This window comes from Enoplosus armatus, chromosome 9 (genome assembly GCF_043641665.1).
Source record: "Enoplosus armatus isolate fEnoArm2 chromosome 9, fEnoArm2.hap1, whole genome shotgun sequence".
NCBI lineage: Eukaryota > Metazoa > Chordata > Actinopteri > Centrarchiformes > Enoplosidae > Enoplosus > Enoplosus armatus.
Genome location: NC_092188.1, coordinates 21304911 through 21571087, shown reverse-complemented (window position 1 = coordinate 21571087; position 266177 = coordinate 21304911). Strand labels below are relative to the sequence as shown.

General features: G+C 43.1%; 8 protein-coding genes across 25 annotated transcripts in view; 3 read left to right on the top strand and 5 right to left on the bottom strand.

Moving 5' to 3' along the window:
* Nucleotides 1–80432: 80432 nt before the first annotated feature.
* dpys (dihydropyrimidinase) lies at nucleotides 80433–89833 on the top strand. Its single transcript, XM_070911468.1, has 9 exons — nucleotides 80433–80684; nucleotides 82137–82295; nucleotides 82468–82647; nucleotides 84356–84545; nucleotides 84852–85008; nucleotides 85258–85399; nucleotides 86299–86441; nucleotides 89354–89561; nucleotides 89700–89833. The coding sequence occupies exons 1-9, from the start codon at nucleotides 80433–80435 to the stop codon at nucleotides 89757–89759; spliced, it is 1491 nt and encodes a 496-aa protein (XP_070767569.1). The 3' UTR covers nucleotides 89760–89833.
* A 2431-nt stretch (nucleotides 89834–92264) lies between these two features.
* Nucleotides 92265–94311, bottom strand: LOC139290824 (dendritic cell-specific transmembrane protein). The gene is made up of 4 exons (XM_070912689.1): nucleotides 94278–94311; nucleotides 92992–94100; nucleotides 92576–92908; nucleotides 92265–92490 (listed from the first exon to the last, which is right to left on the bottom strand). The coding sequence occupies exons 1-4, from the start codon at nucleotides 94309–94311 to the stop codon at nucleotides 92431–92433; spliced, it is 1536 nt and encodes a 511-aa protein (XP_070768790.1). The 3' UTR covers nucleotides 92265–92430.
* Nucleotides 94312–97753: 3442 nt separating this feature from the next.
* Nucleotides 97754–232949, bottom strand: rims2a (regulating synaptic membrane exocytosis 2a). Of its 10 annotated transcripts, XM_070911385.1 has the most exons (36): nucleotides 232741–232949; nucleotides 210903–210935; nucleotides 209935–210021; nucleotides 205075–205285; nucleotides 204381–204392; nucleotides 192734–193026; nucleotides 163691–164640; nucleotides 155845–156056; nucleotides 154453–154572; nucleotides 152826–152925; nucleotides 152554–152677; nucleotides 151589–151635; nucleotides 151216–151328; nucleotides 150048–150095; nucleotides 147654–147784; nucleotides 146990–147161; nucleotides 146492–146645; nucleotides 145689–145715; nucleotides 143998–144066; nucleotides 141430–141568; nucleotides 140956–141057; nucleotides 138424–138540; nucleotides 134968–135153; nucleotides 133190–133296; nucleotides 132799–132831; nucleotides 131362–131412; nucleotides 125760–125792; nucleotides 123681–123781; nucleotides 120866–121032; nucleotides 120062–120301; nucleotides 112958–113202; nucleotides 99046–99187; nucleotides 98737–98849; nucleotides 98386–98487; nucleotides 98086–98225; nucleotides 97754–97957 (listed from the first exon to the last, which is right to left on the bottom strand). In XM_070911385.1, exons 1-36 carry the CDS (start codon nucleotides 232947–232949, stop codon nucleotides 97754–97756), a joined length of 5334 nt encoding a protein of 1777 aa, XP_070767486.1. The 10 variants fall into 10 exon arrangements, with proteins under 10 accessions (XP_070767486.1, XP_070767487.1, XP_070767488.1 ...); XM_070911386.1 differs by lacking the exons at nucleotides 125760–125792; nucleotides 131362–131412; nucleotides 140956–141057; nucleotides 145689–145715 and having other exon boundaries at nucleotides 112958–113175; nucleotides 146990–147182; XM_070911387.1 differs by lacking the exons at nucleotides 120062–120301; nucleotides 131362–131412; nucleotides 132799–132831; nucleotides 140956–141057; nucleotides 145689–145715 and having other exon boundaries at nucleotides 146990–147182.
* A 1720-nt stretch (nucleotides 232950–234669) lies between these two features.
* Nucleotides 234670–243512, bottom strand: dcaf13 (ddb1 and cul4 associated factor 13). The gene is made up of 11 exons (XM_070912120.1): nucleotides 243403–243512; nucleotides 242455–242654; nucleotides 242212–242319; nucleotides 242009–242098; nucleotides 241751–241906; nucleotides 241529–241606; nucleotides 241340–241422; nucleotides 241017–241181; nucleotides 239631–239766; nucleotides 235895–236058; nucleotides 234670–235365 (listed from the first exon to the last, which is right to left on the bottom strand). Exons 1-11 carry the CDS (start codon nucleotides 243470–243472, stop codon nucleotides 235278–235280), a joined length of 1338 nt encoding a protein of 445 aa, XP_070768221.1. The 5' UTR covers nucleotides 243473–243512; the 3' UTR covers nucleotides 234670–235277.
* Nucleotides 243513–244295: 783 nt separating this feature from the next.
* On the top strand, nucleotides 244296–248263 carry slc25a32b (solute carrier family 25 member 32b). Of its 2 annotated transcripts, XM_070912300.1 has the most exons (7): nucleotides 244296–244728; nucleotides 245031–245181; nucleotides 245313–245398; nucleotides 246293–246447; nucleotides 246868–246981; nucleotides 247164–247309; nucleotides 247439–248263. In XM_070912300.1, exons 1-7 carry the CDS (start codon nucleotides 244530–244532, stop codon nucleotides 247563–247565), a joined length of 978 nt encoding a protein of 325 aa, XP_070768401.1. In that variant the 5' UTR covers nucleotides 244296–244529; the 3' UTR covers nucleotides 247566–248263. The 2 variants fall into 2 exon arrangements, with proteins under 2 accessions (XP_070768401.1, XP_070768400.1); XM_070912299.1 differs by having other exon boundaries at nucleotides 247164–248263.
* Nucleotides 248264–248748: 485 nt separating this feature from the next.
* LOC139290792 (collagen triple helix repeat-containing protein 1-like) lies at nucleotides 248749–253248 on the bottom strand. 2 transcript variants are annotated; one of them, XM_070912654.1, is made up of 5 exons: nucleotides 253135–253248; nucleotides 252002–252079; nucleotides 250081–250299; nucleotides 249750–249966; nucleotides 248749–248891 (listed from the first exon to the last, which is right to left on the bottom strand). In XM_070912654.1, the coding sequence occupies exons 1-5, from the start codon at nucleotides 253246–253248 to the stop codon at nucleotides 248749–248751; spliced, it is 771 nt and encodes a 256-aa protein (XP_070768755.1). The 2 variants fall into 2 exon arrangements, with proteins under 2 accessions (XP_070768755.1, XP_070768756.1); XM_070912655.1 differs by lacking the exon at nucleotides 252002–252079.
* Nucleotides 253249–254922: 1674 nt separating this feature from the next.
* On the bottom strand, nucleotides 254923–262969 carry fzd6 (frizzled class receptor 6). Its single transcript, XM_070911406.1, has 8 exons — nucleotides 262852–262969; nucleotides 261177–261609; nucleotides 257337–257533; nucleotides 256673–257252; nucleotides 256104–256523; nucleotides 255802–255950; nucleotides 255273–255713; nucleotides 254923–255129 (listed from the first exon to the last, which is right to left on the bottom strand). The coding sequence occupies exons 2-8, from the start codon at nucleotides 261360–261362 to the stop codon at nucleotides 254967–254969; spliced, it is 2136 nt and encodes a 711-aa protein (XP_070767507.1). The 5' UTR covers nucleotides 261363–261609; nucleotides 262852–262969; the 3' UTR covers nucleotides 254923–254966.
* Nucleotides 262970–265886: 2917 nt separating this feature from the next.
* Nucleotides 265887–266177, top strand: part of klhl32 (kelch-like family member 32) — a 22632-nt gene continuing 22341 nt past the window's right edge. For all 7 annotated transcript variants that reach the window (XM_070912021.1, XM_070912023.1, XM_070912022.1 and 4 more), the window contains exon 1: nucleotides 265887–265909. In XM_070912021.1, the coding sequence (XP_070768122.1) occupies nucleotides 265887–265909 (23 nt within the window). The remainder of the gene's footprint in view (nucleotides 265910–266177) is intronic.

Here is a 266177-nt window from a genome sequence, read left to right as displayed (position 1 = left end):
AGCCTCCCTCCTAATTCTTGATCTGGCCATGTGAAGCTTCTTGCTGGAAGATTAGGATTCTGCCAGTGCTTCAGACAGCACGCACACACACACACACACACACACACACACACACACACACACTTCCTGCTCCCTGGATAGCAGGCCTCTAGCACACTGTGAAATACTGCTGCATCAATGGGGAGCTAGTGGCTGCTGGAGATAAATACTCCTCATTGATAAATGATTGCATTGATGAGCTGCTTGGAATCAGACTGAAACTGTAATATCAGGCTTTTTAAGAAATATCTGATAGTGGTCATGTGCTCCAGTCCAGTGTAGAAATCTCAGGAACATACATGTCATACATTTGTAAACTTTCACCTACAATTGAATATAGAGGGAGGCTCATGATAAAAACCAGCCTACTCTAAAAAACTTGATTAGTTTGTGTGTCTTCATAAACGTTAACTGCCATACTAAGAAAAAAAAATGAGCATGTAATACAATGGTTTTTTATTTATTATCGATATTACACAAAAGCACAAGATTCTAGCTACGTTAGCAATAACACCACTTCAAATATATATTTTAGGGCTGCAGTTAATGATTAGTTTCATTATTGAGCAATCTGCTTCAATATTTTCTCCATTGATCTTTTATAAAATGTGAGAAAATGTCCATCAAAAGTTCCCAGAGCCCAGGTTTCTTGCTTTGTCTGACCAAAACCAAAAGGTATTTCATTGTACGAAAATGTTAGACATGTAAAGGCAATTCCTCACATTAGAGAAGCTGGAACCATTTGACATTTTTGCTTAAGAAAACGACTTAATGCCATTAAATAATTACCAAAATAGCTACATAAATCTCCTCAGTTTGAGCCTCTATAATTAGCCATAGTGTAGCCTTGCATGATACTTTCCTGCTGCCAAAACAAAAGAACACACACGTGCTGTATGAACACACACACACACACACACACACCGGCACTTAAACAAACCTCCACTATCATCACTTCACAAATAAATGATGAATCAGACTGCCTTCGCATATGTATGTGTACTGTAGCTTTCGTCTGATTTCACGTGGATTTCATCATTCATTGTCTGAGCTCGGCTGTTGCTCTCCGATCCGCTCGCACGTTTGTATCAAACCAGATTCCAGCAGTGTCGTCCGACAGCAGAGGGAGGAAAACAGTGCTGAAGCCCCTCCATCTGCTCCGGCTAATGATGATGCTCTCCCTGGCCTGGAGCAGAACTGTGCGAGGGAGATTTACACCCATAATACCCCTGGGGCCTCTGGAGCTGCACCGCGCTCCAAAAACACCGTCACTCCATCACTTTCCATATGATAGCTGGCAGAGCAGGTAACAATGGACCAAGCAACAATGTCTTTTTGTATTACTGACAAGTGCCTTATTTGGTTGACATAACCTGCCTCGGTGTCTGAGGAGTGGCACTAAGCACACAGGAAAATGGATGACAGCTACACCATTGAGACATTGTGCAGTTGTAACAATCACACCAGACTATGTTTTTTAAAAAACACCCGGCAGAGTGTGTGTGTGTGATATGAGGCGAGCGACGGCAGCGGTGACTGAGGGAGAGGTGGCTGTCTTTTGCGATGCTCTAATTGGAATGATGGCAGGAGGGGGAAATCAGGCATCACAGTGAGCTAAACTGAACGGGGCTGCCTTTTTCCATTCACTCTATTATAAAGGTTTATAAGTTGTAATTGCCCTTCAATTTGGGAGCTTTAGACCCACTATAAAGCTCTGTGTGGGACTAGCCTTGACATCTATCTCCTAAAACAAGTGAGTTAAATGGTGAGAGGCAGAAAGAAAGGCTACGTGCATGTGTGTGTGTGTGTGTGTGTGTGTGTGTGTGTGTGTGTGTGTGTCAGAGAGAGGGAGGCGCGTGCAGGGGGGAGATGTAGAGAGCTTCACTCCTCGGGGATTGAGTGTTCACACACAGTAAATGGAAGTGGCACAGCTCTGACCTTTGAGCCGCAGCATACGAGTAAAGTGAAGGCGCTGTCAAAATATTGCTTCAGAAATGACAATCCACCTCGCCAGTCCCAAGTCTTGACATGGCAGGCAAGTGGAGAGCCGTAACCTGCTGATCCCAACATTACAAATGAGGGGATTATCATGACAACAAACCGCAGCTCGACACATTGCATACCCTAAAGATATTCCCGCCGTTGCCCCTTATTATCAGCAATGTCCCACACAGATAGCCGGCGATGACGGAGGGAATGGGAGCGTGTCAGAATCCCGCATAAACTTTCAAATCAGGCTTTGCAAAACAACTTGAAACTACCAGTGTCAACTTTACCGATGCGATATCACACTTAACAGTTTCTGAACCCGGGATTTGGCAGCTCCTTCGCGTCTTCATTTACACCCATGTAATACTCAAGTCCACAGAGAATAGCTCAATCGTAAAGAATACCAAAATATCACAAGCAAATTACTAGTGCACTGAGAGGAAGCTTGGGGAGGAACAAAGACAGGCAGCCATAATTATATCTTGGCGTGTATAGCATGTCAATGGGCCACCTTCGTTCTGGAGGGCATTCCCCTGGGCCCCTCAGGCATCAAAATGATGTCCAAATTATTTTGTGCTCTATTGCAGCATGGCGCGATTATCATATTTACTGGTGGTGCATTATGACAACATTGATGTTTACACCTGTCTCTGTGAGAAGGCAAGGTTTACACTCTGTAATTTAGCAAATGTACAGTATGCATATGAGCTTGTTGGCAGGGATTTAAATTAGGTCAGAAATGGAATACATCAATAGCAACCCATATGTGCATCTTTCCTTTTCTTTTTTCTCCCTCCCCTCCCCAGCCTTCTTTGCTCAGAAGCTTGGCGATGAAGCAGCTTGACGACTGCAGAAGTGTGATATGTGCAAATCACATTTGCAGATGAGCTTGAAACTCCCTTTTAATATTCAGATATCAGACATCCTGCACTGAGAAGCCCGCTAAGACGCGATTCGGAGGGGAAAAAAGCAAGATCCGCGTCATTAAGGGAATCGTTAGAGGCTCGGTTTACATTTTTACATATTTCACAAAAAATGTACAACCAAGTGAAAACATCACCAGTTATCTGTGATAACAATGCAAATTTTTGTCAGAGAGCACATGAAGATTCTGTCAAAATCCAAAGTCGCTCAGGTCTTTCTTTTCTTTTTTTTCCTCTCTCTCTCTCTCTCTCTCTCTCTCTCTCTGGCTTAACACCCTCAGCTTATTGGCGCTTTGATTTCTTTCATATTTTTTCCCTGAGAAGTCACACAGGCTTGTGGAGTCAAAGACGGTGAAAGGTATGTTTGCCACGAGGCACGGGAACACGTGTCCCCATAGCCTGCCAATAGCTCATCAAACACACAGGCCTGTGGATGGACGCAAGCCCGGCTGGCGTTTAGGACGCCTAAACAGCACCACTGACTCCTGTTTACTTGCTTCAGTTAGAGCCACAAAGAACAGCCCCCCGTTTCCTGACCATTTTCAGCACATGAACGCACCGCGAAGACAACCCACACACGCCAACACAAGGTTTGTTTTCTTCATATACCTGCTCCTTTGTGGTGTACAGTAGCGCTCTGACAATAAATTCGCTGCTTCACAGCCTGAACTTTTTCATTGGATGACAGAATGTAGCCCCTGCAAATTTCCCCCTACCTCCTTCATTTCCCCGTGTCTTAGCCCGGCGCCAAATTTGTCTCTGTGCCATTTTAATTACAGCCAAGGCAATCTTTATGGTGGTATTCTGCGAGAACACCAATCTGCAAAAAAGGTGATAAGTAGAACCGCCACCCAGCTTTGGTATCAGTAATAAACAGACACTTAATTGAATAATTTGACCTAAGAGGCTGATCCTGGGAAGTAGCATGTTGGAAAAAAAATTATTTTGAATATTGAAGACAGTTCTGTGTTTTGCATGACGCCTGCAGTAGGAGAACACACAGTGGATTTGGCTGGTTGCCCGCCAACTCACCAATGTGGGCTATGGTGGGTCTTTATGGAACAGATAAGTGAGCCTTTGGTATCCTGGAAGCACTCAGATGTGTGTGTGTGTGTGTGTGGGGGGGGGGGGGGGGGGGGGGCATGTATGCATGAGTCTGTGTGCAGGCGTGTGTGTGTGCATGTGTCCGATATGTACAAGGTGGGGGGGAGGGCGAGGAGTGTGAAGTGTGCCCACTCGAGGTCCATCTCCAGCTAGCAGCCACATGGGCACATCCCCCTGCGTCCCCCTACCCCAAACACACACACACACACACACACACACACACACACACACACACACACAGCAGCTTTCCGCAGAGCCTTAGAGACAATGACTCGCGGCCCCTTCCTGTTTAAGGATAGCTGTCAGAGGATGATGGCTCAGATTCAACACTGCAGCAGGTTTGCACAGAGCTCCCTGATAAAACGGAAAAAAGCAAAAGCCTCCACTCTCTCCACTCTCTCTCTCTCTCTCTCTCTCTCTGTCTCTGTCTTTCTCTCACTCTCTCCATCACTCTCCCTCTCCCTCCACAGTTCAACACTGATTTGACTGCTAGCATAATTTTGCAGAGGAGACTATTTGCAGATGCAGCAGAGTTATCAATCCGAACAGACACACAATCCGGGTCCAATGTCACTTCTCCTCATTATGTTAATGGTTAATACATGCAAATGAAAACATTCCGGCAATTTGATTTCTTTGAAGATAGTTTGCATATTGTCTTAGCCATAATGATGGTACACTTTCTCCCCAGCTTCGATTTATGCAAGGCTAGTTAGTTCATTTTTATCAGCTCTGAGTTCATTTCTAGGGCTACTGGAATGTGTTTTCCCCTTCCCCTCACTATTTAACTAATTAGGATTCAGGTACCATAAGCAGATTTTTCACGCTATTGGTGTTTTTCTTAATTAAGAAACAAATGAATTCTCCCCAGCAAAATAGATGGAACAACGGGATAGGGTGCCAGGGGCCAGATGCGGCGCTTCTTAATTAGAAGTCACTCCATTGTCTGAGGTTTTTTAATGAAGCTCCAATCTAAATGGATATCAAAAAAGCTTCTAGTGAAGAAAAAAAAAACACACACACACCGGCCATTTAAAATAATAAGGAAATAAAGATAATGAAAGACAAAGGATATGTACTGGCAGCCCCGGCTCACACCTCCAGTTCAGTGCAGGCAGTGCTCTCGTCACCTTTGGATGAGCCCTATTAAAACAGCTCGATCCCTTGCCTGCCCCTGCCTGCCTGCAGCCATGTCTAATGTTCTGCCAAGCCAACAGTGAAACACTCTCTTTTCAACTTCTCATCAAAGGTGGAAGTTTCATTACCCCGTGGATGGTTATCAGCTAACTATTACTGAAAACTGTTGCAGCTGTCAACTTCCTGTCCTGCCTTGAAAAACAGTGGAGGCCAGCGGAATCCATGCTTATCATATCAGTGTCATTTGTGATAGGCTGATGTTTTGTGCGAGGAAGGCCAACGCAAAATTTCCAATTAGCTGGAACAAATTGTCACCTCGGCACAATATGGAAGATAGAAATGGTGGTTTGCAATTAGATTGGAGCACCTGGGATGTACATACGGTGTAAAACTAAAGAAACAGTGCAGATGGAACAAAAGAAAAGCTTTTGTTTTAGAGTTAATTTGCAGGAGGGTTTTTTTTCCCTCCCTGTGAAGCCCAATCATCTTGGTCAGCCTCAATGATGCTGCTGTGCTGGTGACTGAAGGCGATAACATCGGGGCTGTTTTTTACTGAAATAAAACCCGTAGCATGCCCATATGTGCTGCCAACCCCATCAGTTCTTCTTCAGACGGCATGGCTTAGGAGGTCCCAGAGGATGGGCCAGTGCCCACTGATACGGGCCCAGCAACCGTCTTGTCCAGGCCAAGTATCCGCGCGCCCAGGGGCTGTGCCATCAATGCCATGACTTGTGCCAGACTGGATCCCACCCAGCAATCCATTTCAAAGGCTTTTTTTTTTATGGATCAGGTATGCAGTGTGATTTTCCTTTCCCTTTGTAATGTGCCGTGTCAAAGGCGAGCTAGGCTGACTTTAAAGTCATATACTAGTTTTTTCCGCCTTTCATTTGGGAAGGAGACATAATTGATTTCTGACTTTCCAAATGTCAAGTTGGAAGAGATGAGAAAAAAAGAGCAATGTCCTAAAAATCAATCGGCAATATGGGCATGTTGATTTGGATGGCGTTTAGTGTTTCAGGCTTTTATTTATAAGTTGTTAATCAATAGTGAGCAAATACTGGATCTAAGTATCTATATCATCTGAATAATTCCCAGGGGAATTTGACTTTTATGGAGAATTGCTTATCGAGATACAAATGTAACAGCTTAATACAGTGTTTCTTGTTTAAATCAGCCAAAAAAACAGTGAAAGGTCATCACTTCACCATTTACTCATGCAGAATATTTGAGTGGAATTTACTGATTAAGTTCTCTGGGTTCGTGGAGTGAAAACAGATTTTTCTTTTTTTTTCTTCAAAAGAAGCAACTTTCTTAATAAAAAGTCACATTTTTTAAACACCTCTATTTATCCGCAAATTACCATAATCCTCTGGATGTTCACTCGTGTGCTCTCTCTCGTTTAGAGCCGTACTTGTTTATTTATATCTGTGAATGAGATTAGAGGGGAAGATTACTTAGCGCAGACACATGAATAGCGATCAAAGACTGGAGGATAATGTAAGTCTTTCGGTGATTGCTCAGCTCTTTTCAAATCTACCGGTGGAGTATTAGAACAATACAAGTGGCTGTGCTCCATATAGTGTGACAACAATAATACAAAATCCTCAGGGAGTGAACCGCATGTAAACACTCCAGATCAACACGCGCTACACTGGCACAAAGTGTCCTCTAATGCAGCAAAAATTAGCTTTGATCCTGACGAGGGCACGGCAAAGTAGCAATCAGTTCAGGGAAACGACATCGCTTGTCGGACATAAACGCGGTTTGAGGCACGTTCTGGTTCTGTATCTGCACAAAGCAATGTGTTTTACAGCCCCGCGCTGTTTCTAGAGGCTCAGCTGGGGAACATCAGCCACCGAGTAAACAAGCAACATTATGTCCTTCTGATTATTCCAAACAAAAAATGTGGACACAAATATGACACTCGCTCATCCAGATGATTTATGAAGAACGTTATGACAGCTGAATTGTCTTTTATTCAGTCTGTCTGCGCTGCACACATTTGGAGGAAGCACTGGTCCGGGCCAATTATCGGTGGCAGGACAGAGAAACCTGTCACTCGGATGTACATGACAAATGAAGAAGGGATGGCGCAGCAAAGCACCAACAAATGAATCTTACAAACGCACACATGCATGCAATCGCAACGGAAAAAAAACAACAACAACAAAAAAACAGCATCAAGCTGCAGTTTTGACAAACAAACTTTGCAAGGGGGATTCATTTGTAGCTGCAAATGAAGGGACGGATCTTAGGACCAGTTGGCTAATTATTTATCCTGCTGGCTTTATGGCTCTCATTAATTTCCCCCCTCTCTCTCTTTACCTTCCATTGAAAGTGTGAAGTCAACCTGCATCTGGTACTGATAACGACGGGGTCTCAGCAGCCTCACAGCCTCCCCTCTAACCCACCCACACGCACCTCCACCGCAGAAAAGGAGCAGCTTTCACACACATCCACTGGATAATGCCATTAGAAACAGCATTCAAATCCACAAAGTTGCGCTCGCTGAACTAGGAAAACACACAGTACAGTATATTGGGAATAGGTTGTGCTGCATCTCTTAATTTAGCGGGCTCTATGGCAGGACTGCTGTATGTTACAAGGCAAAGGAGCAGGAGCTTGATGGAGAAGGAGCACCGGAGCAGAAGCATTAGAGGGATTCATTGAAATACGCATTGAATCTTGTACTTTTTGAGTACCGGCTGAAATGTTTCCGTAGCATCAAAAGTTGGCATCGAATGCTTGGTCAGTTTCTTAGTCTTGTGTACTTGCTCCTCTTGTGATTCTTCCTAGTTGAAATAACAATACCTTTAGACAGTGTTTTACACAGGCAGAGTTTTGAGATTCTTAGAAAAACACGTTTATATTCCTCAAAAAAAGGGCGTAAAAAAGTGTATTGGCACTGGTATCGAACAATTACCCAACCGCATTAAAAATATCATAAATTAATCATAAAAAAAAGACAATGAGGTAAGATAGAGTATCTCTATCTGATGGTCTCCCTCCCTTTTACCCTCTGTCACTTTTTTTTTTGGGGGGGAGGGGGCTTGGCTGAGATTGGCCCCATTCTTGGTGCTTTGGTGAGATCGCACCCCAGCAGGTCTGAGCTGAGGCTATTCCTGCACCCTCCATCCGCTCTCAGTGCAACTTCCCCATGACTGCCCCACCTCCGCCTCCTCCTCCTCCGCCTCCTCCTCCTCCTCCAGCCCCTGGAGCTGTCCATCACGTTTCACCCTGCGGCAACAATGAACGCCAGGGCCCTCACTTGCGAGGACCTCATCGCCAACCCGCCGTCGAAACCAAACGCCCAATTTGAGCCATTTCTTCCAAGGAGGGAGCTGATAGACTCCACACTGGTCACACTTTCAAACGCAACAGAGAGACACAGTGGGCGAGAATTGCTGAAAAGCAAATATTGTCGACTTCTGCTGACTTCAAACAGCAGTCAGATGGCAGAGACTACCTAGGCAGTAAAGAAGCTGCATTACACACAACACAAGAGAAAGGGCCTAAAGAACTCTTGGTGATTCCTTTCATGTTTGTCTTTACAGGGAACCCAGAGCATTCATTTCTCTTCCTCTGTGCAAAGGAAAGTAAACATGGCACTCTCTGCAGGCTCATGAAATTGAACAGTTCTGAGCACAACGGCCAGCCCTTTCTTTCTTGTGTTTTAGAATTAGATGTGTTAGCTCCACCGCAGCTTTGGCATATTCTATATTTTTTTTTTTTTCAAATGCTTCAAAGATGAATTTGCATTTCTTTCATGATACATATTTCATGCTAAATCTGTCGCCATTCATGCGCCGTTCCAGTAGAACTCTGTTGGAAGTTTGCACACTGAACTTTTGCTCAAACAGTTCAACATGTGACAGGTCAGTGAATCAATGCACGCACACACACACACACACACACACACACACACACACATGCAAACACAAAGTTAATGGGAAAGAAAACGCAGCCCGGTTAAGTTCTGTTTCCAGTCTCCACAATGCCCCGGTGATGCTCTCTTGCAGTCTTATTGGACTATCAGCGCTCAGGGGTCATGGGCCTGGCCGGTCAAGATAAAACAAACCCCGATGAAATGAACCATGTGGGAGCAGAGAGAGGCTGCTCTCCACTGATGGAAGAAACCCAGTCACTCTGAGAGGTGAGACTGTGTCGTATTGACCTGAGTGACCCGGCTCGCTGCTTGAACTCCACCGCACTCTGTTTAGAGAGGAAAGAACTGACAATAGGGTTGAACTGATCTACCGTAGGTGTTTGGCAGCCAAAACTAACAATAACAGTTGTTTAATTTTTGACTTTGCACATTTTAAGATTAGTTGTATAATTATGATTTCTGAGCAGATTTTAAATACTATATTTTAGCAATTGATTAGATGAATAAAACATGTACAAAATGTGTTGCAGGTGTTACAAACAAACCTCACTAGCGGTACTTTACTCGATTATTATTTCTATTCTCTCCTACTCCACTACATTTTAGGGAAAAATTGTTATATACAATTAATTTAAATATTGCACATTAATGTGACAGCTAGCCAGTTACTTTGCAAATAAATATTTTACACACAAAACATAATGTTAAGCTTAGAAAATGTGATTCATTGTTATAGATGTATTTACCCAACACTGTACAGTATGCTAATGTGTACAAATGGTCATATTGTCTTATTTGGGCTAATTACTGTATACTATACTTACTATATATACTATATTTTGCTGTTAAAACTTTTACTTGTGATGGAGCATTTTTATATTGCTGCGGTGCTGTTTGCTCATGTCGCCGGGACACTGTCAATCAAGTCTTACCAAACCACACCCACCCAGTCCTGATGAAGTTGATCAGCTGATTGAGTGTTTAATTAAATATAATCATTCTGACATGAATATTTAATGTCACAGAGAAACACGTAATGGGGGATCTGAATACTTCTACCAAAGGCTCAAAAGCGTTTATTAGCTGATTTGATTGAATGATTGATGAACTGATTGATTGGCATTTTCATCCATCCATTCGTGTAGTTAGCATTCACCAGCCCCTGTACTCAGCACGAGAGAAAGCAGCTACCTGCACCTTTCCAGTCTCCGGCAGTGACATTTTAAATATTCAGACAGAGTCTGACAAACTTGGAGATTGACAACAATGAGGGCAGTTTTCAATATTCCCCACGCCATTTGATTGAGCCGGTGACACAAATAGTTATTTACCACTTTCAGATCAGAGACATGCACTGTATCGCTATCACTGAGCTGGTCAATATACATCACTTCCACCCAAAGGATTACACCTCTTATCTGAAATGATATTCAATAAAGTATGACCGCAGAAATACAGAGTGGAGTGTTCTTGCTTTGGATCTGGCTTATGCTGTGAGAAAAGAAAAAAAAACACTTTATTGGAATTAAGATCCAAGTCAAGATTACCTGAGGAAACAGCAGTTAGATTTCTGTTCCAGTGCCACGTCCTACACTTTATTCTCCGCCGCTTGGGGACTAAACCACAGTGTACTGTTCCCCACAAGCCATGGGGGTGTAATAGGATGCCTTTATGAAATATATATAGACGCCCCAGCACCTTCCACAGATCATAGCATGGGCTAGGACGTTTGGTGAGTTTTTTTGTGGGAGTGTGTGAGGCGGAGGGAGGGAAACTTGCTGCTGTGTGCGCCTGACTAATGTGGCCTTGCTGAAATGCCCCGCCATCCAAAAAGTCAGCGAGGCAACAGCCAAACTTTCCCCAGGTCCCTCTCTGATGCTCCACGACCGCAATATCATCAAGGTGCGGGGGATGATACCACTCGCTCGTTTGTGCTGCCTAATTAGCTGCTGCAACCTCCCTCCCCACTGCTGTGCCATCCATTCAGAGCTTCTAGCAACGCGAGCGTCATTAGCTATAGTGGGATGAAGTTAACTCCACTGCTGCCAGTGTGTTAGACTCTCCTGAATGTGGTCTGGAGCGGTAGCAAAGTGGTTTCTCCTTAAACACAGTCATCTTTTTTTACAGTTTAAACTCGACAGCTGTCGTTAGATTCCCCCTATGTGTGTTGTATATAAAGTGGCTTTGTGGAATTTTAACCCAAATGCTGAAATAACTCCTGTCGTTACACATTCTCTTTTCATTTTCCTTGTTTTATTTTCCCCTGACATCCAATCCCCCCCCCCCACACACACACACACACACACACACACAACCCCCCGCCACCCACCCGCCCCAAGCCCCAGCCTTGCACTGTATAGCTTTTCTTTTCTTGTCGGGAATTTGATAAAGCCTTTAGTGAGTGTGGTTAGAGCACTTGGGCTGAGGATCTGATGAGAAGTGTGGGGTCTGTCACACACAAACACACACACACACACACACACACTATAAGTACATTCTAATTAGCTGATGTATGCAGGACCTCATCCACATTGGAGGGGTATCAAAAAGCAATCAACGCCCCATCCCTGATGAGCTCAGAGAGACACAGAGATCCACATTGTCTATGGAAAGATGATGCGTGGCTGGACCTGGACTCGGCTTTCCAAACCACCATAATGCCATGCAATCACAAGACATTATGCACAGATCTGAACCCCAAAGCCACAGGATAGAGAGAGGGAAAAAAAAGGGAATATTGAGTTCATAATTCAAAAGCCTGATTATGATGGTCGCTCTCGTGAAAAGCTGCTGTGGAGAGCCAGAAGTGGGAGAATTGGCCTGCGAGTGCCACAAAATATGGTTATAAATGCAGAGGAGAAACGTGTTTAAAAAACTGTCATGATCAAGAGCAATACAGCGCAGACAGCAAAGAAATCAGGTAGAGTTAAGATGACAACTCGTTGCCATGGAAAACTGAAAAAAATGAAGTCAGCAGCGAGTGTATGATTGAGAATTTATGGAGGTGATTCTTCTCAGTGGAAGGAAATCAAATAGAAATATCAACCTCAGCAGAACTCTACGTTATCAGCATGAAATGGTGGAAAAAAAAAAAAAATCAAATATCCTAAACATGCGATCTAGGATTTTGTCACCCATTCATAATCTAATTTGACCTGAGGCCATACAGCCGATTCGTTTCAGTCAAGACCATAGGTGTTTTAGCTGCAGGCTCCAAAGGAGAGAGGCATGTGTGTCACACAAAGACCATCGGTTAGCGACGTACCGAAAGGGACTCTGTATCACCATCTTATCTTCAAAGGACTGGGCAGGGGCTCAGGGGAGCTGTGCCACCGCCTCGCCTCCACACAGACACACACAGAGGGGGGATTTGGACCTGCAAGCAGGAACCAGAGATCTCTCGGCCGGCACCCAGGCCTGGACCCTCCTCCAACTCGCCCGCGGAGAACAGGCAGGGTTCCTGCACACGCGGCACGACATCAGTGAGCTGATCCCCCACCACCACCACCACCACCACCACCCTCCTCCTCCTCCTCTCTCACTCTCCTTCCCTCCTCCTCCTCCCCTGCAAACCCCCCCCCCCGCCGACTGCCTGCCCATTTGCTTCCTGGCCTCAGCTTGACGGAGGGGATGGGATCTGAACTCAACTTAGACACAGAGTTTCCACATTTCACAGATGGCTGGGAGAGGCTTTGCATGGAGGTGAGGAAACAGAGAGAGAGAGAGAAAAGGGAGAGAAAGAGAGAGAGAGGAAGCCTCATCGCCGGCGCCGAAGCGGGGCCGATTTCACACCGCGGCAGTGTGCGCTAAAGCAGGCCGCCGTTAATCCACTCACTGAGGGGAAGGCCTGGAGCTATTCCGCCGCCCGACCGCCATCTCCCTCCACAAAGCCATAAATGGTGCATTATACAACTGGGCTTCAGAGACACTGCTGATATGCTGATAGGTGGCGGACAAAGACCAAAGCAACCACAGGAGCGGAGCCACATGCAGGACTGAGGGCCTTAGCGCAGGAGCAGAACAGCACACATGTACTCAGGCGTGATCTCTCAAACGCTGCACTTGCTGAGGTGTGGACTGTTAGAGTGCTATATCTGCGCTTTTGATCGGGGGTTAGTTCAACCTCTGGATTCGGCCTCGCGACAGAGATGGACATGCACTAACACTCCCTCTTCTCCTGCTCTCCAACAAAAACAGCTTCTTCTTTTTTTCCTCCTTCCACTCTCCCCACTGTGAATTCCTATCGGCGAAGTTACCAAAAGTCTCGAAGATGAGTCTTTGAACTTATGAAAGGCAATCATTTTGAATGAAAGGAGACAGGAAATATATAAACATGGGGGAATTTAAATAAATTGCCACAAAGAAAATCAGGGAGAGGGCAGTGAATTATGTAACGATAAGACAGCCACCAGCCTAAGCCACAAAATGAGATGTTTTACATGAAACGAACAGTGGTCTAGATTAGAGAGCCATCCTGTTTAGACATGAAGCCAATTGGGTTGATATCACATGTAGAGGAAATTTGAAAGATAAGTGGGAACTATGAGAATTGTTATAATCCAACTGTAACAAAAAGCTGAAGTATATTGGCTTTTCCCCCCAGAAGCACTGCACGATAAACATCTCTGATGAAAGAAGTTCATTACTCGTGCGCGCTGTGTAATGTAACATGCTGTATTATGAGTCTATGCCAACCTACAGTGAGGCAGCCTCTAAATGAAGCCTCAGGCATTTAATGGACATCATTAGGTGAAAACATATAAGAGATAATTATGGTAATTACAAATCCCTTTTATTCGCCCTGAGTCTTTGACAAGAAGGTTGTCATATCAACCACTTCAAACAAACAAAGAGTTGTTGTCTCTTCCCCTAAATGATGTCCGGTTCCATTTGGATGGGAATTGTCTTCGGATTATCCTTTTTATTGTTTTGGCTTGTGGCTCTGAATGGAGGCTACATTTCTTTCAATAAAAAAAAAAAGAAAAAAAAAAAAACTTGATTAAAGCAAGTGATTCACAATAGTAGAATTTGACTTGCATTTGCATAGCCACTTCATTACAAGTGAGACCTTGATCTTGAAAGCAGCCCCATACAAAGCTAATGGACATGTCTGTCATGTCTATTAGAGATGGACCCTCAGAGGAACCTTCTATTCAATATCACAGATGCCACTATGGGCACCCAAGGCTCGTCTTATTAAATTTCAACTCCGCAACAATAGCTAAAGGAACAAAATGACAGAGACTGGCTTTATTACGGCTCGCTCTGACCAAATAATATCTTCCGAGAGTTTGTTTTGGTTCAACCTAATCCAAGTGTTGCTGTTATTTTGCCACACGGGGTCAAACCCGGAGCAGCCCTTGTCACTTCATCTTAGCAACGCAACATCTAAGCAGCGAGAGCTGATGAAATGTTGTATGGAACATCTTTATGGAGAGACTTAGAGGCAAAACCGTGAAAGACTTGGGTGTTTATTTACAATATGCATCCAATCATCCTTTGTCACAGTTCCCATGTTCGTCTTTTTTTCCGAAACCACAGAGAGACACTCGCTGGAGATTCCATTTTTGGCCTCTTTGCTACACAAACTCATAATATGGTGCCGTCTTATCAGATCCTGCTTACAATAACAGATTCACTCCGAGTCAAAGCTGTTGTTTAACTTATTCAATCCCATGGGAAAATTCAGTTCAAACAAGTCAGGAGACATCTGCCAGTCCACAGCAGCTGATGATGTCAACGGTTCCCTGCTTGTACCAGATTCCTCCAGCACTTTCAATCATTCCTTGTGAGATTACTGCAATAGGATATTACTGTACAAACTATGACCATGTGTCCTGCTGCCACAAAGCTTAGCAACACATTACAGTTTGTCAAAGCAAGCTATTGCGAGGGAGAGATAGATACAGAGAGGAGGAGAGAAGCCATTGACCTTTGTGTCCTTCATATTTGCCTAGCTTCCCCTCAACCCCAATCTTAAGAGTGAAATCATCTGATCCCAAACTAACTGTCAACTGGCTTGTGATGGTGGCAAAGCCAGCAGACATCAATCAATCAGATTTTCTCCTCGTCTATCAGAGGAGGCTTTTTTTTCCCTGTTTTGCCCGGGCTTATCATCTGACCCAGTTGTTATCCTGTTTCTGAAGCTTAAAAAACTTGATTATGGTCAAATGTATGTCTCGGAGATTCACAGGCACATCCTAGACCGAACCAGAAGGAGAAAGAAAAAGAAAATATGATCAGTATTTCACCACGGAAATGAATGCAGGATGTAATGATTGTAGTTTTTCAAAATGAGGCTCTTAATTCGACACTCATGCTGGAAATAAGGAGTTTGAGCCAGTTATCTTTGGTTTTCAGGAATGCGTGATTGCGTGAACCTAAGATAAAAATCCAATCTGATATCATAAGACAAAAAGGCATTTTAGTTGGCTACAGCACTTGCTCAATGTCAACAGATTTCCGTAATTACCAGATAAGCATTCTCTGAAATACACAGAGAAGGAAAATTGGCTGATTCTGAAATAATAGCGGCTGCATCTCTCTCTGGATGTTTACTCTGTCGCTTCACAAAGCCTGCTTTGAAATAACGCGAGGCAGGAGACGTGCACGCTCCGCAACGCGTCACTCCTCTCGTCACTGTCCAACATCGCACACTGATTTGCATAATTTACTATAAATATAATCGATCCTCATCAAAGTGTCCCAATTGGAATATGGCTCCCATTATGGCTATTTCTGTAGCAGTGCTCACTGCTAATCACATGCAGGCAGATATGGCCACTGATCACATGACGTGTAAGCTGTGCTGTCAACAGCTTTAGCAGCTTTGCAATGGTGCAAATCAAAACACAGCCTCTTTAAAGTATTAACATGTTTTGAAGTTTGTTTTATATTTTCAGCATATTTGACATAAATTGTTTATCTGTTTACAAAGCTTTGTCATTAGTGATTTTCCACTGACGCCTTAAGATGCCGCGTGTTTTGTGCCGTCCGTCTGGCGGAAAATGCTGATGTACAAATTGAACTGAAAGGCTTGTTACTTAATCCTCTGTTGCCACCTATCCCTTAACTATGGAGCCTGCTTGCATTTCATTCCAATGCAAAGTTCTGCATTGCACTGCCCCCCCCCCCCCCCCCAAAATACATCCTCAGTAATTCCTGCCAAGCCAGAGATTTACACTGAACAGCTATTAGGGCGTCACTTTCTGGTGTGCCAGCTACTATCCTGCTCTGGAAATGGTGCTCACCAAATGATCCCCCTTTGTTATCATCTTTTTTTTCTTTTTTAAATGTGCATTTTAATTGCTGAAACAATTCATGTGGTTGAAGTCAGACTCGAGGCTTGGCCAATAATTTTTGTGCATATTGCTGACAACATATTGTGACAATGCCTGCTGCAAAAAACGTGAGTCATGTTTCCTGGGAGTCCCTTTCTTTCCTCTCATCCAAGATTCAGTCAAAACCCTAATATCAGTTTTGACATATTCCATGAAAATCTTTTGATTAACTGCAGCTAATTAAATTGAAATAAACAAAAAGGATCTTAATACAGACATAAAAGTTATTTACATCCCTGCAGTGGAGGACTTTATTTCTGGGATATGGCAGAGGCAAGTTCCTGTTGCAGGCGCAGAGCTCTTTCTCTTCTGGGCTATGGAGATGTCAAAGCATCACACAAATGCGATGAACCCAATATCCATATCCATGATACATCAAAACCTCAGCATGGCACAAAAATAACTGCAATACCTCAGGAGCAACCTCAGAAATCCCCTTAATTGAGCAATATCTTCATTCCTGATCCATGTGCATCACCAAGGTGAAAAGGGACTGTGCAAGTTAAATGAAAGAAGAATTCATGATGTGTGGCGGCCTCTCTTACTCACCCTGGCTATTTCCCCTCTTGGCAGGGGCCAAATAGAGAATGTTAAATGAGGCAATTGTGTCCCGGAGGCAAAAAAAAGAGGAAAAAAAAAAAAAAAGCAGGCAGTGCCCCTGCTCTCTGCTCCAACCCTGAGGAGCATTCTGCAGCGTGATGAGGTACATCCAAGCGCCCAGGCCTGCCACCACCCAAATAGCTCAGACCAGACCGAACTTCCCATGAGAACGGGCCACTCCTCTCTAATACACATACAAATGCACTGCTCATTAGTCAACTCCTAATCAGGCTGGTGTTTCATTGAACAATGCACACAAAAAGGAAAGCTCAACGCCTGCCTGGAAAAATATGAAATGTATAAGAGTGTACTGAATTTCAGCTGAAGTAGCAACATGCTCAGACAAACTTATTTTAATTATGGACAGTCGGTGAAAGTAACTAAGGACTTTAGTATTGTACTTAAGTGTAATTTTGAGTTACTTGTGCTTTTCTTGAGTATTTAAATTTGATGCTGCTTTATACTTTTAACTGCCTCAATTTCCCAATTTCAAGGGAAATCTTTTACTTTTTACTTTACATTTAATTGTTAGAAACTGCATAATAGCAGAGAAAATTTGCACCACCAGGACCAACCACAACAGTAAAATGCAACACATGGATGGGTCAGTAATAATAATATAATGTATTATAATCAAACACCATTTTGTGCACGATGGGTACTTTTGATAATACTTCTCTAGTAAAGTATTAAAGAAGTAAAGTACAATTTAGAATGCAGGGCTTTTTTTTTTTACAGAGTGGTAATGCTACCTAAGGATCTAAATACTTCTCCCACCTCTGATTATGGGGCTAATTTACCTAATCAATCGATCTGGATTAATCGTTTCTTCAATAAAATGTCAGCAAATGGTGAGAGTCCAAGTTCACCTCTTCAGATGCCTTGTTTTGTCAAAGTCAAAATATATTTCGCTTCCTCTCACAGAAGACAAAGAAACCCACTTTTGAGAAGCTGGAAGCAGTTCGTTCTAAAATGAATCGATTCATCAAAACTGTTGCTGATTAATTTTCTGTAAATCGATCAATCCATTAACCGACTAATCGTTTCAGCTCAACACAACTTTGCTTAATCACGACATCACGAGCCCCACAAACAGTGAGCGGCAGGACTTGCAGTAGGCCTGTAGGAGGCCTGTGGAAATACCAGGATGTAAAGTGTGATCTGTTAACATTCTGCGGCGGCGGCGGCTGCAGGAAACCGATCTCCCCTGCAGCCCCACACTGTCAGCTATACAGACGTACTCCACGGTGACACCTCTGATAATCAAAGCTTTGTCTGGGTCTTAAAAGGACGTACTTGAACAACAGCGAGACCAGAGGCCCTACTTTGCTGTAATGGCCTTTGGACATCAATATTTAAATCTTACATCTCTGTTGTGATTAGAATGCTGCCTCTCTCTCTCTCTCTCCTTTTTTCCACCCCTCTCTCTCCTGAAACAACAAGGTGGGGGTGAAAAAAAAGGCTTAAATCAATGATCTTTGAGTCTAAACTAGATTCCTAAGCAGTTTGCCACTCTCAGCAGCAAGATAAGATAAACTCTCTTTGACCTAAGAGATGAAGTTGCCATGACGATCAGGGAGTCCACTTTCTCTATTGATATTTTGCTGATGTAACAACAAATGGAACCAGATCCCGCTCTTGATAATGGTGATTAATTAATACCAATATTGATCCCTACAAGCAAGAGACAAGGCTATTAACTTAAAGCAGGCTGAAAGTCAATTGTTACCTGGGGGCTCAATGGGCATCATTGATATAAAATCTAAATAAACAGAGGGGAACACGGCTGGGGACTGAAACGTGAAAAATAAAAAGGAAACTCACAACCAGCAACAGCAAAAGCACCAGCAACGTTTTGTTTTTGCACATGCTTCTAAAATTAACATTTTGTTCAAACTGGTGACAGTTACAGTGCCTGAATGAAAACACAATGGTGACAGCTTGCACCAGCGCTTATTGGAATAATAGCAGTGGAATTCAGGAAAGAGGAAGATAAAGAGGAAACTGCGCGAGGAAGTGACCTCCACCTTCGCAGCAACCCTGCCCACATCTCACAGTGCTGTCCAGGCACTGCAGGCTACAGCGGCAGAGAGGGCAGGATTAGGCACCGTCAGTCCATCGGCTGCCAACCCCGAGCCCGTCCAACCCATCACACGGCAACGTTGTCAACAAAGGAAACAGCAGCTGCTATACATTCCACTCCCTATAGCTGCAGAGGCTGTGACATAAGCAGTAATAGCAGCGCCGCAAATACTTTCTCCGTTCAAGACACATTGTACTTTTAGACACAATAGAAAAAAACAAAAAAACATTACAAGAAGATGACATTCATCTGCATTGTTGTTCTGTGTCAAAAGTGAGGAGGCAATCGGGGATCCTTCAGCTAAGACGAGGCAACGGCACAAGCTGTTATTGGCAGGGAACAGATGTTTGAGGGAAAGTTGGCATTCAACAACCATTCTTCTTCTGACAGAAATCAACAAGAAGAAACACAAGAGACACGGCGTGATTGTCACCCAATGAAAGAGAAACCCTTAAATATACAGGGAGGCTGGCATGCAAACATTTTTTTTTGATTTTACACCCCCAAAACATCTGACTGCTGGATTTGGCAGCATTTGTGGGCCAAGGGTGAAACGCAAGCGTATACAACTTCCACAGCATCAGCACGCTCCCCTCGCACAAGACAGCGAGGCTAAGTTTGTAGGGAAGTATGGACGAGGAGTCTGTTCCCTGAGAGAGAGAGAGAGAAAAATACGTCTAGCTAACAGCTCCGATCCCTCTGCTAAAAGCCACATGCTCGTCGCACATACTGTACATGCACCGATGTATACACAAGCAAACACACACACACACAAATTCAGATACAGGATGTTGGCAGTCAATTCAGTAAACACTCCCCTTATCCCTTACTACTGTAATCTGCCTCTGATAAATGCCCCTCAAAGATAGAAATGTCACCTGATATGATAAACAGTATGCTAACGTTACATAAAGTGGCCTTATGCTAAGGAGTTGGAGAGATTAACTGTAGAGCAGGAGATGGAAAAAAAAATGGTTGCTACGATAAAACAAAACAAAAAAAAAAAAAGAAGAACAGACTCGTTTGGCTGTAGCTCACTTCCAAACTGACTAGCTGAGAAAAGCAGGGACCTTCTTATAATCATCCAAGCGTTGTATGGAAATTATATTGGATTTAAGGTAACCTGATAGAGGCAGTTAACAATTACACATAAATAACCCAGCTGGGATCATATTCCTCAAAGGCCTTAATATGAAATATATTGGTCACACGACGTATCTAAGATGGGATAGGAGAAGCAATATTTACCAAAGCATCACTGGTCCCTGTTCCACCTTTATCCACAAGGTATTGTGGGTGAAAAAACAAAACAAAGTGACAAAAAAAAGCATCACTGTACATTGCACTGGAGATCGAGCAGACTGAGCAGATTAGGCATTTTGACAGCATGACATAGTGGTGAGCTCTGGGGACTTGCTGCTCGGTTGCTTTACAAACTTACAGTAAAAAGAGCAGTATGATCACTACAGTACGGTGCTTGGACAATGTCGAGCAAAAGAGGCAGAAGAAGCAACATGGATTCTCAGACGGCCCATATGGTGAAGACAACAGTAAAGGGGGCAGAGCACTAAGTCAGTTTAATAAGCACATTTGACATTAGATGTCCGCCCATGGCCTCAGAGGGCCCGCTTCGATGTGTTCCCATAAACACTGGCGGAGGCACGCTCCCTACATCATCCAGATTCCCCTTTACGCCGCGAAACTTTGGGGGGCAATTTTACAGAAAAATTACTCCGAGGGGCCTGGTTTCAATTCAGCCTGCTCATATCTTTCCTTCCTATTAAGCATCAAAATGTTCTCCTCTCAGTGCGAATAGAGGTATGGACACCACCAGCAGCTGGGGAGAGGCGGGGAGGGGGGGTTGGGGGTGGGTGGGGGGTGGTGGTGAAGCAAGGAGGACAGGAGGGAGGGAGAAGCGAGGATAGAGAGAGGGAGCTTGGTGGAATTCACACATCATATTACAGCAGCTAATCGCAATCCGCAGAGCATCAGCGATATTTTCATCACTCCTGTCAAATTCTACTGACCCGCCTTGGAACGGCTAACAATCTGGGCAATTTATTGGCATATTGGCACGGGGTGATAAGGCTAAAAACAACAGCAGCTAGCAGCTGGCCCTGGGAGATGAGCTGATAACATTGATATGTGCTCCCACACAAAACACCTCCACCACTATCTCCTCTTTCTATCAAACTCTTATTACAATAAAAGTGTATGGGGGGTTTTTCGTTTTCTTGGAAAAGCAACAAGGGGAGGGGGATACAGAAAGGGGGACTGAAATATATATTTATATAGAGAGAGAAAAAAAATCAGATGTAACGTTTCACAGGAAAAAAACAAGGGGGGAAAATACATAATTTATCACTGTATTATCGGGATATCCAGGCAGCCTAATCAAGGAGCACTGAGTGACTATTTTTTGCCTTATCATCCAAAGTGGTGGAAACGGAGAAGGAATTATCAGCCAGCTGCAGATTGCTGGGCTGGAATTTTAATGGTAATAATCGGGTTTCTGATGGTATATCTTCTCTGCTTATCTTTCCCATTATCTGGCCTTATCTCCCCAGTCATCGGAGCAAATTAATGGTGCTCTTTCAGCATCGCCTTTTTATCATCGCTCAGAGAGCACCCAAGGGGAAAGAATAAGCAAAATATTAAAATACTGCATAAATCACAATTTTAGATAACGGCCCAATGTATGCAGGAGGAGGGGTGGGGGGGACTGCGCCCAACAACCTTTTTGTCCTTTAGAATGACTGTCTGTGCTGACTTTCTGTGCAGCGCCTCCTCGGCCCTTTTTTTCCCAGAGTTCCCGGGGTAGGAGAGAGGATCCGGGCTCCTCGTGACCTTTCTGTATTCCAACCAGAGCTTGATTATATACGGCCGCACACCAGCTCCATATTAACAAGATCTTACACATGACATGCTAATTCACACGAGGCCGGGTCACAGTGACGAAGGCGCAACACACAAACGCTAGACTTCCTTTGCTCGACAACAAAAATTTGGATGCTATGAAGGGATTGGTCTAAAGATGAGTGGGGCCTATCACGTCATGCGTTGACGTGCTCCTTTGTTGATTAGAAATGGTTGCGGGTTTGTGGTGGATGCCAGCAAAAAGCACAAACATGAACTCACAGATGGTTAAAACAAAAGGATGCTCCTGCAAAATAATTATTCCCATTCAGAGTTTGTGGCAGCTATACTGTACCAAGGTATTACAAACGGTATGAAAAATAAGTGCTAAAATATTATTTACTCATGTAAACACTTTAAACTATGCCATTTTCACCATCGGCTACAGAAAACACTATGTTGAACTGGTTGATTTTAAAATGTTTGATATGACTTCTGTTTTTCCAGTCTTCTGTACAGTAATAAAATGCCATACAGTGCAGTATTAAAAACACTAATAAATTCATATTTTCTTGACCTAAAGAAGCAAGAAATAAATCCAAAATTCCAAACGAGATTGCCTTAAAAACCTGAACAAATGGACGACCCATAAATATATAATTGGTGACACACTAAAAATTACGTCTCAAATAAAACAAGACGACACACAAATCTCTCGTGTCGCAGAATCTGTCGCACACAAATGTCATGAAAAAGCTCTTGTGTACCAGCATGCACATGTGTGAATTCATGCATGTGAGCTCACACGCACACACACACACACACACACATGCAAACATACACACCCACACACATGGACACACACACACACACACACACACACACGCACAAACAAATGTTGCCTTAGTTCTGACCTGTCCATAATATCTCCAAGCACAGATAAACAGTATCATGGACAAATTACTGGGAGTGGTTTGATGTTTGATATTTTGACCCCAAAGTAACATTTAGCCTCTTAACAGCAGCAGCTCAAAGTAACAGAATACACACACACACACACTGTACACACACTCAGACGTCAGCTGAAAGTGTGTTTATGTCCATGTGCTTGTGTATGAGTGGGTGTGTGTGTGTGTGTGTGTGTGTGTGTATATACAAATCCCCACATATTTATGGATGATCTACAGGCTCTTTAAAATCATATAAATTATGAAAAGTTGCTTAAAACCATTCATAAAAAATACCCATTAGGACTAAAATTCAAAAATGTGAATATGACACACTTTTGAATTAATCTAGACTGGATTATACTTACACTTACTTAAGACTGATTTTTTTTTTTCCTGCATTAAAAACAAACAAGCCACTAAATTTGAGGAAAAAGCTGCGGATGATTTCATCTAAATTTGAAAAGCAAATGTGTGTGTGTGTGTGTGTGTGTGTAAACACCACTGCTGGGAGACAAGGTCAACACTCTCCCCAGAGGAATGGCTCTCTCCACTGAAATTAAAATCAAAACATGCCATAACTTGCCACACGTGCCCTTTCACTGCAACACCACGAGTCACGAGCGTCCCCGCTGCTAATCAATATTTACACCGTACACCTGTGAAGTTTGGAGAAGTGTGTGTGCTCGTATTTATGCACACACACCTGCATGTGAGTGTGTATGTGGAATAGGAGGGGAAAAAAATTTGAAGAGTGTGTGGAGGAGTTGGAGTGTGTGTGTGTGTGACAGAGAGAGACACGTGTGTGTGTGTGTGTGTGTGTTACAAATACAAGAACATTTAATAGCGATACAATTCAAAAACAAATCGGCCTTTTACACCATTAATACAGATTTAGCACCAGGCCTCTAATTTAAAATGACTGGTTGGCGTGAAACGCTTCGGTCAGGCTGCACCGACAGGCTGCACGGTCCTGCGTGCGAACTGGGATAGAGTCGCATCAAACAGACAACAAAATAACTTCATTCCGAAGAGAAACTTTTCAGCCAGCAGCACCGTGGGGTCTGGATTGTGAAAGCAATCTCTTCAACAACAACAACAAAAAAAAACCACCCCAACACGAATGCTGAGCGGAGGGGAGACCGGGGCGCGTATGCGCGTGTGGACCGTGACAGGCAACACATGAGTGGCGGCAGTTGAGCGCTGCTGCTGAATCAGCTGCAGCGTGGTCACTATCATTACAATATTCTGCAAAGTCTAATAAGCGGGGAGACGCGAGACGGGAGGGGGTGGTGGGGGGGGGGTGCAAAAGACAACGAAAACAGCAACTTACGTTTGATCTGCCTGGGGTTGCTCTGCTTCCTTCGGGACATGCCTGCTGTGCGGCTGGTCAGTGAATCCAGGTGTAGTAGTACTGACAGATCGATAGGTTCTGGTTCATCCAAGCAGCCGGTTTTTTGGGGGCTTTTTGTCTGATGGAAATTGGGAAAGAAAAAAGAAGAGGAAGAAGAAGAAGGGGGGGCACCAGTACTTTTTACGCACAAGTCTATCGTTCCGTCTGTCTTTCCTTTATCTTTCTCGTCTCTCTGGCTCTGGCTTTGGCTTTCTCTCTCTCTCTCTCTCTCTCTCTCTCTCTCTCACATACACACCCTCCCTCTCTCTCTCTCTCTCTCTCTCTCTCTCTGTGCCTCTCTGTCTCTCTCTCTCGCTCTCTCTCTCACTCTTTCTCAGCACCGTTCTCCGTGATGAGGCTGCGCTTCGCCCGCGATCCGCACGGACTGACTGGGGAGGTGAAAGCGTTTCGCGCTTTTGTTTGAAGATAAGGTTTGTTCCTCCCCGGGTACCGTAGCCGCAGCTTGGTGAACTTCACTTGATCCACAATTACTTTTTACCTCCAGTTTATTAATTAGCGTCGGCCCTGTGTGTGTGTGTGTGTGTGTGTGTGTGTTCTTTTTTTTTTGTTGTTGTTTTGTTGTTGTTTTTTTGGTGGATAAATATAAGCGGACACGGAAACAAACACTGATCCCCGGCCGGTGGTCATCATGAGGCATCACAGTCACAGTATAAACGAGATCATTTGCCTCGCCTTTATTTCAGGTAAACATTTCTTCACACCTTATTTTTTTTTTTCCTTGAAGAGCCCGTTTCCATCAATCTATAAACTTCATTTAACTGCCACACTTTTGTTTTATCCACGACACAAACACGAAATGAGCAGAGGGAGAGGTTTGTGGGAGAACCTTCCACTATCACTGAGGCAGTTTAATACAGCATGTGGTTTTACTCATATCACCCGCAAATCTGGACCTATATTGGTTAAATACACCGGGATTAGCTCGGCTGCAGACTGGCCACTCATTCCCCCATAATGCACTCTGAGAGTTGATCCGGACTGAGATGCCATGACCTCAAATGACTCGGCCTCTTGGCCGAAAGGTGAAAGAAGTAAGTTTTTTTAAACACACACAAATTCCACTATTGAAAATGATTACGCAGTACACAAAAGCCGGGTGTAAATTCTCTGTATTCTCTCCGAGCCTTATACTTTATGTGTTTTTACATATTGCCAGTGAGAGACTTTATTTATCAATATTTGAAAAGCTGACAATCAGAATGTGAGCACTTTTTTTTTTTCTCACCCACAATTAGACTGCCCAAGGAGGAGAAATATATTCCGAATATTTAAAGAGGGAGAAGGAAACCAGAGCCTTCAAATCATTCCGATTTCGACTGCCATGTTCTGAATAGTTGCCCAAACTGGAAATCACTCTCTTCAATTAGCCAGTTGGACTGCCAAGGAAGACAAGCAAGTGGCCTGTGAAATTATCTTGTAACCCAATTCCACAACTTTGGAATGGAGTCTGAAACTACAGAATAATTTATGTGGCAGACGGGTCAGCGGCGGTTCACCTTGAGGAGAGCATCTGTCTTGCGAGCCTCCTTGGTTTGCCCCCCTCCCCCCCCCGTCCTGTGGTGGCTGAAGTTTTTCCCTTTTTCTTTCTTTCTTTCTTTCTTTTTTCCTCTCTTCCTCACACACAGCTTTGGTCATGATCCAAACACAGTGATGTCATGGGACAGTGGTAGTCATAAAACAGTGAATCATCTCAATGGCTCAGCTTTGTCCCACTGTACACAGAGTTTCTGTTAAAAAGCAAGAGAGTGGTGATGTATTCAAAACACAGAAAAACTGCTCAATAGACCCAAGTAGTGATAACACATGGGAGTAAAAGAAATGAAATTTAAGTTTTTTGGTGTGTGTGTTTTTTCTGTCAACACACACCATAAACTCTCCAGAAACCCACAAGTAAAATCACATTGAAGCCTATTAGAAGGCTAAAAATAAACACACTGTCTAACATTACCATGCTAAACATCCATAAATAGCGTTTACTGGCCATATTAGGAACCCAGCACCAAAATCAATAATGATTTGTGGTGAGAGCAACAACATAGTGAGAGAGGAGAGTCAAATTGCCAGCTGAAGATTAATTTAACGCCACTCCTAAATCCTCTGAGACTGGAGCGTGGTTCTTCTCTGCTGTTCCTGAGCCCCAGTGGCTTGTTTGAAGCCGCCTTTGATTGACAGGTACAAATCTGCTAGAGGAAGGGGAAAGCTTTTTTTTTTTTTTCTCCACTGCTCGGACCAGATGGTTGTGATAATTAACATGATACTGTTTCCATCGCAAGGGAAATCACTGACACAAGGTTGGTCATATTAATAGGTTAAGGTATACAGTGTGCTGTGGAGATGCAGCGCAGTGCACTCACATAATCTGATTATAGGGGGAAAGGTTGATTTAATGTGCTAAATCATTTGATTAGAACTGCCAAGTCACATTTGGGGAATGCCAGTCAGTGTCGGGGCAGTGGAGGTGGGCTGCCTGGTGGCTTCATCATGTTCATTCTTAAAGAAAATATGCTTCAGAACAAATGGCGGCTCCACGGCTCATTGATATGCCCAATAGTCTTCTGACTGAAGACACGTCAGCGTGTCTATGAGCTGGATGTCTCATTCAGAGCCTGGAAATGTTTGGTGATAGTGACATGTTGATATTAAATAATAGATAAAGTTTTGTCTGCTGATGTGATTATTTATTGACAGCTCCGTCGCAAGCAACGGCTGATTTTTTCATGTTGAAGAAGAGGGATGTAGAACACTTTTTCTTCAGGTTTACCTGCATTTTTACAGTTAATTTAAAAAAGGGAATGTCATCATTTGTGACAATAAGCATGTCGCTGTACTCTGAACCTGGTGGCATGGCACCATCCTTGCACAAACTCATAATTTATTATAACTTATTATAACATTATATACTAGTAAGGGACTGTACAAAAATATGTGGGTTGCTCTGCAACATTATTAATATTTTCTTTGGACCCTACCCCTGAGAACACCCTCCCTCCAATATCACAAAATATGGCACTAGTGAGCAACTCTCTTTGCCTTTAATAACTGAAAATGTACAAAGTATTTGAGATGTTGTAACAAATGGAATCGGCCAAATCACACAATAGGAGGGGAATTAGTAATGACCAAAATGATGGAAAACGTAACAAAATAAAGTGTCCTGTTACCGAATGTTAATATTTTTTAATATTTAACATTGTTTTGACACATTAAACTTTACTGTTTAACGACCCTCTGTTCAGATGCACCCTCTGGATATAATGTTCAGTCACCAATAAAGACAACGACCCACATGTATTGTGGTTATCTGGCATGTTGAACCTGTTAGCCACTCGCTGATTTTGAAGCAGAAAATAAAACCCCTGGCACAGAGATATGATTGTTGTCCTCATTGTTTTGATAGAAATATTTGATCTTGAATGAAAGAATAAATGAAAAAGAATAAAATAAAATCAAACTCTGGGATGAGAAGTTAAAAGGCACTCCCTTGCTCCTCCAAAAATAAAAGTAAGTCCTTTTCTGATGTTCCCATGAATTTCCCTAAATGACATGCGATTGCATCGTAACAAAATTACAATGCAACAATTATCCAACAACCAAATGATCTACTCCTGCCGTAACTTCGCCAGGTGTCCCCAGTTGTCCGACATAAAACTGTGTTGTCCCAGTATTTGTGTTCATTTTATGACAATCCTAAATTGAATCAGTGGCGTAATAACAGCTGCAGTCCTCCTCTTGCACTGTCTAAGTGAGCTGCTGTGCTGACCGAGTAGTATCACGGGGAGTCGGGCCTGGCAAATTACTAGGTTGATTTGTTGAAGGGATCACACATGTCCAGTGGCGCTGGGAGTGACAGCCATCGGTTGGACGGGGACTCCATCCTTAAAGAGCAGCCTCAGCAACTCAACTTGGACATCAGTGTTATGAGTTTCGCCTGCTGTGGTGTCACCCTCTGGCTGTTGGGGATTGGTTTGTCTCCAGAGCATGGAAGCTCTGTGTGTGTGTGTGTGTGTGTGTGTGTGTGTGTGTGTGAGTGTGTGTGTGTGTGCACAGAGTGGGGTAATGTGGGGTGCAGGGCGGGGGTGGCACCTAACTGTTTAGGTCCTCAATGTACTGTATATATGTGCTATATAAGAAAGAGACATAGCCAGGAACTGAAACAGAAAGTTGTTCAATATTTATAACAGTTTTTATATTGTTTTTGCACAATATCCCATAATTCTTTGTGATTTTCTATTCAAGTACATGTCCTTGAATGCCCTGGATGTAGCGCTGCATCCCAATGCTGACATCCACGGTTTGAAATAAACCTGCTTTACTCAAAGCATTGAAAGCACCCTTCCAAATGACATAACATTACATGAATATGATTCATGACTTTTGATAGCTTTAATGTTGAGTTGCTGTTGTCTGTCCTGGGTAAGATGCGGGTCCTGGTTGTGGCTGAATGCTCCAGCTCTCCAGCCCCCCCCCCCCCTTCCCTCCACCCCTTCCATCCAGCCAGCAGCTCCAGCAGCAGTGAGCAAACAGATGTCTGAGAGAGTGCCCACTCCGCTGGCCGATCTGCCAAAACCACCCGCGGCCCTGGAGGCCTCGGCGCCAGCTCTTTCCAGGGAGGCTTCACTCTCTGCACTACCATGCAGTACCCGTTCCCATCTCCTTCCCATCCCTTCCGTTTACCAGGGAGATATATAACATGCAGTTACAAACAACAACAACAACAAAAAATGAAATCAAAATGCCACACATCCCCAAAGCATCTTAAGATTTACACCAAACATTAAATTCTAGGGAAGTGAATACTAAAAGAGGGCGGGATGAACAAACTATGCTCCTCCCATTGGGAGTGTGTAAATCTGTAAATAAAGGCTTTTTGTGGGGGGGGGCGGAGAACCACGGGGCAGTATATTTTCACTGCTAATCTCAGTGTCTTTTTATGTGGTCAAAAGCTGAGATTGTGACACCTCCAGGGGATAACCAGCAAGCCTTTTATGGATTAAAATCATAAATATCCGTACCCCTTTCAAGGAGTTCACTTCTTAAAATAACAGCGTTGCATTATTGAGAAGGAGAAAGAATGGATCTGTCAGAGGAAGGTGAGGGAATGCAGCCTGTAGAATGAATGAATTCATCAATGGAGTTCTGTTGGAACCTTTAAACATTACCCCCGAAATGACCTTGTAATAGTCAATTCTGATATCCTTGAGGAAGTCAGCTCCATTTCTACCATAAATGAATTTGTAATTTGAATAATATCTTTATAAATATATCATTAACAACTGAATTAAAAGTCAGACAAACTGATGACACATGTTTTACCCTGTAGGGACTTAGACGAAGGTGAAACTGTGAACTGGATTTTACCTAAAGTAATGTGCGTTAAATTGTTCGTCTCAGGTGACATCGGACTGATATAGAACACTTAACCATTTCTAATTATTTCTATGACATGAAACTTCCATGTAAATATGCAATTCCTGCGTACAATGAATGAATGAAAAAAAATGCATGGGCTTGCAAAACACTGCAAATTAATATAAGCCAGATCCATAAGCTGCATACACATTTTCAAACATTTACTAACAAAAAAAGTGCAAAAATAAAAGAAACCAATTTGAACCACTTTCACAATCAGATCTTCAGACCTTCACTGCCTGCAAAACCCATACATCACTGTCAAAAAAGCATTTACAAAACAGTACTAGGGAAATTGGAGTTAATGCTAATTGAATAGTCCATCTCACCTTCTTTTCCAGGATTTAGAGACAAAGTTAGCAAACTTAAACACCTAAAAATTCCACATTTAAACATTTAATTTTAGTGTTTGTGAAGGGAATTCTCTTAAAATCACAATTTGTTTGTAAAAAGCAAATGGGACCAACTTTCCAAATCACACAGCTCACACGGTCTGTTTTGCTCTTGAATATTTTTCGATCTGCCAACCTCACTGGCGAGAGGAAGAACACCACTTCCCAGCTGGTAGTTTCATTTTTGACTGAATCCAAACTATAATGAAAATACAGAGAATATGAGTTCATATTCTGTACAATTCAAGGAAAAGCAGCTGTTATGATCTTTCGTCTAACATCCACTAACATCAGCTAATATGTGCTCTACATTATAAGTGACTGTATGGCTCACTGTGGTGATCATGTCCTTGCTTCTATATATCACTGTTTGTATGTAAGTCAGAGGTTTGTATGCCAAGTGTCCAAATAACATATTTGATACATGAGCACCTCATGTGTTTTGACATCCTGTGCTTTAATATTATTCATTTTTATGAGGTCAAGTAAATTATATTTGATATGTGTGGCTGATCCCCACCCCCACCCCCACCCCTTTTCCTATATGTGCATGGGTAACTGAGGACCCACATCTGAACGCAGCATTATAATACAGTCTGTTGATGTATTTTATAAGTGTGTCTGCTGGTTTATTACATATGCAGAGGCATCAGTGCACAGCAAAATGGAAAAATGCATCAATATATTCACAGAAAGGCAGGCCGTCGACAGCTCTGAAAATAAATCTACATCTGCCAGGCTCCATGCAAACAGCAGAGCCATCCTTAATGGTGAAACCATCGATGAAAACAGATAAAAATATTAAATATTCAGACATTCCTTTCAGCCAGTATCAAAAGCGTCCAGATGTGGGAAGCTGAAGTTGTTATCATGAAGCCAACGACAGGCATTGAAAGAAATTCCTCTGAATTTTCAACCATATAAAAGTATTTTATGGCATGCAAATAAATGGTAATTTCTGACTATGGAGGGAAAAAAACATGCCAATAAACCCTATCATTTGGGACTAAAACTCCACAAACAGGAGATACTTTCAATTTGCTTTGCCTGTCTCCCCGCGTTAGATGCCTGCGATTGCCGCGAAATTAATCCATTTAACAATCTGTGGCTTAAATTTGAGGATTTCCAGTTTTTTCAGAATATCAATAAGTTCCAATTGAAGAGAGGATTCTTTTGCAATTCAGGCATGTGCAGGCGATAACGGCAGAGTTGGCATGAAGAGAGGCAAAGATGGATTAATTATGCAGAGAACATGGAAATTCTGCTTATCATCGCTTAGCAAAGGAGCCCAGCTCACATAATCAGAAAACGAGGATGAAAAAAAATAACAATGCAATGGCACCTTCCAGCCCATCATCTTACAAGTTAGATTTTTTCCTGTAATTAAAAAGTAACATACAATTATATTCATATCTCATATGCAGACTATGAGTGGGTGTATATTAAATAATTGCATTGGGATATAAGGGTTGAGGTAAAAAAAAAAAAAAGGAGAGAAAAAGAAGTAAAAAAAAAATCTCACAGGGGTATAGCTCCCCTGGGTTGGATTGAACTACTTAGAAACTGGAAACTTAAATTATCTTTGGAAAGCAAACAAAGACAAAGGCTAAAGAGAGAGGACTGAAGCTACTGTATATTTACTTACTTGTGTTTTTTTGAAACGTGCTCTTGGTGCATTTTGCAAACACGAATAATAATGTCTAAAGGCAGTTCTGGCAAATCCCCTCTGAGGATGTATGATATGGAAAGATATACGCCGCATTTTTGTTTCTCATTTCATGTCGACTTCAGATTTCCCCATCACAGTTTGTGCATTCCAGGGTGTCGAGGAGCTGCGTTCAGCCTGCCAGTTCTGTGAGCAGCAGCTAATGTGTGCTGGGCTTATGCTCGCTTTGCTCTTATTCCTTAAAGAGTGGCAGATTAAACTGTTAATGTTGTACAGTAGCTGGTTACAAACAGGCGAGAGGTTTAAAACCTCGTTTTCCGAGACACCTCTGGTGAAAAAAAAAAAGAAAAAGAAAAACATTCTGCATTAAGGTCAAAGGTTATGGCTGCCTCAGCTGCAGATGAATCCATCACATAAGTTGGATTTACAAGTGTGTTACTGTGAAATGTAAAAATGTGGAATGGCGGTTGCCTTTGTCCTCACATGCTTATACAGAAATCTGTCTTAGATCTGGCTAATGAGGGTTACAAACCCTTTGTGTTGGCTTATAATGTTGTGCATGGGAACTAAAACATATCATGTCATATGCTAGCAACGACACTCGGGATGGAAGAGCACGGAAAATCCAGCAGGTTGGAAAACATATATATAGTCAATAATCAAAAGCGACACCTGAAGTCAAAGGGGAGTACGCATATTACAGTATGCATACAAGAAAGGGACTCATACCAGCCTCACATGCTTTTAGTAAATCATGGACCTGCTCGAGCATCTTACCCCGACTTTCTCTGCTGACCCCCACGCAGCGAATCCCTTGAAACTTCTCGAGTCAGTCTTTTTTTTTTCTTTTTTGTATCCGAGACAGCTTTCCAGTTCACTTGCAGATTGCCGAAGCCTTTCAGACGGCGCACCTGTTGCTTGAGCCTTGATTTCGCTTTTTTGATCAGAGGGCCCTTTGACAAAAGAGAGAGAGAAGAGGCCGAAGAAGAGGGAGAGGCAAGAGAAAAGATCCTTATCGAATGCTCTCCACCGGACAATGAATCCCCCCCCCCAAACCACCACCATTCAAATGTATCTGCAGAATGCTTGAGTGATTCATTACAGCAGATTCTGAAGTGTGACAATGGACCTCAGAAATGAGTGATGGTATCTTTTTGCTGATTTCATTTCCCTGATCCTCCTTATCCCCCTGGCCTGTGTACCTCTATTAATTAGAAAGTAGGGATTTCCACTCATCAACTGATGGGTTTCATGCTCTGCTCTGTCACAAATCTCCTGTCCACGCTATCTCCCCCCTTCCAACCCATGGCTTGCTTTGGAACGTACACACTCTGCCCGGGCTTCAATCTCAGCTGCGAGTCAGGGTGGCTTTGGAGGTTCATAAATATTTATAAACCGATTAAGAAAGAATAATAAAGTTATAAGACAGTGGTCGGTTACCCTTGAACAGTGCTGCGGATGACTTCCTAAGGAGGGGAAATGTGATCATCCTTTCTGCTGCCTTTTTATTATTTGCTGCTGTTATATTAGGAAATCATTCTTCCTCACTAGAACATAGAAACTGTGAGTTTATTATTTTATTACTCACTTGAGCAACCTCTTAAAGCAATTATTAGTATGAAATGTATAATGATTAGCTGCCATATGGTCAGGAGATTGATGAGAATGCAATAAATAAGTGCTGCAGCATTGTAGAGCAGCAGCAGGGTGATGCACAGTAGAATTAAAATTACATTTTAACCTTTGTATTTAGTTGACCTCAGACCTCACTGCTGAATATGTAACAATGATAATTTTGACCTTATTAAACACCAACATGTCGAAAAGTATTGAAGTGGTAACCTCCCCCCCCCAGAACACTGAAGGTAAGCAAATATGGACCATAAAGAATTGTTAGTACACCAAATAACAAAAGAAAATATGTCATGTTTTACAGTAGATGTTATTGTGCTCATACAGTAGTGGTGTTACTCAGTGTATGTTTTGGGTTAGTTAGACCCCAGAAAGGTCCACCTCCCTGTTAGAACTCTCAAGAACAAACTGTTGTAAAACAGTCCATCCGACAACGCCAATCATGGATATAGAGCACACGAAAATCCATTGCATTTAGCCATCTCTGACCCCCCCCCCCCCCCCCCAAACAGAAGCTGAAACTGTGGCAGACCTGTGAAAAAAGGTCATCAGTTCAAAATCACATCACCTATTTCAGCGTGTGTAATCTCCGCTGCAGCTGACATCTAGAATTATATGTACTCCGGAGTATTTCATTTCAGCTTGTTTTTTTAAATTGTGCTGGATGGTTAATTGGGATTTTAAGAGTGTGACAAATCTCAGGGCAGTAGTTATCTCCTACTACAAAACATCTCATGAAATAAAAACAGCATTCTTGAGCAAAGTAAAGTAAAAAACAAAAAGGCTATATTTGCTATCAGAGCAGACGACACATTGCGTTGTTCCCAAAGCACCTCTTGCTTAGGTTTTTAGGGACAGTCTGACTCTTGAAAGTGCCATTAATTATTAATGATACCCAGCACAGCTGAAATGGCCAATTTCCCTGTTGTCTCTATGACTAGAAGGGTGCTCGAGGGCGAAGACCTGCAATTAGCTGTTATATGTGGGTGGCCATTCTAGACAGCATCAACTCTTGTTAGTAGCATGACTGCAGAGGAAAGGAGGCTGAACCCCAAGACTAATTATCCTTTCCCTCTCCCTTAAATATGAAGACATTAAAGTTGATTAGTCTTTCTAATTAGGTTATGCTTTTTGATACCACTTATGTTTTTTGCTTCTGGCTTTTATGTATGATAATCTCTTTTTTGCATACTTGCCTACAAAGTTATTCCATTGTAGTCGAGCACACTGGCGTCACCAACGTGGAGACAGGAGCACATTTGGGTGAAGTCTGGGTTTCCACGTCCACGTGTGCAATAAATATCTTGTATGTAGCAGTTTTTTTTTCTTGCGGAAATATTTGGCATTTTCGGAACATTCCGGCGCGAGAAGCCGTGTGGTGTTTCTCTGGAACAGTCCGTCGACTTGTACATGTATTGAGTTTACAGAGAAATGAAACCGCAAGAGCCACTTAACCCAAGATGCTGCTTTCAAATAACAGCTAAATCTGATATGCCCCCCCCCCTCCTTTGCAACGGCACACAAGGACATGACTGGGCAGAAAAAGGAGAGTCCTCATCTGTAAGATTAGGTTTGGCAACTCTACTCCTCTCCTCTGGATGTCAGATCAGCAGAGTAAATTATATTGAGATCCTCTCAGAGATGACAGATGAAATCTGTCTCTTTGGGCTTGACGTGGAGCTGCAGGTGATACATGATATGTGATAAGGCGGTGATGTCACGGCCGCAGGTGGCTCCCCCCTCCCCCTCCTCCTCCCCCTCCTCCCCACGTCCCCTCTACTTGTGTTGAAAATGGCAGCACTGTGAGCAGCTCACAGAGAACTTTTATCTCTCCCCATCTGTGTGGTCTCAGGCGCGATGATCTTGGACTCGAGCCATCTCAACCTTCATGCCATTTAAGAAAAAAAGGGGGGGGGGGGCGCAGCAGGATAGAGAGAATGGAGAGGGAGGAAAGGGGGGGGGGGGGGCTGCCTGATCCTGCTTTTAAGTTTTAGGGCAAGAAAGCAGCTGTTTGACGTGTTTTTTGTTGAGCATGGATAACAACAGAATACAGTTTCTTATTTATATTATTTAAATTCTTGCGTATTTTAACATGTTAGGGGATTTAACTTCTGAATTGGAGTGGATTTTGTTTCCACTTTATCTACTGTTAGTATGTTCTTATTTTTATGATGGTTTGAATGTTGCCCCGTCTGTCCAGCACTATGAGCTTACCAAGCAAGTTCCTAACAGTGTTTGTTGTCATGGCAATGCAGCTGACTCAACTCAAAACTAGGAAAGAAATGACTGATCAAGTATGATACATTCTATATGATGATGTAATGAACTCCTACGATGAAGAACAGGATTACTGAATTAAATTTAAAACAGGTTCATGCTGCATAATATCAGAAATAGACACTTTAGAGTGTCTTTAGGGTTCACCAGGCTTTTGTGTCTGACGGAGCCCCGCGGATATATTTCTTTTCTACAATTGGCTTGTCAGTGTTTAGGTTGCTTATGTTAGAATGTCAATTTTAATCTGACATACATCTACTTGCCTTTTAGCAAACCATTTCAGCTTGGCTTCTCACTTGCTGACTAGTTTTCGCGCACAACCTCAACAAGTGGTGCTTATTGTGTCACAACTGACCGAGGATGCCGGGAAGCTGACTGGTTATTGTACATTTACTAAAGACACCAAATTGTAATATGTCTGTTTATTTTTCCTACTCATAGACAAATATGTGGATATGCATTTCTAATCACAGTTTTTAGTTGAGTTGAGTTAATTAGTTGACCCCCCCCCCCTGCAGCTGCAGAAGTGTGCCTGTTTGGGAATCACTGCTTTAGACAAGGAGAAAAATATCGACATTTAAAGTTACAAGCCTAAAACCTGTGTTTTTTTTCCCCCTTCTAGTGCAATGGAATGAGATATGAAGCACAAAAGGAGCAATAAGAAATATGATGTGTAGAAAATGAGTCAAGTTAAGTTGGTTAATGGCTTCACCCAGCGCTGGAACAGAAGGGAGGGTATTTTTCTTGCCAAGCCTTCCTGAACAAACAGGTATACGCCTGTAGTTTTTGATAGGGACATCTTCACACTGCAGACACTGAGTGGAGCTTGAAGGACTTATCATTTTGAAATGAGGAAAAGTAAATATATGTTGCTTGTCAATAATTAGGAATGCCTCGCCTTTTGTTTCTATGCAGCAACTATGTATGTTGTTGTCAATGTGCCATTTCGGACTCAGCTGCACTTCAGAGATACAGAGGCTGGCCATGTTGTCGTCCCTGTATTGTGATATTACAGCCTGGCACAGTTCTTTCATGTTAAAGGATAAACACTGGCTAACAGTATATCAACTCCTGGGTTCTCTGTGTGTTTATACATAGAATGGCTTTTAATATGGGCTATAACATCAAAGATTGTTTTAAGGTTATTCAATACAGTAATGCTAGAATTCAATTAATTTCTACGATTGTCTAAGCAAAATTAGACAGGAGGGCAGCGCTAAGGCACAACATGCAGCTAAATAGCTTTGAACTACAGATAGTTTCCATTAATTAAACTGGATTGCAAGTTGTTTAATCAATTTCAGAGCCCCAAACAGTGACAATCAACCGCCTGCAGTCAGTGTGTGTGCATGCGCACGTGTGTGTATGTGTGTGTGTGCGAGTGTGGTCAAAAAAAAAGAGACAAAAAAACGAAAGCATTTGTCTGTTTGCAATGCTACCAGTGCTGGCGTATAGGGTCTCACTAATTAACCTCCACGTTGATAATGTGCTTAATTACTTTATATTGTGAATTAGTTTCTTCCTAGAGGTTATTCTCTCTTTCAGATTGCAGAAATAATCTTACATGCCTCAAAGGTGTTGAGTGGGGAATGCGATGCCCCAGTGAAACGTTGGTGCAAGCAGGCATCTGTGGATAGACTTTGTGATTACCGCCGTACTGACATCAATGGAAACCATTTGACACCTGGCCCAGAGAGGGGGCAGCATCAGGCTGCAAGAGCTTTGATTAAATGAAAAAAAAAAAGAAAAAAAAAAAAGACAAGCACAGTCGAGGGGGGAAAAACTTGATGTAATTTTGTCTGATCACCACACTGGCCCTGTGTCCTATCAGGCAGAGGACCTCTCATCACCTTTAAATTTCTCTGGGCTCATGAAAAGACCAGACACAGGTTTGATAAAGAAAAAAAAAAATGAAAGAAAAGAGAAAAACTATGGCAACACAAAATGGGGTGGAATGAGACTCTGATCCTCTGCCTTTTGCAACAATCTGGTGGAGTCACTGCGCAACAACTTACTTGTAGTACAATTTAAAGTTGAATACATGAAGGCTTGCAGAGACGGGGGTATGGTACAGAGGAGGAGAGAGGGGGAACATATTGAACGATCTGAAAAATGCTAAACGTATGCTATATCAATGAGTTTGTATGCAGATTTTTTCCCTCCATACAGACTAGACGTTAAACATGCAAAAAAGAATTGCATTTGTTTGTGTTACAATGACTGTTTCCCAGCCCTGAATGTAAAGGACACATTAGTTGAGTCCAGTGTGGTTTATTTATGGAACAATACAATACAAATTACCTCAGCACTGAAAGTGAGGAAAATCAGCTTAATACACCTTCGCTTGGTAATGACATGGATTGTTCATAGATAACAACACACACCTGCATCTCCTTGCAATAGCACACACACACACACACACACACACACCTCCCCCCTCCTCTGTTTGTTTTGTTTTGGGCAGTGAGGACAACACCTGCCTCTTCCCAGTTAATGGTCTTTTTAATTCATGGCTCAAACCCATTTAAAGGCAAGCCCTTTCACAATTTGCTTAATTTCTGATGTCATTTCCACCCTATAATTACTGTCCTCTCCCTCATATTTATCAGTCAATGTACCTGCAATGAAAATATAAGACCTTGACACCACTTTTGCAGAATCAAAATAGTATTTAATTTGATGTCTTTGGCCGTCAAACAACATTGTTCGAGGGACGTAATTAGGACAAATTTATCTTTCTTTTTTTTTTTTATTTAGGGGATATTGCCAAGACATGTGGGACCTTTATGATAAGAAGGGGGAAAGAAAACGTTTGAACACCGCTGCCCAGTATCTCATGGTTATTGTGAATGGCTTTCAGTAAAATTAATGGTGTGGGGGAGATTGCAGGGTGGCCGCGGTGGAACAGGATGCAGATGTGGTTACAGGGCATCCAGGTAAGGAAGCAGTCGTTTCCTAAACACAGCGCTTGCACACATGCATGGTGTAAATGTGAGAGGCGAAATAGGAATTTGGATCATTGTCATCGTGTGTTCCTATTACTCCCACCGCTCTCTCCTTTGTCATTTTTGCACTTTGACCCACCTCACTGCACTGTGAACATGTCGGCCTTTTTGTAGCTTTTAAGACTCCCATGAGCTCGGTTTGCTTGATACCTAATCTGACTCTTTTACTAGCATCAGAGAAGTAAATTAGCGATATAAAATGTCCTTAAAATGGTCTCTGCAAAGTTAATAATAAAAATATGAATCAAGAATGTAGAATATAAAAGCATCCTGTTATACTTTAAGTACAGTTAGTGACACTCACAGCCTCACCCTGTGGAAATGAAATGGGTAGACGTCTTTACTTCTGCCACTTCATTGGACTGCACTGATCTACAGTATATGCACATGGGGAGGAATATGTGCTAGACAACTGCTCCCAGCAGAGTGAAAAATTACTCCTGCTCCTGTGTACAGCCAGATTTTCTGTACACAACCTGCTATATGTTATGTTGTCAAGACCGATTTCTTTTTTTTTTTTTTCCTTTTTTTTGCCGCGGCAAAGGAAAATTAATTGCAAAGAGGGACAAGAATTTGTTTTCATATTGGCTCGGTGGCGCTGAGTGCCAGGATGGAGGAGGACAGCTGTGGGGGAAGGCTGGCCGACCCGCTGCCTTCTGCCTCTCCCATGCCTAGCTGCACAGAGTCTGTGACAAAACAAGCCTCCAGGAATACTGGGCAAACACTGAGAGCCTCTCACTGGGATCCGCACTATTTCCTGAGAGCACCACAGCCAAAAAGCTCCACACTTCCAATAGCGTCTTCACTTCTTTTTCCAGATTGAATTGTTGCTGCCGTATCACATTGCTATCAAAGACGTGGAATAGTGATGATCAGAAAGCGCCCGCTCAGTCAGTGGCTTGCAAAATGTGAGCGCGGCATCACTCGGCGAGGTGATGAAATTGCAAACAAACATGTTCTTTTAGCACGCTATAGCAACTGCCAACAAGAAATAAGGTCAAGCATGTTGTAAGTGATTCCACCTCTTCTCAATCTGCGTGTGCTCTCACTGTACGAGGCTGCCGAGGCTCAGCCAGGAGAGATGAGGGAGATAGTGGAGGCTGAGGTAGGAACCATTTTCACACTGCCACAATTACAGGAACCGTCATTACATTGCTCACTCTTACTCAAATACAGATAGAAGCCCCCCCAAAAAATTATGCGCAAGCTAGGAGGAGAAAGTGGCTCACTTCTGTTTGCTAAATTAATCGCTTCCTAAATGGCTCCAGGCCAGGCAAAGTTAACATTTGCAGTTTCAAAGGTTTTCAGCGCTTGCAATGAGCCATGAAATTACTGCATGCCGTCGAAAATGGCAGCTGATGAAAAGCCCAAGGAGCAGGTCCCACAGGCAGAGAGAGCTTGGAAGTGAAATCTTAAACACAAAGTCTCATTTCTGATTCGGATCATGGTGAAATTCAGAACCAAAACTCGAGAATGTGCGAGCCCATGTCCGAGAGCAGGACAGGTAAGTGACAAGACGGATGATGAACAGCTGTTTGGCGGCCTGGCTGGCTCGTCCAGGCTCCGAGGACGCCGGGTGAGCAGGGAGGTCGGGTCGAAAGGAGCGCAATGATGATGTCGAGGTGCTCAGCTGCAGCCAAAATGGACTGACCCAAATTAGGTTTGATTAAATCACAGGGGTGATGCTGCAGTTCTGCAGACATCATTAACATCAAAATGATTATGGCGGAGCAGTTTGGCTCAGCTGAACCCCAACCAATTCACACCAACAGTCTGATGCTGGAAAACTACCATTTGCATATTGACTAAATTAAGCTGTAAGCACGTCCACATACATCTGAAACATACAGGAGTTCATTGAGGATCCACTGCTGCTCTGCTATAATACTGTCTTACAGATTTAGGTCTCGCACCTACGTCAATGCTACATTATCCTTTCTCCAAAAAGAGAGTGGGTATCAATAGCTTGTTGGTCCATTTGTAGTGGTTTCCTTTCACCTGCCCAGGGACTACAGATGGAAATGAGCTAGTAGCTAAATCTGGTACAAAGCACCTTTTCTCTTTTTTGAGATTGATGTATATGATATAAATACATTTAATAAACTAAAAAACTAAACATAATTTACTCCTACAACAATCCAAAAAAACAAATGAACACATGGTTTGGTACGAAACAAATCTAACAATGTAAAGATCACTTTTTGCCACTGTCTTCACTTTGGATTCCACATTCATCTCCAGTTGGGTAAAAGCGTACCTCAGAGATGAACATTTCCTGAAAACTCCCACTGTGCTTGGGATCTCTAACTCCTTGCCTTGCCTTGCCAGGAAAAAAATAAATAAAAAATAAAACTCCCCCACATATCAATCTGCAATCATAGAGCCTAGCGGACACTTCGGATTGCAGAAACTTTGACCTATTTTTCAATGTTGGAGTGACCAACCAATTTGGGAGCCAATTTGATTTTTTTTTTTTTCTTGAGCATGTGTAACATGAAATTAGATCTTCAGTTACTTGATATCTGGACGAGTTGGAAGATAATCATTTGATGTCGCTTGTGTATTTATTAAAAGACTGACAGGCTACCTACTCTCAAGCTAAAAATACTCACCTCGGAAATATTTCTCATTTAAGTCAAATCCAAGCACTGGCATGTCAGCTGTAATGTAAATTAATTTTGAATGATTTGGTCAAAAACAGGGGGGACACTCTTTGCGGAGACACCACCTATTACTGCTAATAGAATTTTTCAGTATGTTTATCTTGCTGTTCATGTATTAATGACATTTAAATATGTTATGCCTCCGCCATAAAACATTAAGTACTCTATTGTTAGGTCAAATCTGGAGTGAGAGAGAATTGGCGGATGTTTATAAATGAGAGCTAAATTAATTAAAGAATGCATTACGTTTTAATGGTGAATTGTTAACTCTCGCTGTAGCCTCATTAATATGTGCCCCATGGGGATTCCAGTGCCATCGTTTCACCAGCAACCTGCTGGCTGCGGGTCCTGTGGCTATTCTATGGTGCTGGAGATTGATGGTTGACATAGCAATTAATCACACGGACCAACGACCATCTCCTCGGTGAGTGTAGCAGGTGGAGGAATGACTGTTTACATTTTCAACAGTAATGAGCTAATGCTGTATTTTATGCAATTTCAATTAACTGAGGAAAAGTCTGGAATTGGTGTTGTTGTTGTTTTTTTGAAGTAGCAAAAGAGATCAATAACTGTTAAAGGGTCCGTTCATTTTCTCACTTACATCTAGTGTCATTGAATCACGTGAATTCTTTTGGTGTTATTTGTCCAGGTTTTGAGGCCTCATTTACAGAGACATTGGCAAATAAGCCAGAAACTGTGAGACTTTGTTTCTGTTGAACAGATTTGTTGCTCCTGACTTTATTTAAATGTGTTTTTTCAGGTTAAAATTACATTTATCTCCATTGTTTTGGGGTCCGGAGGCAGAAATCAGGACAGATATCTCAAAACATAGGCAAACGAGTCCTGAAATGTCTGTGTAAGTGAGGAAATGTCATTGATTTTAGTTTTTGAGATTCTGCCTCCTGACCCAATACTAACTTGAAAGAAATCAACAGCAGCATGTCTCTCCAGAAACAATGTCCCTGAAGAAATAGTCCCTATGATACCTGCTGAAAGATGTTGCTGCTAGATTTTATAGATCTAGTTTTTCAATGGACTGACCACCACAATGAAAATTCCATTTGCCTCCATTGTATTGGGGTAGAGGCACGATTACACCTGCCCAGGGACTGAAGTTGAAAATTAGCCAAGATGGTTAAACTAGCACATTCACAGAAATGTCTATTAATGTGCACTATCCCTGTAACTTTAAACTGTATAAATAAAACAAAATAAATAGAAATAAAACAAATATATTTTTTTATTTTGGTGAACTGGCGCTTTAATAGATTTCTGTACTTGAATTTGTACTGTAGTTAGAGAACCTCGGTGGGTCAAATCCTGTTAACACGGACACAACAATGCCATGTGAGAATGTAGTTATTATCTTCAGGGTCAGCTCACCCAAGTTATAAAAAGAAATAGTTTTTCTCATTCACCTCTGATGGCATTGCGCCATCGGTTTCATTTGCCCAAGTTTTGACATAAAATCGAACACAATAATCCACACATCTCGCCGTGAACGACTGAAAAAATAGTGCCTACAGCTGTTATATGTTTCACATGCGTATGTTTTGCTCATTTTGAAGTTTGGGTGAACTGTCCTTTAAATAGATGTTTGTACGTACAATCATTTGCAAAAGGACAATGATTTATACATACCATAAATAGTTTTGTATTACAACACAACTCACAGCATGCGAAAACATGTTAACATGAACACAACAATGCCATGTTGACTGGCCAAAGGGCACACAAATCCCTGCGCCACTTGAATAGTGTTGTTTAAAGCTCGTCCCTGAACCCGGTTGCTCTGATGCCGCCATTTTCTCTCCTTTCACTCCTAATTACCATAGCCTCTCCAGAAAGTCCTCTGTTGCTCCATCTGTCCCCTCAGCCACTGACAGAGATGCTCTAATCACCTCGCATAGCAGGGCTCACATGGGAAAAGACTACACAACCACCATACTGTCTCAGATATAGAGCCGCTACTGGATGCCAATACCTCACAGGGGGTAAGCTATAAACACTGGCCGCAGCCTTGTATGGGATATGTTCAGTGATGTGCGCCGAAATGGATCCATTTCATGTTACAGATCTCCCACACAGGCCGACAACACTAATGCCAAACGGGGTTTCGTAAGAAGTATATGTGACATATGCCGAGTGTGCCGGCAGTCCATCAGTAGCTCACATCAAAATGACACTCAGGGGACGAAGCTCTGTTTCTTTTGGAAGGATATTGCAGGTTTACATTAAGCTACATATTGTATGTGGGCATGAAATATCACAGCGGGGAGCCTTGGCAGGAAAAGTTTATTTCAATGTTCAAGAATATCAGAATCTAAAATGGATCTAATTGAGAGAGAGGGAAAGAGAAGAGCAGCTTGTAATTGAAAAAAAAGAAACTTTATTTTAAAACCCCACATTTGTTCTAAAGCCATGCCTCCACAGATCCATGCATTATTTAATCTTATTCTGTATGCCCTGCAGCTTGATATCTTGCCCTCCATGTATTTGATTCTGTTATTCTCACCCAGGTTGACACCTCCTGACTTCTTTTGCTTTACCCCCTTCTTGGCGACTTTCATGTGTTCCTTTGTGGGGTGCTGCAAGTTTCCTCCGAAAACTTTTTTCCTGAAGCAGAAAAGAGGAACTTTCCGCTTCTGCCAGAAAGCCTTCTCATCTTGGCGGAGGAGCAGCCGAGGGAACTCTCAAATGATGACAGCCATCGTGAAAGGGCAGATAAGCCCGTGTGGCTTTGCCTCTGATTGTATGTTCATCTCACTCTGATCCGGCCGCGATTCTAAGCCCCTGTCTCGCAGTCCTCACTCTCCCAACAGTTGATCTTCTGCATGTCATTGAAATCGTCTTATGGCTGATCCAGGAGACAGGGGGAAAGTGGCTGTTTGTCACCCAACTTCAGTCTTGGCAAGGAAGAAGTTCTGCTGTGTTCTTTTTTTCTTTTTTGGTTGTTTTTGTCTTTACAATGTGACTGACTGACCAGTCAGTTTTTATGGTTTGTTCTACTGTACAGACGTTGATAGAACTCATTGTAAATGGATTCTTAAGGAATCAGTCCTTCCTAAAACATTTTTATTTGCTCATAAACTTGCTCATTTTTTTGGGTCCATTTTGGCTTTTGTATAGCTTTTTTTAATCAGACAATGTGTGTGTCAACAACAAGAGCCGTTAGGTGTTCAGCATGTCCCACATGGAGTAGCTCATCGTAAAAGACGCAAAGATACCAATCAGTCCGTGTGGCCTCCAAAGCTCAGAATGCAACTCAGTAGCAAGACACATTGTGTTGTGGGTAAAGGTCATGACACTCAAAACTTTCTCTTGCCATTTTTACAAAAATCTCTCTTTACCAAGAAAAGTCTCTTTGGGTTAGATAACCATACCGACTGTTGACTATTGATTGACTGGCTTGCACGAGCCTAGATAGCAACAATCACATAACAAAGATGATCACATGACAAAGCATATGTACAGAAAAAATTACAAACATTCTACTTACACAACAGAAATGTTGTTTTATGAAGGATACGGTGTTCTCTGTCTTGGCTGCCATGCATTTTCTATAAATGGCACTAACACATAAAAGCCGACATATTACCTCCTGAATGAAATGAATCCATAACAACAGCAACACCACAAAAAAAACATATAAACGCGGCTGCTCAGGAACGCCTTTATATCTGCCTACTTCACCTGCCAGTGGTAAGGTTATAGTTCCTTTGTATTCAACACATGGTCATGTGTAGCACTCCTACAGATGTAAATGTAATTTCTACACTTCTGTTAATTCCAGATATCCTCTCTCCATTGTTCTTTAACAGTTTTAGTTTGACTTAATTTATTTTACGCAACAAATCTGAAAATAAAATGCCAGAAAGATAAAACACTGTGGTGACATCTCTCATTATGTAGTGAACATTAGCATCAAGTGTAATTGATGACAAACACTTTGCTGTTGCTTTTGAATAATAAAAATGTCAAGGCAACAAATCCGTCACGTTGTCAGCAGTCCGCTCCAGTTATATTTGTGAATGCAGAATGGAAGACGTCAGTACGAAGCTGTGTAACTTTTGCTGAACGACAGGCATAGTGGCCACTCGTGACAAATAAGGGATAGTGGTAAATGCTAAATGTGAGGGAATAGCTGCACAATTATAGAACAGTCATAAAGTCAGTGAAATGACCCACTGATGTTATGAATTCAGCTTTCCATTTGTAAGAGGAAGAATGTGTTGTGTTTTCTGCCAAAAGTTACATAGTCTCTCTTTAAGGTGCGTTTGCTTAGGGTTTCAAAGCAATTTGACAGGAAGTGGGCACAAAAAACAAAGAAAATCAGTTAACAAGAATTACAGCATACTCGATTGTTCACCGCTGAAAGGCATTGAAACTGCAGAGACTGATGAGATCTAGCAAGAGAGTATCCGAGGGCTTGCATTTATCTTTGAGGCAAGTGGAGCAAACAGGAGTCTGGAAGGAAGTTGAAGCTCCTGAGTTTGGCGTAAAGCGATGCGGTATAAAGAAAAGCTGAAAGCTTTTTTCCACTTCAAAAGGCACTGCTCCTCCACCATGGTTATCAAGGCTTAATATTTGATTTTAGTTGACCATTTTCCATTAGAAACATGATAGCCACTGTAAGAGTGACAGACCCAGGCAGAAGGAGCACCCCCCCCCCACACACCCCACAGGGAGGTACGTACCCTGCTTACTAGAGTGTGCAGGCCGAACAGTTCCCTTCACTTAACTTGACATTTCCAGCTGCACTGTCTGCGGCGGGTCCTGCGTGGTGTCACATCTACAGCCCCTGCAGTATGCACTGCTGAACGCTGCAGGCCTTAAATGAGATCCCAAAGGGAAAGCCGAGCTGAAGGTGGGTGTATGTGTGTGTGTGTGTGTGTGTGTGTCGGGGGGGGGGGGGGGGGGCATTATCTTAACCACTAATGAACAATTGTATAATTTCTATCAAAAGCAGACTTAAGGCCTGCTCAGTCTTACGGTATCTCCTCTAAATACTGTCATGATAAAGGAACTGTTAAAAGAAGACGGCTGGTGAAGGAGGGGGGTTGGTGGTGATGGTGGTGGGGGGGGGGCTTGGAGCTGTCAAGAGGGGCCACTGTGGTCAGGAGGAGCGCTAGAAAGGAAAGTCTCTCCGCCTTTATCTGCCATTTCCTGCTCCTTTCCTGGCTACATTAATAATCTGTAAGAGCAGACAATCACGCACGGCCGTGAGAGATAAAACGCGGATGACAAAATATCAACTTCCTGCTACAAAACTCAAAGCCGTTATTAGAATATCAGGCACAGACGGTAATTAATTTCAACTTTAATTACTTCCACTGTTCCTGTAGATTAGATCACAGGTTTGAGATGGGTTATTAAAACAACTGGGGAAATCTGCAATGTGAAAAAAAAAAGGGAAAAAAAACCCTTTAATTTCTCCAACCCCGTCTCTTAACCTGCTTGTTGAGTGATGCAATTACATCTTTGTGGTGCAGACAAGAGTTGATATGGCGTGGATGAAAAAGACACCCAATCACTTTGGGTGGGAGCAGGAAGGTTTTTTTTTTTTTTACATCCAAGACTTACAGGTATCTAAAACGGTGATCGGTATCATCTGATCATGAGGTTACGATGACCTCGTGTTTTCTCTCTATATCAATGGCAGACAATAAAACAGTGTAATCCACCAAATCTTCGGTGGAGATAAAGCAGCGACCTTAGCAATGTTTCAGTAATGCAATATGTGAATACATTAACGGAACTTGGCCTCCACATGTTACAATACGAGGAATGAATTGTATTGTCCTGTTTGCTCTTTTTTTTGAAGAAGAAGAAGAATTTAAGCACTTATGAAGCCGGCTTCATTAAAAAGGTCAACCATCCTTTAAAGGTTGTTTTGAACTTCTCTAAACAGCATTCAAAGTGACTTTTTTTAGATCCACTTTCTGTCTTCCTTTTTGTATAGTTCTTTGTATTCATTTGTATGAATTAATTAATACTTATTTATTGAAGGAAGGAATTAAATTGTACTCATCACATATAATATATAACATATATTGATGTCAGGCTGACATGTATACACTCACTTGTCACCTGTGTCATAGTTTCAATGCTATGAAAAATACTCAGCTGAGGTGAAACTTAACTTTTGTTCTGCAAAGACCAGATATCAATTTTTGGACTTTGTAATTGTTTTACATCGTGTTGGCAAACATAAGCGCTGCCTGGATTATGTTCAGAGATGGTCACAGTTTTTTTGAGTGATTATAGCACAACATTTACCTCCCACACAGGAGTCACAGGGATGTGGTTGGGGTGGGTGGCAGGTGTTCAAAGTGCAGGACTTTGAGTCCGGGGTGTCCAGACTCCCATCTGTGGATAGGGTTAGGCGGCAAAAAGCACTTTGTTTGAGGTTCGGGGGAAATTCTTTTGGTTTTGGTTAAATGTCAATAAACACGTTGCGTCTCAAGTTACTGTTGACTTTTTCTGTATTTAACAAAATCACATTAACCTGCTACCTAAACATAAGCATAAAGAAGATCAATAATGCTGTAGTCTGTTGCAAGATTGGATATTTTTGGCAGAAAACAAATGAAATACGTGAACATTTCAGTGATACAATGCACTTTTGCAACATGTCATATGTTCATTAACATTTCCACATTATGTAAACAGAAAACATCATCCGCATTTGCTGTTGCATATTAGTTGAATATAAACATAATCGCAGGGTTGTCAAGCATTTTCCACTGTTGCCCCCACTTGTTTTATTTTGCCTGTCACAGTTATTTGCCCATTTGTTTTCATTTTGACTAATTCATTGTTTGTTTGTTTTTTTTTTTCTATGAATCACTTTGTTCAATATGAGTTGCTTTTTAAATGTGCTCTAACAATAACGTTCTGTTCACTTTGGCACAAAATCAGAAAGAAGGAATAATGGAGTCATGAGAGGCACAATTCATACAAATACACATTTATGAATTTGATATATATATAAATGTATATATCAATTTGTATTGTATTAACATACAGTTTCATTAGCGATAAAGCTATTTGTGAGTTATAAGCTTGTCTTCCAGTTTGTGGCGGACACACTGTCTGTGCACACCAGCGTTGTTCAATTACCATTTCACTGTGTGGTAGGTATTCATTATATTCACACAATAAAAAACGGCAATATTGGTTCTCTTCTTGCCTTAAAAGAAGAGTTGTAGAGGGACAGTAAACATCGAGCAGGCAGCCAACAAGCAGTGATCTTGCAGCAGCTCCACCACTGCGTCAGTAACATCAAATCAAAGTGAAAGTGGAATCTGAGAGCAACACATTCCCCTTTTTTTTCATCGTGCTCCCGATACTCATGGATGCACTCAGTGATATGTTTAAAATGTCCCGCTAATAGAGCATTCATGGTGATATAAAGGGGCCATTCAGGAGCAATCCTCATCTGTCAACACAACTGTGGGACTTATGTGTACAGCAGATATGATGATGAGGCCTTGATTTCTTTGCAGTAAATAGGGCCTTAAACCCCAGCCAGGCAGCCCGGCCTTGTTCTACTGGGACGACTCCATATCAGTTGATTCAATGCACACTTTTCTTCATCAACCAAAATAACATCAGACACAATTTCATACTTTGCAACCTATATGCAAATAATCTGCTCCGAGTGGTAATATCGTATGAGCAGACAGCGTATTTGCTGTGGGATTATAGAATGAAAAACTGCATTGAAGATATGCCATTTCAAATTAAACGCACAGCCCTTTCCTGCTATCTTTCTTTAGATAGTCTAATTAATTTACTTCAACTATAAATAAATATTTTGTTCCTTCCTAGTGCAGCACACAGGCCCGCACTGGTTTTGTGCATCAAGCCTTCATTATACAGTAGTGTTAAGGGGTATGTGGGAACAGCTAATCTTAAAATCCCCGCCACACAATAAACAGAGTGACAGAAAGGAAGGATGTATGAGATAAGTCTCCAGTAATGAAAGTGGATGCCAAAAGGAAAAGGACAGTATGTAATGAAGAGAGAGCAGAGGGGAATGTTTAAAATAAGTTCAAGAACAAAGATAAAGCCCAAGGATGATGCTATCTGCAGGATTGAAGAAAGCGTTTCAGTAACAGAATGGTCACAATCACTTAATCAGCGCGACTCCACCCAGCAGCGTCCCTGTCTTCCATCATATGCTATTTCCCCCGCTCCAAACAGTCAGTTTTCACTGTGTGTGTGTGTGTGTGTGTGTGTGTGAGTGAGTGTGGGCAACGTCGGAGTAAAAAGGTTACGGAAAGCGTTGATGGTCCTGTCATGGTGGAGGGTGGCCTTGCATTAGTAAAGCGCAGCACTACAGTAAGTACAGCTGGTGGGTCCTGCTGAAGAGATGACCAATCTGAAACGTGAAACATCAGGTTCAAAACAACTTGAAACTGGGATAATAAAGAAGCAACAGGGGAAATCATTCAGTTATTCTTACAACACTGATACGTAGCCGAGTACATTCACTCAAGTGCTGTACTTAACTACAGTTGTCTGTACAATTTCAGAGGCAAACTTTGTACTTTTTGGTCCGCCATATTTATCTGACAGCTGGAGTTACTTGTTACTTTGGTGACTCTGGTTCAGTTGAAGTCTTGTGTAAGTTTCCTTCACTTTGCATTGTGCATCTGAGGAAACTGGATGAAGGGAAATTGAAATGCCTTTAAGGGTCACAAGGAAAGATATGTTCAGTCCAGTAATTAAGAAACTGGATACCAGGTAGTGAACCACCAGCAGACCCTCAATATATTTTCCTGAGTTGGTGGTCCAGCTATGATAAACTGGAACATTCAGTCATTTTTCTTCACTTTCATGATTCCTAAAGTGAATTTTGCTGCACTTTTACTTTAGTAAAACTTGACAGGACTTTTGCTTACAGACTGATGTCTTCATCACATAAAAAGGACTAAAAAGGAATGGTATATGGTGCTGATGTTATCAAGGTGTCATACATGCTGACACCTAATGCTGATAAGAAAAAACAAAAAAACAAGCTACATATATTCTCCATTCTGTGACTGAGGCTCCCTCTAAACTTCCTCTCCATTCACTGTGATCCACCGTTGTACTGTACTGCACCGTATCCCCAACAAGCTTATTTCTAAAAGCTGCCGAAGCTCTACTCAAATCCTCTAGATCCCGGTCCCTGCTGGGGCTGGACCGCTGGCCAGGCTGAGATCCTCAGACAAAGACTGGGCCGAAACTCCTCTTTGTATATTTGGAACGGGCACCCGGCTGCCGCGCTCCGCAAACACCATAACACCATCTCTGCGCTCATTTGCGAGGCCTTTAGCTGTTCATGAGTTTGCGATTAGCAGTGCTTTGGTTTGATGGCAGCTCACCAGTTGTAAAAGTCGGCGCGGACAGTGGCCCCCCTCTGAGAGTGGCTGGTAACTTGGCCTCTAATGCGCCGACCCCACATGTACCAGGCAAGGCCCAAACCGTGGCTGCAGGACTGGGCTCCAGTAATGCTGCTCAGCAAGCACTTTGAAAGATAATGACACCACAGGCTGCACAAATGTTGAAAACCCGTGTAAATATAGTGCCAGAATGGAAGATAAGACGACATCTGCAGGCATCCATCGCTGCTACCTGAATTGTTTGATGAAATCATGGTCTAAATCACTTTCACATCACATTCAAAACTGCTTTCAGAGCTGGTCTAAAATGTTTTTCTTGTTATTTCCTTTTGTGAAAATGTTTCCTTGTTTCGAGTTGACCTTGATCCTGCAGGGTGTCATCGGTCAATGTTTGCTGATTTGTTACAGCACAGAGAATCATGGAAGGTGTGGTAGAAACTGCCAAGGCCACTTAGTCTGCTGGGATTGTCGTAGTTTTGACTCGTTTTCCATTTGATTACAAGTAGTTTTCTTGTGAACCGGTGTACTCACAAGTCCAGGAGCCAGGGAAAACCTTGAATTGAATGAGGGCTTATGTGAAGGTTTAGATCAAAACAGCAGGCCAAAAGTTACATCTCAGTCTGCTCCATTGTCAACTCTGTTCCTATTAATACGATGTTACATGATTTAACACGGTCAAAAGCTTGTTTCAGTCCTCATGTGCATACTTGTCTACCAGCACCATGCTGCTCCTAAACCTTTTGTTACACCAGACAGCCTTATGGCACTACCTGTCACAAATAATAAAAGTACACACCTACGTTCTGGCACACAAGGAAGGAATAAAGTGATAATGAGCATGTGATAATGTGTACGATTTTACCAAATACAAATATGTGCTTGACTGGCTCTCGCAGAAATGAATACACACACTGAGACTAAAAGGAAAGTCATATCAATGGGAGTAAATGGCTCATTATGCTTGTACCATAAAACTTTATTAGGTGCTACGTGGAACACTTAAGGTTCATTATAACATAGTGCTCAAATGATTCAACATAGGATGACTGTGAGAAATAAGTGTTGTAGTAGCTTTTTGTGAAGCATAAAAAGCTGTTTGCTTTTTTCGTTCGAGTCCTGACCCGGGTGCACAACATGTGCTTTTGAATAACACATTAGATAAATCAGTATATGCATGAGCATACCTACATACTGTACTGTACTATATCTATATACTTATCCACGCACATATATACATTTGCACGTAAATACATGCACATATGCATGCACACACTCATACATACATATTCGTAACAACTTCGCACACACACACACACACACACACACACACAAAACAAAAACCAACAATAAAAAAATAAATTAGAATCTTACATGCATCCATCTTATCTAAAATACAGTGCCCATAGTTTTAGATTTTCTCAAGTATCAAGAAGTTTATTAAAGGTTTACATCTTTCCATGTAAGTAGCATAGTATATGTCAACAATAAGGCAAAAGTGTTTTTGGTATTTCAATTGACCATTGCTGTGAGTGCATAGCATTCAGCATTCAGAAGACCAGAACATACGAGAGGGCAGCTGTAGTTTTCTTGCATCAATCAAATCTGACATCAACTGAAATCGCATATCGCTTGTTATTTTGTCTTAACCATTCAAAACACGCGAGTCGTAACACATTTTTAATACTGCCGACCTTAAACTGAAGAAAGGGGGCCCTGCGTTTCAGTGAAAGAGACAATTACAGTGTAGGATACACTTGCAGAAGGTTGATGGTTGCAATAAGATGAGTAGAGACAAAGAGGAAGAGATTTTAGGGTTCACTGGCTGGACAAACTGTTAATGTGTCTGTGCAGTGTGGGCCAGAACAGAGCATAAGACACTAGATCATGGTGTTTACAGCTAGTTAACAGCCCTGGACTCGGTCTGTCAGGCTTGGTGGAGGGATTGGAGGCCACCACCATCCATGCAGACGTCAGGCTGTGTGCCAGATGCTGGGCCCTCCAAAACATGAGCTCCAGAAGAGACACTGTCTGCAATAATGTCCACATACTTTGGCACTGCAAGCCAAAAAGTAACCATTCAACTGGCTGCACACCTGCAAACTTTAGTGTTTTAACACCACATATTGTGTCGTTTTTCATCAAATATGTTAATGACGTGTTAATAGCAGCACAGTTTGACACAACATGTGCTGCTGCTAGCAGAGAAGAAATTAAAAAGTAACACAAAATATGCCTTTCCAAATTTACAGTCGCAGATTTGTTGGAGATGATGCACTGGTGCACATTTATAATGGCTTCAGTGCCGTAATATTACATAAAGATACTGTACATAGCATGCTATTAGGGATCCAAATGTCCTCATTTTTCTGCTGCTTGGAAAAGAGAGGCTGCTGATTATACGAATGCTGCTTGATAGATCCTCAGAGCCGGGCCTAGTGGAATGTCTCCCCTCCTCTGTTTAAACAAAGCCTGCGATAAGATTTAAGGAGAATCCTTAAGGTGATCCAGCTGCCCTCCTCCAAGCTGCAGCAGGCACAGAGCCATAATGAGGACTGAGGAAAAAGGCTCAGAGAACCCACCTCCAGAAGGCAAGGCTGCAGATGAATACTTTCCCTCTCGCATTTCCTTACAGCTCACCCCCTCTCCAGAAAAAAGGGACAGCCAAAAAAAAAAAAAAAAAAGGAGAGATGAGAGGAAGAGGGATGACTCTGTTTTAGTTTTGTCACTCTCCTTACTATCGTTTACCCTGGTTTGTCTCAGAGTAGCCGCTGCTGTTGTCCACCGTTAATCACGAGTCCCTGTCATTTCACTGGCATTTTCTGTTTTGGATTTACATGTGAATTACTTGGAGAGCAAATCATTTCATGTGTCACATCCATTCCTTACAGCACATTTCAATGATTAGTCTGTGTTTGAATTTTCTCAATTATTCCGCATCCCCTTCTCTTCCCCCTCACTGTGGGCAGGAAAATGCATTTTGCCTTTTAATTGCATACAAAGCTAAAACTGGGAGGAAAAAAAAAATATGTCAACTGCCCAATTGCATAAAAAAAAAGCATGCATATAAATGCATTTTGGCATGTGCATGATTACATTACATCAAACGAATGTTTAACATTTTGTCACATCAGGCTGTAATTAATGCAAAACATATTTGCAAGAACAACACATTTCAATAAAAAAAAAAAAAATTAAATCGTCATTCGGTCCTAATGCTGCATGTTGTTCAGGATAATCCAGAGAGAGAGAGAGAGATAGAGCGAGAGAGAGAGAGGGAGAGAGAGAGAGAGAGAGGGGGAGAGAGAGGGAGGAAATAATTAGCAGAGAGAAGCGATTGCACTAATGAGAGGAGAATTTGACTAGGATACTTTACTTGACCCCCAGTGTTCCTTGGCTGTCCAAGAAAAAAAGGCTGATTTATAATTATACTCTGCAATGCACCATGAAATTGTTATTGTGGAATACCTTTTTGAAAATGTTATCAAACAATTACTTTAATTTTTCCCCCTGGAAACTGTTGCACATGTCTACCAAAATGAGATGGTGGAGCTGAGTCTCCTGCCTGTCATCCACTGCTGTTCATGCAGATGAGCTAGTTTTTTTTTTTTCTTCCTTCCCTTCCCCAGAGTCTCTGTTCCGAGGGATGCTGTGGCAAATAAAATAATACTCTGATAAAACTGAAATATTTTATGACAGAATGATAATCATTGCAAGCATACGTGCCACTGATACGGGGCTGTTGCAGTTGGGGGAGGAGAGGAAATAATCCTTTTTGTGGGCTTTAAAAAATGAATCTCAGTTGAATCACATCAGAGAAAAAAGAAAAAAACTCAAAGACAGTTCCAAGATGAGCCAACTCCAGGAGAAAATGACCTCCTCGTTTTGGTGATAAAGTTCTAGCCAAAATATGATATCAGCCTGCGACGTGACTCATTAGAAATGTGTGTATGGCGTGGAGGCAGCTCTCCCTATCTGCCAGTGCCTGGCTTGCTGACTGATAAGAGGCAAATGCAAATGTCCTGATAAGAACTGAATGCAAATATTTATGATATGATATTCCCTGGGAATTATGTGTGGATAAAACAAAGTGTTATTTCCCTGTAATTCTTTCAGGTTTGCCAAAATGTCCTTTTTTTTTTTTTTTGCTTTCGGAATTTGCATTTCTTCAAAATTGATTGGGCCTGCGTATTATGTTAAGCTATTTGTTTGCTGAGGATGGTAATTAGTTACTGTAATTACAGCGATGACAGTTGCTAAATTGTTTTTAAAGCATTACAGTGTGTCTGTGCCAGAAGATTGCAGTACTTATTTTAGGATTTAAGCATTTGCTGGAAACACTCCAACTCTAAGGCCAAAGTGGGAATTTTTTGAACTACAAAGCAGCCATTTTCTAAGCAAAGACATTTTTGAAAATGTCTGTTAATTTGCACTAATTGCTGGTTTGACTGTGTTGTGCAGTTTCTTCTCCGATCAGGGACTTGTTACTGATAGGATGTCTTGGGGGATCAAAATATGGGCTTGAAATAGTCTAAATACATGTGTTTGTTAGCTTTGTACGCTCATTTAAGTCAGACTTTTAATGTTCTCTGTCACCCAAGAAACAAATTGTTGTTGAAGGCACATTTGTAATTGTGGTTCCCAGTGTAGCCTATACTGGCTTTCAAGTTTAGTAAACATTAATTAGCGTGGACACAGACAGTTGGGTGTTTTCGAGGGTGTTTCATGTAAAGCACAAACAGCGAACGTCTGAATCACATGGATCCGGACTGCTAGAACTGCGTGTGCATGTTTCTATTGCAGAAACACAGGACGTGCTGCAGACCATAATGATAAATGATATGTTTTGGTTAAATCAGAGCCTATGGAGATGAAGACATCAGCTGCTTTAGGTTAGAAGCATGTGTAGTGCCACAACAAACTGTCCCAGGCCTGCAACTAATGATTAGTTTCATTATCAATTTAGCTGCCAGTTAAATTCGTGATCAATCAATTAATCGTTTGGTCCATGAAATGTCAGAGTCCTAAGGTGACATCTTCAGATTGCTTATTTGTCCAAAACCCAAAGATATTCGGTTTAGTACGGAATCATACTTTTGTCAATTGCCTAATTGATTATTGAACTAATTGTTTCAGCTCTAAACTGCTCTCTATCATAGTGAAGCAGATTTAGAGAATTCAAACTCTCTGGCCATTCCTGATATTTTATTTGACACTGATGCAACAAACGCAGACATTGAGGTAATTACTGCGTGTGCTCAATGTCTCATGAGCGTTACGAAACAAACTATCGATTCCACCATTTTGAAATGATTTTGAATGAAACATACACTGGTCCCACTTCTCGAGGACCCCATGGGCAACAAGCCTAGTTTCCTTCTCAAGCATTATGCTATAAGTGCATAATTGGATTTACTATTAACATAATCGGACAGCGTGCGTGTTGACTCGGGTATTCCCCCATGAGCTGCATTGCTCTTCTAAACCTTATAGAAGGAGATGGCTGAACGTACATCCAGGTCCCATGAGCGGCTCTTTGTTTCTCTAACTCCAGCCCGACTGTTGGAGGAGGTGGCACAGAGGCTTAAAGTGTAGAAAAGAAAAAACATTCTAATCAGGGTCATAGACATAGTTTTGGTGATGGTCACCTCTAGTAAAGAAAGCCTGAGACACAAACCTTTTGCAGTGAACTGTAACGTCTTAAGAATGGATGGATAGTGAGCCAAATCGGGGTGTTTTTTTTATTTAAAAAAAGCACACTTTCCTATGGTGTGGTCTTCTTTAAAACAAATACATGCCTTATAATCTGTAGCCTTGACTGTTTGAAAGAAAAATCTATCACCTTATTGCATTCAACCATAAACACGGAGATTCAGTAACAACATTAGGACTCTGTTTCTTATTGGCGGAAGCAGAATGGAAACTCAAAGATATAGATTTAAGAGGAGCATACAGAGAGGGACGGTGCAGACAGAAACATACAACTCAAGCAGCAGCATAAGTGAACACAGCTCTATCAGTTAAACAGCTCGCTGTTGGAGCAGAAACGTGGCCTTGGTGTGTGTGGGGTGAATTCCCATGTTGTGTTTCTTTTGCGTAAATACCCCCCCCACACACACACACACACACACACACAAACCCAGCCTAAATCCAAGCCTGCCCTGACACACACACACACACACACACACAGCATCCATATTAGATGCACCCGCTAGTTACTTCTTAATTAACACCTACTGCAGCCATAATAATAGAATCACTTTCCCCCTTTCTGAAATCCCTTTGAAATTACGCAGGATTAAGGAAAGTTGGTTGCTAAATTGGTGTGTGCATCTGTAATTTAATTGCATCTGAGGACATTAATTAATAAGGTGCCTCCTTTAATAGTTAATGTATAATTGCTATTAATTAACAGCCAGTCTTGATAAAGTGTCACCAAAATCAAACAAAAACAATTAGCTTTTTTTGAGGTAAGTGTCTTTTAAAAGCCTCATTATTAGTACTAGAGGTAATATACAGTAGTTAGAATGATAAAGAAGCCAGTGTAGATTTTAATTTGGATGGGGAGAGAGGGAAAAAAACATAGTTGACATCCGTAAGGGAATTACCATGCAGTAATTATGGGATAAGCTCATTGTAACATGATAAATAATGCAGGGAATCTGTCCCCTCCAGTTAGGTTGTCTCCTCTTTTTATTAGGGTGGACTTTAATTCCACATCTTGTATTGTTTCAGAGAGAATGCACTTGCATTTGACTTGTCATCAGTGTGGTAAAGATTGAATACAAACACTAAGTAGGTTCTACCAGCTTTTAAGGCAAATGTGTATTTTTGTGACTTGGGTTTGGGCATTTGAAGATATGTGTCTCCTCTAAATCTTTTGTTGCTCGCACTTGAAGAGTTACATTCCTTGATAAAAGCAGTCGTGTGAAGTCCTCGTGTTTGAGTCTCCCTCGATCGCAGTGTCACATGGAGTAAATATAACAAGTAATAACTTAGACAACAGGTAAAAGCGCGGCCGGTATTTTACATACTCGGTGTGACTAGCAGCGCTTGTGTTTGAACTAATGTCACCCGAGGCATATTCAAGGAGAAAAAGCACCAAAACAATACATTAGCTTTGTTCCTCTTATCTGGTATAAATCAATAGGTTGTGGTTTTAGTGGAGATTTACAAGCAAGAGTGGCCGCTGGTGCAAAATGAATTGGGTGCCAGGTTGGGAAGCATAAACATACATCTGGAGCATGGAACTTTAAACAAACCCGACTGTTATTTGCAGTGCCATATTACCATGAATACAAATGACAGCGTGACCTCAATTTTCTGCACTGTGTGAGAGAGCGGAGGAAACCAATGGTTTAAGTGCTGTTCCATCCCAAAGTGCTTGTTTGGTCTCAGTTTCACTCCTATCGCAAAGTCAACAATCACACTGTTTAGTATTGAATTGGTAGAAGTAATATCCAGGGTCCCTGTCCACAGGCAACTATTATAACAAACCATTTTCCCCTGCAATATGGTCTGTTGATAGAAGCACATCCCTAACATACACACAGCAATTTGTGCCTGCTTTAGCCTTTATTTAATGAGGCATCTGCAACAGAAGAGAACCTGCCGTGTAACAGACACTTAGCCTAAGAAGTCGTTTTCACCTTGGTTCACTGTGGAGAGGAGCTCCAATCCACTCGCTAAACAATTACAGCATATTAGCTACGTGTCAGTCAGACCTTTTGGAGACGATACATCTCCATTTATTTCCTCTCTACATTTCTCTCCCCGTGCTCTCTCGCCTCCTCTGCTCTCCTCTCCCCAGACAGGCAGGGATGTGCGGGGAGTCCACAGGGAGCTGAGGAATATTTCACTCCGCCAGTGAGGCACCCGGTGGGAATAGGGGTTGAAACTGTGTGAGTATGTATCTCATTAGTTCAGTTATGTAATTTGGAGCACTGATAATCCTCCAGGACTGCCACGTTGCGCACCTCCGAAACAAGAGTCGTCAACATGCAGCCAAGTAAAGACTAAGCTGCTAATTGCCGGATGTGGTAATGTGACTGTTAATGTAAGCTATAGTCCTCTATGGTATTAAGGGTAAACACATGGTACGGTTGGTGAATGGAAAGCTCGAGTTACGGGAAATCGATTTTGAAAATGAAAGCAAAGAAAAACGCAGGTGTGATTAGCAGTTAGAGGGTCATTTTCTGCTACTTTAAAAGCTGTAGTTCAAGAACTGAAAGCACCGAATATGGACGACTACAATCATTTTCATTAATATGTTTGTCGCCTTTAAAGCTGCACTAATCAATATTTTTCTATTAACATTTGATCGAATGGCTTTGTGTAATGTGAAAGGTGGCGCTAATAGTGACAAACCAAAAGATAATTATCGCCCAAATCTGGAATTCCCTCCAACTCTACAACACTTTTCAGTGACTTTCAGCTCATCGTTTGGGTTTTAAGGCCAGTGTTGCTGTTTTGGTTCACTCTCCCGGCTCTCATCAACCTCGTTTCCAGCAGCAGCAGGCAGCTGTTCTCAATGAAAAAGCTCTGATAGAACTGCTGTACGTTACCTGCTCATTACCAAACAGCAGACAAAGACACACAACGTTAGTCACTAGCTGGTGAACACACAGTAGTGGAGCATTTTTAGGAGTTGGTGGAGACCAAGCAGAGCTGAAAGGAGAATGAATGTTGGACTTACAATCATCGGGAGGCCAGGAACACGACTCTAATTAAATTCTGATGTTGCTCTGTGTCTGCTGGATGTGTAAAATAGGCAACTGCTAATATGTTCGCTATATAAACTTTTTAAAGTGATAATGTGTCAGCTTTGTATTTACAGCTTGTTCTGCTTCCCCCAAAGGGGCCAAATAAAGGCAGTTAATGCTGATTCAATCACGGGCACAATCATTGGCGTATAATATGACTGTGACTGTGACCTTGATGTGAAATGTCTACGTATCAGCGTCTCTGGATTATTGAATATAACAGTGTTGTGTCACAGTGCCACAAACCAAACATCAATGAATTCCATTGTGGATAGAGAGGTAGCATTTTTTTAAAGTCTTTCCCCACCCTTGGTTCATCCACCCTCATTTTAGCTGATTAGTCTTCCTCACATGTCTGTGTGGGTGTCTACAGACTTTGCTTGATTGACATCTCCCTGATTCTCTTGTTAGCTCTGTTGCACCTTTGGGTGGGACGGGTCACACCTTTATCAGTCCTTGAAGTGTCTATATTTTGGTGACCTCATCAAACTCCACCACCCAACTGTTAAATAAATAGTTTGGCCAGTCAACTTTAACCCTGTGCTACTTGATCCTGGTCTGCTGCACCCAGAGCTGCTGGTTTTCATTCTGGCCAGCTAATCAGTGAGGGATGTAGAGCTGGAGCAGCGGGTAAATATAATTAACTAGCTGGTGGGATGGATGAGGAATCTGAGGAACCATACATTTGACCCAAATCTTAACCTTACAGCCACTGTGAGTAGAATCTAGACATCAAATCAATCAATAGGCATATGTTTTTGTTTGTAGAAAAACAACACAGTCCCAGTGAAAACTGGTACTGCAAGGTCTGTGTGGTGTTTTCAGCATATTCAGGCGTGCATTGCGGTCTACCACACTGTATTTTTTATATACCACCTCTGGAGGCGCCAGAATTCAGAACTGTCAAATTCTGCACATGGTGGCTTTAGCCAAAGTTGTTTATTGTCCTAATTTTAACCATTAGCTGCAGTTGCATGTCCAATTTCTTAATTTTTTTATTTGATGCTATTGTCACATAATCATTTGTGGTGTTCGATATGCATGTTATTCTGAAACATGCAAGTTTAATTAAACTAGCCAATTCTCCACCCAGGGCAGGTGGAGAAACTTTTGTTCTAAAATATATAGAAGGTTAGAAAGAGTTTTGACAGCCAGAAATTGCTGTAATAATTGTTAAGTCATTCATATTGACCAAAACGCCTAGGAACCCCATATGATGGTTATTTCGATGGTGAGGCAGTTAAGATTTCATTTATTGGACCTTTGAGCTGCAGCCAGGACAAATCACTGTGGTGAGCAACGGTTCACTGGCTGAGTAGGCGAAGGCTTCAACACTTGACCCTCTTCTTGGGATCATCGCGGAGCCTCAACTTCAACCCAACCTGGAGCAGGGGAAGAGGAAGGGCAGGAAAAGGTGTCAGTATCGTGTAGTGTGACATGCCATGTCCAATAACAACGAACAACATAACATCATTTAACCTTTACAACACATGTATTGATCCATCTGGTTGTTATCATGCTGCGATCACAGCTCAGGGCTCGGCTCAGCTCAGCTTCAGGGGCTGTTTGAATCCACCCGGCAATATTACTGGGAGACAAAGAGAGTCTTCTGTTTTTTTTAACCCTGTCCTTGGATCATCCTTCTCCCCAGACCACTTTGTCTGTGGAGCAGTGGGAAGATGTGCCACTGGCTGTTTCCTTGCGATGGCTAAATATACAATGGGAGGTATGAGATATAATCTTGGCACATTGGAGTAGAATGATTAAGAAAAAACGCCCACACAATCCCCTTGATGATTTCAGAGTGATGCAACGAGTCTCCATACTCATTCTGAACATGTAAAGATGTGTTTTTTATTTCTGGGAAGATATGATTCACAATAACTTAACCAAGTGGGCTTTTTTTTTTTTTGTCTTTATTAACATATTCCCACAATAGATGCTGCTTCAAAGCGCATATTAATGAACATGCTCATTGATATTCACTCTCTTTACCTGTTTAAAAGAATCAAAAGATGCATTCTGGGTTTAAAATAGAGCAATAAACATGGAATACTTTGAAGGAGTGTAGCATGATAATATAAGCTAGAGAGAAGTTGACTCCCTCCCTCAGGAGACATGCACCCAGATGGATTCACATACTCCCAGATGGCCTGAGTTGTCAGTCTGTTCTATCTAAAGCTGTTGCTCAACAGTTCACCTTATTGGTTATATCTTTCACTAGTAGGCTGGGAAGTCTGAGCTCTATGCAACATAAATGAATGCTTTGTTGATGGTCATGTACAGCATCTTATATTCACTGTACTTGTAATTGGTAATGAAGAACAGTGACTTTAATTGTACCAGTACTGACAGCAGCAACCAGCACAAGATGACAGAAGTTATGATAAGTGACGGTTCGGTAAACCCCTCCCCCAAACAATTGCGATTGTCCAATCATAGGGGCCTGATCTGTAAAGTGCTTTGGGAAGTGCTATATAAATGAAGACCATTTACTATTTATTTTGTATTATTTTATTTAGTTTACGACCAGGACATCTATTGTATATTATTTACCCATTATAAGTAAGCTGTTATAATGGAGTTATTGTTGCATTAGTCAGACACATTGGTGAGTCCTCATCCTGAAAGCTGTTTTTCTTGTGAAGTTAAAAGATTTTAATACGAGTCAGCTGGCGATGACTCATGGAGCTAACGTTAGCGAGCTAGCTGATAAAATCTGCCAGCAACAGTTGTCAAAATCGATGGGCCGGATAGAAACAGGGAGCTGCGTTTTCCTGCCTCCGTCTGAAATCAAGGACCCTGTGTTTCGAAAATGAATACGGTGGTACATTTTTGCCACCATTATTGTAAACTGCATGTCTGCTGCACCAGAACTGCAAGCTCGACAGGTGTAGCTGGAAGAGGCGGAGCTTGTCCAGTGGTCAGTTTGGTCAATTTGTTCTGGTTAAAGTCATATTAGCTGAAGTTGTGATTTTTATGCTTTAATGATGTCTTTATTCATCAGAACAAATACTAGAGGCAAGTGTTCACAGGCAGGAAAAATATGCCAAAGCAGCATCTTGTAGGCTATAGTCAAACCTCTTCCAATTAATACGAGAAAAAGGCCAATGAGCATAAAAGGAACACAGTGACAGAGCCAGAGTTATCAAATTTGCCGTGAACACCGATAATAGATATGTATGCTAAGGAAAATGGTGCTTTAATAGAGTTTTTAACTGTAGATCTAGAATAGAAAATTGGACATACATTCTAATTGAATACCTGGTTGAAAATGCACCCAGCACACCGTTATAAATCATCTGGAATCAGTTTTCTCGAACTCCTCTCTCCCTCTCAGCCACTTTACAAACACAGAGCAAGGCTTTTTCAGCCTCTGATAAGTGTTAATAAATTACCTGAATTTGAAAATTAATGGCTAGCCGCCTGCTTCAGGGAGATATCATTGTGTTTCATGAATATTTTGATTTTGTGATTAGATCAAAATGCTGTGAATTCCTAAACAGCCCCCATGCCCAAGCTCCACTGATCACAAACTCTTCCCTTCTTAAAAAAAAAAAAAAAAAATCCATTCCATGCAAATGTGCTGATATGGAATAATTAGAATGAGTTTTTGCCAGTATTTTTCTACCGTAACATTTGCATGACTTTAGATCTCACCCGACTGATCTGCTCCAAGCAGAGGGAAAATGTATGTTTTTGTGCGGCTCCCCCCAAAATTTACCTTGCCAAGGCGAGATAATGGCTTATATTGTGATGTTAAAGAGGCTTGTATTTACAAAAAGAAACAAAGGCAAGGCGCTTGCCAGTCCTGGAGGACATTGATTAGGCTCTTCCTGTCATTTCCTATTCATACACTGTATCAGTGGCATTCCAGCTCATCTGCTTTTGTGTGTGATAGGGATCAAATAGATTTCCACACATTGTCGCAACATTTACAGGTAGGGGGAATGTGAGGAAGGGAGAGCGTGAATAGCCGTGCAGACTTTGACTTAATAACATATTCTTGCACACAGTCTCCATTTCTACACATGAAGTGTCTCAATCTGTTGGCCTGGCTCTCATACACACATCATTACTGCTCGGAAATATGAAAACACATGCCCCACAATCATATACCAAGACACACATAGACAGAAGGTATAAAATTAAATAATTTATCTCACATCTCTGTGGAAACACACTCAACAGTTGTATTACGCTCCTGCCACAACCAAAGCATTATGTGCAGCATTCACATTTTGTTTGGATACATTTTTTTCTTGCTTCTCTTTTACTCTGGTGTTGGCACTTTTACGCTCTCTAGTTGGCACACGGGAATGTGTGTGGTGCAAGAAAATAACATATACTGTATGTGAAGTTGTGCGACTTCAGATCTTAGTTAGCCAAAGTGTGCTTTTCAAACATAGAGGGAAGCTGGTGGCTGTATGTGTTTGTGTGTGAGGGGGTGTTTGTGTGTGAGGGTGTGTGTGTGTGTGTGTGTGTGTGTGTGTGCATGCACATGAGTGTGTGTGCCCGGCAGCTGCACAGGGCCCCAGGGACGAGCCTGTGTAGATTGGGTCTCCTCAACCCACAGCTCATTAGTGGAGAGTGAAAGGAATCCACACAGATGGCTGTCAACGTTCAAAAAAGTCGGCTGCGTGAGACATGTCAATTGAGGTTTAAGTTCCTTCTGCTCATTCCTGTGACATTGCAGTATTCAAGCAATATTTGTTTATTCTACCCAAAAAGTACAAAAACACAGAAGCCTGGTGACATCTGAAAATGTGTTTTCTAATGAGCGCTCAGACTACTGAACAGGAGCCTGCACTTGTCATTCATCACCACAAATTACTCGTTCTAACTTGACATGTTTTCAGTGCCTACAGATGACGGGCTTGTCTGTTCTGCAAACACCGAGAATGGTCTGCGTTTAAACTGGAAATGTGGCATTGAACAGTCCGGCAAGACGCCATGGAAAATCAATTAGATTGTTTACCTGTCAAAGTTGGAATGGAGGCCGCGCCACTGTAACAGTCGCTCATCATTTTCACTCCAGCACTGTCACCTGCTCTCCTCCTCTTATTCAATTAATGCAATTGAACACACCGTTGTGAAACGGCGTCTTTATACAGCTGGGGTTTATTTGACCGCGCTTGCTCTCATTATATGGTATACCAGTAACCGTATGGAAAGCTTCCCTTGAACCTCATGAAAGTATAAAAAGGGTTTGAACTGGAAAGATAAAAGCTCTTGAAAATGTGAGATATTTTCTGCTGTGACCATGGGCCAGCAGTAAAAACAAAATGCATGCAACCTGAAAGGAAACCCTGCATATGAATGTTGTAATTCGAATCAACCCTGCACGTCGCACTGTGATTCGAACATATCTAGTGCTGAGAGACAAAAACAAAAAGGTTGAGCATACATGTTTAGGCGATTTGCGTCCCAATGCATGTTCTGCATTAGCACTGTGAAGACACTTGAGGTTATAGTGAGAGAAGCGTGCGGTAGCTGTCGGAAACTATTAGATCTATTCAAGAAGATCTGCCTCCAGCCGGCAGGAAACCGCACATTTACAGCAGCTGTTCTTTGACACAACTCTCAACGTGAGATACGCCGACAAAACCAACTTGTAGAACAAACTGTTCGCGGATTAGGGGCGACTTTTTTGAGAAAAAGTTGGTGAGGGAGAAGTGGACTTGCTCATTCACTGGAGCGTGGATTAAAAGTTGCTCTCTACTCGCAGATGCTACTTTTCAGTAATTGTACATAACAGCAATCTGAACACCACTTGAGCTGACCTACTTATGGGGCTCAGAAACTTTTTATCCCGCAGCCAAGTCTAAAAATAACCCTGTGGCCAGTTTTAGATTCATCTCAATGGTAACCCTGACAGTTTTACAGAGTGCCAGTGACAGAGTCCTGTTAAGCAGCAGCAGTCTGCAACAGCTTAAATGCTGCTCGCCCCGTCACTGGACTCTCCTTTCACTCCTCGTGAAATATCTCTCCTCCTCTTGGAAATCAGAGCACAATTAAGTTGCATCATTTGCACTGAACATGCATTTTCAGTGCTTAACACGTTGAGCACAATGTCACCATTCTATGCAACTGTGAGCTCGCTGAACTGAAGCGCAACAAAATCACCGCAGTGCAACTCATCTCGACATTTCCTTGTTTAGCTGTAGTTGCTTATTGAGCTCTCTGCGAGAGATCAATGTGAAGAAGAAGCTCCCCTTTAATCATTCACTGTGAATGGCAGTAAAATGATTCTCTGAACAAATTGGTTTCATGTCCAGGCAAATTCACACAGAGTTTTTGTGTTCTCTTTTCTTTGCCTTCCTTTTCTTTTCTTTTTTTTTCTTTCTTTTTTCTTGTCTTGTTTTTTTGTGCGCGTGTCATTGTGCAGACATTCTCTCTTGCTGTATGCATCGCTCCTTTAAGATGATTTGGAATTAGAGGCCTTTCACACGGCACATATTATGGAGCTTGGTGGGACTCCATTAGCCCGAATCAAAGAGGACAGCAGCCTGCGTGGAGCCACACAATAACGTGGCAGCCTGTGTTTCAGCAAATAAATAACAAATCCGCCGCTTACTGTAACCGCCAATGCAAACTAACTAATTAAAAGATGAAGGGGGGGGGGGGGAGGGGTCTTCCATAGCTAGTTAGATGATGCTGTTTCATAGAGTGGTAACTCTGGAGTCTTGAGCGTTTGGCCAAAACGAGTGTGACGCTAATGTAGAGCAGCTAACAGTCTCGATTTTGGGGCCGTGCAAGGGGGTGTCCAACCATAATGTGCTGCTGTCGTAGAGAGTGCAATTAGGGCCAGAATGTTGTCCCTGAACTGACACTGGCCTGTGGGAAGACTAAACTGGCTTTTTTTTTTTTTTTTACTCTGTTGAATCTGCGGTCCCCTTCCCTCACCACCTCCTCTTCCTCCAGTATTCCTTCTCTCCTCTCGCAGCATCTTGGGAGCGTTGAGCTCAGACAGCGGGATTAGTCAAGGATCCATCTTGAGACGCTGATAATGTTTTTTGTGCGCAGACTCCCCTGCTCTCCGCTGGCTTCTGCTCCACTGATTAGAACTCAAAACTCCACCAGAAATGGCTATTTGTTCTTAAGCTGTTTTTTTTTCTCCCCCCCTCCCTTGTTTTTTTTTTTTTTTGTCAGCCATCCCTCTAATTCAGCGCAATAACAAGTCACAAGTAGGTCAAGACAATGCTGCAGCCGGCAGTGTCTCGGTCTCAGAGCGGACTGACAGCAACATGGAAGAGCCACAGGGCTGTTTAGATATGCCCTCTGGTCTTTCCCTCTCGCGCCGTCTAAATGGCTGAAAGTGGGTGGCGCTGCTGCAAGTTTTCTTCCTCCACAATGCAAACCAATTTTCAGGGTTTGTCTGAGTAGCAGAGCCTTTACCTAACACGAACAACTTTCTTTTCCCCAACACTCCGAGTAGCATAAGTTCGGCACACAGTTCCCTTATGGCGTTTGAGCAACACACACCTCAACAGTTGTGCGCTTGTAGTGTGAGGGTGTGTGTGTGTGTGTGTGTGTGTGTGTGTGTGTGTGTGCGTGCGCTCACCGCCTCACCTGCCTGTCATCGTGAGTGACAGGGGAAGCGGGGGGGCGTTTGGGAGCCCAGCAGCTGGTTTCACACCTGCACAATCGCACACGCACTTCCATCGGGGGACCACCGTGCTCCCTCCTCCTCTGTTAGCATGCAGTGACACTTTACAAATAATGCATTTGTTCGCTCTTGTTTTGCCATTTCCTTCTGGCGATTTGTTGCTGAAATAATTCATATCCAAAACAGCAAAGATGGAACTATACCAGGAGAAAAAAAAGCTACCAAAGTCTCATGTGACAAGTGACTTGTCTCTGCACCTCATTATGTGAAGTACTAAAGCAAAGCGGTGAAGATAAAGCACACTACATACATTTAAAGAGGAAGGTTTTGGGCCCACACTGACATTCCTGTTTAGTCTCCACTTAAACTTCCACAATTATTTAAATCAAGCAAGTTGACATTTGAATATTAATAGTCTCCGCTTGCGCACATGAAACAATTACATGTTTTGTGTGATTGTCAAGAGGGGTGAAAAAGAGCCTCAGTTTCCGCTGTTACACACACACACACACACACACACAAATGCACATACACAGCGCTGAGGCAGGGCCCGAGCAAATTTAATTTAGAGACATTCTCTCCTTCCCTCCACATCCTGGGCTTTTAAGACACTGAAGTGACTGTTCTTCGCCCGTGTAAAAGAACCCCATTATCAAAGCATTAAGATATGATTAAACTGACATTTTCTTAAGAAAACGAAAAAGAGTTGGGAATAAAGGGAAAGGAGAGAACTACATATTCCAGATCTTATCAGGAGGGAGGTGGGGTGGGGGTGGGGGGGGGGTGTACATACTGATCTTTGAAGGAGCTTATTACAGAGCAAGCTAAGAAGACAAGCACAGTGGTGTACTGATCAGAGGTATGCGAGCCAAATGCACCTGCTAGATTTCACTATCATTCGCAGAGTGTCAGTCAGTGTTGAGGCCCCTGACTGACGCTGGTGCAACCCGAACACTTCTGAGGGCACACTGCAAGAAGTATCCAGCTTAAGAAGCCACTTCATCCAGCACGGAGTCTAGTCTAGTCTAGCTGATAACGTTCTCCCTTTAGGATAAAATACCTTTTACTTGTTAACAATGTAGTTCTACTCGTTTTAAGAATTTTTAAAGCCCCCATCACATATTTGGGAACTTTCTAGAAAACTGACAAATGCCAGTCGTGACCGTGGAATTATAAGGTTCACCAATCTGAGTGGTTTACACATGTTGAGTTTCAAAGTTTTCACATTCTAGATACCACAGTTCTCTTTTATTTGGTCAATATAACAGACATCTTAAATATACTCTAAACATATAATATTACTATGGGGTTTTGTATAGGTGGATTTCAGAAGCTTCTAATTCTGAGAACTAATTTTCCGCTTGAAGTTATGAGGTCGTTACTCCGGGGGCTTTAAACAAAGCAATGGTTTTGTTGAACAAGGTGGACAGTCTGTAGTCTGACTCTTTTTAATACACAAAATCCCTGTATTAATTATAGAAGGGAGCCGTACGGCAACAATTTAGCAACATGTTTTTAATTTACGCACCAAAACATTTGGTCAAACATTGGAATTTCACGAACAGATTTGTTATCAGTCATCTTCAAATTCGCGAAAGTCTTTTATCCTTGGGGTCAGTTTGCACCAAGCAATTTAAACATCCAGAAAATTATTGTAATTCAAATTGTTATCCAAGGTTATGTGTCAGGAACTTTATGTCACTTTGTCGACTACCTAAATACCCCTTTAAATGAAACATAACTTGGGGCTTACAAGTGGGTCACATCCAAGTCCAACTGTCCCCATAAATGCACCTCCCCTCTAAGTGTGTTACCTTTCCGATTGCTGGTGTTATGAAGAGCTCAAATGCTGATTTTATGTCTTGGACATGGCTGACAGTGTATCTGGTGGGGCCTGAAACCATTCGTATCACATTAGCAGCACTCTCACTTCCCATTTTTTGGAAGGTATAACGTGTCGACTCTCGGAGGCTGAGCTGAGAACAGAATCTGCTGGTGACTGAGAGACAACAGCAGGGTCAACCCCCGAGGGTCTTGTTCGCATCAGAGGAGGAGGCCCCATAATCAGGGTACTCGCCAACATTAGAGACACATTCTCCTCGATGTCACTTTCACTGTCAAGGAGCTCTGACAAAAAACTCATTGGCAGGAACCCTTTGCTTAGAGGTCATTTTCAATTGAGAGAGAGCACAAAGAGGGGGCACACAGAGCACCAGGAGAACAGGTTTAGATGGCTGCTGTGCAAGCTTTTACGTGTTGGCCCCAACCCATGTCGTGGGATCTATCAGGGGTTCTCGTACTACTACAGGCATGGTTCTGGTAGGTTAGGGCCCTAAAGCAACATTATAAAATTGCATGTGATAGTGACTTCAATATCAGCCGGAACAACCTGAACAAATGTGTGTAAAATGTTCATACTCCTTATATAGTAGTAGTATATGTTTTATATGGCTAAAACAGCCTGGGCTCAAATTGAAAGAACACGGGTGCTTACGAATGTGACATGACATTGAAAACATACCATCATGTTTACCCAGTTGTCCCCATTACATTAGGAAAAGCTATTCAATTTGAATCCCAGAAAATGATGGCAATCATTCATTTCGAGATGTTAAACAATGAACGGGGTCAAACTGATGCCACAGATAATAGGAGGGTTAAGTTCCGACAACGATACAATTCAAAACATTCAAAAAAGTTTCTATACCATCTGCTGACTTTTTCTCTCTTTATTCAGCCTACATTGTTTTTCTGTTGGCTGCTGTCCCTCTGTCTCTGTATAATTAATGTTAGCAAGCTAGCTTTTCAGCATGGTTAGCTTTTAAAATGAAAAAAACCCCAGTCTCAGAGCGGTGAGGTGACACAGTAAAGAGGCAGAATTTGATTGGTCCTCCTGTGTGCATTCCGAGCACTGATTGGTGTTTTGCAGGTGGAGCCTTATAGAGCCGAGTTAGAGAATGGAGATGGAACATTTTCAGAATGTAGGGCCATTAATGCATAAAAGCATTCAAATAAACCTGCTTATAATTGTTTATTAATTGTTTATGACCTGTCAAACACAATCGCCACGTGAATAACTCATTAAAAAGCCAGGTATTCCATGTAGTTCTATACTCGTCACATGGTGTCTTCGTCACTCAAAGAGTGTCAAGAAAAAGAGGATTTGTATTAGAAACTGGTTGGCTCACCATCTTGGCTTCTAAAGCTGTCACTTTATGTTATAAAAAATGGGATTTTAAAATCAAGACTATACTAAATGACTTGTTAATGTGCATGTTTTTTGCAGTGCTGACCAGGGAGTGGATGCGGCACCCCCTTCTATTTGTCTGTCATCATCCCCACAGACAAAATAAAGCCTACAGTAGATATGGGGCTTGGGGGTGGTGTACATGAATGTCAGGATTTTCTTCTGAGGCTCCCAACTGAAGCCGAGGTATGCTCAGCATGCGATGTGAAATCTGTGTAATTTTTTGAAAGGCATCACATAATCAGAAGGAGTCAAAAGCTTTCTGGCAGTAATTGCCTTTTGGCCACACACAGAATGTACAACACTTTGCAATCTTTCCCTGCAGAGATTTCTAACAAATAGAACCCAAGAATGAACTCTGTTCTTTGCTGCTGAAATTTGCATTTGTCTCTCTGTATTTACACATCAACCGAGTCACTGTGTTGTGGATTTCAAATCGCAGTTTAACTAATACACTATCTACCATGCATCGTCTTCTTCACTTGGAAAAGGTTTTTTTTTTTTTTTTAAGTATCAGAAGTTTTTTTTTTTTTATGGGCAGAGTCTTGAGTGAATTTGACTGGCTCGGTAACATTTGCGTTTTTTTAGATTTCACCATCTAAGAGGAGGTTGAAAATGGAATCTTTATGTACTGTACATCTAGCCACTTGATGTGGAGCCAGCTGCCATGTTGCACGAGGAAAACAAGCAATATACTGTCAAAAGATCTGAACCGAGATATAACAGAGACATTTTGATTTATAGTCTGATCAGCTCTCTTCTGCGTGAGCTGCATGAAACACTCCCGCTCACTCTCCTTTAATTATCCCATCCCATCCTCTCCCAGAGCCCGCTTTCATTTTTTTTCACACAATCTTTATTTCTCTTTTTTTTCTCATTGCTTTAACTTTTCTTCCTGTGCCACACCCCACCTCCAAAACCCAGTGGATCCTCCCATCGGGTGGGGAGGGGGGGGCTAAGGGAAAGACAGCATCAACTAAGTAATCAAAGGGAACCAGTGAGCAACATAACATAAAACAAAAGCCCCACCCCCCCTTTCCCCTCCCAAGGCTCTTTCCCTCCCTTGTTTCACAGTGTGGTGGGAAGGGAGGGGGAGATAAAATGTGCATCGGTGTGTTGAGTGGCACGATGTGTAGAGTTGTTGCTGATTTCCACAGCTTCACTCAACACACTCCTGCTGAGTTAATAATTCTGACCTCTGCTTAATTAAAATAACAGACCATCCTCCACTGAGAAAAAAAAAAAAAAAAGAAGCAGTTTGAGAATTATTCTAACTAATCGCTAATTAAGATTTAGCAAAAACAACAAGAAACCTGTGAAGGAAGATGTATCTATTTTTAGAGCACGTTCCGAGGGACGGAGCAGCTGCGTGTGGACACTCAGTCATAACCAAAGAGAAGTTACAGCTCCTCTTGAGGGAGCAACGCTGCTGCTGCTCTAGTAAATGAACAGAAATCGAGTCAAAACTAGTGCACACGATGCTTCACTTCAATTAACATAACTGTGGTGCAGAAACAAATCCCTTAAAACGACTAACCCGGCAAGAAAATAATCACATTTACAAGTGCTTATTTAGGATCTGAGGGTAATGCACCCTTTTCTGAGGAAGGAGTCGTAGCATTGCTCCATTAATTGCTCATTTTGTAGTGTTGCTCTTTTGACCGAGTGAGGTGAGCGGGGCCAGAAACACAGTCACAACAAAATGATTGTGCTGTAATAACTGCGTCTTCTCTCTGGTCCTGAATCTTGGCCCCTGCTGCCGTGAGGGCTGTAATTCTGCAGCAAGGAGTGTTAAGAGGATATCATTATCATGTGTTTTCCGAGTAAGCTGCAGATTTGGTTAAATATAGTAGGCTTTTTTTTTTCATTTTTTTTGTTTCCTCTCCTTTTCAGTTTTTGCATTAAAGCTGGGTCAAGCCGACCCCTCCCATGGCAATTCTTTTCAAACGGAGCTGCCAAAGCGCCTCCTCTGCCACAAATGTAGCCAATATCGATGCCATGCTCGGAAAACTGATTGAAAAGAGACTTACATGTTTCAAAGCATGCTGGGAGCTGGGGGCCAGGCGAAAGCCCAAAGTATTAAAGCTGAGATAGTCACCAGTATGCTATAAAAAGGCAACATATGCCCACACGTCCGACAGTGCACCAATCAGTGCATGTTGTGATTCTGGAGATTATATATATATATATATGAAAATATTTGATTATATATTAAAATATTATTTGTTTGTTGTACTTTTATTTTGTAAAAATCTCGGGCTTATTCGGGTGAATTAAGGGCACAAATAAACACATATTCATATTATTACTATATTCTGAAATGCTGAAATAACAAGCTACAAAAGCCGAATAAAAGATATAGTAGCCTGAGGTCAGTTGGAATGAAATTTAAAAAGGAATATTATTTTTCTCTTTTGAATGAAACTTTCACATTTTTACTAATGATCGGATTTATATAGTCTGTGTCATTCCTTTCACTTCCTGCAAAACCTCACAGGTAATTAGGTCACAGCACTGAAAACATTTGTGATGCATTCACTTCTTCGTCTTTATTTCAAATAAAGAACGGTTTTGAAGGACACAAAGGGTGAAAGAGATGACACTGCCGACTGAGTTAATTAATCAAAGTGTGATTTCTTGAATCCCATTTTATTCTCTGATATTCAGATATTCTGAAAGTATCAACAGCAGATTTGTGAAAAGAGGTTTTTAATTAGTCTAAGCGAGTGAGTAAGAAGTGTCTTGATTTTTTCAGCTGATATCCGTAGTTTATCAGAAGATGATAAAGAAGAAACCCCCCCCCAACCCCATTCATCCAAATCCCCAAAGAGTCCCATTGTTATCTCAATATACTGTTCGTCTCTAAATCTGAAAGCATAATAGAAATACTGTGGTGAAGTGTGGAGCTGCGCACTACGTTTTGCATATTTATTCAGCTGTCATCTCTATCTGAGCAGATCATCAGAGGAGATAAACTAAAGAGATGAGGGAATAATGGCTCTTGCTGAGAGGCTGCCGAATGACACAGGCATATTCCTGGAAAACACCAGGAACTGGGTAAACAAAAATGCGCTCTACAAAGCCATGTAGTTCAGAATGAGCTGCGGTTAATGATGGCGATGATGGTGATGCTAATGACGATGAAGACGCTGCGAATAAAATTGGAATGATGGAAAGTTTTAAGGAGCAAACAAAAGCAAACTTTTCTCTCTGTTGCTGAAATGAGAGAAAATGTGGACATTTTCTTTTTCCAAGCAGAATTCCCAAACATGACATTGAGCATGCATTCTTTACCCCAATTATTGTACCCTTTCATGTCCAACAGAGATAAACGCTGACCCGCCTGCATGACGCAAGCGTGGTTAGGATGTATCCCTACATAGATGCACTGAGGGTGGGTAAAAGGTGCTTTAAACACAGGGCAACCTTTTGTGGAAAAAATGTTCCTGAAGAGAACACAGCCCCTGACATTTGGTGAAAGGAGCCTCTAAGGTCACGCTGTTGATGCCTCTTGTGGAAAAATTAAACATTATCAGGGGAGCGAGGAGACACACAGGAAGCATCCCCTTTTGATTTACACTAGATACATGCAAATATCACTTTTTTAAAAACAGGATGTTCTGGATGTTGCACTTGTTGGAAACCTGACCTTTGTGTTTCATTGCCGCAACACTTAATAGACGTTCATCTACAAGTGAGGGTATCACGGGGGACCCTCGCGTCATCTGCCCCTCAATGCATATGCACACCCACCCCAATGAGGACAGTATAGGACAGCTAATTGAACAATATCCAGGAAGTGACAAGAGGACAGCGAGGAGAAACTCTGCTCAATGGTGCCATCTAGTGCTTCTTCGGGGCGACTAGCTCCACAGTACAGTGAGAGCTCTCCCCTGCTGCTGCTGCTGCTGCCGCTGCTGCTGCTGCTGAGGAAGTTTGGATAACAATTATCTGTTGTATTTGCATTAATGTGATTGCTTTGTCTGCAGACTCATCTGACTGCAATTATAAAGAGTAGCATTAAAACACTAATTAATTAACTCAATTGTGGGTAGATTGATTAATTCTAAACAAACACGAGATCGCAGCAAGCAAATGAGCTCTGGAGTGCCGATGCATCTGGGAGTGCTGCTGCAGAAGACATTTTGATTATCTGCAGACACATGTAGTTGCAAATCTTTTAATTAGCACAAATAGATAGTGGGAGTGAGTCGGTTGTGCGACTATCCTGCTCGTTACTTGTAATCATAATTTGGTCAGTTTTTAAAAGAATGAGGGTGTGAATGTGGACTGTGGGTTTGAGACAGTGATCGAGAGGCAGCTCAATTATTCCAAAGTTCTGTTGCATATGTGTGTGCGTGTGTGTGTGTGTGTGTGTGTGTGTGTGTGTGTGCATGTACATGTGAGGGATGGTGTCAGTGTACAGAGTGTGTGTGTGCATGTGCATGTGTGTAACAAAAATGGGTCTTGACATCAAAAGTCATCACACAAAAAGAGATAATCAAATTATGATCAAAACAAAACAGATGGTCACATAAATCATCCATTCACATGTTGGACTGGTGCCTCTGTTGCAGAACAATGAATCACTGCCAATCAATGCTAGAATCAAAACATAAGTGCTGTTATGAATACAAAAAGCCCTTCTTATTATTATTACGTCCCAACACATGTCACGATGTGCACACAGTCAGCATCATCTCAGACATTTTGTACAACTGTTTTTCGGGGGGGGGGGGGGGGGGGGGGGGGGGAGATCCACAAAAACCTGAAACTGATCTATAAGGAAAACACAGTTTAAATGGTGGAACATGAAAAAAGAAAAGTGGAGTCAGATGTGTTTTCAGGTTGATTCTTATGACTTTTTTCATGTGTTTAGGTTTAAAATGATCTCCCTCCGTCAGAGATTTCTCCCAGATTTAACCTTTTTGATGAGAAATGTTTCCATTTTTCAGCGTAAATGCACGCATGCACCTTCTGTATCCATGAGAAATCCTGAACTCCTGGACTAGATTTAAAAGGGAGCAGTCAGTCAAAGCTGCCTTTCTCAGCATCTGCACATGCAGAAAAGCCTAATCAGAGAGATACCAGTAAAGTGCATGTAATACTTTAGAGATTTAATGCAGTTTTTAATTGGATAGAGGCCCATTATTTTTCAATACAGAAGGGGCACTGAGGCACATAAAGCTCTTGAATATTTTTGCAAATCGTGTTCAACAGCATAATGATTAACCATGGCACTAAATTTGCCTCACAAAATGAAAAGCAAACTTCATGCAAGGCGTAATTTAATTGTTTCCCTTCACATTTTCTGCCTCCCATTGTTGGAAGCTTAACATTTTTAGAGTCTGCTTAACAGCTGCCTTGTGATGCTTGAGCTGCAACAATGTGACTGACAAATGTTCTGAAGTAGCTGCAGACTTCCCAGTGTCTTCGTAGGCCAAGTGTCAAGGAATCCTACGTCACTTTATGTCACATTTGAAGCCTCATTACATGGATATTTATTGTTCTAATTTAAGGCTGCGAATGCATCATTCAGTTGGTGCCACACATAACACCGTCATGTGTTTGCAATTTCAGATTTTTGGTTAACGTAACACATCATTTATTCACTCTCTGAAAACATTCACGGTATTACAGAAATATCTGAGATGCACTAATAGCAACACATATATTCCAAAAATGTCATAACCCCACACTTGCAATTTACTCACATTTTGTTTTAAAAACACATCTCACCATATTAGCTCATACAAAAATCTTATTAAGAGCATCATTTTTCTATACCAACATATTACATTACATTGCATTAATTGTGTTGAGCATTTTCTATTTGTACAATGAGATATTTCAGCAGTCAGTACTGCAGGTCACATTTCCATTTCAACCTGAGGAGAACACTGCCATCTGGGCTACAATTAGCGGTAATGCAATCCTGAGCTGTTGGTTTCACGTGCACGAGTCAGAGTCAGGTTATTGGCTCACGCGTAATGTCCTCGCATGCACTGCTAAAACAAACATGCATATGGATGTTTAAAAGATGGTGAGTAAAGATGTAAAATGAAATAAAGATAGATAGCTACAAAGGGCAAGAAGGTATGTAAATAAAGACAGACAATACATATCTGTGGAGAAAGAGTGCATATAAGTGCAAAGGCCGTTGGAAAATGACTGTATACATTTAGAGTGATACAACAAATTAGATATAGAGGTGGCACTAGAGCTATTGCACACAGAGACATGCTGTATATGTATATATGTAGCCTGTATTTGTACAATAAGAGGATATTTTCTGGCATGTGTACAGATATTAGTATGGACATACATACCTGTAAAATTCTCAAGTGCATAGTAATTACTAGTTGTTCAGAAAGTGCAGCAACACGTTCACATGGATGAATGAATTACTCATCAGCGCGTTGTGCCCAGTGGAATTACTGTTCTTGTGTCTGCCTGTTTTGTAGTATGGTCCCATGTAGCGCCAGAGACAAATCAAAGAAGTTGTGGCCGGGGTGGGAGGGGCCTGTGCTGCCTTTTTTTCTGCCTGTTTCCCGACTCGACAGAAGTCCAGGAGGGTGGGGCAGGGCAGGGGTGGCCCTGACGATCTTTAAGCAGACCTGCCTGTCCTTTTCGGTGCTGGTCAAAAGGAGACTGTGATTGGTGTGTAGGACAGTATCAGGTTTAACTTCCTCTGCTTAGTTCAAACCAACTCCATTGTGCCAGGTGTGGATGGTGAGGAAGTCCACTATCATCTCCACAATTTTGAGCATGTTCAGGAGAGGAGCTGTCCTGTCTGTCACGACGTTTGGTCGACTGGTGGAGGCCGGAGGCTAAACCGAGGGAGTTTGGCGTGGTTGTAAAGAGTGTGTGCATAGACTAATAAAACCCACAGTAATGCGGGTCATCTGGTTTTTTTTCCAAGCAGCTCCACTTGGCCGCTTTGAGTTCCTTTCACAGAGATGAAATGCCACAAACGTGCCTGCTTGTACAGACATGAATTCTGTGCATCTTTCCTTTAATCCACTCAGATAAAAGCAAAATACAGAGTAAAAACAGAAGGCCTTTTTGTTTGACACAAATACAAGACAAGTCTGACGAGATTAGATTTAAATGGAATCTAATTAGATAAGAGATGAAAAGGGAGAAACAAGGAATTATTTCATTCCCTAGAAAGCCCTCCTCTGGTTCACCGGGAGAAAATAATTACAACCGCTATAGAAATGACAAAACTACATATTTATAATCAGGCTTTTTTTCCGATCTGTAGTATCTCGAACACACGCTGCGGTATGATGTGTGACGTTTAGCACAAACACAGTAAACAAGCCTCTTTCTGCCTGAGCAGAAGAGCACAGATAATCTGCCTGAGCTTTATCTTATGTCACTTTTTGTGCATGCTGTGCCCTTCTAATGCCAGAGTTTTACCATGTTAACACTCCCAGCCGCGCTCGCTGAATTTGAATGCAGTCGAAAGAACCGACATCTGTGTTGGTTTGTAGTGCTGGTGGAGGAAATAAAATGATAACAACAGCCTTCCTCTAAATCCAGCGGAATGGCAACTTTCCTCATTCAGCAGCACAGAGACTTTTGAGGAGATGCCATTGCTGCCTCATTGGTTTTTCACTCCCTCTGATTACTCCTCTCATCTTATGTAAATCCTCTTAAGTCACATGTTATTGTTTATTGCAACTGTGAAGGTTAGGTGTTCCTAAGCCCTGTGCGTGCGCTTATCTCACCAGCGCATGCATCTTTGTCTCTCCAATGTGTCTTGTTTTCGTAATACACTAATGGATGAGAAAAGTTGTCTGGACTGATGCGGCGCAGACAACCAATCCACTGCAGGAAAATGCTAATCTCTCCCAGTGGCTAACAACTCTTCATGAAAGAGAGGCAGTTGCATGCTCCAGGGATATCACAGCATTATCAGAAGCCTTCTGTATTTGGGGGATTTTTTTTTTAACAGTAAATATAAACAATTCCTTAACACACAATCCCTTTTTTGACCAGTCAGCATCTGTAGAGCGCAGCCATGTTTGACTTCTGGCATTGAACTGGTGATGGTGGTCACAGGTTTCCTGAACGATGACCTGTCCAAGATTCTCCTCACGCTGAAGATCACAGAGTATGTGAGAAGTGTGCTGCACCACAGCACTGTGGTTTCATAGGCCTTTTTTCTTCATGGAGCAGAGCCGTTACCTGTGTTGTTCGTTTTTGCCCGTGCTTATGACGCGTCAAAATGTCTGCTGTAAAAAGGTCTAAACAGTGATGGAGACAAAGAGCCAAAATGTGTAAGCCATAAGAAAAGTAAGATTGGGGTCTTTTATTAGGTTCAGGTTGGGGACGGCATACAATGACTTCCACTGGAGGACAATTTAAGAGTCTACGAATATAACATATTCTTAGGTTAAAGGTTAAAAGGCTATTATGCTTAATTGCATACCATGCGATGGCTTCAAGGTCCCATATTGAAGAACATAAGATTCCCATGTCTTGTTTGATTATAAAGCAGGTCTAGGTGCTGTATGAATAGTCCACCCGCTCAGTCTGTCTGAGTTATTGGAGCGCTCTGCTCAGGACGACTCTTCAGGTTTTTGGAGGTTGTTCAGTTTGTGTAAAACAGCTCGTTTCAGACAGAGGGGGAACTGAGGGGCTGCATGAAGGGCCAGCAGGAGATAAATAAGGACTTGAACGGTGAATCATGCAAAGCTACTCTAGTGGAATACCAGAATAAAAATATAGAGCCGAAATGAGAATAATATGGGATAATATCTGGTTTACATTCCACATCTTGACTTCAACAATAATTAGAAAAAGCGTTGTTCTTTTGTTCTCCGACTATAAAACACTACACAGATCAGGTACGGTAAGGTGACCTGAGGTCAGTTCAGGAGAGCTAGTTGCTGTTTAAACAAGTACTTCAGTCAAATTTGACATTTAACACACTGCTGATTTCAGCTGGTGCGTCTTCATTTCAACCTGCATTGAAAGGATGTGACTCCTTCAGAATGAAACAACCATTGACCTGTGAAGCCAAAGACAACAGCAGTTGGCTATAATGTGTGTATAGACACAGGACGCACTTGTAATGACAGGCCTTCTAAAAATGCAGTGAGGGGTGTAAATGTGTCACCCTTATGATATACGTGATAACACATAATATCGCATGTTTTTAAGGGCTTCTGCTCAGGAGCCTTCCACACAATACATAGCGCAAAAGTTATTATTTAAAGTTTACTGGTTTGGAACATTTACTTTCTTGGGACGACTGTTGGAGGGAGCTATTGGTCCCTTTCTTTTCATGTTCTTAATTACAGTACGTATTTTTCCAAATTCCTGTGGAGAGCCGGAGAAAATAAACATCCCATCATGCTGTAAATGACCATCACCCGTTTTAGAGCATCTGTTCTGTGTTTAGTTCTTGACTATCTGGAGCAGCATGTCAGTCGGTTTGTGGTAAAATGATCTGACATGTTGAGACCTGTCCTGCAGAGGTTATTTGTTTAATCATACACCACAAACTAACTGCCACAGTAGGAAACCTGGAGCCAGGTTTATCAAGGGCTCTGGCTGGTGGGTTAGTGAGGGACAGATCAGCTCATGCTCTGCCCCCTAGCGAGTCAATCTGGCCATGACTTCCATCATATTACCTGCGAGTGGGAGTTTTTTTTAAAACAGGCTTGTGTTGGAGATAAACACCAACTCCAAACGCATGCAGTGAAAACCAGACTGGAACGCGCTTCATCTGGCTGGATTCATTGATGTGTTGCAGCTGCCGAGGTGCTGCCAGTCGTTCTTCAGATATTATAAAGAGATATTATTCATGTGTAAGATATTGAACGGGGCGGTGTCTGACACGTCAAACTGCTCCTACATGGCAGGAGCTCAGTGAATGCTCGGCTCCGTATCTCACATGAACTTTGGAGTACCTGAACACACCACTCGCCGCTCACAAGGCGGACCGGTGTCAGAGGGTCTACCTGCTGCTCTGCCGTCACAGCCGGACACACTCTGCGCAAACCCCCGGCGTCCTCTGCACTTGTCAGACTCTCTCTCAGCGGCAGGGATGGCGGAGCCCAGCGGGATCTTGATAAAAGGGGGCAGAGTTGTGAACGAGGACTGCTCCGCGGTCTGCGACGTCTACATCGAGGGTGGGCAAATAGCGGCTGTCGGACGGGAGCTCCAGATCCCGGCGGGAGTGCGCGTCATCGATGCCGCCGATAAACTGGTGATCCCGGGCGGCATCGACACGCACACACACATGGAGCTGGCGTTCATGGGCACCAAGGCTGTGGACGACTTCCACATCGGAACCCAGGTGAACGTGTTTTATTTCCGTGCGTCAAGGCAGACGCAGACAAACGGGAGAAGGACGGAAGTGAAGCGTCACTTTAAGGCGCCACATTCATACTCACTACCAAAGATAGATGCATTGCTTTATTGTAGGCTACAAACCTGCTTTTTATAGTAGGCTCTCAATTACTCCCGTGAGCATCTGCCTCATCCTCATCGTCATCATCACTGTCCCACCATATATTTGCTGATGCACTATAGGTGTAGGATTAGGCTAGTTTGTGGTATTAGTATTTAATTTACATCTTTATTGAATGGTTTGGAGTTTGTGTAAAAACAGATGTGTATTTCTTTTCGATTTGATAGTCACGTTGGTGTTTTATTTTGAAGGTTGTGACCAGAAGTGTATTTTGAACTTGTCTGACTTAACTTACATGCGTGGCACAACATGTATTGAACAAAGAACTTTACACAAACATATTGCTGTACTTCAGTGAGGCAGTGATCCTCGTGTTCCTGTTATTTTGTCCACGCCTTGCACATTGCAGCTTTAATGGGCTGCTATACAAGTGAGTCACAATAAATCAAATACCAATTAGCAGCTGTGACAATCACAAGTTTCATAATGGAACGTGTCGAGAGGAACAAAGAGGCCAGAGAGTCTCAGTCTGAATGCATCAATCGCAACAATGCATGTTGTCATGTGTCAAAGGGAAACAGATGTGCAGAAGTCACAGCGAAGTCTCACCAACACTGACTAAACAGCATCTTAAACTGCAGTCTCAATAATGGTCATCATTCTGAGTCAACATTACAAGCTTCACATAGGTAGTGTGTGTGTGTGTGTGTGTGTGTGTGTGTGTGTCAGGTATCTACTTTATTAGATAGTGTGTTGTTCCTTTCCACCATAATGAACTGTATCATGTTTTAAGCCGCATCTATCTAAGTTTGCAAATGATTTCCGTTCCCTCAACTCATGGATACGGATCTGATCAGAGGTCAGTCCAGGTTTGCAGTTCTTGTTTGATTGACATTGGTGTTGAGTAATCGGTCCAACACAGTGCTGATAAAGGTGCCACAGGTTACTGCAGTATGTTGAGCAATGTGAAGCACCCGCCGACATGACAACCGTGGTGTTTAACTTCTGTGCTCTTAGCTGTTCAGGAGAGTTTGTTGTTACGTCCCGCTGACAGTTCTCTGCTTTCATCCAGCATAAACCTGCAGCACATGACTCCATATCAAAGTGATGTGTCCTTATATCATCTTATCATTGATAGGAAGCTGTATATTGTTCGATAATGTTGATGCTTTTAATCAGAAATCTGTTATTTATTAAAAAATCTGTCAATTCTTGAAATTCTTTAAGATATTTTTTTGTTTTAAGCATTCCTACCCCGTAGCTTGGCAGCATTCGCAAGTGAATCTTTTAACTTGGATCTATGTGGTAATGCGTGTGTGTGTGTGTGTGTTTCACCAGGCCGCTCTAGCAGGAGGGACCACAATGATCCTGGACTTTGTCATCCCTCAAAGGGACAAGTCTCTCCTGGAGGCCTACGACTGCTGGCGTAAGACAGCTGACCCCAAAGTCTGCTGCGACTACTCGCTGCATGTCGCCGTCACGTGGTGGAGTGACAAGGTGAATGAGCGGATCATTGTTAATAAATACAAAAAAAGTGTGCTTGTCTATTCCAAATGAATTGGGGTTGGAAGTGGCAGCACACGGAAGTGTCTGTTAAAAAGAAAATGTCAAAGCACCAATTTCCCATACCCCCTCCATGTACGTCTCCGAACCTTTTTCTTTCCTCCAGGTCAAAAAGGAGATGCAGACACTGACCGAAGAGAAGGGAGTCAATTCCTTCAAGATGTTTATGGCCTATAAAGATGTGTTCATGCTGCAGGACTCCGAGCTTTATGCTGCCTTCTCCCAGTGTAAGGAGATTGGAGCTATAGCGCAGGTGCATGCTGAGAACGGAGACCTGATTGCAGAGGTTAGTGTGAGCAGACGTGACAACCTGTTTATTAACTAGAGTGAATTCATGGAAACCGGCGGTAAGGAAGGAACATTTCTGTTTTAATGTGATTTCCACTCTTAAGCTACTGACAACCTGCTGAAGTACGTGATTTTTAGGGCAGATAATTTGTTAGTAGTATAACAAATACTCCTTTAAGTCAACATTTTTCACATTCATAATAGTAAACTCATTCTTCCAAGCATGGACAGACACAGTAAATTGACCAACAATGCTCAAATCTGAGCAAAACCAATCCTAATCGTCCCCCAAGTAGAGAAGCATACATGCTGAAGCCCTTTTTTTTAATCAGGAAAGGTTTGGTTAGGGAAGGTCAGGTAAATATTGTCTATGTGTAAACACACCACAGTCCAGAAACAATTACGGGTTAATGTTTAACCATGACGGGAGTGTCCTCATGCAAGATCCTGTCAGAGAAGAACAGACATTGTGATGGAAAAGTCCGTCGTATTCAGTGAAAGCAATGCAAGACATTGCTTTTTAAAATGTGAGAATATCTGAAAATTCTGAATGAAGGGACGTGTTGTCTCACCTGCATATTCCAGGTGGTTCACGGTCCACTGACGCTGTCTGTGGTAGGAATGAGAGCAAATGTGATGAAGTACCATGAGCAGTGTCCAATGTCTACAGCGTCGACATATGTCGTATCCAGAGAAGCACCACTGTGATTAGTGACATGAATAACGCCTGGCTCCATTAAGATGTGCTGGTTCCGCGGCCTCTGTGTTGTGCATAATGGCTCACTGGCATTACTTACCATGCTAAAGTGGAATGGAGCCACAATTCGTGTTATTAGTTACAGCTGTATTTTTCGGCTTTGAGAAGTCAAAATGGCCACTTATATCTCATAAATGTGTTTGTATTTCCTAATTCATCTTTTTATTCTTTTTATGCCATGACGACAATTCACCACTAGGAAGCAGCAAATGCACAAAAAAAGGGTAAAAAAAGTGAGACGTGGTGTCTCTCTCAGGTGGAGAACACATGACGTATGCTGTTACTGGGAAATGTGTTGAGGGCGTAGTAAGCGTGGACTTGTTTTGTTAACCCAAGTGTTCTGTTTGGGGTCCTTTGGGCCATAACATAACAGTGTTCTATCAATTTCATGAGTTGCTTAAACATGATTTTGAACTGATAACATATTTCAGAAGTCTGCCACAGACAGAGACCCCAGCTGTAAGACATCACTTTATATGCAGCACTACTTTGTTCACAAGAGGTCGAACAGAGTCTCTGGGGTCTAACTGAACCAAAGCATTAGTGACACCACTATGTAGGATAACATACTCATGCAACATACTGCATTTTTTGGTCTGCAAATTACTTTTTGGCAAACAAAATGAACACATATTTGTTCATGCATAGCACATATAACACATAGAAGATGAAATATTCCCTTTTTAAAATTTTGCAATAATCTACCTACACATGCAGTGTTGAGTCTGTGGGACCCTGAACAATAACAAAGTAACGCCAGTTTCAACAAAACACAAGGGTTGGTGTGTTTTAAAACACAGCTTTGGCTTGTTGGTTTTCACATGCTCCTTGCACTGTTAGTTTAGTTGGTCCGTGCCCTCTCTGCTTGGACAGACAGCTGTTATTGTCCTTCCATCTCTGTTAACCTTCATGCTGCCTTGCTGTCTCCGTCCCCGCTGGGACTCGTCAGGGGGCTAAGAAGATGCTGTCCATGGGCATCACGGGGCCCGAGGCCCACGAGCTGTGCCGGCCGGAGGAGGTGGAGGCCGAGGCCACCCAGCGAGCCATCACCATCGCCCACGCCGTCAACTGCCCGCTGTATGTGGTCCACGTCATGAGCAAATCTGCCGCCAAGGTGGTGTCTAATGCACGCAGAGATGGTGAGTGTGGGCCTGCTGCCACCTGCTGTTCGAACAGGGCAAGGTTGAGACATGATGGCCCTACATGAGAGCCAATATATTCAGTGTCTCCACATGATTTCTCTTCTTGTCATAGTGGTAAAGCCTCTGAAACACTGATAAAGACTCTAAACTCAAGTGTCACTTACTAAGCTATTCCTGACGTTTTTGGCCATATTCCATGGCCTTCCTCAGCAGGTGGAAGTTGCTCAGGTGTCATGTGACCTCTGAAACAGTATACATTTCTAACAACATTCAGTCAAAGTGGATTTCTCTCTCTCTCTACAGGGCGTGTGGTGTTCGGCGAGCCCATTGCAGCTGGATTGGGAACAGACGGCACTCACTACTGGCACAAAGAGTGGGCCCATGCTGCTGCCTTTGTCATGGGTCCTCCCCTCAGACCTGACCCCAGCACCCCTGGGTACCTCATGGACCTACTGGCCAAGTAGGTGGAACTGAAAGCGGAGCAACCAATAACGTCACAGCAGATTGTAAAAATCTCATGAAAGTGCCGGTAACTGTTTTTTGTCAGCGTATAGAAGGAGGACAGAGGGAAACATGCTGAAGCTCACCGAGCCTCAATGATGACTAAATAATTACGGCTGTTAGTGTTTGTTTTGTATTTTTCATTTATTCATCCCAGCATCTATTCTGCCATTCATCCATACATGTGTTTATCCGTCCCGTGTGCCAGCGATGATCTCAGTGTGACGGGGACGGACAACTGCACCTTCTCCGTGTGCCAGAAGGCTCTCGGCAAAGACGACTTCACCAAGATCCCCAACGGAGTGAACGGCGTGGAGGACAGGATGTCCGTCATCTGGGAGAAAGGAGTGGTACGTCCCGACGATGACATGAATGCACTTCACCAGACCTTGTTCAACGCCGAGGCCAAAGTCTGAAACAGCAGCAAGCGTGAGCCGCATGATCTGCTATTAACAGCTATTACGCAGCTTCCTGCCAGGATCCGGGCAATTACACCGTTCGCAGTGATGTGGCAGCGGGCTGAATAGGAAGATGCATAAAACAGGGCAAATGGCACAAACGTAAGCACAAATTAAATTGTGCTCTTTCAATAGAATTTTTGCACGTATCTTGTGTCAGCTTGATTCTTCTTGCTGTGATGCAGAGTCAAGGCTGATTACTCATCGTGTAAGGGAGACAAATTATTGGGGGGATATGCATCATTTAGGCACAGTATCACTTGAAATGACAAGGCTCCTTCTGGGGCCCCTTTGCTGACATCAAGTCGTAAAGATGTGGCATGGCTCGGGGCCCTGTGTATGCATCTACACAACCGTGGGCAGGGGTGATTTTTTAATCCCTAGTGGGCCATGTACATACATTCATTTTGTATCAAGTTTAATGTTAGGCTAAGAATGTATATTCTTTTTAATGTATCAGCTCTACTTGTGCTACTCACGTTGCGCATTATTCTCATTAGTATCTTTACAATACAAACAGAGAAGGCCGTGCACTCTGGGAGCTGCAGATTGCTGCAAAGAGCAGGCGTTGCATTTTCTCACCGTTGTTGCCCCAAGGCCACTGGAAAGATTTACCACATGCAACAGTGCTTACACATCACACATTAGATGGCATTGTGGCAGAAATGAGTGGCTCGCTGCACAGTTGAGCGCTGACCTTTGCTCTGCTAATTCTGTATGTTGTTGTCATCCACCGTGACCCCCTTTAACTCAAAACGGACGCTTTTGTGCGTTTTTTTCCTCCCCCTCAGCACAGCGGCAAAATGGACGAGAATCGATTTGTAGCCGTCACCAGCAGCAACGCAGCAAAAATCTTCAACTTCTACCCGCAGAAAGGCCGCATCGCCAAGAACTCCGATGCTGATGTGGTTATATGGGACCCCAAGATGACAAGGTGAGGGCCCGACTCCAGCTTTGGAAATAGAGCTGGAAAAGAAAGCTGTCTGCGTGCAGTTCAAAATGTGTGCGACTCCGATGCGCATTCTGAATGCTCTCTTATCTCTCAGTGTTAAGTTAAACATTTCTGGCAGTGCTATCAGCGGCTTCAACTGCAGATGGTGCTGCTGAAACATTGGGCTAACTTGAAAGCATGTCTTCAGGGTGTCGAGCATTGCGGTTGAATAAGATAAGGTTTTTTTTTAAAGTTTAGCAGTAAAAGCATGCAGGCAGCTAAAAGGAGAAGTGATGTATCTTTCATCTTGTGCCACCTCAACACACACACACACACACACACACACACACACACACATTAACCCCAACACGTAAGCTGATTACGTCTGTGCTCCATGCAGAAGTCTGGGTATGTCATCACTGATCTACAGCTGCAAATTAAAACACAATTTACATATGAATCACATTTAGTCATTAAAAAGGACTGTTGGAATGATTCATTCTTTCCCATGTTTGGTTATTTTTTTAGGAAGGATTTTAACACACTTACATAAGCTGAGCATCAGTGGGACGACGCTGATGGGTCACGGTGAGGATCTTAAAGATGACGAATATTTCACGTGGGAGCTAAACCAATTTTCATACGGCATGAAGGATATTTTCAGTAACCGGCTCAGAATACCATAAGGCTGTGTGTGTGTGTGTGTGTGTGTGTGTGTATAACGGATCATGTGATTGTTTCTTTCCGTTTTCTTATTATTAAGTCCCCGATTTGGAGCGCAGGACAATATGCTGTTCTGTGGAGCACACGCACAGATGCAGGCAAAGGGGACCGTTTTGCATTCCAGTAGCTCGCGTATTGTAGCACACTGAGGCTTATATAAGCCAGAATGGCACTGTGCTGCTCTGTTTGCTGGAGAATCTGGGCTGAGCCCCTCAGGGAACTCACTAACTGCTGATGTGAATTGGAGAAGAACACATTACACCCCAGTGTAATTTGCTGTAAATGAATTCACTGGTAACATTGGAAAAGCTTGTTTGAGACCTGATACCTCCACGGTTCTTACTGTGGAGGAGTTGACATCTTTTTCTTTGACCCTCTCAGGCCTCCGACATCACCTGTTTGTCTCCGCCTTCGCCGTGTGTGCATGTCTGTGGCCGTTACAATGCCTTTCAAGCATGAGAGCGCCTCATGTTTGATTGCCGCAGCCGTGAATTCATCTGTGAAACTGCGTAATTAATTGCCCTCAGCGCAAGTGTCGCTTCATAACATCCGGGGCCAGGGGCCACAAAACAGTTGCATAACCAGAAACGCCGAGGAAGCTCAGTCAATTGCCTTGTGTCTCATAATTGGGCTACTTGCATACTGAGGACACGTCTTGTTTTTGTCGGGGCACACTAGGCACGGTGTCTGTCTTTACAAATCAACAGGAAATGTGCATGTGTGAATAAAAAAAAAGGAAAAAGAGTCGCTGATTTAGTCTTTTCACACAGACATGAGTCTCTTTGTTAGACACCATCAATCTGTACTGTAAAGAGCAATTTGATTATTTTACTATGAAGTGCTGTAATTGGATTTTCTTCATTTTCCGGAAAGATGTCTTTAATAATGCTTGAAACATGCATTAAGTTATGACTACTGCTACTATCCGTAACAACGTGCAGCGGTAGAAGCATACAGGTTCTTTACCACAGAGCATCTTTGTGCCTTTCAGCTCATTGATTTGGTTTTATGTACCGTGACTTTACAGTTTTGGTTCACTCGCACCGCTTTTAGTGTTGTTTTTCAGCAAAATAGCTCTAAAAAAAACGCACTGTACGCTACCTTCCCAGCACAAAAATGGCAGACAGACAAATTTGGCAGCTGAAAAGCCAAATGATCAGTGGAGACCAAAGAACAGAGCTAAAAGGAGAGTGAATGTTGGACTTTGAATCGTCAGGTGGACAGAGACATGACTCCAAATGAGTGCTGACATATCGGCTTACAGGTGTAATATGTCAGTGTTGTGTTTACAGCTTTTTCCTTTTGTTGCCAAGTGGCCAAGAATCTGTCATTTATTGCAGGTTTAAGTAAAAGTAGTAAAACAACTATAATACAAAATAAATGTGTCCTAGCAAAATGTCCTTAGTGTCAAAAGTAAACTGGACATCCTTTCATGCAGGCAAGTGGCCCCTTTGAGCTCGTATATTGTGTCATTGGATTATTATGACTAATGCAGTAATGTTTAAGCAGCATTTTACTGGTTGCTGAAGGTGGAGCCAACTGCTAACTACCTTACTGTATATATTATTGTGTGGTAGTTTGTTCATCATATCTCCTGTATGTAAAATCTTAATCCGCAATCTACATCAGATGAATGGAGTGAAAAGTACAATATAGTAGGAGCATATGCAGCATAAAAATAAAAAGCACTAATACCTCAAACCTGTATTTGGTTACATTGACACTGGTTACATGTGGTTGCAGAGATATCATAGCAGTGGCATAGTACAGCACAAGCAAGAGCATTCAATTAGGAGTCTTAATTCAATCTCACCATGAGTGCTTTTAGATAAATCATTGAAAGTATTTCCATCTTTTCTGCCGTGCTAAATGTGTTTGGGTCTTCATCAAAGCTCATTCTTATTCAACATCCCACTCCAGCCTTTTTAGAGAAGAGAGTAGAGTTGTAAAGTTGTAAATAATACATTATATTATATTGCTTGTTGCTGCAAAGTAAGTGAGCTGCAGTAACTCCAGTAACAGAGTACATCTTGGCCTGATTCGATCCGCTTCAGATCAGAACGGAATGCATTAAAGTCTCACAATAGCTTCATGTTGTCCCATATAAGCACGCTATCACAAGGGCTGCATGTGATGAAGTCGTTTTCAGTCGTTGTTTGCAAACCTGTAGTTGTATCTTTGTGTCTCGGTAGGAAGATATCAGCCAAGACCCACCACCAGGCCGTGGACTACAACATCTTCGAGGGCATGGAGTGCCACGGTGTCCCTGTCATCACCATCTCCAGAGGCAAAGTGGTCTATGAGGATGGGCGGCTAAAGGTGTCACCCGGGCACGGCAAATTCATCCCCAGAAAACCCTTCTCTGACTTTGTTTACAAAAGAATCAAGCAAAGGGAGCAGGTCGGTCAAGGCCCACATGTTTCAACACTAGACAATAACACGTTGAAATTCACTGATGAAATTCAGATTCATGTTGAATTTGAAGTAACCCGACGAGGTACTGTCCACAAAGGTCACTTAACCTTTATTTCTCTGCAGGTGGGGAAACCTACAGCTGTGATCAGAGAGCCCTATGAAGGCAAAGTCATCGCTGTGTGAATAACTGAGCTGGAGCGTGAGAGGCACTTTGAAACCCCAGCTGTGTGTGTCTCCAGTACAATCCAGAAGCTACCAAAGCCAAAACAACTGAATGCTGTCTCACTGAAAAACCTGCTGACCTGAGCGGTTTCTACGTTTTCTTAACATGTGACTGTTTTGACATCTTTGTGCAAGTCACACATACACTGCTTCGTCACTTAAACCGCCGTGTGCCGTATAGGTGGGGCTGTTGGTCTTTAGGCCAACTCTGATCCACACTTAGGTCAATGTTCTGTTGGCATTTCATACCTTCATTATATTTGTTCGACCGCGTGGGGTTTCCAGGTCAGCTCTGCTCAGTGCACAGGCCGCTAGAACCCACTGTGCTGCGGAAAATGATATTTGCTCTAACGTACATTATGCAATCGAGTAATTCACTGTAAGGAATGAAAGGAGGGGTTTTGCATGGTAGCTGTGATTAGAAAAGAGGCACATACACATTTGTTATAAAACAATTTTTAAAAACTGGCTTTAGATGTGCCTGATTCTTCTTTTACTGGTATTTTTACATTCTCAACCCCCCCCCCCCCCCCCCCAAATGTTTGTTGCCATTGGTAACAGGACTGATGTTTCTCACCCAAAAGCATCCTTCCCTTTGATGAAATATTCATTAAAATGTACTGACATGCGTGAAAGTATTAAGATTTACTTTGTTGACCCAGATTGACTCGGTATTTGCATATTCAGCAGCATCGCGCAGTATCATATGCGCTGCATCTATGCCCATGTATGGACTGCATTCACCCCTTTCCCATGGTAAAAAAGGTCTGTGGCTGTCACCGACCATCATGTGGCAGCTTCCTATTGGGCTGGCATGCTGGCGTGGTATTAATGCCGCAGGGCCAGTTGAGACATAATGTGAGCTTATCAGGTTGCCACACGGGTCAGCGGCAGCGTGTGAGTCACAGAAGGCCTACTCATCCTTGAGCTGCACCACTTCCTTCCTCTTGTCTCTGGCAGTGGAAGGGACGGTGTGGGATTGTAGAGTAAATGGTGAGACGCGCCCTACTGGATACTCTCCGCAGCCATCTACAGATTCTAACTGGAGTTCATAGACGTGAACAACAAGGAAGAAAGCACTGGAACAGTTTTTAATGTCGCTTCAGCCGTCTCAATTCCTCTTGTGTAACCGAAAGTAAGTCAAGGCAAACCATTTTAGCAGAGCGGAGAAAACCTTTCATTTAAATTGGAGGACATCGTTGCCTCTTTTTTTTTTTTATTAGTACACATATAAGAGTGCACTATTTTTACATTATTCATACAAACTATGCAAACAGTCCGGTCTGCTCATTAAGAACAATTTGAGGTTATGTGTCCCAGATGATAACAATAGGAGGAAGTTGATTGCTGATTCCATTTAACTCGAAAGGAAAATAACACTGGGGTCAAATCTGAGACGAACACCTGTGAGACGTCGATGAGCAGTGACAGTGTGTAAGTGGAAAGTGGACTGTGCTGTTCACTGCACATGTAGGGGACATCTGTCATAGATTATGTAAGCAAATGCCGCTGTGCCGCACACACTCTGCAGGGGAGCATTAAGCATGGACGTAAAACACAGAGGCCTGCCTCTGTGTTTTAGATTCTGTTTGGTGCTCTGTTATCTAAGACAAATACAGAGGAGTGCTTATAATAGGATCCACTGCTACCCTCATGAATGCATAATTGCCAACTTAAATGAGGTACCACGTAAAATGAAACACGTCAAGTCGTTATCTCATGGATTCTGCTCACGGTTTGGGATAGATTCTTCACAGGATACTGTCATCTGCCTTGTTAGATGATGTTAATGTATTTAATGTCTCTGACGAGTCAAGTGAAATGCCTGGTTGCCGAGTGCTCATTGAAGCTAAGCTGAATTGAATTCATAACCTCTTGATTTATGGTTTGTAATTGGTGGGCTATTATAATCAGTGAGAAAGCATTCCGTCCACAAACCATGATGAAACACTCCATGGTTACCATCGCTGTCGACTGGCAGACTGATCTGTTATGTAATGTCATGTGTCATGTAATGATATAACTTCATGAACTACTTTAGCAACTACACTGATACAGCACAGGTAAAGACAAGGAATGGGGCGACAGTGTTTGAGCAGCAGGCATTTATTGTTCAAAATGTCCCACAAAATATAATATAGAAAAGTATCCATATATGTAATTAAATAACACCAGATACGTTATATACACAACATCACAACAAGAAAATTCAGTCACAAAAAGGAGTCTCACACACACACACACACACAAACTAAAACACACTAAAATAAATATATGTATAAATATATAAGTTTAAACTCCCTCAGATGTTTTTCATTTCATTCCAGTTGTAAGGTTCATAGTCTTCCCATACAATAAATCTCCATCATCCTGTGTAGAGAGCATAATGGGTTGTATAATCGTCAGAAAAATGGACCTTTTAAGTTAGAAAATAAACATTATTTATGTATTGAATAAATATCAGGAGGCCTATTATTGATCCTTGTGGGACACTTCCATCAACCATCTGGGGGCTTGATTTTAAACCATCCACAACAGCAGTCTGAACTCTACAGACTCCACTAGGAGACTTTCTTATGTCTCTGTGTGCTTCCTCATTCACAGAATAAAGGTGAACCCAGCAGAAACGTCCTCACACGACACTTTGTGGATCCTCTCTGGGCCTGAAGAGCAGTGGGCACCAGAAATGTGGCTGAAAAGAGAAGACCAACCCTTATGGTTATCACCCTTATGCTTTATACACACTTAACTAGTGAGACGCAGCAATGCATATATACCTTAAAATAGAGTGACGCGAGGCTGCAGATGCTTTTCTCCCTCCTCCTTTTCAGTCTCTTCCTCAGGATTTTGCTGTGCAGGTATTCCACTCTCTCCTCGGCAGCGGTGGAGAAGAACCGCTCGCAGACCATCAGCCTGAGCTGGGCCGCTTTGGCAGCCATCAGAGACATGACGAGCAGAGTGAGGAGGATGGCAGCCAAAGGGACGACAGAGTTGTAGAGCAGCAGCTTGGGTTTAGGAAGACACTTCTTCTCAAACAGGGTCACAGAGTAGGAGAAGTCTTTTTCGTGGCTTTCCTCCCCAAACGGTATCCCTATCAAAGTCGCAATCCCCTGAGAAGATAAATGGTATTCAGTGTCGAACACTGTAAATGCAGAAGTATCAGCAGGTCTTACACTGTCACAAACAGACTTACTTTGATGCTCATCAACAATGGGACATGGAATGGTTCCAGCTCTGATAACTTTCTTGTTACAATGTCAACAAAACAGTACAATAAGGCATCCACAGTTATGAATATGACCCAAGACACAAAATGGGAGACAACTGGAACACCAAACTTCAGCATGGCTTTCCCCTCTCTGGAGGTGGGACGGGCGGAGGGGACAGCGGTGTACAGCTTCTCCTCCTCCGGCGTGAGGGGGAGGACGTGGGGCTTTCCCTCCGCCTTCTGCTTCTCATCAAAACGGACAAACTTGCCGCTGATGAACCTGTTTTCATATTTCATGTCGTTGCAGAATTTCTTTATGTGCAGCGCTATAAACATGGCGAGAACGAGGAAGCTGACGGCAGGAAACAGCCTCTCGCTCACGGAGGAGACTGTGTTCATAACTGACCGCAGATACTTCACGGTTTCATTCAGCCTCTGCTCCGCTTCAGCGAGCTTCTCTCCGAATAGTTCTGATTCCAGCCTGGGTGAGACCTTGAGTTGGGAGTCAAGGTTCAAGACCCCTAAGTCTGTAACCCCCTTGAGCATGTTTCCGAGCCACTTCAACAGCTTCACATAGTTACTGAATGGAGCAATGATGGCTGCTTTCTTGGCCCTCAGGTTGCAAATCATGCTCCTGACCAGGCCCGTGAGGTTCTCCAGGGTGTTGCGGATATTCCTAAGAACCACTAAACTGGTTCCAGCAGTCAGGAGCAGGTTCCGACTCTTCTTCATGAAAACAGAGATCACAAATAGAGTCCCCAAGCACCTCACTCGCTTTGACAGGAAGAGGGCAACGGTCAGTAGTGCCCCAAAGCAGCCGGCGATCCCTCCAGCCACAGCCAGCTCATAGTTGAGGGTGGAGAGGAGGTACAGGAGGAGCAGGGAGCTGAGCAGGAGGCTGGAGAAGCTACAGGTGAGGAGGAGGAGGAGAGTTATTCCAAAGCCATCCCTTTTGCCGGTTATGAAAACATCCAAAGCTAGATAACCAATATCCTTGCAGCTCTGTTTTATTGCAATCCATGAGAGCAGCATCCTGGATACCGAAGGAGACAGAGGGGGGGGGGGGAAACCCAACACTGTGTGAGTGCAACAGCCACATTGAAAAAAAGAGGTTAGATGAGCAGATAATTGCAAAAGATATACAGCATTTAATATTCAACTAAATGGCTTCACCTTTCTGTCAAAATTGCAATCTGAAAAGATACATTTAGACTGTCAACATGCCTTAAATATGAGCATTAATGCAATGAAAGACACAAACAGTACAAACCTGCCGTGTAGCACTCGACATCTGTTCTCATGCATGCAGTCTGCATTCTCCTTAAATACGGCGAAAACAGGAACTCTTCTGTCCCCTCAAACCACAGTCAGTCGTCATTTCCCAGTCATCCCTATTTTTCAACCAAAAGCAGAAGCTGAACGTTGACAGCGTGAGACTTGATTGTGCTTTTAGTATTTTGTTGAGGATTGCAAGGCTGTGTGCTACTAATGTGCTGTATGTATACATTCAGATTACTTGGTGTACACACTCTGAGACATTTCAACAGCAAACGTGATAAAAGCCCTAAAAAATACCTTTTAAAAGGAGCAGGTGGCAGTGGACTCCTCTTCACAGCAATAAGGAAACGTAAGCGTTGCGATTGTAAGGTTATTTCCACATTGTCATCTAGTAAAGTTATTGAATTGTGCTGTAATTATCAAGGTTGAATGCTTTCCCTCGAAAGCAGCTATCTGACTCAGATCACGACTTTCAACGGGGAAAATAATGACTTGATAATGATAGCAGGGTCTCTACGTCAGCAGCTTCACCCTGAAAAGCCTGTGGAAGTGTCACATGCAGTAAGAGGTACTGAAAGAGTGAAAGGCTGTTGAGTTCATGTAGAGTTCGAACTCTTTCAAAATCTTTGAAAACACATCATTTATGTCAAACACTGAGGGCTACTTGTTATTAGCCGTGCTAGCTGCGTGGCTCTAGAGAAGACGATGACTTCCATCCAAATGTTCCAAAAATCATGTACATTATACTGCGGTGATATTCAAGTCAACGTGATGTCATTTTTGGAGCTTGACCCATACTAAGGACTAATAATCAGTATTTCTGTGCCTCATCTAACAAACCCTCAAACTCTGATAAAGCGCAATACTAAATTGCTGCAGTGCCCCTTTAGCAGTTACTTCTTACATACAGTTTCTATAGAAAGCATGTTACACGCGTGTGTGTGTGTGTGTGTGTGTGTGTGTGTGTGTGTGTGTGTGTGTGTGTGTTAATTGTCATCATCACCCAACACTTGGCATCAGTGTAATATCAATTTTTTATTTTTAATTTGAAAAATAACTTACATAAATCTCTGTACTCAACCATACTTAACCAAGACATAGCCTTGGCATTAACACATTGCACCAAAAAGAGAAAATGAAAAGGCATTCAAAAGGATAAATAACATATGTCTTTGTCTTCATGTGAGGCATTTTTCCTGTTCCAAAAGAGTCTATCAATCTATTCATGGTAGCTCGTTTATTCAAATTCTGACATCTAAAGGTATGTACAATGAAAATTCAAATGAAAATATACACTGTAGCTTGTTACAGCGACAAGGTTTTCTTGGACATTAAAACGTATTATCGTCATATGGAAAAGGAATAATGCCTCGGTTCAATTTCATTCAGACATACTGCAACTATAAGATTCATATACTTCCCAGACACGAGAAGTATTTATAATTACTAAAAATAGAAAATAAAAAATAAACTGGTCTTGGCTTTTAAATAAAACTAACAAAAATATAGTAAATTAATTTCATTTTCATTAAAACAAGAAAAAAAAAACATTTTCTGTGGCAATATCCCTTGTTATTTGAACTTGTGATTAGCTCATCTTCACAAACAGTGCCTGTAAAATTGAACCAGAGCAACACACATCTCTTGCATGTCTGCTGCCTCTTGATTAGGTATAGACCTCTTGCTGTACCAACACAGATTATTTTTGCATGTTCGTCAACAATACTGAAATAAAATACACTTGCAATCACAACTGTTTCTTCAACCTCCATTAAATATAAAATATTTTCCTTGTCACTTTTTTTTCTCAAAAACCTGAAAGAAAACATGACCTTGGGGGTGGAATGTTTTTTGTTAAAACTTCAATAATTGGCCGTGGAAGACCAAGAACTAATTTGCTGTAGAGTTCAATTTAAGGTGAGGGAGAAAAGTAATGAAGTTGACATGCACTGTACAAGAAACTGCAAAAATTCCAAATATCATCTTTATCAAAACATGCTGAGTTACTTTAAGGTGTGCCCAAGCCATGTTGCAGAAAATCCTTTTCAACATGCTTGTTAAACAAATCAAATCCCAAATCAAATACATACTGAAACAATACAGAACTGTAAAATAACCAACAGTCCTAAAATCTGGACAATATCAGGGGACTGAACAATGGTAGCGATGAATAGTACAATGAGAAGTACCCTGGGACAAGGAAGAAAAAGAGAAACATGTACAATTTGCACATAATGTTTATCTTTATAAGGCGTGAGCCTTTTACAATGAAATAAATAATTTACATTTATTTTCATTATCACTTTTTGTCACATAAACATTTTCTGTTAGATAACTCCAAAAGTTTCCTTTAAGTTTCTTTCCTTATCTGCATGTCTGCAGAACACAGACTCATGAATGGTCTAAAGAATGAGAAACAATGTCTTCTTTTTTTTTTAAATCACGATGTTGCATTCACTCCCCTTGAAAACCATGCACTAGTGAAATTTATCTTTAAAAATAATATAAATTGTTGAAAATGGCTGATCTGTTTTATTTATTTTTCTTCGTCTTTTTTTGCAAGTTGCAGCCTCAAGAAAATAATTTTCTTTTTTCTTTTTTAATTCAGCTAAATTTGTGTCCATGCAAATGAACTAAAAAGGAAAATAAAAATACTTTTTTTTTCTCATTTAATTTTCATACAATATATCAACAGAGAAAGAATGATGGTAGATTGTACATCTTTTCATTGGGTTTGGATCTTTACTGTATATTCTGAGTGTTGATGGTAGCCACTTCAATATTGCCTCTGATTCATTTTGAAGTCTTTCTGGTGATTTACCAGTACGGGTTGATTCAGTACATAAACCTATATGCAGGGCATCTCTTTTGGGGTTTTGGGGGGGTGGGGGGGTGTGTGTGTGTGGGGGTGGATATAAGCTGGGACACACCTCACCCAAAGTGATGGTCTCCAAAACTCCATCTACACAGCTAGGTCTGTTGGCGTGGCGTGACCAAGCATCTGGTTAGAAACACTGTCACCCCCTTCAGATACAAGTACACTGACATTAAAAGAAAAAAATAAAACAAAACAAATGAAAACAAAACCAAAAAAAAAAATCAAAGCAAAACATTTATTTTTCATTCGAAAAGGGTTTCTGTAGAACTCGTTTAGTGGTTCCCAGTACTGACCCCCATGGCTTCGAATTGGATGAAAACCTGGAACTGACGGATTCCTCGTGCTAAGGAGTTCATTCCAGCTTCCTCCAAACAACAACAACAACACCCGGCAATCCCGGCCGCCGGGCGCTCGCAACACGCTTCGCCACGTGCACAATGTGCGCAACGTTTTTGCTTAAAACACAGGATCACGTTTGCACCCCTAGAAACAGGCTCAGAAGACACAACATCAAGCATGCAGTGTAACCGGGGGGCGTGTCCTGTAATCGCAACACTGGCTGCTACAACAACGCTATCAGTCCACACGCTGCTATGATCGAGAGAAACTGTCCAGTGAGGATTGGGAAGCTCTTCTTGTCAGTGGGGCCAGAGTAGGGTCCACCAATGAGGAAGGAGGAAAGAGCTTGAACCAGCCAATCACCATGTTGGACAGGTCCAGCTCATCTAACAGTATCTGAACTGCTCCCATGAATGATTTATGGTCCATACGTCCATAGTCGCCCCAAACGATGACCTGCAGGGAAGAACACAGGAAACGAAATGAATCAAAAGGAGGACACGAGTTTAAACAGAGAGAAATTAAGTTGTTTTAGTGAGACTGATTCAGAGTTTCTGCTTTAATTACTGTGAGACGCTAATTACCTGTAACACCTTCCCTCCCGGACTCTCCTCAAACGGCAGTTGCTGCTGGTAAAGAGGATCCAAGGTTTTTCTTGCTACTTTTGTTTTCTTTTTGGCTATGCAGACTCCGTTTTCCAAAAGGTAGACCTTTACATATGGTGCTGAGGAGAGGGGAGAGGAGAGGGGGACGCAGGAGAGGTGAGAAAATGTATATATCCCAAAGCCCTAAGGAAACTTTTACCATCTATCTGCGGGTACGTTGAATTTATGAGATAAGTGTGTAATTGCCTGTGATAATGACAGTGTCAGAGCTTAAATTACCTGGCAGTGCCTTGGAACCTGGTTTTCCCACAAGGCCACGGGCTCTGATGATCTCCACCTCCAGTGCTCCTTTCTTGTCCACCATACCGATCTGGATGTCACCTGAATAACAAAAACAGCAAAAACTGTTAACACACACTACTTTCTTAAGATTTATCAGTCTATAAGGTAAGTTAATACAAGTTTGTATTGTATATATATATATATATATTTGACAGTATATAAAGAATACAATCACGTATGACTTACAAGGTGAATAAGCTTGCTTCATTAAGATTTTAAATTTTAAGTGCAAAGAGCTTTACCAAGCTACCATGTTGATGTATAGAATAAAGTGATTCTTGTTCTCACCCATAGGTGGAGTAGCCAACGTCTGTCGTCCGACCAGCTGGGCGGGGCCAAGACCATCCAGGAAGTCACTGAACTGAGCATCTGAGGAGAGCCTCACACCAGGGAAGATGAGACTGAAAGAGAGACAGGCACACCGGTTACCACGGAGATGAAAGGTGCTGTGGCCTATTAAATGTCATGAAGATCAGGAGGAGCGAAAACGAATATATCAAACCAAAGTTTTGAATTGTTTGCTGTGTTTATACAAACTGCTCCCAGTCAAAGATGTCTGTAGGAGCGTTTTGAGAACGTGAGTGCTCGTGTCCTTACTTTCCCTCGGAGCTGTAGCTGTTCATGCTGCCGTCCGTGGACTCCCGGCTGGCCTGCCGAGTCATCCTGCTCCTCATCTCCACCGCCAGGCCCGTCTCTGTGCTCCGCTGGATCGTGCTGCGCAACTTCTTACCTCCCGCTTCTGCGCACAGAAAGACACGCAAAGACAGAGAGAGGCAGAGAGAGAAAGAGCGATGGAGACTGTTAATCCACGACACTGAATCATTTTGTGACTCACACAGCGAGTTGCGTTCACATGGATTATTACTCTCATTGGCTCACAGAAGCATCACTCCAGAGGGAAAACAAAACACAATGACAACTCTGAATGGAAATCAGTCTCTGTACCAAGACACGAGTATATCTTATTCTAGGAAGGATCACTGCAATCTCACTGAGACAGTCGAACCAGGTCACTCATTCAGCGAGCTCTACAGAAGTATGGCTCTTTGTGTGTCTGTTGAACAGAACAACATGCACAGCCCCCCTCTGGGGGTCTTGTGGGAGATGTAGTAAGTCCGTGCTCCACCTACAAACATCCAACGTCTGCGTCCCCCCCCCCATCCTCGCTGATCCAAGATGACAGCTGACTCCCCCCATTATCCCTGCCGCTGCTCATCTCCACCCAGCCTCCCTGACAACCTGCGTGTGGGGGCCACGTGGCTGCGCCTGTGGCAGATGCACAGATACCAACACAAAAAGTACGAATGCTCCAATCGGTAAACACCCGCCTGGCAACCAGCACACACACACACACGCACACATACACACACAGCATCACTGTTATGTTTCATTTTGAATCCCGTTAAGAAAGAGGCAAGCACATTCTCCTGCAGTCTGAGCAAAGAGAGAGCCATCACAACATGCAGTAAAGACGCTCGGGAGCCTAAAATGAAATGACACACATTGGTTGTGTCTGTATTAGATACTTCACTTGATATTTAGCCACTGAGCTCTGTCTAACTGGTGTGTTAGCGCCTGAAATATATCCAGTTTAAACATCTTGCATGCCTATGGCCAAGCAAGCATTACTAAAAGTTAGTTGCACAAATTATAGTTATGGAATTTCTTTTTTCTCGTCCGTAATCAAATGAATGCAGAATGAGGGCAGCGTGTTATTTCCCAGAGGTCAGATAATCGCTGCCAAGCCAGACGAAAGTAATAAAAGAGTTGCTGTCAGTTTGCAAGCCCCAGGTGCAAAGTGATGACAAACAATCGGCTATCCATAGACCTTACGCCGTTGTCACATTGTAATTTCCCAGTGTGTGCGGATGAATCACGTCTCGAACAGCGCATTCCTACTGCAGCAGCATCATGGGCCCTTTGTGGCGCCTGCTGTCTTCACTCTCCCTCCTCTCTCCTCCCTCGTCTCGCCAGAGGAGGAGCTGAGGAGAGGAGAGGAGAGATGATCCTGTGTCCTATCTCAGGCGGGTGTAAACAGACGTGGAGCCTTTCAGCCTTGAAATCTCAGTCATTCAGCCGGCTTCCGCCTCCTCCTCCTCCTCTAGCTCTTCACAGGTTACAATGGGAGACGGAGCCACAGAGGTCGTCTCTGACGTCAGCAGCAAAACGGCTGCTCATACATCTCTTCCGCCAACCAATCAATCCATCAACATTAAAAACACACCACTTTCAAGCAAGGCAAATCTCTTTTCCTGCTTTTTGCACAAATTATGAGATGCATATGTTCTCATTTACACTGCTGATTCAAATCACAAATATGCAGCCCTTACTCTACTTGCTATGCTATAATACCAATGAATAGGGGATCTTATATTTGTAACAGATTGATCCATGAACACACCATGGCGTAGACCATAACTCCGAAATCCTGTTTACATACATACACATCACACACACACACTGTATGTATCCACTTTAAAGACAAAACAAATATGCACACAACTGCATTTAAAGTTATGTCAGATGAGGTAAATGTGCCAAAGACAGGAGCATTATCAGCACTGGCTGGAGAATGTCGGGCCAAGCACTTCTGTAAAGTATCTGTCAAGCCCGAAGCAGCAGTGACCTGAAGGTTCGACAAACTGGCTCGACACCAGAAGGTCAGTGCCCTCAAATCTCGGCCTTGCCAGATAGAAAAAAAGACAATGACAGTCTAGTGGAGCTGATCGGCGGCCAGCACTGGAAGTGTGAGTAAATGTGTGTGTGAAGCTGGAGCTAAAAAAAAGAAATAAAATCTGGTGTGATGACATTTTTAGAGGTAATAAAAGTAGAGGTATGAAAGAGTGAATGCAAATCCACAATGTACTCCGTTTCTCTGAGAATAACTCCCCTGCCACTGGAATAGGAAGTGGTGAGAGCATCATGGGAGGCATAAATATAAACATACAGTAGGCGTCATCACTACTGTTCAGGAAATTTGAAGTGACAGTCCTAAGCTAAATAAACACTACCACCCACAAGATACTAAACAATGTCTCAGTCCACTTACTAATTGCTTTGTTTTCATTCAGAGTCAGATTTAAAGTCACCAAGAAGAAATGAGATATTGGTGAGATTAGCATATATCAGCAGACAGGTTCCTATGTCAACACCACCACTGACGGCAGTAGCAACAACAGAAGCAGTGTGTGCATTTCACAACACACTGATGGGCTGGATGATAAACTGACTGCTCCTGAGATGTAGGCATATATATATATATATATATCAATTAGTAATATTACCACACACAGCTCAAGCACCATATTACTACCCTGTCATTCTAATTAAACTAATTACATCTCTCAACATGCCCCCAATTCTCCAAACAATCACTACCTCTGCATCTTCCCACTAATCCTACATCCATCTCCACCCTCTCTGCCTCATGTTAAACAGCACAGCTGTGACATTTCCCCGGATGTCGTCTTACCTCCGTCCTCCTCATCGAAGGAGTTCATGCAGGGGAAATAGACGGCCAGCGCTTCAAACGATGCAGACAGGCTCATCTTGCTCTGGGAGCGCTGGATACGCATCCCAGGAGCCGCAGCAGAGGTATCGTGGCCCTGCCTGCCCATGGTGACCAGCGGCCGTCCTTCTCAATGCGGTGAATCGAACGCACTAGAAGTCAGCTTTTGCTTCTCTAGCTGATCTTAAATGATAAAGGTTTCAAAATGAACTCAAATTTAATCTGTTTGATAAAATTCCTAAGAACCAGTCGTAGAAGACTCTGTGCTGTAGGAGATCAGGTCTGTGCTACCATCTAGTTTGTCCCCAGATGCTCTGTAGGCTGCATCTTAGGGAGAGCTTCAGAAAATGTGGCTTCAGTAGCCGAGTCTTGTGCCGTCTGGGTCTGACGTTCCTGCTGCACCTCTTTCTTCAGGGGGGGAGGGGAAAGAGCTGCATCGCGCTCCACCAATCAGAGAGCCAGGCTGCTCAGGCGCACCTCGCCTGGCTCTGCGGGTGAGCAAGCTCTACCCAGAGATACTAAGCCCCCCCTCCCCAGTTCATTTCTCACAAATTTTTTTCTTTAAACCTCTTTTTTTTATCATTTTCTTTCTCTTTTTTTCTCCCTCTGCTAGCGGTTTTGTGTCTTTTGTGCCATTCATCACTGCTGTTTTCCTTTTCTCTCCATCCCCTGTCCCACCGTCCCCTCCCTCTCCCCACTTTATCCAGAGGCCAGTGAAAACAAGCTGTCATTAGGTCTGCCAACAGCCCTGCTCCTCTATGAGAGGGCTTCAGCCACATGGCGACCGCTCAAAGTTCACGTGCCGAACTCGGCTACTTTATTTGTCTCTCGTCCCATAACTACCACACCCACAGCTGTGTTGTGCTGGGAGAACTCACTTTGCTTTTGCTGGCTGTTTTCATAGTTGCTGAGAATGACAAGTCAAGCGGGCGATCATGTTCACATGCTCAACCTGAAAACTTCATCTATCTTCCTTCCACAGCCTCTATGACACAGCTATGTTGTGTTACGAGAAATTCAGTCTCCCTTGATCAATCACATGCCACACTTTCAAACAATCGGGCAAGCTCTTTGTTTGAATTAGGGTCACACTTACCTAAACATGAACCTTTTTTTTTTCTACCATTCAACCATTTGTGGACACCCGAGGCCGGCCTATTTTAAACAGTCCAGAGCAGACAGACACAACAGCGGTGCTGAGAGAAAAGATTTCTTCACAGGTGGTCCCTGAAGTACTGATAAATCTGCTACTTGCATGGTGTGCAAGGGGTAACACATAAAGCAAATGTATAGCTTTAAACTATACCTCAGTCACTACTGCAGGTTGGTAAAAAAAAAAAAGATTAGTCACACAGTGCTGCTGCGACACATTGCCAGAGAACCAACCGTGGAGCTTTTGTTCTGAACACGTATCTGGCAGAATAGACACAGCACAAGACAATTATGGCGCTGCACCATCATAAATATAGCAAGCTCCCTGTAGTGTTACAGCTGAGGCAAAAGTTCCACTCTGCTCCACTGCAACCTACTTCCATGAAGAAGTCTCTTAATGCATGCCATCCATTTGCGCGTTTCATCTAGGTCAGGACAGCCAAAAACAACACTTCACATTTACAGCTAGGGGGACATTGAACAAACACACCCGATTACAATACAGCCAGTTGGGTCAGCTTTAATGGGCCCTCTGGGACTGTCTCTATGAAAGGATATCATTTAGCTCCTGCTAACTCAGACAGTGACAATACAGGTTGTGTATATTTGAATGAACCAAAGATAAATGTAGCTCATCTAAAGGAGAAGTTCTGTCTCTGAGAGAATTCTTTATATTTTGTATATATTCGTATTCATGTAAATTCATGTGTCAGCTTCTATTGTAGCTGAATGAAGAGCAAAAAAGTGAACATTATCCCGTCTATAGCAGCAGGAGGTAACTGATGTGATTCAGTTCTGGTCCTACAAGTATGGCCTGATAATCTGATTGTTTTCTAACAACAGAGAGGGGGGTGTCTCTAACAAAGCCAGCCTAAACATGGAATTATCACAGTAGCTGATCAAATTGATTATCAAAAGAAATGACCTGATTTTTTTCACGTCTTTTCCCTTTAGCTGCTTTGGAGGAAAAGACATTTGGCTGCTTGGCCACAATAATAACCCAAAACACGGCAGAAAATGAAAATGTATCTCTCCTTTGTCGAAGTCACGGCTAATGCGTCATTGCACATGTGGCGACAGTACATAGATGGCACATTCAGCACGTGTTGCTTGTTTAAACTTTCGCACCTTTGGCACAGTTTATTCTTACCCATCCGCCCACCGCACAATGGCAGAGAGAAAGAAAGAGGCCTCTCAACATTTTTCACGGTCATACACCCACTACACATGACACCCCGACACCTGAAGAAAAAAGAAGAGGTTAATTACAGTCTTACAGTCAATCTGTTCAACAAAGCACGTGGACCTGTGTTCAGGGATTTTGGAAACAGTTTGTACCTCACATGAAAAGCCACAAAGAAACTTTCATTTGCCAGATAATAGCCAACATTATTGACTAAACAAAAGCCTGTTAAAGATTCAAACACGTTCAAAATTGTGCCTGACGAAAAGTAAGAATCTAGGTCTCATGAGTCATGAGTGAATGACTGGTAACTACTGTGCTTCAAACATCTCTTTATAGAAAATGTGTCAATTCAGTTACAAAGACGGGATTGTTTATAACAGGGGCTTACTAATGAGATGAATGATGTTCAAGTTCATAAGTCACTATTAGAAGGTCTTTTTCTTACATTTCTAACTGATGGGGAATCTCCACTTTAGTACTCTGATTTCACAACAGCATGACTAGTACAGATGAACATTAAAGCGCACTGTGCAACATATCTGGTCTCACATCAGACTATGAGAAACCTGCATGACAGTGACCACACTACTGGAAATCACAAGCAGCTCAGAAGGCAGGAATCTGAAGAATCTTGCCAATTCTACTGCGACAACACAAGAGCCTAATATCCCAGAAGTCGTATGTAAGGTCCGTCTGGCAGGCGGCAGGGATCACAGGCGGGAACCTTCGGAAGTCTCTCTGATTGATGAGGCCCGGCCAGGCCAAGCGTCAGAAAACTGTAAACACAGCTTAATGGAGGGCTCACACACACACACACACACACACACACACACACATATCAGCACTTAAATGCTCACAAACCAGGACACACACCAGTCCATGCGTACTGTAGGCAAACACGCTGTCTCCTCTCTCAGTTTACATTCCCTGCAGCGTACCTTGATGCAGGCCAGTCCTGCAGTCTGGAAGTGTAGTTTCCCCTCTTGCGTCTAGCTCGAATATGAGGCGCATTATAAAGGGATAAGGTATGATATCATGGTTGAGCTTACTACTCTGTTTCCATCTCACTTTACAGCACACTAAAGCTTCATTCATAGATTTTTGGCCATTAAATGTGAGACACACGACATCACCCAGCACAAGCGAAGTAAAATTAGCATTCGTCTGGGCTCATGTTTTCACCTGAAGAATGACCTTTTTAGCTCTAGTTTGGTCTCTTCTCTACCAAATCCAGACAACAGCATTATATAAAATATTGGGGTCTTTTGCTTGCTATTCCACTGTCTTCACCAGCTAGTTGCTAACTTTGTCAGAATGCAGTGTGGTACTAAGAAAGCAGCGTGCTGGAAAATGCTGTGTATGGAGGTTAATGAGAGCAGTGAGACTTGTGAAACTGTACAACAAAAAAAGAAAAGAGCTTAAAGAGGCTAAAAAGCTCCATAAAGCTGCAGAGTTGGGTGCTAATTCTCTGTTTGTCTTCTCCCAGGGACATCATTTGACTCAGTGTAATATAGAAATATGAATTCATAGAGCTTTACATCTTGTACGTTCTGTTAATGCAATTGAAAGTACAGAGATTTGAATCATTGTTGACGCTATAACAGTTCATGTTTCATATATAATAAAAGACTTCACACCCAAACATGTACACATTCTGTGTCCTGCCAGTCACTTCACACATTCACTGAAAAGGTTCACACCTTCAGTGGAAGCTGTGAGGTAGGAGGGCCATATTTGAAACGTGAAACGCAGGAGGTGCAGTTGGAACAGTCCCTCTCGTGGCTGCCTCCCTCCACTCAGTGGTGCAAACACTGAGAGGATAACAGATGGAGAGCTAACGAGAGAGAAAGGGGATCTAAATACTGCCATGCCTTTATGTGTATATGCAAAATCCTGGTCGAAAGTGCTGACATCACTCCAGCTGATTTTTATGTCTTACAGTCACAACAATCTAGTGTGATATGTAAGAACTTGCAACACAGACCTGTCACCAACTCATACTCATACTGAAAGAGGAAATAAGTGTTTAACCATTTCCCTGAGGAGCAGAAAGATCATGCTCATGCTCCATGACTAAACTGACCACAGTATTTTTAAGTGCATGTCTCATTGGGCTTCCTCTTTGACTGACAGCTATGGAGTGGTGCTGTCAGCATTTAAAGACAAAACAATCATGAGAGGAAGTCATATTTTTAGCAGCATTTAAGAATCTAAAAATGCAGGATGGAAGTTCATTTTTAGTACTGTACTGAAATGTGGGACACGGCTGTACAAGTGTGTCCTAAACTGTGTCCAAGCCTCAGACTGAGGCAATGGAGACATATGGCCGTGCAGCATGAGCCACACTGCAGGCAAAAACAACACTGAGCAGCTGGTGGAGCATGGCAGGGTTTAGAAGATGAATCAACAACTTTTCAGCTGAGCTCACGGAGACAGATAGATTCTTCCCAAAATGTCTATTTTCAGTATTAAACTCTAACTGCAAGCTTGAAAGGTGGCAGTAAAATGCTTCATCCTTCATGTGGTCAAACCAGTCATTTGCACCCCCACTCACATGATTTCATACTGTATGTCCACTTAATGTCCACAGCTTGCTCTGTTACTGTACATGTATACCCTGGGTTTAAGTCCTTGGATCACAGCTAAACTATGCTCTGGCATAATTACCGCAATGTAGAAAAAACATCTTCAAAACAAGAACATTGTTAATTTGTTGGATAATGCAAAGTACACTGCCTGCTAGGAGAGACACTGTGTGCTGCTCTCAGCGTGAAAACAATTTATTTTGTCCACCGACTCTGATGTTCACATCACAGCTCATGAATAAACACAAAGCCATCAGTGATTCTAATACAACACTTTGTATTAATTTATATTCATTCACATATAGACTGAGTAACCTAAATAAGAAGAACAAAGTACTTAACTTCTGTGCACAGTGAAGTACCTGAAGAGAGCAATATCATAAACATGAGTAGGGGGAAATAAATTGTCTTTGATTTTAAAGAATAGTAGGATATATCTTTTTGTTAAAATAAAATACTAACTCATCTACATAATTATAAAAATGCAGCACAACAATGTCTTTTATTGTATTTAATGCTGACCTCATGTGTTCAGCTTCTGCTCGGGGTGCACAGTACCTGGGAGAAAATGTACAGTGACCATAGAAACAGAAACCCTAGCGCTGCAGAACTAGGCCCTTTGTTTCATTTACATGACGCTCTGTACAGAGTAAACAGGTGCATGCAGTAGCATCCTACAATGGGCTTTAAGAGTTGTACGTTAGACTTAGGCAGTGTGAGTTTGGGTCTCACCAACACTGTATTGTTGTGGGGCTTTTTAAGGTGGCAAAGTTGTACAATACCCCAACGCACAGGCACTTCATCCAAACGATTGCTGTGTAGGAGGCGGCCCTGGGTGGATGAGCAGAGATGTCAGATTGGTCATCACAATATAATTGTGGGATACAAAAAACAATGTTTGGAAAACCGCTGCGGTCAACGGCAGTGGGCCAGCAAAACATCAGGTATGGTTCGTGATGCAGGTGAAATGGCAGTATCAACCTGGCCAGTACAGTTCTTAGTATTAAATCAGTTGAAAAACTGGCTTGTAAACAAGAGCATCCACCAATCAGCCTAATCAAACTTGGGCAGTTGCACTGAAAAGCACTGATGTCTGCACAGTGCAGTTCTAACTAAATGTAGAAACTACTGACACAATTGATTTTGCATGTAGGTTACTGGTCTTACTTTTAGGTATATTGCAGTGGATCTGTTAATAGAATCTGAAACATATAAAAGCATCAGTGTATCTCCTTCAGTGTATCCACACACATTTAGGTCACTGCAGAGATGGCTCATCTGAGAGCTCAGGCTGATTAACAGCCAGGAGTCCTCTGGAGAACTGCGGTAATAGAGAAAACTGGAGGAGAGTGAAAGACAGAAGAAATGCTGCAGAGCTGGTGGAAGGAATGGAGAGACGAGAAGGTGAAATGAGAAAGTGAGGAAAAAAACAGTGAGAGGATGCAACTATAGCGAGATACAAACGTCAGTTAGGAGGGAAAGAGAGAGTAAGCGAGGTAGAGAGAGGGATGGGGAGAAAGCAGTGGGGCACTGGTGTTCCTCAGCCTCGGTTGTACCTGTGCTGCTGTGCTCCTTTCATGCATCATCCTGAGAGCGGCATGTCTGCTCCGGTCCCCAAGGAGATTAATTAGCCGCCTCAGCTGGCGGAGGAGCTGCTGAGATAGGCACCCAACTCAACTCGGAAGATAAATTACCTCGGCCGAAAGCTCAAAGTTCAGCTATTTTACCACATACAAAACAGTCGGTCGGAGGACTTGGGTGTCCAAACCTATCAGTATCTGGTGTAGGTGAGAGGGGAGGGAGAAAGGGAGTGAGGCAGCCAATGCATTGTTCTCTCTTCTGTATACATTTGGCTATTCTGGGCATAGTGCGTTAGGTGGCATACATACTCCCTCGTTTATAACTCTTAGTAAAGTTTTGAATTTATCAACAAACACTCTGAACCCGAGATCACATTACTTGTCAAAATGTCCTGGATGTTTAAATTCTAAAGATATGAGGCAGCTGCACAACATACTGTATGTACGTATCCATCACAAGCAGCTGCCTAGTCAGACATACCGGATGTGGGCTGCTGACTATTTCAGTCGCCATTCTCCTCCCCTATCTGCGCGTTACAGTGTTCAATGTCCCCGTCGCTACGTGAAAGAACAGCATCAACAACCTCCCCACTAGCAGCCTATGGTGAGTAAGATTTGGATCGTCTGTGGTTTTAACGGGTCCAGTGAGCTAAAGTATAGGAAGCCTTCACCTCTAGGACACAGATGATCAAGTTATGTTTGTCTTTTATAACAGCAAAAGTTGTATCACATCGTCTACATACGCCGTTTACTATTTTATCTGGCTTTATCTGGCTATGCAAGACGAGTTGCCTAGCAGTGTGTGTGAGGTGTCAGGTAGTGCGTCTACACTTAATCAAATGTCATCAAACCTCGTCTTCTCTTCGAAGAAGAAGACAAAGACAATGGTTTGACAGGTTGCTGACAGGTTGCTGACAGGTTACGTTGTTACACCTCCAGTCCTGGGGAAACATTTGTAAAACCAAGGGAGTGAAATGTCACATTTCAATCCTTCTCTAACAGATACATTTTCAGCTAAGAGAGAGTCTCTTCTGGTCCAAATAGTGAGCTTCTTTCAGGGTCAGGCAGAGAAAAGTAGGACGTAAGAAGAATCAAGCCAGAATACTCAAGGCTGCACCCAGGGGAACAGGAAACTAGATACAGACAATGCATTATACCACATACTCAGAATCCCCCCCACTGACTTAATCTTTTTCTTATTTCTATATCACTGCGGGCAGCCTCGCCTCTTTTTGCCTATCAAGGCCCAATTTCCTGTATTTCCTGCACTGTTCACCTCCTCAGCCTTAATAGTCAGAGGCTGGTGCTGTGTTGCAAAGCTTGCTGTTGATTATGTTTCTGGGACACCATCAGGACTTTTAGACAGAGGCCATTATGGGATAAAATTACTGAAATGGATTATCAGGTAGAAGGCTACTAGCTGTGTTCTGAAAATGGTGCTTAATAACTCTGCAATAATGTGAAAGAGAGATCTTTCACAACATAGCCCTCGTATTCCGTTTCCATCCAGTAATCCATACTGCAAAAAGAGAGAAGAAATGCTCCATAAGACCGAAAGAGCTGCCTCTCAGATATACACATTGGACAGAGAGCAAAGAGAATCAGTATTGGTCCTACAAAGGGAACTCAAATAATTCTGAACACTTCACATACAGGCATGGAGCAGCGTGCTCAGTCAAAATAATCACTGTCTTCACTTAATAAATAGGCACCCGTATTATTTATGTCTCATGTTCTATGAAACACACACATAAGGATGCCCACGCCGCGAGCATGGGGTGATGTGAAGAAGAAATGCATAGATTAATGCAGGGGGACGGATTTTCAATACACTTGCAAGATACTGTGTGTTTTTAGCTGAGTCAGGCTGTGTAAATAAAGCGGCACTCTATTGAGCTTAAAACATAATGCACCAGAGGACTGCTGACTGGTGGACGGGACAATTGAGAACAATAAATCAACTGGATGTTTCAGCTTGCTCGTGATGACCAGTGTAACACCAATGTAGCCCCTAAATGAGCACATACATAAGCTCAACATTACTTTCAAAATGTAAAATTGTTCAAGCCAAGATTGAAGCCAATGTAAACTCTCAAATAAACCCAGCACTGAAAGTTTTTCTGTTGCTCGGCAACCACATTGTTAATAATTTAATTTCTTAGAAAAAAACAACATCTTATTTATTAGTGATTAAAAAGTCAATTTCATTTCTTGAACATATGGTTGTCTTCATCACAGGTGTGCCGAACTGCCTCAGTTTTTTGGGTACGATTAATCAAAGCCAATAATCTCAGAGAGAGTCTCCATTCTCCATCCATTTTCACCAAAGGCCGCTACCTGCTGGATGCTACGCTGAATGCACATGTAGGAGGACACGTAAAGTCTCTTGTCCGTTGTTTGCTCTGTGCGGCCCCCTTGCACTCTGCCTCGGGTCCTGTTATGGAATTATGCTGCACAAAGTAAGCCTTCACTGCAGTTAGCAAACTGAAGCATTTTATCCAGACATACTGACACGTTTGTATTTCCTGATAACTCAAGTTGCTTCCACCGAGGCCTGAGAGGACAAAACCAGCTATTCGTAGAGCCTCGAGCCTCAAACTGTGTACACACTACTTACGGTGGCCACCTGGGAGCACATCCATTCCATCTGACTAACCTGTGTTTGTCAAAGTCAGAGTCATGCTGCTTGACTGATCTGCCCATCCCCCCACCAGCACTTGGCAGTGCACACAAGCAGTCGAGCAGCCTCTTAAAATCGTCCATTCTTTGAATGCACTCTTCAGACGGGCGATGAGCCTCTCAGGGTAACGCACAACAAAGTAGGGCAAAAGGCAGCTCGGCGGTGTTTGTGCTGCTGCACAACCAAATACAGATCTCAAATATTGAAAGGCAGACGTATGCACGCTCTCAAAAACTCTGATGCACTTAGAAGCGCTGAGTGAAATATTAATAGCTCCTGGAGATTCAGGCTGCTCAGTTTGTGCTATGTCTGCACGTGTGTGTAACTTTGTTCCTGGGATTGTGTGAAACTGTTCAAACGGGTATCTTAAAATAAAAATCTGAACAAACGTCAGTTGGTTTTTGTCTGTTCCCTAAAGCAAACTCCAGAGGAGTCATCTTTTTCAGCAACATAACCATCATTAATAGTCAACAACATGAGACCCGCAGAAGTGCTTCACAATGCAGCTACTGAACAGGGAACGTCTAACAGCTACTTCTGTCTTCCAGCAGCCATATCGTAAATAATACCAGACTTAAATGCCACAAAAAAACAGCTGATTGACCTATTGATGTGATCAGTAATTAGTAGAAATGATGGCCCACAGCGAAAAAGGCGGCAGCCCATGTGTCCGTCTAATCACGAGCCAGGGGGGCAGTGCGGTGCCACGTGAGCACTCTACTGCTCATCCTACCTCACCATACATCCCTTTCAACATCCATCTCTCTGTCCCTCTGTCATGCTGCCACATCTGGAGGGAGAATGCTGATGGTTGGAAGTGATTATTGACCACTATAAGGTTGAATAGACGAGATGAATAGGCGCTGAATGCTTAGAGATGCCGCAGAGAGACGGGGCAGCCGAGGGGAAGGGGACAAATCGACTGACCTTTACATGAACAGACCAGACCCCAATCTGTTGGCCAGAGACAGCCCGCACGCCACCTGCCAGGCTGTTTTTCACACTGTCTGGCATCAGCTAATGCAGCCCAACTCCTCTCAAATGGTTATTGAGTGCTTTTTGAAACGAAAAAAAAAAATACACTGTGGAGTGAAGAAAAGTAATAGCCATGTTCTGCAAAGTGTAATCTTTTCCACTGCAGAAAAAGCTGAAGGAAAATAGGTTTGAAAACGCAACAACACAACACACTCTTTTATGTGTATATCTCGCATCTGCATACACTCTCACATGCACTCATAAAGACAAATACAAACAGCTGCAGACGCCCACAGTTTGAGGTAGAGTTTTACACTGAAAAATCCCAGTCAAGAGAGCGTCGCAACACGGGAAAGCGACAAAAACGTGACCTGTGAAAAGCAGCTGAGGTCACCAAGCGTGGCAGGAAGTGCAAAGCTGAGACACATTTTCCGAAATGAAATGACAAATTATTACCAAAAGCAATAAATCCTCAGCATTATGCATGAAAACACAACTGCAGCGGTGTAATAAAAAAAGAATAAAGAAAGAAAAGGGGAAAAAAGGGGGAAGGTCGAAAGAGAAAGAGAGGAATTTCCAGGACTATTGTTACCTAAATAAAAGAGAGAAAAGGGTATGAGGAAAAAGTCATGCTCTTGTCTTCATCTCCAGATAATTCAAGTCCAAAGTCCCTCTAGATAAAAAGTGGGGAGAAGGAAGAACTGGAGAGGAGAGAGCAGCGGTGTTAGAGCTCAACGTTCAGCACAGAAAAACAACAGAGAAACCCACACAGACAGAACAGGAGGCCACGAGACAGATATGAACATACATACAGAACACCGGCTGTGCAGTTGGATGCCCTACCTGTTTGGCTGAGCTGAGAGGTGCTCCGGCTCTTGCGCGACATGCCAACCATGGCCTGCATTTTGGCACCAATGCTGGAGCGCCTCTTCTTGTCGTCAGTGCCTACCGTGCCAACCGCCGTGTCCGACTGGCTGCCGTCCGTCTTCTCCAGGTTGCACATGTCGCCGCTGATGCTTGTGCTCTTGGTCATGTTCATCCCGCCTGACGAGCCCATTTGCCTGTTTTTCATTTTGGATGCAAAGTCACTGTCAGCCACCACCATTGACAGGAGGAGGGGGGGGGGGGAGGGGGGGGGGGGCAGGTGAGGACAGAGAAGAGAGGACAGGGCAGAGGAGAGGGGAGGCCAGCGGGGAGAGGATCGTGAGAGGGGAGATGATGGAAGAGGATAGAAGAGGAAGGAAGAGAGGACAGGAGATGAGAAGGTGTGGGGTGAAAAGGAGAGAAGGACAGAGTTCAGGTACAGGAGTTCATGACTTACAGTATAGCTGAGTTTAGGGCTTAAAGTGGATGTACTATTCTAAAAGATTGTTCATGCAGTCAAAGATCAGCTATTACATACACTACTGTATTTAGTTTCTTTGGCTTTTTTTCTTTTTGTATTAAATTGTATAAAAGTTAGTGTTTAGTTTACAAGCATTTAGTAAGTTTGCTTTGGCTTGTTGTTGGTCTGGATAATTCCAGTAGTATTACTGAATTAACACTTTTCTTCTTTAGTGACACATGTAGTCATTGCAGTGGTGTGCACTGAGTGAGATTTGCATTAAGTGAGTAAGGCATAGTTTACAGACATTATGTTCATGATGTGTGCACAGAATTACACTAACTTTTAAATATTATTAATTTCCATTTTCTGATGTTGGCTAAAAAGTTGACTGAGAGTTCATTTTGACCTTGGAAAGAGCAGTTGTCAGGTAATGGTGATACGATGGATTGTGGTGAGATTGTTTTGCCGACTGCTGTTCACAAGTACAAAAATAAAAGATGCCCTGTGGAGTTTTGTTTCTGACATTCAGTGCTTCACACCTTCCTTGAGGTCTAACGTGTTGAATGCATTTCCTTCCTCAAAAAACATTTGCTAAATTGACTTAATTTACTCCAATTAACACTGGAACTTTCTGGAGACAGAAAGGAACTTCTCTGCACCTGAGTCGTGACCACACACTCAGTACCTCTACACTAAAACTGCCCACAAAAAGTTGTCTTTCATCAGCATTATGCTCCAGCTCTTCCTGTTTGAAAGGAAATAGGTCAGCGTCCAAATTGGGGTCTTATTTTAGCTCTGCTCATGAAATTATCTTTAAGAGACAAATTACATTCTGTATCATAGGCTGCGCATTCTTAATGGGATGAGTTACGTGCAGAGCCCTCAGGCTACTATTCATTAATTAAAGTGCCTGACCCCCACCATGTAACTGTCTTATAAAGATAACTTATGGAGAGACATGCCGACTAAAATGGGAGAAGAATCGATGCATTTCGTCAATTGACTCCATCAATTACTTCAATTAGGCTCCTTCAAATTCTGCTCTTTAATATATCAGACATTAGTGTTCAACTCCGTCCTGTTAGAATTAAGAAAATGATCGTACGTAATCAAGATTACGTCTGACATAGTTATAGGATTTCAAGTGCAGGCCACAACATTGCATTACCATGACATTGAAGGAGAGTGATGCTTTTAATTTAAATGTTAACCCTTGCTATAGCTTCAGCACTCTACCTGTCACTGCTGACAAGAACACTATGCACTGCCACATGTGAATTGTAAAAAAACTCGAGACATAAACACTACCTTTTGGTTGTTTATACGTCTTATTTTGGTTGTCAGCTGGTGGTGAAATAAGTCAGATGTGCTCTGAAAGAATACACCTCGTACCGAGGCCTGCAGTAAAGCCTTTTGTTTATGCCAGTTCTAATGCCAGTGGGTTCTGTTATGGATCAGTCTGTACTTTAACACATAAATATTGAATGCTTATTGGGGGATTAGTTCGTTTGATCAGTTAATGCAGCCCAGAAGCTTTGAAACTGACTTCAAGCGCCTGACAACACCACGGGCCGATGTGGTACAGGTGACATTCTCAAATATGCTCTTTCACTAGCATCACAGTGAGGCTGCACTTCATCGGGTCCACACAGGGCAGTAATGCTGCCTCCACAGTGGCAAGGTTACTGGGGCATTGTTGCCTCTACAAATGATCACCCACCAAGGTTAAAATGGACGAGTGGAGAGATTGTTCAGGCCCTTTCAAAGAGAAATTCATGCTGTGTGATACATGCAAAATAATACTCTAGCTGCAATGTATTCATCTAATGGGACACATGTTCTTCAGGTCTGACTGGACACACTGTATTAGTCAACACGTCTATATCTACTGTAGGACGATCCTTAATCCATGTCGAGGAAGCAGGCCGACAATAAAGTTTAATGTCTCATTACTGTACATTACGTTACTGAGACTACATTACTGTAGTCTCTACTCTCTGGAAAGGTCTTGGTCTCAGGCCAGTCTCACTGTGTAAATGTGCCTGCTTGGAAAACTGGGACTCTCCAGGGAATTCTGATTTTCAACCTCAGCCCAAAGAACATAGTGTTCCTCATCATGCAGATTGCCCACCATGCATTTTCATCTAGGCCAAGATGTTCCCAAGGCAAAACAAAACCCGGATTTTTTTTTTTTTTTGTCTTGCTAAAGTGTTGACGCCATGCCATCTTTCAATGGGGCAATCTACATACTGTAAGATGACAATGAAATACAACCGTCAGTCACCTCTGACTTTCACTTGGTGGTCACCATAAGGCAAAACATGACCATTAAAAGTCATCAGTACATCGAGTGTAAGAAAGGACTTTATCTTCATATAAAAACAAGATTTATTTATTTCTATTTCTAAAAGCTGCAGTACTAGAAAATGACTCAGAAACACTGCAGTGTCATATAATGTTCAGACACAACAAATACTGCTGCCAAGACATGTTCAACATCCAGTTATATTAATATATTGTGTTTTAATTAAACTCAGTATTTAGCCAACCAGGAAGAAACATGTCTGTTGTTCTGACAGCTGGATCAGGAATACTGTTCGTGTATGTAAAAGTCATACAAAGTGCATCCTGTCCTCCCATGCTGATCCTTTCACAGAGAGGATCACTGCTTCTTTATCAGGTGAGGCAGAAGAACGGTTTCCATGGCAACCGTGCCCCCGGCCACAGCATTAGCATGCGTACACGCCTGTCAACACAGCTACGAAGTTTTTCATCAGAGGCGGAAGTGATTAATTAAAAGTCTGAAGCTCGTATTGAAATGTTATCATCAGCTGAGAGGTAACCCAGACACAGCACTCTGCCAACATTCACCAGACAGGCTGAATGAGGCGGGTTGGACCAGGGGGTTAAAGTAAACATCCCTTCCTTCCTTTTAGTAAAGATCAGCCCCTCACATGAATGAGGCATTACCTGCGCAACAATATTAGATGAAAGAGGCATGGAGGAGAAGAGGTGATGAGGGATTTAAAAATGCTGATGGAAAGCTCCTTACATCCTGGAGACCACCGGACACGACATCAGCTTAGAGCCGCGTGTGTGCATTTGCCTCTCATGGACTAAAAACACATATGGCTATCATGATGTTCATACGCCGAGCCAATGTGAGCAGGCTTGTTTAATGAGTAGCAGATGTATATTTACACTGTGACCTCAATAGATAGGAGATGAGTCATAAGTAAATGTAGCTAGTAGCGATGTTTCTGCCGAATCACACAGATCACATAGAGCAGTGAATGAACCCTTTTTTAGCTAGAGGCAGTTGGCATCTTATCCATTACACAGCAACTTCCTGAGTCCTTCAAAGCTCTCAGGACACAGTGTTGAATATTTCCAGTACTGTACAGTATCGATCTTGAGGCTCAGTCCTCTGTTTGCTGTTTAAGTTCAATGTACAAGCTGATGTGAGCGTTGTCACTGGCGGAGCTTACATAAGAGCACATGGAAAATAGATGTCCCTTTTCGTATCCCTGAGCATACAGAACACATCGCACTGCTACGCTTATGACGTAGAAAAAGAGCATATGGAACTGAAATTTGTGGCTTCAATGCCACACATGAAAGTCTTCTTACAAAATAAGAGAATGACACTGGGCAGCAGCACAAAGGTCTGCAAAATATATTGAAATCATGTGTTCCTCGACTTCCCTGTCACAAGTACAGCAGAGAACTGAAGTGCTGCTTAGCTGAAGCAATTAAAAGTGCAAAAGGTTAGGGTTGGAGGGTCCACGAATGTTGTGTATTAATTATAGAAATACTGGAAGCTGGAATTAGCAAATGTTTGGAATTTCTGCTTGGAAAATGACTCAAAAGATCAACTAATCAATGAATCCACAAACTGTTTTGGCTCCAATCTCCTTGTTATGTCATGAAATGTTTCATTAAAGAGAATGACGGGATCGATTTACTCTACTGTTTTATATTTTTTTATTTAATTGAAGCAATGTCTTGGGCAGCAGCGTTAGAAGATAACTGAGCATTCAGCTATTATTGTTGTGTAAATACCTTTGACTACAAACAGGATTATTGTTGAACATTTGATTCATTTGGGGACCCTGAGACTGTTAACTATTTTAACACCACTGTGAAACATAGCGTTTTGAGGCTAATTGCCTGGTTATTTACTGTGTACAGGTGCAACACTCACATGAACATCTTCACTGAACCTGAATGAGTAATACAGTACAGAGTGGGTTTCTTTGGTCGTCCTAGCATATCTCTTCTCATGTGGTGTTGTCCCAGAAAAGCAGAATATGCATTGACTCACATGTTGTGAAAATAATAGGTACATTACAGATTTATACTGTAGCTGTCATGAAGGAATTGGGGTTGATCAGCATGTTAAAAGCTAAACCAGCTCACTTTCAGTCAAGGAGGAAGACATTGTTTGGAATTTGAATATTGTAGCTGCATTCAAATGTATCTTCAATACGTATATATGGCAGGCTTTTTAATAGTAATTATAGTTTCCAGTGACTTAACTGAAAGTGACTTGCTGGTTGACAGTGTAGGTATGAGCGTTGTGGTGTCACACGGAGAGAAAGAAATGTTCTGGGCATGTCGAGGAGTAGCTGGAGGAATGTGGGGGGTTTGGGTTGACAAGTTGCAGGTGCAGAGCGACACTCAGACGGTATGTGGAAAACACAGACAGGCAGAATACTGACGCAACATCCCGGCACTGAGCAGCACAGACAAACAGTAAAGCAACACAGACTGCAGCCTAAGTAGACACCACTGCACTGTCTCAGGATCTTCTTTCAGCATGAATCTGTACCTAAAAGTTCCCTGTGTAGGTACTATAGTACCTGTACACCTGTCAGTGTATCTGCTCACGCTTTCCGACATGTGCATTCGGCCCCCCACACATGTGGTATGCGTTTTCTTAATCAGACTGGACACACTGGTGAAGTGTTAATCGCACATAAGAGGGTATAGCTTTTATCTTAATGTGTTTTCTCTCAAGTCCAAGCAGACACTGAGCTGGACCAATGTGGGGAAGAAGCACTGACTTAGATCCTGCTGTGAGTGTGATTTGATAGTGAAGACATCTTATTAGGAGAGTAAGCTAAGCTTTCATCCTGCTGTGGGATTCCAAATCAATTTGTTCTATACGTTTTCCACCTGCTGGTCCTACACTCTTCAGAAATCAAACTATACTGTCTTGTGGCCACAGTAAAATAGTGTTAAATATAGTCTTAACATGTTAAAACCAAAGTAGTCTGCATGCATCAATCAAAAAGTAAATATTTCCATACATGCATTCAGTCATGTATGTGTGATTGATTACAATGAAATACAACCATATTTTGTCATGCAACATGGTGAAATATATTATATAATTATATGACATCTCTAAGATAAATTCTACTCTTCAGAATGGCACACAAGGCAAAGGTTAACATAATGAGAATAGACAGATGCTTGACAACAAGAGTAACACACCAAAGCACTGTTGCTGTTGTGTGCCTCTAAGGTGGCAACTCACCCCTATCTGCTAGCAAACTGTGAGTTTTAGCTTTGCAATGCAACATATTCTCTGTGAGAGTTTGTGAAAGTGTCACATCCCACTACGGTAGGAATATTTGTAGAAATCTTTAGTTTTCTCCCACTTACACCTAGTGGTATCTTGCCATGCGGATATGTGGGTTTGGTTTTATTCACTGAGGTTTTGAGATATCCATCTCTGCCTCCGCCCCAAGACAGTGGAGGTGACTGCAATTTTGATTCACCTCCATTGTGCTGCATTGTATTTTTCTCATTTCATTTTCATTTTCAAAAATTACATCTCAAACACAGCAGCACATTCCTGGTTAGTCAGGATAATCCGCAGACATCAAAGTTAACAGTTTCTACTGGATTCGGCCAAAGTAATAGAAGAAAATAGTATATGAAATCTGATGACAGTGAGGTCTGTGGCTTAGTATTTAATTTGGAAAGATCCTTTTTATGTATAATACATTTTTATCAAATTTCCTGCCTTCCATCATGGGGTGAATAAAAGAAGCAATTCCCTATTCCTTCCTATATTACATCGGTTAATGCTATGCCATGCTAACACTCACTTAATTCCTTCATCTTATTATCCCATTTACTTTACCTCCTAACCGCTACTGTATATTCTATACTGTATATTCTGTACATCGACACTTAGTTCTCTGTACTTTATTCCTGCAGAAGATATCTTAAAGTCTCTGCAAATGTAACTGAACCCATCTGCATGGCTACATATATGTATTTCTTTTTCTTTTGTGATTTGGGTTAATCTGAAAATGCTTGCTGTACTGTTTTATCTGCTACTTAAGTGTGAACAGGCTGCATGGGTTACCAAACTGATGTCAGCTCACTACAATTATCCAGTAGTTAGTAATTCTACTTTAGTGTTGGTAAGGGTTAATGGGGCCACAGTTATATAATCATCAAGATTAAAGGGTGGAGGATAGTCACCAAACTCTGCTTTGCACATCGTCACATAAACGTGCAAAGGTCAGTGGGCCACTGGGTGCTACAGGTCTTCATTACTGTTAGTAGGAGTCTACAGTTAGAGGCTGCCACACACGTGTTACCTGAGGTCAGTCTCTGAGATACTCCTCTGGTGCAAGTCCTCTTCTTTCTCCACCATATCCTCCTGACGCTCCTTGTCTGTGTCTACCTTCCCCCCTGATCCCTTACTCCCTCCGTGCGATCTCCCCCCTTTACTGGCCCTTCTCCCATCCTGGCCTCCTCCCCCACCCGCTTCCTCCTCCTCTAGCACTTCTCCTAACTGCTCATCCCCCTCCCGAGACTGGCTCCTTGATTGCAACTGGCTGAGGGCGGAGACAGAAGCAAGAGAGCAGCACATGCAAAGCAGAAAGAAAACCAAAAAAAGCATGAATATTGTCAACAACAAGAGAAAGAAAGACAAACACGGAGACGCAGTGCAGCCAAGATCAAAAGCAGACTCATTCAAAATAACGGAGACTTACAGCAAAGCGCCATGCGAATGAATTTGTTTTATGCTTTGATATGAACAACACCAAAGAGATGCAATGTGTTTTATGTTTCACTGTGCGTTGCCAGATACGGACAAACTTCCCCCAACAGCCTGAATGAGCAGAGTTCAACCATTTGGCTCCAGATTTTTCTAAAGCGAAGCCAAACCTGAACTCATCGCAGAGAGAAAATGACACGCGGTGCTAGGCGGTGCATTTTCCTCTTTAAGCTTGACCAGGTGCAAACAGTTTCACAGCTGAAAACGTCTGGACATGGCAACATGTATGGAAAGACGAGTTCACAGCTGAAGGGGGATTTGTCCATTCCTGATAACAGCTTGATGAGTTTAAAGAGTGGGACAAAGTTCACTGTCCCCCCTGGTGTGGACATTGGCCTACCGGATCTTGCGGTTCCCTTGCGGCCTTTCTGATTGGACAGACATGTAGCTCGTGCTGCTGAACCGAGAGGCACTGCTGGTTCTCGACACAGCGGACACGTCGCTTACATCACTGTCCGATGACTTGGCCGATAGGTTATCTGAGCCCCGTGGATCTCGGCCCGAGCGCTGCAGAGAAACAAAAACAACACTTAAATGGTTATTATTATGGTGACGTCCTGGAACCCAAAAGATGTTTCTGGTGCGTGACTTGTGCAGTCCTTTTGGCAAACACAATGCTCTTCTCAAATGTTTAGTGGTTATTCATACTGTACTTGTAAAAAGGAGACACTCAACATAAAATAACAGACTAATGTAAACTTTAAAAAATGACAAAAGGGTATGAACTTTAAGTGCAGCCAAAACACAGCTCGCATGCCTGTAGCTTTTTAAGGATAACCAGTCTTGATCAAGATAAGTTCTGCTGCAGAAGTGGGCTGATGAATGTGAATGATGTAGACTAGTTTAGCTCTCAGAGGAGTACAGAAAGAAAGAGTAGGGACGATGTTGTTGCATAAGGTGTATTAGGTGTGCCTTTTCAAAGGTCAGAATATACTTCAAATACATCAAAGAGACATTCAAGTAGCAGAAACACATAAGGCTGAGGGTTGAATCCTGCAGGTTTTCACAATGTGAGATACTGTCTGGGAACTCAGGATGATCACAGCATTTAGTGCTGTCTAGAATGGCAACTTCATTGTCAGCATCATTCACTGTCAGCAGCACTAATCACAAATCAATAGATGCTGATCAGAAAGTTTTGACAGGCCTGGCTCTTGCCGACACTGATTACATCACTGAGCACATTACTGATTACATCACCAGAAACAGAACTGAGAATGGCAATGATTGGTCTGTTGAATTCTTTTATATTCTAAGTCTGATACTACTTACGCTTGTACTCTTCTTGAGTATTTCCATTTGATGCTACTTTATACTTGTACTCTTCTTTTCAGAGGGAAATGTTGTATTTTTCACTGCACTACAGTCATCTGGTAGCAATAGTTATTAGTTACTTTGCAAATCAAGATTTTACATAAAAAACATGATCATCTATGAGAAAATGTTACGTGGCCCCTATCAAGAATTAGTTGTTGGGCTCCTATTGCCCCCTCCTGTATTATAGGCCCAAGATCCAGAGGCCACGGTTTTCTGGCCCCAGGGTTTCTGTGTGTCATTAAGTTAACTTTACTTATGAATATGAACCATGCGAGCATAGTATAAACTAAAGTTAAGTCCTAAAACTAGACTAGACAGAGATTAGGTAATAATGCACGACACACCTTAGTTGTTAATTTACTTCAGTGATGCAAATTCTTATATTTCTTAATTTGCGATTTATAAAAGTACAAACAACCGATTGACAAACAGTTTCCATGGAGTCTTTGGGGCTGACAGTTGTCCTCTGTTGGTAATATAGCCTTACCAAAATGAATATATCATTTAAAAACTAGTGACATTTAGGTGGCTTGTGAAACAGATTTTTACTCAGCTATCTTTACACTGAGACTTCATTGGAAGCTCTACTGGGATGGCACTCTTGGCACCACCCTGAAGGAGATTTGTATATAATATCCTGTGTGTATTTTTTGTGTGGGATGTTTACTGCAAGAGAAACTGAACTGAGTGTTACAGTAACTGTTTTGTATTACACTGCGGTTCAAGAGCAAGCACTCAGAAGTCTTGTTTAATAATAGGGAGAGCATTGTTTTGTCAATGGCACTTCCAAGAAGGATAATGTTCAGCAGAGAAGGACAACTCACAATTTAATCTGCTTTTTATAGACTCCTTGCAAACACATTGGCTGCTCCTAATACAATAGTTTTCATACCACAGACTTAAAAGGAAAGCTGGACAGAGAGCCTTTGTCTTGTACGGCTTGGCCCAGACTGCAGCGAGACACCAGGCACAGGCCGGGCTCTCTAAACATGCTCGGGACCTCTGCAGAACAGAGTAGTAAACACTTGACTCTGCACACGCTCACTGTCACATTCCTTGAATGTACAACGAAAGGCTTAAAGGCTCAGTCACCCAAATGACACAGAGAAAACAAATTTCCTCACTTACTTCTGGTTGTATCTCGCCTTGCAGATGATTTTGCTTTCATGTGCTGAGATTTGGACGTCCCCACATATACTTGTATGGCTCAAAGCACTAAAGAATGATATTTGAAAAGCTCAACAGCCGTGTGTCTTTCCAGAAACTTTGTCCCAGTTACTCAAGATAATCCACAGACCTTGCTGTGAGCATGAATTATTATGATTATAATTATGTCCTATCTTCAGTTATTTACAAAAACAGATGAAAGTGAGATCTGGTATTTATCACAAGTTACGAAGACATAGTTTCAGGGAAGGTATGTTGCTACTGAGTTTTTCAGATGATGTGTTTCCATTGAAATGTCAAAGCGAAACTATCTGCATGGCTCAAGACATATATATTTTGCTTTTTGTGATTTGGGTGAACTGACCCTTTAAAAAACTTGAACCTAGCCTAACTTCCAACCTTTGACCTGAGTGGAGTGTTTACCTGTTTCAGTATGTTTGTGTGTCTTTGTCTGTGTCTATACAGTGTCTATGTGTCTATGCAAACATCAATGCACATGTGCAGTATCATGTTGATATGTGCATGTGTACATGCTTGACTGCTTGCAAAGTGTGCCATATGGCCTATGCACAGTGCAACCATGCAGACAGTGTAGTGTACTGTGGGTACATGTTTTTCTGTGAATCTGGAGTAGCGAAGCATGCAGAAAGCATATCTGGACATGTTGTTACCTTGTGGTAGTCCTGCTCCAGTCTGGAGTCAGAGCCCGCTCCCTGCTTGTACTTGTTCATCTTCAGCTTCATCTGCCTGGTCCTCTCTTCCATGTCCATACCTAAGCACAGAGACAGGAGGCTGTCAGAGGGTGGTGGGGGGCTGAGGGAGTGAGGAAGACCTGATGGAGGGACATACTGTTATGGTGAGAGACAAGCTTCTGCTGAGCTATGAGCCATGAGCTATGACAAGGAGAGATCTAATGGGAAAAAGCTGAATGGTCGGCTGTATCAACACAGAAACAAAAACAGAAAACACAAAATACTGACTGGTAAAGGTAAGCTGCATAACATATTAAACAGCTACATTTGCAACCAATTGTCTCTATTCCAGGAAGCATTTAACTTCATGGAAAATTTCAACCAAAATGTTCTTTTTAATGGACTGAATAATAATCGAATAGCACAATTTATTGATTTCTACTACATAGTATGGAAGCTTTGGACACTTACATTACAGTGAACAAAATGTACGACCTCCAACAATTCTTGGGACACATTTTACATGAGATTCTGGGTAAATGCCAATCCTTTGACAGCAAATGAAATTCCTGATTGATCCGACTAACTGGCCAACGCATCCCTCTCAGCTCAAAGTGAAAAGGCTTGCAAAATCCACTCCGGCTTTTTTTTCTCTCTCATTTCAGTGTTTTGTCAAATCATCACATCATCCTGTTTGCCCGTTTCCTCTCCTCCTAAACTCAATTTAAGCACTGTGCTTTGTTTCATATTGCTGCAAGCGCAATTTGCATTATGCAAACATCACGCTATAATCAATACACAAGCTTAACCTTGTTCTGCGGAGGTAATAACGCTGCTGCATAAGAACTGTCCACATCTTATGTATCTAAAAGGAAAATAAAACACCAAAATAATACCTTACAACAAATGCCTTCTGCTGAGACTGCTACATTTGTTCTTCTCTGCAAAAACAAACTTTCAACCGCCACCAAATTATGACTTTCCTGCTGGACCTGCATCTCCATTCTCTCCACTTGCTCTCTGTCTCTACTTGTGTGTCATTTGATGGTAATGATAAAGTGAAGGTGAATGCACACATAACAGTGCCATGCGCACACACAGTATGCCTATGGCTTCACACACACACGCACAGACAAAGAAAAGCAATACAAGCTGAGACAAATGAATGACTGCATAGGTGAGGCAAAGTGAATTTTTCTCATGACAATTAAGTTCAATCTCTGCCTCTCTTGGTTAATTCGGTTTACCGTTACTACACTGCAGCTTTCACACTTTCACGTCTTTACTTCTCTCTGAATTACAGGGAAAGGGTCATTTCGGCATTCAGAAACTGTTAGGTCACACCATACCAGTCACTGTTTCCAACATCTGTAAATTTAGTTGATCAGCTCCTTTAGTTATGCTGCTTTTTAAGTTATAGTGCAGTCAGAAATGATTACAACAGTGTTTGTTGTGATGACTTTGTCTTCCAGATCAGCTTTACAGCTTACAGCTTTACTGTGAGGGCCACATCAGAAGAATAGCGTAGGAATTGCTGGCCTTTTTATCCATAGCCCCCCAGTTTTAGGGGACAAGACATCAACAAGAAATATGCTTACACATTTCCTTGCAGAGAGTTTGATGAGAAGATTAATACCACTCTCATGTCTGTTGTTGATGGTAAATATGGAGCTGGAGTCATACACTGGCAGTACGTTTTTTCTAGGTAGAGAATAACACAGTGTCTCATGTCAAGACCTGATGCAAAGAAACCACAGTGGGGTGACCATGACCATGCTTCTATGAACTGTAAGCATACACAGTCTGTCCGCAGCAAAATAAAAAGAGTGCGAAATGACAACGACGCCAGAAGCGCTGTGTACAGAACAATCAAGAGCGCAAGCGGCACCAGAGAATGCGCGTGAAGCGAGAAAGGAAAAGACTTGAGGTGAGGGGAGGTGGGTGGGGGACGGCAAGCCAGGAAGACGTACAGAGTGAATAAAAGTAGGAGGAGAAGAAAAAGAAGAAGAGGAGGCTGATTCAGAAAAGACAGAAGGTGAAGAAGAAGAGGGGACAGACCTGAGTTCGTCCAACTTGGTGAGTCCATGTCTTCTGGGATCACATCACAGAATGGACAGACACAGACAGAGGAGAGGAAGATGGATGTGAGAGGATGCACGAAGGGTAAGGGGGAGACGGAGGAGGAGAAGAGGAAGGAAGGAGTGGGGGGGGGGGGGGGGGGGGGGGCGACGCCACCATCGTGATCACAGGTTTGGAGGGTCAGAGTGAGGCGGGAGAGGATGGAGGGTCGGGAGGAGGGAGGGACACAACACGACAACAATACGACACGACAATGACAAAACAACAAGCACAGAACACACAAACAAAATCATAGAGTACACCAAGAACACACAAACTCCACCATGGGCACGGTGAGAAGTCAAAATAGAGCAGGAGGGTGCGAGGCCGGGAGAGGCTGAGGTAGAGGCTGAGAGTTTAGTTATTAGGAATTAGAAAGGGGGGAAAGGTTGGGAAGGTGAGGTTCTGTGCTTTAAAGGAAAAAGAGCTGAAACAGTAAAGAGATGTTAATGTACCGGACCAGATAGAAACTCGAGACCTCTGAGGACAGGCGGGGAGAGGGGGGAGAGGAGAGGAGGGTAACAGGAGAAGTGGATGTCACTTGAGTCTGCATGGGGCAGCTGTGGGGAGACAGCCTGGAAAAATAACTTAAAAGAAAGGAAAGAATAAAAAAAAACACAAAACAACATAAACTGAAAGCACAGAGCAGCGAGCACACAAAAGAGAGAGCCAACTACCTCGCAAAGTTTCGCAAAAAACATGGAAATTGACCAAAATATCGACCTGAGTAGAGTGCAAGAGTGCATATTCAAACGCATACACACACACACACACACACACGCACACACACACACACAGGCATCAGCTACAGTATCTTTCTGAAAGAAGGTTATGCAACCAAAGATCGACTGCTTGCTTTCAGACATCTCTGTTGCTTCCTTCTTTCCTTCCGCTCAGCCTGCTGTGACCCTGGAATATTCGGAGGAGGAGGATTTTGTTTCCCTTCTCTTGCTCTCCAAAGCTCAACTGTGCTCTCATTTCTCTATCACACATCAACGCACTTCCATGTGTGTGCACCCCATATGACCCCAGATCGCGGGTTCAACATCGGGGTCAGTTTGTAATCAGCAGCAGCGCCTGTAGCCCCTCCTCAGAGTCAGGCTGCCCCCTCTGTCCACCATTGTGTTCTCCAACCTTCCTGTCTAGTCTCCGTCCTGGAGTCTGAACCTGACAAAGCCAACAGTGACAGCTGGGAGGGCAAAAGGAGCACACTCCGATCAGACTTAATTTTCGTAGCCCCTTACACAGAATTTGCATTTAGCTCAATTAGTACTCCATTAGGGTGAATAATGAAGTGTCACATGAATAAAAAGACAATGTGAGACATCTGCCTCACCAGCTTTCATCTCTTTGTGGCAGCTAACATCATCTCATTAGAGATTCAAATGACAATCAAAAGAGCCAAGTGATTTTTTTCTCCTTACTTCAGCTGCACCATGTAGGTCATCAGGATAAGAGAGTGATATATTAAAACAGAGATGGGAGTGGAAAAACCAGAACAAGTCAGTGTGGAAAAGTCTCCTGTGGTCTGTGGGTTAATACTGTATGCTATTAGCATATCATATTTAACCCCCCAGCCCCTGAACAACAAATTGTTCCAAGACTACAGACCTCAGCTGCCAACACAACAGCAAGTTACAGCGTTACAAACAATTACAAATGGTGATTCATAGACAGTGAGCTGGTAAAGTAACAAGCGGATGTTCCTAAAAATCCAGCTTTCACTCAACAGAGGTACCCACGTTTCCACAACAGCAAATGCCAGCATGAGTCAAGGTCAGTGTTACTTGACAAGCTAAAAAGAAAGAGCTCAACTGACATGATACTGACGGTTTGCTTGACACTACAGCTGTCAGGCTTAAATAAAACACCAGGCAGGCACAGCATTAGAAGGGCAATGAGTTGTATATGGACCCCAGTATGAAGTTTAATTTACTTTAGCTGAGTGTGTGTTTTTATTTTGGTGTCATGCCCAACATTACAAGACACAGCTATTTATCAAACATAAAAGAATACAACAAACATTTTTTTTTACAAATTGTGCACCAAATAGCAGAAGAAAGAAAAGAAAGGCTGTAAGTTTGTCCTGATAATGGGCTGTTTTTCTTATCTCCACGGCTTTCTCAAAGTAACTGGCAATGTTTCTTATGTGAACAGTGAAAGCAGACTCTGTGCATCATTCATGTTTAAAAAAAAAAAAGTTTTCTTTTATCTTACTAAAATAATCTGTAGTTCCCAGTAAATGGGACAAATGAAGACAAAGAGAGCAACAGAGAAGCAGGGAGTGTAAAGAGAAACAGGGGCTGAAAACCAAAGAGGACAAGTGAGGGCTGAGAGAGTAAGAGACTGACTGATGACCACGCTTGCTGAAGGTTCATTACAGCTTGAATCTCAGGCAGTGGGAGGCTGATACTAGAGATCCAGTGGGCCTTGTTAGCCCACAACACCAGACAACACATTACATGCAGTTCTACAGCGACACATTTATCGGTGACGGCGATCACTGTGTCACACAATACATATAAAATAATAAATGAAACAGTAAATGTGCTAATAAAATCAACTGTTTGTGCTGTTTTTCCTTTTAACAATGTTACTGTTTAAAATAAGTTGTGTCGAGAGCCACCACAGCAGATCAGATCCTGTGGGCGGGACATATCCTCAAGTGACATACCGGGTAAAAATAAATGAGGCTTAATTCAAACGGAGGTGAAGACGTGTTTCCATGGAAGCATATTAAGCCAATACAGCAAACACAGCAACTCCAGACACTGGTGGTGTCATTACCTTAGCAACACAATTCATGTTTTCAGCATCTCATCCAACTTAACCTCATTAAATATTTTCAAAGTATGTTACTGTGCCAAAACTCTTTTATATAATAAAAAAAAGTGCAGTTTCGTTCACAGTTATGAAATTTGCTTTACAAAGTCAACCTAAACAGCTCTTCAAACTCTTTGTGATGAAGAAAAGAACAGAGAATCTACAGAAACATCAGCTCCGTGCTGCACTGCAAAACCACACTGGGGAGGGAGAGACAGAAAAACAGAAGGACGCCACCCAGAGGCTGACCTGGGACACCTCATGTTAATCACCATTTCAAATAATCCTGCTGGCCCACACAAAATATATGAAGCGAGCTCTCCTTGCATTATATCTCCTGCTTTTAAAAAGAAAAATCATTTTTCCAACATCCAGCATCGACTGGACATGGTCCAGGTCTGACTGTGGTGAGGCTGTAATCCAGCTGATACGAGCCCACACAAACTGTGAAGGAGAGCGCGGACATGCGACAGATCACTTTGGGAGAATATTGTTTCGGTTATATGGGTTCATGAATAAGAAACAATCAGTGCTTTGTTTAAGCACAAACGATGATGATGGATGATGGATACACTACAGGCTGATTGAGTCCTCACAGTTATGGTAGAGGGTAGAGCGGTTTCATTTCGTAAGAACTTTGCTATTGGTTAAGCCATGAATAGGCTCCATCTCATCGCCATGATGCACTTTTCTGTCAGGACAGATTCAGTGAGTTGGTTACTGTTCATGGACTCATATGATTGATTATGAAAAAGGAGTCTAATACTCTATCAAAGTGAAATATGGCTTTTATAGTGTCAGAAATCCACGCCCAGACCAACCAACCTGTGTCAGTGAGGGAGGGGTGTGGCTGTGTCCCTCCATCAGACAGAGAGCCATTCAGCCCTCGCTGCTGGTCCTCCCATGTCACTTCTACAGCAAGACACACACATACATACATATATATACACACACTGGTCTGCACACTACAGGAATCTTAGGGACCTTAGATTATCAAGGAACGTTTCGTAAGATCCTGCACAAAATGTGTATTAGCTTCTAATACACAGTTATAGTAATACACAGAGACCAGTGGTAAGGAGTGGTAAGAAAGAAAAAGACCTCTTTGCCACCTCAGCACTGAAATCATGGACAGCTCCTCGTCAAACATAATGAACTTTGCTCCATCTGCTGGCCAACTGTGGTAACAGTTTATAAGGTCCTACAAAATACTCTAGATTACACTCTGCAGTACTTATACAGCAAAGTAAAAAGCACAGAATTCAGGAAAAACTACACTTAAATATTATTTGTTGAGATCTGATAATTTATCTTGTGACAGTTTTTGGCAGTAAATTGCAGAGAACTGCCCTAAACATGAGCTATATGTGACTGAAACTGCCAGTCTTGAGGGAGTATAATACAGGGTATGTGTGTGTGTTCAATAATCCATGTCTAATTAAAATGATTGGCAATTTCACAATGGAAATGGAGAGCTCTGTCTTTGTGAGGTGGAGCTGAGCAGAATTCATTTCTATCAAAGTAGAGGGCAGATTAGGGTCTTACTGGAGCCGGAGAAGGACAGACCAGCAGAGACCACGACAGCACTCTCTACATATTAACATCAGCTTCAGCTACATACAACTCTCTAATTTCATCACTTCAAATCAACTCAATAGGAATTAACCACACTCAGTCTATATGATAGATGAGATGTGGACAAAGGGAAGTTTGAGTAAAGGACTGTGTAAATGTGCTGCAGCAAGTAAGAAGGAAGAGTCACCAAGAGTAGCAGAGTATCGAGAATCACAGATGCCAGTGAATGTTACACAGGAAGAAGTTGTGTCGACAGAGAAAGCCCACACAGCAAAGTCACACCATCACACTCTTCAGAGGACTTGCCTTTCCGCCCATTTACCGGCGGGCCGTGGGGTTTTTCCTCACAGTCTGCTGCTAGTAGAGAGACAGATGGAGGCTCATGAAATGATGGAGCTATGAAACCTTATACTGGTGCTGAAAGTCACATTAATATGGCAACTCGTACTGTACGTGCTCAAACACACACCCACAGATCCACACACAAACACACTGCTATGCCAACATACTGAATACTAGTTATATATTGTACAGAAAAATATATAAGTCATTACACAAAAATGCTATGAACCTTTCTTAATGATACTATACAATGTGGGAGGAATTGCACCGTGCATTTGTTACTATACTCATAATACAATATTCCAACCTTCTTACAGCAGCACTTGGCCTGCAGAATATCAATCAGAGCACAATGATTACAGACCATTTAAAAAGCAGAATGTGGCTTTTTGGAAACCTTACACTGAGTCAGTCAGCACTACAGCTATGGCAGTGTTGAGTAACAGCACCACACAGTCAAAGGACAGAAGCACACCACATAAACAGATGGGAAAGTAGGAAGTGGAAACTGTGGGGAACTCCAGTTCCTGCCAACAGTCTGGCCGTTCATTCAAGCCTGTGGATGAATGTACTGTACATCGACACGTACTGTACATTACTCTCACTCAAAAAAAAAAAGTCCCTAACAGAGCTTGTACTTTTAAGATTTAATTCATTTTCATTGTGAATATATTTTCATTCTTTTTTGTAACTCTTCATGAACAGTTTTTCTGAAGGAAAAATCAAGCAGCATCACATATTTCAAGGCAAACACATTGTTTCAGGTCAAGTCTGAAGGCTGTTTCTGTAGTGATAAACACACCTGGGCGACCATTTTGGGGTTGAGGGGTCCCGTGCTCCTCCCCTGTTCCCTCTTAGGAGTTGCAACACATAAACAGATAACATACAAGACAATTAGGTATGTGCAAGTGTGAGGTATGGCTAAACTTTGAAGCGCAGCTGCGAGACAAAGCAACAGCAGGTTTATCAAGAGTCCAGCTCTTCTCTGTAATCAGCAAGGGGCAACAATATGGATCCGGTCTATAGAAAAAGCTACATACACTCACACACACAGACATTTGCATTACATAAGCTGAGTGCTATACGGCTCCGTGGGAGCTACAGCACAAGGTCAGATCAATACCTCCCCCCACTGCCCACACACTGCCACTGTCCTGAAAGGTACGGCAGAGAGAGAGAGAGAGAGAGAGAGAGAGAGAGAGACTCAAACACAATGAAAGAAAGAAGGAGAGAGAGAGAGACAAGTGGGAAAGGACAGACTGCCTGACAAAGAGAAAGTAAAGAAAGAGAGACTGGGGCAGGAATACAGAGGAAAAGGCGACACAAAGAAGCGACAGAGAGGTCCAGACAGAGAGGGCTTCAGAGCGATAAAAAGATGGCACAGATACAGAAGAAGGGCAGGACTGAGAGAGAGAGCACAAGAGAGAGTGAGGAAGATGGAGAGAGAGAGAGAGAGGGGCTGGTTGGCAGCTGTACAGAAGACAGGGAAAGCCCTCATGGACTCTGACAATGATGAAAGAGTTCTGCGAGTGCTTTGACAAGTTCTCCAGATCTGCCTGAGCTTTTTCCCCTCTCTCTATCTTTGTCCCAGTCATGCCCTCCAATCACTGCAAAGCTACAACAGTCTTTGTTTTTCACTGTGTCTGATTCAAAGACACAAGTGAAATAATCATTGCTTTCATCACGGTTCTACTCATAGCACGCGTCACAAGTCGCTACAACACATAACATTTGTTAAAGGAGAGCTGAGGAACAAACATGACTTCAGATGCCACTTTGTAGTCATGAAGATGCGAGAAGTTCAAACTATTGTGCCTTAATCACAGCTCAAAGCCTCGAGTTTACACTGTTTAATAGACATGGAACGTATCCAAAGTATCATATTCATATTCATATCATATTGGCTTTGGTGAAGTATCTCAGCAGTCCAAATAGTTCAGATAAACCAATAATTTAAAACATAGAAACAGGGAGGCTACATTGGAACACAACACTGGTACAATCAATAGTAGGACCAGACAGGCCCACAGGTAAGTAACAACAGGACGGCACAGGACAAGAAAACTGTACGTTAAACACTGCTGCAACAGAGGGAGGGTTCAAGGAGCACAGAGTAAGCTTAGCCTCCAGTGAACCCCGCCCCCCGCTGTTGCAGACAGGGTTTCGGCCTTCAGAGTAAGGTGCGGCTCAGCCAGCACTCCCAGTCTGAAAGACTAAACCCGTGCATTCAGGTACAGACCTTCACAAGGCTCTGTTCCTTCGTCTCCATCTTCTGAGAGAGAAATGGAAAAGGAACCGAGTAGAGACGTTATGGATGGAAGGCAAAGGTAAACACCAATGAAGCACAAAACAAAGAAAAATCTTCACATATACGATCTATAACTTATACTGAAAGATTCCTTCAGCAAATAATAATAATCCATCCTGTCTCAGTCAAAAGCGAAGAGTAAAACCGAAGCTCTTCCTCAGCCCCAATCAGCTGGGCCACCAAATAAAAACTATATTATGAGATACTGAACAGAAACACTGTGGCACTAATATAAAGATGTCCTCACTCAACAGACATGTCTTTATGTCTCTTCACGGACAGTAACCCTGTAATACAAATAGAAAACAACCAGGACACTTACTTCTGTCTTTCCCCGTGGGTGGGAGCTGTGGGAGTTGCCGTCCTCGTCTGCTGGACATGGGGGTACTGGTGGGACTGGTCTGGACTGATCCACTATGAGGATGCGCCCTACATACACAAAAAAAGTAGTGGACAATGGGGTGAGACACAAATTAGGACGAGATCGATGCAGGGCCTGGATGTGTCACACCCATATCACAGTGTGAGAAAAATAAAGGGATTTTCAGGTAAAGCTGTAAGTTTGATTTACAAGTTTGATTGCAGAAAGTAAAGCTCAACATAATAAATGAAGCTATATACTATAATGGGAGACTTAAACGGCAACTTATGTAGGATCAGTTTAATTATTTGGCATATGTTAGATCACATATGTACTTTTACTTACGTTTTGATGCATGTCACTGTCAGGCTCAATTGGAGATAATCAGTGACAGCAATTGTACCAAAGCACAACTGAGAGATCATCATATTTGTTTGATAATTTCAAGCTGAATCATCTATGTGACAGTACTAATAGTCCATGTAAAAAGTGTGTAGCTTGACATTGTTGTAGATGATGCAAACATATTCATTAAGTAACAGATTTCCCGATTGTGTGGAATCTACGTATAACCGATCAGTGTCTTCTATCTCCAAATATAAAACCAATGCACACAGCAATGAGGTTTGGCACATGGCATGAGAGTGGAGGGATACATCGACTGTAGGGAACTGAGCTGCAATAAAAAGATGCCGGGTGTGAATCGCATGTACAGTCGACTCATCAAGCTGCAAGGAGAGAAGAGTTCAATGCAGAAACAGCAGACCAGTGCGACCATGCGTTCAGACTGTCCCCAAAAGGCTTCAACTCAAAACAAACAAAGGAAAAAGAAAAACAGAATGCCATCACAGAATAAACTGCATCAGTTGATGTTAGTAATGAAATCAAAGTAAAATGTTGGCCCATCACTGCTATACTCACGAAAGCGTATGAGCAGTGTGTTCCAAATGAAAACGAGCGAGCACGCTATCTACGGTGTCAGGACTGTCGTGCCTGGGACATGTGTAAAGAAAATACAGCACCGGTGCTTTTGGGGACAAAAACAGAAAGTGGCTAGGTGGGTGGTGGGGTAGTCGTGAGGTGGAGGTGGGTGGGGTGAGGTGAGGTGAGGCAGGGAAGCAGGGTATTGGGAGGAGGGTGGGAGGCAGGTGGTAGTGATGTGGTTTTTCTGGTTCATTCTGTGAGTTAGTCAGGCTCGGGGTGAGTGGGAGCTCATGGGACTGGAACTGGTTTAGTTCTACAAAAGGGTTTAGTTGTGCAAACATTTAGCAGAGAGGTGCCCCCTCTGGGGGCAGAAATAATCTCATTGGTTGATAATTGGTTGATTTGAACCTCAGTGTTGGAGTACAAGAACCAGAGATGTTCACACAATGGTCACAACATGAAGAAGGATAATTACTTAATTTGTTACTATGATAGTTAGCAGGCTATCTAGCTTATCTAAATAGCCGAATATGAAGCTATTTGGGCAAACTAGGCAGCTAGGCTAACTAAGTAACCTAGATACCTCTGTATGTCTGCATTGCATTTTCCCAGTTAGCAGCATAATATTAGCTTGAATGCATTCACTGGGCTTAAGTCTAAAAAGCTGTGTTGTTTTTTGTCTACTTCTTGATGTCTTATAATGTTTAAATTATCTCTGCCTCCAGAGTAGCTATGCCTCAGGGAAATGATTGTACAAGTAAAACTCCAGTCTGATTCTGTGCTAAGCTGGTTAGCGTCTCCGATCTGGGTCACACCTCGTCAAGGCAGGTGAGGGGGGGGCGGATCTCCCAGATGGCAGAGACGGCATGGACCTCATGAGCGAAGAGTCGTGGGGGCGTTCAGTGGAGCGCGAGCGAGATGTGGGGCGCTCTATAGTGGGCCGTTGGTCTGCAGAGCGGGACCTGCTGTGATACTCGTGTCTATCCATGGCTCCGTGGTTCCTACAGAGGTTATTGAGAGATAGGCAGGCACTCAGTGGGGCCCCAGCAGGGCAGGGACAGTATGCTGGCAGGGTGGACAGTATGGAGGGCACCCTCAAAACTCCTCCAAGGTGCATGTGTTTAAGTAACATACCTGCTATTTTTTGCATGTTTTAACCAATTTACTACAAATCACATACTATACTATAACATAACATAACAACACGGTAACATGTTTTTCCCACCTCCTAGCCGGCCACTTGTTTCCATTAAATTCTGTATGTTGTTGTATGGGATTTAATTTGACACTTGCTCAAAGCAGGCAATCAGAATAAACATCATGTATGCTTTAGTTGTGGTCACAATTCACTACATTTGCACTGTAATGTGGGTGCAGATTTTTCAGTCATTGACATGATATTCATTGTGATGGATGACCAAACACGATTTTCACCCTGTATGTAGGTAGGAAAAACACATTAAAAAATACGAAACGCTTCAGCCTGCTTTGGAAGCTGGTCTGCTGTAATGTCGACTATTTATGATTTGCATATACTGTATATTTGCAGAAAATTGACTAAAACAAGCGAAAATACAGGTATGGACCTTTAAAGTGACAACATGAAATTATTCAGCAACTCTTAGAGAACAGTAGACAACAACAACCTGTTTCAGCGGTAACAACCTTAATCAAGGCTGCAGAATTGCATGTATTGCTTCAGTTTCATTCCATGACATCTAAATTATTCACTGAAAACTGAATTTGTAGTTTTGGATTTTGTGAAATATACATGTGGTTCAACTTACATGCAACGCTTTACTTATTTTTAACATACAGCTTTGTCTATTATTCTCCATGAGTAGCTGAATTACTTAATTTTCAGGGTGGACAGTAAAGACAGAGGGCTACAGTAGGTGGATTTTGTGTGGTTCATGGTCCCTGTAGTGAATTAACTGTGAAGTCCTCAGGTTGTGTAGAACTGGCAGGGACCGTGTGCTATGTCTCTATACGTGGTGGGTGAGTGTTCATTTGCAGTCTGTTTGAGGTAGAGTGAAATGTGAGGGGGGAAAAGTGAAGTGTGTCTTTACATTGCATTTGGCTTGTTATATCTGTTATTTCCTGAAAAATGCCCAGCCACCATAAGTATTTTTGGCACAGTGAGGATGAAGGCAAATCTCGTTGATCTGAAGAGCTGGAGGAACAAAAGCAGGTGAGGTTTCTCAACTAGGAAAGTCATTGATAGTGTCCAGGATACTGTTAAACTTTGCAGAGAGAAAAGAAAAAAAAAACATTTTCATAAAACTGCATCACACTAAACCAATCAAAACTGTGAAGGAAATATTCAACTTGGCCTTTGGACATGAATTGTCACAGGTGGAGCGGTTCAGAGCATGTTCACTGAATCTGTAAAGTTTGACGTTTAAATTCGTAAATCTTAAATCCCACAGATTTATGTTTAATAAAACAAACCATTGTACCAGCTTTATTCTAAAGTGCAGAAGAAAAGTCTCTGCACAATACAAATAGGTAGGAGCTGCTTCTAATAAGGCTCATAGACACCAAAAGACTTTGCATTTTAAACATTAACATTTGAGAACATGGAAGGAAAACTTTCACTTACAGTCATTTCAATCATTTGAATTTTAGAAGTCAATCCTGTCATAGTCTTGTAGTGTCTGTAGCCTTTTAGAAGAATGAAAAATTGTCCAGTAGAGGAGATGTCCTTTTGTCTCCAATAGCATAACAAAGGCTCATCAGTCAGTAAGTAGCTTTTCACATTGTTTATCTGCAGTCATTTACAGTGATGATCAGCATAATCATTAGTGGATTCCCATTGTGAGGTTGTTATGGCTAAGGATTTATGGGTAATGTGAAGGTTGTGTCTGTAACAAATCAAACTTCTCATTAGGTGTAATTTGATGGATATAGCCATGACATACACATACTGCACTTTGGAACCGCACTCCTCACTATATTCTCACAGGACTCAAACTGAGTCCAAAATATTTGTTTTCTGTGCTTGGAAAAGCTGCTGTTTTGATGCGTATATGCTGCAGGCTTTGTCCCACTCAAGGTACACTCTGGGGCGATACACTTAAACAACAGAAACATGAAAAACATTTCCTCATGTTCTGCGGGGAAATCACCTAAACTAAGACACTTGCCAAAAGGCTCAAACTCCACTAATGCTCTCCGTAGCTCATCTCTCCACGTGCCTTTTGTTTCTTTATTCTGCCCTCATTCCTTTTCACTTCTCGCTGTTGCTTTTACTCTGCCTGGGTGCAGACAGAAACAAACTGTATCTGTATGAAGAGAGGAGGGTAATCTATTCTGTTCCTCTGTGGACAACACCGAGACGCTAGACACTTTGCTTTCTCTGTCGGTTTAGACAAAAAGAAAGGGAGAGAAAAGAAGACGGAGAGCTCTCATTAATGGCTATCTAGGCTATAGGCTGAGCCTGAAGTCGAGCCAAGCTGGGCCTCAGGGAAACTTTGTGACACTTTAATAAAGTCAGTCAGGCTCTCGGGCTGGGTTCTGAGGACTCATCACTTTTTCCTCCTGGAGAGGAGAGAAATGGCACAAACGTCACGTTATTCCTGACTGAAAGCCAGATGGCAGCAGGCGGAAGATTGAAGACAGAGAAAAGTGGAGTCATTTACAGCGTTTCTTTGGGGGGGGGGGGCTTCTTTCTTTTTATTGGTGCACCAGGATGCTGGCGTGGGTCCTGGGGATGGATGGGTGTCAGCAGGCCTTTTTATGCGTGCTTGGAACGGCCCGGCAGCCCATTCTGGCCAGACACAAGAAGCCAAAGGGCAAACACAGAATGTACAAAGCTACTGTGCAGCCCAGAGCAATGCATCAGAGATGCCATTGTACAGGTGAGCTATAAGCAGCTGCCAATAGCACGTAAAGGAGGACAACACTAAAGACCACACACACCACTGATCAACATACTGCTGTTGGTATAATGTACATGGGTACATAAACAAGGACATCGACGAAGAAACAGTCATGTGCTGTCCAGCACTCAACAACCAGTTTACATACAGCTGACACCAGCAACACACAGAGCTTTGAGCCTCAACATACAGAGGCCGTTGTGTATTATTATTTTACATCAACACAACTTCAGAGCTGTGATGACTCTTTAACAAAAACCGATATCAGACAGGATATCTTTTTCTGTCATCACATGTATGATCACGGATAAATTAAAGACGGACGGGGGACAACTTGAAGAGACCACAAGATGACGGATGCACAGATGCAGCGGCAGTGCATGTCAATACCTCTCGTAGTCATAGTCGGAGGAGTAGGCGCCCTCAGAATATGCGCGGGCCATCCTAGTGGAACGCAGTAACCTGACTGCTTCCTCTCGGCAGATCGGGTACACGCGATGGTTGCGGCTGCCGAAAAAATATCACAACTGGTCAGCATTTAATTTTGTGTCCAGCAGAAGGGGGAGTAACATAAAAAAAAAGAACCTGCAAAGGAAGAAAAGTTGGAGTACACTTTTTCCCATTCCAGACTCACTCTGTCTGCTCTCTGTCTGATCGGCAGTGATTACATATAAACTGAAGGCTAATATACACTACTATACACTCTGCAGGAGCAACCGCCTCTTCTGGACAAAACTTCACAACCACAGAACACTTATCCATTTTCAGTATTGCTATAGTCGCTCTTTTGCTGGATAAGATGAAAAGACTAATCAGGAATTTGCTCATCTAGGAATCACACTTCCTCACATGGTACATTTTTGGAGTAAAATGAGAGGAATGTTTCTATGAGAATGACTGAGATGATGAAAAGAGAGAATAAGCAATGCTGATACTGGATGGATGAAGTGTATGGCCACAGAGTCACTCATTTACTCAATATACAGTACTGCTGAAAAGTAACACTATGTATATATTTGATCTTTTGCAGAGGAAATATATACTTTAACACAACACAAGACCGATGGCACTGACAATGGCCAGGTAAGTAGCCTCTTCAGTGCATCCAGAAACCATGTTGCGTGATGTTGAGTTAGGCTTAGTGGACTTTAAGTCAAGTGACTGCATAGACTACAGTGATAGAAAACATGCCATAGTGTCAGTGCCATTTCCTCAAGAGAAGAAAGGGGTTGTGGGTTGGAGGGTGGAGGTGCAGAAATGGGGCTTCATGCATGCTCAGGTAAAAGTCTACCTGGGGTCCTTTTGAGGATCATCAGTAGGCTGAGTATGCCTGGTTCGAGGTAGGGTGAGAAAATGGCTGCAACCACATGGAGGGAGGAGAGAAGACAGAGATGGATCTGAGATGGCGCTGAGGAAGAAGCAGAGGAGGAGGAGGAAAGGAGAGAGAAAGGATTGGAGACAGAGATAGACAGAATCATAGGCAGACAGATGGAGGGGTGAGGAGACCGAGGGGAAGAGAACGAGAGATTTCTCAAAGAAGTAGGATGTAAAGAGACGGAGAGAGCTCATAGGAAAGGTTGATGTAACAGTTTCAAAGAGGAAAAACAGGCGAGGAAGATAAGAGAGGCTGAGAAATCGGATGGTGAGGAGATGTCTTCCTCAGCTTTGCCACACAGACAGATGAAAGTAGTACGACGAACACACCAGCAGCGATCGCGGAGGAAAGAACAGAACAGAACAGTACAGGTCCAAACACCTCAACCTGCTTGGCGTCACTTCTACTGGATGATTAGACAACTTAAGACCATGCACATTACATCAGATTTCTTCTTTTACAGACACAGTTTAAAGAATGTTTCAAAAAGTAGAAAAATACAGTAAAAATGACACAAGTTTTAAACAAAATTCAGCCTCAAAAAAAACTATATAAATTCCAGAGGATGTTTTTTTTAATATTGTCAGAGTTCTGGGACAATTCCAAATTCTCCATGACTCATTTCCTGTGTCATTTTCAACTGTTTTCAATAAATAACAGGACGCCGTTAATTAAAGCAGCGGAAATACACTCAAGTGAGCACTGTCCCAGACAATTTAGATAAGTGCATTTTCTGCGTCTGACACTGATTTAGGCCAAGCCTCAGAAATATCAAATAAAGTTAATTGGACGGGGGAAAGTAGCTGTGGCCTGGCAGTGCCAAGGCTATGATTGGACTCTTGGAGCAACATTTTCCAACCCTCACAGAAAATAAGTGCTGATGGAGGATAACTGACCACTTCCCCTTGACCACCTCTTCCATAAAGATAGTGAGATACATGCAAATACTGGACACTGCGCAGCATTTGCAGCGACTGCCTTCAAATCATTTCAGCCTAAAATGGAAAAACCTAATTGTTAATTACTCCTCGTAACGCAGTGCAGTCCGGTGTTCATGTAGGATTATAACTGTGATATAACTTTTCGGATGAATTAGTGAAGTGGCAACGTCAGTTTTATCGTTAAGGATCATACTTTTTATTGGCTATTTGACGTGTTCATTTTTTTTCATTCCTCTTTTGGAGGTTTGGAGAAATACTGTTTGTATACATGACAGAGGAAGATAGAGGGAGTATCAAGGTATAGGGGATCCACACCACTGTATCACATTAAAAATATCTTGATCAAATATTTCAAAGGAATGGAGAAAGTTGCTCTTTAAAAGCAGGAATATATCACAAAGAGTAAAAGCACCCACACACAAGATCAGCTTCCAGAGAGTTTAAGGCAAACGGCATCGTGCATAAGTGTATGCGTGCATAAACACCTCCCTGCATGTCTACTCATCAGCCCCCACTTGTGCTTGTCAGCATCTGTTCATGCATGCCCGCGCATGTACATGCATCTACTGCACACACAAGTGTAAGCTGGAGTGCGCGTGTGTGTACCTGTCAGGTGAGTAGTTATCTTCGGACACACTGTGGTGGTCCACTCTAGAAGAGGAGCTGTACTGAGAAGGCCTAAGGTCAAAGGCGGGGTCCAGACTTCTGCTGTGTGACAGAAGCGGACTGGATCACCCCTCATGTAGTTTACACACCACACACTGCCCCCTACTGGCCAGGGGGCACATTGCCTCATGTTCATGTGAGGCTTTCAGAGTAGCTGCAGGAAACACTACTCTAAATAGGGGTGATTTGGAAGGCAGTACGAGGACGGCAGCGCTTAGTGCTACAACAGTAACCTGAAGTCTACTAGCTTACTAAAGCATATATTACCCTTCATCTATCAGAATTTTGTGGATCCCTAAGCATGGAAAGTATCCTTCAACGTGTTTGTTGGTGGTGTTAAATATATCCATATCAAAAACAAGCGTATACCCAGAAATCAAGTGTCAGCCCAGTAGTTGACTGAGCATTAGTTACCTGGAGGGTGGGGGGACACTGGGAGAGCGCGACCGCGCCCGATTGATGTCAGCCGAACGAGAGCAGTGGTTAGACGACATCACCTGCTCAGGGACAGACAGCGTGGAGCTCTGGAAGTCTCTGCCGTTTGTCCGGTAGTCTGTGTAGACAAGAAGGGATAAAGGAGGGGAGGGAGGGACAAGATTAAGAGGGAGAGGGTGTTAGGTTTTTCAGATGGTTCTGTATTAACATTCTAACATGAAAAATACTGAAGTAGTGGACTTTTAATTACAAGACAAAGCACGAATACTGAGCTAATGAGCAACCTTAACACCTTGTGGAGTCTCTGTACTTTTGAGCGAGTGAAATAGCTAAATCTGCAGCATTTTATCATGAAAGAATATGACATGATGCTAATGATGTAGATCCAGTTTAACCACACACCCAATAACTTAGAGGAAACAGACCAAACTTTATAAAACTTATGCTAAATCTGCACAGGCACAGATTTTCATTTTCATTATGCTGAGTCACATTATTCCAAAAATCAGGACTAGGTTTCAATAAAGGTGCAATTCATCTGCTGTGTTAACACTGTGCATTAAACATGAAAATAGCCTTTTAAAAGTCAGAAATATTATAATGAATTTTCTCTGCAAGACTGATTAGTCCATTGAACTTGAAAGAGTACATTAACCGATAATCAGACGTGGCTAGCAGCCATGGTTAAGGTCAATGCTTAGCACTATTAAAGTTGATTGATATTCAATAGAGTGTACAGCACATTAAAATGAGTTAAAGAAAACCCTGAATCAAAAGTTGGAAAAGAAAGAAAGGTAAGAAAAATTGTAGGTAATGATAAAGAAATGTTGACCTTCACTTGAGGAAGTTTGGCATATTAATATGATAAGATTTTCTTTTTGTTGGAAGGTAGCTGTGCTTAACAGTTGGAATAAATCTATTAAAAGATTTAAAACTGATGATCCATCCTGATTGTGAAGTGGATGCAAGTCAAATTCTGAAATTCCAAATAGTACATTGTCACACACTGTACTTCTACCATTCTTATACAGATTTTAATTAAAAAAAAGCTAAAAACAAGAACAAAATGAATAATATATTTGCTTCATTGTGATGCATATTATATTTAACAAGGAAATCTGTCATTTCTAAACAGCAGCTCCAACACAGAGCCTCCTGCAGCAGAGCAATCAACTTCCACGCAGAGCCAAATGAAATCTATTCTTCCTCTTGACATGCTGCTTCACGCATGAGTACAGCCTGTCTGTTAAGCACATATAAAGAGGACCTTTACTGACAATTAATGGGATTTAACAAGAGGAGTGGGGAAGTAGGGAACATGACTGAGGGTTAAAGCAAGATTAAATGTACTGTGCAAATGTTAAAAATTAGACTTTTCACGGCTAAAATTCTATTTCATCTAGAGTCCAATGACAGGAATTGCACTTGAAAAGACAGGATTACATAAGCATAACCTGTGCAGTAATTACTATTGTGCACTTCACTTATAAAAGCCTGGTGTACTGTATGTACCAGACAATGAGAATGCTGCCAGTTAGCGTACCGTAAAATAAGATGCACTGATTTTCTTCCCCATTTGAAAGTAATAGTGTCAGCAGTTTGATGCAAAGACTGCAGGATAAACTGAGATGTGATGGAGTCTGAGTGAAGAGGAGGGTGCGACCATAGCTGAGCGAAGGGGTATTCCCTTCACTGTGAATGAAGTGAAGTTGACTGGCATGGTGAGGCAGCGAGGGGCTGATGAGAATGTTAAAGAGGCTGGAGGAGGATTTCCCTCAGCTACGGCACAGCTATGCCTCCTCCTCTCCAGCTTCCCTCTCCTCTTCTCTGTGGCCTGCGTCGGCTAATAGGGATGTGAAACGCCGCCACATGCTAAACCAACAGGGCAGGCAGCCGTCTCCATCCTGCAATTTAACAACAGCTCTCCTGCACACAAGGTTGCCACAATTTGTGTGGTCTTAAGAAAAACAGAGGGATGATATTTATTTGAAAGAGGACAGCACAGAATATACTTCTTGCCAATATTATCTTTTGCATGAGAAAACTATTGGCTTTGCTACCTATTTATGCATCATTTTCTTCGAGGTTGATATTTCATGTGGGGGAATTTCAAGTACTTTTCAGTCTTTCTTTCTGCCCTTTTCTCGGGCTGGTAACAGCTCTGCTTCTCCTTTTCTGATGTGCAGCGTGGGTGTGCTGCTGGAGACTAGCAGCAAAATCTCAGTGCTCCTTCACTGTGCCGCTGCTGATGGGCGGCAGCGTTTCACCCTGCTAATATGATATCATAACAGTTTTTGGAGGCTGTTCGGGCCTTGGAAGCATTTGACGAATAGAGACATGGAGGAGGTTACCTGAGTTCAAGGTGAAAGCAAATAAACATTAAATTCAAAAAATGATAATACAGCCTGGTGCAAGATCCTATTAAACTTTATCTCCAGACGGCCTCTTTGCCATTTAGCTTTTCATTTGATGTGATTCACTTGTACTGCCAATGTGTTCACTCACATGCACTAATTCTTGCATGTTAATATGACCTTAATATATTACCTGTTATTACTCCGACACCATCTTCACAATCGTAGTCTGAGATCTCGCTGTCACTTATCCTCTGGGATCCTTCGAGTTAGAGAGACAGAGAGAAACACGGGGAAACAAAAGAGAGAGAAGGATCGAATGAGGAGAGAAAGAGAGAGACAGAGAGATGGAGAAGTCATTTTCATTCCCTCGTTCATTTATTCACCCAGTTTCTGGTGTTATGCCTCCCTGGTCTGAATGTAATCTTTATTGGTTAAACTGAATGTTCCAACTGAATCCAATAAGATACACAATGAATATGCTGTCAGTCTCTAACTCACGTCACCGCACCCCACAAATACAACAAACGGTCCCACAAGCCAGCATTTTGGATGATATATTGTGAAAATATGCGTCAGCTGTAACAAATAATGCTGCATTTCACTGCTCGACTTCGGCAGAAACAGCAGATCTCTCTTCATCTGAACTGTGGCACTTTTAAATGACACATTCAATCATTCAATTTACATGTGAAGGTGGGGGGTGGGAGAAGTGATATGGCTTCCCAGCTCTTTCTTCATCTTCCCCAGTGGCCTTATCACCCCTCCCTGTCCCCTCTCTTTAAAGTATGACCCCTTTTTTGCCGCCCCCCCCCCCCCACCACCACCACCGCCGCCGCCTTCACCGTTCAGTCAACTTAAATCAACTGGACACATGTGCTTTATCAGAAATGACAAGTGCTGCACTCTGGCAGTGCCGCTCCCAACCTCTCATCTCAGTTGGCTAGAGACTTTTTACAGCTGTCAGCTCTTTCACCTCACACTAACACAAACGCCCAGAAAATCATCCTGCTGGGGGAGGCGAGCAAGCCTTAAGTGTCTAGTGGAAGCAGTACAGTGAAGCAGTCCTACAGTACAGTCATAAAGCATGTTACCCAATATCTGGTAACAGTGGTGAGAGAAGGACTGTAAAATGAGCTATTTTGGGGTTTGGTTAGAGGAAATACAACGCTAGAAAATAATGTATTATGCATAAAGATAAAGCGTTCTTTTTTTTTCATTTCTCTAAGTAAATATACCGGCACTGTTTTGGAAGATTAAAAATAGTGAGCAAAGTATCACACCAGCAACAGAGTCATCTACCTTATCCCATGACAATTTCAAGGACATATTCACATTCAAGACACACAAACACAAGCAAAGCAGAATGGGCTGCAAAGTTTGCCAAAAGTATTATGTGCATTTTTAAAAGGGGTAATATTGGTAACGGGCAAAATAATAAACAATATACATCACAGAGGAAAAGCAAGTGGTCAGAATCAAAGTATATTGTGTCTGCCGGGACTGGCAGAGAGCCTGGGTTTTTATAACATCACTGTAGGATGAGGATCGAGTGCAGTTTTGCAGGATATGCTTGTGGGTTGCAGGTTGGGATTGTGAGATAGTTCACAGGTGAATACACAGAGAGGGATAGACCACTGTGTCCTAAATCTCTGTTTCCCTGGAGCGTGCACGTGTCTGATGTAGTGGATTTCAAACTAGTGGTGTAAAATTTACACCAGCTCCCCACATTGAAACCCATGTAAGGCAGCAGAAACATGCACCCTTCATGGAAGGAAATTGGATGGAGAGTCAGGGCACAAGGATGCATCTTTGAAGAGGACAGGAGAACACTCAGATGCTCCACAGAGCTGCACTGCCTGCGAGTGCAGGGGGGGCCTTTACCTGAGTTGTATGAATATGAGCCTTTGTCTGTAAAAGCAGAAGCAGTAAGGTTGATGTGACACAGGTGGCAAAGACAAAATATGCTGTTAAAGCCTTAATAAACTAAAGCAGGAACCGAAAACACAACGACTTGAAAGTTGACCAGAGGCATATGTATACCTGTATGTGGACCCTTATTTCTAAATGAGATCATACATTTGCAAATTATAGTTATTAGAAATGAGAAAATGGACCATGGCTAGATCTACTATATTATATTACTACAGAGCTTGATCATTCACTTTACTGAAAGTCATTGACGTCTGTTTGATTTATTCTGACTTCAGTTACATGACCACTGCTGGCGGTCTGGTAACTGTAGTTCCCTGCAAAATGTCTGTGGTCTTTGGTTTTAATAAAGTGATTTATTTAACTTGGTGATTAGCATTTGTTTTTTAAATGTTTAGTGGCATCAGCCTTTCGTCACAAATACCTCTCCATCATACTCATGTAAAAGAACAAGACCCAGACCGAGTTATCAAGAACCAGAAAATACTGCTCTGCAAAATATCTCAAGTTATTGAGAGCTTATTGATACAGACTGGAGGGATGTTACTGGTTTGTCCACCGTTGCAAATATTTGTCCAACATCATGTAAAAGAAAATCTGCTGCCCTTGCCCTTGGCATTTATGGCATGCATATATTTCATGTCTTTGAATTTATTTTTCCCTAAAGAGTGGCCACTCTCGCTGTCTCTTTAAAGTCAATTTCAAGATAATGATATGAGCTAATAATACGTGTCAGTAACAGAGGGGTTACGTACTCTGCAGCCGCCGCGTTGGACTCTCTCCATGGAGCTGCCTGCGCTGTGTGTTCGGGGAGGCACGTGGGAGTGGGATGGAGGACACATCGTGGGTTTGTAGCTTGTACCAGTGTGGCTCGTCGTCCAGAAGAGCTGTCTCCAGCTCAATAAGGATCTGTGAGAGGAAAAAAGGCCACAGTAACATCTCTTACCTCAAAAATATCCAACAGTTGCAAACATAGTTTAACTCAATGATGGAACTACAGCAACACACACTCGTGCTACAAGACTCATAGAGCTCTTACAGTGAGCGTCAGTCCCAAACAAGCCCTTCCCTCTTGCCGAGGTGTGTTTAGTTATCATAACAGCTTTACACAGAAAATAAAAACAGCAAAGCTCCATGTCCGTGTTGGACAAGGACTGGACCATCAAAGAGCTTTATTAAGGGCTTGACCCCATTCAAGAGGATTAACTGAGATAAAGTGAAGGTCCTTGATGGGCGGGGTTTGGTTCTCTTACCTCTCCCAGGAATTCGCTCTCCTCCTCCCTCACCCTGGCTTGGTCCCACAATGTGATCTCCAGCATGCGCTCCCGAAACTCCCGCCGGTGCACCGGCGAATACATAAAGGTCTGGTTCCATTTGGGCTCTAAGGATTTCTTTACCGTTTTTGTTCTCCTCTTGCTTTTGTCGCTGGAGGAACAATAATTCAAACTGTTTTTATTTACAACCATGATAGGGAAGAGCCACGAATACAACAGATCAATAACACGACACAGCACAGAGCACATCACCGTGGCATGCTGACGATGACAGTGAGATGTCAACATGGCTGTACTACTCTCCTTGCAAATGTCCACTTCCTGCATTCTTCACCAGTGCATGAGAAAGAACTGCTTAGCAAGATGGAAAACTGCACTGAGTGACCAACAATGTAATAAGAGACATCCACATATATCCATACAGCCTCTCCTGATGCTAATAGCAAAAAAACAATGATGGATGACCTTGTGACATCACATCAATGTTCCAAAAACTCCACATTAGTACAGAATCCTTTTTCTAATATATATAATAACTTAGTTCAGCCCACTATCCCTATGTCTTCCTGAATGGAGTGAAATGGCATGACATTAAATAAAATAAGCACATGGTGGTGGTAACAGTAACTGTTTCTACTCTTACCTTCTATCAGGGAGGAAGTAGATTTTGACGTAAGGGTTCCTGGGCCGGCCGTCTTCCCTGGGTGGCAGGTCTTTGGCACCCAGGATGGTGACGATTAGCTGATGGCCCACTTTGTCATACCACAGTTTGACCTGCGGGGGAAGAGCAGAGAGCCGGCTGAGAGACTGGCCAGGGCCAACGGGAGTAAGAACACACAGAGGGACTAATGCAGGAGAAGACAACGTCATCAAATTAGAAATAAAGTTATTACATGAGCCTTTGTGCCTTCTTTTATTGAGACCTGTCTCATTTCAGCTGACAGTTTTTGACTACAGCATAGGGTCTTCTCCTGTATTTACCCTTCAGGGACAAGGAGGAACCTGCTAAGATGATGTCATGTCACATGCTTGGTGGGGCAGTTTATCCGAGCGTAAGTGCTCATTAAAACATGGACTTGTATCAATATCAATATGGTATGATAATGCTAAAAATGAATGTCAAAATAAGATGAGTGACATTTCAGTCTCTATGGTTAAATGAATGTGTTTTTGTAGTCATGTGCATGGTGCCATGTTTATTCTATACATGGATTCGTGTTTTCTTCTTTTACGTTAAGTGTTTTAAAATGTATGTGTTTACGTTCGTCATTAAAAACTTTGCCTGAAGGGATGAATAAAGTTTATTGAATGGAACTGAATGCAATGGGCCTTAATGTCATTTCAACTTAAGTGAATTGAAGTGGAATGCTAAAGGCAACATGCTTTAAAATGAACAGTGTGCTCTGTTGAAATGATACCGTCTACCAGTGATGATGCTGTCTCTAATAATGTTCTCTCAGACATTCAATGCGCATTGATATGGAGAAATCAATCATGCTGTTGCCAGAGGAATCGAAGACAGTTCACACTGAAAGGGAAGTATGGACTTCAACAGAAGACACTTAGAAGAAGAAAACACTCCAACTGAGGCCTTAAAGAAAGATAAATGAAATGAGAAATTAAACTTCTAAGCTCTTGTCCATACTTCTTTAAAAATATGATTATGGAAAAGGTCTGCACCATTTAAAACTACCAGCTATACATGCAGCAATGCAAGAAACAGCATTCAAGACAAGTCAGATTAGATTTCATATAGGCAAAAGAGAGGGCTTATGGGAAAACAAATTGTACCAAACAACCTCTAAACTTGTAGCCCAGATATACCAGATGCTGCAAAATATGAATATACTGTACTGTCTGTGAATTGGTAAAACATCTCTGAGAGATTCACCTTGGAAAGGTAATGATTATGTGTGATAATACACGTCAACTACTCAAATATACAAACGTATAGAATACAAAATATACAAGCTTCTCCAAGAGTACACATATGAACATACACACACATAAAAAAACTACTTATTTACCGACATTCTAACTCCAAATCACGTGTTTTGATGCCTCTAAATTTGAAAACCCACAGTACGTATAAAGTGCAGACATCTGCATGCTTGTTATGTATAACAGCAATATAATCATCATAATATTCTCGCCTTAGATCCATATAAAGTCTGTTGAGAACAACATACTGTAACAGTATCAGAGAGATAAATATAATTCCAAGCAGGAGTGTTAACCTTCAAGCTAACTGAATCAAGAATACAGAGTCACACAAAGTGATTCTACTGCGTGTCATAAAACAAAAACCACAGAAGTCTGATATCAAAGACGAAAGATTAAAAGAGACCCGCGGAGCGAAGCAAAACCTTCAAAGCTTTGCTCGGTTTAAAGTTTGTTATTTGGGAGGTACAATTTGCTTATACGTTAACTCTCATCTGGAAAGGAAAATGCAATTTGGTTTCCAACACAGGACGGTGAACTTGGTTTCTTTTCACTGCAACATGAAACTGCAGACCCATCAGTCATAAGCTGGTAATTAACATCACGTCAACTCGCACATGGAGGAGTTCTCCTGGAGATGTGTGTAGGGTTAAGAGCTATCAAGGCCTAGGTTCATGTCACAATGAAGCAGAAAATAACCCAAGTCCTTTGTCCGAAAAAAAAAAAGCTCAGGGAGACACCCTCCTGCATTGCCAAAGATCCAAAATGTATGAGACAAGGGAGGGTCAATAACTGGTGTCAAATCAGGCAATGGAAGAGTGTCTCTTAAAATGTGTTCCGATTAGTTGAGCATGCACAACCTTGGAATAATGATGTGAATGGGTTAAAATGAGTAATAATAACTCTCATCATAACAGTGATACCAAGAAATCAAATTGAAGAAAATGACACAATGCACTGCACTGAGAGGGAAACTCGAAGCTGCCATTTCCCCGGGAATGCATTTTCCAAAGTATGGAAACAGAAAAAAAGGCCAGTCAACAGTCAATGAGCAAAGACCAAATAGAGATTGTGCCCTGCAGACAGGGCCAATTACCTGGACCCTAGGGGCAAAAGGCGTTGTTCTTCTACTAAGGCTTTGGCTCTGGATAAGCAAAATTAAACAGCAAAAAAAAAACAAAGAAAAGAAAATGCAATAAAACCAAAACCCCACAAAACAACAACAAAAATCTTACAATACACTCTAAACACAACAACAGACGTTTGTAGTTTCAGATGGGAGATTCAGGCCAGTGGGTTCATTCTTATTTCACTTTCTCACCTTTCACTTATAGCTTTGCTTCTCTGCACTGTTCTGCATAGGCCCTGAAACTATTAATGACTCACAATTACGTCTCTCGTCCTACTCTGGACCTTTCTCCTCTGCTTCAAAGCTTGCGTCACAGTGACGTTAAACCCTTGTTATCCCTAAACACAACAGAGACAAGATACTCCAAAAATATCATACTGACAGTTCTTCAATGTGTAGAATTACTCATCAGGCACTGCGGGTCTTCAATGAACTGTTTCAGTGATCAGTTGTTTTTGAATTTCAAGGTCAGTCGAAATGGAGAACATAAGAAGCATCTGGGCGAGGTTTGCAGAATTTAATTGGCTGACACAGTGTTAGAGGTGTCAATGAGAGTCAAATTACTCTACAGTCAACTACAGCAATCGGAATCAGCCATTTCCTTCATATACATATCACCAAAAGCTAAAAATACTAATTGTCAAATTGCAAGATGAGGATTGGCAGTCGAATCAGCCTTCAAATCCAACTTTTTCTCATAAATATAGATATTGAGAGAAAAACCTAACCTCTTTACCTAGATGCTAAAGCTATTTCCCTTGTGGATCCTACATTTGAGAGCTGATTTATCTCTTGCTTTAATGCAGCCCTTTACCCATTTACCCCAGGAGGGTTTTTATGCTAGATAATGGACAACACACACAGTAACCTGATCTACAATCCTGTGCTGGTTTGGTAAAGGGCCAGCAGAACGGGCAGAGCAAGAGGAGCTGCGCCTGGTAGCCCAGTGGTTTGAACCAGGATTTAAGTTATACTTTGAGTTGCAAAATAAATGTACAGTGTGAATAGTATATTCCAAAATATAATCATAGGACTTAATAACCCATAGTCCATCTTACTCATAAGTTTTCCCTAACAAAGCAGTCCCTCCAGAGGATCTCACATGTAGTCTGTATGTCATACTGAGGTCACTCACTGAGAGCTGTCCTGACAGGTACTGGGGGGCGTCCCTCAGCATGCTGGGACTCATGGGGGACGTGACGGAGATGGACGGGCGATCCATCTTCTGAGACTCAAAAGAACTCGAACCTGACAGGACACAGATGACACAGTCAGATTATTTAGTGGTTTTAGTAACATGGAGAGATAGAACGGGAGAGGGGGGTCGTAGTGAGGAAGACAGAAAGACACAGACAAGAAGAGAGACACAAAGAGGGCAAGAAAGCAGAAAGACCAAAATACGGGGAGACAGAGTGACAGAAGCAACTCTCATAGATATTTCCTTCTAGGATGATTAATATAAAAGGGGGTAAGGAAACGATCAGGGTTACGATCTTCACAAGACTCACTTGATTCCAGTTGTGCATGTGTGCTGTCTGGTATCCTTGGAATATCTCTGAAAAAACAACAACAACAACAAAAAACAGAGAAAGAGCATGAGTGCGTGAGACAGGGGAGAAGCAGGGGATGGAAAGGATCAATTTCAGCTAATGCTGACTGCACTGTGTTTTAATGACCGCATTAGTCTTCATTCACCCAGCAGCTCCCTCAGCAGCACAAAGCAGGTCAGATATAGGAATTGACAAAGCAGAGGTGCCGCTGTTTTTCCCCCACAGTTAACCCTTTCCAAAAACAAATTGAAGGAGGGAGCACAAGCGAAACGTCAGGCTTTCATTTTGCAGGGCGGCGTTGTTCGGTCCCATACGAGGCCTGAGCCGACTGAACCAGAGGGAGGGAGGAAGAGATGTTGAATAAACAAGACGGCGCCACTCGTTCACAAACACATTCTGTGAGAACACAAGCTATATTGCCTCTCAGATTCCCTCTGTCTCTATATTATAGAGAACTCCATTCAAAGTTATTCTGAGTAATGCAGGCAGTGGCGTCGTATGAACGAGCCTACAGACATAAGAACTGTAATTGCTTTAGAGAAAAAATATGCATGTTGTTCATTAATGTCTACTGTAAGGAATGAATCTCTTCTCTGATTGAATCACATCTGAAGCTATTTTGAAAAAGGCACACAACTGTTCAATCAATGTTAAAAAGCTCTGAAAAGCTCTAATTATTCCTATTTCAGGGTCCCAGCACAGAGAGGTACACACTCTGGACAGGACCAAGCCCTTTACATCACTTGTTACTGATGTCAAATAAAAGACTTAAACTATAATTTATGCAACAGAAACTTAATTGTCTAATGAAGTTCTCCTTGTGCCTAACATCTCAGTTACTGTCATCCAATGCCCTTTACTGCTCAATAACAGCCCACCCCAGTACAGTGCGTGTGACAGTGACAGTGACAGTGAGCTCTCACCCTATAGGCCGTGAGACCACCAGCTCCACCTGCGGCTCAGGCTTGGATTCTAGAATGATATTGTAAACTTCTTTAAATGTGGCTCCTTGTAAAAGCTTCCCGTTCCACTCCAGCACCTGGTCACCTGCAAAAAACACCAGACATACTGAATGTCACATGGTATATTTTCATCTTTCCACATCATTATGCACCTCAATTCCACTAATTTAATTTCTATACCAACGTTTGTGTGTGTATGTGTGTGTGTGTGTGTGTGTGTGTGCTCTAAATACCTGGTCTGAGGTGTCCAACAGTGTCTGCTAGACTTCCTTTCCTCACTTTAGTGATAAAAGCACAAAGTCTACCAGATTCTGTCATCTTGCCTCCCACCACCTGTGGAAGCAGAGAGGTGACTGGATTATCTGTGAAATACATGCATAAACTAAACTTTAACTGTTAGCATTGTTAAGACTGCAGCATTAATGTGCCATGCTAACTCCTCATGACAAAACCTAAGAAGATGTATCTTGCAGAAGCAGACTTCTTTTCCTCAAAGTATCCCGTTGATGTCATGGCTTTAGCTTTTGCCCGTAAGGTATGAATACTCAATGAAAGCGTTGCAAGGAGAGGGCCAATGGTAACAGTGCATCTGTTTTTAAAAAAATGTCCAGGACTATGCTTTCTTCCCCAGGGACACACTCTGGTGCTGCTCTGTGGTTCTGCAACAGTGCAGGCCCGTGGGCTAGAGCTGTACTGTACAGTCCTGAGCTGCTGTACTCCACTACGCTCAAGCTTACATGGGCATCATACAAATAAAAATCCCTCTTAATGGCAGCTGAATGCCAACATACAAAGGAGCTTAGGGAAGTCTGCTAAATGAAATGGCTTTATGTAACAGGCGGGAGCCAGAGAAGAAGGCTCGCAGAGGGAGAGAGAGAGAGAGAGATGGACAGTGAGGGCGAGGCTGGCAGCCTGACTGATGGACTGATGGACTGACTGGCTGGATTGCCGAGTTGGTTGGCTGCTGCTGAGCGGACAGAAACGCACAGAGGCACTGAGCAGACACAAACATGCCATTTCAGGAGGCTCATTCAATCAGTAATGATTTTTTCCCCATCTTGCCGCTCTCTGTTCTCTCTCTGCATGGCCCGCCGTGCTCCTCTGGACTTTGGCTGCTCAGCTTTTTTTTTTTTTACCAGTGTGAACCACCTACAGATTCATCAATCATGTGAAGCAAGAATATGACCTAAAGAAGTAGGTTATACAGCACTAACAGCATAAGAAAAATAGACACAGCAAGCATAGAATGTAAATATGTAAGTAGCGATGGTGCTATTCAATACATAAACACTGCAAAACAAATAATATCTCAATTGTCAAATATGGGCATTGACAGGTTCTGGACCGACTGTTTCCTCTGAGCTGCTGAAAGCAGTTCATTAAAGTTCTTCAATGTGAGCGAGTTCAGAAAATGATACAGCTCAATATCAAACGCTGCTCATTAATATTCATCAGGAGCATAATCAAGTCTTTAATGAATATTAATACTGAGTAGCACTGTGATGTAATCAATAATTTGAAGCCAAGGAGAAAATCAGCGAGCCAAACGCAAAAAAAGAGGCCACAAAATATTAGATTTCACAGCTGAAAAGTTATTATACTGTATGATAACATAAATGTGCATAACCTACCTGTACCTGTCAAATTTACCCCACATTCCTGGGTACCATGGTGCTATCAACTGAAGTCAGTTACCAACATATTTTTTAACATAAATGTTATTTCTATTATGGAAGTAGAATGATGGCGCTACAGCGGAAAGCTTGATGGTGCAGCGCCATAGTTTGAAATGTTCAGTGTGTTTGCATCATGCCTTCAGACACACACACAGACAGGTAGAGAGCATCGCTATAAGCTCACCTTCAGACCAAGCAGAGCTCCTGAGTCTCGAGGCACACTTCCATCTTTCATGCGCTTGTTGAGCAAAATACGCCCTATTAGGCGATCCCCATCTTTGGACGGCTGCCACGTCACCGGGTGCTACAAGGTCAGAGCAACAACACACCTTTTGTTTAACAGCTTATCCACTTGAATTTGATTACTTTAGACCAAAGCAGACAACTGTCCATAGTGAAAAGGGGGGCATGGGGAAAGTATTTATTCACTCAGGGAAAAAAGTTCACACAAACTCTGTTGACTCATCAAGACTGTTTAATTTTTTAGATAGCAACATGCTCAATTATTTACATTTTAAGAGATGGAATATTTAATTCCTAAGCTAATCGTGGACAAACGTGTTGATGAAAAATAACACCTAACACAGCAGTGTTATTTCCAGAGCTTGTGTGAACCTGCCAGTGTGAGGGTGGAGTGAGCTTCATGCAGCGCCCCATGCAGAGTAAAGCAAGCAGCCCCAACACTCCTCCTCAAACCAGCTCTTCAAACTGGAGCAGGAAGACCGGAGTCTCACTCCGGTGCTTCACTACACAACAAACATACAACCACCATCAAGTGGAGTAGTGAGGGGAAAGCAGACAGCGAAAAGGGGGAGAAAAAAAAGGTCAAGATACAAGAACAAATGAGGTGGACCATGAGGTGCCAGTTTAAAGATCAAAAGGATGAAAAATAGACAGCACAGAATAAAGCCATGAGACACAGAGAGGGTGAAATCACAGACGCGCAGTGGAAGGGAAAAAAGAAAAACAAATGTTTTAACTTTTGGTGCAAAACAAATCCAGTCTTCCCTGTTTTGTGTGCTTACAATCATTTGGGTTTTGCTATAGAAGTGAGTGGAAAGTTGGACAGGGGGGCGGGTTCTGTCTGGACTGGGTGCTGTGGGGTAGGGCAGCAGAGTGAGAGGGACAGGCCTGAGTTAAGGTGTTCCAACTGCACTAAACAGGACCGCTGCAGAGCAAGAACATAACATACGGAGGAGAACGAGCATGCAACTAGGAGAGACCCACATTCCTGTGTGCCATGACAAACAGAGAGGTTGTGTGTCAATGCTCTTCTTTTACAACTACGGTAAGATGTGGAGTTTCTGTTTGGGGAGCAAAACAGCAAGTACAAGTAGCAAGCAAAGAGGGTGCCCCCAAAAGACTTTTTCAGCAACACCGAGCAAGGTGGAGCCAAAAGTAACCGAAAAAACAAAAAGGAAACGAAATCGCAAGAGAAATCAATTTATACAACGTCAAATAAAATCCAAAAAACAAACATCTCACCTATTTACACTTAGTGACAGAGAGCAAACAAAGACTGGATGGGTAGTTCATAAATAATAATAACAAAATGCAGGCTAGATTGTCTCAGTACCTTCTCACTATGGCTATGCTCCTCGTTTAGGGTAGTGCTACTGCACGTATCAACTCCCGAGTCTTTAACCTGCGGTTCACACCATGCCAAGTCCTCTTCAAATGAGTGTCCCCCAAAGCGCACCATTTTCTTTTGCCTCTCAGATAAGGTGTGTGTCGGCTCGGACATAAATGCCTGCTCAATAGTTTTTCTTTTTCCCCTTTGACTGTCCCCTACAGGTGTGGGATAAAAAACAGAAAGAAAAACAGAAAAACAACATGCAAAGGTGTAAATAAAACGAAGGAAACATGAAATGACAAAAGACTCTGGGAGAAGGGGGGATGGGGGGGAGGAGAGAGACAGAGAGAGGGAGAGAGAGATGGGGGTTAAGGGGCAGGAGGGAGGGGTCAAGGCAGGGCTCCACATGTCTCACCAAAGACATTGGGGAGGCCTCACTGCTATGCCAAGACGCATGGTCCCACCAATGGCCATCCAAATCTCCTGTAAGGTGGGGGGGAAAGGGCGCACACACACGAGAGAGGACAGCGAGAGGGACCAGTGAGGACACCACAAACCACAACGTACAGACATTAACACACACACACACATACATGAAATACACACTAAACACTCATTTATGCACACACACACGCACTCACATACTGCTCAAACTCAAAAAGTGATCATCATGTGCAACTCTAACATCCCTGTGGAGAGAGAAAGATGCAGCTCAGGTAATAATACACAAAGGATCGATAATGACTTGACAAGCTCCACACACAGGCCTGTTTCCACATTCATGCCCAGATCATTTTTCCTCCTCTTTTCCTTTTCTTTCCTTCATCTTTACCCCTGTAAAATGTCTGATTGTGATTTGCATGCCGTATTGCTTTACACTACCTCAACACAATACAATCCATTAATGAAAGTTCTTCTACTACTCTCAACAAATGGAATGTGACTCTGGAGGAGGAGTCGGGGCAAGAATCAACAATATCATTTATTATGGGAAATGTGGTCTTCATTTTGAGAAAACTCTGCCACTAATGCGGCCCCCATATGATACTGGCTATCAATCATCTCAAACATGGTCTCATTTGTTTTCTTGCAGTGTTTTAAAGCAGAGGCGGGTCACCTCGCCTGAAACAAAGACCACCTCTGCTAACATAACACACATAACGCTTTTATGAAATAGAAAATGTAACCTACAGGGAAAAAGAGCAGAGGCTCCTTTTCACACAGAAAATGCCATATGCTGAATGAGGGTGGCTATTGTTTTGGCCATCATCTACTAACTAAATTTATCACAAGACGAGATGCGTCAAGATCTGGGTGGCTTACAGGTTTGCAGGTTTGGGAGTATAAAATAAGGGTTATATTTCAACGTAGTCCGGTACTCCTCACTCCACTGAAACATCGTTCCCCTTTTATTTTCATCTTAACTTCCGGAGAACATCTTAAAAAAACTTCAGCAGACAACTCACATTTTGCTCAAACAAAGTTAGCAAAGTTGTCCTACAGTAGCTGCATCTGGAGGAGGGAGCAGGGCAGATCTGTAATGTGTTTAACTGGGGATTCAGCTGCCACACAGCCTTAACTGACCTCAATCTAAAGTGCACCAGGGAGAGCTTTTAAAGATCAGGTTCTGATTACAACCTCTGTAGTAGCACCAGTGAACACAGCCTTGAGAAATACAGGCTGGGAAAATGGCTATAATGAAATTACAGGATGGAGGTTTCTGGGACGCTTTTCTTTACTTTTTTATTTTCTCATCAATCCAGCTGAAGAATTGAGCTGAGAGAGGAGCTGAAGGTGCTTGGACCCCTAAAAGGGGGAATCCCTTGCCGCAGACGTGATGCTTCCTTCAAAACAAACAGCCAAAAAGAAAAGACGCAGATATCTTATGAGACAAATATCAAATCACTGTGAGTATTTGATCTGGTGGAAAGTTATGCATGCAAAAGCAACTTTGTCGTTCAGCAGGATTTGCCCTGTTTTCCCACGTGGATGCACAGAGCAGAGAGATGGAGAGCACTTTCAACCTGATTAAGAGGCTTAAAAATCCAAGCTAATTAGAAAGAGTGAAAAATATTGAATCTGAAGGTGGTGCTAAGATTCCCAATGGAGAGCAGGATGGAGGTAAGGAGCACTGAAGCTCGAGTCCAAAGACAGAGAGAACTCATTTCGGTCGTCAGAGAGGCATTGCTGTCTGACTGCTGAGAAACTGGTCAATGCTTTGTCCTGAGACCTCAGTGGGCAGCATACCTCTGCATTTAACATCCCATTATGAAGAGGCAATGGGCATTTAAATATTATGCGCTTACACTGGCAAGTCATTTTACAATTCAGTAATATGGTGAACATAGAAATGGTCCCCCTGAAATTGCTCTTATTAAAGCATATAAAGGATGAGGAACAGTCATTTAAACAATACAGAACTCCTATGTGGTGCTGACAGACGTCCAGCAGACCCTGGTCTTCCACTTGCACTCGTGCTGTTGATGATATATTTGTGTGCTTGCACGAACGTGTAGCCGTAGTGAACCTTAGGGCTGCGGGCACAGGTAAGGACATCTGAAAACACTGTGCCTGTGCAACCCCTGGGCTATATACATCACATTTCCCACACTTCACTTCCCCTGCAAAGAGCTGTAGAGCTTAATGGATCTATACAGGACAGGCCTCCTTCAGGCATTATCTGGCTGAGGATTCAATCTCAGGGAAATCAGGGAACTCTGATGGAAAGGCATAAAAATAGACTGCATAGGCTTCTGGATGTAGAGGAGGAGGCAATGGGGGGGGGGGGGGGGGTGCTGGAGCATACAAGGGTAAAGAGGAAGTGTTTCCAATATAGAAAAAAGAAGCTGCATGGAAGAAGAATGCTGTGTAAAAATAAATGAATACAGCCACATATTCAAGTTTTCTAACAATATGAAAATATGGCCACAGTACTGAATATACTATGTTTTAAAGGAGAATTCAGGTTTATTACAACCACTTATTTTCATTGCTTTGTCCATTATTATTCACTGTATTATGATAACATTGTACTGGCTCTTGTTTACAACCTGACAACAGTTTGGCCACATTGTCTTAACATAGGGGGTTTGTTGAAAACCTCTGTGACTGTCTCAGTTTCTTGCTCAGTCTGATGTCATTTTGGAGTAATTTGGTAAATGCAAAGTGATTATTAGTTATAGCCCAAACTATGAAAGCGAAACTAAACTTGTAATAAACTGGAATTATCCTTGTTTTGTGCCAGTTTTCACATTAGAAGTGCCATTGTTTTATTAAATTGGGACATAGTTTGCAATATAGTTTCAGATAATTTTTTACAATACACATTATAATATTACAAAAATGTTCTTCTTCTTTGGGGTGATGTTAAAATGACCCACCCTCAGCGTCATTGCCCTTCGTTATTTTGATTGTGTTTCAGCACAATACTTATTAATATTAATATCCACATCCATACCTGCCAGAGTGAAATGCTCTCCAATGACATTTCCACACTTACAATTGTGTTGTAACTAAGTTGCAAGGTCAGTCTGAGCCAAACAAACTAACTTTCCTCCTTCCCTCTCTCCCTCTCCTATAACTATCCATCCATCAGTGGAGGGGAGTGCTAGAGCTACTTACTGTACACAGTTATGCACTGTGATAAAGCATTATGGATGTCCCCAGACAGGCTTTGCCCTCTGCGGCCCTCTAACCAACAGCTGACAACAGTGATTACCCTCTTTGCCTCCCAGCTGCTATTCTGTCGGCAGCATAAACGCCAGAGCCCAGTTCAGTGTGGTAGACGCTCTCCGTTGAACAAGTCACTTGCCTAATGTGGCCATGATAGTCCGTGCAGCTTAAGGCCTGTATTTACGATCAGGGAGAGGAGAAGAGAAACATATCATGTGAATCACGTTATGTTAAGTCAGTGAGAGGGTTGCGTTTATTTGTCTATTTTCGAGATAAATATAGACTAAATCTAGATGCTACACAGCTTATCTCAAGGTTACATCAGTCACAGTTTCACCTTCACCTGTGCCTGTTCTTCCTCCAATCACACTCCTCCACCTCCCCCAACCCCCTCCCCAGCCCACCCTCAGTGTCTGTCAAAAAGAATTTGAGTGGGCGCCAGCATGGAGGTACGTACAGCCTTTCCCCTTTCTTTCCCCGAAGCTTTATTACCAGTGGCACGCCACAATTGGGCACTGATCCCCAGCGAGGCGCTGTGTGGTTTTTCAGGGAGCAGGAAACTCATCACAGCCATAAATTGTGAGCATCAGCAGTCTGCGCCCAGCCCTGCCGTTTCGCCCCGGCTCCGAGGCCCCACAAAGTGCTGATTCAGGGCGAAGGCAGAGCGCAGGCAGAGCGCAGGCAGTGGCGGAGTTCACCACCAGCAGGCTCTCCATCACTTTGACAGCTCAATAAAAACCAGTGTAAACTATTAATTGGATCATTAATTATTGATGCTGTTTTTACTACAATTCTGGGGGAGAGAGAGGAAAAGAGGCAGGGGTGAAACAGTGTGTATGGTTAAACATAGTCACGCTGGTTAGGTGATACAGTGTCATGTTACACCCCTGGAGGAGGCAGATCTTAAAACATGAACTTATATTCTAAAACAAAAGGCCTAACTATTATCTACTATCTTTTATTAAGCTTAAAAAACAGTAATATTATCCATTAAGGTATAAAAGGTTAAATTAATACGAATATATTCTAAAATCCAGCTTGAGAGCACAGACGACAAACCCAACAGACTTACTGAGGTGCAAAAATGAATCCCAAAAGCCATTAATGAGGATGTAACTTAGGCTGTCACTACACAATGTCCACCTCTCCGCTGTAGTTAGCCAGCCAGCCTCTCCTTTTCTGTCTGTTCGGCACTATTATGAGACTCCATGTCAGGGGAATCAATAAAGAGGAAAACACAGGGAGAGGACCATCGCGATAAATCAGTCTCCAGTGCTCGCAGGCACGAGCCAGGCCCATTACAGCTGGCACTCCCTCTCTCCTCCAGTCTCCTCCTCCCCTTTGGTCTCCCCTCCTTCTCATCCCATTTTCCTGAGCGGCCCCCCTCGGGGTATGTGAGATTTGAGAGCACGACATGCACCCTTGCTTAGCCTGCTGTTACACACCCATCTACTGACCCAGTCAAGCTGAGTGCACACACTCCAAGATGCTGACGGACCACATATGGCCAAAAGGTGCTTTCTTTTTACATCTCTCTCCCGCTCCGGCCCCTCGTGCAATTACAGTTGATGTTCTTTGCTTTGGCTTTTCTCACTCCTGGTGAGGTTAGGTGCTCTCTGCAGTAGCTAATCAAGTGCTGAGTGCTCGGTTTGCATGTTATAGTACATACAGGGAGAATCCTTGATTGGGTCAGCTGAAATCCATCTAAGCCATTTCCACAGTAATGCTACATGTGTTCCATTTGTAAACTCTATGTACTGCCAAACCTGATTTTTGTCTTTGGCTGTTATTATATATCAGAGTGCAGATCTGACTGTATTATATAAGGTTTTTATTGATTATATGAATACACTCCAGAATGTCACATGTCAAATCTGGGGACTAGGGTTTGGAGCCCCTCTCTGCCGTCTGTTACATAATTAAGTCTACTTTGACAGGGTGCAAACAAGGACACTCTGGTTTAAAATAAATGGTTCAGTAGACTTTTCTGAACCATTTATCAGACTCCCTGCATGCACCATATCACAGCAGCCTTAATTATGTCATAAATTAATGAAACTGCCAATTATACCTAAATAAAGACCAAAGATAGCTCCCTATAATCAGCTGTCTGCGGACGTTCTGTAGCAGGTACGGAAAGCTATACTTATTCAGGTCAACAGTTCAGCTCTTTGCTTTGTTATTTTTCTCTCTCCTCCACAGGTGCTGACCTGTGGAGGAGGCAGACAGAAACAACAGAAACTCTGAACCTCAAAACAGCCTGCTTTTTCTCCCTATTTTTGTTCCATGGCTACCTGGAAACCTGGAAACTCCCACATCAATAATGTAGCGCTGGTGCTGGGCTGCTTCCTTTAGTGAGGAGAACAGTTACATAACAGAGCAGACCAACTGAATTCCTCCCCTCTCCTCTAGTTTAAACATTTCGAGCATGTGGCAGGCGTTTTGGTCTAGTGCTACTGACAAAAGCAAACTGTGCCACTGTACTTTCTATCTTTTATTCCTCCATTTGTCAACTGTGCCTCCTCCTCTCTTGTGTTCAGTGCTTTTAACATTTCTAAGGTAAAGGCCTCCATAATTACAGGTTTGACAACAAAATCAATTTGCAATTACGACAACTGTCAACCAGGTGGAGCAGTCAACAAGACTAAACAATTGCTTTTGATGTTGATTCTATGCAAAGTGGCATTTAATTCAGTCACTCTGACTGCTTGCCAGTGCATGTTTATACACTTGGACAAGTGCGCTTGTGTCTCCAAGCAGGTAGAACATTTGCAATGAGCAATCTGATGTCCATTTCTATTATCCTGTTGTAGCTAAACAGCAGGACAGGCCTACCTAGCATACCATTTCAATTAGGTCCACTGTAGTAAACTGGACCCACAGCGTGAAGAAATAACTCTCATTATTATTTTCATGTTTAAACCGTCTTTGGGTACTGACAGCTGAAATAAAACTGGTAGAGCAAATCTGAAAAAAAAACAGCAGAACATGCAGTGAAAAACCCTAAATTTACCCCCAACCACGATCAGTTTTTGCTCCCACCCCACTGGACTGAACCATAATCCTGTTGCCACTTTGTAATGGCCCCTGTAGCAGGACATCAGTGTGGTACGGTTGGTGACAATACAGTATGGAAGTCGAGGCTGCCGGAGGAGGTTCAGTATACTGCAAGAAAACATAGCATCACCCTCTGCTCTTTTATTACCTTTTTGCTAATAACATCCATTCTTTCATAAACAGCAGTGATGACATGAAATACACTGCAATTGTTATTAACTCAGCTCGACACCCACAACCCAGCCCTCTCCCTGCTTCCCTCTGTCTGTCAGTTACGTAACACAGTCCATTAAAACAGACTGATCATGTGAAACAGCTGTAGGAGGACCTGGCAAAATGTGCCATGAGATGACAGCAACAGGAGAAGGCCTTGAGAGCAGCGGTTTTACATTCATTTCAAATCGCAGCCACACACGTAAACACCCATCCACACTGAAACATATCTGGCAGGCTCAGTGGACAAGCCTCCTCCTCAAAGGCACAAGAGCTGTTAGAGTAGATTCATAGATAACACACATGAAATGCAATAGTGCTTTGCACATACGTAAGGCTCATTGTTTTCGGTTTTTAAAGATTTGAACTGAAAATGGTGGGATTTTATAATCATTCATCATCGTAAGCTTAGAAAACAAAAACAGTAGAGAAAAAGGTAGAGAAAATACAAATGAGCAGCAGATTATGCACCAGAGTCACCCATTTTTGTATTATTGATGTTTTTCAAAAAATCAAAAAAAAAAAAACACACACACACACACACACACACACACTTAAATGATTTCTATTTCTCGAAAATAATGAGCCCTACACATAAAAATACACATATAAACTTACAAACATACGAAGCACATACAGAGATTGTAGACTGGGGAAACTGAAGGTTATATCTGAGTCAACAGCTGCAAGAATCAATATCAACACCAGACAGCAACAATAATTAGATTAGAATTAAATGAAATCTGTCTTTCCTAACAACAACATTATGTCAGTAACACTAGAAAAGGATGGCTTTATAATTGCATGAAAAAGCATCTAAGAAATGTGCATTTGTATAACATAAAGTAACGCTAAATAAAGCTGTCTATACACAGAAAGTAGCAGAAAGAGAGTGTGTGGCCCCTACCTTTCTCACTGACTGACTCACTCTCTATCTCCACGTCCTCACAGCTGGTGTACTCCGGTGTGGTGGCCAACTCCTCCTCTGAGCTGCTCAGCGACACCTGCCGCATCTTTCCTCCCTTTTTGGTTTTGTGGGGCTTGGGGGGTGGCGGGCGCACCGACTCCGACTGGTCTGAGCTGAGTGAGTCGTTCCTCAACATGCTCTCCATCTTCTCCCTCTTGGTCTTGCGGACAGCTGAACTGGGGTCCAAGTGGTGCTGCTGCCTCCTCATGGGATCGCCGCCTACTCCCAGGTCACCTCTCCGCAGGTCCCCAGATCGGTCACCCAGCACAGGGCTGCGGTGCGGCGTCGGGGGGCTGTGGTTGGAGGTTCTGTGACCTCCGAGGCCGGGACCCATGGGCCCAGGGGAGGAGCGATCGACGGAGTAGGAACGCTGTCCCACCATAAGCGGGCGGCGCTCGGTGAGATGCTGACGGGACAGCCGGATAGGGCCTGGGTCGTCCTGCTCCGTGTAGGCCAGGGAGACATCACTATGGCGGCGCTCGTGCCTCAGGCGGCCCACCTCAGCGTGCATCCTCATTTGCTCCTCGTAGGGCTGCGGTTTAACAGGATAGCGTGCCAGGTTGGGATCACTGCGATACCGTGTCTGGAATTCCTCCTGGCGCTGCCGCTGGAGGTCATACTCGCTGGGTGGTCCATCTAGCTCCTGGTCCAGCGGGTATTCCTGGGAGTGCCAGCGTCCAGGGCCCCGCCGGTCCCGGTAACCCATCCGTGCCGCATCCACATCAGGGTACATGTGTGGGCCCCGCGGAGCCCGCCGGGGGTCCCCATCCCCATAGTCAGACGGTGATCTAGGCATGCCGCCGTCCGCCGGGGCATACTGTGAGTGGTCGCCCCCCTCCCTTTGGTCGTATTTTTGGTTTGGATCCCTGGATGCAGATGGGCTTCGTTTCCTGTTGATCAAAGAGAGGGGAACAAAAGAGTGGAATTTAATGGTTGGTCCACTTTGAACTGGATGTTCTCTGCTTCTTTTAATATATTGCAGGCTATATATCTTGATTTATTTCTGAGCATGTTGATACTGCTTAATTAAATTCCCAGAGAGCATACGTGTCTGCCTGTGTGCAGGTGGAAGGTATCAGCTCTTCATCACACATCTCTGTGCAACTCTGCTGAGGCTGAAACCTTCAGTCTGTAGTCTATAGCTTCACTTTGCTTTGCCCTGCATTACATAGGCCTCAGTCCCTGTCAAAACCTGATGAAAGCCTGCTCTGTCTCTGTCACACACACACACACACACACACGCACAAACACACACACACACACACACACACACACACACACACATATACAAGAGAGAGAGAAATGGGACTAAGCAGCAGGATGCAGCACCACTCCCTCTTCTCACTGCAATAGACTCTATGTGCTCCATAACGTGGCTGACTAATGCTCTCCTTTTAGCACATTTTTGGCATGTTACCTTTAGATTTTGCAGGGAATATGTGCAAGGAAACACAAACTTCTTGAGTTGACCCAGTTAAACAGTATGACAGGTAGCTTTGCAACCTGCTTTCTCCATAATTCATGGAAAGAATAGATATTCACATTGGAAAAACATACACTCATGCACTACACATCCTGTTTGATTATCTAATTTGATTTAGAAGGTTGCGCAGTCTTCACACAGACAATGTTGTATCTAATATTTGACTCTTTTAGTGCCATAGGCAATCTTTCATTTTCATTTGATAGCATCTGATTACTTTGTTGATATAGGTGCTTAAATCATCATCATTTGCAATGCATTATAAACAACAGGACGGCACAAGATTAACAACACAGCCTGCCTGGATATGACCTGTTTGTATTTCCAAATTAATAGTGTGAGAATGTGTGTGTGTGTGTGTGTGTGTGTGTGTGTTTGTTTGTGTAAGTGTGTGTGCGAGGAGGAGAGAGATGAGGAACCAGACAGTGTACTGAGAGTAGTGCATTGATAAATGATTCAGAGTTTCACAGATTGTATCTGTGTGCACAGTACAATGCACATGAAGGGATGTAGAGAGACAATAACAACGTGTCTGAATTTATGAACCTTAGAGGAAGGTGCCCATTAATTTATCTCACCACCTTTTTCCATCTTGGGAAAACATCCAATGTACCTCAGAACTTACAGAACATTAGAATACGCACTCAGTAAAGGCGTACACTAAAATCATAACATCATTAAACTAATGTGTGCTGGTCTTGATGAAATAGAATAGTCCTCTTTGTTACAAGACTGAAAAGTCTTGAAACAAGCACAGTTATGCTCAGAATTATGTGAAAATAACTTGCTACGATGGATATTTCTAAGTATGGTTACAGTCAGGGGCCCCATATTTCTAAAATTAGCTATCAATCATTTTATCATTGTCCGACTGTCAGAAAGGAAACTAGCCAGGAAGTGGATGAAAAGCCAGGAAGAGGCTAACTGTGCGTTAATGCATTTATTCTTTTGTTGAGAATCAATTATTCATAAGCCACTTTTCTCCTACATTTCTCCCACTTTTCCTCCAAAATAATAATGACATTTTGGTGAGGAAAAAGCTCTGTGAAGCATCCCTTTAATTTTGTACGTGACAACTTTCCATAAATTTCAAAGGGTTTCATAAATCACTGCTGCCAGCCTCGCTCACTGCCCAAGGTAAGGACTCCTCACGTGTGATTGGCTGAGTCACTGACCCACAGAGGAGGTATGGTGCCTGCCTACTGGATCACAGACCAACCAGATCAGGTTAGTCTGAGTATAACGAATGCGCAGAACAATAGATATCAGCACTGTGGTGACTGAGGCACATGTGGAAAAGATGCTTTTTGTGTTCTCGGAGTTGAATTTCTGTGTTGAACACTGAATAATCTGTGTAAGTGCCAGCTCTAAGGAGAGACAGAATGATGTACGAGTGCTGTGTATAGTTCATGAACTACTGTGCAGTTAAAATATGGGCTGTTAGAGAGGGCCAGAAGTTGAGCAATAGTGCGATACAAAATGTGCATTCCAACAACACTAGTACATAAAAGCAAGATTTACTTAAAAGCGGAAAGGACATAATAACATAAATGTTTGGTCCAGTTACAGAAAAATCCCAAAATAACACACAGCAACACCAGACGGTGCTGGATGACTAAAATAGACAACTGTTTGCTAACCTGGTTGCAACTAACAACTTTATTAGATGATAATATGTCAGTGTTGTGTTTATAGATTGTTTTGTTACCCACAAATGGCGAGAAAAAAAAAATACTGCTTTAAATGATATATTGACACAATTATATTTTTATATTAAAACTATTAGCGATATTCTAATATAACAACTGGATCAAATGATTCGCGGTAATGTGAAAGGCCTGCTAGTACCACTGATACTGGTGACTTTGTTTTTCCTAAGCAAAAAATGAAACAGGAAGTGCTGCCCTCTAAATGTCTGAGCGGAGAGACACCACATCTGAGCAGTCAAAGAAAATGCCACCAAAAGATGGACGGCATTAGCCACAAACTGGTTGACTGATTTGTGATTTCTTGCAAATGGAGTATAAAAAAACATCTTGTAGGGGAGACACGCACACAACAAAGACAAGACTAATGGATGTGCACTTTAATGAACACATCTTTATTTATAACAAAGACCTAGAGAAAGTCTCTGTGATGCAGCCAGCTCACACAAGTGACCTCTCCTTTCTGCTTCACATCAAAACAAATGCCTCCGATCACCTTAGCATCCAAACGCAGCCTCACGAGTGATTCAGACGCGGCTGGAGAAACACGTGAGGGTTTGCTGCATTATTCATGATCTGCTCCTGGACACTAACTGAGCAGCGCTTCATTCACAAATCCAAAGTGAAGCGGCAGCAGAAATGATATGCTGGAGTAGGGGACAGGCGGCGTGACTTGGATGGGAGAAAACGTGGAGTGGGTGGGGGTGGGGGAGTGTGTGATGAGCATGGGAAACATCTCTTGATAGTGACTCGATGATGATGGAAGTGTGTTATGTGTGTAGGGGTGCATGTGTTCAGCATGTCCTTAGGGCTTCAGGCTTATGTCCCCTCTGGTATGTTGTCTTGAAATCCTACACCCTGAACACACATATGCACACGGAACACGCACAAAGCAACTACAACAAACATTAGCAAACTGCCCTTTGACGAGCTCTAACTCATCCTGACACAAGTATCACATTTCCCTGCTCCCGTTTAGCCTTGTATGTCCTTCCTGTCCAAACAGAGAAATGTCTATGGCAGCTAGCAAGCAAGCTAACAACGACACTCCGCTCCATCAGCATCTGCATCACGATGCTAACGCTGTCAGCCCTAAACCAGCCTTCAGTAAGTACAACAGAGCTGTAGCGCAGCACTAAATTTTGTACTGTGTAATATTCCCCCAGTGCTCCAGCTGCCACTGCTACTGTAATAGCCCCTCTGCAGATACCTCTGAGCTCTCCACAGCTCTGCCGTGACACACTCCGCTGATCTTAGATTTGCATTCCATCCTCAGTGACAAAGAGAGAGACAGAGAGGGGAGAGACAAAACGCGAAAAGGGAAAGGGAGGAGATCATCGACAATGCGAATTAGAAATCAGGGAGGATGCCAGTTCACTGTGTCCTATAGCTAAACCTACAGCTGGTGTGCATGGTGCATTCAGCCCCGCTTGTCAGGCTCAAGCATGAAGTGGCAGGATGGGACGCTGTGGAATCGTGATGCCTGTGATGCTGCACAGAGGCCCAGCTGCTGCAACGATTTGAGTCACGAGCCGCACGGTGACGTACTCCCCTCCATCACATCCCCTTATATAGCAAGATGCGTGTGTGATGTCACTGCAGACATGGCACTGAGCCGCAGCAGATCGACCAGCGGTGAATCATCCTAACAGGCCGACAATAGGGAGGCATGTTCATTGTCTGCGAGGTACAGTGTGGGAATACAGGCGAGAGCTGCTGTACCGTTCTGTCCACTCCTGCTGTGGGAATAACAGCAGCCCTCGTTACTGCTGTTGTCCTGTTCTGAGCTAACTATAGAAATCCTCTGCTGTGACAGTGTATGAACTACAAGGACAAGGACAGTGATGACAATAAGATTCAATTCAGGGAGGGTGACAGTGGTCTCACTGTATGACTGGCAGACTTTTATATCTAATATGGGGGGGGGGGGGGATCATGCACCTATGACACTGATAGTATGGGTGTTCTTTAGGGTCTAATGGCTGTCCTTCTTGATACGTGAATCAACACATCTCTGTGGTGCAGAGGGGTAAACCTTCACAAAGACACAGACATCTCTAAGATGCTATGTAACCATGGCTTCTGTTTTTGCTTTCAGCACAGCCTTATACACTGCCAGTGCTCTAAAGGTAATTCCAATATTATAATCATCTTTTTAAAGTACACTCTCCTTATCAAAAGCAGCATAATGTATCAAATCCATGGCTCACAAAAATCATGGGATTACACTATGGCCCAGAAAGATTAAAAAGTGCGACCCTAAAAGATTAGAAGTGACCCGACATGCTCGCCATGATAAAACCTTTATATGCTGTTATTTTTCCGCAACACAACACAAAAACCAATTGGTGAAATTCCCCGATACACTGTGGTGTAATAAGAAATGGGTCTGTCTGTGGTGCGGTTGTCCCGCTCTGCCTCATCAGATGTGTTCCTGCTCTGACCTACTGACGGGATCTGATCAGAAACATCCCCAGCCAGAGCCCAGTTCCCAGGCTTCAAATGGACTCGATTATCTAACTGTGTCATTCTCTCAGTCTGTGTGTGTTTATGTGTGTGTGTGTGTGTGTGTGTGTGTGTAACACTGCCTCAGCTGTATTATGAAAGGCCTGAGATCAAGCAGGAAGCCCCTCTGGTAGCAAATCATTAACATTTGATGTGGCTTTATGATAAAAATAGGAGGGTTATCGTGCACACACTTACACAGAGCATCTGCAACACACAGGCTAGTGATCAATTTACTGTACAGCGAGAACACTTCTGCCTGTAAACTCAAAAGCCCTGAGCAGCCATCTCTCATTCACACAAACAGTCCACGATCTTTATGCCATCCTAGTGATGCATAATACTGGCTACAATGATAATCAATCATTTGATTATATATCACATCATTCACACATCCATCTTTGGTACAAAGTTGCAGTTTGCTGGTGTAGTGGAGTGGAGTAGCCAATCACGGTGCAATATGTTTAAAACAAATGCCTGTGATTGGTCAAACAGTTTACAGATTTAACACTCTTAATGCAAAGCGTCATGACCAAGTGTAATTAATTGTGGAAGCCAAACATTATGATTGTAATTTAATGATTCATTTTGCCTCCTTATCTCATTCTGTCTGCCTTTCTTTCCTCTTCCCCTCATCTCACTACTGTAATGACAAAGATAGGATTTTATAAGCAAAAGAGATGGAGAGAGGGAGGGAGAATCTGCCCTTCTCCTGAAGAATTCCACAGTTAATGAATTAGACAACGTGGACTTTGGTCCCCACACCCCTCTGCCTCGAGGATATGTTGATATTCCATTTCAAGCCAAAGGAATGCCACAAGCACAAAGATCAATAATTGAAAGACAATGAGGAGTGATGAACCCGTCACAGATGTTGCCGGTTGCATGCTCTGAGCCGCATGAGTAGGCACCTTGACGCATGCACACACTGACACACACTTACTCTCTCACCAACACTCTCTTTCAGCATTTCGTAGATATTAGGTAGAGGTTTAAACTTTTTGTAATTCTGTAAAAAAGCAAAATTGCCATGATGAAGCTTTCTAATGCTGCTGTGACAATTATCCCTGAGGCAAAGAAAACTACACTGTTGATTAGAATTAACTGCAGATGTTACGGCGAAAAAAAACAATTGATTGCACAAATGCACAACCTACAATACATGCAAGCTGCCTTTCATTCTGTTCTGTAATGCTTTATAGACATCTGATATATCAGCTGGCAATTACAATTATATACAGGAAACACAACATACATGACACACCAGTATACAATTTAAATATTCACGTTCATATTAACTTTCATCGTAAGAACAATTTAAACACACTGCATTATCGTTGCCGGCCTTACTGAAAGTAATTGTCGGATCCTGGGATATAGCTCAGTTCAAATCTCTGCCTGGCTGCTCCTCGCAAACACATGGCCTTCTGTGCACAAACTGTTCACAAAAGCAATCCAGTCAAATCCAAACTACTGAGTATCAGTGCTGGCTGACAGCCGACGACCAGGCCCTTGTTGTTTTTCCAATCCTCTCTCCTCCAGCACTAAAAAATGTCCTTGTTTTATTTCTGGAGGGCTATGGACGATCTTCACACAGCAGCAGTAAATGTAGTCTTGCAGCAGTGCTCTTCGGACTGAGTGTGTGACAGCAGCTCCGTCTGCTCTGCCTCTGCTGCTGCTGCTGAAGAAACATGTTCAATAAGAAAGCCAAAAGCAATCAAGGTGAAAATGCAACGCTGCCCCCGTGGGGATTGTGCCACCTCTACTTTGCGGATAATGGAGAGAAGTCAAATGAGAACAAATGAGTGGCGCCGTGTTGCAGATCTCTCCGCTTAGAGGGAATCTGGCCCACTAATGACAACAATACATCCTGGAATGGTCTCTATTGAAATGAGATAACCAGAGAGAAAGCAAGAGCTGAAGAAAAACAAGCTGAATGTGCGTGTCTCAACTGAGAGCAATCAGAGAAGAAGAGATGAGAGGAGGAAAAACGCCACTAACGGTCCTTTCACAGATGCAGCATCACTCTCCCTTCCAGGACTTACTCAGCCGGCCGCTGTGTATGCGGGACGCCCCTCAGAGTAAAAGAAACACATCCAATCCCCATGTTACCTAATACAATCCAACAGGGTTAAAAGTTCCTAATATCCCAATGATATTGCATCAGCTTGACCTGCTTTGTTTCTGACGGTCTGCTGCGCCCAGAGTGCCCCGCCACACTGCTGGATGTGGGAAGATGGCACAGTTTATGGCCCTGCTGCAAAGGCTTCTGAGGGCCTGAAAGCGAGCTGACTTTCGGGTTTAACCCCATCATCACGTGATCGCTACAATTGGCTGGAGGTGGAGCAGCGCCCCCGTCCAACACGCCAGCCGCTCAGTCCTCTGCCTAGGAAAGGATTACATTCCTTGGTTGATTACTCGCTGACATCTATCACCGATCGCAAGCAGAGCAGGTCTCGCCTAATCTCATTCAGCCTGAGGTCTGATGATCCTTAAACTGAACAAAATACATGGTTTATGTATTTTTTTTTTTATCCACAGGGTGGATTTTCAGGCATCAAATCAAATACAGAGGAGGGAGAGAGAGACAGAGAGATAGAGGGAGGGATAGAGAGAGAGATTTCATCATTTCTGTGCATTACAAAACAGATCAAAGACTTTTTTCCTGGTTCTGCACCATGATGATGTAGCTGGTTTTTAGTGACCTGGTTTGACAAGTCTACTCGGTGCATGTGCGTTGTATTATCACTGACTCTATCTGGGTGTTGTTAAAGTCTTTCATCCTGCCTCTTCCTCTTCACTCTTCTGCCTCAACACTTTTTCACATCTGTCACCATGTTTCTCCGGTCGCTTTAGCCTTCCTCGTTCCTCCCTCCTCGCCTCGGCCCTCCCATGAGACGGGCTCTGAGTCGGACTGAAGATGCACTACTAGAGTGTGTTCTGTTTGTGATAGCGGTGGTGACAGCTGAGTGGAGTGTGGAATCAGGGCAGGTGGGCGATGGGTTGTTGACACAGCGTTTCCCAGGACGGAGGTTGGAGGGGAAATGATAAAGGACCTTTGGGGGTGTTTTGAGTGGAGTGTGCATCTGACTGCCTAAGACGCAAGACGACCACTTCGGACCATCAGCGATGGCACGGTGAGCCTGAGAAGGACTCTGAATGGAATATTTGTCAAAATGTATTTTTGTATTTTTAGTTTTAACTGCATTTCTAATGATTTCCAGCGAGCTAAAATCAGTTTAAATCAAAGCATTTGTTAAAGTGGGAAAAGTCAAACAATTCTAGCTCTGTGCTGGAATAAAATCTCTCATGGTGCCGTTAAGTGGTGCTCCCACTTCACTCCTCGAGTACACCCTGTCCTGCGAAGATTTTGTTCTGTATTTTCACTCCTGCACATCGGATATACTTAAGAGCTCACACTTGATGCTGACACTGTTCAGGTACATCTGCTTCTACTGCTTCAACAAGCATGTCAGTGATGTAAATGGGTCAGGCTGTAAGAGAAAAGATGGATCAGTAACTTGCAGGAGAGCAGGTACTTGAGGACTGGATTAGAAAGTGCTATACACATGGCAGTAAAGTTATCCACCTGCTTTGCCACCAAATCGATCCTCTTTTCACGCTACGTAAAATGCACTGTTTAAGAGCTATAAGCCACCAGTCTTGTTGTGTCGTCTTGTCTTGTTTGCTTTAATAATTATAGTAATTATATTAATGTCTAAAATAATATGGCAGTTTGTTGATATTAAAATTCTACAGGTATCACTGTCGACTGCACTGCCACTTCATGCATCGTGGGGTGGATCGGATAGCTATCAGATTAAAAAAAAAGATTTTTAAAAAGCCAACTATAAATGCAACCAAGATGCATTACAGACAGATTGAAATGAGGAGGTGGGGTAAGATGCACACTAGCCAGATGTTGAAAAGGTGTAAAAGAATCTTGTCTCTCCTAGATGCATACTTAAGCTTTACTCCTCCCAACTTGAATTCTGCAGCGTCTCAGATAAAGTACATAAGGTTTTACACCTGCTTGAGCAGTTTAGTTACGACTGCCAAAGTGTAACATTTATTCTTCCCCAAGCATTTCTGGCAGTTACCAGCTTCAGCTTCAGGTGTGCTGCCACCACTCTCTGGACTGGAGTGGATTTGCATATAGTCCGGGAAAACCAAGACGCATTGTAATCAGATGTGTGATCTGGCTAACAAAGGGGCTAAGTGTAAAATAAAGTGTATTAAATCACATTTGGAATTTATCCGGATACGACACTTGATAAGACATGTGTCAATGGGGTCACCATTAATGCTGCTCATGCATCACACAGTAAAAATGTAGAATGTAAATCACATCTTGACTCTTTTAACAATCCAGCTGATGTTCTTATCCATGATAACCATGATAGCCATATAGGCTGTTACAACATTCAAACCTGCCACCTTGTCATCACGAGACAATCTCTCAAACACCAGGACCTGTGCCTCAATGTACCCCCTAAATGTTCAGTTTACAGAAAATTTAAATAAGCAACCATAAGAAACGATAATGCAACAGAAGTAAAAATAAATAAATAAAAATGGTTAAAGTACAAAATGTACAGACATTTTAAAATTAAGTGTGTACCTGTTCCTTGAACATTAAAATAAACACAGACAAATACCAGACTTTCTTGTCATAAAGATAAATAAATAATAAGCCGTACACACATGCATACAGCACGGTTCCATTCACAATAACAGATGGCAGCCACTTCCTCACTCTCCCTCCCTGCACTGTGGAAAGTTTCGTGTGAAGCTAGTGGACATAAAGTTGTGCAGCCCCACATCTATCAGTTCAGCTGACAGTGTCTGCAGATCTGTGAGAGTATTCACTAATTGGCTCCAAGAACACAGACTCTATCCTCCTGTCTAAGAGCAGACCAACCGGTGCCTTCTGTGTTCATGTTTATACTCTGTATGGTTAATACATCTTCCGCACTGCACCGCCTGTTAGGTCTCCTTTTTACGAAGAGGCACCGCTAGCACTCTATGTAGGCCAAGCCCCAACAGAATATGCCATTAAGATTAGCTACAAGTCAGGAGTGTTACGCCGCTGCTTGCTTCTCCCCTCCCTACAGAGAGAGGTTAGAGGAGCTGAGAATGTGTACTCTTTTTTTTTTTTATCATATTGTGAAGAACAGTGGTGCATACAAAAATGCACATCACAGCTGGAATTTAATAAAGCAAACACCTCTGTGGAGTAGACAAACAGCCAGACAGTTCACTGGGGCAAATCTGGGGCAGTACAGGAGTACTGTCTGTAATTATGCTTATTGACTTCAGCTTGAGTTGAACAGGGCTACAGTTGATACAGAGACCTGCTGCAGGGTGGGGGTAGGGGTGTCCTCTGGAGGGCCTGTAAGTAATCAACACCACAACACGGGTGGGTAATTAACGTTTTTTTTACCAAGGATTTGAACCTATGAGAAGATACACGTGATTGGCACTCATCTGTGACCAGACCTTACTGCTACAACACCACATGAAAGGCATCGTAATCCTAGTCATCCCATCTAAAGAAACCACATAACACCCTGTGTGCAACATATGGGAAACAAGAACCGGCTTTTGACTGGCTCTGAATAAAAGATAGCTTCAGTCCTATTGGGTCTATAGGCCTTTTTCACAGACAACATTTTGACGTATCACAGTAGGAAAAGCGCAGCTTTTAAATAATCAAATGAATGATGGATGAACTCCATTTAGCTGCTGCAGTTTCAGGGTGCTGGGCCATCGTTTATGTTGTTAGTAACACCTGTGCTTTTCCTACTACTACAAGTCAAAATGTCTGCTGTGAAAAAGGCATATCGGGAGAAGGGATATTTGTAATATTAATGTTTTACAGTATATACAGAAAATCCACTAAACTCATACTTATTGGGTGGCTAATTTTCTTGTTTTGGATACACGCGGAAAGTCACTACATCATACTGCATAGATGTTCAGCATGAGGGACACAGAGGAACACAGAGGAAGGACAGACTGTTTTTCCATTAGGACTACTTGCTATGTATTCTGCTAAAAAAGTAAGAAAAGTAGTAGCAGCGTTTCACTGCCCTTGCACGTCCGACTACATGCATAGTCGCTGATGCGTGTGGTCAGAACTACACTCAACAGTGATGTCACGGTGTACTGACACACCCTGGAGTACGCTGCTACACCACTGCAGTTAGTTAAACCATTGGAGGTCAGCAAAAGACAAAATCAGGGGGTGATAGGTAACTCGTGTTCATTTAAGTGTTATTTTTATGCGCGACCACAAAGTAGCACTCATGCATCATCCTGCTGTACAATCACACACACAGGTCAAATTAAGGCGCCATAAAATGGGTAAACAATGGCAAGCAGACGTTTCACACTAACATTCCCCACTCACAAACACATTACAAAGAGTTTCCAGCTTAACATGAAGGAATATCCCCCTCCCTTCCTGCCTGCTGCTGTGCTGTAGCATGTTGACTGCTCAGTGCTTGTCAGTCATTGTTCATTCTCACAAAGCGCCCTGTGTAGAGAACATAACCCAGCAAATTCTATTGTAACCAGACACTGGGCTGTATTTCTGCACTGGGAAAAAAATGTCTTAATGTCTCTCCCCATCTCTCTCTCTGACATACAAGTAATTGAACACACACACACAGTCTCTCTCTCTCTCTGTCTCTCTCTCTTTCCACACATGAATTTCTTCTTGGTTCTGCTAAGTATGCATTTTTCATTCCAGTGAGCAAGGTGCATTTGAAATCCAAGGCAGTGACGCTGTGTGGCTGTCTGGCTACACTGAAAGTGAGGAGGTAATGAAAAAAGCTGAGGGGTGAGTCAGAGGATGCTTTAATAATCCTTGCTGCCCAAAATAACATCTCTGGGGCTGGACGGACTGACGACCCTCCTGGGAAACCAGCAGCGGTCCAGGCTGGTCTGGACCCGTCACGTTGCCCCCCCCCCACACACACACACACTCACACACACTCACACACACACACACACTTTCCCCCTCTTTGTCTCTCCCAACTCCTCTGAGTCTATTATTGTCAACAGATAAGACTGCAGCAGCACGGCACGACGCGGCAGACAGCCAAGCCCTCCCTGTACCAAATATACGACAAGACTAAGCAGGGCGGAGGGGTGTGTGTGCACAGGGGATCGACAAGCTGCAGGAAGTGTGATCCAGTCAGTGGGAAGAAGGAGTATGAGGTCTGTTCACAGGTGAGCAATGTTTCTTTGGTTATTGTCCAATCATTGCTGACAAATGGTGATGGGGTCCAGGCTAAATAGCTCTTCATTTTGGGTTCAAGGTTGGGCCTCCATTGTCCCATACAACACATTTCCATGCCTGTCCCCACAGTCTTTTGCCCCATGCGAACAAATGGAGGGAGAAAATGAACCTGTCATCTAGTGTTACCAATGCCAATCTAATATTTCTCCACAAAACCTCTAGACTCACTTGACGTTCTTAAATTCCACCTAATCCTGTTCCTGCTCACAGCATTTATCTTTTTAGACAAAGAAGCAGTGGGCCAACAAAATTTGAACTACAGTCACATTTGAATACACAGTAAGAATTAGCAGCCTGCTTTCAACGTGTCATCAAAAGAAGACCATAATGTTACCTACTGTAAATAAAAAGGGTTTATCCTCTGTGCAGTGGGTTAAAATACTCAGTGCACCAGACTCCGCTCTACATTGCCACACCCTCCCCCTCTTTTTTTTGAAAATCTATAACAATTTGTGTCCGGGGGCGGACAATCATTAGACAAAATCACAGGATCTTCAAAGTCCTCAGACATTTTTACTTCATTTCATGGCGATGCATTCATTAGCTGTCATGATATTTCACTCTGGACCAACAGACCTGCTGATATTGCCATCCCCGGAGCCTAGGAAAATACAAAAGAGGCTACTTTATCTAATTCTACATCTCATACATGTAGCGCTGACACCCCTGCTACACACGAGAGTATAAAATTCAATGTCAACACATATGCAGTGCTTGGAGTTGAAAAGAAGCCCATCTACTTACTCAAGGGAGCAGCCCTGATACTGAGGCTAAAAGAAAGGGGCTACAGTAACCAGTAGCTACTGTCGAGTGAGCGAAAAAGTCACATTCAAAGCTCCATAGGCAAACTTTCCACACACCGTTTGGTCACTTGGTTTCAAAATGTAACTGCTCTCCACTGCTAGACTTTGTCCAAAGATTTTGAGAATAAAAAGCTGAACAACACTACAATGACATCAGATTATGTTAAATACCTGAATGTGCTGGAAATCCAACAGAACTGGGTACGACTTTGTGATTGATGTGGTTCAGTTTACTAATGCTACATGATGAAGCGTGAAACAAAATGCTGATGAAACAGTGACAAGCTTAAGTATTTTACGAGAGTGTTCATACTCTGTGGCAGGGGAAACGCTGAATGTTAAGTGCAGCAATTACACAATGAAGAGAAAACACAAGGAAGACATGAGGAAGCCCACTTGACTGCAGCATTTCCATTAGAATGTGCCTTTGTTCCACAGCAGTACACACTGCATATTGCCTCTGGCAATCCAGCACAGTTCACGTTTATCATCACAGCAGCTATTTTTAAGACATCGTGTATAAATTAATAATAACAGATTATTGTAGTAAAAGCTCTCTGTGTGTGTGTGTGTGTGTGTGTGTAGTGGGGGGCACTTCACTCACATCACACGGTTTTAAGACCAATTCAATGTGGAAATGTCAGTATTTTACTTTTTTAAGTGTGGGATCAAAAGTAGTATTTACTTCTTTCTTATTGCCCCTTTCTTTGCTACAAACAGCTCATCTGCTTGGATATTACTTGTCACAAACAGTGGCTTTAATGGGAAGCACAGAGATTGCCAGGGAAAGAAGGCATAAGCACTCTCCAATTACATCCATAGGGGAGGGAAGCCACTGCAGCCAAGTTGCCCCAATGCATCTGTGAGGCTGGGCCCTGGGCATAATCAAATCAAGATGTATGCTACTTACAGTATCGCTCACTGATTGCCCAGCTTAACAAACTCTGATATGCACTGACTGCAAGGTGATTGACAGCAATGCACAGCAGACTTCACGTCATAGAGCCAACTCTGACAATCTCGATCATGCTTCATCTATATCTATTTATCTATATCAGGCATGTTAATTTAACCACTTTTTAAGTCCCAAAGACCCAAACAATCACTCCTTAATGGTCTCATTTAAGCCAACAGCAGCAAAATGTACAAAAAGTTATAGACTGAGACACACAGCCACACAGGTTTTGTGCCAAATTAGGCATACAACATTTGAGAAAGCGCAAAAAAGCAGTATAATGGAGGACGTGTACAATGGGTTCCATGGGAGCAACCGCATTAGATGGTCTTGTTTTCTTGATCCTGTTCTGGGACTAGTTAGGAAAACACATTGATATATTTCCCCATCAGTTGCTTTCTGAAAATTCTATTCATTTTGGTGCATTTTTCAAATTAATAAACTGCCGTTCCCCCCCATCTTCTCCATTCCAGTTGTCGTTGCCTTTCCCCTCAAGTCTCTCTTAAGTTAAATTCAAACAGATTGGCTGCTAGAAGGCTTGCCTGGAGGCAGACAGGAAGCTGTGCATAATGGGAAGACGGTGCCTCCCGAGCTCTTTTCTGAAACTCTTTCCTTGTCTGGAAGATACACACACACACACACACACACTAACACTCACACACACTAACACTAACACTCACACATCAAGTTGCTAAGTACAAGGGTTGAAGAGTTTGGAAAAGCCAACAAGGAAATACATATGGAAGATACTTGTCTGAAAAATGAAAAGAGATTCCAATGACTTTATACAAGTTTTAGCACATAATGAGATGTCATAAAAGATATCTTTTCCAATACTTCATTAGAGCTACACTGTTGCTTCATCCCCCAAAAATACTGGTTTGGAAAAGCCAATCTACAAATAATGCAGGGTAGATTTCAACAAGTGCCAGGTAGAGAAGAATGCATTAAAGCAATGATATCATATGCAGAAATATTGCTTACTTTTTCCATTTTCCCCAATTAAACTGCAGCACTACCTACTGGCGTTTTTACCTCGTTTTAAGAAACACGATCTTTGAGACAAAGTTTCACTTCTTTGTCTGATGAAAAAGCCACTCGCTGTGTCCCTGTATGCTCAGCAGAAAGACCTTTTCTCCTGCGCTCAATGGCATTGACAAGCCAACGTCTCAATCGATGAATCCACGGACAGACCTTTGCAGAGCGAGCCCCAGACCAAAGGGCTGTGTGGGTTAATTGTAATTGCACGGGACAGCGTCTGTAACACATGCCCAGAGCCAGGGAGCTGAACTGGCCAGAGGGGCCCTGGTCTGAGAAAACGTTTAATCCAAGACAGCGGTTAACTTCAACCAGGGAAGTGAAGAGATGGTGAACCTCATTTTCATCACCTGAATCGCATTTAGCACATTCAGCACTCTACTCAACTGTATTATGTACAGATAGGGCCTTTAAATGAAGTGTCATACAGATGTTGACAGTAACTGGCTCGACAGCAACTGGGTCCTTGGTTTACATTTTGATGTACTGCTGCACCAAAATCCAAAATGAGCCTTCAAACTTTAGTTATAGTTGTACAAATGAGAGCAGAAGTGTGGTGAAGCAGACGAGGGGAGGGGGATGCTATACAATTCAAGTCAGCAAGGAGAGGACTGTGAGTGGTCTTCTAACAGGATCAAGAGAGACATATGAATAAATGGAAGGAAGCCCGGCTAGTGGAAAAAGAAAAATCTTCAAAGTCAGCTTCTTTCCTCTTCCTTGCCACCCCTGGAGATCAGATCAACTACTATCCTAAAACCTAATGAACTAGTAAACACTGGGAATTAAATGAATATTACATGGGGTTTCATTAATGCCAGCCAGCAGACTCCCAAAATAATGAAGGCGAGAAGCGGAGGCGGGAGGAGACAGTTACTGGAGCTTCTTCTTCTCCGTGTTTACTCAGCATCTGCCTGCCAGAGAAGGAGGCTTTTGATCACTCCTCGGCTGGGTTCTCCTCTCTGCCGTGTGGCAGGAGAAGCCCAGGGAGGCCGCCGAGCACCGCTAGGGCCGGCTCATTTGCAACACAAATGAACTGAGCTAATTGTACACGTGCGGGGAGACAGGGGAGCCGCGCACACGGTGCAATGTTTGCAAAATATGGAAATAATTAATCTCAATGAGCTTGTGAAATACCATCAGTGTTGCAAAAGAGGATTTGAGCACAGGCTGGGGATGAGACGGATGATGATAGCAATGGGCTGGATAGACGCAGATGTTTAGATTAAGCTTTTTCATTATTGCTTTATCACACAGCTACTTCAAGTGTATTTTTGGTAATTGAATAAATTGGAGCATGAAATAGATTTGGATTTGGGGCACAGCAACAGGATTATGTGTAAAGCAGTCTCTTTCCCATTCATGAAACAATGCATGCAGATATTATGCTATCAGGTCAATTGTGCATTGGGTGTGTGGGGTGGAAATAGTGGTAGGAGAATCACTAAATTACTATAACAGATTCCTAGAGCATAATACCTGTACATATAGACCCTAATGAAACTAATGGTGGATTTAAAATGCATTCCATATACACAGAAATGACTTAACTGACTCAGTGACAGTGTAGTTTGTCCAGCTGTGTCTTGTGGATTTTGCTGCACTGAATAACAAGGATTTAGCAAAGAAAGTCCACCTCTTGACCTTCCAAAGGTCTGACCTTATAAGCCTCTTTAATCAATAAATCAAATGTAAAACAAGAATGATGATGCTGTGAAGTACCTTTAGGAGGAGAGAGCCTTAGCTTTAAATAAGCAACTCCACTGACCATCAAGGCCAGATGAGGATTTGTGGGATAATGTACGTACTGTATATACACTAAGATCCTACACTTACGGTAAGCTACTACAGCAAAGGCTGTTAAATGTAACCCCTCTACAAACTGTTAAATGGTTACTGACATTGACAAATAGCATCACACATCAAGGCATATGGTTGAAAGCAAAGCACTATCCATGCGGCGTATGCAGTTTCTCTTCCCTCTCTTGGCTATTTAAAAACAAGATGACATCAGACATCTGTTAGGGAGCAAAAGAAAAGAGGCCTTTTAAGAGAAAAAAAAAGACCTCCTAGGGACTGGGCTTCAAACACATGAACATACAAGTGCCGCCACATGCACTCTCACAAAGAAACACAAGCACACACACACAGAAGAGCTGATTCTCACATTTATGCCACTCAACGGCCTTCTTTTTAGTCCATCAGGGAGTGGAGAGGGAGGGAGGAAGAAGTTAAGGACCTGGAGCAAACTGAAATGTAGTTTTACTGGGAGGACACTATGCCTACTGTAACTCAACCATTATTATGGTTGAGGGTCACACACACACACACAAATGCATGCGCACACATGCCTATTCAGCCTTTGAGGGAATCAGTCTCGCTCCATGAACATGAAAAGAGCCCAGATGTCAGCGCTCTGCACAGGCCGGTCGTTTCTGTTGAAAAGTAGCATTACTCCATCTTTCCTTTGTTGCTCCAGACCCCCTCTGTACCTTCCTCATCCTGCATCATGAGCTGGCCGGCTGAACCTACACGTAATGTACAGCTTACTGGGTGGCATCACGTGTACCTCTGGCCGTGGGATCGCGCTGTGGCAACCTGTAACCAAACCTTGGCTATGGCAATTTCACCTCCCTCTCTGGGCAGCAGCATTAGCAGCAGTGGCAGCAGGCCTGGGGCTGGGGACATTAGCCTGATGCTTATCTGGCTACACAGCCCACCGCTAGCTACCACTTCTCTCTCTCCCTCTCTCTCTCTCCCTCTCTCTCTCTCTCTCTCTCTCTCTCTCACTCTGTCTCTCCCTCCCTCTCTTGCTCTCTGTCTGATGCTGAGATATGATTTGGTGAGAGCAGAGAGAAGCAGAGAGGAGTCGAGCATATCGATTCAGCCTCTCCCGCTGTCTCTCTCGCACTATTCATCCCCTTTTCCTCTGCGCTGCTATGATTCCAACTCTCTCCACTTTATCTCTCCCCCTCTTCTCTCTCTCTATCCACTTCTTTTCTTTCTCTCTCCAGCGTGCAATCATAATAACCCCTCTCTTAGACGCCCAGGCAATAAACCAGGGCCTCCCTTCTTCCTGCGCACATCTCCCTTGGCGAGGACAAAACCAATAAAGGGCTGGCTTAATTACAGCTGCTGAGTGCCGCCAACACCCAGGTACAACACCATGGGGCTGAGGGTGGGCTGAGGGTGGGCTGAGCGTGGGCGAGGTGTGACGGGATGTTTGGTGCAGGTTGCATAAGAACTACTGAGGATACAGTTTGAGTCTCAGTCTGACTCCCACACCTAAACCCTCAAGACGCTACTTTATAGTACTCACAGAAATGAAAAAAAGAGGCAATGGAAGCCCAGAGGCTGGCGGGGAAAATGTGGGTAGGCCTTGCCTTCAGCAAAGCATGTAACTCCCAGTAGCTCCAGTGGAGGAGCTCAGTCAGCTTGGTTTTGCCTCTGCAAGGCGTAAATGTGTAACTGTGGGAAAGGGAAGCAGGGCATTGCTGGAAAACAAAATATACACTCAGTCAACTTACCCTGGATAGAGAAGGGTAAAAACAGGGGGTAGGTAAATGCTATATATACTACAATGTGGCCAATGATATATCAAGGTGGATACACCCCAAGTGTCCAGGACTGTGAAGAGCCAAGGGAGGGACTGCTGTGGATCCATGTCCTTGTCTCTTGTTGTTTCTAGGTCTGCAGTCTGTCTCCTCCTCCTCCCCTCCTCCCTTCTTCCTCCTACCCCTTTCCTCTTATTTTCCTCCTCTCCTTTCCCCCAGTTCTGTCACATCAACAGGAATCTAGGGCTCCAGGGGTTCAGAGTCCCACAAGCTGCAGCCTGCTATGTCTGCCTCGACTACAGCTCTGTCACCATGGTGACTGATGCCTGGTCTTCCTGCCTCCTCCTGGTACTTTCTGTCTTACTCTCTGTGTTTTCTTTCCATGCTTTGTCTCTCCACTGAGCTCACCTCACCTCACATCCATCCATAATGCTTGCTATCAGCACAATAAAGGTTGGCAAGGGGCTACAAGAGTAGAAGTCAGAGTGGAAAGCGTGTGTCTTGTATGCTACATGCATGGCAGACTGGAGGTGACTTAAAGCTACTTAAAGCCTTTAGATGTAGAATAATCATGTCGATACATCATTTTGAAATTCATTTTATGGCGTAGTGTAATTGAACAGACACAACAGTGGAAGTGAAAACTTTGAATCCAAATGTGCACAACTGATTTACACACCAAAGAGACCTGAACCCAAACAGAAGAATATGGAAAAAATGCCCAGACACGTCCAGATGCTGTCCAGACCTAAGATGTCTAGTAAGCTGTAGCTGTCGGAGAAGATAGAACAGCTTTAATATCCCTGATAACCACTTCAATCATGTATTGCAGAGAACAAAAGATAACATTTAAAAAAATTTAAAACATTGCTATTCCAGTAGGTTTGGCAGCCTTTCAACATCACAGTAGCTTGTTAAGACAACTGGTTAGTTTGATTGCCCAAACTCAAAAGCGCTACATGTCTGTTATGTAACACTGCTCTGCTAGCAAATAATGAGGGATGCCCACTGCACTTACAAACACACATTGCTTGACTAACTCAATCTAGGGTTGCTACAGAGAAAGATGCAGATGCAATGCTGAAAAGCAGCTCAAATTTGGCTCTTGGTTAAGAAGTCTCACACCTCTTTAAAGAACTTGAACTGGCTTTACAGCAGTTTCATGAAACCATTTCTGTACTGTATACATATTCATATTCTCTCTGCAGTCTGTGGAGGACAGGAGGTGACGTTCATGGGGTCACAAAATTTCAAAGTTTGAAATTCTGTTTTCACTGCATCAGTCATTTTCAGTATATTTAGGCATACACTCTGAGATAATGCATGCTTTTCAGTATGATAATGTTACTAACATAACATTACAACAAACATAAACACAAGTAGTCCTGAAATTTGTTAACATGTCAGGGAGACACAATTTGCATAGAGAGAAGACATTTAAGCAAACTTGTGTGTCCAGACAGATCAGAGTAGGATTTGAGATGAAAATCTGCGATATAGCAAATCCAAAGTGACTTGCTCCAACCTCCTGTTTATTTCTTACACCTTATGTCATTTTGTTAATATCCCTTGTTCCACACCTTCCTCTGTCTTTTTAATCAGGCCTGGCTAACACCAGGATAACAGACAGGGGGGATACATTATCATTTCTATTGAACAAACATTACACCATATCACTATGGCAACCCCATAGTTGGAGGGGACAAATGACGAGATGGGTATGGGTGTGGGAAGAGGAGAAAGGGGGGGGGTCCATTTCAGAGGAACCTTCAGTGTACAACTGACAGTGGTGGAAACAAGTTGGTATTCCTCCTATCTGTACTCGTCGTACCGCACATATAAGCAATAAGATGCAGAAGTGCACAGCTGCAAATGTGATGTCACTGCAGGAGGACAATATATGAGACTGTGGGATGAAGTAAACAGCTGCGAGTGTGAGGATGACTCACTAAAATCACACCCAAGATTGTGCGGCCCGTTTGGAATCACTGAACAGCAACAATATGGGTTTTATTTAATATGCTGGATTTGAAACACAGTGCTGCTTTCAATACATTGCATCTATGCGGAAAATCAAATGCAGCTATTCATATCTCACTTATACCATCACACACTTTGCAAAAAGGCTCATCTGGGAAAAGACTATGTGATGTGTACCACAAAACTCAATAACGTCCCCTCTATCGCTTTATACAGCAGTCCCACAACAGACACACTTTGGTCTCAGGCATTTCAGGGAAGCAAGCACAAAGAGCTGCCATGGGGGGGGGGGGGGGGTAAGTGGAAGGTGTGTGTGTGTGTGTGTGTGTGTGTGTGTGTGTGTGTATTAGAGGAGGTGGGCGGGTACGGTTGCAGTTTAAATGTAGTGACCACTCAATTCAAAACCATTCAGGCCTTCTAAGAACAGATCCCCACACCCCATTAGGACCTCTGCTGACGCACACATGCATAATACATGGAAGCTGGATCTAAAAGCATACAGCCCATTAGCAGGCCTGGCCTGGGCAAGAAAGAAACAGAGAGAGAGAGAGAGAAACAGACTCACACACAAACAGCTCTGATCATATGGATGGCCAAGCTGGCAAACCGCTGATAACAGCACACACACTGCTGGTTTACAGAGAGTTGTGTTGTCGTTTTGTATCAGTGAGGTATATGGTACTACTTACAGACCCAGAAATGAGTGGACATAAAGGGCTGACACTGACCTCAAGGTCCTGGAACAGTACTAAAAATATGGACACACTTTCTACCAGTTACTTGTACTAATTAGCCAACTATATATAACAATATGATAATTTAGCATAGAAATGATAGGCGGAGTCCTGCCGCCGACTACCATCCAGAGATTGATTCTACTGAAGGAATTTGCTGAGAAGAAAAAAAGAAGGGTAGTGATGGAAAATAAGTTCAATTTAATCAGTCAGATGTGATGATTGCTGGATCACAGTTTCCAGGCACAGAGCCCCCTGTTCAGCCCTTCCAGTGGCTGAGTGTTCTGGCCATGTAATGTGAGGTGGCAGAGAGCCCAGCAATGCTGTAAATTATTTGTGACGGTAGGGTGGGGGACAAGAGGGAAAGACTCGCAGTCCCCGGAGACAGACAGTGCATGGTGTGGAGATACGGGGCCTGCGCATATAGCGAGGAATAAAAGAGGCCTGCGTGTTCTCTTGGCCCTGCGGCTGCAGGAACGTGAGTCTGTTTGCAAGTTTGAAGCCCTTCTGCAGTCTGCATAATGTGTCTAACAGCCATGCCTGGCCAGATGAACAGGGGCCTCTCCGTGGGGGAACGGAGCATTTAGCAGACTAATCATAATATGCTCCAATGCATCTAAGTGAGATCCAACTTCTCTCTCTCTCTCTCTCTCTCTCTCTCTCTCTCTCTTGGCACACAACACAAGCACTTCTTTTCCAGCAAATGTACAAATAGAGTAGGCCTGTATGTTGCAGTAACACTGTAGCTAAAATGGTAGTAAAATAATGAAACTGATTGCCCTATGAGTCTTAGCATAAAGATTTCCTAATTCAGTGGCAATATGTATATTAATGCATGCTTGTTAATGGTTTTCTGCGGTTTAGTCACTATTTTATCAAGTAACTCATACCTGCTCTGTTATGTGTAGGACTTGTCCTTGCCACAGAAACATAATGGCCTGTGTTTGAGTGTGTAGGTAAATGTGGGTGTGTAGGTGTGTGACTGTGTGTGAGTGTGTTGGGGGTGGACTCTTGTAAAAATACACATTTACCCTCCTCAGCCCCCTCATGTTGTCCTCTCAGGCACAGCGGCAGCAGAGGCAGCGGCAGCAGCGGCAGCACACATGCGGCAGCAGCGGCAGCACACATGCTGCGGCAGCGGTGCGCTTGGGCATACGCGCACGCGCACACATACATCCACGGCTACTCGCACAGCAACAGTCACACCTCGGCATGGTCACAGTGTCCCTAAACGGTTCATTTTACCCCCCCCCCCCCCCCCAAAAAAAAAAAAAAAAAACTCGTGCGCGCGCACAGCAAACCGCGGCAGCATCACTGATCGGTCCCATCAACCAGCCAGGAAATATCTGCAGCAGCAACAGTAGGCCTACTACTGTAGGTTGTTATTACGCAGGCTGGCTGCCGATCGATAAACGCAACACCCCCCTCCCCCCCAATACTCGTTTGACATACCAACGGGGAAGCCCTTCCTCATAAATCAGGGCATTTCTTTACAAAGGAATCACTCACCCGATGTTGCTCAACGCCTGCTCGAACAGCTCCGTCTGCAAGATGTTCTGAGGCGCCGAGAAAGCCCCGTTGAAATGTGATAAAACCGAGCTACAGAACTGACGCAATGTCTCAAACTGCATTTTCCCCCTCCGTTTTCTTTTATCCTCAGTAAATGATCACCCCTTTTCCTTTCACCAACAATACATCCCAAAGCCTGCGCTCTCTCCGGACGCCCCCCTCCACACATATACCTCCTCAGTATCTTGTTCTTATTATCTCCCGGGGCGCATTAAACGCAGAAAAGACGCCGATCAAGTTCCATATTTCTCCTGCCGTTCCTGGTAAAAAGTGTCCTTAAACGAGACGCATTCCGGGCGGGATCCTTCCGTCATAATGCTTCGGAATTGAAGCGAGAAAAATGAGGTAGTGCCGGTGCCGGTAACGAGCCTTTTCTTCTTCTCGCTGTAGCAAAAATCTCTTCTCGGTGTGCAGGAAGAGGCGAAGGGGCACCCGGAGGAGAGAAGAAGCGGAGAAGCATCCTACACGGCAGCCAGAAGCAGCAGCATCCCTTACCGGCGCATCAGCTGCTGCCTCACATTCAACTCATATTTCCCGTCGCCGATGAAGCGCACACACACACACACACGCACACACACGCACTACGGGGCTGATATGCAATCGTGCGCACTCTTTGCCATATCTCTCCATCCTCTCTCATGCACTCTTTGGGACGCGCACAGCAGCAGATAGACCACAATACAATACAGGGCAGAGAGGCGATGCTGCTGCTGTTGGCAGGTTTTCTTTCCTTATATCCTATATCTGGCTCCGGAGCATCAGCTCCTCATCAGCAGCAAGAGGACAGTCCTCATACCTCTAAAAGGGAGAGTGTCTGTGAGGAAAGGGCACACATAAAAGGGGGGGGGGGGTTTCCCGAGGGGTTACTCAGTTATTTATTCATGTTTTTCATTTTATTCAGTTGGTGGTTCTGCATGTAACAGACAGACTTAGCTGGAAAGAATCCAGTGCGGGTCAAGAGGTTGCTTACAGGTGCTGATGCAAAGCATTTGATTTGATTAAACATTGTTACAGGCCAATCAAAAGTCTAAAAGAGCTATGATGAACCTTTTTCTATTCATTAGTTCTGCTACATGCAAGTTTAAAGTATCTGTCTGTCTCTGTGTTAGACCGTCTATACCAAAGTCCTGAGAGATAAAGTATAAGATCGCTACAGATATTCAGCAGTTAGTATAATAATGCCATTCTGCTTTCCCAGGTTGATGTGTATCCCGACCAAAATGTTCAAGCCTATGCAAAGATACTGTGCAAATGAACAGGCCCTTTTCACCACAGACTTGTCATAGTGTGAAAAGCACAGGTGTCGCTAATAACATTAATGATGGCTCTGTTCCATTCAAGTGTCCCAGCAAACCATGACACTGTGACAGTGAGCCAGGACCCTGAAAGTGAAGCGGCTAAGTGAAATTCAGCCATCATTGATGTTATTATTCACACCTGTGCCTTTCCTACTGTGACATGTCAAAATGTCTTCTGTTAAAAACGCCTCTTGATGAGATCTGGGGACTCGACAAGCTGCTGAAGCCAGCTGTACGACTGAGTGCACAGGGCTACTGTACAAGCAATACGTTTCAACAATGAGTTTACAGACTAATCATATTATCCAAACCACTTCTTTAAACAGTAAAAACAAAGTCAAACATGAATCTTACTAATCCCAACTGTCTGCTGTAAGCATCCATTCGATTTTGAAGATTTAATTCCTAGTTCAACTATGACCCATGGCACACACTGTAGTTGAACACACATGCAGTCTTACAGTGCAAAGAACAATTATAATGGACATTTCAGGTATGTTCACTTTCGGTCTCACTTCTCACTCCTCACAGTGGTTTAAAGTTAATCGTTTTCAGTGACCGCTCGCGTTGCTTGCATACTGGACTTTGGGTGTCGCAGCATCGCAATTTGTCAGCAAATGTGTTATTAAATGATGAAAACTAGAAACAATTAACTCCATGTCAATGTGAATTATTTGGTCAAATTACTACTTTAAGGCAGCGTTGTATTACTGGCTGACTAAATATATCCATAAGATGGGGCATGTTTGGGTACATAGGGCTGTATTGAGACAGGCTAGTTTAGACTATAAAGCCTTACTTTACCTTTACAGGCTGCTAGTTGCACGACTAACTGAGCTACTTAGCTAACAGCAGCTACAGTTAGCAGTTACTTTAGCAACAGGTAAAGCTGTCTGTCCATCAGGAAACCCTGTAAATTACAGAGAGTTGAGGCAGGGAAAGTATTTTCTCCACAAAACACGATTAAGTTTGACCAAAATCAGTGAATAAAGTTATAAAGGTGTGTTTTTGTACAGTAAGCCTAATCAGTGAGGCAAGGCCCCACAAAACATATATAATTTGTCCAACCTAATTCTTGTTTCATTTGTGGTCTGATAAACAGTAAGTTCATCAATTTCAGGTTAAAAACAACAACGTATTTGGTTTTGGAAAAGGAAATGATGTATGTGTGTATTTGCATATAGAGCGGGCAAGTGAGATCCGATCTAAGCAATGATGAACTGCACTGTGCAAAGCTACTCTATCCTGGACTGGGTCGGGCTGGATGTTAAAGGGCCAGTCCAGGCTGAGCGTGGCCCTCTTCCTGGCAGGCTGAACGGCTCTGCTGCTCAGCTGAATGTGTTAAAAAAAAATGCAGAATCTGAAGAAATTCCACCAGTGAGTATGTTCCAATCCCAGTGTAATCATTGTTTGTTTCATCAGCCTCACCCAACACTGCAGCTGTCCCAGCGTATCTGTGTGTTCATTCAAATGACACCCCTGAGACCAAGATAAATTAGAAGCCTTCCCAAGTTATTTCTCCTTATAAATAGACTGTCAGCTTTTTCCCCTCCTTTCTTCAGCAGAACAGATCCAGGACTTAATTTAAACATTCTTTAAGATTAATGAAAGTGGGTTTTGGTGCTTATGCAGTGGGAGTTCTATTTATGGACTCTCTGCTATCCATCATCAGCATTATCCCTTGAATTTTCAGACAGCCAGTTTCCTGTTGTGTCACTGCATATGTAGGCAATGCCAAAGCAAGAATCGCTCCCTGGTACCACCTCCACCTCTCTAGCCATGCAATCAATTAATATACAGTGGCGAAGGCCTTGACTGGAACAGAAAGTGACGGGATGAGTGAATGCTTTGAGCAGTCTGATCTATAGTCTGATCTATAGTCGGACTGATCATCCATTAAAACCACCTTAAAGCAGCCAGCCGTTTGAGGAGAAGATGGATAATGTACTTCAGTTGCACTGAGACACAAAATACTGTTATCCTGCATCACTCTTAAAGGTTTATAGTAGCGAAGCTTTGATTACACTTTGCAATTTGATGCTCTGCTCTTTCTTGTGCTACTGTGCAGAGTGTATGGAAACATAATGGATGAGAGATTTAACAAGGAGAGCACAGGAACAACATTTTACCAAGACAGGGGAGAAAAATGTGTCTATTTTAGAGTCATAACAATGCTAGAGTATGTGTCAAAGTTGTACAGCAGTGTGAAAGCACTGACAGTATGTACACTTATCTCCAACACTCACTGCTGGTTAATGGGCAGGTATGTTGGATATATCCATCAAAACATCCATTTGGAGCAAAATATCAGGCAACTAAACTAAACAGTTTTTTTCCTCAGGAGCTCTCCCATTTTTGCAGGTTCTGAGTGTAAATACAAGGTTGCAATGGCAGAGAGGGGACACAGAACTAATGAGTTGGGTCTCCAAACATACTGTGGGCACAGGCTTGTGTCCCTGTGCGAAACAAGTGTGGGATGTGGCCCACCAAGTACACATTTACAAGGTCAGCAGAGAATAGGAACAGGGACTGGATTGGGAGAATCAAATTCACCTTCCTTTCCTACTGCACCTCTCCTATATGTGTGTATGTGCGTGTCCAGAATGTATATATTTGACTCAGGGCTAACTCAGAGCCACCCACCCTTTAGATTCAGGCTACCCACTGAGTTTGCTCTCTGCCGCATGGCACAACACATAGCCCACATTTCCCATCTTCCCAACGGGCAGTCTGATCTCATGGGCAGAGAGGACCAGCAGAGAGACAAAGACATCTGCTTGTCTGTGGGCTCTGCTTGCTGTGACGGACCAAGGGTTATGGAAAACAAAACCTGATATGGCAGCCTCTCTGTAACACAAGAGAGAAATAGGGGGTGTGTTCCCTTCCAGAGTTTCACCACTGCCAATATGACCTTAGTCATTTCACTTTACAGATCACTGGTTTGTTGTCCCAAACTGAAGACAGTTTCAGACATTCTGGGCAAAAGTCTTAACTAGCTTGTATATGTCCACATAGAAGTCTAGCTTAGTATAAGTATAGTCAAAGGTTGCACTGAACAAATGTCGAGTTACCTCACATCTGAGATGAAGCAAACAAAAACATGAGAGAGGTTTTCTGAAATGGCTCTCTGCCTTTCTGCTGTGGAAATACATTTCTAGAGAGTGTGTAGATACTGACTATAAGCTTCTACTCCTCCCCTTGGAGGAAGAAGGAGGAAGAAAGAGGAAGGAGCCACCATGTGGACATCACAGTAACTACCTTATTTGACACTAGAATCAAGAAATAGGCAACCGGATATAAGATTCACAAGCACAGCATGTCCGTGTTGTCAGCATCTGAGAGAGTGCTACTCAGAGAGGGCATTTAGAGCATATGACAAATGGAACACAACGTTCTGCATTGCAATTAGGCCTGCTCTTGCTTTTCTACTCCAAATGCATGTTAATAATGCTTCATTTTCAGGCCCTGCAGTGCCTGAACTAGCCTTCAAACATTCCTCATGACAACAGTTATTTAAGTTTTTAATGATGCAGTTTCTCTCAAAGGTAGAGACAGTATGAATTCTTGCAAACACCCTTCACCTTCCAGCACCCCATCCTTGCTGAGCCTGGCTCAAACCATCTGTGTTGATATGTGCTGTGTGCTGTATATATGCTGTATATGTGCTGTGTGTGTGTGTGTGTGTGTGTGTGTGTGTGTGTGAAGAGTAGAGAGAGTGAGTGGGTGGATGACTGTTGTAGAATTGCTGAGTTAGGGCCAGATACAGTATCTGTGTCTCTGTCTCCTTTATAGGTCTCATGGGCTCCATGTACAAGCCGTTTTATATGGGGCCTTGACTGGCTCCCTAGGAGATTGCTGTTATGCTAGGCTTGAATCACTGTTCTGCACTGCCTATACAACAGTCCCATATCTCATTGCTAATGCTAAAAGGCTCTTGCAGTTAGGTCCATGCACCTTCTTGACCTACTTGCCTTTACACAATGATAAAAACATCTCAGTGTAACTTATATAGATCATGTAGTAGGTGTGTGCTTTTATTCACACATAGAACTGACCTGTCTATGGGTGCGTCGCCGGGTACCGAGTATCGCAGCCCTGAACCGTTGTCAAGGGATGCCTGTCTGGGCAGGAGCCCACCGTGAGGTCTGCTTCTGTCTGAGGCTGGTGTCAAGTCCCCTGAAGCTCCCTGGTAGGGGTACAGAGACGGGTCCTGCAGTTTGGCCTTCTTCCCCTGCGGCCCGCCCTCAAACACGCCCCGCACCTGACCAGGCCCCGAGCCGTAGAACCACGCCCCCGATTTGGTGAGGATTTCTTGTTGTTTTCGGCACAAATTGCATACCCACATAACCTGCAGGGAAGAAAAGGGGGGTGTTAATAGTTTGGAATGGTGACTGACAGGCAGATGTTGTCTTATATAACCTATGATGAGCTGTAATGGAGTGATTTGGGTGTTTGGGTTATGTAAAACTGTGAGGCATATCGCTGTTGCTGGGTGAAAAACTTCTCAGAAATTAGGTATAACTAATTTGATTTGAAAAGGGGTTTAAAGTTTTCACCCCACAGCGATAATATTCATAGACAGTATTGAAAAGTCATGTTGATGAGGTGAATGATGAACTATTTTACACATGCAGCAGCCTTTGATATCATTGAAAGGTAAAATCATTAGTATCATTATTAATGTACATTTTGAGTCTGTGAGTCCAAATAGTCCCCGTAGATCTCTAGATCAAATGTGCTAAGGTTTCCATCTGCACATAAGCTAAGTTTTTTTTTATTCGTTATGATGCAGTACATTACCATTAAACTGTTGTTTCTGGTTAGCAAACTGCAACAGTGCAGAGCCTACATGACTAATGATTGCAGAGATTACTCACACCTTAATGAAGGTACAGTAGGTAGAGATAATGCAATTGCGGTTAATGCACTTTGGTAAGATACACGGAAAAGAATAGCAACATTTTCCCTCTGTTATGCTCTACAAGGACTGGAGAGATGGGGATTTTTACTGCTCTGTGATGTCGTGCCTTTATCTGCTCTATACTGCAGCCCCAGCAGCAAGCTCACCACATTAGCCTCATAAATCCAGGAGCAGACAGGAGCTCTGATCACTATACACACATGTCCACAGACAAACACACACACACATACACACACACACACACACACACAACCTGGTGAAGCTCAGCATTCTGTCTCCAGTCATCTTGTGGAGAAAAAGTGACTCTTTACAGGTTTTATTCGTAAAAACTGTATCATTTGATATTTGTTAAACATGAATCTCACTCAGGCCTGCTCCAGGTGACCACACCTGTCTCCTTAACACAGAGCAACTTAAAGTGATATCTAAGTGTGTCTGAGAAGACCAGGAGCTTGCCAAATGATTGACAGGCCAGACGGCCAGTAGGGCAGCCAAGAGTTACCGCAGCCCTCCACCCCCTACTACACTCCCCGCCTTTACAGTCCCAGTGCTGAGTCAGTGCATTACTGTTATTAGTGTGAGCGGGCTCTGAATGCTGCCTCACCCACCGTCAGTGGGTCTGTAGCTCGCCAGCTTTTTTTTTCAGTAAGCACTGAATCAAATAAAAAATGACTGATATGTTATTTCTAGATGAACTGAACTTGCTTAAACTGTGTTGGTCCGTACAGTTACTGGCTGCAGCGGTTCAAAGGCTGGATTCGTAGCTATAGCCTAAACCACAACTGCTTATCTCAGTGGTTGGCTGGACCCGAAGCACAGGGTGATACAGAGCAGTAACTGCTGAGGAAGAAAAAAACAAACAAACGCAGGGGTCGGCAACCTTTAGAACGCCATGTGAAGTCTTTGCACTGGCACACAGATAAAAAATACGAATTTTTATGGGGTGCCTGGGTGGAGTAGAAGAAAAAGCAGTCGTCCAATTACACAACTCAAGATTCAGTCCCGAGCCTCGTGAGGCTGGCCGAGACATCAAACATGTCAGAGTTCATGGGTGGGAAGGCAGTGACAGATCACGCCCTCGTCAATGAGCTAGTGACTTACTGGTTGGTCAGGGCAGGGCGCTTGTACAAAATCCAGGAGGGATTTCATAAACCTCCACGCCATCACACCCACCAGCTAGCAGCTGTCTACATCCTCCTCAGACTAGCAGCACGAGATAGCAGCAACAAGTCCAGTGTGTTTGGTTGTCAGTATTTGTAATTTCCATATGAGCAGGGTGTATACCTCTGTTTTCTGTGTGTGAGTGAATAGGGAGATACAATTGGCATTTGGAATCAGCAGTAACCATGTGTGCAAACATTTACAGGTGAAGCACACCGCAAACTTTCAACCACAGCCATTTTCTGTCAGGTTGGGCTATTGGCTAGTTACACTGCCATAACACAACACAGCAGAAAAAAGTAGGCAGCAGCAATGCAACGAAACAGAAACTGAGGTTTGCAGGCGATTGGTAGATTGGTAGATACTGCATGTTTAGGAAAACAAATGTATACAGGCAACAGATATTGCAAAGGTTGCCATCCCTGGTCCTGTCACGGATTAGTACTGTAGGAATGTCCAGGACTTTCCTCTCAGGGATGTAGCACCACTGACACCAGCAGTTTTGTGAGTTCTGTGCTTTCTACACCTGCATTAGAGCATGGAAACACAGGACAAGTCACCTGGACACAGGAACAGTTGCCTGCCTTATTTTGTACTGCCACATGTGGGTGCGGCGACCATCTTAAAGGAGCTAAAAAGCAATGATGAATTGTTTTAGTTACATTTCAAATGTAGAGCAAAAAAGCTTAACAGTCACACCACAGGCGGCATGCACTGGCTTATGTGATATTGACACATGAGGCATTTATGACTAGCTATCAATGTTACAGATGGGCTATAACTGTGCTGACACACAATGGAAGCAGGGAGGCTACAAATTGTGCTTTATGTGTCCCAGAGGAGTGTAGCCAGTGAGGCCATGACTGCCTCTTTAACTGGGGTCATGGTGACAGCTCTTCAGTGAACCATGAGTCATCAGCTAAGACCCGGGAGCCACCAAGGCCAGCTTTCCTGCTAATCAGCCACACATCACTTCCTTCACCTGGAAGTTACACACATGTACATATTTACACATGTATGAGATGAGCATGCACACAAAATCAAAATCAAATAACTTGTGTCGGTCTGCCAACACCAGTTACTAAATACCAGGGGCCCCAGAGGTTGCACAGGTGCCCCACCTCAGACAGGAAAAGTCTAACTAGCATCCTATCCGATTATAGGATTAGAGGTTAGATTAGAGGTTATCACTACATAGAAATCATTCAGTCAGAGCCTGAGGATGGTGTGAACACCAAGGTGTAATACAGAAATGTAAGTGGCAGGGTCTGGAGGTGGTGGATGGCCACATACAGGCAACTTGAAATCCAAAAATCTAAATTTAGTTCCTAACTTGTGAAAAAGATTCCCACTTGAGTTGTTTTTCCCCCAGAAAAAGACTTCCCTATTCAGCAATGACTAAAGAACGAATCCTAAGGAATAATCTTATTTAATCTATTATAGTTTTCACAATCTAATCAATAATAGTACTATTATGTGAAAATAGCGTACCTATTTTATTTTTACATTGACCTTTTCAGGAATGCTATCTTCACACATTATTTATCGTAATAATGAAATAACGAAGTGTAACATGCATTTCAGAGTTTGAGCTCTATTCATAAAACACATTTTGTTTCACCTGTAGTTAATTACTGAAATCTGCCCTTCTCTCTCAAATGGCCCAGTTCCTTCACAGAAAACTGCAGCCTATGACCTACATATTTACCCCTCCAAACTGCAATTAACATAGAGTCAGTTTCTGCGCACCTCTCCGATCTGCCAATAATAATTAACCACGTTCTCAGCCTTTGGACTTCCCATGTCGAGCTCTTTTATCTCATCAGTGAATACCTAATAGCATATTAGTATTCCAAAAAAAAGAAAAGTAAAAAACAGGCCAACAAAAACGTGCATGGGTCCAGTAAATGTTGAGCACACTGAGCCTTAAACATCAATACTTGGATTTGATTTGCACTTTGGAACAGAGTCAGAATGAAAATGGATGTTTATACAGTGCATTAGGCAGGAAGAGCAAAAGTAAGGAAAATGTCGCTGCCGGGCTGAATCCTCATATGTCCAAAACATTACATGCACTGCAAAATAAAACCAGCCTTGTTTTGAGGTGGATAACAGTGCATTTAGAGATTATCCAAAGGGATTTGAAAGGGCTATGTGGGCCCAAGAGGTTAAAGAGTTTTATCTACTGATAGAGAAGCATGTAGAATATGAGCTAGAAGGTTTTATAAGGAAAACGTAACCTATGCTAAAGATGCTAAATGGATTCAAAGAGCATCTAGGTTGAAATGGGATTTAGCATTTTATCATGTTATTTTAAATGACTGTACAAATTCTTAAATCTCTCAGATCTTAGAAATAACACAAATCAGTGTTATAGTACTGAGTACCAGCTATGTGACAGTAACAGAAACATGTTGTTTCATACATTCATTCAGAGACATCACACAGCATGAGGCTGCTAACAGTCCATCTAGGGACGCAGCCCAAAGATAGTGTGAGCTCAACCCACACTGATGGGAAACTGTAATACCCCTCATTCCATAATAGTATACATAGACTACAGATGCATGTATGCACAATGATACACACACAGGTCAAGCAGCTGTAACAGCCAGAGGTATGTTCACTTTCGCTGCAGCCATTCTGCCCAAGACTCTCCAAAGACACAAACACACACACACACACACACATCCCTTCGGCTTAACTCTTCACGGCTGAGCGCAGGCAGGGGGTTGGGGGCTGCAGCCCTCAGGCAGGGCCATTTCTCCCTGTGTTTGCACATTTCATAGTCATTGAACCTGCAGCTAAAAATAGAAAGCTAAAAACCTGGCACCACACGTTGCACACACCAGGAAGATATATACTCTATTAAATGTGCTATGGGCTGTTTACTGAGGCACTGAATTAAGGGAAACAAACACCCAGTGCCATGGGATCAATAAATAATTTCCTTTCTAATACTTTCTCTTCAGACCGAGGGTGTTTTCAGTGATACCAGCAAATATGATCTTCCAAAAACTGTGTGTCTGCTTAGAAGAGTGAGAATAGCAAAAAAAATGAAGGACAGACTATCTTTCACAGAAAACATTTGTCAGATCCAAAATGATTGCCTGTCGAATAAAGATGATGTGGCATAGATTTTGAAGCACACCACATCTTGTTGTCCTAGTCCTACTTAATAGTCCTACTCTATATGTACTACATGTACCCTTCAGCAATGTACTATACATGTTCCCCTTTTGCCTGGCCCATTCAGAATTTTCAGGGGGGGAGTCCACACACACACACACACACACACACACACACACAAACCAGCTAGATTTGCAGTAAGAGAGAGCACTGAGCTCTCTCTTGTGGCCATTAAACTGCACTACAACATTACTTAACAGAGGCTCCAGAGTGAATCAGCAGTATCCTTCCAGGCACATCACAGTGTGCTCAAATGGAAAGGCAGCTCCAATGTTAAACTAAATCAATGACATTTTTACGGCCATTCATTTTACATGCATTCATTAATAACAGTATATGCCCCTCTGTTTAGAGAGGGCCTTTGTAGTGATTGTCATCGCTGCCGCATTCATTTTATTTGAGAGTTAAAAGGAATGGCGTGGGCGTCCTGGTGGGCCAGTGGTCTAAGATGCATACAATGTAACCATGACCCCCCCTGGTTTGATTCCATTCAGAAACTGCATTTAAAAATAAAAACAATAATAACATTCAAAAAGAACTAAAGTAAAGACTAGAGATGGCACATGCTGCAATATTGATGTGGCAGTAAATGACTTGTCATAGGTATCATATTGCTTTGGTGTTTCTCTCCTTCACCTGAACTGAGGTGAACTGAACCACTCATTAAAGACTCATTGTTCGGGGAGTGGAGTGTTCCTCAGAACATCCCAGTCTGGACCAGCTTAAGCACACAGGCATCAATACGGATACAATACACTACAGAGCAAATTACTGCCACAGCTGGGTGCTATGGGAGTGTGATGGGCTGCAGTGACAGCCATTACAATGCATATGTAGGCCAATTAATAGTGTGTATCAAGACAGGTGAAACTATCTATGAATGCTCAGACGTATTTTACTATTACTTTGAGGAGCAGGGAAACATTATTATTACTATTGTATATTGTATATTATTAATATTGAAATACACCATGTATTGTTTTGTTTTTTGTTTTGTTTTTTTTGTTTTTTGGGGGGGGGGTTGCCCAGTGGAAGCTGTAAATGCAATTGGGCTTTTGAGGCAGTTCTGCAGAACAAAAAGTTTACGGGGCATTTTGGTGTGATTCATTTGGCGGCCAATGAGAATGAAAGGGGAGCGCCTACATTCACATGCTCCAACACTGGCTGCACGTGGTGAATTACATTTTAATGAGCTTCTAATTTTAGTGTGCGCGCCAGTAATAATAATAGACTTGATGAATATTTATGTTCCTTGTTTGAAGTTCAGAGACACGAGGAAGAGGGAGGGAAATGCTGTGGAAAATCCAAAATGTGGCTTTTACACAGAAGTGGCAAATAGACACACATCCCATTCAGCCTCCCTCAGACCTGAATAATCGCGTGAAAGCGTTTGAACAGACGGGACTCGCGCTCACTGACACATGCAGTATGTCATTTTGTGAAGCAAAATTACACGTCGGCAAAATGCTGCAATGAAAACCTTAAATTGACAGACATGCTCTGGCTCAAACAGGGCGTATGTGCACAGGCTTTCTGAGAGCAACTACAGCAGTGGGCTACATATGGCCCGAGAGTGCTGAAATGGTCCCATTTCTGACATACAAAATGACCGGTGAAGAAGGCGATGCAGTCACGGCCCCGTGCTCACTCAGCTTACCCATGGTGCCGCTGAGGGAAAACACCGTGTCTGTGCGGAAAGATCGCCGTGTCTAAGCCCTGATGCTGTGGTGACGACTGTCCGCAGCTCCCGCTCCAGAAAATGAAGAAACTGCCGACCTTCAGCACCGCGGACAGCTCCGGGTCCAGACAACAGGCTGCCCGCCGGACAGCGGCTGCTGGGAACACCGTGAAGGTTACACCAGGGACTCAACTGGCCACATCCGATCCAAGAAAACCAACGCAGTCCCCTTCTCTGGTTCTATCAACAAAATTACAGCACCCGAAGACTCAATTCATTTCAAGCAATCACGGATTCCAATCTTGAATCGTTGCGCTGGATGCATCGCACGGTGCAAACAGCGCCGTGCTCAATGTCAGTAGGTCTACGGGGAGGAAAACATGTGAGCCGAGCAATAACGCGTCAAAATCACGTTATGGTTCCCACCGCCGCCGTATTAGTTCATCTGTAATAGAGCGCCAGGGCTCTGCCGGAGTTGATGAGAGCTCATTACATATGCGGCGCGTCCCAGCTCTGCTCCCACAGTCCAATAGACAGACAGAGAAACGCGGTTAGGCAGAAAACTGACTGGCACGGCTTTTTTTCCTGTGTTAGCACACTTTGTCATTTCCGACTCCGTCTGTGAGCTGTGAGCATGTCTTGGTCTTCGGCTACACACAGACACAGCTGCGTTATGTATGTCTCTTCGCGTTGTCAGACAACTGCAGGGCCAGAGGTTAGTAAATGTGAACGTGAACGTGTCAGGAACTATGCCGCGTTCACGTGCTGTGGGAATAACTGTCTTGCAGATGTGGGTTAAAACGACTTGAAATATTTAGGCCAAAATTCAAGACGATATGACTGGATTTTTACACAAGATGCTTTTAGCTTTTCAATCATACAATGGCCATATCTGTTTAGGGATGTATTAGAAATGGGAGTGGGGGTATTGTCAAACCAAATCAGGCCTCCAAATTATGTATACCCATCATATTTCCCGTATGCAGCATTTTATCTAGTATCAGGGCAAATACAGCTAAAAATGTAGCAATACCACCCTGTAAAAGTCCTTGTACAGCTAATTTGGAAAGTGCAGAGTGGTGCATCTTTCTGCAAACATAAAAATCTCAAATACAACTGAGGAAACTGTATACTTAGCCATATGCTTTCAAGCTCTGCAGCATAGATGCCAAATGACGTGCGCCACAACTTCCAGCACTTTGAGGAGCTGAAAATGTAGTTCTTCTGTGGTTTTCCATCACTTTTCACATAACACATTATAACACATTTAATGATTTTCTGGGGATTTCTAATTTGCTGTTAACATTACGTTCATTGCTACAAAGATACTGTAACATTACATGCAGTTCATGGCTCTTTACATTGCTAATACATTGTGGTTTTTATGTTAAACATATTTTAATAATTAGGAACTTCTATTCTCTAATCTAGTAACAAAGTGAAAATCTGGAATACACTGTACGACGGGTTACAGCATATGGAATGACGAGAGTCCATATGGTATCTTCTAATGATGATAATGATTTCTGTGGTGCTGTTTAGAGGCTCACAAATCCATTTAATTTACTACAACATGCCATTCCCTAAAATGCGGTTTAAAATTGAAAGAGGACCATATAAAGTCCTGTAGTACTTCCCCTTCTATTTTATAGCAGAAATGTTGAGGGGCCAAGAAGCACATGTAACGTCTTCAAGAGCTGCTTTAATCACAAATGACTTCCTCCACGGAGACTGTTGATTCCTCGGCCCTTTTGAAGCCACATCAGAGGAAATGGTGGGGAGCTCCACCGCTACAAGCAGGGATTCTGAAGACTTCACAACACTGACACACAATTTATCTATATCAAAGGCATTTTATATTTTTACCCCCAAAAACGTCACTTTGTTCTTCAAGTAGCGACTGTAGAGGCTAAGCTACCTGGTACAATCAATGAGCAGTGATTGTTATCACTACAGATATTCAATCAGTTTTGTTTTTTTATATATATTATTCAGCTTGTTGTGATAAGCCAAAGCGATTAATTGTGACTGTATGTCAAATGAGTCCTAGATTCAGCTAAACATGGTTACTGAGCTGTTAGTCTTCAGTTGGGTCCTTTTTTTCCAGCTTACATTCCTTTACCAGCTGTTTAACTCTGCTAGCTGTTCCAGACATAGAGACTTGTAAATATTCAATGGTGTTTCACAGAACAAGATCTCTCTCGCCACTGCTGTCACCATCTGTGAGAGAGGGAAAGAGTAGACGGATGGAAAAAGGGCAGATTTCACCACTGCCACCTCTTTCACTGACACACAAGCTTTCAGGCAAGCTGGTTAGGTATACCAAAATGTGGCCCGTTGGCAGAGGAATCAAAGCGCCTGTCCATCCGAGAGTACAAGCATGAACACACAAAACAATCAGCAATCAATATCACAATAGTCCTGGTGGGCTACTGTGTATACTGTGTCACAAATCTAACTCAAAACAAATGCCCTGTGTCGTCTTCTGCGTTGGCTAAGAATGCGTAGTGAGCATAAAACATTCACAGGCCAAAAACCACCTACTTACTCCTATAATTCTACCATACACTTGCAAAATAATTTATTATAAATAAATGGCATCCAACCAACTTGCATTTCACCTCAATGACGTCTCCTCCTCACAGAACTGAAAGAGAATCCTTTCATCTGGTCTAAAAGCCAACCCCTGCCTTCACTGGCCCCTGCTGACCCTGTTGGCTCCTACTAGCCCCCGTCAGCCCTGAGACACGGGACTCTATTACCAGATAAATAGAGAACAGACTGTGTATGTGGCAGGATGACTAGTGAACTAACCCACCTCTTTTTACACCCCAATACCCTCGCCACCTCGTCTGCTCATTTCCATGCTGGCTCTCTGTTTCTCTGACTGACGCTGCCATCTGAACTTCTGTGTCCTGCTATGAACGCTTACTCTGCTCCCCTGCCGACAACAAGTCTATGTATGAGCTATTTCTTGGGTTTGCAACTCATTCTGAAGGTACATCTGCAAAAATATTTAAAATATGGCAGTATTGTCAAGCACAGATAGAGATAAGTGGAGGGACCAAGTGCTGACAAAGGAGCCACATATATTCCTCTGGACTAATCAAATGTTCACTCCTGCATCTTCCTTTGCGGTTTGCAGCTGTATCTCAGTATACACAAATATAGAGTGTCCTTACATTACAAAGTGTTATTCAATTAACTTTTGAGCAACACTATATTAACATCAATGTCCACAGTCTACATGGAGAATTGACCTTGAGTGCCAGGAGGCCAGCGCACCACCAGGTAAATAGCAGGCATTGCCTCAGTGGCAGATCCCAGGGCCTCTCTGCCAATGCCCCGACTGTCCATCGCCAGCCTGCTGCCACTGTTATTACTCAACACCATCTGTACAACAAGGTAACCGATCTCCCAGCTATTATCTGCCGGTGAACAATGGAAGCCTGTACAACTGGGGTCTTGGCAGTGGAGGGAGCAGCAGGGCAGAGGTCTCTCCCGGTATTTCTGCCGCTCTGTTGTTTTGGATCAAACCTGCTGGCATGTACTTCCCTCCAGTGTGGCCTATAGACTGTTTGGTTACTGTTTGGCAGTCAACAGCTAAACACAAGCAGGTTAGAGATAAGGCAGCTATGGGAAATCTATGTTGTACATGGCCAGGAACAATGATATGACCCCTGTGATGTGTTCATCTGGCTGTCTTTGTAATGCTATATTTGTATTTGTTGCACTATATTTGTTTGGTGTGTAGCACATTTATAGATAATCCCCAAGGGCATTCAGTACTGCAGTCAGTCATTACAGCTTTCTCTTTCTCATCTATATTGTTCTATACATCACATGTAAGAGTACATATTGGCAGTGATGTGGGATAGTTTCGGATTGGGTGTGGGATTTCATATTGATCAAAACCCTATCAACCAATGGGCTGGTTAGACATAGATATAATCCCAGAGGAGATTCAATACTGCAATCAGTCAAGCTTTCCCTTTCTGATCCTTACGGTTCTACGCTACATCACATGAAGCATTGAATTGGGACAGTTTGGATCGGATGTGGGATTTCATATTGATCAAAACTCTCCCTAACAATAGTCTGGTTAGAAAGATACTTCCCTCAACTGCTTGTTGTAGTAAGTATTATTACAAAACAATGTTAATCGGCAATGGGATAATAATCCATATTACCTCTACAGGTACATTACCACCTACATGCTTAAAGTGGTACACCCATGTCATTCAATCCAGTAATACAGGCTTTCTGTTAAAAATGTTAAGACTCAAGCTCAAACCTATATAGATGACATCATCAGGGTTATCTTTTCAAACTTTGAAAAGCTCCCTCTAGAGCGTCAAAAGATATACAACCGTTTTCACAGTCTGAGTAGTACTCTTCATGATGGGTAAATTTAACTTCATCTGTGTGTGTTCTAGTCCTCGAGTTTAAGTTTCATCCCTTTTAATTCCAGTCCTATCTGTCTTCTTACCTTTAACACTCTTTGTATCTCTGCTTGAGAAGCACCATATCAAAAACAATTTTACCCTCTTGAAAACAGTATTTTTCTTATGGTTATTCAGTGTTTATTTCAGCATAACATGGTAGACTCACAGACAAGACTAGTCAAGACTTTTCTTGTTGGTTTCATGTCATTGTTGGCTGCTGTATGTGCATATATACATATCACAGCATTTCATGAGCAATGCTTGTGTTCAGACACAGTTCCAAGAAACGCAGAAAAGGATTTGCTAACCACTTTGTCCTCCTGTTGCAATTCCATGAGAGCAGGAATGCAGCAGAAAGAAAGAAAGAAAGAAAGAAAGAAAGAGGGAGACAGAGGGGGATGGGGAAGAGAGCAGGAAAGATAGGGAGAGAGAGATTGTGAGTGGCATTAGTAGGTCCTGGTAGGACTGTCACATACTCCAACAGCAAAGGATTGGATGGCATCGCATAAAAACACACAAGCTCATGATTCAAATTTAAGCAGTCTAATACTAAAAGCTTTGGCTTAGTCTGTGGGGAGGATTTTATAGAGGTTAGTTAGGCACTGGAGTGCCACATTATACAAAAGCAGCAATCGGGTTCCTTTATGGGAAAAGAAAAGGAGGAACAGTTCCCTCCAGTGGTGATATAGAACAACTGTAAGTTACAGTAAACATGAATAGGAAATCTACAGCTGTGAATCAACACATCAGAGTGAACAGAATTAGGATAAAGGCATGCAGAGAGTCTCCGACTGGAGTAGATGTTGATAATCTGAAAAACATTAGTTGCCATTAGAGACACTGTTGGCTCAATTCCCAGATTACGATTTCACTGCAATGTTTCATAACCTTGGATTTCAAATAGTAGCGTAGGGAGAAATTTGCCTGAGGGTGGGACATCTGCATGTGTGTGTGTGTGTGTCCTTATAAATGGAGAGTACCTAGCATGTGAGCCAGTGTTACCTTATTTGACCGCAGAGACACTCGTCCTCCGCACCGAGCACAGAATTTCGTTTGGCAATATGAACAGAGGTGGCCACAGCCATCGGCAAACTTGGTTTTGTGGCATATCCCGCAGGTTGGGGCTTCGCTCTTCTGGTCCTGAACCGGCTTAGTCTCCTCCCCCATCTTCTTAACCTGGTCCTTATACGACTCAAACTGCTGGTGCAACTTCCTGTAAGCAAATGGGAAGGACAGAGGTTAGGAAAAGAGAGATAAGATTTGGTGACTTATAAAAAAGAAGGTTTGCGTTTGTTTTATTTAGTCATTTAATGCTTATTTGTATAGGGACAATTGTACAGCATGAACCAGTGCAACATACCACAGCATTTATAGCCTAAACTAATGCAATGCCTCTAAAATACACGTGTATCAGAATAAGATTGACTTAAGGACACAGTATATTACCTTATTTTATCCTAAAAGTGCTGTTTTAGTTTAAATGTTTTAGTGGAACAACTAAACACAAACTCATATAATGTATGTGCATTAGTCTGGCATAGAAAATATATTGCACCAAAACCTGCACCAAAATAATCCTTCTTATTGTCACCAGCCTGATGTGTTCAGTCCTGGTCTCAAAATCACACTTGCACAATAAGCTTCTACTATCAACTGACTAACTGATATAACCCCGGACGTGTGCAGTGTGGGAGGTTTTGAAAGGAAAAGCAGACACCATGACCTCAAAAGCTTCAAAGCTGAGCTCCTCCTTTGATACCGCACCTCTCCCAAAACAGGGGGTGTGGGTATCAAATTTGCTTTGCAAGTTTAAGAACATCACTTAATTCCACTTTCTCAGGTTCCCCTGCGTTTAATGAATCATTTGCACCTGTGTTTCTATATCAGGACAGCCGTAAGGTGAGACACCCTACAGCCATACAGTTACATAATATTGCCAATACACACAATTGTTATTTCTCTAATGTGTTTCTTATAGCAAATCATCTGTGGTCACAGAGCATTCACTAAGCATTTGTCAGCGCAGTGTCTATTGTGATACTGTTTGTGTCCTATAGATGGCAGCTGATCTCATACAGTAGATCCTTAACTCCTAACAGGTCCTGAGAGGCTACTGAAAAAAACCTGCATGGACTCTTCGCATGCATTTTGTATGACACATGTCAATTGAGCGTCTCCTTGGAAACTAAACACTGGGCTGACTTCATAATATGGCGATTAGAATTGGTTTCGCCCCACATATCCCCTGCAACATTCATTAGCACTTGTGAATTATTGAGCAGCGCTATCCTTTTACCACATACAGCTCCGCGTTTGAGATAAACGTGCTTCCTTTACCCACAACCAGACCTTTAGAGCCCAAATGTAATGGCCACACACCACCTGAAGACTATCTGTGTGTGTGTGTGTGTGTGTGTGTGTGTGTGTGTGTGTGTGTGTGTGTGTGGTTGTGTGAGCAAGTCTGTGTGCCATCTAAACATTAGATAGAGTGCCATTGGCATGCCCCTCATTGCACCCACTGAGGGATTAAAGGGCTAATTGTGTCACAGCCTTTGTGTGTTTACCAAGCAGAGATTAGTATGTAGCCTTGTTTAACAGATCCCACCAAATCTCATTTACTGACAGAGGGCCTGATAACAGAGTGATGAAGACTGTGATACAAGAGGTAAAGCCACTGTCTCCGAGGATCAAGGAAATAAGACTACAAACAATCATGTTTTATTCTCACTTAATCTCCCTTTACACCCAACGTTTACGGAGACATGCACTCGTTCCCAGGCCACTACATGGACTAAGGGCCACGGTTCCATTGACAGACAAGGTGACTGAGAAGAGCTGTTAAAGATAACCAATGATTACCTCTCCCTTCCTCTGTACTAGGTCACTTCTTCTAACACTCACTCAACTCTTGGGGGCTAAATAGAGGTTATAAAAAGCCATTTTCACAGGTGAGAGTTTTACAAGTTTGACGGTAGTCTGCATTAAATGTGTTGATCCTAAGCTGCCCACTGAGGCAGATATCAAAGAGCAAGAACGAACAGTTTAAGTAGAGAGTAAAGAGGCAGGCGTGCAGAATATTTAAATACAACAAATGAGTTACAAAGTCAGGGATGGAGAAGAAAACAAATAAACGTGGAGTAAGAATAGATCGAAGTGGCAGCAGGCAGCTGGTGCACTGTGCCCATTCCAGAGGGTTTACTTATTCGGTCAAACACGGTCAAATGTAGGTGACACTGCTGACGAGTAATCATACGCTGCTCATTGTCCCATCCCATGCAACCGTATCGGAGCTCTCTTACCTCTGGGCCGCAGCAGAGCAGCTACACACAGCCCGTAACCTGAGCCTCTCTCTCGGACATATGACAGACCCAACATATCAGCTTCGGGATTCTACTTCTGCCACAAACTGTCTGAGCTGAGTTTTAACTCCTCTATCATTCTTAATACATCATGTTGGCACTGAAAGCATAGACATGACAGTGTATTAACTGGCTTATACGTCTGTGTATTCATCCATTAAAATGAACATTAGCACCTCCCTCCAATTACTCCTCTCTGAAACAACTGACAATGATGAAATTCAGGTTGTGTTTTTGTTTTAAGCTAGCTTTTGACTTGAAGCTAACATTATCTTAATTGATTTATTTGCCCCCTGACAGTGAAAGAACGCCACAACAAGCTGGCAAACCCATAGAGTTGACGTGGCTAACAAATTAGCCAAGAACAATTGTATATTTACACATCTAGCAGACAGGAACAACATTACCATACATTTGGAGTCGAGTTTCTGGCCACCTGACCAAAATTATAAGTCCAATATTCATTCTCCTTTCTGCCCTGGTTTGGTCTTTAGCTTGCTAGCTGCTCAACTATTTGCCCAAGCTAACTAGCTGCTAGCTTTGTTTAGCTGCCATTTGGTGATGAGTGCATACCGTACAGTGGGTTTATCGGAGCCAGTTTATCACTTTTTGCTAAATACTGCTACTGCTGCTGCTGCTACTGGAAATGACGTTGATGAGAGCGCTGACACTGAACTGTATGAAGTAGCCTACTTTTGCAGGCTGTAAAACCAACAAAATTAAGCTAAAACAGGCTAAATGCTCCATTGTGCTGCAGAGCTTAATGTTATTTTTCTGTGGGTTTGTAGATGGGAGCAAACCTTTTTATATCACACATAGCCATAAAAATAAAAAATATTGTTAGTTTGAGACAGATTTGCTATTTATTTTAGGTAAATTAAAACTTACTTGAAGTTGCTAAATTCTATGCACTCCAGCATGTGTCTAAGGGCTACTGTGGACTCTAACAACCCTTTGGCTTCCTTTGACAACCTTTTTCACAACACACATTGTGACTTACTAAAGGAGGAAATGAACAGGTGTAGCTAATAACATTAACAATGGCTCACTTCCAGTAAAATGCCATACCAGTTAGCTATCATTCGCAATACCAGGGCCCTGGAACTAGCAAAACTAAATGGAATGCAGCCCATGGGCCTATTTCACTGCAGACATTTTGACATGGAAAAGCTCAGGTGTAATTAATAACATTAATAATGGTTAATGGTATTGGTCTTGCTGGCTCATGCATGGCTTACATGACACTTAATGGAACAGGGCCAGCCTCAAAGTAATAGTTACACCTGTACTATTCTAACTATGACAAGTCAAAATGTCTGCTGTCAAAAATCCCCAGGCTGTGTCTAAAATCACTCCTTTGTTTACCCATTCAGTATTCCCTACATGATTAACACCCAATGGTTTACTCTATAGTGATATTTGGATTTTGGACACTACACAGAATAGTGCATACATTTTTACACCAAGAATTTGGTCATATAAAATGGTGAAAAGAAATATAATGCACAATGTTGCAAATAGGAAGTGATACAGATCAAAATGTTCTAATTAACTAACTGGCTGCTACTCATCGCCATTCACTCCGGTAGAAAAACGAACCCGTGAATTTTATATATACATAATTAATACATGTATTTTAAGGAATTACACAGAGTTTCGAAAAACTCTTTCCCCTCTACTCTCCACCACACTGTTACCAACTAGAAATTATAAGCCAGGTTTTCCTCCTTTTATGTCAGGTGTCAGCAGGTGCCATTGACTGCTACAGTTGAAAGACAGTATCTTTCTATTTTCCTTTTTTTTTAATTAGGCTGATTTAACTTTACAGAGCAGTCCATCATAGAGCGTCTTTGTGCAGCCAGCCCCAGCTAACTGGTTAATGAAGTGCTACTGGTTCTCTACTCTTCCTGGGAGTTAACTGCATTCGCCTGTTGTCCCAGGAGTAAACTTTAACCAAAGCTCAGTTAGTTTAGCGACACAAGCGGCTGTGAGACTGTTGGAGGACACAGGTTGCATCTCCATAGTACTCTTTGTAACCATTCAAATGAGTAATTAAACCTTTAAAAGTATATTGACCTTAAATATAATTAACGGTAATGGAAAAAAGCCATAATTCTATCAATGATGTGACCTTATTTAACATTAGCCAAAACGCTATATTTGTGGGTGTTTTAATTGTGATACATACTGTACTATGATGGTCCTGATCAGGGCTAAGGAATACACATATATGAATATGTCTCTTTGAGTTTAGTATATTAGTACTGGTACCACCTCACAAAGCATTACCATTATGTCATTTATAAAAGCAGAATCCATCGTGGCACACCGTTCCCACACCACCACTCTCTCCCCATATGCTTCACCAAAAACACTGAGAAGTTGTGTAACATAGTCTAATATCCACTAGGGTCAAACATACTGTGCGTCCAGCTGCTGGGGTCACCACTGTATGTTTGTTCCTGCTGGGAGGAGATCAAAAGGGGTCTGTACTATTACTTACGCGTCTGGCTCTGGCTCCTTGTCATTTTGGGACTTTTGCTGGGGCTGAAGGACGTTATTTACCAGCTCAGTGATCCCACTAAACCACCTGTTCAAATAAGCAAAGTGTGACTGGAACATCGCAATGAGTCATCATGGGAGAAAACAATCTGCCCTCCTGAAAGGGTTTTTTTTTTTTTAGGAGGCAGGCCAGATTCTAAGAAGTGAACAATAGCAGGGACATTCACTACAACCAGCGCAGAGAGAGGAGAAGGCTGGGACACGGGCAGAGCGGCGATTAGTGGAACATTGACAACCAGACACAGTGTCAGAAATACAGAGAGGAAGATAGAAGAAGAAAGAAAGATGATACAGACAGACTTACAGTAGAGGGAAGGAGAGAAGAAGCAGGAAAGCTCTACAGCCAATGGAAATGAGAGCTGCATCAAACGCTCAGCTGAGGGTAACAGGAGTGTCGTTTATTCCAGCCTGGTGGTGCAGTAGGGGTCAGGTTGTCAGGTTGGTTAGCCCTACATATGGTCAAAATGCAGCTACAGAACAGAAGAGCAGGGCAGGTGCATCTAGTCCACATTTGTGATTGAAGTACGAGGCTGCACAAGCCAATCAGAGTGCAGATGACACACTGGATGAGAATGGGCAGCCAGTTAGAGACCAGGGACAATGGGAAAGGGTTTGGAGGGCCTGGCTATAACAAAGCTGGTAGAAAGGAAAAGCCGTTGTCATTGATGTCATGGAAGTCGGCTGTTTACTGTCCAGCACAGAATTCAACAATCCGGTCAATGCTACTCATCCAAAGCTTATAAAACCTAAAATGCCACCGAGCAATTGCAGCGGCTTTCCATGACATAAGTGACATTTCTTTCGTTTTCCTCCCAGACAAAGAGAAGAAAGCCACATGAAGCACACAGCACCGACTGACAGGAAGAAGTGTCAAAGCCTAGAGCACTCTGGGTAATGCAGTTTACTTACTGTGCCGGCTGAGGCTTTGGTTCTTCTTTGATCCTAAAACATAAAAAAAATAAAAAGGTGTGCACAGCTCAGTGCATACAGAACACAAAGAGATGAGGAAAACAATCTAAAAGACACAAAATACTGACACAACTGATATCACTAAAGATGTGCATGACATAAATAATACTTCAACTATAATATGAATAATATTCAGGATATTATAGATGATGCTTTGATGAAAATGACAATAGTAATGAAAAAAAAACATTCAGAGTGACTTTAAAGATAACGTAAAGTAAGTGATGTGGACCAACTTAAACTTAAAAATGACTCAAAAATGAAACTATTACTTTTTTATGGCACTTTGGCTTTCTACAGCAAGAGGGTGGATCCAAAGTGCCCGTCCACCTCCCTACTGCAAGGTTTTATTCAGCACTGGAAGTTTTTCTAAGAGAAATTCCTAATTAATAGTGGCCCCATCACCACGAACCCACCAGCTATAGCCAAGACAAGTTCAGAGTAACCAGCAAGCAGAAGCAGTCCAGCTGAGTGACATTTGAGCGCTGCCTTGAATTGCACTCTGAGCTGCATCACAAGGTGAGGATGGAAGCAGGAGCTCAGTCTGTGCAAAGTTCAACTAAGCCGAGCAGCACATGCTTGATTAGATTCCATTGTGACTGATAGCGTGGCCGTTAACGCATTAGCATCATCATCAAGTGTGGTTGAGGGATCAGTTCACCTAAAGTACAAAAAGACATATTTTCTGACTTTTTTGGTGCTCTAAAAATTACATTTAAAGACTGGAACGGCAACATGTCCTTTCCACAAACAATGACCTTGTTACGATCCGCAAATTTCACTGTTGACAGTTTTCATTGGGACTACTTTCTACAGAAGAAATTGTTCCTGTAAAAACTGTTGCAGTAAATATGATTACATTCAATTCACCTCCATTGTATTAAGGTAGCAGCAGAGGTGGATATCTTATGTCCTATGCAAATAAAACCAAAACTAGATGGCAAGATACCACTAGGGGAAGCGAGAACATGTCATTTGTGATTTGAGTGAACTGACCCTTCAAAATGACGTCATCAAAAAACAGGACTGGAAATAGGTTATGCACTTGATTGTATCTTGACTAGATTTACAAATGGAAGTAGTTTACTTTGGACATAGATTTTTATCTCCAAATCACATTCAATCCACCACTGTCTGTACATTAACAATGTCAGATGATATTGTATAATATTTACATTTCATTCATTAACTCTATATTTTGTTGAAAGAGAATAAATAAGAACCAAAAAGCCGGAAAAGGACAAACTGTTATGACTGTTTCTTACAACAACGTCTATTAAGTAGACTTTCCCTCTAATGACCACATTGGCTCCGAAATTAAGCAAGAGTAGGAGCGGCCAAAGTGCTACAGCCGTCATATACAGCGCCACTAAACAGTCTTTACGTTACACATTCCTCCTGTGGAATCATCTTCAGAAGTTGACATAGGTGTACCCAGAGTAACCCCAGACAGCACAGCCGCCACATGTCTAGCATCTGCACACTATCTAACACTGAGGCTGCCAGTTCAGCCACTGTCTCCTGGTTCAGATGTCACCATGAGCAGAACAGAGACAAGTTGCAGCTGAGAGTCACACGTCAGAACTTCACACACCTCATCACCTCTTTATAAAGTACATAGTCAGCTTTATATAGCTGTGTGAAACGAAATGTGTTAATTGGATTTTGTCTGTGTCTGACCGAGACACAGCAACATTTACTAATCTCGTTCTGTATGAGGGGTCTGATGCTTTATGTCTCATGCCAACACCGGTATTCGGGTTTTGTTTTAGGTCTGCAGCTAACCGTGGTTAATCTCTTACTTTATTCTAATTAATCGATTAGTAGGAAAATAGTGGATAAAATGTACATCACAATTTTGGTGGCCAAAGATATTCAAATTACAATGACGTAAAACACAGAGAAGCAGTAAAGTTTCCCATGTGAAAAACTGAAGCAGCAAATAAAACTCAAAGTATTACATTTTTCCTCCTAAAAACATACTACAGCTAATAGGTGCTATTGGAAAATGAATAAAATGTCCACAGAAAACAATATTCCATCAAGTCAGAATCCCAGTGTGCACACTACATGGATGCTATTCTACTCCCAAACAGATACTAAGGCTAAAACAATTCTCACGCAGAGCATCAGAATATACGGCAATGAAGCCTCAGACTACGGCCCTGGAGCCTCCCAACAGTCTCCTTTAGCAAGAGGTAGAGCACACCAGAGTGAGAAATCTGTCTGTCTGATCTGTGTCAGATGGGTGAGAGAACACACAACAGAAGATATAGTCCTGTGTACCCATCAGTCTCGCTGCTCTGTTTTCCGATGAGCCAGTCCATATTTATCCTCTCGCTGTGTTCTCCCGATGACCTGCAGCGCCGTTCTTTATTGATCCCATCAGCCCCGTCTCTGTGGTCGCATTACAAGCCTCATATTTATCTGATCGAGCCTGCTGCCTGCCTGCCTGCCTGCCTGCCTGCCTGCCTGCCTGGACGGCTGCCGGACAGAGTGTGTGTGTGAGTATCCGTCAATGCATCCGCTTGTGTATGCGTGTGTGCCCATATCCATGTGTGTACTGTACTCATACGTGTGCATATGTGAGTGTGAGCGCACGGTGTATTATTTGACATGGGGCAGTAAAATGAGCAAGTGTAAAATGTCACAAGTGACGTATTCAGTATCCTGGCTGCTGAGGAGGCCTGCAGGGCAGATACAGTCTCTGTTTTCCATCTCTTTAACCTGTACTCTCTCTAATAATCACTCTGTGCAGGTTTATGGCTTGAAAATGCTACCCTGCTTCCCATGAACCCCCCCCCCCCCCCCCCAACACACACACAAAATAGGAAACACACAGGTTTGTGCAGAGCATCTCCATGTCTCAATGTATGATTCTCTCTTTTTCTGTGCCAGAGTGGCGGTTTTAAGTCCTGATCAGCGACATGCTGCTGTTATGTGTAGTCTCCGTGGTTGTATTTGGGTTTCTACCTTCTCTGCTTCACTGGCTGTGCACAGAGAGGCAGCCAGGTCTGACAATGACTGATGCTACACTGCTCTCTAGTGGACAGATGTGCTGCATGAACCTCTTAAGATCCAGATTCCTGGAGTTCTATGAGGGAATGTGTAAAAAGTAGATTTTAAGGCATTGCGATTTGAGTTTCTGTGCTGCCGTATAACAGAAAATAGCAACGGATAGAAGAAGGGAGATAAGGGAAATAAAATAAGTGAAGCTGAATTGTTATTTCTGAAAGAGTGAGTAGTTTAAAAAGTAATACTCCGTTTGTTATTTCAGTCATCCAAAACCCTGCTGGTGGCAGGATGCTCAGCAGGACTGTTTAACTAAAACTTAAATGATAAGTCAACAAATCGATCAGTTAATTGACAGAGAATTAATCGTTTAAGTCACTTTTCAAGCAAAAATGTCAAACGTTTACTCGTACCAACTGTATGTTCTGCCTTTTCCAGTTTGTTTGTGAATTGAATAACTTTGGATTTTGTTCGGACAAAATGAGCAATATTATAACACAACAATAGCTGACACATTCTTGAAAGCTTTTCAGAGCAACCTGCCACCGGAGAGAACTATCTTGGTGAAAAATGTCTCATTTGTACAGAAGGGGATACACGCCCCAGTAACACCAGTAACCCCAGTAACCTCACACAAACTGGGTGGCGTGAGCAGCAGTAGCCACCATGAGCAGGAAATGTGCAAATCAGTCAGCAGCTCTCTTGTTGAGGACTCGGTTCAACTCAGATGGGAGTGAGGTCCTTAGGAGAGCTGGAGTGACGCAGCTCCTTCTGTAGAGACAGCAGGACAATTACACAGCGGGCTGCCACGAGGACCTGAACATTTTAGTAAGATCCCAGAGATTTAATTAATCTGAGCCCTCTGAAGATATCTCTGCTAATAAGCAGAGGGGGAGGGGAGGAGGAGGAAGATTCTTAAAACCGTACCTCCCTCTAAACTGTGCAATCTCTCTGCCTCTCTTTCACCCATAAACTGCTGCTCCTTTGCCTCGGTCGCGTTGAGGCAAATACATTGATGTGACAGCTGTACAACGAGCCCTGAATCATCACATTCCCCCACACCCAGAACAAGGTTGGCAACATGTCAAATGCGCCACAGCAGGTCCAGCAGCAGCTAATGTGCATCTAACAACTTCTGATGGGCAGCAGAAACAGAGGGCCCGCCCACTTAGAGTCACCGAACTCGGTTGCCAAGTAAAGGCCTGGCACAGAGGACGCGGCCGTCCATTGATATTGTAGTCACAACATTTGGGCACGGATTGTCGGAAGCTTTGGTGAAAATGAATGTCATTGTGCATCTAAAGAAACATTTTGTGAAACTGATATATTTCCCCCTCTGCTCTGAGGAGCGTTTTGGCATCTTTCAGCTCATTGTTTAGGTTTCTCTGGTGCTCTGATACACATACATATATATAAATAAAGATAGAAACTTCTAAAGTAACCCTTAAATTTAGTTGTCTTCTCCACAGAAATTAATTTAATGCATGTCTATTGTATTTCATACAATATATAAAGATTCTTACACCCTTAAAATCAAGAAAAATCGCAATCCCCCCGTGGAGCTTTGACGACCCTGATGGGGGTGGGGACCCCCAGGTTGGGAACCACTGCCCTACCTGACCAACAAGCAGACAGACAGACAAAGTTAGCGAATAGTTGGTGAACATAGTGGAGCGTTCAGCTACTAAAAAGCCAGATATTTTTACTTTACTTCACAATGATAGTTATCTATTTAAATGGATCTATGCATGGGTGAAATGTTTTTTCCTTAATGTCAACAAATCCCACGAAAAGACCCAAAATTTGTTGGTCTGCCTCTATTTGTTGGGGACTATTTTCAGCCACAAATTGATACACATTTGGAGTATTTACAGCAACCGTTGTGGCATTAACTCAAAATAGACTTCAGTGCCTGTGTTCATTGTAATAAAGGCACATGTCACTCAAGTGGCTCATTCATGTGCTTTTAATAGTTTTTTGGACAACAATGGAGCTCTACGGCATGGAGGAATAAAAAATCGACAGGCTTTTCTTTAAACAATTACTAGGAAAAGATATTTGGGTGCCAGCACCAGAACATGAGGCAGGTAGCAGCTATGGAACACTACATTTTACTTGCAGCCTGCTGTATCAATATCTAATCAATCATCCATCAATTTACTGGCTGTAGATCACCAACAACAAAGTGCTTCTGTTCGTTTTAGGCACCAACAGCAGGCCCACACGCTGTCACACTATACTGAGCTTCCACACATGCCACCCAAGGCATAATTACTTTCCAATTACACCACCTCCCCTGCCTAAAGTGTGCCGGGCATGCCCAGCAAGTCACTCTAAGGTCTCTCTCTCTCTCTCTCCCACTCTCCCTCTGCTCCTGTCTTTGAGCAAACTGCTACTCGGGACCTTTTCTATTTCCTTCTCAAAAGTCCGCCAGACGCTGGTAGAGCGGCTGAGAACAGACGGGATATGGTTGGATGTACAGCAGCGACTTTCCTCAGGGAAAGTGTGACTTTTCACTGACTACCACGATGCAGAAGAAAACAAGCCTGAACATGGCGCCCAACTCAACAGCTGACTATCCCTCGAAACGTGAATGTGGGCTTCTGTGGAGCCCTGCTAGATTGTGATGAAGGTGCCTCCACTGTATGTCTATGTGCGTCTGTTGTGTGTTGGCTTGCTCTGGATCCTTTGCACTCAGAACTTCCTCTCAGAGTGCAGGCCAGACTGACTTGACAGCACGTCCCAGCAGAGACGCTACAATGCAACGTTACAAATGCCTCCTCAAATTATTTCAGAGTAGGATATTGGCATCCCACAGTGCTTTGACAGTTAGAACAGAGAGCAAGACGTAGCTTCGTCTTGGCATCAACACTTAAGTAGAAAATCTTGTGATGGAGGATCTCATGGCTAAGCAGTGACCCTGCAGGCCCTCGGAGTCCACTACAGACTGAGTGATAATTGGATCATAAGAGAGTAATCTGGCTCAGTGGGTAAATACCAACTACATACATCATTAACACCATCCCAGCCAGTCAGTGCTGCCAGGAGATGAGGTTAATGTCTGTCTCAACTCACTCAGAGGCGAGTGACCTACAGGGAAATCTCTCACTGGAGATGGCTGAATTCTGTTCTTGTCTTCTTGTAACAGTACGCTGTGAATGTTACGTTGATGCAGTATAGTATGATGTTAGTGATACATTACATAGGTTTTTTGAATGTCTCCTGCAACGGAGTCACGAGAAAAGGCCACACCTTAGTAGCCTGCCTTGGTGGGTTACAATGTATCTGGTAACTCTATGGTCTGAAAAATGTCTAATGCTTATCTAAATTGTTTAAATAGAAAAAAAGTTTGCTGATATTAGTTGCAAGAAAATATTATGTATGTCAATGATACAATCAAGAATTGACTATGTAATATAATTTCTATTACTATGGGGGTTTTTTAAGCAACAACAACTACTTTATTACAATACAAGAACTAATTTCATTATAGGACACTTTAAATCACTAAAACGGTTTAACATTGCTAATATAGGGATATAAATAGGGGTCTGAATGGCCAAGCACCGGACTACTTTACAGGTGTTTGAGCATACCGGAGACCAACGTAGGTATAATACTAGGCATACAATTGCAAAAACATGTGTAAGATGATTAAAAGACATGGGGGGGGGGTGGGTGAGGAGAGAGGGGTGAATGTGTGTAGCATTTTAGTTCAAATGAATTGTTTGTTTTATTCGATTCGATTTTTTGTCTCTGCATGTCCAATTTGGGATTGAATTTGTGACCATTTGGACAAGTGTGTTAAGTGCAAGTTGTTTATATCAGAACAAAACCAAACCAAAGAAAACTAATGTGATGTAGACACGGTTGTCCACATCATCTGTAACAATGCCTATATTGTGCGTATTTGTGAAGAAATGTCCAAAATGTGCAAACAACACTGAATAAGTACATGTTGGATAGTTAGTAGGGGAAAAAAAACGTATTTACTGTAAAATCTAGCAGAAACTCCAACCACATTATATTCCACTCAAAGGCCCTTAACAATGTGTCACTGTACTCCGCCCTCCACATAAAGCAAAGCAACATGCACAGTGTATGACCGTGTCAGCATTATCCCAGATATATAAAACAGATATCTCCCACTGTACCACCTCTACTGTACATTCCCTGCAAATCTCCAAGAAAAGGAGAGCGTGCACTAAAAATAGCAGCTGATTTAAAGACAGACGATTAGACTTTGAGACACCTGTTCATTCTACTTCTCCAATAAATGCCAGAAGAAGTGCTACTTAACACTTTCTCTCCACCTTGAAGAAGATTAGGGGCAGGGGATAGAGCGCTGATAACTTCCTCTGGCACGGGGCGCTGGCACTGCGCGATAGGCAGGGCAGGAGGGACGGCGAGAGGGCAAGCGCCTCTGCGTGGAGGGGTTGGCCAGCTACCCACAGCTGGGCCTTAGAAAGCACAGATAGGATTGAATCCTCGGGGCACACTCATCAGAATAGGCAATCTAACAGCGCACAAGCCAGACCTCCTGACCAAGGACTAATATTCAGATTGTCAAACAAGAGTTGGCAACAGCAGATTTTCTGAGCAACGGGGAAGTGGCTAATCTGCTGCCAAATATAACTAAAATCCATCTGTTTCCTTAGATTACCTGCCAGGATTCAATTGAGCTGCTCCATATCTCCCCTCCTGAGAGATTTCCAAGTGGCAAAGAGTCAGCTAATCACCCAGCAGCCCACACATTCACAAGTGTATTTCCATGCAAGGCTCACAAGAAACATATGTACAATATTCATTTGAATACGGCCAGTTTATTGTACAGTGCAAACGTATCAACTATATGAGCAACATTTAGTCAGAGCTAGTGATACACCATGTTTGTGTTCTTGCACATATGTGCTGGCTTGCTTGGGTAATGGTGTGTGTGTGTGTGTGTGTGTGTGTGTGTGTGTGTGTGTGTGTGTGTGTGTGTGTGTGTGTGTGTGTGTGTGCGAACGTGTCTTCCTTTGTATGTGAATGCTTGGCTGCCTCTCCTGTCAGCCCACTTTATTCATCCTGACACAGATACATTTTATTCTGGCTGCGATCAGCACTTTCTTGGCAGCTGACATTGTCCCATGCTAACGTCACAACCCCTCCCATACACGGCTCAACAGCTCCACTGGGAATACTCCAGAGAGCTCAGCTCTAACCCCACCGCGGCGAGGTCACCGCCCTCTGCGTTAGCCCAATCTCTAGCTCCAACAGCAAGACAGATACGTGTCTCCATGTCCTCCTCTAACCCTTTACTACACACGGTGAAGCATCAAACCGCTCCTCGAGCACCAATTCTGTCCGGTCTCGCTATTTCCGCGTTATTTCCAGTGTCATAGTCAGCAAAAAGCCAAGTTTCAGCCTTTCCTCCTGGCTTCTATGTTGACGGAATATATTGCAACTGGAACATCTCAGGCTTATTCCCAAAAAAATAAGATACTAAGAGCATCAGCTAAAAAAAAAAAAAAAACTAAATTGTAGCAGAATTAGAGATGATCATGATCATACTCCAAGTCTCTACCACTATCTTAACCCTCACACTCCACTCCACTCCTCCATCCACGTCCTCACACATACAAAAACCTCTCTGTGCTGTTGTTGTTCCTGGCTGGGAGCAGTCGGTGGGCTGTACTGAAACTGCAGTCAGCTGTCTGTGTCTCACTCTGGGCTATAATAATAGCCCGGCCGTGGCTAACAATAGAGAGGTAATAGATACCGTGCCTATTGTTGGCCCAGCCTGCTCTACTCCTTCCTGTCCCAATTCATCGCTGCAAGCACGTCACTATTAGCTTGCTTAACTAAGCGGCACACGGTGCACACAGGCAGACAAGCACAGGGAAAACCTGATATCACCTCAATGCAAACAGGTCACACCCATCACTTTGGGAAAATATTTGCTGTAGAGGCCATATCATGTTACGCACCCTGGGATTGAGGTATCCGTTTCCCCCATGAAGTGTATACTGCACAGACCACATAAGACATACCATAGGGGCTTTAAGGCTTGCCACGTTCAGCCAAATAAACAGATGTTGGCGACAATACTGTGCGACTGAAATGAACTCGAACTCGCCGTCTGTCAACATCTGTCCGATGGTGGAAAGATGTGTTTGACTTTGGCTGCTGTAAAATCCCAAATCAAAAGGATTCCCTTGCATTAGCCGCCTCTCCGCGCAGATTTAAAGCCAACCAGCCAACCAACCATCCAAGCAGCCGCCCACTCGAGGATAAGGCGACCAGCTTCTACTCGCCGTCTATAGCAAACACAGCCAACCCCCCGCCTCCCACCCCCTCCTGCTCATGGCCTGATGCCTGGTGACTTTAAATGCCTGCATTTCCCGCCTTAAGATACTACTTCAAATGATTGTATTTATGTTTTACAAAGGAGGATTTCTATGCTTCTGTGCAGCAACACCCCCCCCCCCTTCCACTACTACACATCCAGGCCATCTCAGCATCACCATGGCGATGGCAGCAGTATCTCAGTGGGACGAGTGATATTAAGGGATTAGTGGGAGATCCTCCATCAGACTTCGGTCGAGGAGCACGATCCCGGGATCACAACATCGCCTCTCTGTGTCTCTCTCCTGATCAGTGTCAGATGATGGGGATGAAAGAAAGAAAAAACAGGCCCCCTCTCACTGTTACTTCCATGGTAGATACTGTAGCGCACGCAAGAGTACACAAGCCGAGCAAGCGTGAATACACTAACGCGTGCACACATACAGATACTGAATCTGTGGAATAATGCATTTAAAGCTCCCACAAAGCCACCTCCAGCCCTAGGCAGTGTGAGCAGTGGTCTATACGCTGTACAGTATGTCCTAGTGTAGGTTACATGGTAGTGCCTGTGTGTAGTGTTCAAACAGTGGGGCTTATATAAGGGCCGCGGCTGCATTAGTGACGTTATGATAGCGGCTGCTCTTTATCCTCCCTTATTTATGTCAGTCGGCTGCTTCTGTATTCTACCTCCAGCAGCATCTTACTGTACATGTAAAGCACTGTAATGCTACTAAACATCTAACCCCTGATCCCTGCCAGACCTCTAAGAACAATAACCAATTAAAAGCGATGGGAGCACAAGAGAGCAATAAAAGTTGCAATATGAATTACGTGCAAGGCAAACAGGAAATGCATTGCAATAAAGAAATAAAACATCGAAAGCAAGCAGCCTCACAGCAATATTAAAAACATGTGATTACAGTATGTATTTTCTGAAAAAAACAACAACAACCATGATGTGATGGGAGCAGGGATTGCATAAGCAAATGTAAAGTTTTCCAACAGAATCACTGCACCAATCATTACATAATAAAATCTACTGTCTGGTTGTGAGGCCTCCACGGAGCTAATGTGTGTGAGTGTGTGGGCGTTCCATTGAGAGTGTAGTATCTCTGTCTGTGTGTGTTGGACGAACACGGGGAGGCTGCATTTGTTTATAGAAAGCACTGGATGATTGGAGTTTTGGGCCACACAAAGGCGCATTAGAGGGACCGGCAGCGTGCACGTGTTTGAGTCACCAGCTTGCACCTGCTCCGACCAGCTGAGTCTTGAATGAGCAGAACACGGACAGACACACAAACACACACAGGGAAGGAAAGATTAGAGCGCCCTGTGTAAACTACCGCTAGTAAATATACCAGCTCACACACAGAGCAAAGCATCTGGTGGGGGTGAGGGCTATTAACAAGTCCTTTTATTGCTTACTGTAATTTCATTATTTTAATCTTCACATTTAATTTGGGTTTGTAGCTGCTCTTGTACCCGTGGATCTCATTACCATCATTTCAACGAGGAAAAAGCAACCAAGCTCAACATTTTAGGCCTATATCCGGTAGACTTTTTCTACTTAGTCTCACTCTCACAACAGGGTCAAAATCTGGGACAAAAATCCTAACAAGGGTCTGGGCTGTGTTGTGTCTCTTTTTAAGAATCTGCAACATGAAAACGAGCTTATTGTGGGTCGTAGTTTAGCAGAAATAGGACTTATTAAGGTGGCCCATATGAAATGAATGAGCTTGCATTCTGGGGTGAGTCTAACTTTACTCAAGTTGTGCCCTGGTCCAAAAATGAAGCTTAAAGAACTCCTTCCTTAGTAGCAGCCTCCCTCACTTGAGCTAATGCACTTATATCTAAGGATGTTAGTTTAGGTGTTACAGACAGTGTTAGCTGTCTAACTCTAAGCAAAAAAGCCAACAAGCGTATTTCCCAAAATGTCCAAACTAGCCTTTTCTAAAACTATTAACCCATACCATTTCCCAAGGTGTAAAATTATTCCTTTAATTTGATCGTCCTTGAAGTTTATCACGACACTTTAAGCAATAGAGTCCTGAGGCCTGACTTTCTTCATTTCCTCACAAACTCTAGCTGCTACAATGCCGCTTTTGAAATTGAACAACAGGCTAATAAACAACGCTGGCCACTTTTCAAAAAGAAAGTGCAAACTGCAATGATGAATGGCAAAAAGGAGCTGTGATGAATGCTAGTCATTTTCATCAAATTCAAGCCTGGTTTTGTTCAATGATTCTGTCGTTGAAAATGTAAGAATGAATGCATCAGTTCCACTGTTCTTTCATTAGCTCTGTTTCACTAAATGTACTCTCTCTTCATGAGGAGGTCTTCTGTCTTATTGGGGGTTGGAGCTCGTCCTGTGAGCTTCTTTGCCTTGCTGCCTGGCTTTCCTGGACGCCTAAATGACCGCAGGCCTTGCTGCCTGTTTAGATGCCTGGCTGCTTGCCGGCCACTGCAGAAAGCTGAATGTCTCCACTATTAATAGTCCAACTAACAGCATGAGGGTTCTCACGCTTTGAGAGCAATCAGCTTGAGATGACCTGGTGCCACGTTCCACCTTTAGTATTTGGCCATTCAGCCGCCTCATAACTCTCTCTACCCAGGTATCTGTTTCTCTCTCCTGCTCTCAGTCTCTGTCTCTCCCTCGCTTGCTCACAGTGCATGTACACCGACTTAAACAGAAAAGATTCTCTGGATTCACGCACCACTGCCACACTATGTTGACAAACCCTGGTCACAGGGACTGATTTAGCTGATTCGCACGTCATCCGCAGAGTAACAACTAGCTGGTGTAGTCCAGTCAGAATGAAAACCTGGATAATGGCCACGTGGTTATGAGACCTCGGCTGTACAGAGCGGAGAGATGTCTTTTTCTCTGACCTTTCAGGGTTCAACAATCATAAAACAAACCCTGAGGGAATGTCACAGGGGAGAGAAAAGGCACCACACCTCACTAGTTATACTATCTGCACTGACACAGCACCTGTCCCACGGCCTTCCCTTTGCAGTTTCAAAAATCTGTAACAAACATGGCCCCTGTTTTGCATCCCCAATTAGCGTATGTAAAGCCCATTAGTGTGTTGTGCTGAATTTGTCTCAACTGTATCATCACACTGCCCGGCGGTTGTGAGAAATACATTTAACATCAACGCTGCCAGCTACTCTATAGCGGGCACATATGTTCCTCAGAAGTGATGGGCTTCCCTCAGAGGGTCAGATGCTGTATATCTTCCTCTACATTGACTCTACTCAGGGTGGATGGGGACGGGGGATGGGCAATAAAAGTGATAAAGTGGCCCCTTCTCTGTGCCTTTCGCTCTCACGTTTCTACTCTCCCTGCTCTGGTTGGCTGAGGCTACCTTTTGCATTTTCTATTCAACTCCTTTTTTCCGTTTTTCCCCTCCTTAAACAGCTCTACCTGCATTTGTATCGCATTGTGTTGGTCTCATTCAGGCTACTCTTGCACAGCACGCTGGGAGGCTTATGTAACAACAGGCCAGATGTTCTTGTACTGGAGCTGTGGTTGGGTTCTGTTCTGGCTCAGTCCAGGAATCGCTATTCCCTAATGTTGCAATCATACATTTTTAAACATCTATTCATCTGGGGAAAGTAATACATAGCATCACATTTTCACATGCAGGCTGGAGTACAAACAATGCTTTCTGTGGCTGGGGATTTGAACTGGCGACCTTAACATACACGGTATCTGCTTATGATTTTGCCAGTCTAACATTAACCACTTAAATACAGTTAATTATGAAAAAAATTACAGCAGCTTGAGGCACTGCTGACTAATTATTTAACACGTACAGTAAAAAGGGATCGCACTGCGCTGCAGAGTACACTTTATTATACATTGCTATAAATATTCAACATCCCTTGTACTAGTTAACACAACCTACTTCTCATTCTAAAATATTTTCCTACTGTCATGTTTCGCCAAGGGCATTTCAAATTGCGCAGCCAGGGGCAGGAAAATCCCTTCAAACTTTGCTTGAGGGATAAGAGCCCAGAAGAGAATAAAACCTATGCTGACGATTGCAGATGTTATTTAGAACAAAGCCCTGAGAGACAATGGAGCCCGACGCTGTGCTGTGCCACGCAAGAGAACAGCAGGCTATGGGAGATGGCAGGCTGATTGCTCTGTCAATGGGGACTGAGGCTGTCATATCAGCAACGAGACCTGATAGCATCTCAGACGTCAATGTCTCTCCTCTCATTTTCTCTCTGATGTTCTCTTCTCCTTTCCTGTCCTCTCTTCCCTCCCTCGGCCCTTCTCATTTCCTCTGCTAACCTGTCCTACACTTTCCTCTTGTCCTGCCCTCTCCTCTCCTTTTCTTCCATCTTAGCCTTTCCTCGTGTGTCCTCTCCTTTTCCTTTCTCAGCCCAGCCTAACATAACAAACACAAGACAAGTCAAATTGAAGCTTTTGTTTTATTGCCAACTAATCCCACAAAACAACCCAAACCAACAATGGATTGATCCCACTAAAAGGTTTGTGCCGTACAGCTGCATCATCATCCAAAAACGATTAAAAACACATCAGTGAGCCACACCGTTGTACTTGGTGACATGTTCTTTTATTAACCTGAACATAAGCGCTGTAGTTTATTTTGAGTCACACACACATGCACTGCTCTGCTGCTATAAATATTCTCTCGCGCACCAACCCTCTGATGAAAATAGTCCCCAACAAATGCGCTTTACTCCGGTTTGAGTGACATTTGCTAAAATTACAGTTTCCTGCTGTCTTAAGAAACAACACAGCCGTTTTAACGCTACATAAGTCTATATTTTATGTAAACTATTGGTCAAATGTATGTAATGTGAAAGGGGTCATTTGTAAAGTCGAACACGCAGAGAATTATCACCCCACCCAACAGGTCCACTCGGCTCTACACAGAATTTAAGCTCATTGTTTTGATTTTCAGCCCTGCCACTTTACTGTTTTGCTTCAGTCTCACTGCTCTCATCAACTTTGTGTCAGGCAGCAATGGGCGGTAAATACTGATAAACCTGTTGTACACTACCAGCCCAGCACCAAATGGCAGACTGACGAAGTTAGCAACCAGCTAGTGAACAAAGCAGAGCATTTAGCAACCTCTCAGTAGTTGGTGAGGACTAAAAACAGAGCTAGAGTAGATATTAAGCCTCTCTCACACATAGTCCCCAGTAAATTACTGGGATAACCTCTCAAGCACCGCCAGTGATTTTCACTGTTCACACATGCAACTACATTCAGGAACATTCCCGTCCTGTGCCTTTTCACACATGGAATAGGTGGGACAAAGGACCATCCAGCAAATGGCGGTAATGCAATACTTATGGATGCTAACTGGCATAAAACTCAACAGAAGAAGAAGACGGTGGGGCAAGGTTAGTCTCGCATAGCCAGACATATCACCACACTTCGTTTTAGCGCTGGAGAAAGTCTGGCAGAACCCATTATCATTCTGGTGTTTGTATTTCTTTGAACTAATCACAGTCGTCTTGGGCGGCGCTAAGCCCAGGATGCAGCGACGGTGCCCTCGCAAAACGTTAACACGCAGATAGCGGAAGGCTGAAATAGTCGGCCAATGGCAGACTTATCCAAACAACCCACATCCGGTGAGTCAGACTAGGGCAAGACAAACCCGCGAGCGCATTGGCAAGGCATCTGTAACCACGTCAGGGATTCAAATACATCACCAGCGGATTCTTGTGATTGGTTTTTTACGTGCTTGTCCGCGCAATGTTACCGCTTTCATTCGCAACACAGCCATACCGGCATTTTCCCTGAAATGTTACAAGGTAATGAGGTGGAAACATTGGCGGTACAGATTTCCCTGAATATCTTTCCCTGCTCCCATTTGCACATGATCCCATGCAGGAAATGTTCCTGTGCAGTTCAGGGATAGGCTGCATGATTGAAAGGGCCTTTAGACTCACATTCTCCAGTTGGCCAGAAACACAACTTCAAAGAAATGCCATTGCTGCTCCAGGTCTGCAGGATGTGCAAGTAGTGTTTGCTAACACCCACAAGTGGCCAAAAAACGGATTAACGCTGCTTCAAAAACAAAACAATATATTTCTGACCTGTTTTTACAAATGGGTTTGGGGCTGAGTGCCACAGACAGGACAGGGAAGTCAGAAAGTACTGAGAGACGGACTAACACAGTGTTGGTTTTGGTGTTTTCGTGGGATTTTTTGACAACAAGAAAAACATACAAGAACAATAACAGTCTCCGTGCTTCAGCCAAGGTAAATCTGTAGCTTAGCTAGCCTACATTCAGGCACTGGGGATGTATACAGGATAAAACAGAAAAGGCAAATGAAGAGAGAAAAAGAGCACATGCAAGTACAGGGCTAAACAGATTAATGGCTGACATGTAACAAAAATAAAAAAGGTGCATGGATAGGAGAGCGCCAAAGGACCCGCTAAAAGGTCTGTGCCATACAGCTGTATCACCTCAACATTAAAGTAATGCAGCTTCCCTCCCATAATAGCACAGCTTATGAGCAGTTTGTAAATATGTTATTTCATATATTATATATCATTTTAATGATGGCAATTGTGTTCTAACCAGATTTCCTGTCCTGCTGAGCCAAACTACTTGACAACATGCCAACCTTCCATAACCAAAACACATTGTTACTTTAATTGGCATGATGATGTATTCATTTGGCGTGCGTTCTGCTTTACAGAGTCAAGACAGCATCCTCCCTCTCTCTCTCTCTCTCTCTCTCTCTCTCTCTCTCCCTCCCTTGGGGAAAGTGGTGGGGGATGGGAGTCTCTGGAACGCTCATGACAGAATCTGCTCTTTGCATGGGAAGAGGAGTGAGCATGGGTGAGTGAGCTGAGGGAACAAGAGGAAGGCAGAGAGAGAGAGAGAGAGAGAGAGTGCCTATACTGTATATTGTCCAGTGGGAAGCTTCTCAGCATTGCCGCGCCTCATTTCACAACCATAGGTCTCTCTCTCTCTCTCTCTCTTTTAAAATTTGCTTTATTGGCATGAACATAACTAAGTACAGTATTGCTACAGCAGGTTGTACAAGCTTTACAATGGAAGTATAATCATCTAGACTGTAAGAGAACTACACTATACAACACTACACACTACCGGGTACTGTACATTATACTACGTCACACAGAAACATCAAGTGTTGTTTCACTGGTTTTCTCATATTTTGCAGCTTCCATGACACTGACGGTGTTTTTCAGATATATGAGTTTTGTTTTTGAAATTCTCGGTATTCGACTTTGATTTTGGTAAATGGTTTTGCTTCTCCTGTCTTAATACAGGCTACAGTGTACCAGGAAGTGTTGCTCTGCCTCTGGCTCTTCGTTGCAAGGATGCCAGGTTTGTCTCTGTCCACCAAGTTGTGGTCACTTAATGTGTATTTAGTTAAGGTCTTTCTCAGTTTCTGGTCGCACAGTGCCCAGAAACATCTCTCACTTGGTAATGTCTGTCCAGTGCCAAATAACAATGACGTTTTGATGCTTAGGCCTCTGTGTGTGTGTGTGTGTGTGTGTGTGTGTGTGTGTGTGTGTGTGTGTGCACTCTCCTACTGTAGAGCCTCCAGGGACTCAGGGCCTCTCTGTAGCTCTAACCTCAGCTGGTATCCTGAGCTCTCTAGCACTATCAGATAAATGACCAGGAAAAAAAGGAGGGAGGGGGGGGGGCAGGCGAGGTGTGTGATGTGTGCATGTGCGGTGGGGGGAGGCGGGGGGTAACAGAAAAAGGAAATGGGATGTGATCAATCAAAGCTAATTCTAGGTCAATGCTCTTCATGTTGAACACACACACACACACACACACACACACACACACACACACCAACCCTCTACACCTCTCACCATAACTATGTTGCATGCTAACCAGGAACATGATTGTTTAGGATCACTAAAATAAGATTCCCAGCTCCAAACCCCTTTATTAGTCATGTAAACCGTTCCATTCATAATGAAATGTCCACGTTAAATAATGAATATCTCACGAAAATTAGATTCTTATCACTTTTACCTCCCAGTGTACAGTGTGGATCAAAAGTGTAAACAGGGATGATGCAGTACAAAATAATTACAGTGTAACGGCGCATATAGAAACAAGGTCATATTCAACATAGGGCCGGGAAATATGGCTGAAATTAAAGGGACAATACACCAATTTTACTCATGAAGATCAGTCACAAAGAATACTACTCATCGTGTGAAAATTGTTGTATAATGTCCTCTGTGGCTCAAGAAAGACTTCTCCAAAGTCTCCTAAGCTTGGACTTTGAAACTACACGTTTAACAGAAAGTTTACGCTTACAAACTGGGGTTCATTGAAAGACATGTGGTTTTACCAGGCATGGGAGGACGTAATGAAGAGATTCTCAGAAGTTGCAGTATGGGAATTGTAGAACACTGATATTTTGGATGAAAAGTCAGAATATTTCGGCCTCTGCTGCTTCGATTTTGACCAGTCTTGTTTGAAATCTCCCAATTCAATGGAAGTGCACAAGTCTAGCTTCACAGTATTACTAAGAATATTTTTTATATTAATATATAACGCAACATGTTGCCAACTCATATACCAAGTCATGTTTATTGGTATTTAATTAGAGTTTGCTCAATTTATGATATCATCATTACAATGTCATGATAGTTACACTGTATAATGTCGATGCTGAAGCACTGATTGAAAATAGTGTAAATGTCAATCCTAAAATTTCAGGAACCAATTCTTTTTTTTTTTAATGGGACGAAATTGATCTCAGATGGGGGTCTTTAGACAACATGTTCATCTAAGTTCATCTCTGAGATAAGACGTCCTAAAGCCTCCTGACACACATAATGTTCCCAGATACAGGAAACAGAACGGGAACTTGGGGACATCCTTCGTCTTGTGCAACAAAAATGGGGGTGCCCAAATAGATGGCACAGCAGCAGACACCTTAGGGCCCTGGGATAGCTGCATCTCAGTGGGAGTCCCTCCTACAAGGCAGCCAGTATAATTAGCACTGTCACAGGAGGTCCCTGAGCGAATGACACAGTCCCCCCAATTCATGAGCTGAACACTGTCACAAGGAAGAGGAGGAACTGGGATATTTACTGGGACGCTTGTTATGTGGTCTTTAAAGGGGAAAGACAGCTAGATTTGCTTATATGTCGCTATATCGCTCAAAGATAGGCGTTATGATAGTGTGTGTGTGTGTGTGTGTGTGTGTGTGTGTGTGTGTGTGCGTGCGTGTGTGTGTGTGTGTGCTATAATATCAGCGTATGCCCTCATAATACAGGTAACACTATATGCAGAGTGAGAGACAGAAACAATGACAAAGCGTTAGAGGATAGAGGTGTAGAAGACAAAGTCAGAGTTAGGATGGAGAACATTACTAGCCCCCTCCTGACCCCTCCCCCTCCTAGCCACCAAGCAGAACCAGGAAGCAGCCCTTGAGGACTGGAGGAGCAGGAAGAAAAAGGAGAAGTGGAGCCCGGGGCGTTCTGTGGGTCACCCCATCACAGGCAGCTGATGCCTGCCTGTAGGATACAATGCGTCTGGGTGGGTGGGGGTGGGGGTCCCACAACCATCATTACTGTACTTCTCAGAGACTCATTGATGCACGGAAAGCCAAGATAGCTGATAGCACCCGGCACAGCTCCAGTTTAATGGAACAAATGCACCTGGAGCCATGCTTGAATTGTAGTGACGACTCTATACAGGCTTTTGTATGTAGAAATGCTGCACCATGCACCATGGTAGCTGAACAGTCTAATAAAGGTGAAAAATCCCCCCAAACTATTCTTTAAACAAAAGACATGTTAAGATTCTGAAGTACATGACTACTCTGTGACTGCTGCTTTGACGAGCTTTCTAGGACAGGATTCTAAGAATGAGCTATAGATATGTAGAGCGCCGCCTTATGGACTTATGGAAATCGATTCTCATTGGTGCATCACATTTTGTACATGCAGACACACACATACACAGGCCTGCTAAGAATGAGCAGGCTAAGAGAGAGCAGCTAATTACATGCGAGTCAGCAGCACTGGATTTCCATCCACGCTTTCTGTAGCACCTCCAGTGAGATGACAGCAAGTTGGCAAGCCCTGCAGCTGGAGGCTTCTCTCTCTCCCTCCCTCTCTCTCTCTTCTCCATCCCTCCATCCTCCCAGGATTCCCTCTGTTAGATTACACACTTCGATGTTCAAGCTGCCACTTTCCCGAAAAGCCATCCGAGCCCGCTGTGGGACTGGACCGTGACTGCGACAGCGCAGATGCACGGGCTATAGGGTTGGATGTTGCAGTGTGGGTGTTTGTTTCCTGCTGCAAAATAACGCCACGAACCATCCAATGACAAGTTAATCCACTGCAGTTCAATTCAAGACTCAGGAACTTTATTTGTCACATGCACATGTAGGATGTGCAGTGAAAGTGAAAACGCAGAGATAACGCGGAGCACAGAACAAAAAGCAACCGCAACAAAAGTTGTACCTATGCCAGGGCTCAGCACATTAACGCTGCTTTAGGATATGTTATGCGTGTGTGATTCATAGGTTTAAAAAAAAAGAAGTGGGGATTTACTGTTTTGATGACTCATGATGAGTCACCTTGTACATATAGCGAGAACAGAGTAAAACTAACCAATATAGTCTAGTTGTATGAAATATTGAAAAAAAACTTTTACTAGTAGGCCAAAAAGGGGTCAAGAGGTCTGCTGCACACTGTTCAGACCAATCAGAATCTCTCAAACCCAACAACAGCCCTTAATATGAACTCCATGTCAGCTGTTAAGCGCCTGCAGTATAGCCCTGCCGGAGAGATAAAACCCCAGGTAACCAAGGCATGCGGGGGGGGAAGCCATGCTGGAAACATAATTCTTATGCAAATTAGCACGCAAGCAATCGATACAAAGGCCTCTTTGACCTCCCAATGTCTTGCATGCTTTCAGCTTGTGTGGTTCCTGCAATCAGAGTTACCTAACATTATGGTGAGACAGTCAGTCAGTCAGTCATGTCCCTGGCAAAGAACAGCCTCGTCTGCCCATGCTCAGCCATGACAAGGCTTTGACATCACTGTCAGACTAAGAGTGACTAAAACTGACAATCCCCTTTACCTCAGAGAAAGAGAAATAGGAAAAACACTCAGCTATTGGGGAGGAGGGGCAGTAAAAGGGGAGGGAAGGCGGAAAAGGCCTGGATGATTCACACAGCACGCACCGCAGCGGCTGAGGTAGCCGTGTCTTGGAGTACATGAGTCATGTTTATCATGCAGCAGCACTAGGTAGGGATTGCACAACTTTCACTCCATTAGGAATGCTGCCTTAGTGCAAATATTCACCTGATGATGGAAAACAACAGCTCTAATGCCTCTAAAAAAAACATTTTTTAAAAAAGGGCTCCCAGTGATAGTGGCACACATCTTTTACACTCGAGTCACTAGCCATGCTGGGAGGCTGCAGCAACAGCACATCTGCCAGAGATCTGGAGCTCACAGTCACAACATAAAGTGCAGCCCAATATTTGTGCTGCATTCAAATAAAGATAGTCAAAACCTAACATCCCCTGGTTTGTGAGCATGCAAGCATGTGCATCCTTTTCATTGAAGAGGGAAAACTACAAGAAAATCAACAGGATGGAACTATTTAAGGCCACCGCCCCCGAAATCCCTCTGCCTTCATTAGCCTGGCTTTCCCAAGAAGGTCAAACCAAATTCTTAATTAACAATACATCAACTGAGTGTGTTTTTATGACCGGGGCCAGGCAATGGGGTGTAATATTCCACCGTAAAGCAGAGTTATGGCCCACACAGTAAAGGTTAAAGCGATGATGGCGGAAACAGTCCGGTCCACCTTAAAAACTAAAACCCTACAGTGGACAGCGCCGTGGTGCTGAAACAGCTCCGAGCGACATCTGTACACAAGAGGAGGGGGGGTAGGGCAGGGGGGGGGGGGGGGGGGGCGACAGGATCTACCGAGACTTTAACGTTGAAATCACACACACCCCGCGTGCGCCATCGCCACGAAGGACACCTTAAATGATCTTTCCAGTGTCATATTGTGTAATCTCGGTGACGTTCGTGGGGAAAGGTTAAGCAATTTGGCGTGCTTTTTACGTGAAAATGGCGCCCGTTGCTGCTAACCCAGCCCATTATAGTACAGCTATAGCTACAACAAAGTGGGGGGGAAAGAGCTTGGAGTGTATGCCGCATTATAAAATGATACTCAGCCATTCAAATAAAGAGTTTTCTAAAGGGGGAGCCGAGAGATGATGACAGCCGGGCGAGGGAAAGACGCTCCTCACCTTGGTCCTGTCGGCTAGTAGTCGACTGTATAAGCTCTAGCTTGGATGTCAGGAGGCAACATGATCCACCAGGATCTCACAGAGACACAATTATACAAATTCACGCCGTAACAACAACCCACAAACACCCGGGGTTGTTCACAGCACCGACAGCTCTCTTTCTTACTTTAACATCGACTGTTCCTTCGCTTCCTCCTTCTTCTGTCGGTCCATGACGCCGAGGATGATCTTCCTCTCCTCCTCGGTGAGGTGGCTGAGGTCCGGCAGCTCCGGCATGGCGCCGGCCGCTGAGGCAGCAGCAGCAGCGGCGGCAGCGGCGGCAGCAGCGGCAGCAGCAGGGCCAGGGCCGCCCCGGGGCCCGTGTGGAGCAGACATCTTTTACACACAGTGGCTAAAAAACAAAAATAAAAAAACAAAAAACGAGAAGAGCACCGTCAACCAGCAGCACTCCGGCCGATATTTGTTACATTTTACATGCCGTCAAAATTCAAATAGGCGATGGGTTTCGCTGGAGGCACCGTGGCTAACAGACGGCATGACATCTCGGTGAGGAGTGTCATGCACATATTACACTGTGCTGCAGGAACATGAACTACAGGCTTCACCCCCATCTATTCAATGCTCATAATGGGGTTATCAAACACGCTGCAGCCGAATGAGCCTTGCCTGCAAACACAATCAAACAGCTGCAGGTTGAATTTTACAACATGAACATTTGTGACACAGAAGACACTCAAGATTAGAAACAGATGCCCTTAAAAGAAGCAGGAGTGCACAGGCTGTAGGCTACAACCTTCAGGTATTCCAAACACAAGCATCCATCCATTCAGGGATTCAAAGAAAAAAGTCGAAAAATAGAGAGGATTTTAAAAAAAAACAAAAAAACAAAAACAACTCTTGCCTTTTATTTTGCAGTCATGTTAAATCCTGTCTAACCCATCGCTGCCATCCTTTAGAGAGGTTTTACTCGCATGTTGGAATAAAAAAAGGTGCCCGCTCCGTCCTTGTTTGTTTTCGTTTGGAGTCCTTAACCCTCCTCTGTCACTCCGGTTAGCTCGCTTTCCTCCAGGTTGGTAATTCTTGGAGATTTCTTAAATGCACAAAAATGGATGCAACGAGAGAGAGCGAGCGAGAGAGGAAGAGAGAGAGGGGGAGAGAGAGAGGGGGGGGGGGGGGGGAGAAGAGGCGGAGCGATGGAAACACGTAGAAGAATAAAGCCGAGAGGACGCGCTGGATGTTCATTGACAGCAGGCAGACAGCAGCCGCAAAAACACGGACTGGAGGGGCCGGAGCTGCCCTGTACCAGGAAGAGGCTGGATGCATATTTCATAACGAGATCATGAGTACCACGGAGGGGGGGTAAATACAGAATATGACTAGTGACATGACTGCAGGTGTGGCAGTGGCTCCGGTCAGTCCTGTTTTGATGCAGTGTACAGTACACACTGGCTTTGTTGCCAGCTGACTGTGGGAAATGTTGCTGATGATAAATGGAAGAAAACAAAGCTGAAACAGTTACACAAGGCCTTCAGCTTCTCTGATGTGAATATTTTCTGATATAAAAAGGAATATCTTTGGGTTTTGGGCTGTTTGGTGACACAAAATCAAACATTTTAAGATGTCACCATGGGAACTTGTGATGGGCACTTTTATTTTATAGACCAAATGATTGATCAATTCATCAAGAAAATAGTGGTAGATTCATTTCAGCCCTATTTCAAAGTATTGTCAAGAATTTGGTGATCAAAAACAATCTGTGGGCCCATGGGGTCACAGAAAATCTCCAGGTGTCACATTTCACTGTATTAAACAAAATAGACTTTTTCCAGCAGCTCTAGACGCGCAGGTGCACCAGTCTTTGATTACACCATCACGTTTGTGTCAACCCCCTCGTAAACCCTTTCCATTGCCACACACGAGGTGACTTTCTCAGCTCTGACCCCTGAAGAAATCCCTGACCCATAGGATTTGAAGGACAACATTAAGAGGATAGAGCCTCTACCTCATTAGGGATGTAAGTCAATTAGCACCATTGCAGTGATCTGCTGCAACAAGATCATGATTTCTTACAAATGAAATGTTTTCACAGCAAAAACGAGGTTTAGTAGAAGTTTATTATAAATACACATCAGCAAAAAGCGCGTCAGCCCCATATTCATACAGATTTTGAGTATGTCCTCTGAAAATGTTACCTATAGCCCATAGGTAATTGGATATTCCAAAATTGATTAATTAGTGAAACATCGGCAACTCACGCCCACTTATGGAGCGATTGGCCAGGTGTGTAATACAGACACCTTTACGCCATCTCTGGTAGTTTTAGTAATCAACCATAGTAACATTTCTTGAACTTCATTCATAGAAAACAAAACTGTGAAACCACAAGGAACGTTAATTGTTGCAAGTAGGTACATGACATTCCTTAAACATTGGGTCAATTTAATGTGTGAATTTCTTAAATTGTCGTGGTGTTTGTGGATCCTGCGATGATTTGTTGTTTGTATGCATTTACAGCCTGTGTCCTTATATTTCAGATGATGCATAACTGGTCACTTGTCCTTCCCACAACTGACAAATTAAAACTTTTCTAAACTCTACTGAGTGAGAGCGGTCTGAACATGTCCCATGTGGGTGTGATCTTGGGCTCCACCTCATCTCTTGATGGCAGCCCCTTCTGTTCTTCTTCTCCAGCTCCAGCTCCGTCTATTTGACCACAGTCACAACATGCTTCTCCTTCTCAGACACCACGGGAACAGTTCCGGGTCTGCTGTGCTTGCGGACGTTCCTCTCCCTGGAAAACAAAAGAGGCAGAGGCGTGAATAACTCGATCCGCTGGTGAGGATATTCAGGAGAGGGACGGAGAGATCAGCAAACAGGAAAGGAGGAAGAGGAGGAATATGAGAGTGTTGACCCAACACCGACGTCACAGACTACACTAATGTACCCTGAAAATAATGCATAAAGCATGGATAGTAAATCATTCACAGTCAAAACACACAATGACGTGTCACAATACTGCCGGTAATTAGGGAAAAAAAACGCAGACCGAGCTATGAATCACTGGACGGCAGGGCAAACTGGGACAATCAATCCACCATACAAGCTGTAAATGAGTATGTAAGCCCTATTGAGACCATGTCATAGGGGGCAGTCTCATCTGTGAGAGTTTCCATTAGGCTGGTGTGACTGCATAGGTCTGACCTACCCTGGCTGCAGCCCAAGCCACCGTCACCTCTAGACAGGGGGGACGTCATGCCACCCCTATAAATAAATTGGCTCGCTCACTTCCTATACCGAAGGGAAAAACAATGAATACGCACTTCCTACGGCGAGCCTCTTTCATAACCCTCAGCTCCTTGCTCTGGTGGTAGACGTTCTTGGGTAGATGTCGGTGATGAGCGATGCGTCTGATCTGCGGGTGGTGCTGGAACTTCTCCTTCAGCTTCTGACTGTAGTTACTGGCCTCCCGCTCTCTGGGGGCGAGCTGCAGGACACAAGAGAGGATCAGCTGGTTAGATAGATAGAAGCAGAGAACTGATGAAGATCAAGCGATGCGATCGAAAGCTCCAGAGCAGCTACCAAATAGACCTTGTGGTGAGATCATTATGTCACCTACTGGGTCAAGTTTAGGTAACTAAAGAAAACAACATGGCTGCTGGCAGGAAACAGCATGCAACCCGGTGTTTTCCAAGCACATGCCGTTTTGGCCCCTGATGTGTAGTTACATTTTTTGAGGAGGTGCACATTGGCTACTGAGCCAAGCTGTGGTATAGCCCGGCACATAACCACTTTTCTAAAAAGGATTAAAAGAGATCTAACATGCTACTGAGCTTTCTGCACAGCCAGAACCTGCAACCTTTATGCTCACACTGCCACCGGCCATGACGTGGCAGTTCACGCTGAACTTGAGCCTGGGAACACCCACCGTCGAGTTTGCCCAGTGACAATTGAATAAAGTTTATTCAAACACACCAACTGCAACCAGTTTTAACAAAAAGAGAGAAAGGCAGCCTTACTTTGTGAAACTCCACTGTGAACGGAAAGTAAGACGAAACAAGTTCTGCAAGTTCAGTTTGATATCACAGCAGTCTCAGTCAAGACTGTCTTAGTTTTAGCCACATTTAACATGTACCAGTAACCTACCCCAACAACACTCAAACAAGCTCGAAAACAAAACGAGAAACTGTAGAATCTTGGTGAGATTAGTGTCATCTGAGCTGTCTTCCGGTAATGATGAGTATTTCCAGTAGCTGATAGTGAGTCAAGAGTTGGTTGCCGACCACAGTAATTATTTTGGTGGTGGCGTTTAGTTGATTACTGACAGCACCAGTATGCCGTGTTGCATCATAAAATGTTGGCCACTACCGTAAGCAGTAACTTCAGTGCGACAACGTGCTCATTCAAAACGGAATCAATGTCTGTTAAAAAGTGAAGACACCAGCTCAACAACGCCCCTCCCTCTCCGTCTCTCTCGCTCTCATAAAAACCAGCAGCTACTCGGACTCGCCCGGGCTGGGGCCGCCCTCCTCGAAGGCTTTTATTCTAATTAAAAGCAATGATTTGTCTCAGATTCAATTTGTTGGAGAAGAGCGGTTAGACGCTGATGCTGTTGGACTAAACTAATTCCCCTGGAAACACACATGGTTAGCCTGCTAAACACTGTTTGTATAATCTCAACAAGATGGATATGAGGTGGCAGAGGATGATGCTTCACTTAGATTGTGTTTGGCTAGTTGGGCTCATATGAGCTATACTTATTTAGCAAAGACAATCACAGAAATATGGGACTCAGGGACTGAGTTTGAAAATACAACAGGGGTGTTACTTCTGGGGTTAAGCTGAAACTACTTTTTTCAATCCAAAAGTTGACCAGGCTACAGCAAAGGGACAGTAGTAATTGCTATCTGACTGACACTCTCATCAAACAACCTAAGCTGTACACAGTCCACTGCAAAAAAAAACCAAAAATCCTACCTGTTAATAACTATAACCAACATGTCCTCCATATCAGCAGCTAGGGTCTCGCTTGAATAAACTGCGCTCCTCATCTCTGCTTGTGGCTGGTGGCTCGAGGCAACAGTAGCTGCTACTAGCATAACACACCTGACTCTCCAACTGATAGGTAGGTAGGTAGGTACCAGGTTCTGACAAGGAAAGAGTGTGTGGATTTAAAAAAAAAAACATATAGAAAATATGGTTCTGCTGCATCAATTCTTATCCTTTTCTTAAACTGTCTGACGATGTTATAGGAGTACGAAGCTAAATTGGTGGAGTCCTCTTAACATTGTCTGACTGTCTCGTGATTCTTGCACCGGGTCCACACAGGAGACATTTTAGCCGCATTCCACTTGCCGAGCTCCAAACGCCAGAACAGATGCGCTTCCATTTTAAAATCAACACAGCTGTCTACACGCACGATGGCTCGAGCTTCACTCGCCCTCCAGGTTTTTTTAGGCATATTTTCTTCTGTTTTACGTGTATAACTGCATTGACTGTGTATTGGGTTCTGACACGGGTGACCACACAGCAGCACTGTGGCTGAACACTTCCAGCGGACACACTGACGGAGGGTTGAAGCCGTTGTTGCTGCACTGCTTTGAGTAGACTTCTCTCTCTGACTTGTTTTTAGCAATGTCACTATGTTCCCTGAAGTCAGCAATTCACTTGGTAAGTACAGTGTTATCGTAACTAATAGAAACGTTGGACATAAATAAGACCCAATTTACACTAATCCAAAATGATCGATTAATTATGCTACATGATGTCTTTCGTCAGACTGTAAATACTGCAATAAAATTGAAAAGTGGCACCTCTTCATTTGATCAATGGAGCGGACAAGTCAAACAGTGACAGTGTCAATCAACCCAAACTTTTCCAAACGATTCAGTACGCTTTCCAACCTTAAATCAATGGGCAGTGATGAGACAAGGCTTCTAGAGCAGAGGAAATGACTGAAAGTAAATAGGAGCTGATTGATTCAACATGTTTCAGGTCTAGGCCTAAAATACAAAAGGGTCTAATTTACACTGGAGTCAAAGGCCGCTACGTATGGAGGTAGGTATGGAGAAAAGAAAAGAAAAAAAAGTGATGTGCAGCAGCTGATAGAGAAGTCCACATCAGTCCAGTGTGATGCCTCAAGACAAAACCTTGATTCAGCATCTCAGCATTTCTTGATAATTAAAGACCCTTTCAGTACAACTTGATTGTTAATGCTTCATTATGTTCGGAGTGGCCCGCTTTAAGTGATTGGCCGATTTAAACTGCTGATAGGAGCAGCCCTTGTCTGATCTCTTTAAGTGCAAAGCTTGCGAATAAATCGTCTCTCACACAGCGACGGTAAAAACAAGTGCCAAAAGCGGGCCAATTTTCCACTCTGAAGCTGCATTAAGAGAATAAGCAAGAGTGAATCCGATTAGGGATGAAAGATGGCTGTTGGAGATGGCACATGAGATGCCACTGATTTTTATTATTCTGCCATAACTGGGATTTGGGGCATTGGAACACTTCCCAGCATTTCACAGGAGCTTTATTTGACAGTTAACATTAGGGCCACTGGTTCTGCTAACACAGCCTATATCATCTGAATACAATACATGTGGTACTCGCTAAACAAGATAATGAAAGTCAGTGGAGATTTGTCTGGAAAGGGAATCTTTGTAGGTGATTGGTCCAACAAGTGCACATGCTTTTGAGTTTTTTGGACTTCTACCTCCCTACAAGAGTCGCTGTGCCAGTTGGTACATTGTACTTATTGAGAGTGATTCTACCCTAAGTCAGCATCCATCAGGGCATTTGGCAACAGTAGTGCCGCTGCTCCTGGCATAGCCACCCGCTCTGCTGAGGTGGGCCCAGGGCCATGGCCATGTTGAAGAATGCAGCGAACTCATAAAACAAGATCAGTTAATACACTGGAGGGAGATACAGTATGTTTGACAGCTGAGGAAAAATACGGTTGTACAGCCAATAAGCAGAAAGTTGCCTTAAATATGAAATCGATTGAAGCTGAAAATATGAGTGAAAGCAGGAACGACACGGAGAAGACGAGGCGGGACTCACCACTCCTAGCTTCTCAGTTGCGTTGGCTTTCCACAGTCGGATATTCATTTCATCAGAGCCGCTCAGGATGTATTTGTTGTCTGCCGACCACTTTATGCAGATGACGTGCTGCATGCGTTTGGTGTGGTAGACTTCCCTACATTTAAAAAAAATAAAATAAAAGATCAAATAAATAAGGCAATACAACTCCTTCACTCGCTGTTAGTAAAACAACCAAAAAACAGGATTACCATAATAATGTGACAACGCTATGGTAATGGTTTGGTTAGGTTTAGGCACAAAAACTACTTGGTTAGATTTAGGGAAAGACTGTCTGACTACTTCGTTAAGGTTAGGGACCCTTCGTCACCATGGTTACAATAATAAAACACCTGGTTATGGTTAGAAAGCAGGCAGTCAGTCTTGTCATAGCATGAAAAGCACAGGTGGAACTAGCAACATTAATAATGGCTCAGTTGCATTAAGTGTACTAGTGAGCCAGTATGCAAAATAGCAGGGCCTTGGAACTAAATGGAATGCAGTTGTTATTAATGTTATTGATTCCACGTGTGCTTTTCCATGGTTTATTTAAAAGATACCGCACAGGGGTAAGTCATAACATTTAACGACAGTATTCCATTTAGATGAGCCAGTACGTTGGCACTGGCATGATTAACTGGGACCGTCGTTAAAGTTATTAGTTACGCCTGTGCTTTACCTATTATGACAGGTCAAAATGTGTGCTGTAAAAAAATAAAAGGTCCATACTGGCTGAAAAACACCACATTTCTGCTCATAGTCAAGTTCCAAGTGTTTTCAACTGTTCCTACCAACACAAAATATTTATGTGGCATTCTAAGCCCGGACCAGCCCAGGCTGTGACTCTGTCCGGCTACATGCCCCCACTTACTGTAACACAACTGTTGCCATTTGTTCTGCAGCTTGAGAAATGTACAAACAACACTGTGTGTACCATTACGTCACATAGCAACCAAACAATGGCTGTTTTTTGTGGTCGAGATTGTCAGTCAAAACAATTTGCATCCCCACATTAGCTTTGACAACTAGCTACTATTATCAGCTATGGCCTTTTTCACAGCAGACATTTTGCCTTGCCATAGTAGGAAAAACACAGCTGTTACTAACCATATCTTTAAATATGAGCCAATCAACACGCTCTGATCAGGAGTATATATATTAATAAATTAAGTACATTTAAGAAACTTTATAGACCCTAGAAACCAAACTTCTAATACCATCAGCTATATTAAAAGAAAACTTGTACCGTTTACTGTGGCTCATTCAGGAGAACAGAAACAATGCTTATGGACCAGAAATACAGTCACAAAAAAATATACCGCGATGACAATAGCCATTTTCTAAACTGGCGATTAGGGTCATTCTAACCTGCTGTGACCACCGTCCTTGGCGAAGATGCGGATGGTTTTGTCAAAACTGGCAGATACAAACTCCTTCCCAGTGGGAGAATAGTCAAGATCCAGCACTGCAGAGACGTGGTCCATGTGCACTGTGATTGGCCGGTCCAGGTACCTCATGTCATATGTGTAGAGGCTGATGAAACAAAGAAGAAAACACTAAATTAGCCCTGTTAGTAAAATTGCGCTTTAGTGGAATCAGTAAAACAATAAAATGGGGCCATAGATTAATCACCCATCTGTTTTAAAAGACTACCAATGGTGCAGAGCTGGACTACAACATCCTCAACTCACTTGTAGTCCTCATTTGAACTTGTGAAGTAATAGGCTTCCATAGGGTTCCAGCATAATGTGTTGCTCCTCATTGTCATAATAACCTGTAGAAGAAAATGAAAACACACAATTAGATACAAATCATATCGTTGTGAAGAAGTGGGGAGAGAGAAAGGTAAATTCCTGCAGCAACTGAATGGTAGAGCCTACCTTTTTAAGTGGTGCTGATTCTCTCATGTCATACAGTACTATACTTCTGTCAGAGGCACAGCTTGCAAGAAGTTCAGTCTGTGGAAAGACATAAACTGTTAACTTTAAATATATCAGCGGGGTGGCAGATTTAAATCAGTCTGACGACAACCACTTTGTTGTGAGTTTGAACACGGACAAAAGTGAGGCCCGTCTGAGGGTGGTGTATGCATGGTTTCTTACCTCCACAGGGTTGAAGCGGACAGAGCTGAAGCTGTCCACGCCCCAGGTGAAAGAGCGGATCGGGCTGCTCCTCTGCTCGTCCCAGATGTCCACCTGCTGGCCACATGTTGCAAATACAGCGTCCTTCTGGTGATGGTCCAGTCCTGTGAAGACTGTCTGCAAGAGACAAGAATAATGTAGATTTATACTACTACTATTGGTCCATTACCATAATGTAAACAAAACAGACATAGTACAGCAGATGCACACTGATCATACCTTGCCCAGAATAGTGTTAACTGGTTCCTCTTCCTCTCCGTAAGCTGGCACCTCCATTTTCCATTGCTTGATTGTTTTGTCATCACCAACCTGTTACAGTCAGCATGCCAAGACATAAAACAGAAGCAGTTTTATGGGTCAGTTAATAAAAAAAGTCAGATAATGCTGAAAACTCCTCTCAGATGTTGAAGTGCAGCAGTCACCGTGAAGAAGGACGCTCCACAATAGCGGACAACCATTCCCCGGACAAAACCTTCATGTGCTTGGAGTGTGCGGACACATTCGTGTTTGGTCAGATTCCATACTTTCACCTAAGGGTCAAATAAAACATCCTCTTAAATGTCAAGAATGAGTGCATAACATATAGTAATATGTATACAATGTCCCACAGTTACAAATAACGTTACTGGCTGAGCCATTGCATTTACACTTTGGCAGATAGTTACCTCCCCATCGCAGGAGCCAGAGAGCAGGGTGGAGAGGCTCCTGGTGTGCTTGGCCATGCAGTTCACCCCATCTCTGTGTCCGTCCAGGGAGGCCAGGAAAGGCTTGGCAAACACCCGGTCAAGCTTAGTGGCATTCAGAGCCCGGGTGTACTCTCTGCTCACCTCAAATGGATGGAGTGCCGGGTCATAGTTTCTAGGGACTAACAACAGAGAGTAGTCACTCATTAGTGGGACATAAGGCCATTTCACTTGCATATATGATGATATTGATTTTAATTGGAAGCATCAAAAGGACAATAAAGCCAGCAAGTAAAAAATACAATATGATGACGAATACACATTACCAGGGAAACCTACAGCACACCACATCACTCATTCGATGGGGCTTATGAACATACTGTGGATTTTATGTTCAGATATAGCATTGTTTCAGGGCTAACTTCAACCTCTCGAGCATCTCTGATGTCTATACACAACATAAAGCTAAGTTTTGGGGCCAGCTAAAATACAGATAAATGATACTTGCTGGAATCACGGAGATATTCCTTTCTAGTAATTCCTACATAGATTCATTCACGTTTTTATAGGTCTCATATGACCTACTGGACCAGCACACGTGCTATAAGCTAATTCACAATTTTCATTCAGTTTTTAAGGTGGAGGATTTAAGGATTTTAAGGTGCTAATGTTGTAGATGTTAGTTACCTGCACATATTTGAGATGCATCCATTAGCCATCTTATTTATACCCAAGCTTGCAGACAAGGAGTTTCTCCAGAGATAATTACATTGTCACAAGGTAATGATTCCTAAAATTAAGTAGTTTGTTAAAAGACTAATAGACTTATTTAATAGACTGTGTGTGGCTACTGTTTGCTGAGAAAAACATGCTAGCATAACTGCTAGCAAACAGTGTTTAGCATATCCGAGTTTAACGTTCGTCACTTACCACGCTGAATATCTAGTTTGGTCTCCCGGACATAATCATCCGGGTTCCTCGAGAGGACTTTAACTTTCATTTAGCAGCAGAGTGAAAATGGACACACACTTCAAAAAGGCAGTTAGTTTTAAGTTCAGCAAGAAAAATATTAACAAGCACTGGCCATGTGTTGATGAAGAAGAGATTCATTGGGGCCGCGTTGCATTGTGGGATGTCCAGTCCTCCTGCTTGCGTCACTGACAAGTTTAAGGAAACAGCTGTCAAGGTATAACATTTAGCAAGAGAAAGGCCGGAAATACTACTATTTTGTCTTCAAACTTTGTACTTTCATTTTTTTCATGTGAAAAGTTACCCTAAGGAGTGTCGATTCAAAGAATCGTGATAAACGGTCTTTAAAGCACCTTTCCTCAAGAGGCTTTTCACAAATACTTGAGAGAGTAAGGAGATTAAGTCGAACAACAGCATACCTTGAAAAAAGACAAACTATGAGAAAAGATACACAGGCTTTTATGAATGAAGTGTAAATTCATCGAGATAGAAAAGGGTTATAAGATGAATAAAAATGGATAGGTATATACATAGTCATCATCAATATAAAACATAGAGTTAAAGTGAATAGGTTTCAAACGTATGTGAAAGCGACTTTTACTACCTAGGTTTGTCTCGAGACCCTCAGGACAAAAGCACATTCACCTTAACAACCTTCAGTAACTTTCCTGATGTTACTCAAAGATGCATCAATATAATGTGCTCGTTATACTGTGTCGTTCGTCTAAAATCGTTTTATTTTGAAGGTTAGAGCCGGAAAGGCTGCTCCTAAATATGGCATCTTGACAGTTACTTACTACTAGTAGCAAGGTCGAGCGGAGCCCCTGTTGCTTGACGTTTTGGATAACGTTACCTCAGCCATGGAGTAACGCCACATGTCACAAACGTGGTTCAACAGTTAACATGCAGTGAAAATGAGGACGTTTCAAGGAGTTAGTGCCGTCTCTAAATTTTGCACCAGTGTCAATGAGTTGTCGTCCGAGTGCTATAGAGTAAGATTTTAGCATTAGCATTGCCTTACGGAGTGCTCGCGTTGTAATGACAGCTAGTTAGCTGACAGGAGCTAGCTAAGTTAATCACCGATCAACATGAGCTCCGCACCAAATCACGGTGCCGTTGACGTTACGGAGACAGGGCTGTCCGGCAAACCCGCTGTCTCAATAGCCGGACATGTCCGGCAGGTCTTCAGTCATGTAAAAATAGAAAACCTGGTCGCGGGACTCAGTGGAGGAGTGGTGTCAACATTGGTGCTTCACCCTCTGGATCTGGTCAAAATCAGGTTTGCAGGTACGGTCTGGCATTATACTATTAACGATGATTAATGTCTGTTGTAATAATGCCATCTAAGTCATTCGCAGTACCATAGTTTCTTGCTAGTTAGGAGCTCTATTAAGTGTGGACATATTGTGTATGTTCCTTGAATGAAAGCAAATGCTTAGAAATCTGGTATTTCTAAATGGATTTGCTTAATGGCAACGGTGCTATGTTGTGGTGGCTGAACTTAATTCCTTTTAGAAATTGTTGATGTCTTTAGTTAAATTCTGATGACATGGCTTAACTGACTTATGACTTGTGTCCTTTCAATGTAGTAAGTGATGGATTGGAATTAAGACCTAGGTACAGTGGCATATTGCACTGTATGAAGAGTGTTTGGCAGCAGGAGGGACTGAGAGGACTCTACCAAGGAGTGACACCCAATGTTTGGGGTGCTGGAGCGTCTTGGGGTCTCTACTTCTTGTTGTACGTAAGCTATAAGCTATAAACCTGTTGGATCATGTCAGCGTCATGATATTTTTCATATTTGTTTTGACCTTTTGAAATGATCTGTAACTGTAACATGTTTCACTTCCCTCACTTATCTTCCCGTACAGCTACAATGCAATCAAAGGGTACACGAAGGAGGGGCGTCAAACTGAACTAAGTGCCACAGAGCACCTGGTGTCCGCAGCCGAAGCAGGTTAGTCCTACATGTGTCTGAACACTGCTGCCCTGCTGACACACTCGCATAATCAGCACAAGGTCAACAACAACAGCCAGACAGTACTACTCCGAGCTGGCCTTAGCAGGCAGGAGGCAGATACAACTTAGTACACAGCCCTTCTGTCCGTGCTGTTCTCACAGGGTCACATGGATCTGCTTCCTGCTGGCCAAATGAAGTTAGGGGCTGTGAATTGAATGCACAGAGAGTTTTTTTTAGCTGCTTTCAACAGCGTAACCTGACTACTACTGGGTAGGATCCACTTTAGCCTCCAAAAGAGCCTAAACTGTTTGATGCATTATTCAGCAATGTGCTAGAAACGAGTTCTATAAGGTGCTCTGTTGGGTGGAGATCTTGCTGTGCCGTTGCAGTAAACACAAGTCACTGCCATATCCTAGAAGTTGAGGTGAGGAGTTCTTTGTGATGTGACACATTATCTTACTAAATGTTTGGCATTCAAATTGTGTTCCGATGGTACTTAGGGATCTAATGTGAGTCAGGAAATGGCACTATCCCAGTATGAATTTCTTTTGGAAGATGTGACCGTGCTATCACCATGTAAATATGATATATATACGTGTATATATATGTTATATTACATTACGTGTATATATATGTATATATATGTATGTATATATATGTTATATTACATTACATTACATTTAGTCACTAAAACAAGTTGACCACAGAACCACCGCTGAAGGTGTTGTTTATCATCCCATGCTCTGTGAATTCTGGCTGGCTGTGTGTGTGTGTGTGTGTGTGTGTTGACAGCCGTGTGTATCTAACAAAGTAGCCACTCGATGTCCTTCAGAGAGCGTCTTTTTGGCGCATGTTGTCAGCCTCTGACAATTATTACTTGTCCTCACCTAGGCGTCCTAACGCTCACCCTAACCAACCCAATCTGGGTGACCAAGACCCGGCTGGTGCTGCAGTACAATGCTGATCCAACCAACAAACAGTACAAGGGGATGGTAGACGCTCTGGTTAAGATCTACCGCCACGAGGGAGTGCCTGGACTATACAAGGTTGGACATCAGTGTGTCTTTGTACTTTCATGTTAATAAGCAATAACCAATGACAGGTAAGCTGTATTTGTAGAGGGTTTTTACAGGCTACACCAACACACTACATCAACCAGCGTCCTTTATCCTACTAGACTGAGATGAAGTCTTGTATTGGTTCATGAATCACCACTAGAGGGCATCACCAGCCTATAGTAGCTGTAGTGGAGAACTTACAAGCCACGAATAATAGCAATGATATCCACAATTTTTAAGCTGTATTTTAGCTTCCTTACCAAGTTTATGTGATTTCTATTAGCCTGTCAGGATAATTGCTACCAAATGAATCTGACAAGTGGGTTTTGCCACTTATAGATAATGCATACTGTGGGTACATTAGTGCATCATGAAAGATTGACTAACAAAGCACGTATTTGTCAAAAGGGTTATGTTCCCGGTCTGTTTGGCACGTCTCACGGAGCACTGCAGTTCATGGCCTACGAAGAACTCAAGCGAGACTACAACAAATACAAGAAAGTGCCTTCAGATGCGAAGCTGGTGAGTCATTAACCCCATGTGCCACAGGCAATCTGGAAACATGCTCCGTGTTGAATAAAACTCAGGCATAAAGCTTGTAACTTTCTAAGACTGAGCCCACAGTTGATAACTAGCAGTTGAAGAGGTGACTCATCAGTTTTCCTGCAATGCTCACTTTTCTCTCTCTCCATCTGTTTAAACAGAACGCATTGGAATATATCACAATGGCAGCATTATCCAAAATATTTGCTGTGGCCACAACATACCCGTATCAGGTGGTGCGAGCTCGCCTGCAAGACCAGCACAATAGATACAATGGAGTTATTGATGTCGTCACACGGACATGGAGGTATGATACCGATCCACTCAGAAAGGGGCCGAACATGCCATCCTATTTGGGTTCAATTTGGCTGTTTAAACAAATGCTGTCCATTTTGAGTCATGGTCAACCCCCCCCCCCCCCCCTTTTTCTCTGCAGGAATGAAGGCGCCATTGGTTTCTACAAAGGCATCATCCCGAACTTGATTCGTGTCACTCCCGCCTGCTGCATCACCTTTGTAGTTTATGAGAATGTGTCTCGCCTCCTTCTGGGACAAAATAAGTGAGGCTTTAAAAGACGTGGTGTGGACAGCCGCAAAGACTCCGGGCTCACACTGACACGCTCGCTGCCGTTCAGACATGCAGAGAGAGAAAGGCATCAGACTGTAGGCGGATCTCTGGGCGCAGTGTGCGCGCAAATGAGCCGATGTGAGAAGCATTCATTTGCACTGAAAATGAATGACAGAGTTGCCAAACTGAGCAATGGAATCAACTTGTGAATGTTTCTTGTAATGCACACTGTATTTTAGTAAAATGTGACGGTGTTGAAGATGGCATCTGTCACTGATTCAGATGCATGACACACACTTTGAGTCGTGGGAAAAAGTATGTTGCGCTACTCGCCAAAGGACATGCTGCTGTGATGCTAGTCATTTAAAGAAAAATGATGCATAAATCAGCATTTCATGCTTGCATCAGAGGAGGCTGATAAATGTTTCGTCATGGTTATGTTTACATTTGATGTTTTCCGGCTGCAGAAAGGGACACAGGCTGAAATATGAAAGCGGATTAGAGATCGTCTCAGGTGTCCAGTTGCATGTATGTGTAATATTGGTTTGACTCTCTAAATGATTTCTTTCTGTAAACGGACAGCCACAATGGAGATGACTTTGGTTCCAAATACACCAATACATTTATCCCACATTTCAGACTTTCCTGGCAACAAATTTTAACTGCGTTTTAATATAAAATCCAAACTGCTTTATCTGCATTGTCATATTTGATTGATATACACAAATACATTAAATGTATTACTTATATTTCAAAGCTCCTAAACATAACAAGTAGTCATATAGCTTGAGTTCAATTCTTTAAAAAAAAAAGATGACTTTATTAACAGTAATAGTGAATATAAAACAGGTCACATGAGTTTAAATATTGTCAGTGTTTGGTCACAATGTCTGTTAAATGGTGACTGTATACCGACAGCACCCATAAGCAGAAAAGGCTACAGTACAAAGTTTATTTCTGGGAGACATAATGACACAGTATTCTTGTTTATAGGCCCGTCTGCTAGTATAGTATTTAAACAAAACAAAAAAAGAACATTCAAGTTACCATTAGTGATGCTGTGACACCTCAGCAAACCGTACCTGATCATTTTGGAGGGCCAGTTAACATACTGTTAAGACTACCAGGACTGGTCCCTCCCTTGCACGTAACTTTAAAAACAAAAAAAACAAAAAAACCCTATTTGGGCAGTTCCTCAATGATAATTCTGGATACTGAATTCCACCCTGTAGATGCGTCACCCCGGGGGTAGTCAGCGCAGGTCCCCACCCACACGGCCACATCCACCAACCCTGCTTTGACACCCTCGCACAGCCCTTCAACTGGAGAGGAGAAAAAAGAAGACGGTGCAAATTAACAGGGAACACCCAAACTGCCTCCAGAGACGGAAATTGTTAAACGCTTTGTTTTCTGACACAGTGATGAACTTTCCAAAACCTAATTGGAAGAGTGTAGCTTTACTTTAATGTTTATTGTCAAGGCTTTCCAGGAGCCACAGCCGTTAAATAACCAGTTAAATGAATAGCTAGACATTTTGGGAGATTCACTTATGTGATCTTGCAGAGAGTCACATCTTGTCTAGTAAATATACAGCTACAGCCGAGAGCCGATTAGCTTAGCATAAAGACTAGAAACAGGGAAACGGCTAGCTTGGCTTTGTCCGAAGGTAACAAAATAAATAAAATATTTATGGGGGGCTAGCTGGTTTGTCTGTGTGAAAAGGTAATGTCACTTCCTGAAGACGACCAGTGAAAACTTCAGGAGGTTATTGCTTCTGGCAAAGAATTAGTCCAGCACATAATCCCCCTGTTCACTTACTTATTGCACGTTGTTTTCACACTTTTTTCTTTTTTTTTTGAATGGACTAAACAAACTAAATATAACATGTCACTTAGTGAGCTTTAGAGTTGCTGTTCGGCAAATTTCTGTTACCTTTGGACAGAGTCAGGCTAGCTGTTTCCCCCAGTTTCCAGTCTTTATGCTAAGCTAAGCTAACCGGCTGCTGGCTCTAGCTACAGTTCATCTGACTAACATCTCACTCTCGGCAAGAAGGTGAAAAAGCATTTTTCCCAAAATGATGACTTGTTGCTTTAAACTACAACATTATGTAGCACTGGGGGGGGGGGGGGGGGACCTTGTTGGATCAGGTAGTTTATTGCACACCAAAGCCTATGACTTACCAGAGGACGTTCTGTGGATGTTGATGGTTGAGTTGAGCTCAGGACTTCCTTGGTCTAAGTAGATGATGGACTCTATGGGCAGGGGTCCCGTACACTCTGCTCCGTTGAAGGTGAAGTACCACCTCTGGCAGCATGCGTTCTTACACTTGAGTCTGAGGGAACCACTGAAGAGGACCCTGAGGGCGCTGTCTGAACGTAGCTTGGTGAACGTGCAGTCCTGCAGCACAGCATAGAGAAATGTTGCCACTTTTACGCATCTTGGTGGTTCAACGACGTCTCTGTGAGTTTGTAACACGATAGAAAGTAGCTGAAATGGCAGCAAGATACTTACCGCTACTTTGCCCAGGTCAATCCCATAATTCAGAGAGTTCCAGGCGCACTGCTTGTAGTTGGGCCTCCAGGGCTCCTCGAAGATCTCATTGATGCACTCGCCTTTCTCACCTTTGAGCCCATCACGGCCAGGGATGCCCGGCGTACCTGGGATGCCGTTGGTTCCAGGGTTACCCTCTCTGCCAGGGGTGCCTGCTGGCCCCTGCATGCAGCTGCCATACTGGAAAAAAACAGGGGGAAAAGGAAGTGGTGGTGGAAGTTGACAACGAAAAGAAGGCATGCAACAACATCTGCAGAGTCTATTGTTATCTAACTTCCTGTTTCAGACTTTCTTCTGATCCTTCCTGAGGGATAAGCTCCTTGCTTGGGCCGCATGCATCGCAGACACATGAATGCTGCTATTCATCCAACCATCACATACAAGAAGCCGCATTATACCCCATTAACCAGTCATATAAACAAATACACCGCCATAGGGCTGGAATAAGTGTAGAAACAGGATGCGATCCAAACCAAAGCAAAGCAACAGAACCAGCAACCACGGAGCCGTGAAGCAAGTGAATGACAGGTCGTGTGTTAATGAGGAACTGAAGGCTTGGTGACGGCCTAAATTAGTAGGTGTCTGGCCACACATCTCTCCGTGTGATTCATTGTCCAGCTGAATCCCCTGCTCTGTTTAAACTGATCTTACTCAAGCTGACTCAGACACACACACACACACACACACACACAGACGAGGGAACTTGCCAAAACTGCCCTACCACATACAGAGATAGACACAATGAAGATCCAAGACAGCTCAGCGTAATAAGTCCTTCAAAGAGACGTTTTGACCAACAGATTACAGTGTGTAGGTTAGCTGTGGAAGCTTTTTTTAGTTGGGGTTGGATATTTAATTTCGGTCATGTGATTTGTAAGGGTCATACACTCTACTACTTCGGTCAGGACAGACATAAAACTGACACGTAGAAGTGCGTCCTCGCCCTTAACCAAACACTGGTGCCAAAAGGATTTGGGTCTGGTCATTGCTGCCCTTTTGCTCAGCATGCAGCTGTGGAGCAGTTATAGGGGCACATGGCCAAAAGGTATTAGGGCCAAAGGGGGGGAAACAATACTTTGACTCAATTTTCAACTCCTTGTCTCGACTTGAGTCCCTGTGGGGAAGTATAAAAATCTATTTCAGACGATGTGAATCTGGAAAATGCCTGAATGTAAGGAGAATTACAATTATTCTAATGTCAGCTGCTGTGAAACAGATGGTTGAGGGTCTGTTTTAGCCATTAGGATGCTATGCTGGAGCAACCTGGAGATGTGAGGCCTGACATCATCTCTATAGGAAACTGAGAAGTCTGTGATGAAACCAATGGATTGTGGCTTTGGTACGCATGTGCTCTAGTAGACCTGGAATTTTGTCCTCGGGTGGGGGGAAAAAGGGGACAAAACTTTCAACGCTAATAACTGTCACCAACTAATAGGGGTCAAAATGTGTAAATGACGCAAGTACAACACACTGTATGTCTGTTCAGCAAGGAAACGTCTCTGTGTTTTATTAAGGGTTGGCTTTTTTTGGAGACATTTCAAAGCAGACTAATGAATGGAACCTCTGTCCACTTAGCTACACAGCTGACTTTTATATTAGCTTCCAGTCTGCTGTTTCTGTAGTGGTGCTGTCTGCCTGCATGAATTACACTCCAGCCCCACTGAATATTAGTAGCACACGGTCCATTACTGGAACTGAAGCATAAAGGCTGCATTTGCCCCAAAGTGCTGAGGAATCAGTAGTGTTTCATGCATTAGTCAACGCCGAAGAGAGGGCTGAAGCTCTCCTGGAGCGTGCAGAGCGTGGCCGCAGTGCTTGGCTTCGGGAGTTGTTTTAGTTTCAGAGGATCTCGAGAGGATGCAAAGTAGGATTTTATGATTACCACGTTGGTCAAATGAGCAGATCTTCCTTCTCCAGAGTGTCTAGTGCAGTTGGGCTTTTCTGCATCGTTTCCTGTGCACTAGATACAGATAGTAACATAAGATGCTATTCATTATATCCTTCTGCTGTGTTCTCAGTTGTGGAATATGATGGAGGGCAGCTGCCGTGGTTCTCAAAGTGGGGGCATGCAGACTTCTAGGAGTCCCTGAGGGAGGTCCACAGAGTCCCAGCAAAATAAACACAAGTTTCATTTTCATTTGACTCCCAAGGGATTAAAGAGAGAAATGTGTGTCCACTTTGTTCCTTCACTCCCCACCTACAGCGAAGAGGGTTATGTAAACCCATGCAAACATAGCCTAAGATTGGCATTGGTGTGAATTGGGTGCTGTGGACTTAAATTATTATGTCATAATTAAACAGTTGAAACCTGTTTTTTTTTAATCAAATATATCAACACATCAATCATACATGTTCCAAAACCAAAATAATATAGCCTTTTTTAACCCGGTAAAACAGACAGACAGATAACAAAGACAGACACAGACAGAATGAGCCAACTTCCTGTTAGTGGGATTTCTTTCTGTGTCCACTCAGTCTGCTGGAGAGCAGCCAGACCTGGAATAATAGAGAACCAGCTGACCATACAAAAGCTATAATAAAAAAAAACTGCATCTGCTGCTGGGACCAGGTCATTTTGGGAGCCCATTTTTGCTAAAAAAAAAACAAACAAAAAGAAGGTGGTGGGTGACCAGCACACTCACTGCACTGTAAGCCTACATGTGGATCATGTGGATGAATCAGCATATTGCTTTTTATTGTTATTATTCTTTTATTATCAATCGCGTAATGCCGCAAGAAAAAGTAATCCCCGGGTGAGTTTTAGGGACATGGCATGCAAAGTGCCCTGTGAATGTTAATAGAGATGCATTAAAAAAAATAACACAACAAAGCGCGCAAGCAGACTTATTTGAGAACAATAATATATATATATATTTTTTTTTTTGCCGATTTTAAAGTGATTTTTCGTTGAGAGAAGAGCCAAAAGTCTGTCTGAAGCGCGTGGATCTCTGCTGGAGTGCCACATAATCTGCTTTCGGGAAATCTCGGCTCTCAGCGGCAGTAACTCTCTCTTACCTTGTCCGCGTCAGGATCCTTTCGGTATCCTCTGTTTCTCACCTTTTCCACGCCATAAAGGGGCAAAGCCAGGCAGACAAGGAGCAGCAGGCGGGCAACGAGGGGAGACATCATGCAACAAGAAGACTGAACGGACTGGAGACCGTGTGCGAGGGTTTCTGACTCCAAACTCCAGCCGGTTTCAGTCCAGAGGAGGGCAGGACGAGACGGGAAGGAGCCAGTCAACTTGCAGAAACGCACTCGAAGGAAAAAAGCCCCATAAGATCCCTGTGCTGTTCATATGGGCAGTGGAAGCGCGCCAGCGTACACACTGTTGTGTTGATAGTCATTTTTTTCCCACTCTCTTTACTGACTCACATACATTCCATTTTTTTTTTATTCAATTATATTTTATTAAAATGAAATTGGTTTGATACAAAATTCAGATAGGCTACATTAAAAACAACACACACACACACAAAACAGTAGAAAAGGCTCAAAAAAAAAAAAGTTGTACAGAGCATTTCATAGACTACACTAAGTCTAGGTACATCATAAGCAAGACCCCCGACCACATGGCAGAATAAGAATACACATGCAACATACAACAGAAACTGACAGGGATTCCCTTTTCATTAGTGTTGTTTGAATTGTCCTGCCACTCTCAGATATAAAAAAGTAGCTCTGGAAGTACTTGAAGGAGAAACATATGGTCCGTGAGCCATATGTTATAAATCAGCCCTGAAAATAGCCACACATTCTCTCTCTCTCTCTCTGTTTGTTTATGACTATTCACACTTAATAATTAGTGGTTTGTGCTTCTAATGACAAATAGTGCAAAGCCTGTTGGATTTGTTTCCTCAATTCGATTCCAAATCATGTGACATTACACCCACACATGCAAAACACCTGGAGATTCTTTGAAGCTCTTTGAGGATGAGGAGCTGCTAAAAAGGAAGGCACATTCTTGTAGAAAACTATAAAGCTATACTTTATCCAAGTTCACAGGGCACTCCTTTGAAGACACCGCTGCACATCAAGTGTACAACAGAAACAAGCAGGAACACTGAAATAAAGTTAAAAGTACATTGTGTCTTTTTTTTTTTAAAGAAAACTTTGTCCGATGAAAATCACAAATTCAACATTTTCTAAAAAGCAACTACATCAAGTTTAAGAGTTTGCCTTTTTTCAAACGGAGGAATAAAGTAGCGCACTGTGTGTAGGTGTATTACAAGATGAAGTTTCAAGACGAACCATCTGTCCAGGACTCTCTCTAAGTTGAATGTTTGGCAACATCATGACCTTTCTTACTCAGTGTAGCGACTAGTCCAGTGAAAGACTTTATAAAAAAAAACTGAATATTTACATAAATATTGCATTTGTTTACTAGGATGCATTCTATGCCACTGAGCTACCAATCTACAAAACAGTAGGCCTAAAGTTTTTAACGCATGCTATACAATGAAATGACCATTGGTAGATGTATAAGTGGAACACAGCTGTGCTGCTGCAACATTCAGGTACAGTTACACTAAATGGCAAAAAGCTCAGTAAAGCTGAAAGACACTGCCGTCGCCCAAACTAAATAATCCAACGCCTCTAGCCTCTCTGCTAAAACACAGTTTCTGGTCCAAATTTAGCACATTTGAAACACTCAAGGTATGATGCATGTCACATTACACTGACTACAATTTAACCAATACAATCGTGGAGCTTATATGATGCATGACACAAACAGGTACTGTGGTTTGAAACAGATACATGAACCAGCATGGAGTGGGACTGATGTCTGAGTGGTTTCAAGGATGGATGGATGTACAGCTGCTTTTTTTTGGGGGGGGGGGGCAGATGTCTCAGCAGCTGCTCCCCTTTGGGTCCTTGCTCTCCTCAGACACCCTGTGCATGAGCTGGTGGGTGGAGTCCTGGATGCTGCTGCTGTGTGATAGATTTAAAGCTGGGTGCTGCTGTCCGCTGGGGGCCTGCCGGGTGTCTGACGGCTCGCTCCTCGGAGTCATCCTTGAACCAGCCAGACACATCAGAGATTATTGTACAGATATAGTTCCGTATAACCAAAAATAATGTAGGAATAAGCCAAAATAACATAACAGCTAAAACATTTAGCAATTGTAGCTATTGTACTTGAAGACTGTCTCACTTACCTCCCATCTGGGACTCTGTGCATGCTCTCTGAGCGGCTGCTGACCTTACTGGAGTTCCCGCCTTTGCTACGTCTCTCTCCCCCTTCCCTGTCCCTGTCCCTGTCCCTGTCCCTCGACCTCTCCCTCTCCCTCTCCCCCCTCCTCGAGCTTCGGCTGGAGGTGCCCCTGTCCAGGTGCTCCCTGGCTGAGGCCTCAGACAGTGAACCTTGCACATGGGGCTCGTGATTGCCCAGCGCAGAGGTTCCTTGATGGGCTATGGTGGCGGCGGTGGTGGAGGCGTTGGAGGGCGCACCGCCGGTGCTCGTGCCCATGGACTTGGAGATGACCTTGAGCTTGTGGGAGCTCGGCTTGTAGTGCTTCTTCTTGTGCTGGACGCGGCTGTTGTGCTTGAGGAAGAACTCGCAGGACTCCTGGAGCACCCGGCGGCTCTCACTGATGGGACTGTGGGTCAGAGAACAGGAGAGTTTGGTTTTTATTTCTCATGGAAACTGAATTTGAACATGCAACAGGACAAGAGATGTGGTCTTACTCTCTCTTGCGGGTCCTGTTGAAGAAGTAGGCCCACTCAGAGCAGGTCTTTTTGCTGCTGACCCAGAACACTGCAGATATTCCAACCACCAGTGTCATTAAGTATTTCACCAGAAACAGGGAGAGGTCAGGGCGGTCGAACTCTGTTGTCTGAAACAAGGAGATACACACAAACCATAATAGATCCATGTGATTTAGTGTGTGTAAACTGACCAAGCCAATTTCTGACTTAAAACAAGAGCATCTAGAGCTTAACATGTTCAGAGCCAGGACACCTTCAGCAGGTGATTAAGTCACAGCTACCTTGTAGGAGCAGGGGATGCTGTACTCTTGACAGCGGTCGTTGATCCAAGTATTCTCCCAGGTGCTGCGGTGGCTCTGCTCGTAGGTGTAGCAGGCCAACAGGGTGACCAGTGGGACCAGGTAGAGGCCGCTGAACACGCCGATACGGATCATGAACTTCTTCAGCTTCTCCTGGTTGCGCTCGTCATGCTGGATGACCTGTCGGACGTGGTTGAGAGAGACGATGCCCGCCAGGATGAGACAGAGGCCGACTATGACGCCCACACACAGTGGGGCCAGAACAAAGTAGCGCAGGGCGTCCAGGTCGTAGAGCCCCACAAAGCAAACGCCGCTGATGTTGTCCCCTTCAACCTTGTTCAGAGCCAGCAGCATGACAGTTAGCGCCCCGGGAATCCCCCAGGCAGCAGAGTGGAACCACACCTAGAGACAGAGGACATGTGGATCAGTGTTTTTTTTTTTTTTTTATAACAGCGTCCACCATTTTCCTGGCTGCTAATAGCTAGCATTTCATTTTATATTTATATTCTACATTTCTTTGCTGTATTCCCTTCAATTCTTAAAAACCATACCGCTTTCTTCTCTATAGCCTCACAGCTCCACTTGGGTCCAGCTGCCAGGAACCAGGTGATGGTGAGTATGACCCACCAGACGATACCGGCGATGGAGAAGAAGTAGAGCAGCATAAAAAGGAGAGTGCAGCCTTTGCTCTGAGAGCCCAGCACTACTGTATCCACGCTGGCGGGATGAGCTGCTTTGGTACAGGCAGCGTTGTTCCCCAGCAGGAAACCAATGAAGTATATGAGCGAGACAAAGCTGTAGCAGACGGCATAGAAGATTATGGGGCGCTCTGGGTAGCGGAAACGCTTGACGTCGATGAGGAACGTGAGGAAGGTGAAGAGGGTGGCGCCCAAGCAGATGATAGAGCACACGCCAATGAAGCTCTTGGCAAAGTCAATGTCGTGAGGTTTGAAGTACATGTTGGAGCAAGGAGGAGCGCAGTCCTGGGCGCCCAGGAACGATGATCCATGGCCCGGCTTGGTCTTCAGCTGCAGTGGGCACCAGAAGCCAAGGTCCCTCTTAGCTGACGATGAGCTCATTGGGGTGGTTGCAGGAAGTGGCGAACCATCCGAAAAGCCACATGGGTCCAATCTAGTGGGAAGGAAAAAACAACAACAAATCCTTTAATGGACTGATCAAGAGCTTGAGAATCGTCTGTAACTGGGGTTTTCTTACTTGTCACACTGTAGCTCAGGAGGCCAGGTGACACCAAAGATCCGGATATTCTCCCTGCAGTCGGACAGAACGGCCTCGCACTGCTCTCTGCATGGACGGATCACCTGGTTCTCCTCTGTGCATGCTGGGATGAAGGCTTGGCACAGGAAGTGGTGGACATCTGGAGAGCAGCGCAGGTTCACCAGGGGCATGAATGGCTGGAGATGGAGAGAAAAGTTATGTTGTATTGAAACTGAGAGAATGGAAATGTTGGATTTTAACATTGGTTTCCCGTTTCCCCCAAAAAACATTTGAGCGTTTCAGGCCGGCAGTAGCAATTTGTAAGATAACTAAAATACCATCTGAAGATGCAACCCACAGCTGGGTTTCATACAGAACCCTATGTGACTGAATAACGTAACATATGGAGTGCTGAGGTCATAAATGCGAGAGGGTAGCATTAAATATATTTAGGCCTGCAGGGTAAAACAGGAGGAAAAAAAATCGTACTTTGGTTGACCTGATTATAATCACCCATAGACATATAAAAGTGGTGATGATGGGTCCCAAGATGACTTTGAAATCAAAAAGGTTGTGAACCTCTGCTCTACATAAAGTATTGACTTTGTTTTGTTGATCTGGGGTGATCTATAGCGCCACACAAAGGGGCCCATTCACTGGCTGGGAAACATATTCTTCCGTTTCAACACACTGGTCAAGAGCTGGAGGACTGACGAGTGGTGGTGGGGGCGGGGGGGGCGGTGGTATAGGTGGCCGGAAATGTTTGGGAACACACAACGACAGGCCAGGAAGGCTGGAATGCACAGAGCTGTTGATAGGTTAGGCTGCTGAAGAGCCACAGTATTAGTGTGTCTACAGCGGCATCCACAGCTTACACTAAAGAAAACTTCATTCCACTTAAACAAGTCCAGATCATGTGACCATGTGGATGTTTTAGTGTAGTCGGGACTCTTTGTTTGAACCATTATCAGACCAACATGCACGGACAGACTTCTGTCAGTCTATACTGTTAATATTTGTTCACAAAACACACACATACACTCCAACACAGTGCCACTATTCAATGTTTCTTCTCCTCTTTTTTTCCTGAAATCCAGTCTGGCTGTAGGCCCAGGTCTCGGGGGCCCGGTCTTGCCCCCTCTGACAGTAAGCGTCCTTGTCTTTCTCTCCTGTGGAGGTCCTGGACTCCTTCTCGAGCTGCCCATTGCTCAACAATCTGACCTTTATTTGCATTACTGCAGAGTTACTGTAAGAAACTGCCCTCATTTCAGAAACCTTCAGCCAGGATCAGCGGTACAAGTCGAGCTGATTAGCTCTTAATGGCAAAAATCCTCTGCAGAGAATTTCAGAGCAAAGTACTTCAAGGATTAAATGATTCGAAGAAATGGCTAGGAAATCACTTTTCAAACTTTCACTCAAACTTTTAAGACCCTCAAGTGTTTCCTGTCCGTTACAGTACGTCAATTAGTCTTTCCATTCTCTTTGTATTCTAACACTTTTCTATTTCAAAAGCTGGCCAACATTGGTGGAATCTGGGACCAAGGGCGGAAAAAGGTTAGCCCTCCTCCGGAAAATCCTACTGATAGGCCGGACTGAGCCCATACCAAAGCAAAAGTCTGCCTGATTACAGCGTCAGGGCTTTGTGATAAATCACTGCACACTTTTAAAGAGAGCTATGTCTAGTATGTAATGTTGAATGTAGGCCAGAGAGTGCAAGCCTGGGTCACCTGGGAGACAGGACCATGGAGGTAAGACTGTGTGCAGGGGGGAAATGAGTGAGTGATTAACAGAGAGAGAATACTCATTGTGGTATGCAGGCTAGGCTTTGTGTGAGACTGGGCGTGTCCCTCCCCCTTCCTCCAGAAATCAAAGGCTCCTCACAACAAAGTCGACGAAGTTGCCTGTGGCCAAGGTTGCCGGGAAATAAAAAGCCTATACCTTTGCCAGATGCCACACAAAAGACTCCTTCAACAGATCACTGTTCATGCTCGACGCTCTGACACCAAATGTGTGTAACCCAAACCCCTGGCCTTCAGGAATGCCAGAACACAGGATGAAACGACTACAGAAAGCTGAGGAGAGACACAAGACAATGCTCAGTGACTGTACGTTGCATTTGGCCAGAGCACACGAAACGTAAAGTCAAACTGAAATTTGAAGCTATGATGATACTCCAGGTATTGTGCATATTTTCAATTTTTTTTTTCTTCAAATGAGGTTAAAATCTTTCCGGACATATTCATAGAAACAGTGTCTAAACTTCATGTCTATGGGTGGGCGTTTCCCATGGCAGCTGTTGACTGACATCAGTGTTGCTGGGAGATGTGCTGTCAACTTCCGTGGCGCACGTACTGACCGCAACAATAGCCTAGAAATGTTGATATACGACGTTCTTTCTCCTTTTTCAACACGCACACATTGGTTGCGTACCATTAGCAATTTAAGAACGTCTGCCCCTTTATAACATTTAACATTTAGGAGCAGGCATCATGTTTGCAGTCCACTCGGAGAGTGGGAGGTAGAAAGCTGGGCCAACTTGCGTTACTTTTAGTTCACGTTGTCTAGCTAGTGTTAGCTGCATCTCTCTCATGGGTCCAGTTGTGGTGACAAAAGAATGACCAGACTGTCAAACCTCACAGCTTACGATGTCAGTCAGAACCAAAAGTTCACGCCCCCTCGAGAGCACTAATGTAGGGGGTGCTATCACAACGGAAAGACTTACATTTCTTCGTTTTGGTGATTACAACTTTGAAACCAAACAATTATACGAGTCAAAACAAACACCAAGGAGCTACAGTGTGAACTGAACTTTAATTTCAGTTTGTCTTCAAGAGCAAAACGAAACACAGCTGCTCAACAACAGACAGTGAGCACTCAGGAACCTACTTTACGTCTTTTGTATGTCTCCACCTTCCTTTAATATAAAGCATCACAGAGCGGCCGGACTGAACCCCACATGGTTCTTGGTAATGAATAAAAATAAAAGAGAGAAAACATTTTACAGTGTATGAGTCTCCTCCCATGTGCAGTAGGTTGTTGCCGTTAATGTGCAATGTTCTTCTTTCTTAATCTACTTTTCTTGTTATGGGAACCTTAACGTGTAGCTCCACACTAGTCCCCCATTCAGTTTCAATGTGGCAGTGATGTATAGTTTTTAAAATCCATTATTCATGACAGCCGAGAATTCAAAGCGATGAGAGCAGATTCATAGTTATCACAATCACAATCTGAACAGTTTATTTTCTAGATTGTGCTCGATAACAACGGGCATTATTTGTGGACAAACTGTGGCTGGGAAACTGTGTGAGCCTGTTGATGACCATTACAAAATGGTCATCATGGTTCAATCAATAGGCGCTTCTGAAGACATTTATAGACTGGACCCACGAACAGCACTAATAATAACACCAATCACAGCAATTACTTCGAGATGACATTCATTATCTTTGAATGTGACTTGAATTATAATTTTTATTTACAAGCAGAGGAAGCTTTATTTCCTATCACAGGCCAATATAATTACAACTCTCCATGGAGACCCAGACTAATGAGATTCTTTAAGGCGGGCCAGCAGCTGTGACACCCCTCAACATGAAGTTTTCCCCCTTAATACAAATATTGTTCACACACACACACACAGCATGGGTTTGTATTGATTGGCCCACCCAATACCACAATTAAAAAAAAATGTACCACAAAAAAATGTAACTACATATCTTACAGGCCATATGGTTAAAAAAACTAATAAATTTGATTGGCCAATGTCCAACAAGGCCAATATTGACACAATACAGTGTATCAACAAACGGATATATGTAAATATATGTCATGAGGACTCACCTCCATATTACTGGCTGCAATATCCTGGTCATAGTGCTCCATCATGTTGGGGAAGAAGGTCATGTTGTAGGGCATCCCCAAGCACCGGTGTACTTTGATGGGCTCGCAGGTGAACAGGCTGTGGGCACTGCAGCCTCCCACCCATATCAGAGCCAGGTACGCCCATAAAGGTCCTGGCATCAGCATTGCGACGGCTGATTGGGAGTGAGTGTGTGTGTTTTTTTTGTTCTGTGTGTAAACTAGAACAGGTTTCTTTTTGGCTCAGTGTGAGGGTGTCTTGGCCCAAACGTTGGATCGCCCTGGCTCACACTGTCATCCACATTTCACTTCTCCTGGGGTCATCTCAGTGGAGCCGATGGGCACTGCAGCAGGTTGAACTTTCCCATCATTGGTCAGCATGTGCCTCTGGGTCACAGATAGGAATCCCACATCCCTGAAAAGAAAGTAAGCGGTACTTTCAGCTCCACAGTGACTACACCTCTTAGGAGGGTTATTTTTGGACCACAACCAACATTTCATGAAGACCTGCCTCCAGGAGCCCCAGCCAAGAAGATGTTTGTAGGTGGTTATTACCATATTTACTATCGAATTGCAGAGCAGAGACAGCCTTATCATGAAAGCAGTCCATCATACAACGTCTCACTGCACTATCATCAGAGAGTCAAAACAAATTAAAATGAATTAAGCATTTTTCTGGGCACCCCAACAGGTACCATGAAGGCCTCAGGCTCTAGTTTTTGAAGCACTGTTAAGAGACGCATCAATCAGATGGAATTAAGGGACCAAAATCCAGTCAATCCCTTGACTCTAAGCGTATGCATTTACAAGGGGTGGGGAATGCCAAAGATCCAGGCTGATTCAGTAGAATGAGTCTTGGCTTGTTGATGCACAGTAAATTTCGCATTTATGTGTCACAGTTACACACACACACACACACACACACACACACACACTTGCATAAGCAACTAAGAATCTTGAATGCCTGACAAAATGTAATACCTTCCACGTGAATGCAAAAGCATCAGTAGGTTTAGTTTTAGTTTCATAGGGGCCCATATAGGACATTAGTTCTGGTTATATTCTGTATACTATCACATGTAGGTGTGTATTATTAATAAAAAGTTTTTTTTACAGATGAAGATGTGGCCTTATAAGAATAAAAAGTGAGTTGTTTATATGGGTGCTAGGATTCCTGGTGATTATAAAATACTGATATTATCACTTGTTTTAAGAGTTGACCTAACATTACCACCTCACTTTCAGAGCTTCACTGTGATGATAGTGGAAACGGGGTAAAGCATGTTGGTTGGTTATTAGCATGAACTTTTCGGTTAGCATATTAGCAATGATTAAAGAGACAACAAAAGTTAGCAATGCAAATATTTACCACGCACCACCAACAACAACTCTGCATGTACAGGTTAGTAGAAACGCATCACATTTCAAAGTTCCTATGGGATCACGGGGACCTGGCATATCCACGAAGCTAAGTGCTTTTACGAGTATGTCAGTCTGTCGGCAGGAAAGTCGCGTTTTCCCGTAAATTAGACGCCAAATGCGGGGAAAGGGTACAGCAAACATCCCTGCCTCGGTCGCTGCCACGGGACGGGGGCCCGAGACAACTTCGGTACAAGAAAGAAACTATGAGGGTAAAAAACTAAACACAAACACTTACCCCCAACTGCCCAGGAGTTCGTGTAACAGCTGACTACATCGACACTCGTTGGAGCGATTCTGTGGGGAACTCGGTGGCGTGTTTCCTGCAGTAATCTCCCACAGTCCCTCCGTCTTTTCTTGTCCGGCTGCTGTGAAGTGGAGCCGCCTTCAGGTGTGGTTGGAAATGTCGCGATTTTGTTATGAACACGTAATAGATACGTTTGTTTGGCGTTACAACCACACGCACATGAAAATATATACATTTAAATGTCACTTATAGTTGTGATTTTGAAAGTCTCATCCCATTTTGAAAGTTGAAATGGTGTTCACATACAAATGGAGGGGAAAAAAACTCTAAAACAGATTATTAGCCTATCTCAATACAAAGGTGCACTTGAATGCACCGACAGTAGTAGAACTGCACGTGAACGCAGCATGAGTGCAGATGAGGATGGGACAATCCCAGACCAAATGTAAGGGACGCTGCAAGGATCTGCGAAGCTAAAATGTGTCTCAGTAGTTTGATTTCAGGCTTTGTTTAAGTCAACTTGTACGCTCAATTAGACAATATTTTCCTTTTTTTTGTTCAACTCGGTGAACTTTTTTTCTTTTCTTTTTTTACTTCCACAGCTAAAGGAGGTGCTGTCTCTTTTTCATGGAAAGATGAAGAGACTGTTAGTGAGTGAGGACGCCGGTGTAGTTTTCATAAATACCGCTAGATGGAAGTAACTTATATATCAATTGAGTCCAGAAAGGACTAAAAGCCAGTAATGCCTTCAGGGTGTATTCAACAAATATCAAAACAACAGTATACAGCTAATGAAAAAAACATAGCAGCAGGATACTCATGAGCATAGAAATATTCTAGGCATTATAAACTGCTACTCACAAGATTGACTGTCTCTATTGAAGTATCCAGGAAATATAAAAACCCTAATGAGCATAAAGATGATAATGACATCACAACTGAGAATAACAGTGACGCTGTAAGTCATTATATGCTTAGTGATTAGTAATTAGTGGATCAGCACGGTGTTAAATGACAGTAACATTAATCAGACTATTCCTCATGTGATGTAGGCTACACCCCCTGGAAATCCTACGAGGACCCCTGGTGTCCCTACAGGTGCCTATCACGCTGTAGCCCATGTAGTAAGCCCACAGGCGCTCACACAATTCCCGTGTTCCAATTATCCACCTGGGGGCGCTGTATCCCCTCTGTGTCCACGTTCATGTGACCGCCGTGGAGAGGCGGGGTTACCATGTAACAGTTTAGGTGCTACAGTCAGTGTGAGCAACAAAGTGCCCGTGAAAACCGAGCGCGTCTGCCCGCCGCTGCGCCCCTCTTTCCCGTCGCCGCGGACGTACGAGCGACCGACCTCGGACATCAAATGACATTTGTAACGGAGGCGCCGCCAGAGGGACCGGGACTGACTCACAACACGTTCATATGAGGTGCGTAAGCTCGTGGCATGTTAAGACAACGGGGAGCTGAATACAGTGAATTCCCGCAAAGCTGCGAGGCGCTCTGAAGAGAATTAGGTGCGGGTCGTGTGAGTGCGCCCCTGTGATGGATGCAACAGGATTATTCCGCTCGTACGCGGAGGAGGTGGTCCTCCGTCCCCGTAGTTTGTGGACCGAGGCGCTGGCCTGTTGCTAGGAGACCTTTTGACAGCTGGGAGCTTTTGGAAAGTGACAGTTAATGCACTAACGGCGTCTGCTTATCTGGCAACCCGAACCTTCCCCCTTCTCCCCCAGTCCAGTTCTTTGCGCGCTGCTCGCGTGTAAACCCTAATTGCCTCTTGTGCGTAAAAGACAACCTTTTACCACTGTGGTGGTTTTCAGTCAGGAGATTACAGTGTTTTGCAGGGAACAATGGCCTACTTGTTGTGATTATCAGACCCTAAATATATCCACCATCCGGACATGTTTAATCTTTTCTGAGGCAAAAACGATGGGAACCCATTATGTCTCAATTAGAAGGTTTGGGATATGTGGCTGAATTTAATGTCATTTGCAATCTCAACTTCATGCGCTTCCTTTATCGAGGACATTTGTGGAGAAAATGACCAATAGAGATCACCACATGGAGACAGGGCTGGAATATTAGTCTTGTTTTGCATTCCTGATGGGGATTTTCAGATGTGGTTTCCAAATACATTTGCTTGATCATTCTACAAACCACGCCATTAAAAGCTTATTTAGGTAAAGCCATGCAATGTGTGTGACGGCCTGTGCTTTGGGCTTGGACTGAGGACCATGGGACAAAGCTCCTTCTCTCCCTCATCAGTCAGTAGCAGTTGCCTGTGGCCGTGCCTCTGAAGGTCACTCATGAACAGATCGATAACTAGATCTCGCAGGGGACTACACTCTGGAGCAGCCAGTAGTACACACAGCCCTGCCTGCACTTAAGGTAACCACATACATTCACAGGCCTCCTTCTATAAAACAGCCATACAAATTGTACAGTGAGTGAGTAGTATTTCCATCAGAGTATCCAGAGCAGCTTGGATTTCAGAGTGCATCTGCGCTGACCTCTGTTTCCCTCTTGTGCTGCTGGCTATTATCTTGCAGGAGACCGAGGTGATATCAGATTCAGGTGTGTAGCACATTATGTCAAGGTTGTAGCTACACCAGAGGGACTTGGTGTAATTTGGACTCCCAGCTTGTTTCGAGAAGTGCTGAGCTTGTTTATTCCCGTCTCTGAAGTCTGGCTGCCTGTGGCTGTCACGGCCGCCGCGCTATACGCGAGAAGGCCTTGGAAGAACAGCTAAAGTAAGTCCGGGATTGTCAAAGTCAAGACAAGCGTAGCTGTAGAGAAGGGAGAAGTCAGCATTAGGCTTGACACGTGGTTGCATCCCGTCACACATCGCACAGGAGGCTGTCACAGTGCTGGCCGGGTCCGGTGGATGGACTGAGTAAAGCTGACATGCTGCTCTGTCCTATCAGGCTGATGTATGTTCCCAGTGAGGAGACTACAGTCCTCAGGAGCCACATAGCACCTCCCCTCCACCACCACCACCACCACCATCTCCTCTTCCTTTGTCTAGGGGCATGCCTTCTGAACCCAGCCTCAGGTAAGTGGCCTGCTCTGTCCATACATACTCTACATATACATGCATGCTCAAGGCTCATGGCACACACAGAAAAACTCCTAAAGCAGCAGTTACTGTATATGCACTGAAACGCGTATTGACTATTTCAGCAAATGTAGACAAAGAGACACTTGCATATGGGACTGAGTGCACTATTCGATTTTAACCTGAGGGAGATCCATGTAAGATCAATACGCCGTTCAGTGAAGGTGTTCCCACTGTGCAGGCTACACCGACTTTCTGTTGTTAT

Excerpts from the sequence above, each read along its gene's own strand:
- slc25a32b (XM_070912299.1), top strand. The coding sequence starts at position 244,530 with ATGAGCTCCGCACCAAATCACGGTGCCGTTGACGTTACGGAGACAGGG. Across the intron at positions 246,448-246,867 it reads GAGTGCCTGGACTATACAAG|GGTTATGTTCCCGGTCTGTT; the intron begins GTTGGACATCAG and ends ATTTGTCAAAAG. Across the intron at positions 246,982-247,163 it reads TGCCTTCAGATGCGAAGCTG|AACGCATTGGAATATATCAC; the intron begins GTGAGTCATTAA and ends CTGTTTAAACAG.
- rims2a (XM_070911385.1), bottom strand. The coding sequence starts at position 232,949 with ATGTCTGCTCCACACGGGCCCCGGGGCGGCCCTGGCCCTGCTGCTGCC. Across the intron at positions 156,057-163,690 it reads TGAGTCAGTCAGTGAGAAAG|GGGACAGTCAAAGGGGAAAA; the intron begins GTAGGGGCCACA and ends CCACACCTGTAG. Across the intron at positions 99,188-112,957 it reads CTCTCAGCTCAGCCAAACAG|AAGCGGGAGGTAAGAAGTTG; the intron begins GTAGGGCATCCA and ends TTCTGTGCGCAG.
- dpys (XM_070911468.1), top strand. The coding sequence starts at position 80,433 with ATGGCGGAGCCCAGCGGGATCTTGATAAAAGGGGGCAGAGTTGTGAAC. Across the intron at positions 80,685-82,136 it reads ACTTCCACATCGGAACCCAG|GCCGCTCTAGCAGGAGGGAC; the intron begins GTGAACGTGTTT and ends GTGTTTCACCAG. Across the intron at positions 86,442-89,353 it reads TGGGACCCCAAGATGACAAG|GAAGATATCAGCCAAGACCC; the intron begins GTGAGGGCCCGA and ends GTGTCTCGGTAG.
- fzd6 (XM_070911406.1), bottom strand. The coding sequence starts at position 261,362 with ATGCTGATGCCAGGACCTTTATGGGCGTACCTGGCTCTGATATGGGTG. Across the intron at positions 257,253-257,336 it reads CCTGAGCTACAGTGTGACAA|ATTGGACCCATGTGGCTTTT; the intron begins GTAAGAAAACCC and ends CCTTCCCACTAG. Across the intron at positions 256,524-256,672 it reads AGGCTATAGAGAAGAAAGCG|GTGTGGTTCCACTCTGCTGC; the intron begins GTATGGTTTTTA and ends CTCTGTCTCTAG.
- dcaf13 (XM_070912120.1), bottom strand. The coding sequence starts at position 243,472 with ATGAAAGTTAAAGTCCTCTCGAGGAACCCGGATGATTATGTCCGGGAG. Across the intron at positions 241,607-241,750 it reads TCCGCTTCAACCCTGTGGAG|ACTGAACTTCTTGCAAGCTG; the intron begins GTAAGAAACCAT and ends GTCTTTCCACAG. Across the intron at positions 236,059-239,630 it reads CAACTGAGAAGCTAGGAGTG|CTCGCCCCCAGAGAGCGGGA; the intron begins GTGAGTCCCGCC and ends TGTGTCCTGCAG.
- LOC139290792 (XM_070912654.1), bottom strand. The coding sequence starts at position 253,248 with ATGATGTCTCCCCTCGTTGCCCGCCTGCTGCTCCTTGTCTGCCTGGCT. Across the intron at positions 252,080-253,134 it reads AGGATCCTGACGCGGACAAG|TGCACAGGAAACGATGCAGA; the intron begins GTAAGAGAGAGT and ends ATCTGTATCTAG. Across the intron at positions 250,300-252,001 it reads CTGCTCATTTGACCAACGTG|TATGGCAGCTGCATGCAGGG; the intron begins GTAATCATAAAA and ends GTTTTTTTCCAG.
- LOC139290824 (XM_070912689.1), bottom strand. The coding sequence starts at position 94,311 with ATGCATGAGAACAGATGTCGAGTGCTACACGGCA. Across the intron at positions 94,101-94,277 it reads ATGTCGAGTGCTACACGGCA|GCTGTTGCACTCACACAGTG; the intron begins GGTTTGTACTGT and ends TTTTTCAATGTG. Across the intron at positions 92,909-92,991 it reads CATTGTTGATGAGCATCAAA|GGGATTGCGACTTTGATAGG; the intron begins GTAAGTCTGTTT and ends TTATCTTCTCAG.